The sequence below is a fragment of the Helicoverpa armigera genome, chromosome 19 (assembly GCF_030705265.1).
Source record: "Helicoverpa armigera isolate CAAS_96S chromosome 19, ASM3070526v1, whole genome shotgun sequence".
Lineage (NCBI taxonomy): Eukaryota > Metazoa > Arthropoda > Insecta > Lepidoptera > Noctuidae > Helicoverpa > Helicoverpa armigera.
In genome coordinates this window covers 7,145,380-7,395,124 of record NC_087138.1, presented here as the reverse complement: position 1 = coordinate 7,395,124, position 249,745 = coordinate 7,145,380, and the positions used below count along the sequence as shown (strand labels likewise).

Sequence of the window (249,745 nt, the reverse complement as noted above, 5' to 3'; positions counted from 1 at the left end):
CGACCACATTCAAATGCTGGCTATTTCTAAAATGAGAAAATCACGTTTTAACCGCTCTTATGGATGACGTCATAATATAAAATGCTGCTGTGTGTTCTGCATGTCGAATTGTCGATTTTTCAACATCTTCTGCCATAAATAAAATCTTTAATTGAAAACGTAGGTATTATTAAGGCATTTCAAAATACATAAATATAGTTAATCTATCTATCTATATGTCTTGCTTTGAAACGTAGAAATGTAGGCAGGTGCGGGGAAATGACTAATAAAAAAAATTAAATATCATAATGCGTATGAAGCCTCACTATTACAAAATCTTTCTTCAGTTCAATTCTTCTGTAATATTCACAAATAATGTACAAAATCCCTGTTGCATTTTTCAGTAGAATTAACCGTGTTTGAGTAAAGAGCTGAAAATTCAGTTTACTAATGATTTTTACCGCCGATTTGTAGTTCACAAAGGCATAAAAGGACTTGACAGCTGATACATAAAAGCACACAAAACACTCATGTAAACTCCTTACATAACGATATTCCAAGCGCATTTACATACTACAGATGCGTCGTATTCGATTTTCAGAGAATCGATTGATCGTTACGTCAGAACTCGATGCTGGCATTACATTAGTGCTGCGTTATCTCTCATTATCCGGGATTCTAGGCATCCAATTAGCTCGTATTGTGTTGGTGGCTGGTAATAGATTTCTATGTGCTGTCGAAGGGTTAAAATGTATTTTGGTCCTTTATTTATTTTGACTCTTTAGGCAGGCTTTCGTTATTTTAATGATGTTGTATTGGTGGAATAGAGAAATGACGTTCTGTAGGTATATTTTATAGCACATTTTTACATATAACCTATTGATACCTACTAGCTTCTGCCAGCGGTCTTATTCGCATCCCGTAGGAACTTCTATGTATACGAACCATATACATCACGATTAACCACCTACTAACTACTCGGCTAACCAACACTGAAAGATTTTTTCTAATCAAGACAATAGTTCCTGATATTAGCACATTCAAGCAAGCAAACAAACAAACTCTTCAGCTTTAGAATATTATTACGTACTGTAATGTAGTTAGAAACTTTTTCATTTGTAAGGTTTTATTCATTATTTTGATACTGTCCGGACAATCATTTTAAATGCGTTCTATGGAAAATAGTAGATTAGGATTTTTATAATGAAGTATGTCACTTCACCTCTCGAACTCGAACAATAAACGTCGTGATATTGAATCAGTTTTTCATTTGAGCAAGAGAATTGTCTCCCGGTCCTACAGTACCTATAGAAGAATAGAAATAGAAACCGAAGGTCGTGATAATGGCAATTCGACATGTATCAACAATATGGTATTTTAGTAATTGAATTGTACTGATGACTTCAAGGGATAAGCCAACAAGCGTAATGAGTAATCCCACCCAAAACAATAATGTGAAAGACTGCCAAGTTCGATAATATGGGAATGCTTCGCCTATAAAAGAAGTGAGATCTGAATAAGTACCAAGTTCCATAGTTACATATACCTCAGTTCAAAATAGTTACTTTTTAATGATGCTACTTGGCAAGTTTTCACACACCTTGTTATAAACCTACTAAACGCAATGAATCAAGTATTTAATTTTCTATTAAAACTTGCCAAGTAACATCATTAAAAAGTAACTATTTTGAACTGAGGTATATGTAACTATGGAACTTGGTACTTATTCAGATCTCACTTCTTTTATAGGCGAAGCATTCCCATATTATCGAACTTGGCAGTCTTTCACATTATTGTTTTGGGTGGGATTTCATTTATTTTTGTAAGGTTGATTATTTTATTTTTTTCTTATGATTAAGTTAGTTAAGGGAATGTCTCATTTATACTATCTTTCAGATTTATGCTTCTTACAAAGAAATGAACTAGATTAACTAAATGGACTAGATTTACCAACTGACTGACATGACATGTTATCATATATTATGTTCGTGGATCAAAGTTACACATTCGTTATTTTCGAAACTGACGCACACTTGGTCGTTTTCAGATCAGATTTTTACTTTACTTTGACTGAATACAAACCTTTGTAACGAATTTCAGATCGGTACGACCATTCGAAGATATATTATATAAATATAGATAAATTTAGTTCGTTTTAGTTCCTTAGGGGTATAAATTTACACCGGGTATAAAACACCTTCATTATTTTGAAACCGACTCACACTTGGCCATTTTCAGATTTTTCCCTTTACCTTGACATAAAGACCTACCTCCATGCCAAATTTCAAGTCAATACGACCATTGGAAGTGGTCTAGGTTTTTGATGAGTGAGTCAGTCAGTCAGTCAGTCAGTCAGTGAGTGTATAGTAAAAATAGCGATTTTCTGACGTCAATATCTCAAGACCTACAATAGGTATATTAATGAAATTTTGTATTTTAGATAAGTGAGGGGGTCTCAACAGATACTACAAATTTGGTATGCGTAAATAAAATAGATTTTGAGTTATAGGGGGGTCGAATTTGGCCCGAAATGGTTCGTGTAATATAACCCACGGCCGGTGTGTCGCTTTTTTTGCTCGAACTTGGCGGACACACTGCCGTGTGTCTAGATGACATTCGCAATCAATCAGAAGACCCATTGATTTAAGTCCTTGTTAATTTATGTCAGAGACTGCTAAGCCGAACTAAGACTGACGATAGTTAAGCAGGTCAAATCTATGGAAACAATAATTGTTTGAAATATATGTATCTGAGGGCACGGCAGTGCCCCAGCCAAGACTCGAGCAAAGCGGGCACGGCCGTACCATCTTTTCTCGAAGCGTTTCGCGGCTATTTCAGCCCCCTGTATCTTCCATGTGAACAAAGCTAGGACTTTAGGTTTTCGATGACCAAGAGTAAGTATAATAACAAGCTCAGTCTCAAAATTACAAGACTTTTGAATAAATAGTTGACGAGTTATGAGCGATCAAAGTTACACCATTTTGTCACTGACTCACTCACTGACCGATCATCAAAAGTCTAAGGTACTTCTAGCAAACTCAGAACCTTCAAATTTGGCACCAAGATAGGTTATTAGCTACATATAAAGGAAAAATTATAAAAACCTTAAAACTTAATAAAAAAATAGGAAACAAATTTATATTTGCGGTTTTTCAAGAACATTGTGTATGAATTTTGACTGCATTCATAACTTTGTTATTTATTTATGTACAAAATGTATTTGTTTTATTGTTACGTAATGTGGTATATTGTTATTATGTATTAAATATACATACATATGAATAAAAAAGCTAGGGTAAAATTAAATGAATAAGGATAAAATCTTTCATATTAATGCAGTGCGATAAATACTGCATGCTCGCTCGATAGATGGTGCTGTCCTGGTCTAAATCGCGCTATGGTTTCGTTACATACCTTAGTATAAGTAGTACTTAAAAAATAAAATAATAATTTCATGTGATAGCGCCATCTACTTCTGAAATAAATCTCTTTTATTCTAAAAGATATTCGATTCAAAAATTCGACAATTTCGATTTTTTTTAGATTATTTAAAAAAATAATTGTTTACGTGCTGCTTTAGGTGTACATATTTAGTTTTTTTATATATTTAGTTAGTTGCGTGTAAGTTAATTTAATTTGTTATATACTTAGAGAAGAAAGAGGCCTACAAAAAATAAATTAGATCCCACCAAAAACATTAAATGTAAAAAAAGCCAAGCCTCTACGCAATTCCTCCACCGTAAAAAGTTTTGAGATCGCATAGAAGCCAAGTCCTGTTCAACTTTATTTGTAATAATAAATCAATATTTTGTGACTATATCAATAGTTTTGTTCACATTACAATAATATTGTCTTGGCCATGAGCACAAGTTAGAAGTCGGTCCTTGAAATAATGTGTAAATACCATTGAATTGATATATTCTATATGGACATGATTTTACGATTGGACTGATTATGATTGGAATTTGAGATCACTATGGACTAAACATGCGCCATAGTACATGTGCAGTTCATTGATGTTGGATGATACTCGCTGTAGGTCATTTAGTAACAATTGAATAAACTAAAAGAATTTAATTCTGTGATATTAAACTTCATGTTTGACTTTCACCTCTCCAAGATATGCTGTATTATATTTGTAGTTTATTGTGCTCATGGCCAAGTCAATATTATTGTAATGTGAACAAAACTATTGATATAGTCACAAAATATTGATTTATTATTACAAATAAAGTTGAACAGGACTTGGCTTCTATGCGATCTCAAAACTTTTTACGGTGGAGGAATTGCGTAGAGGCTTGGCTTTTTTTACATTTAATGTTTTTGGGGGGATCTTCACATTTACTGGTCCCTCTTCATTTAACTTTAAGGCTTAAATTGTTTTTATTTAAATCGAAACGGCGAAATCTTAAATACTTACTTTAGCTTCATTATTAAAAAGACGAACCCCAAAATCCTGAGAAAAATATTTAGTCTTTTTATTCCCAAACAAAATATACTTCAGAAACTTATTATACTTTACAACTTCGTCCTAACTTTGTGACAACGACCTTGAAGCTTATTGCTTTTGTATTAAGAGTTATTTTCGCTTGCATGAGTGTTGGTACAGACTGCAGACACATTAGTGGGCTAGACATGGCAGGTGCATAAGACTGGTCATAAAATAGGGGGTTTTACGCGACACTGTCTATATTTTAATAATAGCTTTCGCACCCGGTTTTACTCGCGTCCCGGGGGAACTTTTACCCGTACACAGACAAAATATAGCAAATTTTACTCGGGAATAATCTAGCTTTCAAATGGTGAAAGATTTTTTCAAATCGGTTCTGTAGTTCTGGAGTCCTTTAAGGTAGGAATAGACAAACAAACAAAAAGATATTTCGTCTATATTATTATAGTAAAGAGTATAGATTGTGGCACCCAGACTTTCTGATGTTTACTATCGTTAGAACCTCATCTTGGTTCAAAATTGTGTGTCGGTGGAGACAGAGTTTGGATTGATTTTCTTTTGTTTTAAGAGCTTTGTTTTTAAAGGGTGAAAATGACTTTGATTAAAAGTTCTTGGTGTATCGCAGGATTGCGGTGTATTTACTGCAAATGCAAAAGAAAATGTTCTATAGAATTTATTAAGTTTAGATAATATGAAAAATAATGATAAATGGGTGTAGTTTTTCGTATTGTCGTAAAATAGATACATAATATCATCTTTTGTCTTACAAGCTCTTTGATTTATTTTGTAAAATATTAACTCATACGGTGTTTTCAAAAAGAAGCGCGTGCAAAAAGCATTAAAATCCGAAAGCCTAGAAAACACTTCCACAAAATCTAAAACTATTTTTACCGACCGAGGTAAATCTATTTTCCTAACGATATCCTTTAACTACACATCTGAAAGACAAATAAAATACCTTTCTTTTATCCAAGAAAGATGGATGCTTACATTTCCTACACTGAACAAATCTATCTATTACTCTTCAGCAAAATTTCCCCCACGCATGTCTATCAGTTTCAAAACGTCTTACTTACAAAAGCTTGCCAAATGATTTTGAACCTTATGCCGAGGGGTTAAAGTTGATGGTAAGGGAACAATGTCAAGTTAGTGTTGACATGTTGTTAGTGAAATTATGAGACAGTCTGTCTGCATTGAATGTGTTGCCGAAACTATAGTTGTTTGTTTGATTAGTTGCGCAATAGTGATAAATAAATAAGCTGTGATTTAACTATTTGATAAAAGAAATAAGACTCTCGAGAGATAAAAAGACCTGACCTGATCAACTGGAAAGTATACGATATCAAACAAAAAAAAAATGCAAATCGGTCCGGGCGTGTTTGAGTAATTGGTGAACATGTAAAAAAAGTATCCCGACTAATAAAACCTCCTCCTTTATGGGATGTCGGTTAAAAAAGGGCATATTTTTTGCGTGTGCCGAATCGCACACGAATGTCATGGTAACCTGTTACTAGAATTACGTATTCTCACTGTTACTTAAATTATTCAAATTTATTTCATTTTCTGTAATCATTTCAGTCTTGTTGAGTACCTATTCATTTTATAAATCTTCTAATAACAACTTAGTTCTGGTTAAATTCATTATATGATATTATTTTGTTACAAGGAAAATTTTGGAACTAGGTAGGTATTTACCAGTTTGATAACCAAAGGCACGTGTCAAGTGATAACACGTGAATATTTTGGAAAGGAATGTACATTGCTAAAGTGAAGGATATCTTTATAACCCAAAAAAAATTAAGCAAAGAGAACAAAACGTGTGTTAAATTATCTTTTGACAGTCTTTCACGTACATACCTACCTACGTTTCTTAAGTTATCAGAGTATTTAGTAGTGAGCATAAAAAATGCCAAAATAACGTTATTTTAACGAAGTTCTAATAATTTCGCTGTCTTAATTAAAATCCTATTCCGAGACAACCCAGCTCTTATTCAAATCCCCGTAAATCCTTGACTTTACACCGGAATTATCATCAAATTATACAAGCCACCGCTTATGGTAACATTTAAATATGTCGTTAGTAACATTCATATTCAAATTGTGCGCGAATGTACGGGCAAAGACTGCTGCGTTATGTAAATCAATGTGATATTACAACGGAGAACCAAATGACTAGCGGAGATGTCATAACGCAAAATCTCCTAAGAAAGTAGCGCGCCAAAATGCGGGCGTTTGGGGGACGAGAAACGTAACTAACTCCGCCCTCACACTCCTTCTTTAGAACACGCCATTATTTTCGAAATAAAATAACCAATCAATCGAGACCAATCTTTGACCAACAGATTGGTTTTAATATGACAAGGAACCAGAACGTCTCGTTAGTTCTAGTAACTGATCACGCCTACCGTACGTTGCTTGACCTATAAGAACGCGCCTGACCTACCTTCCTTATGGCATCTCCGATATCTTTATTTCCTCCGTGAATGTAACTGTACGAAACAAATGTACATAATAATGTTTTGTGTCTGAATGTACTTTAATAGCTCACATCTTATTCTTTTCAGTTGCTCTTTCGTTTACGTATTCTTGTAGATACTTACTTCAAATACAAAATACAATAGCAAGATAACAAATGCACTCAAATTCGAATTGTTAACAAAAAAGTATTTTGTATTTTAAATTGAAATTTCAGAATACAAGTGTATATTTTCTCGTATTTCACTAATATGTAATTATCTACAAATCATACGCACAAAGCATTATTGAAATGATACGATATTGGTATAAATTAAATTTTGATTTGTGACCATCAATTCGGAGTACTAATTAATATTGCAATCCATCATATAGAGTATAACAAAGTTCGAATTGATAATAGTTATAGAAGCATCAATTACTAACAGAGAAATTACTACCAGCACAAGCGTGAAACGATTTCCCAGAACTATTACTCACGGAGTACTACAACCGTATTCGGTTACAAACAGTAGGGAACTGTTATCATCAAACAAAATGTACTACAAAAACCTCGTAGGAAGTTGTAGATTGCAGGTAAATTACTACGTCTTTTGAAAAGCGTAGAATGCCCGGAGTATCTCTAAGTAAAAAGGTTTTCGCACACAAACGACCTCCGAGCGCGTGCAACTCGCGGCCCAGACGGGACGACGAGCCCACCGTGCGAGAGAGACATAAAACCCGATCTACAGTAAGTTAGACAAGGATAGAATAGTGATATTGACCTTGCGGGCTCTGACGTCATTCGCGACCTAGCTGCAGCTTCCCTTGTAGCTTACGCCTGTGTGCGTGATCCAGACCCTGAAAACGTATGTGTGCGTTCGATTTCCTCGACGCTACGCATGTGTGCGTGCCCTATCCGTGTGTTTGTATGTTTACACGATCCCGTGCAACAGGCGGATGTGTGTGTGTAGTGACATTGATTTCTCGTCTCCAGTGGAAGCAACAGGCTAGATACATTGTAAGCGTATTTCACCAAAATGTTGGGGTTTTATTAGCGTAATATCGCTTACTTGGTAATCTTAGAAGCGTAATGAGAGAATTCCCGAGAGGTATTTGTTACAAACTTGGGGGCGTTAAACTGTCTAGTTGGGCTAATATTGACGTTTATAGTTTCGCTTTCAAATTAAGTGAGGATCAACAATATTCTACGGACAAGCAATTTATATTGAGAAGGAACTTTGTTCTTTTCTTCAAAGTTATAACTGCCGGAGTCATTATTTTATACCGTTCCAAGTTTATTCTTTTGATTAATTTCTTCGAGGTACAATGGCAAACGTTAATTGGCTTTCTGGACATTGAAATGTTATACTTTAGATACAGAAACATTTTTTTACATTGAAGAACATTTTCTCAGTTTAAGCATTATATATATATTTTTATATTCTTTTGATATACGAATACTTTTATGACTATTATATAGTCGTAATATATAATTTTAAAAACTGTTTAAGAGCTAACATACCACAAATAGACAAACACACATAGCGCTCAGACTTACAACACACCTCTTTTTGCTACTTGATTTAAAAATCATAATAATGTAAGAATTTCTCAGAGATTTATTTCGTTAGGAAAACTGTATTTTCTGGAATCGCAGAAACATTTTCTCTTCTCGTAATACAGAGCAACAAGTTATGTTGAAAGAGAATGTTACTCGAATTAATTCAAATAGAGCTTGCTTTTATTTTGTAAAGGTTTGTATATGTTTATTTTATCTTCTAGATAATACATCCTTAGTAATTTTATAAATGCGAAAGTAAGTCTGTCTGCTTTCAGGTAAATATTAGTGAACCAAATTAAGAGTTTTTTTTTTCTAAAGACTAGGCGTACACAATTTTTTATCTGGAAGCTGGAAGTGGTTCACTCAGGACGTGGGCAAAACCATGGGGACTAGAAGTTATGAAATAAGATAAATTTACTAAATAAGTTAAATTTGATTTAGGGAAAACTTTTTAGGAATTGTATTCCTTAAGTCAATTTGAGACAACGCCTTTCTTTGCGACATCAAAATAAATATTTCCCACACGCTAGCTGACTCGCGTAATATCAAACCTTTAAGTTTTGTACGTACTATTATGTATTGATGTTTTGCAAATGGCGTGCTTATGTGCTTTTTAATATAATAGGCCTATCCTACTCATTGTATGAATACGTACCTATATTACGTTAGTCTGAGACCACTAACACAGGACATGACCAACAAAAAGTATGTCACACAAATATTTACGGACCACAGACTTTTAGTATTCATCTTCTTCCTGACCTCATCAGAAAGAGGGTCAGTTGACCAACAGCCAGTGGGTGGACGTTTATTGCCTGCTAGGAAACTGCGTAGGCTTAGCCAATGAAAGTTCTGAGCGTGAAATTAAGGAAAATGAAGAATGCTTAGCAATTCTATAGGTATATTACTTTGAGCTTGTGTTTTGGATTTTGGTTACGGAATGGTAAAGAAGTTAAGTATTTTTAATCATCATTGTCCTGCCCTTATTCATATTTTATTTCCATATAAGGGGAAGCTCTTCTATCTGCCGTCATCTCAAAAATATAGTTTTTTCTATCCATACTTATCGACATTTACACAATCCATCCATCGTTTCTTTGGCCGTCCCCTTTCTAGCCTTTACAGTGTATTTCAGGTAAACCTTTAATAATGTTTGAACCTAAGAATTAGGAAGGAAGAAATCATACTTTATTCAGCAAAATTACTTAATTTTCTTACAAAAACGGTGATTGATTTCATATAATTGAAGGACTATACCTAATTTAAAACAAGTAACTACGCAGTACATAAGTATTCCTATATGTATACTACCAATAATAATAAAGCAACAAAACAAAAGGCATACAAAATGAGATAATGAAAGCGAGTTGCAAAAACAATCGAAACGGCTGCATCATTTACTTAATGCTTTACTTTGAACAATCATTCAATGAGTAGGAAGGATAAATAAATCATGAGAACTTTAGGTCTGTTTACATTATTTCCATAAAGGTAAGGGTGAGGGTACGTGATCTGTATTCTCTCTGGTATGTTTTTTTTTCTAAGAATGATCCGTTTTTATGAAACGATCGCATTTTATAATGTTTTGGGGTATTTATCCAAATATCTATAATTAAATCGTAGTTCTAATCCAATTTTGGTTAAATTGTAGAAATCAAAATGTTAATGAAAATTAAGAATATGTCTTAAAAACTTCATTCAAACTACAAGGGTTACCAAAACGATGTATGGTGCCTTCGCAGTTTTATGTAGAAAAATAATGACATACGAACATATAGAAGTCCATCTTTTTTGGAAGTCGGTATTGTACGTATACGTATTAGTATTGCTGTGAAGTTTCATCTACAGTAGTTTGGTAGTGTTGGCGAAAGTAGTCATAAATCCATACGTCTATTATATGTATACAGAGTATATAATGTAAGTTTTATGTGACCATCGCCTAAGTCAGTAATTCTATGTGTATATAAATTACTGAATAAAATCACAGCGCAGCAGACGTAGAACCAGATTCTCACTAAAACCACAAAGTAATCCCAACTTTGGTAGGAAATAAACCTTTAAAGTCAGGGCTTTTTTTTCGAGGAAAGATGAGCTTTAGAAAATTTCTTTTCGAAAATGAAGCTGTAGAGTAAGTTTTGCGTTTCATTCTGGCTAGCCATTTGATTACCTACTTGGGCATGTTTTTGTTCGTAATGATAGTGTTACATACTGTTACAGCCTTTTTTATCGTCCCACTGCTGGGCACAGGCCTCCTCTCACATGGAGAAGGATTGAGCATTAATCACCACGCTTGCTCAATGCGGGTTGGTGATTTCAGACTTTATAGTCCAGGTTTCCTCTAGATGTTTTCCTTCACCTTTTTATCAGCCATTGGTGTCTAAGTATACTTAGAAAGTACATACAATCTTAGAAAAGTTGCATTGGTACTTGCCTGACCCTGGAATCGAACCCACACCCTCATACTCGAAAGGTTGGTTCTTTACCCACTAGGCCACCACGACTCTTGACGAGTGTTACATGTGTAACTTTAATTCACTACTGTGCAATAGTATTTTGTTTATATTTTTTATGTGTGCTATCTCCCGGTGACCAAAAATTTTGAAGAACATTAAGTTTCAGATTAGACTTCAACATCCCAACGACATGGTTTTCATCCACCCATTAGACTAAATAATATTCCAGCTCACCAGATTGATCAGCTTTCTCAACTGTGTCAAATAATCTTCATTAACATAACACTTTTTTTATTGCAGTGGTATCAAAGGCCCTTCAGATTACCTCTACATAAAAATCCTGCGTTTCACACTTGACGTCATCAGATCTTGGCCTCGGAAGGAATTAGGGGAACCCGAAAGTGCTAGTTTCACAGTATTCATGAAATACTTCTACCTAGTTTTAACTATAGCTACAGTTGTAGGCTCAATCTTGTATGTAGTGGTTCATGTAACTGAATTATCTTTCTTGGAAGCTGGGCTTATGTATTTGATTATTTTGATGAGTTTTCTTGATGCGGTAAGTTGAGTTGCAGTACCAAAAACGGACTTAATAGTTCATTTCTGATTAATGAGTTGTAGTAAGTACCTCTTAAATTAAAAGTAGGTAGCTAAGAAAGTACCTAGTCAGCTGAAAAGCTTTCTGTTCGGAAACTTATTTTAGGTCCACCACGAAGCGATAAGATGAGTCTTGATACTTTCACGTTTTATTTTAGTTGTCCTTCTCAACTAAATAATCAGTACATAGTCGGTTTGATTTAGCAATATTGCATAGTATGCTAAGAACTACTGAACCTAGAGCCTGTTAGGTTGAAACCCGATTGTAGCAAAAATAAGATGAATAAGTTCCGAAACTGTTTTTTTTGAATCAGCTAGCTGTGAGCAATCTTGGTACATAATTTCTACCGGTGTCTTGTCTTTGATGAATTTATGATTTCTTTTATATATCTTTACAGCTAACAGTGATGTCACTGACATTTTCTGAAAAGTACCGCGTATTGGCTAAAGATTTCCTTACTCAAATTCACTTGTTTTACTACAAAGATCGTTCCAAAGCTGCTATGGAAGTAAGTTTTTTTTTTTTTTACAAAATGGCACTTACTTTATATTTTTATTAGGTGTAGTAGTTTTTGACAGCATTTTCACCCATCCGCTGAAACTATAACGTTTAGTTTTCCGATACGTTATAGTTTGAGACGGTAAAAATAGTAGTTGCCGATATTAGCGCGTTAAAAAATTTTTTGCTATGTAATATAACTATAATATAGGCAGATAATTTGATTTACTGTTTTATCTATAGGGTAGCTTGAAAATAAATACTTTTATATTGTGTTTTTGTTTTCAGATACACAAAAAAGTTCACTTAATATCGCATCTCTTCTCTCTATGGCTCCTATTTCAAATGTTATCCGGCCTCAGTCTATTCAACCTCACTCCTATGTACAGTAACTTGGCTGCCGGAAAGTACCGGCGAGGGGGTTTAGGAAATACAACCTTTGAACACTCTCTTTATTACTTGTATCCTTTCAATACTTCTACTGATGTTATTGGATATGTTGTGGCTTGTATTTTACACTGGTAAGTTTTTTACCAAATTATAATAGTTGTTTTTTGTGGTTTTACCCGTATCTTCGAGGAACTACTTCTCATACCTGAATATAATAATATACTTATATGCTAAAAAGTAACGTGTCGTGTCTATTGTTAAAACAATTTTCTAAGTTGGATTAACAGAACCAGAGGTTACTTTACCTTTTTACTACAATATCTCTTCATGCTCTGAAGTACCTACTTATGGATTACTATTGCTTTACCATTAATTAAGTTCTTTTTTAGTAACGATTTTAGTAAAACAGCTAAGACAACTGAGATAAAAACTTGTAAGGTGCTAACATGAACATGTTAAGTACAGAAAAGGTATTTTAGCTGACTACGGTAATGTAGTTCCCTCGAGCCTCGGGTGAATGACACAAAAACAACTCAGCGGATTCATATTAACATATATTGAATTTCTTTTATCCCAGCAGCTTAAATATGTACTTAGTTCCCTTGGAATAAGGATGAAATTGCAAGAAATAAAAGCATAGCTTTTGTCTGGTTAAGTTCCGCCAAGAAACGTGTTGTGCCAAGGAATATTGCTATTGTGCTTTTCAAAGGCTGTGATTGTTGATACAATAAGAAAGCCTTGCTTGCTGTCTCTGAGGCTATAGAGGAACTAAGGTGTCTTTAATTATAGTTTTGTGTCATTCCGCAGGATTCCAGGGACCTGACCTTTTTTAAAGACCACCAGAGTTTTCTGAGGGAACTGGTTCCTACAACCAGATAAAAATTAACCTATATGTTTTTCTAACGTATACGCTTTATCACTGTCAAGCTTCATCAAAATGTGTTCAGCCGTTTGCTCTTGCTCTTGAATAGAAACAAAATTACATACATACGATTTTTTAGTAAAAACTTCAAAGCTATATTAATACCAAATTAAATGAGAATTCCTAAAGTATATCTTGTTGCAGGATTATATCATACTTATGTTCAACTTGGTTCTGCATGTTCAACCTATTCATATCTTTAATGGTTTTCAATCTTTGGGGTCATTTCAAAATACTTATAATTACTCTGGAAGAATTTCCGAGACCGAAATCTATTGGTACTTTACAAAGTGCTTATAAATATTCTCAAGAGGAATTGATCGAGGTTGCTGAAAGGTTGAAAGATTGTATTAATTACCATAGAGAAATTAAAAAGTAAGTAATTTTGTGAGCTTGTGACTTGAAGAAAATTGAAGATATTATCATCATATCCCTAACTTTTCCCAATTCGGTCTTAAGACTGGAAGCCGACCCAAGAACAGTTGGGAAAAGTCCAGGCAGACGATAAGATAACTCAAGCCCTAGGCTTATTTTCACCGATAGCATAAACTTCCGTATATCTTAAAACGACTGTTTACATTTTAAATTATCCGTGAAAATTCATGCTAAACGTTCTAAAAAAGTGAAAACTGTTGACAGTGAATTTGGGTCCTAGATTGTTTTTTGTTTTAGTTTCACAAATAGAATGTCAGATGTGTTTGGGCCGATGTTATTCGTATATTACTCGTTTCACCAAGCAAGCGGATGCCTGTTACTTCTCGAATGTTCGCAGATGGTTAGTATCCCATTGTTTTCTAGAGTTATACAGCACAAGAGATCTATAATACTATAGTTTTTCTTATTGTATTTCAGACGGCTCAAGCTCTAATGCGGTATCTGCCATTAACAATAATATTGACGCAGCAATTGATTCAGTTGTCAGTCATTTTCGAATTGGTTGGGAGTGAGGTATGATTGTTATTTTATTCGGTTCAGTAAGGGTCAGAAATCACTGACAGTTGATTACGTCATCATTTGGTTATACTTGAACTTTTATAACAATGAAGCTGTTTTCGTGAGACCTAGCTCATCCTTGTCCAAATTTGCAGGGACCAACAATTTTTTAGGGACATAAATTCAACTTCGGGTATTTTAGGCTTACTATAAACCACTACTTACTTTTTAGTTCATAATTCTTACAGAGTGAGAAGCTAAAAGATGCAGTTTATAGCGTGCCATGGGAGTGCATGGACACTAAAAACCGAAAAATGGTGCGGTTCTTCCTGATGAATGTACAAGAGCCAATCCATGTGAAGGCTATGGGAATTGCTAATGTTGGAGTCACTACTATGGCTGCGGTGAGAAAAGCGCAGTTATTTTATATAGTATAATTCCTTGTTTAAATATCCCTACTAATATTATAAATGCGAAAGTAACTCTGTCTGTCTGCCTATCTGTCTGTCCGTCTGTCTGTTATGCATTCTAAACCACTAAACCACTAACTGAGTTGACCTTGACAAAAAATATGGGAAAGTTTTTATCCCGGACTTTTCAAGAATTCTCTTGGAAACGCGAAATGATCGAACTCTACACGGATGAAGCCGCGGGCGGCTAGTTTATAATATAAACACTAAAGTGTAGTTTGTTTATAAAGCTTTCTCACAAAAAAGGATAGGTACATTTCTGTAAACTTTTTCATTTGAAAATAGCAAAGTTATGAAAAAAAAATTGAAAAAAAAAAATGTGGATTGAATAACTTTAGGAGATAAAAAATATTTTTTGAGTCTCCTGCCCTTAGTCGTGACATGGACCTCAAGGCCTTAATCCTAATTGAATTTAAATGTTTTTCAGATTTTGAAAACATCCATGTCGTATTTCACCTTTCTACGCAGTATGTGAACAAAGAAAACTGAAAATAATTATTTTTGTTTGTTTTATTAAGCTCATAATAAATGCAATTTTAAAACACTTGTTATAATACACAGGTATCACTTTTAAATAATTTTAATATATTAATATGTTGCTTCTTTCGTTATATCAAACAAATAAATGTATAAATCAGTGTGTCTACAGTGGCTATTTATTTTTCTTAATACCTTTTTATTAAAGGATTTATAACTTTGAGCTAGACATAAATGTAGGTATAAGGTCCCGTCGAAAGACGTCGACTTATTTAACATATCCATCAGTTGGTGCAACTAAATAATGTAGATATAGATAAAACAAAATAAATAAATATCACCTCCAATAAATACTAAAACTAAAAAAATAGCAGCAAGGTTCGATTATCTTGGGCTTGTGAATAACCACCGTACTTCTAGCGCCATCTATTAGACGGCGAAAGAAATGCCTGTCGTAGTATTTATTGTAATTTTGTAAAAGCTGTACTAGGTAAGTCATCGACACTACAATAATCTATAAATTAAAGCTTAGATGGATGTTTATGAGTGTTTCTCGACACAGTTTTATCTGTGAAAGTGCGAAGTGAAACTGTTACCTACCTACTTAGTAAGTATTTAAATGATATCTATCAATATGATATGTAAATGATTGCAACCTAAGAATATGTTTCTACTGTGTGTTTGTATTGGCATATATTCAATGCTCCCAGAAAGCGATAAACGGCATGCAAGGCTCTCAAATGCAAAAATTACTAATACTAATACTTAGATTATGAAATTATAAAAGCATGTTTGCAATCATTATTTGATAATTAATGAACATAGGCAAACATGATTAAAAAGCTGTGCCTTTCATTAGTTTAATGTTTATTCATGGGAAATGGCAGCTACCTCTTATTATAAGGCTTTTATACTTTACGTTTTTTTGCAAGAATACAGACACGTGTATTTATTGCTATAGAGTGCCACAGAGAGAATGGCGTTGTTTAATCAAAGAGCTAGCTGTTTGCTTGATTGAGTATCTTAACCAGTTGGCTTCGACATTTTCCATTATTCCATTGACATAAGTACCAACTTGATGATCCTATACTGTAAAATACAAATTACATTGTATACAAAATACATCAAATAATATTGAAGGTTCTTCTAACCTGCAGACAGACATGTGTTGCTGGGGAGTTTGTTGCGCCACTTCATCTTCCCAGCAAAAATACATAGGAAGTGGTAAAGGGTGGGCGTTTTGGAGGCTGTCTTTTGTAGATTCCTGACGTTCAAAAAGTTCTGTCTTGCAGCCAAGTTTGAATAAATGATTTCTGATCTTCATTTTGATTTTGATGGTTTCATGTCAGCAATATTTAGTATTTACCTAAGACTTCGGGCAGTATTCTACTTTAGAAACCCGTCAGTTTTTTAGACCAATAAAATAGAATAATAATATAGCTTTCTTGCGACTGGTTACCATCATTGCATAGACTAAACTTCATTACGAGGCTCAGTCATTTAAAATACTTTTAGTAAATAATAAAAAAACTTTATTTTTTATCATATTATTTTTATTGCGATTAATAATGACAAGAAGAATATTACGTAAATACTTAGCGAAACATTTTTTGTTGTTGTGCTACAATCAAAAATTAAATATCCAAGTGTAAATTAATTTTCGTGATCAAAGACGTGTTTGTGTGACATCTATACTAATATTATAAAGCTGAAGAGTTTGTTTGTTTGAACGCGCTAATCTCAGGAACTACTGGTCGATTTGAAAATTTCTTTCAGTGTTAGATAGCCCATTTATCGAGGAAGGCTATAGGCTACTTTTTATCCCGGTACGGGAAGTAGTTCCCACGGGATGCGGGTGAAACCGCTGCCAGAGGCTAGTTTAAAATAAATTTATATTGTCGGGACACCTTTTCACACGTTCGGTTAGCTCCATAGTAAGTTATTAATTAACTTGTGTTATTAGCTGAATAATACTTAAAATTCCAAATGTTAAGGACAAACTATTATAATCGCCCCATTTACATACTCCTTAGAAACGTGAAGTAGGACATAGAGGTCTTCAAAATCTGAAAAAGTAAAGATTTTTGTTAGTACACTGATGATGATACTGCCTAGTACTAAACCTTCTTTTTAGCCAGAGTATACTTTATCCTCTAAAATAAAACTGAAACGTACATACTATATAAAAATTGAAAATTATAAAAAATACTGTCTCGACCATTTATACGCCACCAACACAATTTTTTGGCATATTCCTTGCAACTACAGACCAATGATGAAAAGAATTAATAGTAAAAAAATTAAAAAACACGCTAGTAATGTATTGTCATCAGAACTCAGAGCATGTTCAAAATTGTATCCTAATTGAAGTCCAGGAAGTGGGTCAAGATTAAAGCCGAAAATCGATCTCAGTGGCGTGCACTTGGAGAGGCCTATGTCCAGCAGTGGACAGCGATAGGCTGATGATGATGATGATGAAGTGGGTCAAATTAAGATTCCAAGATTTTCTTACATACATAGTTACAAGTGAAGCTAATATAAGCGTGATAAAAATAATGGTTATCTTACCGCAGCCATTGAAGTAACTCCAACGTTGGCAACTCCCATAGCCTTCACATGAACTGGTTCCTGAGTATTCGCCAGGAAGATGACCACCGACCTTCTGTTCTTCACATCCATGCATTCCCATGGCACTCCATAAACTGCATGCTTTAATTTGTCACTCTATAATATTTTTTTACATAGGTTTATGATTCTCAATTGCTTAAATAATAGAAATTACAATCATGTGGATCGGCCAATTTTAGATTAAGCTGTGCTTAGCTCAGTCTGGTAGTGGATAAGTTTCATTAAATTGTGGGTCTAGACTGTCTTTCGCATATCTTTGCCAGAATATCTGATAATCAGTCTTACCAAGAAGTGTGTTGAGCAGATAACCGAGTTAAGGGTATCGAATAAGTCGTTTAAAAATCACAAGTGCTGAATTTGATTAGGCTCAAAAGATGCTACATAAATCTCTTCAAAACCACGGGACTTGGAATCACAGATTTTTGCAAGGCGAACGTGGGGCCGAAGCCAACACGCTGAAGCCCTTTTAAGACAACATTAATGGAATGGGGACATAAAACCAGTTACAAAATAAACCTTACCTCGCTTCCAACCAATTCGAAAATAACTGACAACTGAATCAATTGTTGTGTCAGTATTATCGTTAGTGGTACATAACGTATAAGAGCTTGGGCTGTCTGAAATAAAAAATGCATCTATATAGAAAATTTTGTAATACACGATGAAGCTCTTCACTTTTGGAATACTTACCATCTGCGAACATTCGAGAAGTAATAGACAGCCGCTTGCTTGGTGAAACATGTAATATAAGAACAACATCGGTCCAAATACATTTGACATTCTGTCTGTAAAACTGAAATGAAGGAAGAAAACTTGGAGGATCAATGACAGTTGAATTAGGTCCTGGGGTCCGATCCTCCTAAGTCAATAATGTCAAAATTGAATAGAAATCGAATCGCAATATGATAGCAATAGCAGTTTTAACCATATCGGGCATTCTGCTTCTAATATAAGACCAATCGTATTCCAACGACTTTCGATTGGTTTGCGATTGGTCTGTTATTTTCTTAATTTTGCAATCGTAAACCGTTTGCAGACAAAATGATTCATTATTGAGATACAGAAAAGGATAAAAACGTTAATTTAAAGAAAAAATTACGGAATGCCACATACGTTTCAATCGTAATCGAGTCGTGATTGGATCGCAGTCGAATGTGAATCGTATGTCGCTTAAGTAAAATTAGGAGAATTGGGCCCCTGTTTTACTAGTTACCGATTAAGTGTCAATTACTTATCTGTTCATTAATCTCCCAGATAAAGGCTGAGTATAATTTCTGCCCGGTATAGTCATCGGCACGAATCTTGAGCGCTGACCTTAACTTGCGCAGAAGTGATTTATTGTGTCCCTTTTGTGGTATGAAGTGAGGCGCGGGGGCGGGGTAAAGCGATGATTGGCCCTTAGCGCATCGCGTCATAGCCGTCACTCGGGATTGGTTTCTTGCTAATAAATTACTTCTGCTCAGGTGAAGGTCAGCGCTCAAGATTCGTGCCGATGATTATATTTCCGTGAAAACAAAATGTATTGTTTATCTATCAGATAAGTGCCTGATAGGCTATCTGTCACTGTGTCAGTTCAATATTGTTACAGTGGTAAGTCTATACTTTTAGATCTACTTTTTACTATTAAAACTTCACTACTTCTAGGTCGTGCTGAAGTTAATATTGGTAAGTAGAGACTGGAGATAGGAACACACAATGTTTGTTCTATAAAGCTACGTATAAAGCTCTCGTTAGCACAGTAAACAAGTTTGGAAATTCTGACCAACAAGGAATATTAATTGAGTAAAGTAACAAATTTATACCAAAGCGACCGCAACATCAGAAGTTGTGCATTTTGATACTGCGCAATTAAAGGTTTTAAGTTATTCTTTCTTTTTTGTCTAGAGTTTCTTGTAATGGAAAACATACTTGTAGTTTCGTACCATGATTTACTTTTCTATGGGTGCTGTCTACAAAATTTATTATAATGATTCTAGCCCCATGCTTTTAGTATATTCTCCTTAATATCTTTTGTTTAAAAATATCTTAAGTAAACCGCGATTTTACATGGAAATAAGTAAATGTAAATCAGACCACCTGACCATTTTATCGACCTAAAAAATATTTGTCTGGTTACCAAATAAAAAATTGCATACTCACAGTATTATCTCACGATGATAAAGAATACAATCTTTTAACCTAGCAGCCACTTCAACCAATTCTTCGTCAGAGTATTTAGCTGCCTCCACTTTTGAACTTGGTCTTGGAAAATCGTTCAATGTATAGTTGAGTATTTTGAAATGTCCCCAAAGATGAAAAACCATGAGTGAGAGGAAAAGATCGAACATGCAGAACCAGGTTGAACACAAGTATGATATTATCCTGCAAATAATTAAGTGCTCCAAGTGCCTCGATAGTACATCGAATAAAAAGTAGCCTATAGTTGTTTCCGAGGATCACTGACATAGTATAAAACAAAGTCGATGTTCTGTTCCATCGTCCCACTGAAATCTTCAAAACTACGCAACCGATTTTCATGCGGTAGATAAAGTGATTAAAGAAGAAGGTTTGTATGTTTAATCACATATATAAACAGGGGGGAAATACTGTTATCCCTTGCGAAGCCGGAGCGGGTCGCTAGTACAAAATAATAATAATAACTTCCCCGTTGTTCATTGTGATCGCAAGCGCAACTAGTTTTCTTTGCGGATTCAATTTCTGGGTCGGGCTACAGGCCCGGGAATCGAACCCGAGACCTAGTGCACAGCACTTGCGCTTACGACGACTAGACCCACGAGGCAGTAAGGATAAGTAAATGTATATAACTACACTTACCAATGTGTAATACACGCAACAGAATATCCGCGAATATCAGTAGAAGTATCAAAAGGGTACGGATAGTACATCGAATGTTCAAAGGTGGAATTTTTCGAAACTTCTCCTGAAAACCTGCCGGCGGCGTAGTTACTGTACATCGGAATTAGGTTGAAGAGACTCAGTCCAGACAACATCTGACTTACAAGCCATAATGTGAAGAGATGGGCTATCTTGTGGACAGCACGGTGAGTCTGCAAAAATGTTTCCAACTTTAAATTCAATACGCTTCAAATAATTTTGCTATATGTATGTGGTAGTGTAAAGCACTAGTACACAGCTACATCCGGTAAGACTGGAAGCCGACCGCAACATAGTTGGGAAAAGGCTCGCAGCTTTAAACGATTAACACGCGGCAACGCGCACCGCCGCGGTAGGCGGTAGCGTCTATTTATCTGGTCTTATACCATCCCAAATAGATCCCATCAGAATCAACTGATACCAGAATCTGTATAAGACTAGATAAATAGTCGCTACAAATAGCGACTTAGCCGAGATCTTGAAAAATATACATAAATGCCCACAAACACAAAAATGCCACAGATGATTTTTTTTTGCAGTCTTGAAAGCTTATCTGACAGACTGACCTTATTAGTATCCCAATATATTAAGATTAGATTTTTTATATACTGATGTAGTTACCTCCATGGCTTGCTTAGACCGATCCTTGTAGTAGAACAAATGGATTTTAGTGAGAAAGTCTCTGGCCACCTCTCGATAAGTTGTAGACATAGTTAGCGTAGCAACTCTGGACTAGAAAAACAAAAGAATGATTTACTTTTATTTTCTTTCTTGACATATTTTGAAATCTGACAACTAGAGTACCGTTCTTTGGACGACTACCACAAAACAGAACAGTTTCAGCATTGATTTTATTTAAATTGCAGATAAATCATATGTACATTAAGCACTGTACTCAGCTGTAGGTCAGACTGAAAGCCGACCCCCAAGAAAGTTGGTAAAAGGCTAGTCAGATGATGATAGATTGGGAAGTGTAACTGAAAGACTAAAACTGAAAGTATTATTAGATAGCAATAAACCTTACCACATCATTGAAACTCATAAGCAGAACAATATACATATGACCAGTCTCTAAAAAGGTTAGTTCACTATTATGCTTAACGAGATATAAAATGAATCCAGCAGAGGCCAAAACAGTCACAACAAGATAGAAATATTTCACAAATGCTGACAACTTTGGCGACTCTGGCTCTCCAATTTCTTTCCGAGGCCAAGAATTAACGATAAGTAGCATGAATCGCAGTACTTTTATGTATAAGTAATCTGATGCTGAATTTATTCCTCTGTAAAAAGAAAATGATGTTTGTATGAAAGTGCACGTATGTACATGGGTTGAGTGATTTTCTTGCAATCAATCAGCTATTAAGGCATCTTTTTTTAACGTCGACGTCAAAAATTATTAAATGACCCCTATCGCTGTGGGTTAGCAGCGGTGAGGAAGTGTCAGACTCTTACTGACTAAAAACCGTCGTGTTCCGTCGTCGTAGGCCTTTTATGTAGCAGGGCCGCGGTAAGTCTTTCCCCTGGGCCCCACTGGAGCTATTAAGGCATCTTGGACTCATTTTTGTAAATGAGGATTACCTACAAGTTCATCTACAACCTACATAAATCAGGGATCCCTATTGTCATTTATAACATATCTAATTAGTTCAACCACTCTTAATAATTAAGGACCGAGATGTGGTTTAATAATTTATGTAGTAATTGTGAAATGCTACAGAATTTTCATATTCGTTAAATGCATCGCATGAAATGTACTTTTCCCAGAATGTGAAAATTAAAATTTTATTTTTGCTTGTTATTATTTAGTAACATATAATATGTAATTAGGTTTCTTTGTACTGAATATATAATAAAAACTTACTCTACAGCTTCATTTTCGAAAAGAAATTGTCGAAGTCCCATTTTTACCCCTCAAAGTCTTTACACCTTATTCTTATGATTTTCTTGTTAACTAATGGCTTGGTGGTTGTTCCCATAAATAGGCTTTGTTCTGTTTACTTACGCATTTGTTTTCTTCAAGGACTTATAAACATATCATTAATAGCTAAAGCTTAGACTACATGGGATGTTCATTGTTCAGTGTACCCTACACTTTTCTCCTTCTTACTACTATTTCCACCTTTTCTTACCACAATGTCGATGTGATTGATATAAACAGGTATTTCTATTAAATTTCGGCTCACTAATACTAACGCGAGCGGTCACTGAAATTATCCGCGGACTGACGGACTGACAGACATGGCGTTTCTAATCGACTATGGAATCCTAAAATCGAGCAAAAATCTTCGATTAAAAATAAATCCGTTTATGAAGTTGTAAAAAATATACTTTTTAGTTTAGGGTTTCCTTGCGTAAAAAGTCCTATTAAGATTATTTATCTTCAGTGAAATGCCCACTCAAATGGAATATAGTGAATCATGTACCCACATCCTTACAAATGCTATACTCAAGAAATTCTGAAAACAAAGCTTTCTCATGATTATTTTCCCTATTCATTAAAATAATGCTTCTTTTCTTCAAAAGGTTGATCAAAGAATATAGTATCTATGGTCCCCATAACTTATGATCAAAGTTTGTATCACAACCCAGTTATTTATTTAATTAGATAAAGCCTGACAATTTACATTAAGGGTTGTATATACTACTATTGTACGATAGTTTAGACAGTAGTTTCCCATGGCAACTACTCTGTGCATCCGTATAAAATGGTACCTCCTTCGATAAATGCTGACATCGGCCTAAACCTATGTATACATAACCTATAACCTAAACGAAGGAACATTGGCTTTATATGCTTCCCAGGCACGGGATGTCATCTACTTCCAGACACCGGGCAGGTTTGCAAAAGTGTCTCTTTCGGGAATCAGCTATAATTTAAGCCCAGATATGGATTCCTTGAGAATGGTTGAAACATTCTGCTTCGTACAGTAAAATTCCTGTTGACTAAAAATGTTAACATAAGTGTATACCTAGCCTTACACAATAATTGCAGGTTTTCAATTCCAAGATAACATGTTTTCCAAGATGGAATATTTCATATTTACTTTCTGACTAAGTTTCATCCTATTCTGAACTTCAGTAATAATGACTGGTTTTTGTGACTTTATCTTCAACTATCAGCCTAAACAGTAAGTAACAACATGTAATAAAAGGTTCAGCCTTTTGATGATTGAGGAGAATATAATAAAATACTTAAAAATAAAATAAAAATGAAACATAAAAGCCTTATATTTCCAGTAATAAAACTAATTTACACTATTGCTTTTTTACCTCATGATGTCCTCCTAGCCGATTATCGGCTACGGCGGCTGTTCTCATTTAAGGAGATCAGCCAATTACGCAGGACATATTATAGTGCACAAGCATTTGCGCAGACGCAGGTGCACTCCCTATTCCTTCACTCTCATAATCCGATGGGACGGCAATCCGACACGACCGGAGAGAGATCAGGCGCAGGACCGACATTTACGTGCTCTCCGATGCACGGGTGTATCAATCACCAACTTCCAGGCTCCGGGCTGCTTTGTGAAAGTCTTCTAAAACCCACAAAGCGATTTCGGCCCGACTCGGGAATCGAACCCGAGACCTCGTGCTCAGCAGCCGCACTTGCGACAGCTAGACCAACGAGGCAGTACCTCAACTAAATTAACAAAACAGAAAAGTAAAGAGACTATTAATCTATCTAAATTATCTTAATTTAATTTAAATTTGCTAATTTGAAGACCGAAGGCAGTAACATTTTGCTGTACTGGACAAAAACAATTTTTATTTTCAGTGGCATCACAACCCCAACAGACTATCCCTACATGATAATAGCACGCCACTTATTAACCGTCATCACAATGTGGCCTAAAACATCAATTATTCTTCAAAGTGCAAAAACTCAAAAACGAGCAAAGATCTGGTTGACCATTCAAAAAGCTTTTCACTTCTGGCTCTGTGTTATAAGTTTCTTTGGCGGTACCTTGTACATATTGCGTCACAAAAAATCCATGACTTTCTATGAACTGGGACATTTGTATATTTCTCTGCTTATGATTGTTTGTACCTTTGTAAGTATTAATATCACAAACATCTTTATCACAAAACAAACAACTAGACCGAGCTAAATTAAAGGTATACGGATAGCCTGTGAAAGGACATAGACTACTTTTTATCCGGCTACAGCAAGATGATTCCCAGGGGCGAGGGGCACTGCGATAAATAGGAACAAAAACTGATAAAATGACTTAATTATTTTCAACCTTATCACAATGATTGAAGGTTGATGTTCTATTGGTAAAATGTGACAGATTCGGTAAGGTGGTTTTTCAGGCGTCTCTACAAACCATTTCTTATTTTTTTTTAGTCTAGAATTACGACGTTATGCTTAAATGATGAGTATAGAGTTATCGCCAAAGATTTTGTGACCAAAATTCATCTGTTCTTCTACAAAGACCGTTCGGATTACTCAATGGAGGTGAGAAGATTCTTATTAACGTGAAATTTGATAATAATGTATATAAATATGGATATAACAGCGTGTGTGTTACTCTTTCACGCTAAAACGGCTGAAGAAATTTTGATGAAACTTGTGATAGACTATGTCTGAATAACATATTGGCATTTAACTATGAGCGGAAAGTAGTCGCCTCACAACGCAGGTGTACTATGATCTAAGGGAAAGAACCTAAACAGTATTTTTATTTTCAATTCCAGATTCACAAGAAAGTCCACATGATTTCCCACATATTCACGTTATATCTCTCCGGTCAAATGATGCTAGGACTCTTCCTATTCAACGTGACTCCTATGTATAACAACTATTCTGCCGGGAAATACATGAGTGGGGGCTTGAAGAACTCAACGTATGAACATGCTCTCTATTTCTCTTGGCCGTTCAATGCATCTACTGATTTTAGGGGCTATGTTGTTAGCAATATTTTGCATTGGTAAGTAGTTTGAGAACAAATATTTTATCAGTTGCTAATTCAGTATTATGTATATTTGACACCGATACTGATAAAAGAAAGAAGTTCTCCATCTAAACTAAATATTATATTGTGAAGAGCTAGCAAAGGTTGTGACAATGTTCGAATCTAGGTAAACCGATTTACAAAATTCTTTTACCGATAGAAAGCTACTTAAAGGAGAGAGTAGGCTATTTTTATCGGGGTACGGAGATAAGAAAAACTTAAGACAGTATGTTTCTTGTTCATTTTGTTTTAATGAAAAATTATATTTCTTTCAGGTTACTATCATTTTCATGTTCCAGCTGGTTTTGTGTTGTGGATTTTTTTCTCTCTTTAATGGTATTTCATGTTTGGGGTCACTTCAAGATCCTTCTTCATGATCTCAACCATTTTCCAAGGCCAGCAAATAAAATAAGCTTCATACTTGATAGTTACGTTACAATTACTAATGAAATATATTCAAGGAATGAACTGGATCAAGTTTTTGACAGGTTAAATAAATGTATAGATTATCATCGTGAAATCGTCAGGTAAGTTTTTCAGTTGTCGAGTGAGTTCCTTAAAATGATATCAGTACGTCAATTCTATAAAATTCAGACACAACTCGCATTTCACTTCGCTATACACTCTCACTTCACATTCGGTTCAAAACGTTCTAAAAGTCATCTCATGCTTTATCTGTCAAAATCTCGAGTTTAATTTAGTTGAACTCGCAAACACGCTCGCAAGAGTAGCGCTAGTGTAGTAACTCACGGCGGATGCGAAGTTTAGAGTGAAGTCTTATAGAATCACACTGCTGAACTAATCTCCATCAAATGGTCAAAATCTACCAAAGCTGGCCATACACAGTCTCATGAAATTAATGAACGTCTCGTGGATAAAAACTGGCATTCACCTAAGAAGCTCGAGTAAGAGCGAAAGAATGCTTTGACGATATTCTTGCCATCAACAAAGGATAAACATTGGCAACACGGGGTGGGTTTTTAAGTAAGACCAACCAACCCCTGGTCCCGAAAATCACTTTACTTCAATGATAAACTGTATTTGTTTCTTCAGTTTTACAGACAAGATGTCGGAAGTATTTGGTCCAATGCTGCTTGCTTACTATGGCTTCCACCAGGCGAGTGGCTGTTTACTACTGTTGGAGTGTTCGCAAATGGTCAGTATTTACCCGACTACGGGCTGTCTTAAAGTACCGCGAAGGCCATATTCACGAATAATTTTAGTTTTCAAAAAAATTGTTCAAAGAATAATGTCAGTCAGTAGCTGCAGCTCAGTCAAGTATATTTTCTTTTTTCTTATTTTCAGACCGTGGCAGCTCTGGTCCGCTATTTACCACTCACGATAATCCTATTTCAACAACTAATACAATTGTCGATTATTTTTGAACTAGTCGGTAGTGTGGTAAGGCACATTTCTATATATCATTTAGCAATATTGTATCGTCCTGCGCTTCGTTTGGCTGATCATCAAAAATATAAGTATAATGTGAATTAGATTTATCAAATACCACATAATTATTTACATTAATTTGTTTGTTTTGTATCAATGTTTGCAGAGTGATAAACTAAAAGATGCAGTTTATGGCTTACCATGGGAGGCCATGGATACTAAGAACAGGAGAATTGTAGCCTTCTTCCTAATGAACGTGCAGGAACCTGTGCATGTGAAGGCGTTGGGACTAGCTGATGTCGGTGTTACTTCTATGACTGCGGTAAATGTTTTACTTGATAGGTAATAATCTTTTTCTTGTTGTCAAGTGAGCTGCTGGTTTATTTACCTAACAAGCCCTCTTATTAGGGATCTATCAGACAGGGAGCGGTCACGCGGTCGAGCGTTCTGCGTTCGAGCTCTACTACTACTACTTCTACTTGACCAACGCGGTCAGAATGCCTTCTGTGTGAGTGACATATCTATGACACAAGGAACGCAAAACTGACCGCTTGAACGCTTGACCGCGTCACCAATCCCTGTCTGATAAATCCCTTAGAGGTTTGTCAATTCACCTGACGGCCTCTGACGTGGGATTGTAATAACGCCTGCTACTGAATAGCTCTAACAAGACCACCCAGGCAGCTTTTAGAATAATAACTTACCTACTTCACAGTTTTCATTAAGTAACTTTGGCCTTCGGAAGTCAGCCATTTCGTACCTAGGGCATACGCAGTATTTTGATAATATATATTGATAAACCTAAAGTAACTTAGAAGTGAGAAAGATATTGTAATTCTTGTCAAAATGACGTTTTTTTTATTTAGTTAGATTTTCTTTTAATTTTTTAGATTTTGAAGACTTCAATGTCATACTTCGCTTTTCTACGCAGCAAGTAAGTCTGGTGCGATAATGGGAAGAATCTTACAATAGTTACAATACTTTCTAATCTTTCTGTCTTCGCCAATATCTAAGTACAATTTATAAGAACTTTATCGCACGATAATGAAAAGGATCCTGCGTCTGTTTCTTTGGTTTCAAATGTACGATCAATTCATCCGTTTCAGTCACTTACTATATATACTAGTATATTAAAATGGATACTTAAAATAAATATGTTTTTGATTTCTTTTATCTTTTATATCCTAAAGCCACTACTTCATATTGTAAACTGTTTATTCTCCTTCACAATTAGCAATAATAAACAAAAGTACTTAAAGGGTACTGTAAGGTTATTCATTTTGGGAAAGGAAAAGGAATATAGTAGGTATTCCTCAACAATAATTAAAAACAAGAATAGTTTGATAATATTTTAATCATGGTAACTAGAAAAACACTTAACACATTTTGTGTCAACTTTAATTCAGTAAACAAACACATTTCAAGTACAAAGAGTATGCAAATTGTGACTCAGATTCCAAAAACAAAAGAAAACTTTCAATACCATGACACATGAATTGATGGAGTAACTTCTTCAATCAGTTTGCCAACCAGCAAGTAATGATACTCCAAAATCCAAATTCCAAAGGCCATCAACAGATTCACTTACTGCGAAGAAAGGTGAAATACGACATTGATGTTTTCAAAATCTGAAAGACAAGAAAATCATTTGTTAGAAATATAACATATCTCCTTAGTCTTAAGGATTTTTTCAGCAGTAAGGGTCTTCTACTATTATAAGAGAATGGAAGTCAAAAGTAGGATATTGCATGGACCACTGCATACAAATATTTACTAATGTTTGACTATCAACATTTTAAACTCTCCAAGACCGTGATCAACTGTGAATGATGAAATGTATGTAGATACATAATTATGAAATACCATAATCGAATTCGCTCACAAAACAGATTTTGAGCCCTCATTGCACCAATTTTTGGCCCACATACGCATCTGTACGTCGATTCTATAAAATTCAGACAACATCTCGCATTTCACTTCGCTATTCACTCTCACTTCGCATTCGGTTCATAACGTTCTAAGTCATCTCATACTTTATCTGTCAAAATCTCGAGTTTAATTTAGTTTAACTCGCAAACACGCTCGCAAGAGTAGCACTAGTGTAGTAACTCACGGCGGATTCAGATGCGAAGTTTAGAGTGAAGTCTTATAGAATCACACTGCTGTACACTAAACATGTTTAGCATACTGTTATTGTTGATTAAAAGGTTATTTCAAATGTTAATTCATATGATTATATTAAGCTTTGCTTAATGTTACTATCCTTATATTTCTTGCATGTTGCAAGCATTTCTCAAATGACGGCTGTAGATAAAAGACCTAAAGATTTGTTACTTCGCAAGGATTTTACCGCAGTCATAGAAGTAACACCGACATCAGCTAGTCCCAACGCCTTCACATGCACAGGTTCCTGAACATTCATTAGGAAGAAGGCCACAGTCTTCCTATTCTTGGTATCCATGTCTTCCCACGGTAAGCCATAAACTGCATCTTTTAATTTGTCACTCTGCAAACAATGATAATTATAATAAACAAAAAAAATATAAAAGACAAGGCAAACTAAGTGCAGGATATTTGAAAAATAAAAGCAATACATAATTCGATTGTGCCTTACCACACTACCAACCAGTTCGAAAATAATCGACAGTTGGATTAATTGCTGAAATAAGATTATTGTCAGAGGCAAATAGCGTACCAAAGCTTCTACAGTCTGTAATAAAAAAAAAGTATATTAATGTGGATGGATGGAGAAAACTAAATTACATCAATGAAAAAAAGTATATGTCAGTGAGATGAGTAAGGGACAGGAATGGATGCATAAACACCAATAACATTAGTAAGGAAAGAATAATAAAAAATTGAAACTCTATACTGACCATTTGTGAACACTCCAAGAGTAGTAAACATCCGCTTGTTTGATGAAAACCGTAATAAACGAACAGCATTGGCCCAAATACTTCGGACATTTTGTCTGTAAAGCTAAGAGGAAAAGGTTCAAAATAAAATTATTGATTTAGACTTAATGTCTCTTCTTTACTTTCGTTTCTTGATTGTAAAGGTAAAGGAATAGTAATAAATGTTCAATGCAGAGATGCTCAAAAATAATCATCATCAAGGGTTTATTCCTCGTTAAACCAGGAGCTTGATCATCAGCTCGTTTGGGTTACCTTTCCTTGATATGGCTTTGCTTTTTACTAATGACAAATAGTACGTCTGATGTTTCACCCCCTAAAGATAGTTGGTCGACTATAAAAGATTAGTTGTGTCCAACATACCTGACAATTCTTCGATGATATTCAACACATTTATTTAATCTCTCAGAAACTTGTACCAACTCTCTGCTTGAATACATTTCATTTGTAAGCGTGATGTTACTATGGTCTAACCTAAAACTGATCGTATTCAATGACCTTGGGAAATGGTTGAGATCATGAATCAAGATTTTGAAGTGCCCCCAAACATGGAATACCATTATTGATAAGAAGAGGTCCAGTGTACAGAACCAGGTGGAACATAGGTATGAAATAATCCTGAAACAGTAATAGTATGTAATTAAACAATACTCGTATGCAACCTATGAAAAATTAGATTATTTTAATTAGACAGGGTGAAGGATTTGAATCTTAGATCAATATAGGAGGATTTATTTAGTTGATAAAAATTACTGTTAAGAGAATACGATTATACCGGGTTGTGAAACTGTAGTCATCATGGACGTGACTATTATCTGGGAACTTTAATTCCCACTTTTTCTCAAAAAATAGTACAAGTTAATTCGGACATAATATACCTGATAGTTAACTTACCAATGAAAAATATTGCTCAAAATATATCCCCTGACATCAGAAGAAGCATTGAAAGGATAAGAGAAGTAGAGAGAATGTTCAAACGTAGAGTTTTTCAAACCCCCTCTCTTGTACTTGCCAGTCGAGAAATTGTTGTACATGGGAGTCAAATTGAAGAGAGACATACCAGCCACCATTTGACCCGTTAGTAATAACGTGAATAGATGGGATATCTTGTGAACTTGCTTGTGTGTCTGGAATTATTCAAAACACATTCTGTTTGCTAGTATATTTATTTAACTGCCTCGTTGGTCTAGCTGTCGCAAGTGCGGCTGCTGAGCACAAGGTCTCGGGCTCGATTCCCGAGTCGTGCCGAAATCGCTTTGTGGGTTTCAGATCACTTTCACGAAGCAGCCCGGAGCCTGGAAGTCGGTGATTAATACACCCGTGCATCGGAGGGCACGTAAATGTCGGTCCTGCGTGATTCGTGGTCGTGTCTGATTTCCATCCCATCGGGCTATGATAGTGGAGGAATAGTGAGTGAACCTGTGTCTGCGTAAATGCTTGTGCACTATAATATGTCCTGCGCAGTTGGCTAATCTCCTTACATGGGAACAGCCGCCGTATACTACTTTTCACGTCCCTTCATAGAAAATCTACTTTTTATGATGTTTTGTTAAGTTATTTGTTGAGTTTTTAATATGCAGTAACTAGGTTCGAACGAAACCACTGACAAGAAATGTCATCTTCACTCACCTGCATCGAAAAGTTAGAATCATCTTTGTAATAGAAAAGATGAATTTTGGTCAAAAACTCAGTAGCGACATCTTGATATTCAGGATTCCAGCAAAGGGTTGTTACCCTAGACTGGACATGTAAAAAATATTAATTATTACCGTCATCATCATCAACCTTTTTATCATCCCACTGTTAGGCCTCCTCTCACACAGACAAAAATTGAGCGTTAATCTCCACGCTTGCTCAATACGGGTTGGTGATTTCAGACATTATCAGACAAACTCGGTGCATGTTGGCAGAGTCTTTATCTCACAAAAACGGTGTATTCGAGCTATTTGTAATGTGGATAATTTGACATCATGCAAACCGCTTTTCAAACAGCTAAAAATTCTAACACTTGCATATAGAAGAAGTTTGCAAATTTACAAAATTATATGAAGATGTTATGTTTAAGAAACTTGGTGATGATTGCACATTTAACTGTCGATTCCCAAAGAAATTAAATTTACCATTTATGAGAACCGAATTGTACCGTAGAAATTGTTACCCAATGTGCATTCGAATATACAACAAGCTACCATCCCGCATTAAAGGCTTATTGATAAATGTTTTTACACAGTCAATGAGTACCTAGAGGAGAAATAGTTATACATAATGCAAAATGATTGTAGGTACTTTCTTAGCTATTAGATAATAGAACTTGAGATAAATATTTGCATGATTAAATTATAAGTCGAATACAGTGAGACCATATTTTTTATTGTATCGACCATCATATTGTACCTATATTCTGGCAAATAAATAAATTTCATTTCATTAAAATAATTATAATTTTCTTTTAGCAATATTTGGAAGATACAGGTAAATGACAATACTTACAAATATAACAACAGTCATAAGCAGAGAAATATACAAATGTCCTAGTTCGAAAAAGGACATAGATTTTTTATGTAGTGCTATGTACATGGCCATACCAATCGTGGTTATAAAGCATCCATTCAAATGAAATATTTTTTGAAATGTCACCCATATTCTTCCTCTTAACTTAGCTCTTGTATCGAGTCCTTCTTTTGGTTCCTTCGGCCAGCAAGTTATGACTGTTAGTAAATGACGACACAAAATCATATATGGGTAGTCGGTTGGTTTAGTGATATCTCTGAAAAAATATAATAGAAAACCTGTAGAAAGCCACCACAAAGTTTTATGGCAGAATTAGACCCAAATGCCTTAGCTAAACTACCACAATATCATCTATATAATATAATGTTAATAGATAAAGTTAATAAATTCATAAATCTCACCACGCCTATTTAGAAGTAGCTCTGTTTAGTTTTTATCCAAAATACTTTAAATTATTTTAACTTACTCTTTTGCTTCAAGGTTGAATATAAAGTCACGTATGCCTCCCATTTTTATTAATGTAGGGAAGTTTGAGTTTAACTAAGTCAACTTTTGGCAACCTTCAGCGTTGGTAATTATATCACAATTATTGCTTTAAGTTCATTTAAGTAATTCATAAACTTCTCAAAAAGGAAAAGGTTCTCAATTTGACTGTTTGTATTTGTTTACTAACAACCATTCAATTTCTAAGTATTATTAAATAAAATACCCCTATTTTTTGTTAAACAAGTCGTTCTAGGCATGACAATTCAAATACACTCAGCGGCACGGAATTTGGCCCACACAAAAACAAGTAGATATCTAGTCTAATAATAAAGTTAAAACTACATGGAAAATCCAAACTAATATTATAAATGCGAAAGTATTATTATTACTTCGTTCAAAATGGAGCGTACACGTCATAAAATCGTATTTAAATCATAGATTGCAATATGTAGACATCAACGGTGACAAATCTTCAGGCCTACCGGTTCAATTAGACATGCCGCAGGGTTCTATTCTAGATCCTTTCTTATTCTTAGTAAATATAAATAAATGACTAGCGGTCGCCCGCAATTTGTTTTTTCGTATACTAACTGCCAAATTTTAAGACCACCACTTTTAAAATAGGACTTCGGTGCGAACTGTCCCCTTTATTTTTTTTACATTTTAAGGAGTAGATTTTAATACGTAATAGACGTATTAATGTATTTCTTTGGGTAAGGATTAATATCATAGTATTGAGTACGGGTTTGAGCGAGGTGTCAGTAGTGAGGGCGGACGGGTCGCTCGTGCCCGTGGACGCACATCACCCGCCGCTCGCGACGAGCGTGCGGCTCGCAGGTGCGAGCGCCCCGCGCCCCGCCCCCGCTAGCGCCGGCAACGCAAGCATTTCTTGGAAACCGCGTTGGAATTTTTTTAAAGCGAATTATGAATTATTGTACTCTATGTTATTCAATACTAATTGGACCGATATGTATGAGCTGAGGGATGTGGACGATATTTTGAATTTGTTTTATGATAAAATAAATACCATTTTAGATGCAAGTGTTCCGAAAGAAAGCATTAAGTGTTAAACAGCGATATATTTACCCCAAATGGTACACCAGTGAGATAATTAAAAACTTAAAAATTAAAGCAAGTCTACATAAAATATATAAAACCACTAAATCAACTAGTACTTACGGCGAACATTCAGAATATAAGTCACTCATTAAAAACAAATAGAAATGGCGCGCAAGCAGCACGAAACTATTATTCAAGGTCAGTTTGCGAAGGACCCTAGATCATTTTGGCAATATATACGGTCACAGAAAAGTACAGCGGCAAGGCAGGACATAGTGAAGGACGGTCAGTATTTGTCGGACGAGGAGTGCGCGGAGCAGTTCGCGAGTTACTTTAGGTCGGTATATAGTAATGCTCCGCCACGACTAGACGCAGATGAGGCGGCAGCGGAAGCTGGGGACACTGGTAGCCAGTGTTTACAAATAAATAAGCTTAGTCTTGAGGATGTTAGGAGTGCTCTCGACCGCCTCAAGCCGAAGCGATCAGCGGGCCCGGATGGTTTACCAGCGTTCCTTTTTAAAGATTGTGGTAGGGTACTCGCGGAACCTTTACTGTTTGTATTTAACACTTGTCTTCAATCTGCGAAGTTCCCAGATAAGTGGAAGATTACGCGAGTCATTCCAGTGCCCAAGGGCAGGGCGGGACCGGACATCAGTGGGTACAGACCAGTAGCTGTGTTATCGACACCGGCAAAGGTGTTCGAGTCTGCCATTCAGCGCTGTATGCAAGAGCAAATACGCGGACAGTTATCGGATGCTCAGCACGGATTCCGTCCGGGGCACAGTACTGCTACCAATCTTCTGGACTTCATGGGACGCGTGGTGCCGCCTGTGGATGCTGGGGTGCAGGTGGACGCAGCTTATTTTGATTTTAGAAAAGCTTTTGACAACGTAGATAATGACATCTTACTGCGGAAGCTTGCCGAGTTCGGATGCACCCAGCATCTATTGCGGTTTTTCACTAGTTACATGCAAGACAGACAGCAGTACGTGGATTACAACGGATGTGAATCTGATCCATATTACACCTGGTCGGGGGTAAGTCAAGGCAGTAATTTGGGGCCTCTGGAATTCCTGATAATGATAAACAATCTGCCGGAAGTCGTAAGGCATGGCGTTTGTTTATTATTTGCGGATGACTTTAAGTTGCTGCTGGAGATTAGGTCCGAATCAGATTGCAGACGCCTTCAGGAGGATATCGATCGCATAGTACAATGGAGTCATGAAAACAAACTGTACTTCAACGTATCCAAGTGCTCGTTGATGAGCTTCACCCGCGCTCGGACACCTGTGCGCTATGATTATGTGGTAGACGGGGCGCCACTACAACGAGTCACGGAGGTGCGAGACTTAGGTGTTATCATGACTCCCGATCTGACATTCCGGGAGCACATAAACAGAGTCTGTAAGAAAGCATACAGAAACCTAGGATTTATTCTGAGGCAGACACATAGCTTCACCAACATCGCAGCTTTCAGGGTCCTATATGATGCACTAGTCAGGAGTCATCTGGAACATAGTGCGGTCATATGGGCCCCACATGAAGCGAAGTACACGGTAATGTTGGAGCGCGTTCAAAATAAGTTTACTCACCACCTGTACAAGAAACTATATGGGGTATATCCGTTTTACCCACTGATGTATCCCACCCTGTTTATCCTGGGCATGGTTGGTTATAATCAACTGCGTGTCCGACGAGAGTTTGCCCTGGTTGCCTACTTGGTGAAGGTGCTTCGCGGATTGGAGAGTCACCCGGCAGTGCTGCAGCGCTTGAGCCTGTGTGTGCCGGACCGCTACGTGTGGCGGCGGCGAAACCCGCCTCTACTACTGGTACCTACAGCGAGAACCAACTTACTCGCCAAAGCACCCATAACCAGAGTCATCCGTATCGTAAACGATCTACATAGCAGCATTGATGTTTTTACATGTTGTTTTGGTGAATTCGCAAAGGAATTATTATTTATTTTATGTTACAAACACAATACCTAGTAGGTTAATTTTAGCTTTAGTGGATTACCATGATTGTAAATAATTTAGTTTTTAAATACATAGTTTTTAGTTCTTAGCTGTCGTATTAGGATAAGAGATCCTGTAAAGATAGTTTAAGGTGTTTTTAAATAAATAAATAAATAAATCATGTTTATAAGAGTTGAAATTAAAAGTTTGTTGTGATTATTGCGCAATTCTGTTGTTTTAATTTTTGTTTTTGGAAAATGAGTAAATAAAACAATTTTAAAATAAAAATTCAAATTTTTTATTTCAATAATGGTCATAACTTCCAAATGTGCTTGGGCCAGATTCCGTGCCGCTGAGTGTATTTTAATCAAAGAACTGAAACTTCAAAGACAACCATGATACATATCATAATTATGGGATCCTGATAATCTTTGATTATGGATAATCACTAAGTATTAGTTAGATTTGTTTGTTAAGGAAAATTAAATTATCGTGAGAAAGGACAGTATGCCGTTATGATTGACAAGGTCAGAATTGTTGTTCAAAGACAATTACAATAATTAAAATCAGAGATATCAGTAGAATAAATTATACATAGAAATAATATGTTAGTTTGAGATATATTATAAGAGCGTCTTCATACTAGCGGGTTTTCCTCGTGGCAACGCTCCGTTCGTACGAACCGTCACATGGTTACCCGAAAAAATCAAGCATAAAAACCACTGGTGTGAAAATGCTGTTACATCTGATTGAATCATAGGATGCACATCGAAGAAGTTAGTAGTTGTAAATAAGAATTGCAAAAAGAGCTCAGATTTTTGGAGGTTGTAGTGTTGAAGACATATTGGGTGGAGATATAGTGAAATATAGGATTATGGTATAAGTAGAGATAAGAAGAGATTATGTTTGAAGAAATAAAACAACAAACAAAGTTTATTGCCATAGTTCTGTAAAACTTAATCTTTAAAAGTTTAAAAGCATTTCATAAAGAGCCATTAGCCAAGCCAAAGTAAAAATATAAGATAACTAATTCCATGAGAAAGCACGTCGTCTGTAGAACTATGATTTACATACTGCGTAAGAAGGTGAAAAATGACATTGAAGTTTTCAATATCTGTAAAAGAGAAAACACGTATTAGGTAAATAATATAATCTTTCCTTCATGAACCAAGCCTTAGAGATCCAAACTCTGCAGTGGTAATTAAAAAAAAGGACGCAATCCTGGATTACAAAGATAAAGCGAGTCAAATGCGACCCAGGCGCTGCAAAAAATGCTCGATTAATCCGACTACCCAATCCACACTGTCTGCAAAACTTGTACCGTGGATACCTCAGTGGATCCATGACTTATCGTAGATATCATGAGGATTCCACATGAAGAGAAAGAATACCAAATATTAATTTTACCTTTGTCATAGAAGTAACACCAACATCAGCCAGTCCCAATGCCTTCACATGCACAGGTTCCTGTACATTTAATAGGAAGAAGGCCACAGTTTTCCTATTCTTTACATCCATGTCCTCCCATGGTAAGCCATACACTGCATCATTTAGCTTACTACTCTATGAACAAAGAACTATGCATTAATATCAATCCTTGAATATTGTTAATTGTTCATTATTTGTTGCAGTACCCAAAACGTGTATATGTTTCAGTTTTAAAGGCATTCAACACTAAGTTTCGATGACACACGTCTAACCAATGTTGTGTGGTATCTAAGAACTTTATCTCTACTCAAAAGGCCTCTTTAGAAGTGTACCAAGTGATCAAATTATTATAGCCTGTTGAGGCTGTGGGTTTGTTCAAAACAGTTACCTCGGTCTAGGTACTTAAAGGGCTCCAGAAGGAACAAAAATTAGCTTAAGTCAGTTGAAGATTAACACTCCCTTATTGTACGAAACTTGAGGAAATAAAATAAATGGATCTCTTTCTTTATTGATGTCTATTTTATAATATTTACATTAATTTTAAAAATTAAAAATAAACTTATATATACAACTTAAAACTAATAAAATATAGGTAATTATATTTTGCCTTACCACAGTTCCAACGAGTTCAAAAACGATCGACAGTTGGATTAGTTGCTGAAATAATATTAATGTAAGTGGTAAATAGCGGGCCAGTGCTTCTGGGGTCTGAAACAAAAATTGGCTTAGGTAAAACCCTTAGGTACATTTATGTCTTCGCTTCGCACCTACTTACTTGGTTACTAAAGATTACATTGTCTGCTTCACGTAAAAATATATATGATGCCTAAAATATTTACATAATAAAAATCTATATGACAAACTGACCATTTGTGAACACTCCAGGAGTAGCAAACATCCGCTAGCCTGATGGAAACCATAGTACGCCAACAGCATCGGCCCAAACACTTCCGATATTTTGTTTGTAAAACTGAAAATGCATTGAAGCAAGTCTTAGGACGGCAACGCACAGACCGCTTAAGAGGATACCTCGTTGCGATGTTCACGGGCGAACTGGGTAAATGGTTGAGAGGGATAGAACTATGCGATAGCAACCTAAATAGATAGAGAGAGGAAACATGCAACCTGCTCGAAAAAAAATAAGGTAAGCGCCATACTAAATAAAAATTTATTAAAAATTCAATTTTATGTTTCTTTAAAAACTGATTTCTGATTAATGTTTAATAAGATATTATCTTCATTCTTCATTATTTTAATGTGACAGAAAGTACATGACTACGACATAAAATTCATAAAATGTTATTTTTAGAGGTAAGTTCAGATTTTTTTTCTATTGAGAAAAGTTACTTGTTTTATGTTTTTGTCTTCGGATTAATCTAGGTAATATAGTCAACAAACACATATAAAAAAAGTTAATTATTCGAATAAGTATTCTTAAATTAAAATTGACTTAAAAAAATTTTTGAATTCCGAGGTATCCTCTTAAAGCAGTCAGTAGCGACAGCTTCAATCTGTCAACTGCAATGAACTGCAGAGTTCTATGGACGCACATCTTACACGAACCCTTCGAGCAGTTGCAACTGATTCGGGCGGCCGATAGCTCAAGCTTTCCCTGTATTGCCGGCCTTAATTAAATCCCAAAAAAAAATAGGCTGTTTTATTGAAAGGCCAGTTGGCTGCGATATACCTATCGAACGTACCTGATGATTTCTCGATGGTAATCTATACATTTCTTTAATTTGTCAGCAAGCAGCTCCAGCTCTTCAGTTGAATAATTTTCATTTGAAATCGTGACGTTAGTATTTTCTAACTTAAAGCTAACCATTTTTGATGGCTTTGGAAAATTGTCGATATCATGAAGTAGAATTTTGAAATGCCCCCAAATGTGAAAAACGATTACCGATAGAAATAAATCGAGCGTACAGAACCAGGTTGATACTATGTAAGAAAAAAACCTGTAACAATATCACAGTAGCTAATAGCATGAAAACCAAGGAAATAAGCAAGTATGGAGCGACCGACAGATAATATAAATAAACAAATGGATATAGACTAATCAGGTAAAATCTCACAACGAACTGTCCTTTGCAATTGAAATCGAGAAGATTTCTGGAGTCGATCTTGTCTTGTGACTTATGCTCGGTAAAGTCGAATTATATAAAATAGTTCTCTGGCTAGTTAAGTTGGAGTATGAAGGTATTCCAATTCTTGGGACAGCAATTTATAACATTCACCACTGTACTGCTGTTTTAAGAGTAGCCCCTTACATTTATTTGCTTTAAAAAAAAGAGTTTTGGAAATAATATTGTTATCTGATCATAATTATTTCGTTTAGATGTTTAAGTAAAACAAACGCGTCGCAGTCAGTTTCCAATTTACTTACCAATGCAAAATATTGCTAAAAATATACCCCCTTACATCAGTAGACACATTAAAAGGATATGAATAGTATAGAGAGTGATCAAACGTTGAGTTTTTCAATCCTCCTTTGCTGTACTTCCCAGCAGAATAATTGTTGTACATAGGGGTGAGGTTGAAGAGTGAGAGACCACCAAGCATTTGACCAGTAACGTACAGTGTAAATAAGTGGGAAACCCGATGAATTTGCTTGTGGGTCTGGAAAAGATACAGACATTGATGGACCACTACATAATAATATGTTATACCATCTATATGTATTCTTTAAAGTCTTGGTGGGTACAGTCCATTACACGAAAGAAGTCCCGCGGAAAATTGTGGAACTATATATTTTTGTACGTATTTACTGAGTTATCGCATAGACACTAGCGCTGCGTCTGCGGGATTACATTCGTGAAAAAGACTTTATAGCACTAACTTCGCAAGTATGAGTGTATGGGTTCGATGCCAGGCCAGGCATGTACTGATTTAACTATTCTAAGTTTGTATGTTATTTCAAAGCATATCTTCAACATCTCGAGAAAACCTAGACTTGTTTCAAATCACCCTCAATGAGGAAACGTGGTAATTAACGCTCCTGTGCAAAGTCTTGGGACTGTAAAGAAGCTAATGATGATGAATATATTCTCACCTGCATTGAAAACTCTGAATTGTCTTTGTAGTAAAAAAGATGAATTTTATTAAGAAACTCATTGGCGACTACTTGGTACTCTTCATTAAAAGTAAGAGTAGCTAATCGGGACTGTAATGAAATAATAATAAGTCAATTAAGAATTATAGAAATACAAGGTAATATAAGTAAATACATATCTTATAAGTGACCCAAAGGCTTGTTTTTATTTTGCTTAAAAAGTAAGCATTGCCATCCAACGTGGCTGCTGCTAGCCTCTTGGGTACACTCCCGGTGGGCAGCGATGAGGAGGAGTTTTTTGATACATTTTTTTTAAACTGCGTATTATATAATTATTTGGTAGAATCTGATTTATGTTCAATTTTCTTTCTGTTAGTTTTGGTTCCTCGGTAAAAATTTTTGAAACTTATAAAAAAATATTTTGGTACTTACAAAGACAACGCAACTCAGCATCAGAGTTATATACAAATGTCCAAGTTCAAAGAAAGTCATATTTTTCTTGTGTATCATAACGTATGTAGCTGTACCGACAATCGTTAACACACAGAATGCCAAATGTAAAACATTTTGTATCATCCCCCAAACTTTTGCTTTTAATTTGGCTCCAGCCGCGAGATTTTCCGTCGTTTTTTTAGGCCAACATTTGATAAGTGATAAGGATATACGCATTATTATTAAGTATGGATAGTTTTTTGGTGTTGTGATAGCTCTGAAAATTAAAAAAAAATGAAGGTAATATACATACGTTCTTCTTTAAGTACAGTCTTGTTATACAAGTCTTCTGCGCAGCTTTTCCCAACTATACTTCTTCTTTCCAGCTATAACACTAGGAAGTTGCGTTTTGGGAGTGCTGTCCTTTTCTGATGTGAAAAACTGCTAAATACTAGCCTACTTTCAATAAACGTTTTTGACTTTGACTATGTTAGGGGTCGGCTTATAGTTTTCAAGGATGCAACTGAGTCCCACTGTTTTCATGTAGAAAATAAAGTAACAGACAAAATATAGTTTTGGTTCGAACCATGTATTAATTACTTTCTAAAATATGATTCAGGTATAGGTATAAAATATGGGCTTCAAAAAATAACTTACTCATTGGCTTCATAATTGAAGAAAAAATCAAGCAACCCTGCCATTTTCACTTTGAAGTATAGAATGTAGCTTGCAACTTTGAAAGCATTTATCAAAGGAAATACCAACTAGGAGAACCCGGACACTGCAAACTTTTAGTCGGCCAATAGTTTGTTTGGGATGATAAATCATTATGAAGATGCATGGTGGTACGTGGAAGTGGAAACCTGGACTATATAGTCTGAAATCACCAACCCGCATTGAGCAAGAGTGGTTATTAATGCTCAATCCTTCTCCGTGTGAGAGGAGGCCTGTGCCCAGCAGTAGGACGATAAAGAGGCTGTAATAGTAACAGTATGGTGGTACTCAGAGAGATCAGGTCTTTAGCCGGTGTCATACCAATAGAAAGCTTTGAATGGCGTGAAAATTTCGTAAAATATTTTTTTTGACAAATATCAGGTCAAGTGTTTAATTTGCAGTGTATGGGAACGCATAGTGGATTTTATTAAAAAGCAATTATTAGATACTATGACTACTTAGTTATACTAAGTATAAGTATTAAGGCGACATTACACTGACAGTATTTTTTCAGGTTTTATATCTTTTCATTTAGTCTTTCTCGTCTGAATCTTTGACATAATAATATCTGAATTTTAAAGGATTTTGCGGTATTAAAATTTAAGGTAGTATTTGGTATGCTGAAAGAATGAACCCTGGTAATATGATTATTATGTGCCAAAGATTATTTTTCTAGTATCGGGAAGATACTAGGAGTAAATAAGATACCTACATAAAATTATATTCATTTTCTATACTAATATATTAAAGAGGAATCCTTCTTTTTTTCTCTGTTTGTATCCAAAAATCTCAAAAACTACCGAATTTGTAGAAAAAATATTTCACTGTTAGGAAGTCTATTTATCCTCGAGTAACATTGACTATATTTTATCCGGGAACTGGTAGTTGGAAGGGGGTGGGGCTGAAGCCGCAGAAATACGGTTAATTTGTTATATTATTATCTCCACTATACACGGTTCATTATACAAACATAATGCAACTTTCACAGAAAAAATAACTTGATCGCAGCAAATTTAATAACAGGCTATCATTTTAATGTCATTCTTATAAATGACTAAGTAAAGAAATCATATTGTGGAAACCTGGACTTAAGAAACGAAGGCTAAAATCGTGAATCCGCCTTGAGCATGTGTGGATATAAACGCTCATTAATTATCTTTTTAAGAAGAGGCCTGTGTGGTGGACAATAAAAAAGACTGACTGGCTTTTATCCATTATTGCCAAAACATTACAAATGACCAACGCATGCCCTGCTCGATAGCTCTTCCAAAGCTTGGAAGAGAACTTGTTATTAAATATCTAATACAATATTTCCTATAGATTGACAGTCACCCACAAATAGATCACAAAGGCAAATCTCTAAAAGACTAAAAGACTCTCAGTTATGTAATAAAAAAAGTATTATTATAGTATTTTCATTGGTAAGAATTCCAAGCATAGATTAATATGCAGTTTCTTTAGAATCTGTGATTCCGGATAAAAAATACTTGGCATAGACGGGTTATATTCTGAGAACTTTAACTGATTTAAATACCGGGAATTATTTTTTCTTTGAAAGTAAGCTTGCATCAGCCCCGGATCTAGGGGGGGGCAAGCCGGGGCCCATGCCCCGGGCGGCAAATTCAGGGGGCGGCAAAATCAGGCGGCTGCCTGATTTTAAATCCTACATCACAGAATACCATAATAGTTACCTACAGGGCCGTCTTAACCTATGGTGCAGGGTGTGTGTATGTCTCAGGGGCGCCCTACCACCAGGAAATTTCGAAAAAATTACACCCGTTTGATAAGGAAGTTCCATTGTATCATTATACTGAAAAGCAAAGTTTCTAAAAAAGTCGCCTTCGCTTTGTTTAATTGATCATTTTGGTTATTTTTCACTTTTAACATCCTCCAAATAAGTGAAAAAATTCTCGCTCGCTGCGCTCGCGACTAAATGACAATGTATGTATTGTTTTTCTGATGGTTTATCATTTTTATTGACGCACCGAATCAACGAACACAAATGGCACTCGCTCTAATCACGGTTTCTTTTTATTTGTACATAATTCCCAGTTTCATTTGTGAGTCTTCAGGGCCATCTTAAGCTATGGTGCAAGGTGTGCGAATAACCCGGGCGCCTCGGTCTCAGGGGCGCCGCGGGACGCCCCTGTTTGATAAGGAAGTTCCACAATGTACAAAAAAGTCGCCTTCGCTTTGTTTGATTGATCGATCATTTTGATTATTTTTCACTTTTAACATCCTCCAAATAAGTGAAAAAATTCTCGCTCGCTACGCTCGCGGCTAAATGACAACGTATGTGCTATTTTTCTGATTGTTTATTTTTTTTATTGACGCACCGAATTACGAACACAAATGGCACTCGCTCTTATCACGGTTTCTTTTTATTTGTACATAATTCCCAGTTTAATTTGTGAGTCTTCAAACAAATAATTTAAAAAAGTTCGTGGCTTTACAATGTACTTAATCACTTAATATTGTGTCGTAGGCCCAAAAAATTTCGCGCTCGCTTCGCTCGCGCAATTTCATACGTACGTTACTCTCATAACTTCATGACTCAAATCCACGCTGTATTACCTTTTATATGTCAAATGTAGCAAAAAATATTATTTATGGAGTCCTCAAAAACAAAACAGTTTGCGCTTCCGACTGCTTGTTACTTTACAGCGCTTTTTAAAATTTATTAACTTTTTTTTGTCCCAAAATTAAAAAATTTGCGCGCTTCTTTCGCTCGCACAAATTTTTACAATAATTGCATTATTCTGTCTCGACTTTTATAACTTAAACCTGGCCAACAGTTTGAGCCTACAATGATTTGGACACTTTTTTTTTAAGTCATTTACCTACCAAAAAAATGACTTTCGTTGGTGAAAATAAACATAAGTAGGTAGGTACGCGGGGCGGTATTTTTCAGTTTTAGCCCCGCCTAAAAAAAATTGAAGATCCGGGGCTGGCTTGCATTATTTTAATTTGAACAAAAATGCAGTTAGGATTTTGAAGCGGAATATCATTTTCATTTCTCAGTAACTGTGACATGAACTTAACATGAAACATGTGAAAAGGCAGGTTGTATAAAGTTTTTCTTTAATTTGCTTCATAAGTTAAAATTGGGGGATAAATTCCAGAAGGTCATGAAGGAGTGACAAAGAAAGTTTCCCAGTGTGACATCGAAAACAAATTAGAAGGTGATCCATGTGGTTTAAAATAAAAAATTGTAAACATAAGAAAGTCAATGGCAATAAAAAAATTGTTGAATAGGTATAATAAAACAACAAATATAAACATGCAAAAGTTTATTCCCATAACTTTGAGAATCTTAAAACACCTTCACTAACTTAGCACTATATTATCCACATTTAAAAAATAAATACAATTTAAAATTTCATGCTTCACATTTGTTAAAAACTGCGATATTTTTAACATTATGTTAAACTACACTTAGTTTTAAAGAAAACTATAAACATTTGTATAAAAAAGAATAAAATATTGCAGCTAAATTATGGCATATTATTTTATATCCGTACCTTACTGTACCTATATTTTCTGAATATTTTTTCAGGTATTACTTAAGTACTATTTCTTCACGATTAATTGTGTTGAAAGTTCATGTTGTACATAGATTATTACATTTATTTTATAAGACGAATGAAAATCAGAACAATACATCAATATTGTTTTTATAAACATCTCTTTTGTAAAATGGAATGTAAAAAAACAAAATAATTTTAAATCTTGTAAAAAATCGTGAAGATATACCTAAAACATATTTTAATGAACTAAATTGACCCTTTAATTATTTACAAAAAATAAATGAAGTTAAAACTTGGTCAACCAGTATCAATGTTAGCAAAAATAATATTATTTTTCTAAATAAGCTAAAGTTATGAATAAAAGAAATGCCCGTTGGAGGGTAGAAAATTATCTAATAGATAAAATTTTGTTTGTAAAAAATCACTTTTATTTCTCGTCTCTTAAATACGAGAAGAATAAAATTATAATATCATAATTCTTAGTAATAAGCTTTAATTTCATAATAAGCTGATTGTATTTTTAAATTCATAAAATATGTAGTACCTCCTACTACAATAAATCATCGTATTAGCACTTTCGCGGATCACCCTATGATGTACAGTACCTAGTTGCAAGTAGAGTCTAAGTACTTTAACAAAAGATGCTCAGTGCATACTATTCATGTACGACAAAGGGCGTTCCACCTCAATTTAATTTTCAATAAAGAAGTCTTTTACTAGGTAAATGATATCCTTACAGATTCCTTTTAAGTTACTTGGCTACTCACATACATAGGTTTATTTTCGGAAGGTGACTTTGCCTTCTAGATAAAAGCCAAATTAAAAATTAAGCGTAGCTATTTTTTACTTCCTGAGCAAAAATATAACTGAATTCCATAACATTACATTTGTGTTTCATTTATTATGTTTAGGTTTGACCTTAACCAAACATAGCGACTTTTAAATCATCAATACAACTGATCCAAATCAGAATTGACATTTACAATCACAACACCGTATGTGCGTACATTACATTCAAAATTGTTCATGTAACATTTTACACTTACATGCCCACAAAAAGGATAGGCGTGATGACAGTTTAAAAAACTAGACTGCATTTTAGAAAGACCAAAAATATTGGACACATATTTTTCAGTCACCGTGCCTATTCTGTATAAATTCCTAAATTCAAAGAGACGAGGAGTTATCCTTAGCAGCAAGCCTCGCACCTTACAAGGCCTACTTCATCACAATTCATACACTTGAGTGCAACGAACTCGGCCGTGAAGTGGTTCCTGTGGAGACTCTTCTTGGAGCCGTTGCAGATCCGGCAGGGGAGCAGACGGAACCCGCCACACATTTGGCAGGTGTTGCAGGCATCGGGGCTCTGGAATTTAGAAAAAAATGGTGGTTAATTTTGGGCATGTCAAAAAACTTTATACAAAATTGTCAAAGTTTTTCAAATATACATAGATGCATCGATACTTTTCTTGTAAAAGTATTCTTAAACTTATGCGAATATTAGAAATTTAAATAAAACTACTTTTACCGCGATAAAATCCGTAAATGTAGTTTTATTTAATCTTATTTGATTTAAGATATCAGCAATAATTGAATTTAAGGATTATGAAGTGTAGTGTAGTGTAAAGCCCTTATTAAGGAATTAACTTTGTATAATTTTTCACATAAGCATATAAAATGTATAAAACATTCCATTATTATTGTATGAATTATAAACCTTATTTCCTTTTACGCACATATATCAAATGTAATAAAATCTAGACCACCTTCGCAATCAAAGTTCCTTTTGATAAAAATCTTGTATAGAATCTTGACAAATACTGTCCGTGTTACCCTTTCATAATTGTATGGAAGTCTATGTAAGACGGAGTGATTTTTGTATACAAATCACATCCACATTCATAGTATAATTTTATTATAGGCAAGGACCCTGAAAGGGGTGTATTCAAGCACTTCTATAGGTTATTCATCGTCTAGACATGCCAACATTTTTATCGAGTTTGCTTTTTGTAAAATATCTCTTGTATGTTTTAAACAAAATAACCACATACTTTCAATGCAGATTTCCAAACAGTTTTATCTATCTTCCTATTAAATTGATTTGATATATGATTTTTGATTGTGTACTTAGTTCAACTGGCGATAGTAGATACAAAATAAACAGATAGACACAGTTATTTTTTATGTAAAATATAATATCCTTATTTTAATAAATGACGTTGAAGTAAAATTATTTGTAATCAATAAGGCAACTTTATAACTAAACAAAGTCTCAGGAAACATAATTTACTTTAAAAACGGCACTTCTTCACCATGTTAATATACTGACAAGCATATTCGTTATCACACACCTAAAGGTCACGATAACAATATGCTGTGAATGGAAGTTCTTCAAAAGGTCACATTTCAAAAGCTTCGATCTTCGCATCCGGCCGTCGACCGAGCCCACGGAGTAAGGAAAAATATGGAGATGCCATAATACAGGTAGGTCAGGCGCCTTCTTCTAGGTCAAATACGTAAGGTGGGCATGACCAAATGATCAGTTAAGAGTAAATTAACGAGGCGTTCGGGTTCTAATAGACTGTCAAAGATTTTTGGTATTACATGGTCGGGTTCAGAGAAAGCGTATAAGGGCGGAAATAGTGACGTTCCTAGTCCACCGCACACCCGCATTTTAACGCGCTACTTTCTTAGGTGATTTTCCGTGATGGCACCTCCGCTAGTCATTTTGTTCTCCATGATCGAACCTGTATCTCTCAATGAAACTAAACGACCTTCAATTCACCTTTAATAAAACCTCACGCAATCTTTATTACGATTAACGTGTAAAACTAATATTACACAAAATGTTTCGAAACTTTTTCGCGGTATTAACATGACTTGCACAAGAACTTGGACGGTCTGTGACTGTCCGTTTTGCGACTTATATTTCGGACGGCATTGGGTTCCGTACGCAAAGAGAGAAACGCGGCACTTTTACTAAGACTTCGCCGTCCGCCTGTGCCACCGTTCGTCTGTCATCAGGCTGTATCTCATGATTCGTTATAGCTGGACAGCTGTTTTCACAAATGATGTATTTCTGTTGACTCTTTAACAGCAAATACAATAAGTATTATGTACGGAACCCTTCGTAAGCGAGTCAGACTCGTAATTGGTCGGTTTTTTTCTCTGTTGCCAATTTTATGTCCGCAAGCTAATTGGTCGAAAGATAAGAATGATCGATTAATTGTCTTTCGGCTTTAATTGGGAATTTTCATAATTTTTGTGTTGGTATTTTCGCTGACAGCTATACTGATATCCTCAGCTATTTATTTCACTTTTACTTGAATTTCTCTTTTTAAAATTTATTACTAGCTGTTTTCCCGCGGCTTCACTCACGTCACTTGGGAACTACTGTCTGTACCGGGATAAAATACAACCTATGTAACTAGGGGATAGTGTATGTTGCCATCTAAAGGAAGATTTTTTGAAATTGGTTCTATAGCTTCGAAACCTTTAGGGTACAAACAAACTAACACGTTTCGTTTTTATTACATTAGTACAGATTGTGGTTTTATGTTAAGGCTTAGCTAGTTTTCTATATTAATAATAATAGGAGATTATTACCCAAGTATTATTATGTATTTCAGGAAACTAGTATATAAACAAAGTCTAGTAGGCTTAACAATTGGCAATAATATAATTTTGTCACTTCCTATTACACAACAAAGTACACGTAATATCTACAGAAGCAATACTTATCGCTAAATATTCTAATATAATTGACACCAAAGAAAGGAATCGATTTCACTTGTTTGTGCAATTTCTTACACGTAATATGGAAGTTAGTAAAATGGGTGTGTGGACACTGCAATCTTTAAGTCGGCTGGTAGTTTGATTGGGCTCTTTATCATGTGAAGATGTATGTGATAGTATTGAGACCGTTGTAATAATCAGGTATTCTTCAATTAATACGTTTTTGGGATTATTAGTTTCCAACTGAACTTCAGTCAACGATCAACCGATATACATATAGTTCACCAAAAGCCAGTTGTTTTTCATGTTTCTAAAAAAAAAACACTTTCGTTCTTCATGTTGCTAAATTAGCATAAGTTTAGTTTTATTATCGGTATCGTACTTTGAAATTAAAGCTTTAAAAATATGAAAATATTTATATTCTTAAGTTTTTCTCTTTCTGAGCATTGCGTGTATTTATGCTTTCATAATTTACCATCGTCATTCCAAAGACTAAGGGAAAATTAAACTAAAATCCAAAACCTATAATATCAACTTCAAGATAAATATTAACTATCCCAAATTTCATTAAATTAATTAAATAACCAAAACAACAACATTTACAACACAAAGTGATAGATAGACGAACAAGATTTAATCCTGTTTCATTGCAAGATATATAGTCTGAACTTCGGACAGCTGGTTCAAATTAAACTGGGACCGTGTAATATCGTAAATCTATTGAAATTACTTCATTACTTTTGTCCCGGGCTATAAAAACAAGTAATAAACATGTTACCAAGAAGACTGAACGTTTTTTGTTTATACTTAAAGACAATAATTAATTATATATATACTTGATATTGTTGACATTTGTGAGGAAAATACCGAGGGTTGTTGCTATGTATTTTTTTGTTAATATCGGTTTCATCTCTTTGCTTAATATGTAATTGATTTGATGTTTGGTCTACGTCTAGCTTTGGAGCTATAGAAAATAAGTATATATAGGTATTAGATTTAGGCTAATTCATTTTCTGAAACTAAGCCACTGTTACCAAAACAATAACTTTTCTACGTAGTGTGAATTTAATAATTAAAAGTTTAAGGACACTGCCTTATGAAATCCTTTACTTAGTCTTGTTATTAATGGCAAAGTAATCTATCTGTCGCGGTTTCACGCCTTAACTACTAAACCGATTTATGAAGATAAATCAGTGAATTCGAAAGGACATAGGCTACTTTTTATCCGTCTGCGGGAAGTGATTCTCTGGGCGGGTGGGATTGCAGGAAACGGTTAGTAAAATATGATGATTTACTTTCCTCAACAATTAATTTTCTGACTACGATGTCCAAACATCTCCAACGAAATAAACAAAATCTCATTGTTTTATTTACTTCAAACTTCTTCAGTATGAAATTCTTCTGAAAGCCCATTAGCGGACTTAGTTGAAAGATACATTTGATCATTGAAGATTTCTTGGAAACAGTAATTAAGTCACAAACGAGATGTTTATTGCATTGCTTGGTTGCTTAGTAACTGTGTGTACTACGTGGGCGATAGGATGCGGACGCGAAGCGACGCGATGCTACGCAAAAACAAAAAACACTCGATACCTGGTGGAAGCGTCCTACGTGATTTAACGACAACGCGAATTCGATCTTCATCTGTTTATGGCTTCATGTACGTATGTATGTATGTGTGTGTAAATGTACATGGACAATGTCTTTGAATGTGTAAGCTGAGGTGAGTTTCGTAATGGTCAAATAGCCGAGTCATACACAGACAATGACCATATCCATTTACACAGACAAATATAATTCACCCGCTTTCATGAGATAATAAGGAATCATCAACCTAGCCTTCTCCCAAGAATATTGGGGTCGGAATACAGTCGAAACGGATGCACCTAAGTACTAGTATTTTACATGTAGCATGAGATATTTTTTCTGCAATATTAAGGTTCAAATAATAATGTTAACACACACTTACCTTATAAGGTTTCAACATTTTCCTCAGTTCTCCACTCTCGTTCAATTTTTCCACCGTGTCTGCATCCTGAAACCAAATAAGATCAGATTTAATTAAAAAAGTTTTTAATTAAGCCACGTCAGTGACATTTGTGAGAACACCCGCCATATTGTAGCGTTGCAAATTAAAAAGAATGTAGCTTGTTTATGAAAAATGTAGTTTTGTTATATTCTTTGTGGTTTCATTTATTTTACTTGCTATAGTTTTGCAGAAATTAAGAAATTGTTATGTAATAAATATTTATTTGTTTAGAAGTTTATTAATTAAATTTATGTTTTTATCACTACACTTTGTTTAGAATGTTTTTGAATTACGAATTTTGATTCAAGACATTATGAGTGTCGGAATAGAGAGTGCACTTATGTCTGCGCAAACGCTTACGCTCTACAATATGTCGTCCACGGCTGATCTCCTACGAAAACTGCATCCATGGTCAAAAATGTATGTTCAAAATTCAAATTATTGTAAGATCTGTCTGTAATTCATAAAATACACCAATCCACAAATATGGAACGTGCGATTTCCAAGTTCCTATTGTCTGTTCTCCCTGCCATCCATAACCAGCTTTTTCTTGTCACCGCATTACCATGGAAACCGAGAAAAGGTAAGCACAATTTATGACAAGATTCTTCAAAGAGAACTGAGATTGAAAAATAGTGTTTTGAAATATTTTACTCTGTAGACAATTGCATCGTTCTCTTTATGCGGAAATTGATGTTGCTCTTTATTTTATTTCAGCGTTGAATGTTTGAGCGTTTGGTTGAAAAGAGGTATTTTCAAGCAGCTTTTAGACTTTAATGCAATACAATATTGCGTCCATACACTAAATAGGTAAATTGACTGTTTTTTTTTATAGTTGAGAGAAGAAATGTGTGATTTGCTCGCGTCCTGGGGGCACTATGCTTCCTGAACCCAGATCAAAAGTAGCCCATATTCTTTTTAAACTATTTTTGAACCAACTTAAATTTAAATCGGTTCAATAGTTTTGGCGTGAAAGCCCACCAGACAAACAGATAAGACAGTGTTACTTTCGCATTTACATTATTTAGTATTACTTTTAGATTTACAATATTAAATAACATTAATTACTACATTACATAAACTAATCCATCCCATAAAACTCAACATAAAATGCAAAATAAAGTCCGTCCAGGCTTGAGGAGACGTCGGTAAGTACATCCATTATGATACGGCTCCGTCGGTAATGCAGTTTCCGATGTACAGCCCTTGTTCGCTCTGCCTAGGTTTTATCAGCTTTATCATGGCTTTATCCCACTTTATACAAGAGGTATAATGATGATGGATGAGGTAGTTCTGAAGTAGAAGATTAGCAGTTGAAGTTGAAGATTAGAAGATTATTACTAGAGCACTATTGATTGAACAAGAGTATCCGCAAAGTTCCTGGTTGTTTTTGGGATTTTTTTTGAAAAGAGCTTTTTGGTGTTTTATCAAGTTACTGTGCTTATGTTATGTAAGCTCATATAGAGGTATATATCTCCTCATTCTGTTAATATATTACAGAAAGGAACATGGATCACCACTAGGTATTTGAATTGAAAGCTTCAAATATAGTAAATTATACATATACATAAAATCAGATTATCATCAGTCAAACTCTCAGAAAAATCAGGCATTATTTGAAGCTTTTTTTGGAAACTGTTCTATCTTTTAGAAACTAATGCCCATCTTCACCAACAAATACCTAAATTAAGGGATCCCCTAAGAGCATTTACGGAACACTTAATAAGAATTTCGTTTTCACCAAAGTTTAGGTATCCCTTATCCATAGTTATTTATGTCAAAATTGGGAGAGCCCTTATTCCAAGTGGCACTTAGAAAATGGGCATAAGTCAATATAATTTTAGTGTACATAGTTTATGTATTGAATCTCCGCCATGTAATATTCTTAACTCCTTGCCATAAGCACTAGTTTGTATGTTGATGTGGTCGGTAATACTACGCTTTTCCGTTTTAGTACTGTAGTAGGAAGATAAAAAAAAGTTAGACCATAGAGGCTTTTAATGACGGCCGGTTTTAAAACAAAAGGTTTTTTGATCTCGTTTTCTCTTGTTTGTTTTTTTAGGCGAAGAAATGGTAATGGGATGCTCTAAAAGTGTTGTTATCTTACATTCATATTTAGGTCATGGAAAATAATTTTGAATTGCAAAAAAACATAGAAATTGCTAAATACAAAATTGTTGATACGTCATACTTATATTTTCTAAACTTGGAAATCAGTTTCATTTACTTCTCGCATAAATAACCACTTCCTTTAAAAGTATTACTTACAAAGTGATTTTAATTAGAGATCATAAACTTCGTATTATAACCATGCTAAATAAAAAAACACGCTAAGCTATAAGTTTTCTATGATTCCCGCTAATGATGTTTACTGACACGTTAATTGGTCGGATAGTAGTGATCAGTCTTGTAGAAAACATTAATTTCTCACATTATACACCTACTTCTATTGTTAGGTAGTGTATTAAAATGTTAGGCTTAGTTCACACGGGTTCTTTAAAAGTTAAAAGTAATCAATTTATATTTTTAATAGTTCGTACGGTATACCTGTGTCTCGGGAGATCTACTTCGCGTAACCAAATAAAATCTCCACATAAAAATATTGCAATCCGTTTACCTGTTTCAGTAAAAGTCTAAGAAAAAAACTAATTTAATCTACATATGTGTACTAATAATATAATGCAGGGAAAACATATTTTTGTTAAAAGCACCGAAACTGCTAAACCGATTTAAAAAATTATTTCACTGTTGGAAAGCTGCACTCTTCCCAAGCAACATGGGCATACATTTTATACGGACGGAACGGGACGCGGATGAAACCGCGGGAAATTGGCTAGTTACCTATAATATGTATTAGTAACAATTAGTGCAAATTTTATTGTAAAAACAGTGTACAATTGGTTTCTACAAAGTCCTTTCAGTTTTCAAAACAAACCTTGAAATTATTATTCCGAGACAAAGAAACAAGGCTACTCTATTGTTTCAAGTTTAAGTGACTAATTAGCAACTGATCAATAGGAAACATTGAAAACAGATACAGATCATAAGTACAAATATTAGTTACGAGAATATATTTTACAGGAATGTATTTTTCTTCATAAGTTGGGCAAATAATATTCTAAACATAGACTGCATTAAAATCTATACTAATGTTGTAAAACTGAAGATTTTGTGTGTTTGAACATGCTTATCTCAGGAATTTCTGGATCGATTGAATTATTCTTTCAGCAAATGTCTACGGACACACCCGGGAATCAAACTAGAGACCACATGCACCATAGTTCCACTTGGCGACCATAAGACCAACGCAGCTTTATATTCGACGAAATAGTATGATTTTAAGTAACATACCTCATCATCCTCCTCATCCTCCGAGCCTTTTCCCAATCACGTTGGGGTCGGCTTCCAGTCTAACCGGATTCAGCTGAGTACCAGTGCTTTACAAGAAGCGACTGCCTATCTGACCTCCTCAACCCAGTAACCCGGGCAACCCGATACCCCTTGGTTAGACTGGTGTCAGACTTTCTGGCTTCTGACTACCCGTAACGACTGCCAAGGATGTTCACTGACAGCCGGGACCTACAGTTTAACGTGCCATCCGAAACACAGTCAATGGTGTCTAAGATATACTTAGAAAGTACATACAAACTTAGAAAAGTTGTATTGGTACTTGTCTGACCTGGGATCGACCCCGCGCCCTCATACTTGAGGTTGGTCCTTTACCCACTAGGCCACCACGACTTCACGACTTTAAGTAACATACCTATTCCAATAATAAGAATTTGAAAAATATCACTTGTATGTACCAAGCTTTACAACTAGACACTATTGTTAGGTCCCTCGGGAAAATTTCTAGTAAAAACGCGCGCATGACTACTTGGAACAGAGATAAACGTTCAGACTCATAGTTTTTTCTAGCTATAGAATAATCTGGAAGCTTCATTATCAAGGTAAATACATTGTCATACTTACATGTTGAACATCTTTAATCTATGCAGCCGAGCGCATTATATCTTAAAAATGGACATTCTAGGAAGTCGTCAATATAGACAAAAATTTTATTAGGAACAAAAATTATAGGTATAAAGAAAAATATATAACCATAGATTTCTATAACCGATATATCAGTTTTTTTGCAAGTAGAGATAATTTATATTGACATAATTTATATGGAACTTATATAAAAATTAATGGAAAATTAATGGTCTTACTACAAAAACTTAAACAGCTGTTGAACACTTATCTAAAAGAAGTCTTATCTGAAAGAAGCAAAACTAGCCTTATTTCAACGTCATATTCTGTCATTTTTTAGACAACTGTTCAACAGACGTTTAAAACGTTGTTGTTGGTAAGATCGATTAGAGAAACCCGCAGTAAGTTAACTACTTATTTTGTTAATCAAATAATCTGATCCCTTATAGATACAGTATTATTGAAAACGATTAAAGTACAGTAATTTTTATCTGAACTCGATAAAAAACTCGTTTAAACCATCTCAAGATCTTAATCTATTTGACGGTAAGCACAAACTTTTACCTACTTTCTTTACATTGCACATAATGAGACCATTCAAGAAAATCTACTGGGGAAATTATTATTAATCCACATTGAAATTTACATCTTAACACTTAAGTAATAAGGTGGAGTTTTGAAGTGCGAAAGTTAATGGCTTCGTTGCCATAAGTTTCATTTCTAGTAGGTCAGTATATATGTTGGTTTTATTATAAAATGTTCACTTCATCTTCCGTAGGCCTGTGTCCGGAAAAGTTATTACATTTCCTTTTAACTACTTACAGACTTTAAATGTTTTAAGATGTATGAGTTTCGTTTTATGGGACTGCGGACGCAATCTGCGGACACCTAAAACTGTGTAATTCATGTTAACTCTATATAAAAGAGATAAGTACTGCAATAGATTTATTGTCATCACAACGTCACGTGTCATATTTTTTTAATTCCCAATGGCACTTCTCACTTAAACGAGACAATCCGAAATCCATAAAAACATTTACACATACTTATCCTCTTTAATCAATATCACCTGCGTACTGTGTATAACACGGATTCGGATAAAAAGAACTCTTTAACATTTCTCGATATGCTATCTAAAATGGAAAGATGTTTTGAATCGCACTAGTTGTTCAATCTCAGTTTTATAATATTAATATAACTTCACACATTGACATCACATATGAGTAAACAATATTTAAAGTTTTAAAAATCCTCAATTAATGACTATCAGTGTAGGTACGTTAGCCGTTCATATTTACAGTAAATCAGTTCTTTTCTTTAATGAGTAACTTTAAGTTTACAAGAAAACTTTCAAGCTTCACTTGCACCCTTACAGGTAATACATACTTTACTTACGGTGTATTTAAAGTAGCTTCAGGCTCCACTTAGCAAAATGATCAACAAAATAAGACTAGACACGGGCATGGACCGAGGTCAAGGACGAGGCATGCACGTGGACACTGGTAGATCCACGCGTGCAGTGTTGTGAACATTCAGAGGGAACCAAGAATATTTTTTGTATAATTTTTTTATTGATACTTAATAAGAAAGTTTTGACAACAGTTTGTTTGGTAAATTAATAAGCAAAATGATTTACAAAATAAGACTAGACACGGGCTTGAACGGAGGTCAGGGGCAAGCCATGCACGTGGACACCGGTAGATCCACGCGTGCAGTATTGTGGACATTCAGAGAGAACCAAGAATGTTTATTTCATTTAATTTTATTGGTACTTAATAAGAAAGTTTTGACTACAGTTTATGTTTGGTAAGCTAATTAGCAGAATGATCTACAAAATAAAACTAGACACGGGCATGGACCGAGGTCAGGGGCGAGGCATGCACGTGGACACTGGTAGATCCACGCGTGCAGTATTGTGAACATTCAGAGGGAACCAACAATGTTCATTTTATTTATTTTTATTGGTACTATATAAGAAAGCTTTGAGTATCGTTTATAATTGGTACATTAATTAGCAAAATGATCAACAAAATAAGACTAGACACGGGCATGGACGAGGTCAGGGGCGAGGAATGCACGTGGACACTGGTAGATCCACGCGTGCAGTATTGTGAACACTCAGAGAGAACCAAGAATGTTTATTTTTTAATTTATTTTTTATTGGTATTTAATAATGATGGGTAATGAGAATATTTGAATATTCTAATTCTAAAGTTTGAATTTGTTTGGTACTTACTCTTTACTAATATTATAAATGCGAATACCTGGCTAATGGCTGTGTCGCTTTCACGCTAAAGCTACCGGTACGATTTGAATTGTTATACAAATAGTCTAGATCCTGAGAAAAGACAGACAAATGCTACAGGAAGGAGTTTCTTCGGAATCTTGTGATAATATAAACGCCAAATTGTATATATGTACCTGTTTGTGATATTTGAACTGCAAAACGATTCTCAGTATTTGGGAAGCACGGGAGGGGTAAATGGAATTAAGGTTTCTCAGGAAATGGGTAAGCTGACATGAATCTGCTTTTTGTGAATAAATAAGGAAACATTTAAGATTGTCAAACTTTCCTCTAAATAATCCAAGAGAAAGATCTATCTACATAAATGCCATCGAATAACAAACATATTTATTTATTAAAAGGTTAGCATGGCGATCCAACGAGGTAATGCTGCCTTGGGCACACTCCCAGTCGATAGCGATGGGGATGAATTTTTTGACGCTTAATGGTTATAGTTTTTTTTCTAGGATAGTTTTTTATCTTTATTATATTTTTTGTGTAAATATCTATATAAATAAACTTCTACCAATTTTAAAACAAACGTGGAACAATTAAGGTCACTAGGCCGCAACAGATGATGTTAACAGCGCTCTGGGTATTACAAAGTGCGCATAAAAATGACCCGATTTTGCCCATATTGTATAATTTTACCCTGACTGTGGTGATTCTCGTCACCCGGTTATCCGGATGTTAAAGAATTGATTTTGCCTTTGATGAATCATCAGTAATATCTTTACCTATCTATATGGAATAGACAAATAAGGTATTTCCTTTTTACAACAACATCCAATCCGATTTCCTCCGGATATTTCTTCTATTGTGCCAGTATTATTACTAATGTTATCTTAGCTATAGGCCGTTGACACCTCTTAATATGTGCCTCTCCCATCGATTTCAAACATATCAGCGGAGCATAGAGAGGAATAGGTTATACAGTATACACATGTGTACATTGTGAATCTCTAGTGATTGGTTGAATATGCATGCATAGTCATCATCATCCTGCTCTTATGCCTATTTTATTTAGGGTCGGCGCAGTATGTTTTATTCTTCCGTAGTATTATTCTATCTACCATCCTAGCACAAAGTAACACTCTTTGCCTACATATTCAAAATTATGTTTCAATACCTATTAGTTTCCACAAACTTAGATCCATTTATTTTCTAAATAAAATATGCTGTTTCCCTCTCATGTTAGCACATCCCATTTGTCTAGCTCAGAAACTTGAGTCTCACACATTCCTGGAAGGTACCGTCGTACAATTAAAGGTGTTTACCTTAACGATTAGATCCTGTTTCAATAAAATAGTCAAAGAGAAGATTTTAGGCCTTTTTAGCAAGAATCTGAAGGTGTAAGTATTCAGTTCTGAGAACATAATTGGTTAAGGTGGGAGGATAAAATAGAAACGTGACTATGGTAAGAAAATTCTAGATAAAGAGTTATAGTGCCTGCTTATGGCCTTTATGAGGTTATAGGTACATATCAAACTTTCTTATCCGAGTACCTATCCCAATAGAAATTCTTTACACATCAGGATATAAAATAGCCTACTATCTAGGCGAATCATGTGCTAAGAAGTATTAGCGTTCGTCGAACAATAGAAAGCCATTGATTTCAAAAAATCTTGAGATTTGCTTTCAGCCAACCAAACTGTTCAGCTTTATAATGTACTAGTATGTAAGACAAGCCACAGGTAATATCTTGGTGTCAATGAAGTTATGGTCAGCTATCCACAGCGTATAAGGTATTTTATCAGATATGGTATACGGAAACAGTCAATTACAGTCATTATAAATTTTCCTGTGAACTTCAGCACTTATCTGGATTTATATTGTTTATTATCTAAAGGTTTTCTATAAGACGGTCTTGTTTTTAGTTTTTTTGTAAAATTATCTTGTCATATTAAAACATAATTTTACTATAGTTTTAGGGAAAAATATCATGTGCATTCCAATTTTTTGTCATTTAATATAATTAACGGATATTATGAAAAGGTTACGCTTTTTATTGTTTTGGCTGCTTCATTTCAGTATTAAACTGAAAGTTCACGTGGATTCAAAAGTATTGCGTTGCATTTTAAGCAGTATGATTGAAACGCTTTTTAAATTCCCTTTTGTTTCATTCAAATCAAGTAGCATACCAGAACGGATTTCATGACATTTATTTAAATATTTATCGGCATTTAAAATGTCCAACTGTTTACTTTTATGAAAATTTGAAATCGTTCTGATTATCAAATAATAATATTAATACGTTTATTGGTTCACTATTGCATAACCAAACCTCTAAAACTACGACTAAAAAATTAAATCGGAATTTCTACTTTATCATACTTTAGCTTTGCAGGTGTTGTTTGCATGTGTGCTATTGTTACTTAATACAGTGTATTTGTGTGCGTGTCACGTGGCCTTTCAACAGGTAAAGTTTTGCTTACTGTTCTAACTTTCGTGCTTAAATATGTGAATTTATAAAAGTTATTGGTGCGGTGCACCGTGCAATGCACAATTTTCGTTTTGTAACATTATAAAGACAGTGATATATTTTGGAACTTTTTGTGTTTTTTATTTATTTTTGCAATAAATGGAATAAGGACCCCAAAGCTGATTCTTATAAACCGCCTTCTGTAATTGCATTTTTTGACAAGCTTCTTGAAACAAGCGACTAATTGTATTACCTATCTTAGACGCTCTTTGTTTTTCCGTGTTTACTATATAAACAATACATAGGTACAGATACATAGGTACAGATACATAGGTACAGATACATAGGTACAGATACATAGGTATGTATATAGTAAAGTGTGCACGTCTGGCAGGACAGACAGTCGCAATAAAGTTGATAGTAGCTCGCTATGGCTCCGGTGTATCCTACCTACAGTTATGACTTTACCCACCGTAGGGTTGCACATATTATGTTATTAATTGTGCTCAGAAATACAAGTTATTAGGTAACTGTATATAATACTCGTGTATTTAAATAAGAACTTATTTTTTTATCAGCTTCATGACTTAAACCTATCGGGTCTGCTTGTATATCATTTGAACATAGACCCCTAATGTACATATACTGTCTATTGTTTTCTCCATAGAAGCATCAAAATTTTGTGTGCATCGTGTCTGTGAATTTAATATACATTATAAAGTAGCCTTAATGCAGACATTTGCTGTTTTCAAACATTTAGATTTTTTTTTTTCATCCACTTGTATCTAAATTCGACAACATCGTGACAAACCTAATGACATTTATAAACTCATAAATATAGTAGGCCACTAAAGCCAAGCTCATTCAAATTAGGTAAATTGTATCTAGATCTACTTTGAACCGCGCGACAACCCAACCGTAATGCGATGGCTCGGTTTTATGAGCCTTCTCATTGTGGCCGACAATTTTTTTATATAATATAGTTAATTGCATAGAAGGACATAACAGACTCATCTCAGTTATGAGGATACAGGATAATTTTGGCGCAATACTGTGTACCAATTATTTTTGTTGTATTCCTAGATGGCGGATCGAAAATGATTTGTTATTGTTTTCAATATCCTTCTAGACGTAAATACATTGCATAATTGTTAATTTCATAGTTTTTATTATTGTGCAATTATTTTAAAATACTTTTTATCCCCAGCTCAGTGCCACAAGTACATGTAATATCAATCAAATTAATCGATAACTCGATTTTTCTACGGGTTGTCAAAATGAGCCGATTTCCCGCTGTTCCACCCGTGTCCCGTGGTAACTACTGCCCGTACTGGGATTAAATACAGACAGAATAAAGTTTCGTAGCCTTTAGGGTCAAAGAAAACAAAAACTCTTCTTTGTTATATTATTACAGATTTCATCACATAGTACATACCAGAAGAAGCCAACATAAGGCGCAAAAGATACACAGTACGTAGGGCTGCCATCTCGAATTTCGCCAAACCCGGACAAACATTAAAAAAACCCGGACATTTGGCGTAAATCGCATTTTTTCCCCGAACAAGTACGATTTTTTTAAACAAAATAATACCTAATTTGTAATCCATTTACTATTAACATATACTAAAATTCAATGAGGTGCTTCCTTACTTGAAAAGTGTCCGGGTTTTCCCCGGACACTTCTTAAAACCCCGCCCGGACGTTCCCGGACGGCCTCCAAACGAGGACAAATCCGGGGAAACCCGGACGGATGGCAGCCCTAACAGTACGTCAAGATTGAAACACAATATTTACCCAGTAACATCTTCGATAGCTACTGTAAGAAATACGAGAAAGTACACGCGGGTACACAAAGGGCGTGATATTTACCTTGCGTTGACAATTTGACATACATTGGGTTGGGTCATGGTCCATGGTGTAGATTGCAATACTTCGTGAGTGGGATGTGTAAAACTATAGCCTATGTTGACAATCCCCATGGAATTTTAAGTAGCTGATATTTTGTAACACATGAAAATGTAGCCATAGGTACTTTGAAGTTTAAGTAAAGAATTGTTGAAACATGATATTATTATGGTTTACGTGACAAAATAAATATCCAAAGATAGATCTAAGGATACTTGTGAAAAAAGTTGTATTTAAGGAACCGTCAAAATCATAACAAGGGAATTTATTTTTTGAAATGAATCAATCAATTCTAAGTATTTATACAAAGGACCATTTTCTTACAAAATAGTTATTAAAAGCATCATTAAATAAGTGTTTCACCTTAGCCATTCAAAATGAGTGTTTCTTAAAAGTAATGAGGAAAAGTGTTAAAAGGAAATTACTGTACGGAGAATTACGCAAATGAAGAGTAAACTCTTAAATCTGTTTCAAGAATTTCCTAAACGATGGGGTTTTGGGTCTAATTTCTTCTTAAATAATTAATTAATATTTTGGTGTAAGTCGTCTCCTAGAATACACAATATCGTGTGAAAGCTACCTGTTGGCGTTCTTTGCGACAATAGAGTATTGTAGTAGTCGTATTTTATTATCTTGAATCATAAGCAGTCAACTTACTATCCGAAAGTTGGATGAAGCGTTTTAGAAACACACCGCGGAGACAGTAAGAGCATTCATCAAACTAAATGTTTATTTTCATACAATTGTCCAAGTTTTCTCGCAATGCTTTCTTAACTACTAATAAATAAACAAGATATGGGAAAAATCTTCTTTATATATGTATACTTAGCTACTGAATAATTTAATACAATTTCAGTTAAGATTAAAGACAGTTCTTTTCTTAATAAGAATCAGAATTTTATCTATGAAACAGCAATAGAATAAAGTCGTGGTGGCCTAGTGGGTAAAGAGCCAGCCTCTCGAGTATGAGTTTGATGGGTTTGCGTGGGTTTGATTTCAGGTCATGCAAGTACCAATGCAACTTTTCTTAGTTTGTATGTACTTTATAAGTATATCTTAGACACCAATGACTGTGCTGTGTTTCGGATGGCACGTTTATTTGTAGGACCCGGCTGTCATTGAACATCCTTTGCAGTCGTTACGGGTAGTCAGAAGCCAGTAAGTCTGACGCCAGTCATACCATTTTACCATAGAGAAGATCACATTACCAACTAACATACAAGTATGTATATTACTCAACCCCTAAGAAATTGCGTTGAACAAATACCTTCAACCCAAATATTATTTGGTTTACACCAGATTGGTCCTGGGTTTATTCGATCGACCTTCAAGATATATCAAGGACAGTAATTGGCGTATAATATTGTAAATTCTGAAGGACAATCATAATCTGTTATTGTGTTGTTAATCTTAAGAGACCTTGAAATGTAGTCTGAAATCGGAGAGGTATTGGGTAACTGTCAAACGGACGCAAAATTGGGCTTTTTAAAGAAATTGGATCGGAATTCAAAGTGGTTTGAAATTATGAAATTTTTGGGGTCTCTTTTGTACGGTCTAACAATACTTGTTTTATACTTTTTACTGAGGTAAGAGAAGATTTTGGTTAATTGTTTCCAAAAGTTCCTTTATCGTGTTACAAAGTTCTTAGAATACGGTTTTTCAAACGAAGTTGAGTTGTTTAAGCTGATAATTATCGTAAACACTTCTTGGAAAACATATGCCTTATTCTAATCAGTACATGGTAAACATAAATTCTATCCACCTTATACTACGTGTTCTTAGAAAAGTATCGGCCTGAGCACTATGCTTAAACCATTGTCTCAAACTAAAGTTAATGGCCTAAACCTTGCACTAAAGCTTTTATGCTTGTGACCCAAAAAATGTATCAATGGTTAGTTTATGTATAATACAATGAATTGCTCATCTCTATGCTCATTCCAGCATAATTCTTAGGTTTCAAAAGAAGGAATAATTGATATGAAAATATCTATTATTATAAGCTTACCCCAATATGCTGTCCATCTAAGAACAGTTGCGGGACTAAGATCTGGTCGCTTTTCATCCTGTCCCTGATCTCGTCTTGGTACTCGGTGCTCATGAAGACATCCCGTTCCTCGTACTTCACCAGTAAGTTCCTCAGGATCTTCTTCACGAGAACGCATCGTTGGTAAGTACTCCTGACGATGCCCATCGTCGTCGTGTAAACTACTACCTTGCCAGCGTCTTTTTCTTTGTAACTCTGCGAAAAAACGGAAAAAATATTAAAATTTTTATAAATATTAAAAAAAGTTTCAGATGGAAGCCGATAGATGGCGCTCTCATACATTTGGGAATAGCGCCATCTGTTGAACGATTGTTGTACTTTTAAGACACCCTTGCTACGCTCGTAAAAGTTCAAGCATATAGGGTAGCTTTTCAGTCGCAGTAAATTCCATAGATACCGCTTTTTTGTAATCAAAGAAAAAAATCTCCAATGATAAATGAAAAACACGTAACATAATTTCGAAACATTGTCACGCAATTCAAGTGACACTAATCAAACACCCTAAAATAAACAGATCTAAAAACCTATTAACATCAGTATGTGATATTTGCGTAATACCCATAGAGATACATAAAAGCAGAGGCAACTGTATTTACTGTGTAGGTGACTATTCACAAGTTTTACGATACAGGCTTATGTAACTTCCTATTGGCTATTGAGTACAGGCGGTTACAAAAGTGCTGTTGATGATACGGGAGTGTAATGTTGGATTATCTGAGGTGTAAATTGCTTGGGGTAATGTAGTATTTTTTATAGAAGATTAGCTGATTTCTCTAGGTAAGAAAGTCTTGTTTTAAATGATAATAGCAAATTTTTACTTGGTTAATAAGTAAGCATATGAAATTAATTATAGAACATTATCTAGAGTTATGTATGATCATAGTAATACTTCAATAATGTGAAAAGAGTCCTAATATCCTAGGCTGTGAGAGAAAATGACTGTGCCGTAAGGGACGATAAAAAGGTTGATGAAGGTAAAAATCACGTTCAAAACCGAGAAAGAATAAAATATAGTAAATCAATGCTTATTTTACACGCAACGCCGAAAAACTAAAATAATTTTACCTCAATTAAGATGTTACCTAAAGATATCTATAACCAACTGCCATATAAAGCCGACTTGTCTTGTCTACACTTGCCTTTTTATTAGCTAATAGGATAACGAAATACAAATAAGGAGCCATAATATTATATTAAGTTAGCTAATCCTACTTGACACTGCAAACATAGACAAGCTTACGTCTTTGGTTTTACCGAATTAGCCCATGCCATATAAAACACCGAAGGCATCTAATCTTTTTTTTTTTTGTTTTAGGAGGAAAATCCATACAAAATTTAGGTAAGTATCTGTCCATAGATTTTGCGTTGACGTCATACGGTTTTCCTCCTAGTGACTTTTTGGAATGGAAAATTTCTTGTGTAGAAAAACACGAAAAGAGGATAAGGAAAATAAAACATAACCAAACCTAAAACACTGTATTAGAAACCATAGGTTTAACCCATATTTTAAGCAGGGTTTTATTAAGCTTATTAACTAATTACGACGTAATCGCCACATACCAAGCCTTACAGATCAAAACGAACATAAACGTCACTTTTTCTCAAAACAACAGTTTATTTTGAAAATTGTACGTGAAAACGCATACTAAACAGTCGTTTTAATAAAACATTTATATAGTCGGTAAACTTGGCTTCAAAAGAAATAATTGCCATACATAATTACGACTATTTTGACAAACAAACAATTTAACATACAATATTAGCATGGTGCCCATTAAATGCCCATTCTATAGATGTTCGTCCCACCTGTTTCTTCACCTGCGTTTACTAACAGATGTCAGTAGTTGTTGCATAACACCTGTTCGTAGTCCGATAACCTTTTCAATGGTGTATTCGATTTAATTTATCGATTTAACATTTTGTATTCGAATATGCAATTTTTATTCAAAGAAAGACAATGGGTTTTCATAGTTCATTCAAGTAAACTGGCATTTTTTCAGCGATACTAAACTTATCATTTTACTTGTGCATATTGTGCAAAGTAGGCAATATCAATCGAAATTGTCTTTCTTACGTCAGACAAAAGTTACCTACATGTATGAAATAAATGTATAATACACGGCCTTCCCAGTTCGTGTAACACTTTAATTAACAAAAATAAAAGTCTATGACCATTTTTGGAGCAGAAAACATTTTTATTTTTCCGATATGATAGAAATGGCTTGAAGTAAATATCTTCGTAATCGTAATGTGCACCTAACTAATATTATGAACACTACCACTTTGTGACACATATCTTGTTCTTTTTTAAATCCTAGAAACACCGGGATTCCAGTTAGACATTTTACTTACAAATTAAACGACCGTCTAAACATCAAGAAGTTACTCACAGTTTACCTCATCAGATTAAAACATAAACAAAATAAAATTTAAATAAAACATTTGGGAAAGCAGACAGAAAGCCGGTTCCGTTAAAAACATTGGGTAACAAGTGACATACGAATGAGTTGAAAAACTTACGGAAGTAATATCATCTCATCACACTGACAATTTTACGACCAGTGACCAAACTTGGATCATTAATGACCACTGTTCATGCGTCAAGCTTTCGTCAATTGACGCATTCTCTCGTCAAGTTTTCGTCAGTTGAGAATTTATTGAATGTAGGCTAGAAAGAAACTATCATAAAGTACACCTAGTGATAGTGTCATACTTGGCTTTTACAGCGCTTTTACACTAGCAGATTTTCTGCACAGCTAAAGTGATATGTTTTTGTTTCAATGAGATCTTTATAGGATCTTATGAAATGTCACACTAGTTTCACGGGGCCAAAATCTTGGTCTTATGGAGAAGAGCCGACAAGAAACTCATGGTCACTTAATAATAAACAATTGACAACTGCAGTATCAAACGATGACATTTGAAACCACGCCACAGGTCTTCACAGTCATTCGGAATGAGTCGTATGCAGAAAAAAACGGAGCGGGAAATCCGCTGGTATGAAAGTGCTGTTACGGTCCCTTTTTTGGAGGTATACTTTCGTCAAATGACGAATCCGTGGACAGTCGTCGTAACTCGTCATCACTAAAGTTTTTCCATCGCTTACGTCACCATTTCTCCGTCCGTTCCTATTACGTCACGTGACCTAAGACCTCACTTTAGTGGTTTTCCAAGCTTGCAACGTTTCTTTAGTTGCAACACTTATAATTTACTGGTTGAGACGTGGAGGAAATTACTGAAATTCCATAGAATTCTGAGTATTACTCAATTATGCAAGCTATGCACTGTATATTGAGTAACTATGCCAGTGTTTTTTTTTCTTACTTGCATCGTGTAGCAAGAATAAAGAAAAAAGGTTGAGTTGTAATGCAATGGCCTTTTTGGTAAGTATATTGGTTGCAATTGCTGATATAGTGGGTTTGATTCCTGGATAAAGTAAAATATTTTGACAGGATAGTTAGTTTGAGTCCTGGATGGATTAAAAGATTTTGACAGGGATTTTTAATGAACCTATTTATCGACATAGATATCAAATGTTTGTTTTCTAGAGACGTCTAGTATATTTTATGTTCTTCTCTATTATCTAGAATTTTCCATAGTAAGAAGGCTTTAGCAGTAATTACAGTTAACAGTTATTGCCTCAAGCTCTGCTAAACTCGGTTAGCGTTAACCGTAGACATTTACACATACCGCTAAACCGCAACCAATCGATTGGCCTCATATATTATTAACCTTGCACGGAATTGCCAAAGAAATTCACACGAAATAATATTTCAAAACACTTAATTCATCTTAAAGTACCGGACTTATATAATGTCGTCGCTATTCGAAGGCAAGTGATTACTTGGCGATTATTCGATCTAATCGATTTTCGGGTTCTCGATTTGATGAGCATCGGTAACTATCGATTCACAATGTTATGTCAACATTGATGTTACACATCAATAGTACGAGCTGAACTATTTTTAACATATAGGAGAATTGCCAAATTATTCTTTTATTTATCGATTATGTTAGTAGTTGACAGTTGAAAATCTAAAAATATCAAAAGATACATGCTGATGACACGGTCTCATTGAGTTATTCCCAATTTGTCATTAGTACCGATTGGTCACCAACTATTTTTTCCATACACCAAATCCCAATTGGTCATTCGAGCAAAATAAATAATTTAATATTTAAATTTTGAGTTCCGATTGGTCACCTGCATAAAATTTCACGTATTAGAGTACCGTCAGAAATAAAAGTGTTAGAAGAAATTTTAAATGAAAAACTTCGATGTAGGTAAAGGTATAGCTCTCATATAAATATAATAAAATTTACATTAAAACACAGGTGAAGACAACATGGGCATTTTATAAACCCGAAAATGTGACTCGATACTTTTTGTGCCGGTAACAAAAGTACCAGGGGCCCATAACTAGCAAAGAGATTGTATACATAAAAATGATGAATGATGGTGTAAATTGGTATGTTTATCTACAATTAGGAAAAAAACGTAAAATCCTGACACTCTTGACTGCTATACTCCTGTAAGTTATGCGGTCCTAGTACACGGTGGGCAGTTCCATGGACACTCGTTGATTGGTATATTACTTATCTGATCTATGCGATCCTGGTATTTTGGTTTTGGCCGTGCGGTGTGTGACGCCGTTGAAATCGCGATTTTATTAATAGCGTCTTGCCATATTCGGAAAAAACATAACCAAAATAAATAAAAAAAAACATATTACAATATTGTAAAGCTTATCTTGTTGACAGTACTTTTTACAAAATAAAGTACGGATGACCAATTGGGACTAAGCAAAATAAAATATTTTATTGAATGACCAACTGGGACACGTTTTTTATGGATGCCAAATCACTAAAATGACGAATCGGGCATAACTCGTCTCATTTGTACACAGAGTTTTTTGACACATAGATTTATTGTGCCGAAATAAAATATAGACAGAAATTCACAAATGACATCGTTTTTTACTGGTAAACGATTTTTCGCAATCGGTTTGGAAGATCCAGATAGATTATTTATTATTAGATTAGGTCTTACATTTAAATTAATGTAGGTAAATAACATTACGGTACCTACATATATAGAATTGAATATAATGGTCACATTCAGTTACTGTTATGCTATGATTCACCCTTAAATAAATGCATAAACTTTACCAATTTAATAAATTAAATAACAAGTATCACCCGCTAAGATGGCTTTAATCAGACATTGCTTACATAATTTTTCAATAGCATTCATTTCAATTTTGATTACCGGATAAGATAACTAAGAAGGTGTAATCGAACACGAAATTTAATAGATTCTTAATGAACAGCTTCCTTTTGAAATTAGATACTTATTACATAAACAAGTCCTATTTACTGAGAAATAAGTGTTACACCTTAACGTCTATTACACACTGTAAACTTTTAGTCAGCCGATACCTAGTTTTATTTCTTTAGAAACACACTTAATTACCACAAAAAATCAAGACCGTTTAAAAATAAAACTCATCTCAGAGTAAGAAGCCCATTTATCGAAGAGGGCGTAAAATTCGCGAATTTTGCATTGTAATAGCATCTAAGTAACTTTTATCAGGGTAAGTATATTCGCTTACAAGATAAGAAGTAGGTACACCATCATAGGAACACGCCTTTTGTTCCTGAACACTATTTATTTATATTGCAATTCCTGTAAGCACATTACGTAGCTACAAGTAATCTGTGGTTACGTCCCATCACCTAAATGAGTAAGCTTTTAAACCTTTATCCTAATTTACGGTTTTACGGTAACCGTTGCTATTAACGGCGACCTGCAAACTGCTTGCGTCACCGGTATTCAGTCTAAGTGGACATTGCACACTTAGTGAGATAAGCAAGCTCTTAGCTGTAACTTGAGCGAGACTTATGTGACTAACTTCCTCTTAATATGGTGAAGATACTAAGGCTTAGTCACCGACAAAATAAACGTTAGTGTTTTTAAAACATCTGTTTACCTTCTATGAATTTCTAAGTTTAATTTTCACAGTCGTTTTAAGGAAAGCGGACGTTTACGTTGTCGGTAAAAATGGCCCCACGGCAGTTGCAATTGTATTGAAGTTAGATAAAGGTTAAATAAAGCAAATACTATACGATACCAATATAACGAAATTCTTTAAAAGTCACTGTAAATTAAAACACATAATCGGCATATTGTATTGTTTTAGGAATTTATGTACCTACTAAGAAGAACACTTGTAAAATATATTAAGTCTACAAAATGAAACATGACCAGGCCTGTACCTACCCACTGAATCGTCATTCTATCCATAAAAATAAAATTAATTATAACCATTTCTTTAACACCTCAGTACATTAAACCTCCTTCGGACTTCAACAAACTGTATCCCCATTATATCCCTCATTAACATACTGCATTAAGTCCCCTAATTATCCAGAAGGAAGTTGACTTGGTCACGGTAAATAGTTCAGAAATTATTGTCCGTCGTTCGGACAGGCGGAAAATGATAGCTTCGCATGGAGTGGACAGATTCCTATGTACAATACAATCACGGATATGTCATGAAGTTATATAAACATGTGTTGCTAGTTTATGAGCTGAATTCATTTCCTAGTTGCATGTGTGAGAAATGTATATGTTAGGTACTTTATGGGGCTAATAATGGTTTAATGTTTGTATGATGTTTATTCGAAGCATATGATATCTAGGTCCGAAGTAAAGAAATATAGGAAGGGACAGATGCAATTGCTATTGACCTCTCGCTGATTTTGAACTGAACTTATGATAAGACTAGCTTCCGCCCGCGGCTTCGCCCGCGTAGAGTTCGGTTATTTCGCGATTCCTTTTTCAAGGTCAACTCTGTCTCTGTACAAATTTTATTAAAATCAGTTCAGTGGTTTAGACGTGAAAGCGTAACAGGGAGACAGACAGATATACAGACAGAGTTACTTTCAAATTTATTATATTAGTAGGGATTAGTAGGGATATAGTCAAAGGATAAAGCATCATGAATCATTTCTTCATTTTTCATTAAGTAGCTTTACTTTTCCGAAGTTGCCGAAGCTGCGAGTGACTTTAGATTTTTGTTAAAGCAGGGTTTACTTTTTCACGAATCAAATTCTGCTTCGAGAAGCAATTGGATATTTGTGTATTTTGAATGAAACAGCGAGAACAAATCTACTGGGCAGGCTCCCGACTAGATGGACGGACGATCTGATGCCATCTATGGACCTTGGGGGACGAATTTGACCAGCAATAACTCTCTTAGCAGAAACGATAATTGAAACAATAAGCAGTGATTTTCTAAAGTACAACCACCGGACATAACTTATTTATTTATTCATATTACATTTATCAAAACCTACACATTGTCGTGGGGTCGCCTTAACATTTTCTTACTCCTACATAATGTCATGCCCATTGGTAAATATGATAATTATTGTACGACTAATGTTGCTTGCAAAATAGCCTGATAATTATTGGCTCTGATTACTTAATCTATACTCAAAGGCATTAAAATATCGAAAATCGTTCTTCAGTAAAAAAAATGCTGTCAAATGTTAATTCTGATTTATTTATAAAAATATTATAATACTAAATACGTAATCATCAAGAGAAAGCAGTACTTTGTTTGTACCCAAAAGGATCTATAATGATATCTGTAATGACTTTCTCTGTTAGGAAGCTAGACGATCTCCGAGTAACATAGGCTAAATTTTGTCTTTGTACGAGAAGAAGTTCCCCCATGACGCTGGTAAAACCATTACAAACAGCCAGTCTTTAATAAGCTGTACCTTAAAAAATCTATCTATATCTATACATATAATAAATCTGTAAAAAAACTGTGTCTGTACATTGAATATATTAAAAAAATAATAATTGGGTGGGGTTTAGAAACAGTAATGGAAAACAAATCCAAAAAAAAAAATTCTGTCTGTTTGTCTGTATGTCTGTATGTCTGTTTGTTTGTACACGCTAATCTTCGGAACTACTGAACGGATTTCAATGATTTTTTCTTTGTTGTATCAGTATTAAGCCTGGTCAACATATAGGCTATAATTTATCTTCGAAACTTGAAGACCTGATGCAGAACTCCAACAGACCAACAAAACTATAAGAGATACAAAAATGGTGGCATGGCAAAAATTGTTTCATGTGATGAGCATTTTCAGCTGAGATAATAAATTTTAAGATCTGGAACACCTGATGTGGAACCCCAAGAGCTCAGCTTCTCTGTACCATATACAGGTATGACGTTTTAGCAAAAGTTGTTCAATTTGATAAGCACTTTCTATTGACTTATACAAATTGAAGATCTAAAACACCTGATGTGGAACTCCAGGGGCCCAGCTAGACTATAACATATGAAGATATGAGGTTCTAGCAAAAGTGGTTCAAACGGATAAGCACTCTCTATTGACGTACAAACATCGAAGATCTGGAACATCTGATGTGGAACTTCAAGAGCAATACTACACTTGAAATTTATAGAAATGAATGTTATGAAATGGTGAATCAAAAAAAGTAATTAGTTCTCCCTGGAGAACTCAGTATATATAGCAACGCGGGGTCGCTACTTCCCGTCATCAGCCTCAGATGTCCTGCGGTGCTTATATCTCATTATTGTTGTCGTTATTATCTCAAGAGCCTTTGTCCCAATTATGTTAGGGTCGACTTCCAGTCACGATGCAACTGAGTACCAGTGTTTTACAAGGAGCGACTGCCCAGCTGACCTCCACAACCCGGTTACCCGCTCAACCCAACACCCCTTGGTAAAACTGGTCAGACTTACTGGCTTCTGACTACCCATAACGACTGCCAAGAATGTTCAATGTCAGCCGGAACCTACAGTTTAACTTCCCCTCCAAATAACGGTCATTGGTATCCAAAATATACGTAGAAAGTACATACGAACTTATAAAAGTTGCATTGGCAGGTACTTGCCAAACCTGGAATCAAAGACGCGCGCTCATACTTGAGAGATTGGTTCTCGAAGTCACCACGACTTTATCATCTATTTAATGTTTTTTTACGTAATAATACATGTTATATTTTTGCCACACACAACTTAAATGCGGACTAATTAGAATCACTACTTTTATCCGTTAGCGTAGCGTTTTGTTTAGTCAGCTGTGCTTTTGCCGTTAAACTACAAAACTTAAATATATGGAACGTTTCTAATGGTTATGCGTATTTCGTTGTTTTCAAGTCAACGGGCCCTTAAAATTCAATATCAGACTATTCAGATCTTTGATTATGCTGACCCCGTAGTCGCTGGCATAAGGGACAGGATCCGCGTACGAAATCGCGGGCAGAAGCTAGTACTTTAATAAATGAAGAAAAAAATCTGCCCCATTTTGATTGCACGCCACTGTACCACAATTATCCTATCAATAATTCACAAACTAAGTCCACCTGACACCTGTAAGTCAAATCACCATGCTAACACTTGCATACCTCATTAATATGGCTGATTAAGTTTATCATCAGCTCTAACTAACATAAACATCTAACTCAGCCTAGCTGGTCACGATTTAGTTAACATACCAAAGATTAGGGAAAACATTTGTAGATACGGCAGTTTAAAATGTTACCTATCTGGAATATCTATGACATAGGAATGCGTATGCAAAAGGATCATGACACCTTATGTCATGAAAATTGTCGTTGCTGTGAAAAATTAAATAAAAATAACAGGTTTGATTTCATCCTCACTAGCTTAATTTCTAAGACTTAGGGATCCCGTAAGAGCATTTAGGGAACACTTATACTAATTTCGTTTTCACCAAAGTTTAAGTGTCCCTTAAAACCTTTAAGTATTGAGGGAGCCCTTATTCTAAGTGATACTTAGTTAGGGAAACGTTAAGAGATTGTTGGTGAAAACGGGCATAACTCGCAGACAGACCAACTTGTAAATTAGCTGCTTTGTCGTATATGGGACTCAAATTCACTGAGATCACAAATATCTATAAGAAACGCAGTTGTAGTATCATTAAACAATATTCTAGGAATAATCTAAAATATTCATCTGTTGTCCGATATTAAGAATACAACTATGATAACAAATCTTTACACCCACACAAAACCAATCAAAGAGCTGTCACGTCTGTTATTTCTATGATCTTAGCACGACCTTGTGAGGCTAACCAGTCGGCTGTCGGCTGAACCGGTTCGTACCGGTTCAGGGAAACTAGGGAACCGTGGATATCATTAATTTGTATGTGAAAGTTTGTATGAAACGGAATGTGAGGGAATGTTCGTGAATTCCATTTTGTTATGTTAAGGCTTTGGATGTTGGGTGATAATGTTTGTATTGGTTTGGACGAACAAATATTATTGGACACAGCTTTTGCTCATTTGTCCAGCAGGCAGGAGAATCCGTTGGATCGCTTTTAAGCTCAGCTGCTTACAATGAAATATCAAGAAAAGCTCACTGTTGCTTATACATTTATTTATATTAGAAAGATTTTGTGATAATAACTATGACTATACCCCGAACAGGACAGCATTGCACTTGTAGGTACTTAGTTACGTTAGAATTCATACCTTATTGCATCTTAATTATACAATTCTTATCTATTTCACTTAAAAAATAAACCTATTTATTTTTGCCAATCGCCCTTTGGTTACAATATCTTTCAATCCCTTCTTTGGTTACAATATCCTTTAATCCCTTTCTTTCAGTTACTATAACGGAGGCAATCTAAACATCAATAACCCATGAACGATCAAACCTCTCACCAACTTCTGTCATGATACAATCAAACAAACAAAACACAAATACTACGTCCATTACAACCATCAAAGAAATTCTATTTCCTCAATCAAGCGATACTTTCTTCAGGGAAATGTTACAAAGGCGTTCTAACAGCAGTGAGTTGTCAATAGCTATGGACATTCACGTCAATGGTCACGCGAGCTTCCTTTGATATCGAATTACCTACTAATATGATATTTATTGTGTAGCTTCCGTTCCTAGAAGTATTGAAGTGCATTTTCTATGAAGACTGAGAATTTGAGCCGATTAAATTTTATAGTAAACAGATAGAATAGATATGTTTCGTGTACGTACATACATTCAGTGTTGGTTGTTGATTTGAACAATTATATTGTGTAGGCAGATTAGATGGGCATAAGGACAGTACCAATTAGACCTTTCTCATCCCCGCAGACTACATAGGTACTTTTAGTTGGACAAGAGTTTTATCGGACTATAAGAGCGTCCGTACATACGACCATCCGTATAGCCGATAATTTGATCAGACTGACTACTCGTAGACATCGAACTAGTTGGCCAATAATTTGATCGTACTCTTAATAAGAATGGTACCGGTAAAAAGTTTGAACTTTTACCGATACCATTCTTTTGGGATTCTGGGATTCACGATTACGGATCCTCGAATTAAACTTTCGATAGTTGCACGGTTGTCCTGCATTCTGCGTGTAAAATAATTTGAACTATTTACAAATATGTATATCTATCTACTTAATTAGTAAAAAGAACCTTATCAGAAATCAAGTGTTTACAAGTGAACAGTAGTGACTAACCACGTTTCAAATTACGTCAGACAAGGGCAGCAAATAAATAGAATGAGTACAAGTATTATATTGCCAAACATACATTTGTGAAATATACACCTTCGTACTTGTAATACAATATTGTTACTTAATGTTTTCTGTGTAATTAATATTTTGTTTGCTAATGTTTAGTGTTAAGTGGTCAATCTATACTTACGTGGCAATATTATAATTAATTTTTAATTTGTTCATTTGTGACATTATTTAATTCTTCCATAAAAACATTTAGGTTGAAGAAATTATGCTGTTTCCAATGAAAGGAAAACAAATGCTTGACACAGAAACATCACTGCGAAAACTTATAGAGAGAGAAATGAATATCAGGCCTAATTTGAATAAACGATTTTGAGTTTGAGAGTCAGTTGATTTTAAGAAAGAGAAGATTTTATGATAATGATTGTCAGATAACTCATACTTTGAGCATTCATGACACAGGCCTCTCATGCAGAGAAGGTATGAGCGTTAATCACCACGCTTGCTCAAAGCGGATTGGCAATTGACGACTTTAACATTATTGAATAATACCAAATCAAATACCTTAAGTTAAAAATACATTTGAACACACATCGTGATCTTTACCTTATCCCAAAGAAAAACAAAATACAAAAGCGAATACTTACACATTCAATTACTCAATAAAAAGCTCTTTACAAATTGATTTCAATAAATCCATGCAATAGAAATGTTTCTAACAATAGCATTATGTCCTTCCCACGCTTTCAAGTTGACGTTTGGCAAGAGAACACGCGTGATAAGCATAGCTATGTATGTGTTACATCATTATAGAATTTTTGACCCTTGAATTGATGAAGTATTTCGGTCAAGAATTTTGAGTGCAAGGGCTTTTTTTATGGTTGTTTAGTGAAAAGTTCATGGTTTGGTGTTAATGATGAAACAATGCGAGTGTTTTAAAGTCCATAATGAATTATAGTAGATACTAGGCTGTTGTCTGATTGTATTTTTTTGACGAAAATAAATGCGTAAATTGGGCAGATTTTTTTAGAAGCCATAATTTTTCTTAATTATAACTTTTTATAATAGCTTTCTAGCATTATTAAGATTCAAAAAGAATGACACTATAAGAAAAAATATTAGGTCTTTCTTACTTAATTTATTAAACTTATTTAGATAAAAACGTTATTCATGTCATATATTAACATAAAACGTATTTTTACACCAATTTTATGGTGGGAATTTCCAATGGCTTAGTTAGACTATTATTTCCATATTCCTTTCCTAAAAAAATATTCAAAATTATGTTAATCTACCATTTAGTTTTTATATTTACTACCTACATAATGTCATTTCATGGTAGTGTAGATTTTTATCGTTAAATTTAGAGTTTTTGTTGCTTAAATAGCGTAAAATATAGGCTTCCCAATGACACCTGCATATTTTATAGTCAAACTATTTTTTATAAAGCGAACGAACTTAATCCCCACATTGAGGCAAACTAACATATTTGACCTTACGATTTTGTGAATTAATACTTAAAAAATATATAGAGCACTTACCTAAATAATATCGGAAGAAAAACATATTAAATGCCTAATAGTCCCTAGTTCGTAAAAAATATATCAAAAGGCTTTAAAAGTACTTAATCGTTTTCCGTATTCTGCGCAACCTTCAAAGGAACATAGTATTATTACAACCTTTCAACGAAGCATTTTCTCGTGTTCGCCACACATGCCACACAATGCCACATTAGGGCTTTATCGATTCAAATCGATCAGATACATTTGTCACGATTTCCAAACTGTTGATCGATCACTTTATAAACAATCAAATGTCCATTCCACTCACCTTGGTATGAATAATCGACTTTTTATTGGGCGAACATGCTAATTTATCGATTATAATCGCTTTAATTATCGTTTTTATACCGATTTTAAATCGAGTGATCGTTCACTTCCATAAATTCAGGGCTAATGCGCGCGTGCGTGTTGGTTTGCTTTTGAAATAGTATAAATACTAATAATACAGCATTCTATTAGCAATAAAAAATCTGTATTAGTTTAGATCCTGTTTTTAAATGTATTTCAAAAATATAGCAATCTAATAAGCACATTTTTTACAGATTTTGTTCCCACGTCTTTCCTTCTCATAATGTGAAGTGATGATATGATACAGGCAAAAAATGTATAGAAGTAATTCTAAACATCTTCGATACACATTCTTGAGTGAGCCGCAGGTGTCTAATCATCATTTAACAAAGTCAGGGTCAGTTCCCCACATCCGACGAATGACCTCCGATGTGGAATTGTAACATCAACAACTGAGTAATTAGAGGTACTTCGATGACACAGATCTGGGGGTGTAACAGCATCAACTTTTAAACTCTAGACTGCATAGTGAAAATTGAAAGCCTACGAAGCAATTGTGGCCCAAGATGGGATCCCAAACCCGGGACTACGAGACTAACAGGACAGTTACAAATTAACCAGAGCATTGCTCAAATTTTAAACAGTGTCTTACCCAAACTTCCTTCTTCAGACAGCTATATCTAGCAACAATATAATATTCTCTACATAGCAGTATATATTCTCCATCAAATCTTCGCCAATAAAAAACCTTAAGCTACGTCATTGATACAACAAACGGTATTGTATTACGGTCTTAACGGTTGTATCAATGTGCCATCATAACGTATATACAGCTATCAATCAAGTTATATATAACAATGATTGATTCGTTGTGGTCATTGTTCGATACAAAATGGTGTTTAGAACTTTATGGGATCGGTATGGGTATAATAGTATTTTTTTAGCATCACCGAAAACATTAAGTCTTAGTTTAATGTTTAATGTAGAAATTAATTTAGACTGAATAATATGACCTCTGAGTGATGACTTGCGCAAGACGGCTGGCAGGAGCTGGATGCGAGAAGCCGAAAATTGATCTCAATGGCGTGCACTTGGAGAGGCCTATGTCCAGCAGTGGACTGCGATAGGCTGATTATGATGATGAATATGACCTCAAAAAAAAATCAAGCTCAAAAACCCTGTTCTCAAGTTTCCCAAGAAAAAAATGCTATTATGATTTGGTTAGTGGTTAAGCTTAAAGTATTAGGAAGACGGCAATCAATACATAAGTAAAAATCAAACTCAGAAATGATGCCTATCATAAATCCTACTTCCTATAAATGAACACAACAAAATCATCTTACACTAAACTTCATCATCAATTTTACTACTACCAAAACGACTAATCATTCGGCGACGATAGTCCACTAAAACAAAATTAATTTATCACTTGTCTGTGAAAATAAAAAACCGTTTTGTAATAATTAGTGAGAAATGATTTTCATTTGTCTGGCGTGCAGTTATTTCAACGCTGGCAGATATTATACTATCTATGATGCAGTGCCAGTCTGGTAAGCAATCTTGATCATTGATAAAATTTTAGAATTTTCTGTCGTACTATCTTATTAAAGATTTTGTTCTGAATGGTAATATATTGAGTATTAGGTTTTTTAAATTAAGATAATAATTTAGGGAGTTTATCACAATCTTATTAAAAACAGAGCCCTTCACGACTTCAGTCAGTATGTTTGTGATAAACTCAAAAGGTACTCTCATGCAGATTCTGATGATTTTCACTAATAGATAATATGACTCACAATGATATTTCAAGTACATATCATAAGCAGCTAGAAGGGACTGCTATCTGTCGAATAATCCTAAATATTACTTAATTTAGGTAATCAAACAGAAATGTTTAGTCTTTGGTCCAAATAGTAACTGAATGTTTTGGTTTAGTAGGAAATGCAGTCACACCAAGTACCACAGTCTAATTTGTACTAGGTCTCTTGTAATGTCGGTAAGACTATATCAACGAATTAATTTATCATCTTGTCAAGACTTAGAGAAATGCGTTCGACAAAATATTTGCCTTGCGTGAACATAACTATGTCAATAAAGACATATACCGACCAAGGAATGAAAACAAGAATTAATACAATTATTAACAGTGCGTTCCTATTTTTTCGAGACCTGTGCTATTTCAAATTATCTTAGACTGGCTTCTGCCAGCGGTTTCACCCGCATCCCGTGGGAACCTCTGCACGAACCCGGATAAAAAGTAGCCTATAGTCTTCCTCAATAAATGGGCTATCTAACACCGAAAGAATTGTTCAAATCGGATAAGTAGTTCAAACAAACAAACAAACAAACTCTTCAGCTTTATAATATTAGTATAGAAAAGTAAAATTTGACAAATGAAAATCAGAATTCTATTCACAGCGTGGTAAAAATGAAACCAAATATCGTCTGAAAAATTGCCTTTTTTGTACCAACCATTTGTCTTTTCTGATATCAACGTCAACTTTTTTGCTCTAATTTATTTTGTGACGAAAATAGCGTGTTTCTTACCTGTCGTTTTAACGTTAAATAGACACGGTATGCATGTAATTGCCTAAGTATAGGAAGCAGTTTTTAATGGTCACACTACTTAATTAGAATTTGCAGTTTTACGCTTTTTTACTTCGTCTCGGCGGGCGATGAAAATGATAGTTTATTAGCATGCTTAACAAACAATGTTGCTAAGTTAGTGACTAAGTGGACTTAATTCGATCAATTATAAATTCACGTTTGTGTATTTTTTTCTTCATTCCGGGTATCTGTGGCCTAGTGGTTAAAGCGTTTGCTTCTCAAGTATAACTAAGCAGGTTCGATTCCAGACAAGTGCCTGCTAATATCACTTTTATTTTATGTAACCTCCAAAGTGTATCTTTGACACTATATTTAAGTTAAGGTGTAGGAAACATCTTGTGGAATCGTCAATCAGCTTGAGCAACCGTGGTGATTAATGCTCATTCTAAAGATGATACTAGTCAAGCATAACTATTATATGCCGTTTTCAAAAAACTATCTTGCTTACATAAGAAACGTTTAAAAGAAGAAAAAACAGAAAAAAATTGTTTACTTAAACATGGCTATTTTGGCACAAGTCATCAAACCTACCTGTTGAATGAATAATGCAAAAACAATGCACAAAAATACCCAAACATTACTTCCACAAGTCATTATTCACTATCTAAGTGCTATTATCTTATAACAAATCTTAGTATTAATTGCAGGCCACAGTATAATGAATACGAATTAACAATTATTATTACTTAACTGGTCGCAAGTCACGGTAAAGTGTTATGATAGGAACGCCGCCTACCTTGAAGAGTTTGTTTGTAGGGCTGGCTTGTGGTCGTTTCCAATATTCTATCTATCTTTTGATTTGTTTTCTAGGGATAGGAGTTAACATGAGCCCTATACAAGTACCTAATATCCTATGAGTGAATTTGCCAGAAATTCTGATTACGTCCTTATAAAGGGGTTGCTCTGACAACTCTCTTGAGGTCAGAGAGGCAGTAATCGCATGCACTATAGCTGTAACTATTTAGACTAGAAGAAAACATAGTTGGGAAAATGCCAATACTACTCTTCTGCTACTGAGTAGGTATTACTTTATGCCATTATTTTGTATTATTTTAGCGGGGTTTGCGAAAAAGAGCCTTCGGGCCTCAGGTAAAAGCGCTAGAAAAGCTAGTTTATAAAGCTCTTTCTAGACTCTTAGATAAATCTACTCTATACGGATTATTTATGTAATAGTTTGGAAGCATAGTATTTTACGTTACTAAAACCACAAGGAAGTATAACTGGCAGCCCTATAGATGTCGCGCCTACTTCGATGCGATCTATGACCGAGATGCGATAAGTGGACACAATTGAGAAGGCAATTCGGTGACACCTTTGTATTTTGCGATACGAAATATGTCTATTTAGTAAAACCGTTATAAGTAAATTTTAATAGAGTCGGTATCTTATTTTCTCGTAGATACGAAGAATTACTTAATTAAGTAGGTACATGAGTAGTTTTGGCGGAAAAGTGCAACAGACATACAGATTTATTGCATTTGTAATATTACGAAGGATTGACACAACCAATTTTATTCATACAATCCTAAACAGATCAGTACCAGCTAATATTTACCTTAATTCATCTAGAACATATCTGACAGCTATAATCGGATCAGTAATACCATAAGTACTGGTAAGCCATGGTGTTGAGTCGAGACTGCTGGCATGTGGTCTGCCTTGGGGCGCCTACTGTGTTACTGGTAATGCCGACTTGTAGTTGATTTAGATGACATGATTAGCTAAGGTAAATAAACAGATTAAAGTTACAGTATCGTACAGAAAAAAATGATAATATTGTAATATAATTAACTGTTTATGTAGGTATTTATTGGTTCCAATTATTCACTTTTCAAAAGGCCTGTAAATTAATAGGTTTTTATTTTATATAACGCATTTTAATATCCATTAAAGGTAGAATTCCGTGGATGGGGTAAAATCCCAGTTGACCGCGATGGGAAAGATTTTTGGCCTGGTTTTTACACTGTAAAAAAGAATGGAACACATAACCTCTCTTTTTGGAAATTGCATAAAAATCATACCATATCCACCAAACCATACTCTATGCACCAATCAGAACAGGTGTTCGGGCCATAAAGCGACATTCTTGCGGCGAACGGCTTACTGGATCCCCCTGTATACCGTAACTATGGGATGGGCCTATTTATCAAACTAGCTGTATTAGTAGCCCTGACGATAATGTTTGTAAGGCTGCCTTCTGATGTATTAATAAAAATAACTGTTTGAAGATTACGGTATTTTAGTACTATCTGTGTGTTTCTATTAGGTAAAAGATGATTGCTGCACAGTTCAGGGTATTTATTCAAATATTAGCGTAACTTAAATTATGTTTTCTCTATAATTGAATTTATTGAAAATATTTTACCCATTTACGGAATAGCGACACTTAATTTTGATGTTTTTTTTTATTAAAATGTCTACATTATTTTTTGCCCAAAAAGGTGAACGTTGCGATATTATGGGTAACAGATATAATAGTCACAAGTATACAATGTAGTTATTATAATAAAGAAAGAGAGAGAGTCCACAGGTGGTAATCGTTAAGTAGCTGTACCTATTTATCATTGCTGTCAAACAGATGATTATAATGTTAAGTAGACAGGGGTAAATTGTTGTAGAAAAGGATAGTAGATGTTGCAAACGATAGCGTTGGCTTGGACATTATTGTGAAAGAAAGATTTTATTTGCAGTTTTTCTAAACATCTTGAAGAAACCTGGAAGTCTGAAATCACCAACCCGAAGCATGGTGATCAACGGTCATTCTCTCTCTGTGGGAATGAGAAATTCCATAATTTAAGACTGACGATGAATGTATAATTTTTTAACTATTATAAAAACAAGAGTTTTTTTTGATTATTTGTTTGTACCCTAAATACTCAGAAACTTTTGAACCGATTTAAAAAAATCTTTCACTGTTGGAAAGTTACTCTTCCCTTTTAACATGAAAAACCACGGGCAAAGCGGCTAGTTTTATTACCTCTACAAATGTTTTATTTTCATACCCGACCCTAACATAGTTGGGCAAAAAGGCTCGGAAGATGATGAATTGTTCTATTTTCAATTTCAATAAAACTACGATCATTGAAGATTTCCCCAAAGAAGTCAAACAACATTTTATTATTTTTAATAACCACGTGCTGGCCTAGTTCACAAGGTGTGACCCACTACTCAGTCTGATAAGTATGATTGTGATTCCACCTGACACTTTCTTATCATGCTCAGATAAGCGTGTAATGCTTATAAAATTACTACTTGTTATATACTTTTATTTAGTTGAGGAAGAAAGTTGAATTTAAGTGCCTGTTGTTTTAAATTGATTGGTTGGGTAGATAGGAAGATTAAACAAAATGTGACTATTGAAAGTTTTCCGAGATTTGTCCCATGGTTGAGGGTTCAAAAAACCTTAGTACCTTATTACCCATAATTTGAAATAGTTTATTGTACGGTTTTTTAATAGTACTTTTAAATGTTTATATTTTTTGAGATTTTAAAATTGTTTATTTTGTTATTCCTGTATATGTGTGATAATGTAAATAAGTGTATATTATGACATAAATATGTATAGATATTTTTTGAACCAACCTTATATTTGTGTCCCTTTTTGTAATTAGGCTACGTCTTTCCCACAAATGGTTAGCTTAGAAATTGATAAAAATAACAGAGATAAGATAAGAATAAACAGACAATAACCTCATAAGATTAGACTTATAAGATTACCTGTGAGATGTCCTATGGGATACCTAGCTAGATATATGAGATTTTTTTGCGAAACAAGCTTTAAGTAAATCAATATGTTTCTAGATTCTATATCTCATGTTTAAGTTAAAAACAAGAATTTCTAATATTTTTGGCTAAACGTACTTCAATTAGGTATTTTATTCGTCATTCAAAAATATGCATAAACATTTTTTTACGTTTGCACTATAAAAATGTATGAAAGCATATTAAAATTTCGAATTAATTCAAATACATAAACTGTTATATTTCAGTGTGAAGTGAAAGTTTATATGTTAAAACTGTTCCTTTCTTTTCAGAATTAAATTTCACTTATAGCCCCGGAAATGTTCTACTTACTACGTAGAACTTCTGAAGAAACTAATTTGAAATCTGCTAGTGGAGCTATAATGCCTCAGACAGACAGACCGACAGACAAATAGACAGACACGTCAAACTAATATTAACATCCCTCTTTTGTTCGGGGGTTAAAAAGAAAGAAATCAAAAATAATTAAGTAAATCAACGTAATTATTAATTATATTCGTCATCAAATAACTGACCAAATATCCGGTTTTGAAAAACATTCACGTAAGTTAAAAAACGACAAAAAATACAAGACCAACCCATATTTTACACAACTCAGACATGCTTTATGTAATAACATTTTGGACGTTTCGTCATACATTTGCACACTTTCTTTCAAAATTATCTGTAGGATCTACAACAATACGTCTTTACGGCACTTTTTGTACAAGTGTTTATTACTTCTATTATGATTAAAATCTGCATATTAAGTAGACAAGTGGTACCGCGTTGAGTTACGAGTCAACTTTTAGTATTATGAAAACGGCTGGGTGATTACGATACTTTGACAGTCACTATATTGTGGGTTTGAAACAAAAATGCCGCATTTGGTTTGAGTCACTCACTGAATCTTTCAGTCTAGATGTGGTACCTAGTAATAGGTATTATAATTTATGCGAAAGAAACTCTGTCCGTCATTTTGGTCCGCTGACATGATTAAACTACTAAACCGATTTAAATGTAGTACTCTAGTCTAAAACCTAAGAAAGAACAGAGGTATACGCTACTTATATCCGGGTGCGGGAAGTAGTTCCAGGTAAAGATAGGAAATTTTAGAAATCTGTTATTTATTTTCAAGTAAACCTCATCCATAGGTCATATATGTACCTTTATAAAATTTGAAATAAAGACATAAAACATGCTAGTCTATGTCAATTGACCACATAAAAATGATCTGCACAGCAAAACGTTACCCATGTATTTTTGTGGCTTCACCATAAGCTTTTATAATAAACAAATCAACAGCAGAGTTTTGATTTGGTGTGATTTACAACCGCACGTAATAGGCGTCGGTATTGCAATCTACTGTTACTTATATCTATGCTGTTTTGATATTATCATTTTGTTTGTTTAAGGTTGTCGTACTCACATTTTTATCCGACTGTATGTACCTGTATGACTTTTTTTGAGTAGGATAGGTCCCATATAATTCGATACAGAGACTCAAGTGATAAAGTACACAAGTAGGTAATATGTTGCATTATTTTCCAGCGATTTTCCTTGCGTCTTGAGGAAACGTCTTCGAGCACCCAGATAAAATTTGTGTAGCCTTCCTTGATAGGCTTTTGTAAAATGAAACTCATACAGGAAGGAAACAGCTGAGAGCGCGTTCAATAAAAAACGTTCCAGATTTTTCTATAGGTAACAACAAGACATTCTTTTTAAGATTATTTTTTATGACTTTTCTAAGCATGGTAAATACCTTCATATTTCTCTTGACAACCTTAATCTTAAGGAATCTAAAAACCGCAAGAACCAATGGTTTTGATCACAAAACAGTTGAAAACACGTTTATACCACAAACCTACATCAAAGACTTTTCTGAGAGATAGAAATATTCATCATTATACACATTTATTTGGTGAAAGTAAATCATGAATATCGCTCGATTTCGATCATCTGTGAAAGTTATGTTATAAATTAAAAACAATCATGCTATTTAAAATAAAACAATCTCTGAAATTTCGAGGTTTTTTGATTCAGTTTAAATTGTAACAATGTTAGTGTAACTAACTCTAGCACATTCAGTTTTTTTTAATGCGATCATCTCTAGAATAAAATTATTGTCACAATCCATGTTTTTCCTTAAAACAATATTTGCTATGCTCATGTTATATTATCACTCTATTAAGACCGTTTGAGAAAACGACGTTAAATTGAAAATTTATTTTAAACCACTCAACCTTTTAATCAAGTTGAGACACCGTTCATTAAAACAACAAACTATAATTTCTAACAAGCATCACTTACACCTAAACAATTAATCGAATACCAATCGACAGATCGATTAGTCGCAAAAGAATCGAGTCGACCGCGATCACGATCACATCGCAGGAAGCGACCACAGCCGTATAATCAAATCTTCGTATGCCGTGTAAAAACACGCGCGCGCGCATGTAATTAGATGATACGGTGCGCGCACGCCGAGGTAATGTTTCAGTAGTTTCACTTGGGTATTTATTTTGGGGTTTTAGGTTTTTTTTTATAGAATAATTGACGAATGTTTTGAAGTGGATTTGGTTGAAACTCAGCCTTATTGAAGCGTCTAATATCGTGTGTAAATATCTGTGTTGTTCGATAATCTAACTTTTATTTGAAGTCAATATTTGTATGCCTTTTAATATAGCTAAATATCCTACATGCTTTTAGTAGTCGTTACGGGTAGACAAAAGCCTGAAAGTCTTGACAAAGTGTATTGTGTTGCCTGTTGTAACTGGGTTTAGGAGCTCAGAATCTCAGTAACTTCATGTAAACCACTGGTATTCAGCTGCATGCTAGACTGTTCAAATAGTTGGGAAAAGCCTAGGCAGATAATACCTACATAACAATATTTCTCAACGAGACATGTGTTTTTTCTGTCAATCTACGAATATGCAATCCGTCAATATTCTTTCAATTATGCAATTGACACGTACCTTTGTTATGTATTAACAATCATAACTATTTGATTGATGAAAGAAAGCATTGATTGCTTGGAAGAGCTGATGATTGCTTCGCAAATTGATTGATTGATGTTTTAGGGCTATTGAAATTAAATTATCTTCACCTTATTTGATATTTATGAATTCGAAAAGCCAGGCCAGGTAGGATGAGCTAAAACTTAAGTTCAGATAAGTTTATTATGGGCTGCGGGATTGTTCCAAGTCGGAAGTGTTACCAAGAGTGATGGGTTTTAGTCAGCAAGAGTTTGACACTCTCTCACGTTGCACCCCAAGCGGGAGGGGTCAATTGATGATTTTCCATGAAAAAAAAGTTTATTATAGTTCCATGAAAATAAAGTTTATTATATACTTACTGGTAGAAAACTTACCAAATAATAAAACCATTTAGTGTGATTGAATTCTTATTTAACCAAAAACTAAAAATATTATCCTACTGTTTAAGAACTGCATTACAAACCGCAACATAGTATTACAGTCTAGATTGTCCATTTTCGATACAAAAACTTGGCAGATCCGTTTATATCGTAATTAGGTATGCAAGGAAAATTATCGAATTAAAACTATCAATGTATATGTTATGGTCTATTTGTAGTATCGGATTATGTTTCGCTTGATTGGTTGTGCTAGTATATATGCTATTTATGTTATGAGTATGTATGTGTGATTGTTTGTATGTGTGCGCGATTGAGCACACATTTGTTGTGTTCACAAATAGCAGTGTTTTGTTTTAGAATTTTGTTTTTACATAGAAGACAAATACATAGAAATCAGAATTCACGGGATTAAACTAGAAGTGATTTTCATCGAGTAAGTTTATTGGCATAGTAAATAAAATCGTTATGTATAATTTAGAAATGTAGAAGATTTTTCTGTTAGTTTCTGTTGTTAGTAAATATGATGATATGTCATGATGATATTTTGTTGCAATTTTAATCTAGTTGTCTATCAGATTATCAGAACATCCGTATCCAAAGTATAATCTAGTCTGTCTACAGTACCAGAAAACCGGCAGACCGAAGCAGCACAGACAACGTATAGCTACACAAAATGAATGAATATGCAAATAAAAAATCTTCTCGATTGAAAGTCTGGTCGAAAAGTCAAGGTTTTTATCAAGGAATGTCAGTCCGTTTATAATAATATAGTAGCTTTATTATTGGTCATTATCATAGTCAATAAAAGGACTTTTAAGAAATTACTGAACTAGCGGCGCCAATTCCATTTTTGCATCCTTGGAAGGTCTACTATGTACAATGAAATGTAGAGGAATAATCTTATGGCTCTCTTTCGATTTTGGAAGCTTTTTATTGATAAATATTATGATAAGACATAGGAAACAAGTCAAAACTTAGGTGTTTCTCATCCCAGTGAAACTTATAGACACTTCCTATTAATTGAACGGCTGATTATGGTCAGGTTATCATTGTAGTTTGATATTGCAACCCACCTTAATTATATGATGCCATTTAACTTTACCAGTTTCATATTAACAAAGATACGATTATATAGGACATTAAACCATCTTAGCAAGGTTCTAAATTATAAAGCAACCCCAAAAAATCGTGAACACATTAATGAAAGAACATTATTACGTCTAATTACCGATTGATTTAAAAACAAACATACAGTACAGAACAAGTTTATTCAAGTGAATGTATGTTAAATCAAGGCTAAAAATTGTAACATGCGGAAGGAGGTAGATATAAGGAAGTTTCAGACCTACACTCGGTTTGAAAGGTCTCGCCTGAGCCGAAACTGATGTGTGATTGTTAATTATTAATGGTGTTGATTATGGTAATATGTAGTTTACTCGTATAATTAAAAAAAAAAACAATGTAGCGTTCGCGTGGATACAAGAAACCCAAATCTCTATTGATAGAGTAATATATAATAATAATAGTCTCTACTAAATACTCAGTTAACATTCTAGGGATAAAAATGTTGAAAATCAGGATCAAACGTTTGTATGTGTTAATGGATGTAAATATATTAATTAGAATATTGAGGAATTGCAAATCACCATATGAGCTGTCGAGGTGCCTACACCTGTTGAAAATCTAGGACAATGTCATTGAATTCTAAGAAAAAACTTTATTACATTATGAAAAAAATACAATTCAGTAACAGCTAAGTCTAGTACTTCAGATAATAGAGGTCAAAACTAGGCCAAGTGTGCCACGAATAGTTTGCACTATATTCAATGAAATGTTCACGATTTGCAGTTACTTAGTGTCCATAAGTCAAGAAGTTGTAGTTAGTGTCCATAAGTTAAGCGTAAAAGTCGGTTTGCAATTACTACAACTTGTTTTTGAAGTCTAGAAAGTAAGCCTGTTTAGACGATGGCCATTTTGGGATGACTTCAGAAATAGACCAGTTAATCTTCGAAGACTTTTCATCTTCACAGTACTTATGTCTATACAATATTTATACTATTTCAGAAATTGTTTTAATACCAGAGACCAGCTAGCTACGCAGGACATATTATAGTGCACACGCATTTGCGCAGACACACTCACTATTCAGTCACTCTCATAGAACGACGGGAAAACAAACTGACACGATCGGAGAGGATTATTACTCAGAAATAACTATTTATTTTACGTAGGTACTGATAATATTACTTATATAATCATATTTGTATTCTTAGGGCCACTTTGTAATGTATAGGGCCGGTATTACGTTACTAATAAATTCATTAGCAAAGTTAAAACACATTCCTGCATAAAGTTGCCACTATGAATTCCAGTTTAACTTAGTATGGAGCTATTTACAAATCAATTAGACGAATAACCTCTTTATAGTTCTACCGAATTAAAATCCGGGGTACATCATACTATCATGCCTCCGATATTGCCTGAATTTGTTCTTCTTCCGTACCTTTCTGTTTGTATCTGACGTCATCTTAATAATTTAATTCTATTTACAACAAAATAAGTAATATAGTCTATTTTTAGGTGTTAATTGCTCGTGAGATATTGGAACCGTGTAAAAATAACTAACAAGTCAAGTTAACAAGCCCAAACTTAACAAAGCGAATCGAACACCTTTACGGCTGAATAATTTTCGTCACTAGTATTGTACCTAATTCCGTTGTTATTTTTGTTTTTAATGTAGTTTTTTTACGGTTTAGGCTGAACCGGTAGCATGATTTTTTTATTTGTTACTTTATTATTATTTTGAACCCATAATGTCCCACTGCTGGGCAAAGGCCTCCCTATCTTGCTTCCACACTTCTCGATCTTTCGACCGAGCCCACCAGTCTCGACAATAGGCGTTCAGGTCATGACGCCATCTCTTCCGGGGCCTACCCCGCCTGCGGTGTCTTAAAAAATGAAAATCCAAGCTCCATATAACTCATTTAAAAAACGAGTAGACTACATAAGCCATCAAGAAACAAAACACTATCTTACAAACCCCCCATATAAACAATAGAATCTTCAATGAGTATCATAAGCAATTTTTCCTCACTTTCTAGGCTTTCAATAGAATCTTGGTGTTCCAAGCTTCCGACACACTTAGCCGACGTGAGACCTCCGTTGTAGGAAATGGCAGTTTTGCCTTAATTAAACCTGATTGAAAAGCGGAAGGTCTTAAAGCTATAATTGCAGTGGAAATCAGTTTAGATGATAACAGATACGGTTTGTAGGAAGAAAGTGGTGAGAGACTTCTGTGAAATGAGTTGCCTGTTTGAGATAAGTTCGGTGATACAAGCATAGATTTTAGATCTGCAAAATTGCTATATTACCTACGGAAGATTGTTTGTAGTATTGAGAAATGCGTAAAATCTAGAAAAAAGAATAACATAGATGCAAAAGCCTATAAATTATGTCTGTTACAACATTTTAACGGCTAATCCAAAGAAAAAGCTGTATTGTCTTCAAATTAGATATGAGCTATCTCAGTACGTTTTCCAACAATTACATCACACGACGTCTTTACAATGACGATTGTTGTCGTACAAAAGCCTTTGGACCAAGACAAGGCAACGTCCGTTCATAATTCTCAATGGTAATTAAAAATGCCAATTGTTTATCCATTTTGTTCCCCCACCCTTGCATTGTTCGCGACAATCAACCATGAAGGCCCAATATCGAACATTTTCACGAACGCCGTTTAAAAATAAGCATTTTAATAAACTAGTATACGTGCTCGCGTGTAATACTTTCGAATACATTTAGTTGCGACCTCTAAAATCAGTACGTGTATAACGAGGCGGCGGCGACATAAAAACCAACCAGGCTATGATCCAAAAGAAAAATAACAATCAGAAAAATTACCTTTGTCGTGTTCTGTATTTGCAAAAACGTCGCGATGCCCGCCCGAACGCGGTTCTTCACGCCCCTTATTGTTCCTTTAGAACTTTTTATCGTCGATGGCATCTCCTCGTTTTTATAATCCTTCACACCGGCAAAGTATTCCAATTCAGACACTTCACTCTCACTTTTAGAACCAACACTAACACTTTTCACATCATCAAATTGTTTTTCGTTTAGATGGAAGTCGTAATATTTGTCCGTATCAAAGTAATGGCTGCTGTAAATCAGTTGCTCTTGTTTCATCTTGTCCTGTTGCTTTCGCTCCTCGTAAGTGCTCTCGCTAATCAGCGGCGTTTTGGAGCACAAGGTCGCGGGCAGCGACTCCGTCGTGTTCTTGCACTCGCTATTAAACTGAGAAACTAGACGGAACGATGTGAGCTGTGCGCTTTCTTTTGAAATATTAGCATCCTCATTAATATTCTGGTTCGCTTCCTCGTGCAGCTCGGGCTTCGCCTCGCTTTCAGTTTCGACCGTATTTAGTTTCGCTGAACGGTCTCTTATGTCTTGCAGCAGACCCTGCGGTAGAAAGCTACTGTCTTTATTGTTCGCTTTGGCGACCGTCTCCGGCGCGTCGGGTGATTCCGCACTCTGTTTCTTTTCTTTTTTACTATATTCGCTATGACTTTCATCGGCGTGCACGCTTACGTTTAGCTCACTACTATTCAGAGAATCGCATGATATATTCGAGTCGTTGTCTTCAAAATCTACTTCGCTTTGGTTGTTCCCGTTTCTCGAGCTGATTAACGTTACAGATACAGCTTTCTTTATTGAACTACTTTTTGAGGTTTTCTTTTTGGGTAAAGGTGGAGGAGTGCCGTCAAGGTCGCTGCAGGTTCCCGAGTCCAGTGTGTCACTAGGGGAACACTGCCCGCTTGACATAACCATATTGGTCATTGAGTTGAAAGAATTGCAATATATGTATGGCGCTTTATCTGTCTTCAGAAGATCTTCGTTTTCTAGTATTTTCGGTCTGTTTTCTTCAACATTTAATCTGACTAAGCTGTTGTTTTTCTTGCACACGTCGTTAATCTTGAAACTTTCGAAGTCGACGTCACTCTTGAGATGAACACTTGATATTTTTGGCGCTTTCGGTTTATCTGCGTCTGTGTTTATTCTGATAGTGACCACGTGTGGGCCGTTGAGAGCGTCCGTGCTAGGCGTACTCGCGGGTCGGTCTGACTGGGTCGCCGCAACGAATACCGTTGCAGATGGTGTCTTAGAATTAAGGACGAGTGAGTGCATCGAACTTAGCGAGTCCATCCGGACGTCGGTGGCGGTGAACCCGTTTGTGTTCATACTGGCGTCGTCACTTGTTATTTGTGTATAAGTGGTCGATCCTCTTTGCTTCACCTTCGGGGGTAAAGGAGGGATGTATTCGACACTGGGACGAGGCGTTACTTCTTCCATCATTGTGCTTGCTAATAAATTGGCATAATTAACGGTGCTTCCCGTTCGCAATGCTGGTCAGGTCCGCTCAGATACTGTTGGATGTATAAGGCATAATGGTTCCGGTGACCGTTCGTGACTGGGTCAATAATCCGCTCAGGTGGCCTGTTTTTTTGCGCGTTGTTTATTTACACCTGGAACGAAAGAAATCTTGAATTAGAATATATATCAAAATACATAAAGATACACATTGAAAAGCATTCAAGGAATAATGGGAATATCAATCTTTTTCTCGAAAAAAATAAAAATAAAATGTGCAACTTTAGTTCTACAAATAACCTGCAAATTAAAGTGTCGCCCTATAAAAGTCACGTAGTTAATTAGTACACAAGGACAAATTACAACAGTACTAAAGAAAACATTTTTCAATGTACTCCACGCAATGGCTTACATAAGATACTTGCAAATGTGGAGCAATTCAAACTAATGTGTTACAATTATTTGAAACGTGTCTTTTCTATAACATGATCATTAGACCTTATTATGTACACATTAAGGTTGTCTTTTCAACATCATTAGCTATTAAGTGTAGGAGATAACTTTGTAAATGTAAGGGAAAATTGATTTGTAATATTTTCTTCTAATATTCAGTGGACTCTTACGCATTAAGTTATTTACACTTTCGTAATGGATACCCAATTGCCAATAATTTCCCATATTATAAGACTATTAAGTAGGTGTAGTGAATATGGAGGAAAATATTTTACGTAATCGGAAAGACTTATTTTATAACTCATAATTGCCTGGCCTATCTTTGTTTTGAATGAAAATTTATTGTAGTTGGGTAACTCATGCATGGGTCTAAATCTATCCGGCCATTTTTATTACAATAGATAGTTATCAACTACTTGAAAATGTATACTGCTATTCAAATAATATTCACATAATATATACTATTAATCAGTCTAGAAATAAACAATAACTAATTGTAAATTAATAATAAAAAAAAAACAATTAAAGCAACTTCTATTTGATTAAAGGTGTTCGAAGAAAAAAAAATCTACCACAACTTTTTATGCACTATATAATAGTATATTGTATATAATTGTAAAACAAAAGACGATCTGTATAATCAATTTTTCACAGTAGAAACAGTGAAACAATAACACTACAGCAAAAAAAATAGGCAAAAAACTTCCATCGCATTATATCAACTGTATTTACGTAATCTTTGATGATATTACAAACAAATAAATAATGATATCTTATTTTTATTTAGAGAAAGTTGCAGCTAATCTAATTGTAACTGCCTTTGTCATCAATGGGTAACGATGACAATATTAAAGGTAACTGAACTATTTTTATAGACGGCTTAATAAGGAATACGTACGTGTTTAAAGATTAGTTTGGATTATGCGCTTAGACGTTATAAAATTTTCCTAACTTGGTATCTAAGAATAATACACTCCAATGTGGTAAATTACCGGTGGTGAAAATATTGCTATGAAATCATAATGTGAATGGTAACTCATGCTATAGTATCCAAGCGCCATGTATTCTATGAACACTGGTACTAAACTGCATGCTGTAGGACTGGAAGCCAACCCCAACATAGGAAAAAGGCTAGGTACATAGATGATTAGGTATAGGTATACTATTTCTTAGCTGGATCACCCTTATATGATGGACCCGTATTTCCCTATCGACATAATTTTATCCTTATTAAAAATGGTCTATTTTCATTGTCTTTATTGAACAAACAAGTTGCATACCTTGACCTTCTAACAACGTCTAAAGAAGCAACAAAGTCACTGCACTTGTAAAACAAACACTCTGTATACAGCTCACGCACACATGTCTACACGTAAACAAATGATACGGTAAATCTAGACGTCTGATATCCAGATCAACTGACAGATTTGCATGTACAAGACGAGAATCGATTAGAGTTGCAGTCGGTTTTAATTTTAATCGATTCTAACTAAGATTATCGGGGTGAAGATTGAATAGTAATGAGGTGCAAAAGGAAAGCATATTTTGTCCTGAATTGTATTGATACCGAACTCAAACTTATTTTTTTTCGATTCAGTAGTTTTATTCAGGCTCTTCAATGCGAAGATGTAACAAATAAATACAAAACAAGATGAAATGTTTTTTTAACTGATAATACATGAAATTATGACTAGCTATATTTTTAAAGCAAATCTTTAAAAATATAGCTAGTCTTTATTTTAATTGTCTTTCAGGTGTTAGACGTCTTAATAACCATTTCAACAGAACTAAGCAGATCATTCATCATTGCACAAATATAAAAATAATACTTTCGATTCGCACAAAATTATACGCGAGAATTGAGGTTTTCTAATGAATTATTTATGCTTCAAACGATTTGTTTTGGCTTCCATTGCGTATTGTCATAGCGACTGAGACTAATGTTATTAGGCAAATGCTATAGCTATTGCAATCGGCTTAGAGCAGTGGTAGCGTGTAAATTTTAGGCATATTATTTCTATTTTGTGATAATTTGATAAAGTAAGAAAATAATAATTATCTAGATTTTATCAATTAATAATTGAGGCAGACTGTTGTGTGTGTTGATAAATTCCCGGATAATAGAAGTATTTTCAGTTGACAAGCTATAATTAACTTACGATAACATTGCTTAATTATTAAAAGTAAAACAAAGAACAATTATAATTTTCCACTCGCTTAGCTCCTAATTTTAACGTGTTGTTTGCATGCATTTTACTAATTAGTACTTCGTGTACCTGTCTTTTTCATTCAATATCAACTATCTTTTTTTTATTAATTTATGAATTGACTTATTTTCCTTCCTTGTACTTCTTTCACAAAGAAAACTACACAAATTTACTAAAGAGGATACATTTTGAATGTACCTTAAAGACTGAAAATACTGAACCGATTTCAAATATTATTTCTCTCTTGGAAGTAGCTTTCCAACAGAGAAATAATATTAGGCTATATTTTATTTCGATAAGGGCAGTAGTTCCCACGGGACGCGAGTGACATAACAGCGAACGGCAACTGACAAATAAAATCTCTATGCTATTAATTCATATCTGTATACGTAATGAATCAAAATATTGTTCCGGATAGTGATCACAGCTGACGATGATGATAAATCATTGAATTAAGCAGTTTTATTGTATTGTTTTTATTTAACGAACTGAAGTATTAAGTAAGATATTACGAAGCTTGTCGTGACGAGATAATATCTGCTATCTATAAATCTATAAGAAACTCAAGCCTACTAAATCAATTAGATTTGGAGTTTTAGAAAGATATTTAGTTACATTTTCTAGGGGTGGTAAATTTACCACAAAATCTGTACATTATATTTTAAAATAAACTTAACTTATATTTACATAAAAAAAGAAAACTTAAAACTAATAAATGGTGTCGAAAAATTGATCCTCATCGCTGTCACACGGCAGTGTAGGTACCCAAAAGGCTGGCTGCATTGCCACGTTGAATGGCAATGCTTAAACGTCGGGCGAAATAAGTTTGTGAATAAGCATAGAACTCAGGTTACAGACTGGCTTATACAATAAATGGATATTAATAATATGATAAGTATATGGAAGAGTGGGAATAATTATTCTTAATCGGTCTTTAACACCACATTATACTCGAAAGATTAGACTTAATAGTGAAAATCGTCAATTTCGCTTCGGACGATCGCGTCAAAGAATAAAATACCTACTTATGTAAATTCTAAAAACCGGCTAAGTGCGAGTCGGACTTGCGCACGAAGGGTTCCGTACCAGAGCAAAAATGAGCAAAAATCACGCTTGTTGTATGGGAGCCCTCGCATAATATTTATTTTATTCTAATATCTATTTTATCCTAGTTTTCAGTATTTGTTGTTATAGCGGCAACAGAGATATACATTATCTGTGTAAATTTCAACTCTCTAACTATCACGGTTCATGAGATACAGCCTGGTGACAGACGGACGGACAGAGGAGCGAAAACAATAGGGTCCCGTTTTACCCTTTGGGTACGGAACCCTAATAAGATTGAAATGATCGAAATTACTAAACCGATTTTGAGCGTGAAGATTCTTAAATGAGATGATATAACATATAACTGAATCACATAAACATGAGCTTATGACGTCACTTACGATAAATTTCTTCTTGATTATAAGGAAAGTGAAAGTTTATTTATTAATCGCTTCCGATTTTTAATGATACAACTATAAAATTGTTAGCAATGCTGCTTAGTCGCCATTTTATTTTATTGTTTATGATATCTAAACAATTGTCACACAGTGTTTTTCATTAGGTAATCTTTTGATAGTATTGAATTAAAAAATGGTTTAATAAAGGATGGTGAAAATTCTTAACAGAAAATAGAGATTGAGTAAGTAATGAGTCTCCAAACGGAGAAAAATGGGGAACTTTATTTTTGTATTCATTTCTTGTCTTTTTCATAGCGTTAATTCATTTTTTATAAAGTATTATGCCTTGTGGCATTTTTTTGACATAAAGTATAAGAAACAATGTCGGCTATAAGTTCTTTACAACAATAAAATTTCTAACAAAGCTCATAATATTTTAACCTACTTTAGTACCAGTTAATTCTTTCGCTTCTAAGAGCTGTGGTTTTAACTTTCTATAATAAACGGTAAATGAGGTAAAACGGGTGTGACCGTGTGACGAACGGACATAAACAAAATCTCACATCATACTATGCCTATTTACGTTATTTTCCACTCATAATATTGAAGCAATAACTTTTAGGCATTTCCAAAGGTTTCGAAAAATTTTCGACTCGTATTACTTATACAAAATAATTTTCATGAAAAAAGTATAGTTTATTTATTTATTAAATTACAAAAAATAAATTATATAATTAATTTCTGTCAATTCTTTAAATATGTTTCTTTTTCTTTTAAAGACAAAATTTAATTTTCTATTTTATTCGTTTTAAGTATTTTTTCTAGTACCTACCTGCACGTACAATATATCTTTCAACATGACTATCAACAAAAAATATCACACCTACAAATTACTTACCCAACAAACCTAAAACCCAATACCTGCTACATCACTATCCTATCATTATAAAGCACTACTTATGGACAATAAAATTATCGTTGCGTAACTTTTACCATTGGCTGTTTCTTGTTGACAAAATATGGCGGGTTATACTTTCACTGGCCAGATGTCCGAGTTTCGAGTCGCTAGTGATTGAACAAGTGGAATTTGATAGGCTCGACTCGTGTTCCGTAACTGACAACTCTGTTATGAAGGCTGGAAATGAGACTTTGAAATTGGAACAGCTGTGATGTGCTCTTGTTTTGTGCTTCATGTATTTTACTGGTAGTGTGAGTTACACATTACTAGTTGACGGGTTGACCTTTATGGGTGATACGAACTTATGAATGATATATAATGTAAGTATTATCGTCAGGTCTCCTCGGCTGTAGTTGCTTCCTAAGATTAATTAAGTATTCGGATTTATGAGAAATCTATGTCTAAGCTGACGGCAGCTTATTTTTTTTCTATAACGTCCTAATTCATTCGCACCATTCACGGCGCTTAATAATTATTATTATAGAAAGGAAAAATGGTTCATCATTAGTCTCATCCCATCTCAGTTAATAAAAAAAAATCAAACTTAAAAAATAAGAACCTCCTTTTTGGGAAGCCTTAAGAAGAAGAAATTTCTTTCTAGTGCCTTATAACGACATTACGAACCATCGAAGAACCATATTCACCTCGGGCAATACACTGAAAACCATAATTTGCTTACAATGGCATTTTTTAAGCTTTACTCATACATTACATAGTCCAGTCTAGGTACTCTTGTACTTTCTACATGATTGTACTTGGTTAGTCTCGGTTTCCCTTGAGAAACCATTTTTCTGATAACCTGACTATGTAGCAGTGAAAGTATGATTTCTATGCGTCCTTGAAATGACAGTTGTTTTGCTGTTTGTCGGTGACATTATTTGTAGTGTTTTATTGCGTTATTTATTTTTATTTTAAGAAACAATACTTTAGGAATGTTTTTAGTCAGCAAAATTACTTTTAGTAAAAGTCCGTCAAAATGGCAGATTTGGCGTTATTAGTAAGCATTTTTATTTATTTAAATTAAATCAATTGAATAAAGTAAAATAAATCAATTAAGTGTATCATTAGACTAATTATCATATATGTATGTAGATCTATATTCAAAACTTTCTTGACGACAGTTCTACAAACACGCCATCTCACCGAGATATTTCCATTTGAACATACAGCGTGTTGAGAAATATGTGGTCATTATACACAATGACCGGTTGTCACGGCAACACTGAATGTTTTTCACAATCGATTGATTGTAAGGAAACCAAGGTGTTGTGTAGTGTTTAATTGTTAGATTGGACATGTACAGGATGTTTTGAAAAATTACGTGATAGCGGACAAAGTGGGTACCTAATGAATTCGGTTTTCATACATCAATTAGAATAGTTTGTTGGTCAAAATTACTTGTAATTGAAATACATTGATGCGGACTAATTTTTATTATTTAAGTATGCTTTTGGAAGTTTCTAGTATTATAAAGTTACCTCTATATACCAAAACATGAATTGTAAACTTGCAATGTTATTTCTGGTTTCGGAATAGAGGCCGAATTATTATTATTATCATATTATAAACTCTATAGATCACTAAGTATTACAAATAAAGGCGTGTTTATAGCTTTACCAGATTGCTAAATGCACAGCTACCTACAAACTATTAAGGTGTTATTATCATAACCATCACGACTTGTCTTAAATATTTGAAATAAATCAACTAAAATGACCAATTTACTGTCAAACGGACGACGCATCCGGCGATTAAGGAATATTTTTGTAATTATTATGTGTTTTATATGTTGTAATAGTTAATATAATAGAAACAGGTGGTTCTACACAAATAATTATTTAAAAAAACCAAGTAAAAACCACTGCGTTTTTATGAAAAAAAAAGTTTTGCTTTTATGAAAAGAAACAATATTTGGCTTTAGCCAGTCAATTTCTAAATTCTCTTAATCGTGGTCAAAGCGGTCAATTTTAATTTAAAAAAAAAAAAAAAAAAACAAAGAGCCGTTAGACAGTATATAAAGTGTCACAAAGAAGTAAAAAAATAATAATACAAATGTAAGCCAGGCCATAACATCAAAAGTGCAAGATGCATTAAATGTGGAATATTGCAAGTAATCTTCTAACTGTAACCACGAACCGTTTCTAACTCGTTTTACAGAGAAAATACAAGCAATGCTACTTTTACAGCTATGATATTATAAAAATATTTTAAACTTAAACATTTTTAAAACATCCACTTAAATATCTACAGGTTGACTTTTTTTTAACGACGTAAAAAAATATCAAATAACCCCTCCCGCTGTGGGTTAGCAGCGGTGATGGAGTGTCAGACTCTTCCTGACTAAACCGTCGTATTCTTTTATGTTCCAAGGCCGCGGTATTCAAACAATCCCGCAGCCCCGGCAGGCCTTGGCCCTGCTGGGCCCCGCTGGATCTACAGGTTGATAGGCCGATTTTAATCACCAGATAACTTTTATCTGAAGAATATATTTGATGTTTAAATGATAGGATATTATGTATTTTAAAAAATCCAAACCGTTATATTTATCCTCAGATAGAAGTGAACTGATGTTTGAATATTCGGCCCTAAATATACCTACTGAATGTAATTATGTGTACTGAAAAAAATCAACAAATCAATGAAGGCATTTATAACTCTTATGGAATGCTAGGGCCTATAATTGACAAAAGAAAAACAAGTAGCTTCCTTTTCTACGAATTGGTGCAACCAAAGGGCACTATTGAGTTTTATTGTATAACAAAAAATACTGTAATTGGCAACGTTTTTCTTGTTATAGAATCCGACTACTTATAATATTGTTGTTGTGTAAAAATTTATAGACCGAATCGTTATAATCTACCTTCGATTTCTGCCATAAGTTAAAGATTTTATTTAATTTTTCTTTTATTTCAATGTAATATAATAGTACCATTAAGTATAGAGCCTTTTGTTTTTTAAGTTTTAATAACTTTGAATACATTTTCCGTAATTAAAAAGCTTACTTTTCAATACATAATGACCAATTTCGTCTCATTAACACAATTCGTCAAATCGTTGAAAAACAGTAAAAGTAACATACTTGGACTTTACAGCATCGACTTATTAAAATAATAAAAGAAATATGAATTTTAATTTAGCACTTTTCAATTCATAATGAGAAATTCATTTCAAATCACAACTCGTTAAATGATAATTAATTCAAAAACAGTAAAAGTCGCATATTAGCAGCGAAGCTAATTTTCCTACTTTAATGTCTTTATCCAAGTTTTTCCGTACAAATCAAATGGTCTGTAGAAAGTTGTCATAAAATCTTCAGCTTCGAGATTCTTCGTTTTTATTCGGATATTCACGACATTTCCTATTTTCATTGCTTCGGTACAACAATGGTTATTCCTAGAAATATGATACTTAGCTTCCTACATTGGATTAACTTTCTTTTCATCGAGAATTTGTCCTCACTAATAGTTTCTTTCAAACGGTTTATCTTTGAAAACAAAAGTGTTGATGGGAATTACAATCAAGGTTTTGTTTTTCTTTTTCTTTGCAAATAACTTAAATACTTCTTGGAGATTTTATATATTCGTAAACTAGGAATAGTTCAAAATAACATTGTGATATCGTTTACCATTTTATTAACCACGCCATAATAATTGGGTGTTTTTCATATCGTTCTAATTTTTTTTTTCAAAAATAAACATAATTGTATCAAAAAGTCTTCTATGTGGGTATATTTATAGTAACTAACAATCGCGAAAAATATAAGTATTTTTAACCATGTAACACCCTTGACTGAACGTTAATTAAACTGCAAGTATGTCACTATTCGAATAGACAACAAATTAATTACTCTTGTAATTAGTAACTTTGTGTATATATTAATTATAATAAGGTAATGCAAACATATCATATGCCCTATGTACCATGGAATTGTCTCCAAAATATAAAAGGTAATAGAAACTATTTTTATTGTATTTAAGATTTCAATTAAAAAACACTATAACCTATTCAATAAACAAAACATTATTTAAATGAAAAAAAAAACTGCTTCATTAAATTATTTCTGCAAAGGTACAGATTAAGTAAGTACCTACTTATAATAATATGACAAATGAGTAGGCGTTAAACCTTGAAATAACAGCAAACGAGTGTACTATTATAATTTACTATTACGTGACTTAATACGGATTATCAAATTTAATAATACAGTTGTCACTCTTGTTATAATTTTGTAATGGAATTATTAGTGCGAGAATACACGACAAGGCATTTGCAAGGTCATTTCGACAATTTATTATGTAGGTTAGAATGTTTATGTTAAGTTAAACTGTCCTTCTTTATCTTTAAGTATGAACAAGGCTTTTTTCTGATAGTAGTTGAAAAGTTTCTTATGTAAGGTTGAAGAGCGTATGGCCACAGATTATATAATAGTTACTACGTAACAGATAAATCACTCCATACAAAAAAGTCCATACCTACTGTTATAAGCACCTACAAGTTCCCAAACTACCTACAAATCCATAGCTGCGTTAGAAAATGAACCTTAAAAGTTCCAGCGCTCGATTGTTATTTCAATGCGATAGCGCACAGTTCAGTGACCGCGACCGTGCCGACAGCGAGCGTAGGGTTGCCTCTTACAATTAAAAAGGGAAACAAAGTTACGCTTATTTGTAACTAACTTCCCAAATCAATGGAGGTGCCCAACTACTTTTCGAGCACAGAACAGGCAAGTATTCTATACTTACCTATTACCCCTGGCACAACACCGCTGACCGCTGATACATACCTACTTACCTACCCAAAATTGGTTTCTGCGCAGCGATATATGCAATGTTCCAAGCCACCATTTAGTTGGACGAGAACTATACCTACTTATACTCGAAATGTTTTTAGCTACAAAACTCGGTAATCATTGCATGTATAACTAAGTATAAGGTATAAGTATCTATAATTTAAGTATCTAAAGTAAGTCGCTTATTTTTAAAATGACAAAGAAGATAAGTATTTTTACTTTAAATAAAAGGATACTTTAAAAAAAAATATTTCTAAATGCCTATACATATATAATAGGCAACCTTTATATTTTCCTACAATAGTCACATATACACCCACACAAATCAAAATAGTTCTTCAGTTTATTAGATAATTTTAAAAACCAAATAAACAATAACTGACTTGTTTACATCTCTAGGTAAACGGAAAAACGAAAGCTTTATATTTTTTATTTTACTTGATCTGCAACCAAGCACAGCACATAACTGGCCAGAGGTCGTCATGTTCACAAATAAAAATAATAAACATAAAACGTCACGAGCGGCTGTCGAAACCCCTGTGCCGCGTGGGGCTACCGGTAACCCAGCGAGCGGTAGGCATTTATCGCGCGCAAGTACGTCGAGTGACAGAGGCCTGGTATGGCTAAGAAAAAGCCGCAAGAGTCCATTGATCATAAAGTTAAGCTTGACACGGTAGGTCTGAAGACGAGTCCATCGACTTCCTGCGTGTTTGTAAGTGTCCTAGGTTACCGGGTTGAGGTGTAAGGAAGTCAGATAGGCAGATGCGCCATAAAAAATATTGATACTCAGCTGCATCCGCATAGACTGGAAACTGACCCCAACATAATAAGGAAAAGCTAGGCAGATGAGCGAATTATTAAAGAAGAAATAAAATATTCCACCAAAAACCAGAATTGTGACGTCAAAATTATTCTCGAACATTCCATATCCATCCAAATTAATAATAATAACCCACCACACTTATTCGGATGACCATTTAATTACAATAGTACAACGAAATGTATTATTAGTATTATGATATTCTAATGGTTTTGGCCTTTGATATTACCGATCCCGACATTTTAGTTGGGTCTCAAAAGTCACGCTGTCAAGGCCGTTGAGATGCGCACGCGACGTACACATCGAGCGCTAGAATGAGTGCCGCGTTTTTAAACTCCACTTCATTAGACAGACCTTGTGTCAAAAGGTTAGAAGAATTAGTGGTTTTGGTTTGGGAATTTAAATTACGTGTGGTGTTTTTGAGATGAGTTGATTTTGATTTTTTTATGATAAATAATTATATTCCTATATTTTTTTAATTTAATTTCTTCATAGAAATACTGTCTGATTAACAATCATCCGTATTAAGTACAAAGACAGGAATATTTTTTCCAAAACATAATTTTTTTTTTCAAGACTCGCACATTCTTTGAGTGAGCGAGCTATAACTACTCTAATCTTATATCCATCTCTGTCATTCACGAATTTTACCTGAGCACCACTTTTTGTAGCGATTACTCACTGGCGTACCGTCTTCAAATCCTGGTTCTATGACCACGACTTTATCCTTTATTACATTCATTAATGGATTAGTGGGTACATCTTCTATCGCTTTATATGTTTAAGGAGCAATGTATAACATTGTGTAAAATTGGTCGTCATTAACTTGTGAGAAGTGAATATCGTTCTCCTTAAATATGTGCATCAATGTTTGAATGTGTTAGGCGATATGGTTTAAAAACTCCTTCTAAAAGCCTTTTGTTATTGCTTACTTTCGGCATACTTCTATCTAATCTATTTTTAAATAGTGTGAATACACTATCACTCAGGTAAAATTCGTGAATAATAGTGTGTTTGTACATTTATTAGGATAATACTCGATTGTCCTTTAATTTTATTAATGAATATTAAAAGACAATCGAGTATTTTTCTAAAAAAATGTACCAACACACTATTATTGCTATTTACTCCAAATCCATTGTTTTCTGGTCTTTCTATGGGTGCCTTTGTGTGAGTAAAATAATATATTTACATCTGGATTCTCATATCAAAAACAACACCTTAATAAGATCATTATTATTAGCATCAACATACAGTTAGAAACATTCTTAAAACGACCTTAACATCAAACTCAAAACATCTTCACCCAGTGGCGGATTTACAAATATTCACTACTAGTAGTATTACTACTAGTAGTAGTAGTACTAGTAGTATACTAGTAGTATGGCTAGTAGGCCATTCAATTTTTGCCGCCCCTAATGATTGTGAACTTAATGATATTTCTGTCAGTTACTAGATTATTTTTGCAACCCGCTATGTAACGAAGAGTTTAATGTTGACCTAACAAGTTTATCTGACAGCCACTTTAAACGTAAAACCTCTGTAACTTTTAAACGGCTCTAAACTAAATTGAAATCGGTTCATTCGTTTGGGTACTATGATGAGTGGCGTACGATGCGGCCATCGGTTGGCACCCGGGGCGGACTACCTATTGAGCACCCCCCAAAAAAAAACGACACAATATAATCACGGACTAAAATTGTAATTGAGGTACTTAAAAATCGTGTAGAAATCATTCATGGTGCTTTTTGCTAGGTTTAACATAAAGAAACCGGACTCATACCACTGCAAAGTTATAAAGCGCTAGCAAGTTTTATAAAAACCAGTGCCAAGTAAAAAAGCCGCGAGCGCAGCGAGCGCAAAATTTTTAAGGTTTAGAACAGTAAAGTACCAAAACGAGTTTATAAAACCGGCCTAAAGTGAAAAAGTCACGAGCGTAGCGAGCGCGAAATTTTTTAGTTTTGGGGCACAAACATAACCAAACAAGTGTGAAAAAAAAACCACTGCAAAGTGAAGAAGCCGCGAGCGTAGCGAGCGCGAAATTTTTTAGTTTTGGGGCACAAACATAACCAAACAAGTGTGAAAAAAAAACCACTGCAAAGAGAAGAAGCCGCGAGCGTAGCGAGCGCGAAATTTGTGATTTTTGGGATGCAATGATATCTAAAGAAATTAGAAAAAAGTAACTGTCAAGTGAAAGGCGAAATTTTTGAGTCTTGGAACACAAAAATACTCAAACAAGTTTGAAAAAAACCAACGTAAAGTGAAAAAGTTGCGAGCGCAGCGAGCGCGAAATTTTTTGAGTTTTGGGACACAAAAGCGAAATTATTTGGGACACAAAAGTCCTCCATCTCCTGAACAGCTTAGCAATCGTCAGCGTAGAGCGTCAGTTGTGTTTGCTACTTCAGTGCTATAACTTTTTGTTAGATTTGACTTAAAGAGCGCAGAAATGATAAAGGAACCGCGAGCGAAGCGAGTGGATCTTTCAAATTATTTTTATTGAAACGCTATTGGAATATTTTAAAATTCATGATCACATAAACCTAAGTACCTATATATTACAGCGCGTTTATTAATCGTTTATTTATATGGATTGTGTACTCGTATAATTATAAATAAAAAAAAAATCGGTAAAAAAAATTGGCAAAATTTGCCGCCCCTCTAAATCTGCCGCCATAGGCACTGGCCTACTTGGCCTATTGGTAAATCCGCCACTGTTCACCTAATTTTTTTGTATAACAACCTGCATAACTATATGTACACCCATGTTTTTTACAAATAAAGTATCTTGTATCTTGTATCTTGTAACCTCTCCATGTACGCTAAACATCAGTGGTAACTGTCATGCACCTTAAGTCAATAGCAATAAGTACGATTTTCCTATAAAACTGTTACCACTGACCTGAAGTTGACTGTTCGACCTTCATTCGACTAATATACCAATCAATGCTATCCCCAACAATTAAAAAAATCTCATCTCCATCCAAGTTTACCTTCAAACCTGTTAGACTTTCGAACCGATCTGTATGTCCATTATGGTCAAGTCTAAGACACTGTAGACTGCAAACAAAGAGTCGGTCAACAGTTCACCCGATAGTCTACAAAATTAAATTTTGAAAGAAAATCTTGAGGCCAAGCAAAGTTTTCAGTCGGTCTGATACCGGCTAAATACCTTTTTTTTCGGGAAATCATCAAATGACCCCTCCCGCTGTGAGTGCAGCGAGAGTGTTAGACTCTTACTGACTAAATCCCACCATGTTCTTTCTTAAACCCTTCATGTACCAGACCTCGGTAACTCTTTCGAACAATCTTGCAGTTTCGGCTTTGGCCCTAGTTCCACTGGGACTGGCTAAATACCTGATCCTTGTAATGTATTGCTATTCATCTTCATACTGATTGGGCTCAAACAAACTATCGGCCGACTAACAGTTTGCAGTCTGCTAGTACTTAACGTGACTAGTTACCATATAAAGTGCTCCACAAGTTTTCATCTTGATTTATAAGTTTGTGTTTTCTACCTTCTCGTATGTAGCAGATGCGTTGATCGTTTGATATCACGTAATAGAAAATATAGTGTCATGTTTTATGGGCTGTGAAATACGTGGTGGTTTTTTGTTCGAGTCTTTTGTAAAACAGTCGTCATCTGTCTGGCCTTTTAGCAACAATGTTGGGATCGGATTAGTTTGTTAAACAGCACGGTGGATCAATATTAAGTGATTCTCGAGAGCAATGAAACTTGTTGTTAAGTATATGTTGTATGTAAACATCTTGAAGAGATGCCTTTTCTTGACAATATGCTTGACGTCCTCCTGCCCTTATTTCATTTGTTTTTTCAATTTATTTGGGTTCGTCGCAGTAGATTTTCTCCTTCCATAACTCTTCAATAATCTGCCGTCAGTTTGGGCAAATGAATAATTGAGTAATAAAAATATTTCCTTTTAAACACATTATACTAGTGATTACATAAGAGTTATCATTATATTCTGTGACAGTATATTTTGTAGAAACTCTCTCTAGTTTGTTATACTTTATATGTACAGGAAAATAAACTAGTGTCAGCGGACAATTTCGAGAGATGGAAAGTTTCAAAAGTAATAAAAAGTAATAGCTAAGGCATCTAGTTTTTAATGGTTTTAGAGTACCGTTGGACAACGCAGCAATTTTAGATATAAATAAATAAATATAACTGTGAATACTGCAGTTCTTGAATCAAAAATGTATGATCTAGTTGTGAGCATGCCAGTTAAACATGTACCTAAAAGAGAAATATAATAATTCAATTGGACAAACTATCCACCTTATTATAAAACGTGGTCTTAAAAAGTTCCAACTTTAGTTCTAGGTTTAGAACACTCACTTGGTTAAGGATGATGGTTTAAGCTAGTGCCAATGTTGGTACTGTTTTAAGAATGCGTTTTATAATAATGTGGTATGATTGTATGCTTCATTGCACCTAGTTTCCGCTAGAAACGTCTTTCATATTCTACAACCCCAAACAACAAACGATTTCTCATAACCTCAAAATATTATAGTATCTACACCTATGTACTTATAAAAACCTATTTACAAAACACTGGTGACCATAGAAACCAGTCTAGTCCATAACAAGTCATAGAGAAGTGCTGCGAAAGCGTTCATTGACGGATCTGTACGTTAAGAGCGTGTACGTCAACCGCGCGCCATTTGGCCTAAAATGGTACTTTTCAAACCACTGTTTCTCAGTAACTACTTATCCTATAACTATGTTATTTTTTAATAACGCAAGGTAATTTCACTGTCTATATAGTTAATTGAACATAAATTTCAATTTGTGTAGTTTAAATACTTAAAACCCCTATAACGTAACAGATGTTTTATAAAATTCCCGTTCACCGTCTATTTCGAAGCTTAAATTCATGTGAAAACAGTGGCAAATCTAATCATATTTATTTTTTTACTCATAGACGAAATCCCCATGCATATAGTTAGTTGAAAACATTTTTTGATTTAGGTCTCTATCTTTCAGAAAAAAATATTTTAACAATGTGAAAAATTGTGAATTTCAAATGCTTTTTTTACCTATCTATCTTACTTAATTTAATATAACAATTACTTACTATAGTAATATAACTCTTTCTTTAAAATATAAACTTTATATTACAATTTAATCCCTCGTTTTTATTTTTTTATAAATTATTTAAAAACTACTATAAAACGCTGCACGCGAGTCAACTCAAACCAGACCGCCGCAAGGCTTCACAGAGAGAGGACGTGTCGCTCCGTCACATCGCGTAGGGTGAATAACCTCTGCCGTGGATACCGAGAATAGAGTACATTTCAAGCGCGACCAACAAATCTTGATACATTACTATTTTATTTAAAGCTCAATTTTGAAGCATATTTTTTTTATCGATTGAGTTGAAATTTTGTTTGAATGTTCAGTTTTAATGACAATGTATGATTCTATATCCAATATGGCGGTATACCCAAGATGGAGAAAAAATGTTTTTAATGCATTCCTACGATATGGGTATCAAATGAAAGGGCTTGCTATGAATAACTCGAAAAAAAATGTGTCGCGAGTCTAAATCCAATATGGCGGACTCCTTAGGCTAGAAATCACTTATTGCAGATGTCTGTTACCAATCGAGCTATAATTTTTTTTTTTTCATTTTGGATGTACCCAAATTTTGACTTTTGATCTCGAATAACTTTTGAAGCACATAGGATAGATAACTTAAAACTTTATTTGCAATGGTAAACCCAAGCTCTTCACCAATATTTGGCTTTCCGGCAATTGTTGTTATTTGACCACAATTTTTCGGTCTGGATGGACTGGACCATTCATATAAACAATCAATTTTTCAAATCGGTCCAGGCGTCTTTGAGAAATCGAGAACAATCAAATTGAGAACAATCACAAAACAATCTAATTGAAACCTCCTCCTTTCTTTTTTTGAAATCGGTTAAAATACAGAAACTCTTAACATTGTCATTAATCATCAGTCGACTATTTAGTACTGTTGAAAATTGTATGTAATATACAGAAAGTCCTCAAAACCAAGGTTTTCATAAGTGCCCGATTTTTTTGTAAAAGAGTGTAAGTATTAACGACCTATTTTCATGCTTTTATATTTTAGACATCCATAGACTTACACTATTTTCCCGCTATTAACTATTTACTAAATAATATATTTTTTGTTCTACCAATTTCACTCGAAAGGATCAAAATGGTTTGTGTGACTATACGTGAAGTATGATAGGCACGCACACAGCCGCGACGCTAGTCTGCGCGGTTTTTTGCGTTGAATTACCTAAAGTTGACATCGCGCGCCGAGCGTACACGCTCTTAATATGCAACTCACGCGCCGGCTTTCATATACAGTACTGTATTGTGCACGTGTGTGCGTGAGTGTCAATGTGTGCGTGATAGGAAGCGCAGTGGTCAATATTGTGGTGGGTCGGTTTGTAGATTGAGCTGGTTAATCGATTGGTATTATGATCTGATATGATGTATTTATGAAGGTTTAATTGTGGTATAGCAGTGCCATTTGGTCGGAAGGGTTGTATGACTCTTCTGTGAAAAAATTGTAAGGATAATTATGTCAAGTTTTTAAAAAAGTTTTTGCTAATAAGGTACGAGTTGGTTTTCTTCGATGGTTAAGGCAAAAACACAATAGCATTTTGCCTGTGCTAAAAAAACTAGTTGAATCGAGTAAGATACTAAAAGTTGATTTAAACATATTGACATATCTACATCTTCTAGAAGAATACATAATTGTAGCCATAAAACTATTTTAATGACTCTTTGTAAAGGAAAATACTTTCAAAATGACGTCAAAAGAAATTGAAGATTTGAATAAACTCCATATGGAAACATTCTTAGCCAACGACTAATGTCTATACCTTAAATTATTTGGCAATGAATCAGCAGAGAAACTTAAAATCCGGGTTCAGAAACAAACGTATTAGTAAGAGTATTACAATACTTCTGTTACTGAAATGTATTCGCGTTCAGACAACAAGAGACCTTGATATTTACTAACTTACATTGTAGCTTTTATAATGATTTCATTGTCGATATTATTTTTGACTGGCTTTGGTCAGTGGTTTCACCCGCGCCCCTTGGGAACTATCCAGGTAAAAAGAAAGTTATTTTTAACTTGTAGGTATATAATAACCGAACCATAAAATTTTTGATTGATAATGATGTCATCATTATAATCCGACAATATAAAAATCTAATCTGCGTCGTGTACCTTCGTTTAGTGGCCAAATGATTCTACCTGCGGTTGCGGTGTCATATTGCATTTTTGAATGAGTGGCTCATTCAAGAATGCTACTTAGGAAACAAAAAACCTATTCGATTAAGAGGCCGAGTCTGCCAAAGAACAAGACAGAGCGCATGTCGAAATCTTACAAAATATACCTTTTGTGAAAAAAATATTATATCTTCTCTATAGGAAGCTTTTGGAACGTACAACTAAATTCATTATTATTTAATTGACAGCCTTAATTTATACAGTCTACAAAAAATAGCACCTGTCTAGATCACAATATAAGACCAGACAATTTATACGTTACGGTAGAGAACTTAAGCCGTTAAGACCGGACAAAATTAAAACAATAAAAAACTATTCAATAAATATAAGGTCCCTTTACACGTAGTTTTTACTTTCCGGCCATGTGAGTAATCGACCGGAAATACTAGTTACCTGCGCCTGAGCATAACAACTAAGCATTTCTTAATGTCAGAAAAAAAGGGTCAAGTGCGACTCACACGCACACAAAGGGTTCTGTCCCTAGCACAAAATATACTGACTAATATTTTGAATGTGGGTGTGTTCATTCAACTTCAACGGTAAATCAAGTTAACTGAAATCTGTAAATCAGGTATTAACATACGTCGATACAGTTACTTATAGGCTACTTTTAATCTTCATGTATGTATGTACTTACAGACTTAGTATAAGCTGGTTTTAGATGATACAAAGTCACGTAAAATAATTAGACTCCCGCAGACTACAAAACTTTAAGTCGGCCTTAATCAGTAGGAACATTGATAACTATCGGCCGACTAAAAAGTTAGACGGGATTCGACGATGAATTGTTCTGCTAGTTAGGTGGCAGTTTTTGTCTGCAGTCTACAGAGGCTTAGTTACATGTTCTTTTTGACTACGGATCCCTAAAAACGGAAGACGCGTCGTATTTCTTAAGAACAAGTTAGATGACAGTTGGTAGTCGGTTTGAATACTTTTTGTGGCTTTATATTGTAATAGAATACTCGTGTTAATGTTCATATATTTTCTAGTAAGTTGAAGGAACACGTATGAATATTTTGTAAACAAAATTATCTACAATGCAGCTATTCGGCTAACTTTAGGTGCGCCAATTTATTATATTTATATTTTATAAACAATGTGTTAAAATATATACTTAAGTTGCTGTTATAAAAACAAAAACTTCAATGCTATAACCGCGAATAGGAAACTATTTTTAACTACGTTATTATTTTTTCTTATTAAATGTCGGTAACAAAATAAAAAGTCTGCAAAATCCAATTATTCTTACGAATTAGAGCGAGGTCGGTTAAAAGAATAAGGCTAATGAAAGTATGTTTTTAATATCTGAAGTTTCAGTTGCTAAGTATTCAAACAATATTAAAATAATATATGCATGTTATGTAGGCACTTTAGCTATATAAAAGAATTTACAATCCAACTTACAAACGCTTGTTTAAGATGTCACTGATGAATGATCTATATTATTAATGATGAATTCGTTTTCGAAACAAATGAATGTTTGAACGCTGTGTTTTTCTCAAGAACCACATTAGAATAAAATATTTCAGTGTGAGATAAACCATAGATATAAATACACTAGCTTCTGCCAGCGGTTTCGCCCGCATCCCGTGGGAACCTCTGCATAAACCCGGATAAAAAGTAGTCTGTAACCTTCCTCGATAAATGCGCTATCTAACACTGAAATATGTTTTCATATCAGACCAGTTATAGTTCCTGAGATAAGCACTTTTATGCAAGCAAAATAAATAATCTCCTAAGCTTTATAGTATAAGTGTAGATTGACTGCACAAGACAAAAATGCAACAACCCATTCCAAAATAGACCGTTCAAATCAAATTAATCAAATGACCCAAATAATGTTATACACTGCGTGTTATACTCAAACAATTCGACACATCGCGTAACACCTGTATCGATACTTTCACCTCAAAAATCAAGTTTGGTTCCAACAAGAAATCGGTTATACAACTCGCTTGGGCGTAAATCAGATGATTATTCATCTCAACATTCTTGGGAAGGTAGTGTTATTTCATTAAATTAACAGAAGCAACATTGTTGAAACAGTCTTACCGAGGCATTGGGTTGCCCGGGTAACTGGGTTGAGGAGGTTAGATAGGCAGTCGCTTCTTGTAAAACTCTGGTACTCAGTTAAACTGGAAGCCGACCCCGACAAGGTTGGGAAAAGGCTAGACAGATGATGATAACAGAAGCTGTAAAAATCGCTAGCAAATACGCATTTTATAATGATAATGTATGTAATGCGGAGGAATGAGCATGAATGTGGATGGACATAGTGGAAGAGGACGGCCAAAGAAGCGATGGATAGATTGTGAAAGACGACATTGCTGCAAAGAGTGTAGGTTTGTTAATGAATGATTGAAATCACCTACATTATCATAGAGATAGATAGAACGTGTTTTTTATATTTAAAAACGATGGAATATTTGAAAATGACGTAAGATATAAAAAAAAACAAATTCCATATAATAATTATATTATAGATAACTTAAAAGCAACCAGTGTATATAACATGTATCTATAGTTTACATAGTCGGATCGTAAACCGGGCACCATGAAACATAAAATGACGGAGCTTTTCTTGAAGTGAGCAAATCTGCGATTTGACTATCACACAAAAAAAGATACAACTACACGTAGCACAAATACAATTCATCATGAAAACATTTTGAACAATCATTATGCAATTTAATAAAGATCACAAAAGGGCCTCTCACTCATAAATAAAGCTACATTAACAGATCTAGATATAGAATCTGTCTACTAATAATAAGAACGTTAGTTTGTCTGATCAGCCGTCACGGCAGCTCACGACCAAGCAAGGCCAAATTCGTGATTAGTTACTTCAAAATATTTTGAACGCAAAAAACTTAATCACAAGCATATACATAGCAATCATATACCTACATAATATAAGCAAACACGAATATAGCACCATGTTTTATTACATTCAAAGAGAATCGATTAAAACAGTAACGTGTTTTGCAATTTTTGTTACCGTTAGCTGTGTTTTTAATTGTTGCCAAATTGGTTTGGCTTTAAAGCTATCGATTAAGCACAATGCAGATTTATCTTTCGCCCAATAGTTGGGCCGATAGTGAAGCTAGAAAGTTTTGATGATGTTTTTTTTAATATAAACAGAGGCACTCCAAATGCGCTTCCATAGTAGAATCAATCATATGAGCCAAAAAGAAAGATATCATACGAATTTATTTTTCCTTACAGTATTACAAAAGCACTTGACTCATTCATATTTCATAAGAGTTGACTGTCTAAATTTTTTCACAAGAAATTCGCCAATAAAGAAGAAAGTTGGTGGCACCATATTTGACGTTAAATAACCATTGAGTGAACGGATCTTATAATATTCGATCAGCAAGGTTATTCACTTCTGAATTTTGGTAACGACGACCTGTGGTCATAAATTAAGTGAAATGAAATAGTTTGCGGACATAACTTGATGATGACTTTTACTATTACATTATCAGACTACAGAATGAACAGTCGGCCGACAGTTGGCCCCTGCTTGGAAAAATATATATTTTTGAGAAAAGCGTGAATTCAAAGTTTTAATATCTAATACCGACCAAATACCTGATCGTTATTATGTGCGTAGGTATTACCATTAATATTCATGCTGATTTATGAGCCCAAACAAACTATCGGCCGACTAAAAGTTTGCAGTGTGGTCGTAATATGGTATGACAAAGAACAGGAAAACATATTTTGGATGATGATAATGTAGATAAAATAAAAGATGTGTGTTTGATTTAACGTATTGACAGAGTTAAAAATAATACAATAGCAAATTGATGAATCAATTTGGATCAGATTACTTTAATTACATTTTGGAATTCTTTGAGTTTCGCAGAAATGTGTGTGTCATAAAAAAACAACTTGCAGCATTGTTATTGACTTTCTATGATATTGATCTTTACATAATTATAATTAATTGAATTTTAGACTTAAAAGGAAGCCTAAGTGGAGCAGAAGTAATAGTTGTCGGATGATTCATTTGAAGGATAGAATATTTAATAGAAGAAGATATATATTAGAAGGTATTAGCTTATGCACTTCTTAAAGTATACTTGAAGGAAGTATCCTATGTACCTCTTTATAAAGCTGTTGTTTCACTAACAAAAATATGTCTAAGCACGTTTGCAGACTTTTAACCGCTGTAACACGCGTTGATTACTTCTGTGTCAAGTGTATTTAAAAAAAAAAACATTTTTGTTACTGTAATTGTTGTCCAATTTGCGTCAATTACAAAAATAACTTTTGATTATCAAATAATTGATTATACCCAAACACAGCATTTTGACTCGCCACGCTAATTATTTCCTTCTTTTACCAAAACACCAGTTCAAAAACCTTCGAAACGATCAAGATTGGTTGGTTAAATTGGGACCAATTTGCCTTAATTCCTTTTCAAAAACTCTTCCGCCGTTAATAAGGAAATTATGTTGACAAAAACCGTGTTTAAAATACAAGGCACGGAACAAATGGAACTGTCAAGCACTTTCACTAGAGAATGAATATAAAAATATTTTGTTCACCGATGCGTAACGCTTGCTTGGTGGTCGGACTGACCAATAAAAATGCAAATCAGCGGAAGTTTTTGTAGTAACATTTACAAGAAATTGCTAGTTTGTCAGCTGTTTTCTGCTCTGCTTTTGTTCTGTGCTGTGGTTGGTAACAGTTATCATGCATTCTTTGTTTAATTGAATCCAGGAGCAGGTATTATATTGCCTAATTGGTCCCTTCTTCTAGTAAATAGTTGTCTTTTGTGTCTTGACTTGCTTCTACATTTAGTACTACAGCTGGAATCTGTTCGATTTCTCGAAGTTCATTGTCCGATATTCTTATAATCGATTGACATTTTACTTTCTTTGATCGATTTGGATTAGTTCCGATTAACTTTCTATGTTTCTATAATATCTGATATCTCTTAATTTTTCATGTTTAGATTTAAGATGTGGTTTCAAAAGGCTTAGTCATCAGTTATTATAAGAAATTCAGTTCGATTTAACCTCCTGAATGCGTCTAGAAACAGAATAGATCACAGACAAACCGCTAGTCATGATAGATCGTTAAACGGCATTGAACTTTCGATGTGTCGAAAAAATTCAACTTCATATTGCTAATGTCTGAACTTCTCTTTTTTATTTTATATTATTGTAATGGTTTCTGTTGGTCATTTGAAATGTATTTATCTTCAAAAACTGAGCCTTTTATTTTTGATTCTGCGGTACCTATAGCTTTCACAGTTGTCTTCATCTTGATTTTCTGCAGAATCTACAATCAGATTGTCATCAATTACTACTTCCCTATTTCTATTTATAACTTCAATTTTAAAAATATTAGAATTTACAACATCATTTTTCTAATTAAAATCTATCTTTTCATTGTTATTTTAAACCTGACCTTGGTCGAACATAACTTGGTGAATGGTCATTGCCAGTGATTATATGTAAAGAAATTGATGACTTAGCATTTCTCTTCATAGTTTGAAGATGTGGTGCCGTATCGTATTTATGCTGTTAACTGTATTATGACCGGGTTTCGAGTTCAAGTTTTCGAACACGATTCGTTTGCGTATTAGTAAGCCAGTGAGCTTATTATGTTTTGATTTGTTCAATATTTTATATTGTATCTTGTTAAGTGTAGCATTCTAGATTTTATTTAACGTCTCACCTAACATACCTCACTTTTTTTTTCCTAAAATCTATGCTATCATTCAAAGTAACAAATGCATCCTATCTGTATCCATATCAAAACCCAGTAGCCTATCCATCACTATGCTCCCTTTCTTTTTTATCCCACAGCCTATTCAACTTTCAACCACGGGATAAGTCACACAATAAGTCAAGCGCCATTGTTGGCGCTTATAGCTACTGACCATGAGACGACTCCCGGTCATTAACCCACCAGGACCTGAGTCCTGCTACCGAATACGTACCGGTTTCGACATCAATGAGTAATTACGGGAGGATGATGCAACAAAAACTGGATTTTGGAACAATTTTGTGTGGTGTTATTACCGAAAAATCTGTAAGTGGTAGAAGTTGTGAAGTTGAAGATTTATTATAAGGAGTACAATCTTTATAAAGAAATAATGTCTAGTTGCTACAGCCATTAAACAAATGTCGACTCTAATCATGTCTTCTTCACATACTATTCCTTCTAAGCCACCCAAGCATGAAATATGTGTCAACTTCCGACAGCTAAACAGCACATCATAAATTCTTTGAATTATTAGATAAGTTTCAATTTCAATAAAAGTGGGTTAAATAATCGCTCACAAATGGCTTCATTTCAAAATAAATGATTACGCGCAACCATAATGCGTTAACGCCAGTTAGCTCGCCAGTTTTTGCAGTTATATAACACAAAATAATTGCAATTTTCTAACATTGAAATTTATAATTTCGTGAGATCATCTCGATTCTCGATAATTGTGATTAATAGATCGAGTCCAATTTTTAAATGAGTTTAAGATTTTAAAGATAAACGACGATATATTTACGATTCAGAACATTTCCTTGGAGCGGGTTAAGAACGAAATAAACTGAAGATGAATAGTGCAATTAATGTGTCTAATGCCAATTCAAGTTCAGTTTTAACTATTCCAGGTACTGGTAGTATACTCGCAAGCAAAACTTCAATATTTAATCAAGAGGAATTTGTCCTCCTAAACTTGATGACAGCAGCCCACGCACAAAAGAAATTTAAACATTGTAAGAAGAATTCTTAGAAGCCATAAACCTAGATCCAGCCAAAGCGTCTATAGCTTAAAAAGCAGGTGTGTCAGTTCCTCATCCTGTCATTGCACAAGAACTTTGGAAAAACATGACAATAAGTACCCAAGGTGCGGCCAAAACCAAATTTTCAACAATCGCACGCCCAGTCAACTGTAAACAGTGAAATTCTACCATTGTTAGTCTAAACGATATCCGTATTTCATAACGGGTCAGTATAAAATCCATGCAAATTAAATATTAAGTGTAAAAAGACTGATATTATTAGATATGGTTAAGACGTAATAGTATTGCGAACATGAATTGGTTCACCGAAACTAATGGACGGTGTCTTTGATAATGTAATTGAACCATTGTTTGAAAATTTAAATAAATTTGACACAGGTACATTGTAACTGAATACTATTGAAAATATAGACAAAGCCAAGAATTTGTTTAGTTCAGAATAAACTGTTGATCCATCAAGCAAAATAGGCATAATCTATAAATCAGCACAATCCATTACTCTGCAAAAACTAGCTCGGAAATCTGAACGAGTTAAAGAAAAGACAGTGAATGAATAGGCCCTCAAAGGCAGGTGATGGCGACTGTACCTCAAGGCGACGTACGCAATCAAGAACAATTTATTAAAGGTATCGGACAATCTTACTCAAGAGCTTCTGACTCCGTATAAGGCTTCGTTAGGAATCCGAAAATAAAAGCAAGGAGTAAAGATTCGCCTCATCACTCTTTGAGGCGGTCGTTCCTGGAACTGAGAAACAAAATGGGCTGGACTTGGCAGGTTATTTCGAGGAAAAAGATGATAAACGATCTTTGGACCTTATTTTTGAGAAGGAATTTTGCAACAGGTTATGGCAAAAAACTGAGGATCGAAATTTAATAACGTTTGCAGTTCAATCACATTGATGTTTTCGTTGGTGTTGGAATCACATCAGCTCACCGAGTTATGTACATAATTTTGTCAAAACATTTAGGCACTATAGTATCAATTGTACCTGTCCTTTTTTAATTGATTATTTTATCTATCTGACCATAAATCTTTAATCAAGGTAAAATGAAAATAGTTATTTTTAGTCTCCCGACAGAACTGCAATTATGTTTAGGTCTGTCTTGCTTGACTGATTTAAATACTAGTTATGATGCAATAAGTCTTCAAGTTCCTCTTCCGCATCTATAAAAGGTACCCTTTGCATACTAAGTTAATACCAGCCAATGAGCTTTGAATGAAGAATAGCATAAAAACGAATGTATGAGCGTCGGTTGTAAATGTAACTTCCTCTTTAGACCGCTGGGAAAGATTTTTCTCTACAAAGCTTTATACAATAGTCTTATAGCCTTCCTGTCTCCATGAGACAGTAATTTCGTCGCAAAACATAACTTCCCGTGTTTCAATAGAAACCGTAAAATTTTTGACAGATACTAAATCCACGATTCCTGCTTAAGGCGCCTTAGGCGGTCAGCGCAAATATCGAAACGCATGTACTTTGGCAGCGGGCGCAGGGGGCGGCGAAATGCACAGTCGCGGCGAAGCGCGCGCGCGAGTGTAGGTAAACAACGGCGCGGCGGCGCGGCGGTGTCGCTTGACAAACCATTATAGGTACATAATTATGTACATTATATTTTATTTTCTTTTATTTCTAAATATAAATATAATTAGGTAGGTATTTACATTAGATACACTAGCCAAATAGGTATACATAGCATAGTCATTTTATTTATTTAGAAGAAATATCTGGGATAGGGTAAAGGGTCCTTTTACGGACCCTCCAACCTGATTATGGTAATGTTTTTTTTTCTACAATAATATAAAGACAGTCTAGTTCTGGTAGTAAACAGCTACTTTAGAGTATTGTCAAATGAATAAACACAAATTGAAAGAATCATTTCTACGGTATCACTAGCAAAGTCGAAATTGTCGTAAAAAATAATTACCACATATTTTTCTTTAATTCTATCCTTTTTTATCTAGCCACAACACACATTTTATGACAATCAAAAACTTTGCAAGTGGTTCTCAATCAGCTCTTTAAAATTTGCATTTATCTATCTACAGTGCATCCCTACTAATATTATAAATGTGAAAGTAACTCTGTCTGTCTGTCTATCTGTTACGCTTTCACGTCTAAACCACTGAACTAATTTGAATAAAATTTGGTACAGAGATAGGGTTGACCTTGAATGAAAAAGAACATAGGATAGTTTTTATTTATTATTTGACTTTTGAAGAATTCTCTTGGAAATGCGATATAACCGAACTCTACTGCGGGCGAAGCCGCGGGCGGAAGCTAGTATAATAATATTATGATGAACCAGGAACAAAAAAAAACTTCTTTCAAAATAGTGTTTAGTTTTTTTACTAATCTCGAATAATCATATTCCGAGTATGTCTTGGATCACACAATTCTGGTAATAATTTATTTTTATAAAAAGAAATCAGTTTTTCCTTCATTTTCATATCCCAAAATATGTCGTCCCGTAATATTTCTTCAACTTTTAAATCTTGATGAATACCAGACCATACCGCAAAAATGCATTTATTTCTCCCAGTGACATGTAATTGGCCTTGGACTTGTATATACCAGGGGTGATTCTGATTCACCGTGAGCACCGCGCCAGACTTTTTCCAAAACATAACTTTTTTGGTCGCAATAGCTTCCTCCAGACTAGTTCGATAGGCGGAAATTGGACATTTAATTTCGACAATTGTGTCGTCTCCTATCAGACCATCAGGGGTAGCTCCTAAAAAATGTATTACATTATCTATAAAGAGACCGCAAGGAGAAATTTTCTGACCAATTTGTTTTGCTAATTGCTCTATGGCAATTTTTTCATTCGCAATGCCGTGCTGCACCGACGAGACATGACTTAATTCTTTTTTATATAATATGTCTTTGACAAGGTTTTTTGCGCTCGTATTTTCTTTTCTTTTTATTATTCTAGCAAAGTTTGAAGCAGTGATGAGACTGCGACGCAACTCCAACCATTCACTCGAATCCCTTTGCAAAATGGTATTTCTTTGAACTATCGCTTTTTCTTCACTAGTTCTTACCAAACCGCTGAGGAATTGCTCTTTGCATTTTTCTAGGACATCTTCCGGCATGTCGGGTCTTTGGCAGTTCTCACCATAGTGCCTATCCAAGTTGGACTTAGGAAAAAGGCGTCTCTTACTTTTCTTTTTATTGTTTATTTTTTTGCAACGATTTGCCCTTCGAGTTTCAAGACTCTTTACTTTCGTACTTGGACTTCTGCCTAACATACTTTTCTGCAAATTATAAAGCGGTTTTTTTGTATTGAAGGCAACGACAGCTGCTTCACAACGAGCTTTGTATGCTCGTTTCAAAGAAAAATTTACACGTTTACCGCCTACGAATTTCGCAACTATGCTATTGAAGCATTCTACTCGGTTGCTGTCGGCATCGTTGATTAGGCTGCGAGATTTGGCAGCCACGGCAGTTACGATTGTTTTTATCCTGAACCAAATCGAACAAGTTTTTAAAGTCAACGTAAGGTCTTCACTGGCACGGCTGCTCTGGCAATAATAATCTTTACAGGATTCGTGATCTCCAAAGGCATGATTCATCGAATTCATTATATCACCGTAAAGATTATTTATTTTATTGGTATGATCAATGTTGTCTATTTTGTGCTTCTTGATTGCACAGTTTATCACTTTTCTTATTGCTAATATTCTTTCTGTTGTAATTTTTTTCCTAAATTGCAAAGGAAATTTGGTGTCAGTGGATATGGCCTTTAATTTGTTGCACATATTCCTAAATATGTGGTTACGGCATTCAATTTTTTCAACGCTAAAATTTGGGTACACGCGCGCTTCTGAAATTTTTTTGAAGGTGCTGGAATCCCCATCGGCCACCATACGAGCATATAAAAGGTTGTGAGTTTCCACCGACTGTTTAAAACCTTCCAATAAAATATCAGATTCCATGGACGTCGAAGAACCGGAATAATTTTTGAAACATGCATGTTCTCTTACATTTTCGCCTTTCGTTTCAGCGCGAGCGCAGATGCAGCAATACTTGTTTTTAATGCCAATATAGAGAACTTCGCCAAACGTTCGGCCGACTATAGCGGCTGCTCCGGATAGTGCTGAATAATTAGCTTTGTAAGAACGCTTTGACCAGCACCCATCCGCTATGACATCTATGTAGGGTATTCCATCCTTGGTTATGTCACCTCTTTCAATAGCAGCATCTCTTTCTCGCTTTCCTGCAGCTTTCATTAAATTCATTGCAGTTTTATGCCATTCTTCACATACATTGTCATGAAGTTTATCGAAATGTTTTTGATTAATGCAGGGTAAGTCCATCGAGGTAAACAATTCCTCAAACTGCGATAATCCTATTCCTGTCGTTATCATCCCACTTATTGCAGCTTTATTTATATCCAGTGATTTTGGTTCATCAGTATCCAGGAAAAATATCATATTGCACATGTTGCACCTAAATTTTAATTGAGATGTGAGACCGGTTTTTTTTTCTGATATAAGAATTAAATTTTGCAGAGTACAACCAAATGCTGGGTTGTGCGTAGAAATTTTAGTTAATTTATCTAAAAAGAACTCCAACGATACGATCCTGCGCCCATCAATTATGCATTTCTTTGACGATACCGATCTGAAACAAGATTGAAAAATAAGACTTGCTTCTCCATTACTGAACATTTTATGCTAATATATGAAAATGATGAATACATACGCATTCTGTACTTCTATGGTCATTCCTAGGGATTCTTCGGTAACTTCTGCGGTGATTTCTACGGACCTACGTGAAAAGAAATGTTAGTAGGTATTTGTTTTCAAAGGCTTCTCATATTGATTTTGATTTGACCTAACGTGACAGGCGTTGAGCGTGTCGGGTAAATGGTCAACCCGACTATTTTAACCCAGCACAACGACTGCTGCGGAGACAGCAGCCGGGACCCATAATTTTTTGACGTAATAAAATAGTACAAAAGGAATGCGTAGGTTAGATATGTATATATATAACTTACGTTCTTTGGTCAGGGTGCACTTCAACTGTTTGAGAACTTTCAGGAGTCTCACATAGTGTTTCCACGAGTGGGAATGTTCCACATACATTCTGCAATTCAGTGTAAGTTTTTCTGAAAAAAAAAATATAGCAAATAATGATGACACATACCTAAATAGGTAAGTGGCTATCTAAAAAAGTTGCTTCTTGCAAGTGATCTATTTCATGCATCTATATACGCATAATAAGTAGACTTACGAGCTTTGATCTTCGTGCGCTTCAACTGTTTGAGAACTTTTAGGAGACTCACATACCGTTTGAACGATTGGGAATGTTACACCTACATTCTGCATTTCAGTATGAGTTTTTCTGAAACCAAAATATAGTAAATAATAATAAGTCATAAATAGGTACCTAAATAAAAACGTACAGTTAAAAAATAAATAAATAGGTAAGTGGCTACCTAAGAAAGGAGCTTCTTACAATTGATTTTGGTATATATTCATGTACACATTGTTTAAGTATAATAACACCCTAAAGTAGCCAGCTACTACCATGACTGGACTGGCTTTACCTTATTATAAAAAAATATATATTTTCATAATCAAGTTGGAGGGTCCGTAACAGGGTCCTTTACCCTAACCCAGATGTTTCTTCAAAATAAATAAAATATTTTTTCTAGGTATTACCTACATACCTCTTACAACATTTACCTACACATTGTGTATATGTATGATAATAACCTAAACTAGATGTCTGCTACCACATCTAGATATAAGTTTTGAGCTACAAAACTCACAATACATTGCTCGTATAACTAAGTAGGTATCAGTATCTACCTAAAGTAAAGTAAGTAGGTACCTAATAATCTCTGATCTTAAAATCATAAATCGAATTATTAGATATTAATACCTATAAATATTTTTTTACAATAGTCAGATATGTATAAACAATCACAAATCAAAATCGTCCATCAGTTTGTTAATCCATCTAGTTTTAAAAACCTAATAAAAAACAAAACAAACAGGCCAGACGACGCGCGGCGACGTGATCATGAAAATAATAAATATTGTAACGCGCGCGGCGCTTGTGACTGTCGTGCGTGCGCCCTGAGTCTCGTGGGGCCGGCGGCGGACCACCGAGCGGTAGGCATTATTGCGTGCAAGTACGTCGAGTGTCAGACTGTGGCCTGAGTTTTACCATATTATAAAAAATACAATAATAAGGTAGTAAATAGAAGATAATTGTCGAAATATGTCAAAAGTTGATTTCTTACAACTTTACAAGAAAAAGTGTTAGGTAGGTTTGGTAGGTAGGTACTAGATACTGAAGGTAGGTACTAACCGTAAATTTTCATTAGCATCCAAATTTAAAATTTCGTTTGTTGACACGCAACGTCGTTTCCTGAAATAAACGATTGTTAGTAAGTAGAAAAATAATTACAAGTTATATGTAAGCAAATAAGCATGAATGCAAATAATAAATGTTTGACCCCAGAGGGGTGTCAGCAAACAAGGTACGTAAATTTATGCAATATTGGTAGATAGATACATACTTCATTACTTCATTCATTTGTTTGGCACTCCTTTTTCTGCAAGCACTCAGTTTCTTACGCCCCATGGTTACGTTATATATTCGTAATTTCAAAACTGTAATTTATGCGGGAGCAGCGCGGCGAGCGACACAGCCTATGCGTCCGAATGCCGAAGCAGGACTGGGTCTCGCGGGTGGAGCGCGGGTCGGGGTTCGCGTTTACAATGGAATCAATGAGCTCGGAACTAAATGTCGTATGCGCCAATCACATTATTGTCAAAACATGATGAAAAATTTTAGTTTCTCAAAATTCTAAAACAGTCATTCAAATTGTATAGTAAATACCTATCTTTTTGCAAATTTACAGCTTTTAATATTGTGAAACATGGCTGTAATGGGAACTTTTATGAAATGTTAGACGTGTCTTTAAAAATAAAAACTATCGAGCGATTTTTTTCCAATCAAGTTTTGGAAACAGTCATTTGGTCAGAAATACGATTAATTTTAACTGTAAATTATTTCATAACTATATGCACTATAGGTTTCATGCAAACGTGTTTTTAACCAGCTCAATTTTCTTTCTACGAGCTCATTTGACTACCTAAGGCCTCTTAAGAATCCTGTCAAGGTTTTGCATTCAGCCCGTTAGTCAAGGATCCAATTATCACTGTGGCATCTTCGAAGGCAGCATATTTATGCATCGATGGCGTCAGAGCCAAAGTTATTGCTTTTCGGAACCAGTTTGTGGTCGCGCTCACGTTTGCACTAAAGGGCTCCGGGCAAGAGGACAATATCAAGGACAAAAGGTTTACTGAAACCAAGGCCTTTCTTGAATATTCTTTCTATTCTTAGTTCAATTAACTGTCTTTCTATATATATTTCCTTATCACTCGATTCATCTTCAACACTGATGACGGATTTTGCTTATTAAAATTCGATTTGATTAATAGCATCCATTTACATCAGTCAGTCCACACCTGTGTTAACAATAAAAACATTATTCACGTCACATTCAGTCTCCAAAAAGGTTATTTCGGATAGCCGATGATCGAATCTTGACCTTTAAGATCTGGTTGTATTGGTTATTCTACAACATTGGTATTAAGTCACCAGACCTCAATGATTTCGAATGTTCGTATTTTTGATTCAACGTCCTTCAATTGGCTGAGTATTTTTAGAGCTTCCATATTTATACCTAGATCATCGATAATTTCATAGAATTTGCCAATACAAATAAATTGCATTATGTATCTAATTTTTGTATTTCTATATTCGTTGTTAAAAACAAAGTATGTAATAGTTATTAGCAAGTTGACTGTCACTGCGCAGCTAAACGTGTTGATGAACTCAGGCTTTGTGCGCGCGCGCAGAGCTGTATCCGCAAACGTTTTATTTGTTTTAAACTCTGAATGCTAATCAGATTCTGATGTGGTTTGTTCTGTCGATTACAGTAATACAAACGTAATGAATTTGTATGTGTAGCCCAGTAATTACGATTTGCAAATTTCATTGACCTTCGGAATAACCAAATGATATTTTGAAAGTGGATACTGCCTTATTAAAGTCGTGTTAACGGAATAAGTTTCTGACACAGCAGCTTAAAGTACAAAATTATGAGTCATATTTAAGTATTTGTCTGGACTTACAGTAACATCAGTAAAAGGATTTATAAATCCTGATGATTTCAACATTACTTAGACTACATTTGCCTTTAATGATAATCTCAAATCTGCTTTTTAATTAGAATCTAGCATCAAATTGCGTTCAGTAATGGCATCTAGATGATTTTCTTAACACAAAATGGTATGTTTCAGATATCATTTCAAATCTAGATGGGATCTGATCTCACATTACCCTACATTTTATCATTGCAAAGTAATGACTAGTGCTTTCTTGTAATATGTTTCTTATGATATGAAATATTAGTCAGCAAAAATATATTATTTTCCTTATGTCCTCCTTATGCCTCCCATGTTGAAATATACTGACTGAGTTTAAATTTGGTTTCAAATCATATGTATTTGATCTAACATCTGCCTAGCCTTTACCATTACCATTTTCCTGTGAAACATTATGTATAAATTCAATACGTCATTTTATATTCAGAATGTCATTCGATCTACTTTTTTTATTATTTTACTCAAGTCTGTAGGTCCCACGAAATAAGCTTTTAAGCTTACAAGCAAAACACAAAAATTCCAATACTCTTAGCCACAGTTTAAAAATAACTCTCCATAACTTACATACATACGTATAATATTTAGTTTCACCTTGCATCGAAAGTAACATGACCAGTGTATGAACCCGCTATGCAGTTTCGAAGTTACCTTTTTTACTTTTTTAATAAGTTTATTCAAATTCTCTTTTTTATGCGTGAGAGTCGATTCAGCCATCTGCATAGATTGTCGACTTGAATTCGTGCGTGTCTCTTTCTATAAGCAAATGATATAAAGTATGTACGAATGCGTGTTTCTGTATTTCGTTTATTAGTGTTTATGCTGTGATCGCAAATGCGAACTGACACGAAATTAATTAACAGTTTTCATGACCGTGTGTTGGTAGTTTCTTTTCTGTCTCAATGATATATTGTATTACCAACTTATGTTTAGTTCTTTCTACAATTGTAATTGGGAATTAATTGAACATTCCAAATATAAATTCTTAACTTAATGGTATCGATATTTCTAAATCAATTCGTTTATTATCGTGTCCATATTCCATAGCTGCTATATTCGTTTCAATCAATGTATCATCTTCTAAAACTTCACCATCATATATTTCAGTACAATTCTGTTGGTATGTGTCATAACTAACAGTGCATGGTGCCAATACATCGTATATTACACCCAATCGATCATTCTAGAGCAATCTGTTGGAGAAACTCTCGGAAACCATTCTTGATTTGTTATAATAGACGTAAGTGTATTGGATTGCTTTATTGGTTCGTTGGATTGCAAGTCTTTTAAAATGATTTTATTAGTTTTATTTCTGGAATATTCTGTATATTTCGGATTGAAAACATCTTAGTTATGTATCTACCTATGCATTCAGGTCTTTGTAAAGTCAGACACCTAGTACTATGTTTGAGAATACTTTGTGTATTTGATTCTATTTCTTCATCATCAACGTCTGTCTAATTTACTAATATGTCTAAGTTCTCTAAAGAAATATCGAGTTTTGATCACCATACTTTCTGGAAGCGAACTTATGTAAAATTTAAACTCATCGACGTAAAAATAACATGTTGTGTTGGATCTATTTTACATACATTTGAATAACAGAAAGTGAAAAATAGATCATAATTGTTTTGTTTACTACCCAGTTGATAGACACTGACATCTTAATCAATATCCTAATGAGTCGTAATATATCTAACTACGCTCTAACATGCGATGCAAAAACTAAACGTGCACGTGACGGTGTGAAAAATAGCAAATATCAGAGAAAAATACATACTCATGTATAATGCACGAACGAAATTAAATGATAGACGTGTTGAAAATATTATGCGAAGACGCTGGACTGTTATATAAATCGGTTTCTTTAATGTTAATTCAATTCTCTACTGAGATACCAAACAATATGGAAAGAACTTCGTCTTTATAAAAATATAATACTTATAGATATTTACTTCCAATGGCAAACCTGCCCCAGACCTAATATCATTTAAAAGAACATATTTCACAGTTTTGCCATGACGTGGAACAAATAATATTATGAAATTTCAATTAATAGAATTTTTCAAAGAAATATTAATAACATCCATTGTTATAACTGTAGAATTCTAGGTTCTTATTAATATAATTGAGAAGTGCCAGCAAAAATATTTATGAATACCCTATCAAATACGTATAGCTGTTTGATTTTCTATCTAAACAAATATCGTGCAAAATCTTAAGTCAATTGTTTTTAAGCTAAATGATTTCATTGTTCGATCGGTTGTGTGTGACAATTAGGACCGATAAACTAAGCTGTTAATATTAGCAAGAAATTATGTTTTCCATCTAAATATTGATGGGAAGTAATAAACTAAATTCCGTAAATCAGATTTAAAGTAATGTTGATTTTATAAAATATAATTCTCATGGGTACGTCTTACAATCACTCTTGCCTAGGGGCATTGGTTTGCCCGGGTAACTGGGTTGAGGAGGTTAGATAGGCAGTCGCTCCTTGTAAAACACTGGTACACAGCTGCATACGGCTAGACTGGAAGATGACCTCAACATAGTTGGGAAAAGCTAGGCTGGTCACAACTAAGACAACGTGATATGTTTGTGGGTAAATGGTGCAGAAACAAGAAGACGTGAGGTTTCGATGGATACTAATTTCATACTGCCGTGCGCAATGACACCTTCACACAATGCGGTGCTACACATGAGTGAGCGAGATGCACATACACATCACAACGTCACTGAAAAGTGAATTATCTGTCTAGCAAAACAAAAGCATAAACTGTATGAATACCACAAATAATCAGAACGTAAAATACAGAAGAAAAAAACAGCCACCAATCTCCACAGAAATGTTTAAAAGAGAAAGAATGTTTAGAATTCATAAAAACAAAACACTAACAGCGTTTGAATTAAATTAAGACATTCTTCAATTGTAAGCAATTAAAACACATACAGTTATATAATGAGTGAATACTGCATTACATAAGGATGGTACTACAATTAGCTCTTAGAGTATACAACCATCTGGAACCGCCGTGAGCAGAAATCGCTGTGTGGAAATATCTGATAATGTAAGCGATGATAATTCTCTCGGTCTTATTTTATAAGTTTTTTTCTTTTAATTTTCTGTTATCTCGTTTGCGTCTTTTTGTGGGGATAAATGATTTTCCTTTTTTTTTATTTACTTATGCCATTATAAAGTTATCAAATAGATACTTGTGCATTAACCTGAAGCCCATATTTTGTACAGACGCCTGTAGTTCAACCTACCTGAATCTATTGTGATATGGTTGAAAATCTTGAGGTAGGTTGATGTGCGGTCGCCTGTACATACGACCATGAGCGGCTATTGACAGACTAAAACGGAACGTAATGCGTCTCCAGTTGTTTCAATTACCTAAGAATCGACTGGACCCATGAAAGTCTATTTGTGCAGGAAAGAAAGTGCTTGTGTACCTTTCAATGACTCAATGGGATGTGACAATGGACCTTAACTGATTGTTACGTCATTGCGACAAAAGACAGTCGGCTATTTTGTCACTATAGATGCTTGGATAATGCGGAACTGACAGACTTTATCAATTAATGGTGACAGAGTTAGAATGAAATTGAAATAAAAAATATATACTGTTTCTAAAAAGAAGTAAAATGGTTGTGTAAATACATATTCGAATATCTTCACCTCTGTGTGATAAAATGACGTTGAAAGGTGTCTTAAAATATATTAAATACCTACACAATATTATTATAAAAATATTTTAAATATCATCAGTAAATTAATATTTCGACTTATCTATGCATAAATAATTATACGAAAATCATATTATATTTCTAGTTGATTTAACATAACCTTATCTAATAGAGTTTTTATATAACGTAGGTCGTTTGATAAGTTGCTAAGCTGTTTTTGTTTTAAATAGCCAAAATTTGATATTAATATTATTTTAAAATATAATACGAGTATATTAACACTAGTTAGAATGTCAGTTTTGCTGTGTTGTGCAAATGTGACCTTTGTTTTGAAAGCGATACGGTATGTTGATTAGATTGAATTTTTTGATTCGAGTGCAGGGTCATTCGTTTTGTCACGTTATCTACTGGTGTAATTTTGAGGGCATATTATATTTAAATAGTAGTTCCCACCGTTCCCCTCGCGTTTTCTGAGATCTACTTCGTGCAATAAAGAAAATAAATTACAGTGAAAAAAATTGTCTTTCGATATTTTTGCAATATTTTGCGGATTGGACCAATATTTCCTGCAATTAATGAGTTCAAGCAAACAAACAAAATATTCAGGCTATAGGTATGGAAAATATAGGCCTTAGTAATGACATTATTACAAAGACTATAAAACCACCTTATGCATTATTATTATACCTATGACAGAAAATCTAAATATAGGTAATTTAAATGTTGATAAACGTGGAGTAAAGTTATTCCTGGTGTATCTTTAATCCGTGTTTATTAATAAGGCCCTACATGCCTATCTACTACTTTACTCACTTATAATGTCAACACTTCAGTGACTATATACCTCTAGATATCTATCTTGTACTTCACTTACCTTGTCAACACGCAACTTAAAACCAATGCTAATTACAATTCCCTAGTTACCTAAATCCTTCACTTAAACACAACTTAATGAAGCAAACTTGGCATACACACTGACACCCATACATCTGCTTACCCTCTTTCAATCCAGGTCAGTGGTCGCTATATTCTGCCAGGGCTGCGGGATTGTTCGAAAGAGTTACCGCGGCCCTGGTACATAAAAGGCTTACGAAGGAACATGATGGGTTTTAGGCCCGCCGCTGATTGCAACTTTTCGTCACCGTGACTTTTTGTCACTGTCACCTGCTGTCACCCACGATGCGCTCACTGAATCTGTACTTGGGTGACAAATCGCGTTCCTTTTTGTATGCTGGCTGAGTGACAAAAAGTCACCAGTGAGCGGACTCCCATTGTACCTACCTAATGTACAGGTCGAGTGACAGTCACGTCACTCCGGCATTGCCTGCTGCTGCAACTATTTGTCACCGTATTGTCACGTCACCATAATGAGCGCACTCAGTATAGTTTTCATTGCACTTGTCTAAGTGACAAAAAGTCACGGTGACGAAAAGTTGCAATCAGCGCCTAGACTTAGTCAGTAAGAGTCTGATACTCCCTTACGCTGCTAACCCACAGCGGGAGAAGTCATAAAAAACAAATGAATGTTCGCAATATTTACTGGAACAAATCCAAGATGGCTTAAAGGATAACTTTGTAGTTCATTGTAGCAATTAAGTAGTTATTATAACGTGAAGTAGTAACTGTAGTTAATAATACAAAGAAGCCTTCACCTTTGACTGTAGTTTAATAAGTATCTTTGTTTTGCGATGATGTTTGTTTCATTAATTCGTTTTTTTTTGGTATTAGGTAGGTAGAGCATGCAAACGGAGTTTCCTAGTTTATAATACAAAAGCTGGTAAATACAATTGTGGCTACTCTGGTGTTGTTGGTCTCCATGGTCAGAATAATTGCCAACCATCGTGATCAATATCATATAAAAAAAGGTAAGCATTGTCAAATTCAAATATTTATATTACCAACAGGTCTATCTCTCTATAGCCTTCTTTGAAATATCACATCATCATCACATCTCATTGCACGGTTCCAGAAAGTTGGTGCAATGGAAAAAATAAACAAAAATTTGGCAAGAATCTCCATGGACAATGCAATACAATTCGCTTAAATATTTTCTTATTTATAATACCTACCTATTATCAATCACACAGCAAATAAAGGTAGGAATCTAAATTTAGTTTTTAATACACCTGCATACTGCGGTTTTGATGTGTTTGTTTTGTAGTTATTTTAAAATTCGTATTTAAAACCTTTGTTCGACAAGAGTCTATCTTCTAAAGGTCAACATGCTTTTAAATAGCTTGTCAATGCAGTTTCGAAATGCATATCGGCCAGTAATATGATTTACACCAATATTGCGTGAGATCCAGCGGCTTGCTTATTATTAGAAGCTGAATTTGAATTGAAATGGGAGAAAAAAACTGCAATCACTTTTATCGTGAATAATGAGTAAACAGAAAGTGTGTTATGAAGAGAAAATTATTAATCCAGTCTTATCATCATAGATGGATACGAAATTTTCATTTGAGTTTCGTTTCTGACGGACAGTCTGACCAAAGCTAGATTGAGGAGGTCAAATAGGCAGTCTCCATGTAAAAACACTAGCACTTAGCTGCCCAGATTGTTTAACAAACTTAGTTGGGAAAAGGCTAGCAGATGAATGACTCCATGAACTGCTCTGTAGTTTTCATGGCTTATGATATCTTTATGATAAAAGGAGACCGCGTTTAATGTGTAAACTTATCTTGCAAAAACTGGACTTGAATTAAAATTACCTATTGTCCTCATAAACAGTGTTACCGCTGATATAATCTAGATTACATGTTCAGAATGCTTTGAGTTACTAAGTTATCATCATCATCAGCTTTTTTATCGTCTCACTGCATGACACAGGCCTCTTCTCATACAGAGAAGGAATTTACGTTAATCACCACGCTTCCTCAAGATGGATTGGACTTTAAGAAAAACTTTATGACGCATATGCAGCCTTCTTACTGTCTAGAAAGTTTCCTTTCAATGAGTTTTACTACCTCACGTGTAGAATATGGCTAATAGTTAATGGTTAATATCTTAATTTTATAGGTACTTAATAGCTAATTAATATTACATAGTTGATTAATGGTTATAATTATTAGATTATAGGTATTTTGATTGATGAATAAATAAATCTAAGATGTTTCAAATTGCGAGAACTCGCACTCACAAGTCACAAGTCCTATTTCTACCTACAGGTCACTCAAGAATAAGTAGGTATGTATAAGAAACTCATCGACTTAGGGACGTAGGTAGGTCCATCCTTTTTATACCTATACAACTCAAAAATAATTTATCCTTAATTTAAGGGTAGGTAAACTCTGCCATAAACCTTGTAGATATGTATGTCCCAGTACCCATTTTCTCATAGTTCATTAACACCTAAGTTCATCAGGGCATACCCCGACAATAGTCAATCATCCTTCTTCACCCACAGTCGGCTAATGAACGCAATAAGTGATGCGAAACACCGTAAAGCTTTTTTATTAGCTAGTGAGGTGAAGCGCATACTTATCGATACTCGACTCGTGAGGTCATAAACACATGTAGGTATTAAAACATCACGTTTTGCTGCACTTGATGATCTCAGACGCATTTTATGTAGTCAGATACCTATTTTATATTGTTAACTTAAGTGGGTAAATATTTGTTATTTTTTAATTAATGAAAAAAATGACGGTATTTCTGTGTGTACAAAATTGCAACCGTGACAATGAACTGTCGTAACAATTTCAAAATTAAGCTATCTCGAAATCGCAATCATAAGCAACAAGCGTGTGAAGAGATACAGTCAACACAAAAAACTAGACGAATGATACAATTAAACGCAACTATATTATCTTAAATATCTTACCAGAAAACGTGAGAAAACATCCGACCTTCCATAAAACAATCAGCTTCTTTTAATACACACTGTCTTCTAATGTCACAACCACAGGTCACAATAACGGAACAAAACTTACATGCAAAAAGTGGACACGAAAAGAAATCAAACGATCGAACGCGATTGGCCGGTCGGTTAGAACGTTCGAATCCGAAATTCAAATCGGCCAATGGGAGGAGATCGCGCATGCGTGTAACGACGACGGACGCTTGTCGCGGACTGAGGCAGTTTCTCAAATGAGTGGTTGACGAGCCTTCTCCATTCACACTGTCAAGTTAATTGTTTTGGTCACATGCAACTTTCAGCCTTAACAACCCTGATATAAGGTTGTATGTTCTTTGGAAAATTTTGGCGGTTAAGCCTGTTTGAACCATTAAGAAACACATTGCCACCTCGGTCGCCTTCACATGCACGGGAGTACACTTTTTTTGCAATGTCTCGTTTTAATTTTCTTCTTACAATTTTAAATGTTACAAGTTTTATTAAAGTGAGTTTAATTCTGGCTTGTAGTAATAGTAGTACCTATTTCCAATCTTTTATGTAAATTAAATGGAAAATTATATATTTTTTTTGATTACATAAGTTATTATATTCATTGATGCATACTTAAAAATCTCAATAAAGAAAGTTTTTGAAGTCATTTCAAATGATTATGTATATTAAAAAATATATGCTTATCCAAGCTGGTCGTTGATGAATTTAGACTTAACAAAAATACCTGTGAGACGTAGCCAAGGAAACCGAATAACACAGTTTCTTGTAATTTAAACCTTATACCCTTAAGAACACGGTCGAAATTTGCATCCACGACAATTACTTACCATGCTTAAGACTTGAAACAATGAAACATTTTTCAGTGTAAAGAATTTTCGTAATTTTTTTATGTGTGAAATAGTTGTATTTCATAATATTATTTAACTTTGTATGGGGTTAAAACCCTCATAAAATGTAATACAGTTATTATATTATTTATAAATAAATATTAATATTAAGAACAATGAGGTGCTACAATAAAAAAAATACTTATTCTCATCATACTTTTGCAACTATGAGATAATAATTTTCGTTAGGTATGAAGCAATTTTTATAGGTTCAGAGATTCAAAAGTCAAAACGCATTTTTTGCTTCTAAAGGTCAAACCAGTTTGACGGTTCCAAGTTGTATGTTTATTAGAAGGAAGTATTATTATATTAATAACACGAATATTTTTTACATCTCTCTACGCAGAAAACAACACATATTTTAACACCTCTATGGCTCTTATAGTAAATAATAAATTACTATAAGATTCTTAAATAATAAGTTATTATTATTCTCAAATAATAAGTTTAATTTTAACACGCTTATAATTATTAGCTTCACTTGTAACTATGTATGTAAGAAAATCTTAGAATCTTAATTTGACCCACTTCCCGGTCTTCGATTAGGATGAAATTTTGCACACGCTCTGAGTTCTGATGACAATACATGCACATTTTTTAACTTTTTATTTATTCCATACTTCCATGGATTCTAAAGTTCCTAACAGCAGCTTACTTCAAAATAAATACTGCTTAGTAAAAAAAAACTTACATACTGAGTTTAACCGTCACAGCATCCATAAAAAGATCTATTAAGCATGATACACTACCATTTCTAGATTAACCTAGCTTGTTATTTATTCAAACTCCATTACAAGTATGGAGAAAATATTTGTGTTACAAATACGGTTATTTATCTAATTTATAGAAAAACATAGGCAATTATTCCCAGGTTGGATAGCCTTGAACTGTAAAAGGAGGTAGTATTTAGGTTAAACAATGTGTTTTGATTATATACGGGCTAATTAAAACGTAATTAGCTTTAGTTTGTGTGATGGAAACGCCGGTAAAGTTCTAGAGATATTTCATCACCTTTCTATGGAGAATCCCTAAAGATATTTTGCAATATTACAAAAAAATTAGTACTAGTAAATTGACGAAATTAAGTTTGTAAATTAATTAGTTACTTAAAACCATCGCCATTATTCTCTTGCCCTTATCCCAACTTTATTTGGGGTCGGTGAAGCATGTTTATATCCTCCATACTCTTCTATCTGCTACTTAATAACATCAACTTAAAAACAGCCTCATCAATTAGCATATTGATCAAGCTATTTTAAGTTAATCGTCTTGAAAACATCATCAGAAACTTCAACAACATAATAATAGAAAAATGATTTTTAAAATAATGTCCGCTACCCAACGAGCAACAACGATATCGGTCCCAAGAAAAGTAGATTTCTGCATTCAAAAACAAACAAATCGATAGCAGAATTTCAATAATTCGAAATACGTGGAACCAAGAAAAGGGCCAAACAAGAAACAGGTACCCGTCGGTGACCAGTTATTGACCAACAAGCTTTAAACTCCGCATAAGCAGTACAGTTAAACAAATCAACGCGTTTTGAGGTGACTCCTCAAGTCATACTGAGCAAATTTTATGTATGTGTAAGAATGTTGAAGAAATATATCTTAGAAACTGTAGAAAATGTGAAAGATGATTTGATATGTGTGTGGGCAGATAACGATTTTAGCATACTTTTCGAGACTTGCAGACATAATTTGTATCTTATTTTTGCTGTGTCTAAAACTAAAAACAACGATGAATACTTTGGGAAAGAGTGCCAAAATCGATAGTCTTTTTCCAAAAATGAACATTTGTTCGTAAGAATCGATTCGAAAACGATGATAAAGCCAAAAGGAGCCTTCGAAAGGACCCCTAAAATTCATAAGATTACAAGAAACTTGTTTTGTTGGTCGTCAAGTTCGTAAGCGGATGGTGGAGGTCGTTCGGTAACATTCCACATCACTGATTATTTTTAGGCATTTGCTAATAACAGGCCCACAAATTATGTTGCTGTTGCTGTTGATGCAGAAAAAAATTTAGATGGTGAGAGAAGTTGATTTGTTGGAGGAATTTGGTGGTATTGTAGTCAGAAATACATTAAGGTTGAAGGGGGGAAAGAGCGAAAAAGTGGGGGCTGTTAAAAATTAAGTGAATACCTAATATGATGAAAAAGCACAATCTTAAGGTCAAAAATAATCTGCGAGGAAAAGGGATTTAAGAATTTTGAGTTTTTTGAAAAAAAAAAAACAAAATAATGAGAAGATAAATATTGTATATTTATCTTCTTTTATTCTGTTATTTTTTTGTTAGTTATTTATTCTGTTGGGTTTAGTTATAACAATCGTACCTGTTTTATAATTGCTGCATTATGGGGAAAAACGATAAAGGCTGTAACGGATAAACTTTGGAGATGACGTTAGACAGAAGATATGGAAGAAGTAGATATGCATACGCACTGTGGTTCATCACTGAATAAGGTATTTAAATAAAACTACTTTTACGGATTTTATCGCGGTTATATTATATTATTTAATCCCGACGTTTCGGATCCTTTACAGCATCCATGGTCACGGGCAGACTAGAAAAAAGAAAATCCGTAAAAGTAGTTTTATTTAAATGTCTAATATTCGCGTAAGTGTCAGAAATCAATACACTGAATAAGGTCTCAGTTACAAAAGCCTATAATATGTGTGGAACGTTTGAGCAGCATCTCATCTCAAATTATCAAATCAACACGAGTATACTTATACTAAAATATTCCATGTTTGCACTCGACGAAATGTTTTGGCAGTGAAGGCTCCACACTTATTATTAAAACGTCCGCCGTTCAATGAACCCTAAACATATTATTGCGTGCTGAAAAATACATAACGCGATCTATAATACTGTACCGTTAACTAAAAGAATGACTGGGCAGTAACTTTGTATACGCCTCTATTTTCACGATATTAGAGGTTTAAAAAGAGGCAAAGTTGGGAATATCTAAAGGGTTTATTAATCTCTGGATCTACTTAACCTATATTGAAAATTTTGTAGCCCAAAGAAAGCAACGATATTTGAGAGTGTCGTCTGCCTTCATCTTGTTCTAATGAGATTCAGTTCCTCCAGGATGCCGGTGAAGCCACGTAAAAAAGCAGCAAAAGTATAAAGATGGATGTTTTTTGATAGTGACTTGACAAGTATAAGCAAAATACACTCTATGTGTAAGGCGATAAAGCTTATTTAAGAATGCCTCTCTTCATTGAAGTGTCGTGTATTTGCTTTGCTTTATTTCAGACGGTTTTTTTTTTGGATGCGAACATTGTTATAATGTAGTAGTGTCTTCCGATAAATTGATTTAGGTAATCCCATATAAACACACGTAACAGCTATATTGTATTTTATTTCTAATAACTTTGACATGGATGTTTATCACAATAGTAGAAATAATATTACATATTACAACACCATTAGTATTCATAAAGTAGAAAGGGTTTAAACAAAATTAACAATAAATATTAAAGCTTTAACAAAATACAGATGACTAGATTACAATAAACATTTAAAATACCAACAGAATAAAGCAACATTAGTAAATAGTTTTAAACATTGTTCTTATTTAAAAACTAAAATAGTTACAGTACACGTAGGCCTTCTTAATTAGACTAAAAGTAAAGATTTTATTGATAAAAGATTTGAGAGCTCACCTAGGAATGTTATTTCTCATGAAAGTCTCTAAAATAGGTAAATGCAAGATCTCAGAAAAGAAGAAACAGTAGATGAGACTATTATAAGAAATGAAGGACTAACCGATCACAATAAATTACTATTCAATGATAAAGATCTAATTCTTACCTATGTCTGTCTATATGTCTTACTTTCTCAGCCAAACCAAAAAACCAACTAAAATGTCTGGTATATGACAGTCTAGACCCTTGAGAAAAGACATATACTATATTTTACCCATTCACAGAAAGTAGTCCACCAGGATGTGGGTGAAACCGCAGGGCATGGTAAATGTTCCATAATAGGCCTTCAATCACAGTAGAAATCTCTAAAGAAGAGACAGCACAATATCTTTCGATTAAGTACAAAATACAACACCTATCAGGACTACTACAATTTGCTTCAAGAAACTTAACATAGTTCCAAGATTAGCCAGAGCAATTTTAGTTTCTATAATAACGTCATCTATTTCATAAATCTCAATAAGGGTTAATATTTTAGGTCGTAATTCTTTGACTTCAATACTAAGGCGAGATCCCACCAAAATTGTTCGCGCACAAAGATTGCAATTTTGCTGTCATTAGCGTGTAATACGTTGCTATATGCTAAAATGAGTAGACCAGTAGAAACTTGCATCACAGTGCCACACATCGGTGGAATCTCGACTTTATGATTGTTTTAGGCCGTTAGATTTAAATCTTCTTCTTGGTCAAGAACCAGGTTTGCATAGGCTCAGCTTTTCCCTTCATGGAGACGTGACCACGATATGTCAGTTCAAATCGCTCGTCGTAGTTGTCTGGGCGCATCAGGTAGCTGGAAAGAAATGTTATCATCGTTATTGTTTAAATTATACATATAATTTGCCTTTTTACACTTGTACGCTGTCTTTGTAAATTGCTTGTCATTATTAACTTTAAGATTTTAATACAATATATCAAACCAAAACAAGGTTTGAATTGTACTCAAATTCAAGGTGGGACAAATAAGGGCTTAGCTCTTAAGATAAGGCTACATTTGTGATATATAATAAATAAATAAATAATAAATAAAAAAATAAATAAGTGTATTCATAAAAGTTTCAATGAATTGAAGAATGAAGATAAGAGTACTCGCACACTGCATACTTTTAGTCGGCCGATAGATTGTTCGCGCTCATAAATTAGTATGAATTGAAGTGTGCAAATTACAACAATCAGATTTCCGCCGGTACAAGATGCAAAACGATGATTGGATTATGCTTTTCTTACAAAAAAAAACTCAATCAATTGTTGACCAACTGTTTAGTCTGCAGTATGTGAGTACTCTTACACCTACAGAAGTATCGACTGTCGTCTATAAAATAGGAAACTACTACACATAAGGCTTCCCAACATAGAGGTAAGAAGATTATGCTGCACTTGCAAGTTTTCTTGCTCAAACGGAGGGGTGCAAACTGATTTCATGGCTATTGTTTCACTAACTGTTCTAAGAGTCAGTGCCTCCCTAAAATCAGTAAACACAAATAATAAAATAACATCAAAAACCGAAGTGCCAAAAACAGCAAAAAATATAGTGAAAAGTTTCATCAATGCAAATATAAATTTTGATACTGGTGCAAATTAAAAATTGTATGGAATCAAAAGTCAAAATGATGTTTCTGAAATTGTAGATAATATTTCTGATTTTGCTTTTTAAGTTTTTATTGTTGTTTTGTTGGAAATTATTGTGGTGACTATGGATACGTTTATGGATTACTATTTTGAGGGTGTGTTCAGTAACATGGATCGTGATTGTTTGAATGAAAGACTGAAGAGGCGGGAACTCGTCGAGTACTTTAGTACTGTCATTGCCGGTTGTGCGAGAGGTTATATTCTTGTTTATTATTTCTTTCCTATGTAGTACATAGGAAAAACACACTACATAATCCTTTTCAGTTTGAACTTGAAAAGTTTCTACGATAATTACTAATATACGGTTTAATTTTTTTTCCTGTGTCCACCAGTTGTAATAGGTATCTATTAATTAATTAAACTTAAAAATTGGAAACAAGTGTGATGACAATCGAACGAACTTATCAAAGAAAAGCCCTCCTCATTTACATCATCAGATATCAGACTTCTTTAAAACACGATTTCTTCTCCAGGTCAAAACCATTCAGATAACACCTCATGTAAGAACTTTGTGATGTCAGCTTTGAGGTACCACAACAATTGCAAGACAAGTAACGGCGATGTGTGCCTTATGGGGAAGTACCATAACTTGCTGTATGTCGCCATGAAGCTAGCTTTTGATTGGAGCCTGCAGGACAATGGCGTGGTGGCAGCATTGTTGGATGAGCTGTACGCTTGTGAAAGGACGTTTGAGAGGATATTTTTGGGTAAGTTACAAAATTGCCCGAAATACCTAACTGCACAAAATTAAAATGTAAAGTACGAAACATGACAAGCAACCTACACAAAATTCTCTATCTCTCTTTCCCGTTCTTACTTATATAAAGAACATAATATTGCCAGTACCATTTAAAAGTAAATAATGCAATATTTACAAAGCCTATTTTAAACGATAAATTACACTTAGTCGTAGTCATAGTTAGTTAAGTTTACTAAAGGAATATTTTATTTTTCCAGGTGCAATTTTCGGTACATCAGCACCATACTTTCTAGCAGGCTGGAAATCAGACTTCACAGACAAAGAAGAAAATGTTCACGCTTTAGTATTCTTCCTAGACCATGCAACTAACGCTAATCTCGAATATGAGGAGAATGGTAGAACTTATCGCTTCATAGATGTGCCTTTAGAGAGCTGTGGACATGCATCTCCTGTGAGGGTCGTGATACAAATGGGAGCATCAGAAATGCTGATGATACTACTAAGATTTGGAGCTCGAATAACATCAGATGCAGTGTCAACAAACCCAGTTGAATCAATTTTGGATAGACTTAATGAATACAATAGAAAGTATCCATACGAACTCGTATCTTGTTTGAAGCTGGCTATGAGAGCGGTACCAAGTATTAAGCTGTCAGTAGACAAAGATGTTTTCAAGCATATGGAACTGCCAGAAGACTATAACTATCAGAGGAAATTGATGCTGGAAAAATATGGAGATATTCTAGAAGACCATTTGGTGCCAAGTTCTAGATGTGGATTGAAACCAGTGGAGTTAAAGCATTTGTCAAGATGTGTGATTAGACACATTCTCTGGCAAAACTTCGAACTGCCATTTGGAATACAGAAATTACCCGTTCCAATGTCTTTAAAGCGTTATTTAGATTTGTGTGAGGATTAAATTTTTGTGATATTAATAAAGTGATAGTTTTTGTGTTTTTAATATTTTTTCATTTTGTGAATGTCGTGATTAAAATGTGAAGCTTGGTCTTATCTTCTGCACCTACTAAAATATTGTATCCATCTTTGCTTAGAATTTTACATTATGGAAAAGCAATTTTACCCATAAGTATCCTCGCTGACGTTGATAGTGCCAGGTACTCCAGTGGTCTCGCAGCGGCTGGTGAGGTTTACCGTGTTTCCGAAGAGGCAGTACCGTGGCATGCGGTGACCGATCACCCCGGTAACAACCTCACCAGTATGGATGCCGATTGTAATGCCCTGAATAAAGAAAACAGTATTCAAAATTATTGATATGAATTGAAGTATCTCCAATAAAAGGTTTACTAAAAGTTAAAATTATTATAATGAACATAACACATGAGAGGCCTCTTAAAAAAAGTTACAATAATAACTAAGTTCGACAGAGTAAAAAATCAATCTACTGATCCTTGGTAGTGTCCTTGATTAACAATGACGTGTAAAGTAAACTAGTTCATGTTACCAAAGTAAAAATATTTTAGACCTAATGTGCAGTATTACTTACAACAGGCTCTCCATCAACGGTGACTGTTTGAGACAAGTCCATCATCTCCAAAGCCAGCAGAGAGATGTGCTTGGCATGACCAACTTCATACTCTGGGAGACCAGATACAGCCATGTATTTGTCACCAACTGTCTCAACCTGAAAGATAAGTAGGATTTGTAAAGAATACAGATGCACAGTGTCATTGTAACTAAATCTTCCGTTTCAGAAAATTCAAAGGCTGGTTCTTCGCCGAATAGAACACGCTAAAATTTGTTTGTATAAGCAAGATTATTTTTATTTAATTTCGCAAAGAAATTAGAGCTTCAGTTATCTTAATTAATGTTTGTTTGATATTACTTAATCATTCGACTTGATCTTCCAAAATATATTCCATATTTACCTATCAATAATACTTCTACGTTACCTTATAAACATTAGGATTCCTCTTCGGATCAGTCAGCACATCGAAAGCTGTATACAAATCGTTGAGCATCCTAACGATCTTCATGGCACCCTTATGGTCGGTGTGCCTGGCGCAGTAGTTGGCAAAGCCCACGATGCCACTGAACAGTAGGGTGACGGTATCGTAGCGGCGCGCGGGGACAGGACGCTGGTGACGGAGCTCGGTAGCCACGCTGATGGGTAGGACTGAGTAGAGGAGTCTGTGAAGTGAAGGTTCGTTGTGGATAACGAAGAACAAACTCTTTGGAGATTATGGAAACATTGACCTAATCATGTTGTTTTTAAACAAATCATTCATCTTTAATGGTTGAATATCTTTGAAGATTTCTATTAGAGAAGTTTGTTGCGAGGATGTTCTTTTTAGCCTCGCCGATATTTTCGTGGAAAACATTCTTTATCGTCGAAATTATCCCTCCCGATAAAGGCTTTTTTGGCTACGAATATTACTGTTGATTCAACAATATCTGTTCAAAATCACCTACTTGGCCATAAAGCTGTCTTACACTGATGACATAATTAATTTCGAAGGCTTTTCTCACTACCGTTTTATTTTACATTATGAAGAACAACATATTTATATACCTGTCAGTCTTCTGTTTCTCCGAGTCCAGCTCTCGGAATGTTTGCTGCAGCTTATCAGTGAGCACCTCGAGGTTCTGCGTGAGCTTGTAGTCAGCCTCAAACTGTTCCGACATGAGCACCAGGTCGCGAGTCGCGTCGTGCAGTGGAATGTCGGCAATGCAGAGGCCTCGGCTGGGGAGTTATTATTATATTATGTTACATAAGCATCTGGATTATATCTGAATATTTTTGAGATAATATATACCTACTGAATTGTCTGTTGGTTTTTTTACGCTCAAAAGTGTTTAAGCCTCTAGAGATTTTACGAGAATACCTCATAATTTTCAGATACTTGTAACCTGGGAGTTTTCAAAAAATGCACTATTGATAGGTTACTTCTAGGTATAAGCTTATGTATAAGCTTTATTTTCGACCACCACATCACTTACGATGTAAGATAGCGTAGTTAAAGTCTGAGTATCATAAAGAAAAATAAGTTAAATTACACAGTTCCGCTTTCTACGAGATTTAAAATAATGATTGTATATTACCGAGTCAAATCATCCAAGTTTGTGACGCTGGGATAGCATTGGAAGACCACCACATCTGTCTCCGGAATGTACAGCATTTGACCCTGGAAGATTTAAGCTAAATAAAGAACAGTACTGGCCACGTGCCTAAGCCAGGAACAGTCCTCTCACATGGTCAAACTATCTAGAGAGTATTCTTTATATTGACGGGAAATCGTCAACAACACCTCTCGCTTTGGTCGAAGTTCAAAAATCTTTTCCAAGTCCGTACATCAAATGAAATGTGTAGATATGTTGGGCTAAAATACCTTCAGACGTAGTGAAGCAATATCCTCATCAGGTGCAGTGACAGTCATTTCCTCAGGCTTGGTCTTCAATACGTAAACCGTGTTGATGTGAGCCAACACGTTAGCGAACGTCATCTCCAAATGGGGTCGCACCTGTAATATGTTAGTCATATTGTTTAGTATACTGTTTATCTGCGGTTTCATCACCATTATTATCAGTGCTCTTACAAGTATGTAACGACTTAAGTAAAGAAGATTTTAGTTACAAGAGACTCATGTACGTCTTCAACAGAACACAAAGTTAAATGCAGGCTTTATTTTTGATTCTGCGTTACGTTAATAGAGCAACATTTTTAAAAACGGAATCAGAACTTTCATGTATTTAGTATATATGTATTTTACGTAACTGACTACCCATTGATTCAATAAATAATAAATAATTTGTTTAATCAGTTGGTAAAGGTAATCAAGTAATTTACAGCAGGTCTGCGTCCGAAAACAGAAAAGCTAATGGCTGTAACGACGGTGAATGACGATGATTGTTTACGAGTATTATGCCGTACCGTATCCAGCACATCAGTGATCTTGCACCCCGGCTTGGTGACTCTTGGCATGAGACGCGAGACAGTGCGTCCAGCCTGCACGATGTTCAGCTCGCGGTCGAACATCAAGTGGAAGGGAAATACGCGGCAGAAGGTTGCTGGACTCACTTTGGGCTCTGAAAGAAGATTTAGATATGATGTAAAAGTGATGGATATAGAAATAGGAACTTCTTTGCCTTATCATGGCGGCTACAAGTTTGATTACTAAACAAGCTCTTATCTCTTATTTTTCTCTGTAATTGGTTTTTGGTGAGAAGGCATTGAACTTATCGTAACTATTCAGTAATCTGTGCTTATGGGTGCGAAAGTACAGCTTCTTTTTCGCATACGAACCCATTTACGTTACATATCTTGTTTTAAAAGAGACCCAGAAAATTGTTCGTCAATGTATCTCCCTTAAAGGCAGCTTTTTGTTTGTTTAAAAATATGGTTGAAGGTGTTTTATTGTGCGTAAAATAAACTAGTAATTCTCACCAAGTGACAAAGTTTCGATTTCAGCCATCTCGGGAGCACACACGCGTCCTGAAGTCGAAGTCTCAGTGATGAGGAACTGGACGTGATCACATTCCTCTTTAGTCTTCAAGATTTCAACCTTCACTTCTGTGTCGTGAAGTTTACTGGCTACCGTCTGAAAATACAATATTTTAAATATTAGTATTTTTTTCATAGTAAGAACCTGGCTGTAGGAAGATGAAAATGTAAGATCCAATATGAAACGTTCCAGGCACATCTTCAGACCCGGACCATTGATAGATGATTTAGGTCTACTCAGAGAACTTGCTTCAGCACTACCGTTCTAGATATACTGGGGGAAAGAACTCGAGGTGGAACCGTAACGAATCACATAGCTGACTATGGTATGGATAGCTGGTTACAGGTGCGTAAATAAATTACTAACATCACAGCATACCTATATTATAGAAAATTAACCAATCAAAAAACCTTTAAACTGACCTTAACAATACCAATGACGATATGCTCCAGCCCCGGTCTGTCGGAGTAGTAGTGTAAGACCAGAGCACCGTCTTCTGGTCGTTCAGTGCAGCGGAATGACGGCGAGCGCATACCAGGGTATAGTGTACCCAAGTGGTCGTGGAGACCATCCAAGTTCTGGAAAAAGAATAGCATAATGTAGTTAAATAGCAGATAGATTGGATATATCAATAAAATTAATCGAGAAATATGTATAAAATGGAGTATAAATTGCGAAGGTGATTTCAACACAATTCCAAATTCTGATCGCTAGAAAACTGGCATGATTGACTACATACTTACTAAGAGCAAACTTTCATATAATATGGGACGTAAATTCCACACTGTCAAGGTATAAATTCTCAAAATAACCCAAAACAGCTGATAGAATTATATCTGATAATATTGACAACAAACACAGTAGCGCTAGTGGTTTAAATGGAAAACTTTTATCGATCATCATAATAAGCCACTCCCAACTGTTTCAGTAACAGTAAAAAAATAATTATTTTAATATATGGATAGTTGTCCAAAATGTTATTGTTTAAAAGCACTATTTTTAAAGCCCATTATCCTTTTTATATTTTAGTTGAATATTACATTCATAGATGGCGCTTTCTTAAACATTTATTATTTATGTTGTCTAGTATTGATTATTTCAACCCTTATACTCGAATATGGACTTCAAACGTTAGTGTTAGGGTTGCAAATCAAATAACCTGCAGGAAATCTCGCGGCGTTGCACCAAGAACTTGCAAAATCTTGTCATATCCAGAGTCTTGACAAAATTCGAAAAAGGTTTTTCCAAACAGCTCCAAAATGGCATCAGCTGGTATTTCTGGGAATTACAAAATATTATAGTGTAAAAATATATTTTAGATAACACTAGGCTTAGTTTGACGTATTATAATCAAAGTAATTAAATAAAATTGTTTACTTCTAAAGATAATTGAACTAGATTTTAACTGATCTCTCTGAATTCACCGGACATGAATTTACAACATAACTTTTAGACTTAATTTGTTGAAAAAAGGAATGTTTGATATTATTACTTCTCGCACTTTTTTCACTGTTCCCAAAATAAGTTGCCAGTTTGATTGCAGTAATAGCAAAATCATAATATTTGACTTATTGTAAAGTTAGCATTTACCAATATGGAACATAGGTGGGTATGACAAAAAACTTACGTAAAACTTCAACGGCAGCTGTGATCAAGTGGTATGTGATCTCGTCCTCATAAATCTGCCGCACCAAGAAGCTGCCTTCCATCGCCACGTCGGCCTTTTTCCTGTAAAAGTTGTATTGTTAATTAATATTACCTACTCCATCTTTTTTGCAAATCGATAACAATCGAAATATTTAAATTTTGGAAGTCCAATATTTCTCACTGCTTGCGGCATTTTTAGTAGAGGCATGCAGATCTTTCGCTTTGCAGATATTGTCGCACATTTTATAGGTGTAACTGGTGTAAGTAAGTCAGCACAGCCAATTCTATCAAAATTACATTTAAAAGCATCAATCAAGGAATTGGTAAGTGCCAAACAAAAGTAGTCTTATAGACTTCTTCTGACTACAAAAACAAAGTAAAAAATTAATATGAAAACACATCAGTAAAATGTAAACTGACTTGATAGTCTCCCATGTTTCTTCGTTAAAAGTTTTCGTCACCAGCAACTCAAGCGCGTAGTTTACGAATCCGTACTGAAAAAATAATGAGTATTATTATTACAACTTATTACCTACTTCAGTTTAAAAATATGCCTATCGCGTGAAACTTACCATGTTGAAGATTTGTTATTTCTGCAACAAAAGAATTGAAAATGAGTACAGTATTAATAAATGCTGACGCGGACAGTATCACATGTCTGAATCGACATTTTGTTTGAAAACGTCGTACTAAGAAAAAGAAAGTCATAATAGTTTATAATGATAACAAGTAATGACAATTTAAATAATTACCGACTACCAATAATTTTCTTCCAAATAAAATTACATTAAATATTTAAATGAAGTCGAGTCATAAACGAGGCAACGTCTTACTCGTCAATAAATAAACAGACAAAGCGACAATAAAAGTAATAAGTATGACTTTAAATAAAAAATGCTGAAGCGTTCCTTTCTTCATTGAGCAGAAAACTCATTTTCCCTCGATCTCCCACTTTGAACACAATAAAGGCCGTTTTTGTTTTAATTTTCTTCCTAAGAGACGTTGCGATGAAAACGAATGAGAATTTATTCATCATTATTTTTCTTTGAAGTATTGAAGGGCGGGTAAATGAGATTGGCACGAAGAAAGTCTACAAAAATGTGGGATAAAATCATCAAAATTAACACAATGAATTTGTTTATGGTGTGTTTATTTTGAAGTTTTCCTTTTCATTTTAATATTGATTGTTCTAAAATAATAATAAAGTAAACGCAGATTATGGGCATCCTTCAAAAATACTTTTGGTTACAAAGGTGAAAACTCAAGATTGTCTTTTGTTATGTACTGTCATAAGTATTTATGCTACTCGCTATGAGATGGCAGCACCATCGCATATTTCTTACTTAACCATGAATCTATTACCCACTAGATGGCGCTCTATTGCGCATTAATTTTCAGGAAAATTCAAAATTAAATATTGTAATAGCTTTAACGTATAATTTACGTCATTGATAAATATTTTTATGTATAAATAATTTAAATAAAAATGTAGACACTTAATAAGTAAATAATTGAAGCACTAACGCATTTTTTTCTTGTTTTAAATATGAAACAATGTATCATAAATAAATTATTATGAAATACATAAAACGGGTAAAATAATATTCCACTTTTTTATAACAAATATGCACATTATTATAAAAAAAATAACAATAAACTAAAATTGCTTACTAAACAAAAAGTAGCCCAATTAAATTATAAACACTGATAAAAATAAGTTAACTCACCTTTTCCGATCCGAAAGTTAGAAACAAATTCACTCGGTTTTCAAAGTCGATCGTAATGAAGCCATATAAATATAATACGTGTGTTTGTTTTTGTTTTAGGCCGACGCGAAATCCACCCACATTACTGATCGCGCCAAGAGTCTGGCGGCAACTGACGTACGCCTGTCATTGGTTGAACGACTAACGCGTAATTAGAAGGAAAACTACGAAAATTCTATAAAAAAATCACCCAATTAATACTTGATATATGTTTAAAAAAATCTAAAATATGTTTTAGTAATACTTAAGTGGCAGTTTCAATCGTTTTAGTAGGTAATAAGCAAGAGTTTATGTCAAGCCATCATGCGGAATTTTCCTGAACTAAAAGTTTTGACTATTGAATAACAGATGTCGCTTCTAGTAGCAAGACGCAAGAAGGTTCTATTGCTGTATTTATAATGTCCCTGTAAATACAATTTGATGGCATATACTAGCGTTGGCTCGTGGCTGCGCCCACACGAAAATTAATAATCCACAGTCTCATAGGAATTGCTGCGAAATGAAAAAGCCAAGTCCTTGGAATGGTTTTAAAGTAGATTATATTGCTGTTAAAAATAGGCTGGTTTATACTTGAAATGATTGATTCTCTTTTTATGTCGATTGGGGCCATTAATCGCGACGAAAATGGGTCAGTGTATCATTCAAGTTGGCAATTGCATTTCTAAGCACGTACCGCGTGAATCACTGTCTAATTTAAGGAGCCGCAGCGAGTTCGTAGATTGATGCTCCTTACCTTGGTGTTCGATATCGATAACTCATATTTGCGGTGTGAATTACTTATATTCTTTTTTAACTGACTTCCTCAAAAAAGGACACTTTCAATTCCGATATTCTGTGTCTATTTTTTAAGTCTCTACCTTAGCAGTTAATACCAAAAAAAAGAGGTTTATTTGTATTTTTAGCTAAGTCCAAGTACTACGTAGTCCAGTGCACAAACTTACAAACATTAAAGTTACCACATGGCCTCGCCTAAACACTTAAAACATCTAAAAGCCCGTTCAGCGAAAACTATTGTTATAGTTAACAGAAACCTTCTACTCAAGCCTCATTTGTTTTGAAAGCAATCCCACTAATTTCCCACATTATCACTATTAGGTACAATTTGCACCACCTACTTAATGCGACAATGAAGGAACCATGGAGAACAAAATTACTAGCGGAGATGTCATAACCCAAGCGGGGCCCAGTAGGGCCAAGGCCTGCCGGGGCTGAGGGATTGTTCGACAGAGTTACCGCGGCCCTGGTACATAAAAGGCCTACGACGGAACACGACGGTTTTTAGTCAGTAAGAGTCTGACACTCCCTCACCGCTGCTAACCCACAGCAGGAGGGGTCATTTGATGATTTTTGACGTCATTAAAAAAAAAGATGTTATAAGTCAAAATAGAGAGAGTAGCCCATGTTTAAGAGATGGAACTATGGAACCCGCCCATTATTTTCAAAATAAAATCACCGATCAATGGAAACCAATCTTTGACAGATTGGTTTTGATTAAAAAGGCATCCAAAACGTCTCATTAGTTCTAGTAACTGTTCAAGCGTGCCGTACGTTTCTTGACCTACAAGCAGGCTTACCTGCCTTATGGTATCTCCGCTACCTTTCCTTCCTCCATGAAATCAACAAAGCTATCCACACATAGAAATTAATTCCTAATATGGGTGGGCAGTATTAATCCATTTGTGTAATTACAAGCCAAGCCCATACGTTGTTCAAATCAGTGGGCAAGGCCGGTGTTTTGGCTTATACTGCCAACTTTATACTTGTTACTTTATGGTGTAAATTGACACAATTCTGGGCTAATTTTGTGTGAATTAGATATAAAAGTTAAGTAAATAGTGTAACTATGTTGGCACACCTTTTTATCTTCTTAAATGGTGGTTTTCAGTTTGGGCTGTATATTTTTATTATATCTGTACGATTTTGATGTGGTTTTCAGCGTATTATTTGTCAGATTTTATTTTACGTATATTTTTGAAGTGCCTTTTTAATATAAAGTTTTTGGTAAATTAAATCCCACTCCACCTTCGCAAGCGATTTTATTTGGAAATACAATTCTTCCATATTCATGTCCTACAAAAAATGGTGGAGTGGTTGGAATCTATATGCTACGCACGTTCATATTTGTTTGAATAAAATACATGTTTTATTGAAATACTTAGTTAGCTATCTCCCATAAATAAATGAGTAAAAACCGCATTTCAACGACCCACCTAAATCTAGCCTTGAATGAGTACACTTAGTTCTAGCCGCTATGACAAAGGCTACACCTAATTCTAACCGAAGATAAGGGGATATAACCAAATTTTTGCTCCATGTGGCCGGCTATATCTAGTTTTAGCCGGCTAGATCTAGGTGTAACCAGCTCTAGCCGTGACAAGTATCTATATTATTATGAAAACTGATATTTTAGGCTAAAGGCAGTATATTAATCAGAACATGGTATAAAATAGTCCTATCCTTCAAACATACTTAATAGATAAAATCTAGCAAAATTAGATTTTTTAAACAGTATACTTTTCTGAGAACCCCTTAACAGTGGCTTAAAATGACCACATTTACATACTTATATTATGTTAGTATGCCTTTTACTCAAACATGGCGTGACCACGAAACTGCTGGCTTAACAGTGAGCAGTTAATTGCAGAAAATAAGTGCCTTTTTAAATTGAAGTCTTCGTGTTTTCAAGTCGTTTGAAATGTGTCTTTAAAGGTGAAATATTGTTGTAAATTATAAGGAGTGAATGTATTAATTTTATCGGTTGCAGTTACTGACGAATAATCCGGTGAATTTAATAACATATACATTCTTTTAAATATGAGTAATTAAAAATAGGAATATATTGATGAAAAATTAATACCTACATTAAATTATGTAAATCGAATTGAAATTATGTGGAGTAAAAATTTAACCTGAAAAATTACTGTCGCGATGAATAAGCTATATTACCGCAAAGTTTCATAAAAATCGAATCGGTTGTTTAAAGATTACCTAACAAACATGGATCTACATTATACCCCTGTAACATTATTATAACAGTTGGATACGATTTCATATACCTTCAATTTGCAGCTTATAATCAAACGTCATTCATCATTATCATAATTAACGACCGGGGCTGAACTCCTCATTAGTATGCTATCCTGGGTTTCAGTGCATCCGGGTGGTAATTGAGATTCTAGATCAGTCTATGTAAAGTAATGCTTATATATTTTGTCTTTGTAGTTAGTGAGTATATCTATGTGAAGGTAACTGTTGCCCATAATTTTTCATTTATATAAAAATTAATAACATTAGATAGAGTGTCTGTTTGTTATATTAAAATGACCTTCATATTGACACAATACATATACAAATATTTTTTTATGTTGTGTCTGTCTGTTTGTTCCGCCTAATCTCCGAAATGGCTGGACTGATTCTAACAGGTTTTACTGGATCTACCCGGTCTAGAAGTAGCCGATAAAATATTGGAGCTAAACGAGAAAAAATATTCTTATGTTCAAAAATCTGTTCATAGTTTTCTGTTATCATTGCATTTGTTTCTTAGAAAGAATTCTTGGATATCACTATTTATATTTCAATTCCATTACATTCTAGAATTTCACTACATAATATTTCGGGAACCACAAATCTAGACTCAGGCTTCCTAGAAAGCCCACCGAGTACAGCCTGATATTTATCTAACCTGGGAATTGAACCTAACGTTAGCATTCGGATTTACAACTTCCGATCAAATGAGGCAGCCTAGAATATTGTTGAACAGATTGAGTTAGGAAGATAAATTACTTCTAGTACTTGTGTACTGTTTTCCCAAAGGTAAAAGCGGAAGTTTTGGATAATTAAAGCAATAAAGCTTTAGGTAGTTTAGAAACGTTATACTGTTAATTTGAGCGTGCTTATATACTTGTACTTTTTAAGTAGCTTGAAATGCTTTTATCACTAAGATATCACAGTTTTAATTTATTATATCTATACCTATGCGGTAATACGTCGTAACGTTCCAAACACATATTTTTAAGAATTAAGCAATGATAAAGTATATCTATTCCAAAATCAAAATCTCCATAGCAACAAACTGAAGTTATTTGAACACAGTAACTAAAAATAATTTTGCGATTTTTGATTGTAATGTCGTGTGTCAAAAAAAATAACACATTCTAGACACAATACCGTTATCAGTAGAAATCACTTATTTTCCTGTTAAAAGTCTTCGTGTACAAACAGAAACTCATTCGTCTTGACAATGTTATTTTACAAGCACAATAGGAAAGCGGAGGAATCAATATTATTATGTCCATTGTTCAAAACGGTTACAGAAAACTCGATCATAGAAATGTAGGAAAATGGAGATTGGTCATTTTTGTGGAAGACGGAATATGTGAATTATTTGGTTTTCTTTTCTATGTCATATACATATATTGTGTAACCATCTATATAAATATATATAAAAGAAAGTGTTGTTAGTTACACATTTTATAACTGGCTGAACCGTTTAAGCTGAAAATTAGACGGGAGGTAGCATAGACCCGGGAGAAGGATATGGGATCGTTTTCACCATCCGGGACGCGTTAGAAGCCGCGGGCAGAAGGCAGCCAGGCTACACCTGTTTTATTTTTATTAAATCTTTGACATTATAATTAACACTTATATTTATATTGTAAGGCTGATTTTCATTTTACTATGTATTACAGTCAAAATTAACCTTTTAATGAGTAAAAAAACCTTACCACGAGTCCACAGTGCCATATGGTACATTGTCATGATGTTTTTCTGTCATTCCTACCAAGATAGCTTTATATTTCTAAGAAAAGCTATATTTCTTGAAAACTCATCGCTTTTGTTTCTTAGATTTATAACCGTCCTATTATTAGCTTACCATCAATCACTTTGGTTGAAGCGTGTATTGTACATTAACCATCTTGGAGGTCAGACTGCCCACTTTTAAGGACGGACAGTGTAATATTAATATTATGGTCTTCGGAAAATTTCTACTAATAAGTAGGTATAATTTGATAGGTGTCATTTAACTACATCAATCTACTCTATCATTTTACAAGTTGACAGTGAAATTGTTCTTGAACTGTAATTATAAATTACCACTGAAAAAAAAACTTCATCCATACCTACCTTTATTTGATACGTATTCAGTAAAATCGATAATTAAATAATTACTTCTTTCATCAAAATTGTTTCGTAATCATTAAATAAACAATAGCATTGCTAATATCGTTGAAAATTCTGTATACTAAAATTGAGCACCCTTACTTTTTTTTAATACTTTTTCTATTAGGTAGGTATTATATATTTTTCCTAGTACTTCCCTAACTATTTTTCAATAGCCCCAAAAAATAGCAAAATCGCACAAAATCCACAGTACAGTTCAAATTGAAATCAATATCAGTGTTGAGCAATTTGTCAATAAGCCCGTGACAGCAATACGGATGTCGGGACAAGAATAAATAACGATTGCACAGATGTTTGCTTTGTAAACCTACTGAATTTACTACTATTCTGAATCCCTAGATAGTAATTGGTTTAAACGTATTTATACATTTTATTTAAAATCGCTTTAGTTTTGTTCAAAAAGCTCATCATCATCCTCCGAGCCTTTTTCCCAACTATGTTTTGGTCGGCTTCCAGTCTCACTGGATTCAGCTGAGTACCAGTTCTTTACAAGAACCGACTGCCTATCTGACCTCCTCAACCTAGTAACCCAGGCAACCCGATACCCCTTGGTTAGATTGGTGTCAGACTTACTGGCTTCTGACTACCCGTAACGACTGCCAAGGATGTTTAATGACAGCCGGGACCTACAGTTTAACGTGCTATCCGAAACACAGCCATTGGTGTCTAAGAAGATGTTTAAAAAGCTCATATGCGTGCTTAATTAACAGCCGCACGGCTCGATCGATCATAACAAAGGTAAATCAATGCTAGGTGCGGTCAGTGCACGGGTGATCATCTTACCATGACGAGTTCTTTCCTGTTTCGGAAAGCACGTTAAATTGGTGGGTCCCAGTTGTCATTTGAATACATTTGGCAGTCTTTACAGGTAGTCAGAAGCCAGAAAATCTGACAGCGATTCTTGTCTTCTTAATAAAGTAATGTTTATTGTTTCGGAAGGCACGATAAATTACTGGATCCCGACTATCATAAGGTTCTTTGGCAGTCAGAAGTGGACAGAAGCAAGAAAATCTGACAACGATTCTTGTCTTCTTAATTTAGTAATGTTTAACTAGTCTTATCTATTGCAATAAAATACTCTACCAAGAAGTAGATTTAACAAGGTAAAATCTATGTAAATAAAAAAGTAGATTAGGCAGTATTTAATCCCGATAGCAATCAGACAAGCGCCAATAAAAAGTTCAGTTAACACGAAAACTGCCGACGCGATTTATTTTAACGGGACAAGATAAACTCGACGACATGTTCAAATGCCTAAGAATTTTATAGTAAGTTCAACTCAGTCGTGCGCGCGGCCTTTTGTGTGGGTAATCCTTGTACATATACAGTGACTTTGTGTGCGTGACAAGAGGTACAGTCAGGTACAAATACAGTTATTTCGGGGTTGTATACAGGTGTTTAAGAAAAATAGTTATAACGTAATTTAGTCTTAATCTTTTTATAACGATTCTGAATCGCTACTTGAAAAATCAAATGTTGAGTTTTTGGATTCGCTACTTTCCAAGGTGAATTATAAATTCTGACTCCATGTCAAAATGTCTATAATATTCTTCTTTATTCTTTTGTACATGTCGACAAGTATTACCCCACATCCCTTAATCAATTTGATTTAAACGTTCATTTATGAGTTTCATTATTTCCGTCTTATTTTGGTCGACATTATGCGAAGCAATATAATTTTTTAAAATTCCCCACACATTTTGTTTACATTATTATACACGATTACGTTTTTTTTTTACATTCTTAGTCCACACTTTTATTTATTGTCCGCGTACCCCGAGCTAGAAAATATGTAAGGAGTATTTAATTCATCTTAGATATTTCACGTCATTTATTTCTTAGACACTGTCAATGTCAATTTGAAAAGACGTATGAGAAAATAATGAAAAACTGTAAAATGTTATAATAAAAAGCCTTGAATGTTTCATTTTTTGAAATGCTACCTGACTCCTTTGAAACATTTTCTCCGTGAAGAACTAGACATTTTCGTAAACGACTGTACCCATAACAAAAAGCGATGAGAACACGTCATGCTCGGACGACGTCACTGTCACACGAATGAAAGTTGTATATTTACAAGCCGACGCACACATAGGGCCGCGCGCAAATCTGAGTTGAACTATCTATACCTTATCGACGTAACGCTGGATAAATCGAAGTAAGGATATCAGACTTCATGAAAAAAATATCAGACGACTAGGTAAGTATTAAGGTATCGGAACTAAAAAAAACTTTCAAGATAAAAGTACCAATTTACCTAAGTAACTTTTATTTTTTATTTTAAGGAACAGCAACATTATAAGATCTTACAACTAATATAACAATGACTTGTTGTGGTCATAATGTAACCCACAACGCTATCCCCAGGTAAACATTAAAATTTTGAGAAGAAAGAACTTGGTCGAGAAGTTCAGATAGACAACCTCCACGTAATTTTTCAGATTAGTCCAGTATTTTCTGAGATTGGTGAGTAGGTACGAACAAGCAATCACACTGTTTAGCTTTATTAATTAAGCTACCTATTAGTATACCTAGATTTTTTTATCCACCCAGCTCTAATATACTCGATATATTTATTCGGGTCATTACATACTTATCTAAGACCCGTAACACATTTGTTGCGAGGGGTAAACGGGGGCAAAAAGAGATAGTTTCGCTTCCCTTGATTTAAGTATCTATGGTCTGCACGCGATTTAAATTGTGGCTATCGGATTTCCTTGTAAGTTTGTATAGCCCTAGTTACTTGGAAACATGATAATTAGACCTAGTGAAGCTATCTAGCGATTTAGAGGTAGAATATGTAGTGAAGATTATTTTGTTCGGGTGTTCTTGAAAAAATATTTATATAGGTAATGATCACAATAAGACCTTGATTTGTTTTATAATCGAATACTGAAACGTTACTCAATTTTACAGACAATTCAATTTTTAAAGTAATCGCTGCAACAGAAAATCTCTTTAGTACCTAAGACTTATTTAGAGGTGAGGTGAGCATAATTCCCACCTATGATAACTTCCTATGTTAAAGTACATATACTAAGGAATATGGCATTTTAAATAACGATTAACGTATACCTACTCTAAAAACGGATTTGCTTTGAAGAACGTGAATTAATCATTTTTAAACACGTTTATCTTTACAGTAAAAAAAATACTTAAAACATACCTATCCTTAAGCTAAGTTTTCTACCCCTAAATGTGAAATGTTAAAAGCTTTACGGTATCAGGTTAAAATCTCGCCAGTGTAAAATATAGGCTAGCGATAAGACAGGATTGCACCCAAGGGAGCGGAGTTGGTAATCGCTTAAATGATGGCACTTACATAGTGCTAACACTATTACCTAGAGATTTTAGATAGCTGATCTGTAAGACTTATAAAATACTTACAATTATAACTTTAAGTTTAAAAAGTAAAAATAAACTTATACTAACATGTAACGTACCTAATTAACGCACACCCTCAAACACCCCAATTAGAATATTATGTTATAATCATAATACATACACTGAATTTTTAATTTAAAATGTATATGCATTGTTATTTACTAAATTAGTTATACCAATTCTTGGAGAACTTTTTGGTCATACTACTACGCACGCAAATTTCGCGCCGCGCGCCGCTCGACTCGACACAACATAACGAAACTACGGAAATAGCCGACAATACACGAAGTCTTATTACTTTGAGTTTCGGTCTATTTGAGTTTGTTTTGACTGTACATGGCTAATATGACAATAATTTCCGTAGATTTAACTATTTCTGGGAAAAAAAATTACCTATATTAAAAATGATATAAATCGATTCAGTAAACGATTCTGAACAAACTAATTTCAGGATGTGCGTTAATTAAGTTACATGTTGTATATACAACTTAAAACTAAAACTGTTGTTGTTACTGTTGTACTATCCTAGTAAAACAAACAACTAAAAAGTGTCAAAAAATTCGTCCCCAATTTTTACTCAGGTCTAATATAACAAAGCTGAAGAGTTTGTTTGAATGCGCTAAGCTCATTAACTACTGAATCGATATGAAAAATAATGTAAATACAAAATAGCCAATGTTATTATCCGGGTGCGCGGAGTTGTTCGCAAAATAATACTTGGTAAAAACGCTGGCAAAAGCTATTTATACTATAAATAAATAAAAACTATTTATTTCAGACTACACAGATTCGATATAAAGTTCATATTTTCTTATAACTAAGCTAAATATATTAAGATTGTTCGAATATCAGACATAACTTTTCCATAAAGCAAAGCCAAAATATATTACCGAAGATTAACATTATCTAATACATATTTCGTATATAAATTACTATAATATTATTATGATGTTTTGGCCATGTCTGCTGGGGCATGGCAAACAACTTTGTTTACATTATTTATCTGCAAATGGTGTATCGTCAAGGCTTCGTGTAGGAATAACATTTCTGAAGATATTTGAGTTTCTGCGAATTACTTATCTACTATAAATAAGTATATGGTATTAAAAGGAGAGTAATTTTGTGTTAAGTAAAAAACACATGGAATTATCGGGAAGATTAAAATGCGGTGGATCAACTTCCCATAGAACAATTTAAAAAATAAATCTATGTACAGGCAGTTACATTGTAATTATATCGATAAAAATATTTCACCACAGTGCGTAAAGTAACAAACAAAAATTTTAATTGCACACATGTAAAATATTATTTTATGTCATGAGAAAGGTATATTTACCATATATCGTTTTCGAAAAATGATTGGGTATATAACTCCTGAAGCTGAAACCACTAAGCGAATAAAATAAAAGACCCACCTAAAACCACATTAAAATTTTTCTCCAAGAACGTAACCCACTATGCACTAATTTACGCCATTATTGCCATCAAAATACCTCTTGCATTTAATTTGAATAAAGCCTCGTTCGAATATGCAGCGCCGTACTCATTGAATTAAAGTGAACAGCTGCCGTTGCATTTTATCGACAGCCCACTGAGCGGGATATGGTAATTTTTTATTATTAAATTGTCATGATAATTGGGGGAAAATTTAATATTTTTTGGATGATACTCGTGGCTTAGTAATTGCTACATGGATATCGATTAAAGGTTAAGGAAAAGTTGGCGCTATCGACCCGTGAATAGGTGATCATCCGTAGTCTTCTATGATTTCGGAAGGACTTTTATCTAAGAATTTTAGTCCCAGCTGACAAATTTACATCTTTGGTAGTCGTTGCGGGTAATCAGAGTCTCACCAAAAAGGGTATCGGGTTCTTGAACTGGATTCATGTGTTTAGAATAGTCTAGTCGGATAGTTTGAGTTTAACTAAATCTGTATGCATGCACTCATGCGTGCACTATGCTCGATTTAACCATCTCTTGCAACTTGGGTAGGGACAATGACGTGAGGTTTACGTCGACAGGTATTATTGGGATAGTATTCCTATTTATTTTGGTGGTGTAAATAGGATGAAATATAGCGTGGTGGATAGGTAAAATAAAATGATAGAAATGACAGCGGATAAAATATTAAAGAGATTATATTTAGACAGATCTCTATCGGTATCTGTGGAGATCAAAGAGGGAGGCCTATGTTCAGCAGTGGACTTCCTATGGCTGAGATGGTGATGATGATATTTAGGCAGAAGAGATCATACAATATACCACGTTTCAGGATTATGCAAAATTTATATGTTATAGAGAAAATTCAATAAAACTTTATTGGCCCATACAATGTAACTAAATACTGCAACCATACCACTAAATTCAGTTTACCTTGACTGCAAAAAGTCCAAATAAAAACTATGTTTTATTGCAACCGTACAAAGAACTTTGTATGAAAATATATTTAAAAAAAAGCACCTAAAGTGCTGTGTTATGTATCGTAAAAATGTTTACGACCCAAATATGGGTTTTGATAGTCATTTTACAGCGAAAATGCCGAATTTGTGTAAAAAGGTTAAAATTATTGCCTTTTTACTTTATGGTATTTTATGGGTGAGTGTTCTTTAAATAAGGAAAGTATTGAAAAATAATGGTCGCCTTTGATTCCGTAAGTATTTACGATTGATTCCGTAAGTACGGCTACATCATATGTACGTAAGGCATTAATTACAAGCTTTATCGGCAGGCTTATTACAATACTCCTTATGTAAATAGAATAGGAGTAGAATGCAGACTAAACATTCGACACAGTTGACCCCATGTATATGTAGGCATTTTTCTTAATCTTGATGCCAATCAAAGTACCGTCCATCTTCATACTCATTAAGCCCAAACAAACTATCGGCCAACCAAAAGTTGCAGTGTGCAGATAATTTAAAAGTAATTGATAGACTTCAACTGTTTAAAACTCATCTATGACTTCAGCCATTTGTGTTCCAGGGCCGCGGTGCCTCTTTCGAACAATCCAGTAACGACTCGACTCTTAAATAAATAGGCCTTGCTTTGAAAAGTCTTAGTACCTATTTAGTATTCTGGTCATATTGCCAAGCTCTTTAGAAGAAATTGTGTTTATCAACAAACAAGTATGTGTGGGCTTCGAAAATTCTTTGTTCCTCAGTTTATTTTGTATTATGCAAGGAAATTATGATAATGAAGTATTTTATGCAGGCTGTATCCTGAATAATGATGATACATTATTTTGGATCATTATTAATTTACCATCTTGTGTGATCAATTATGGTAAATAACCGTTATGTCGGGTTCTTGTGAGAAATCTACAGGGAACACGGTACAATGCGTTTTCCTTGTGGACAGAAGTATTTTGACAAAATTTCTCATAGCAAAGTAAAAAAAACTACATAATATACTACGTTATCAAAACAAAATAGTCTTTTGTTTGAAAATATAATTGTACAATAATAAAAAGGTCTACATATAGGTATGGCATACTTTATCTAAAAATCGCTTGTGATTTTCAAAACAATTCTTATACATAGTTTTTCACCGTTACTTCATGCAATAAAAGTAGTTTAAACCCCCGTTAATAATAATCGTATTAGGATAAGTCCTGTGATGATAGTTTTAAGGTGGTTTAATAAATAAATAAATAAATAAATATTGGAAATCATTAAAAATAACTGCAAACTGTTAACGAGCAAATTATTCACCGCTAGACGATAATTACAGGCGTTCCTCTCTTTACAGCGGTGTTTGAACAAGCTTTTCTTATAAAAGGGGGTACTCTAACAAAGAACTGCCGACTTTAAGATCGCTGGTTAAAATCACTGTGAAATAGTTCACGGTGTATTTTTTAGTTATTGACGGCATTTGCTTGGAATTACTTAATGTTAAAGTTTTGTTTTTCAATTTTGGCCTGGTATTTTAGAATTGATATATTCAGTCTAATTGTATACTGAATTGTAGCTAAGAAATAAATAAATAAGTTTTACAAACGGACTAGCTGTTCCCCGCAATTCTATCTGCGTCTCAATGGAACTACTACCCGCTATAAAAAGTAAACTATGTCTCGAGCTCTCTCGGGCTCCAATACTATATGACATTTGTATCAAACATTTAAATAGGGTTCAGTAGTTTAAGCATGAAAGCGCGATAGACAGACAGGTAGACTTGCATACTTTCACACGTCTAATATTGTAAAAATTACGTCGTTCACATCCAATTTTCTCAAATTATGTTTCTTGGTTTTAATCTACGGCCCTGTTTTTTATACCAAACAATTAATTCACCTCTTGTTTTTATCTAGATCTAAGCCAATATGTTCTGCCAAAATCGTTGCATTGGCTTTTGTGCATCCAATTTGGAACAACTCGGCTGTTAATTAACACATGGCCTGTGCCAAATTGGACCAGACAGAAAATATTTGGATGAAACTAAGTTTCATTTGTGAAACACAATTAGGTTGGAAAATGCATACGTAGTTAGGTAAACACGTTAGTTTAAAATTGGCGTAGACTCTGCTTCTAGTGAATCAGGTATTGAACTTGTGTACTGCAACCTGCATCGGCCACACTTTATAATATCGTGTAATTTGTATCGTTATTTTAAGTATCTAGTATTTTCAAGTAACAGTCTACAAAAATACCTAAAGGACGTCTTGCTTGCCATGAAGAATTACTCCGTGGTGTTTGCACATACCGCATACACGTGATTCACGTAGTTGTACTATACTTTAGTATCTAAAAAACTAAAAAATATTTTATCTGTTGAAACTTGTTGTGCACTTTTTTGAATCTACCCTACCACTATCGAATCTCTCTATGGCTTTAAGGTTGGCTGTAAGAGAACCCAATTCTGGGTTAAGCTCGCCATTGTACATAAACTGTCTGTATTATTTTTATATACACTCTTTTGCAAAAAAAACGGGCACTTATGCGAAATCTTAGTTTTAAGGACTTTACGTGTATTTCAAAGGGTTTTCATGATTGTAGTATGTTTCTAGCATCAAAAGAGTTAGCCGAGCATGCGTGAGAGTGTATTCTAAATTTGAATTTTGTACAATTGCTAAGAAATTGGTTAAACCTTGTTTTGGACTAATTGCTGACAGAAAGTTCGTCGGTGTTTTGAAAAGTTTTTGAAGTGATTTTCAGGAAAATGATAATGCAGTTTTAATAAATGATTAATGTACTTTTTTGTTAGATGAAAACATTTTTGAAAAACTATGCGTATTTGATAAAATTTTCACCTGCTCTAAATGGGCTATACTGATGATTGATGGCAATGTTAAGAGTTTCGGTATTTTATTGTTAAGCGTTCTATTGTTTAGATATTGTAGACACGTGTTTTAAAATATCGCTTTTTCATAAATAAACACTATTTAGAAGAGTATCAGTACCTTTGGCTGCGACAAAACCAATTTAAAGTAAGCAGTTCCGATCACAACCCGTCTCCTATCGGACTTTGACATTTAAAAAATACCAAATTTTGTGATAAATGTTAAAATTAACCGCATGAAAAATGATGAGGAGGGTTAAAGCTATCTAAAAAGTTAAATTATTGCCTCGTTGAAGCTCTCGATAACTCCATAGGTATCGGGTTACTAAACGACGATTTAGCTGAAAGGGAGTCAAGAATTCAAAATGATTTGCCAAACGTATGTTTCTTAAGAAATGAGCAGATAGCCAATTATTGTTATGATTTAAGCAGAAAAGTGCTGTAGATGCCAGAAAATCTCGGTGCAGGCAAGTTTATTTAATAAAATGTCCGTGGGATGAAAACACGCTATTTGAACGCTCAGACTCATAGATCTTCAGAGGTCTACGGAGTTTCCCAAGAGACGAGGTTGTTTAAAAATCAGTGATCACGAGACCTAAGGACCTCGTGCTCACGGTCTATGCGCTATTTTCTGTATTTTATAGAAATTCAAGACTTTAAAAAAAGGTCAAAGTCCGATAGGAGACGAGTTGTGATGGGCACTGCTTACTTTAAATTGGTTTTGTCGTAGCTCAAAGTACTGATACTCTTCTAAATAGTGTTTATTTATGAAAAAGCGATATTTTAAAACACTTGGGTACAATATCTAAACAATAGAACGCTTAACAATAAAATACCGAAACTCTTAACATTGCCATCAATCATCAGTATAGCCCATTTAGAGCAGGTGAAAATTTTATCAAATACGCATAGTTTTTCAAAAATGTTTTCATCTAACAAAAAAGTACATTAATCATTAATTAAAACTGCATTATCATTTTCCTGAAAATCACTTCAAAAACTTTTCAAAACACCGACGAACTTTCTGTCAGCAATTAGTCCAAAACAAGGTTTAACCAATTTCTTAGCAATTGTACAAAATTCAAATTTAGAATACACTCTCACGCATGCTCGGCTAACTCTTTTGATGCTAGAAACATACTACAATCATGAAAACCCTTTGAAATACACGTAAAGTCCTTAAAACTAAAATTTCGCATAGGTGCCCGTTTTTTTTGCAAAAGAGTTTATTTGTTGTTAAGTGTGCAATAAAGAATAATATATTGAATTATGTTTAAAATGAGCAAAATTGTTTGTACGAAAACGTTGAAAATACAATTCATTTTTAAATAATTTTACAAAATATCGTTTACTTTAATAACAAGTAATACCAACTAAAACATAGACACACTAACGAGTAGACAGAACGTCTGACGTCACATAACATAGACGTTCTAAGTACAACCTTCCGATATTGAAAAATTCTCACGTGTTAAGTCAAGGTGCTCGGGTCTTAATGAAATTCCATTCAACCCCCGCAACGCTGAAGGATACGGTAATTAAGTTAAGGGTTCCGATGCATAGAGGAATGGAATCTATATCTATCTATGGTTTATTATATCTATATTCTATCGCTAGTAATATTTTAAGGAGGTTCAGTTTGTCGTGAGTGGTGAAAGGCTGTAGGATATAGAATATGTACCCACAGTAGATATAGCTACTTTGGCTTTTACTTTTGATGAAGAAACTGGCTGTAAGGGTAACTAAGTTTATAGTTTAAGGTTAGATTGAAAAGGTTTTAAAGTAAAAAATATTAAGAATTTATGTTTTTCCGTAACAAGAAAAGGTCAGAGAAGCGAGTGAAATAGATACTGGGAAAGATACAAGGCGTCTTAGAAGGACCAATAAACAAGGATCCTATAAATATCTTATCGATCTCTGTTCATAAAATAGAAACAGGGTAAGAGAACTTTTATAAAAGGTGTTGGATTTCTAATACAATGATAGCTATGTTATGGACCATGTGATTAATTCGGGCATTATTTATAATGCCCGAGCATTATGAATAATGTCTAGCTTTATCGGGCCAAGTGATTAATAACTATCTTAACTTCATTATTTATCACATTGCACGGGCATTATTATATTGCTACATGACAGTTGGGCAATTTGATAATAAAGCTATATTTTATGCGGTGCGAGCGTGGCAGTTGTTCTAATAAATAAATTCTGTTACTTGCTACATATTTTATGATTATTGTTTCGAAAATTATATGTTCTTTTTTAATGGGAAATTATAAGTCTAACCACAAAATTATTTATTGGACAATTGTCATCTAATTTACTTACTCGGCATCGTTTTTCTTGATCTCATTTTTCTTGGCTCGTTTTTTTTATGGTAGAATTTAATTTGGATTCAAAACATTGTATTTAAAATTGAAGTCAGTGACGAAAACGAATCGCTGCAAACCCGACTCCACGTAGTCTTGTCTGCCCTACCCCTAGAGTGCAATTCAAAACCGCGTAGGCGCGGAGGGTCAAGGCCTGCGAGCTGAGGCGCAGGTAGTTTTAACGCTTGCCGCCGCGGCTGAGGCTGGCCAGCAAGCCGAAGCTGCGGTGGTGAGCGTGAAAACCATCTGCGACGATAAGCTCGCATGGGACCGCCGGAGCCCCGCAGCGCCGGAGCCGTGACAGAAGCCGTGCTTGCTGCATGTTGCATGCTATTAATATTTAGTTTAAGTTAAATGCCAATAACAATAAAAAAAATGAAATTAAACGTGTTTATATTACTTTGCCCAAAAGGTCACAGGCAATATGTATAGTGCCCGGTCAATTTGATTATTTGAATAATTATTATCAAATTGCACTCTCATATTGGGCTTTTTTCATAATGACCGGGCATTATGTATACTGCCCAATTTATCACTTGGTCCATAACAGCTACATTTAAACATAATACCCTATTTGTAGTATAAACACGAAAGTTTGTGTGTATACCTTGATGTTGGCTCTTCTTATCCCTCTCTTTCTAAACTACTGGATGGATCTGGATGAAACTGGACAGTAATTTCGATAATGTATTTAAATAACACATAGTCTACTATTATTCTTGTGTGGGTAGGTGGTCCCTCGTATAATCATCGGCACGAATCTTGAGCGCTGACCTTCACTTGCGCAGAAGTGATTTATCATGTCCCTTTTGTGGTATGAAGTGAGGCGCGGGGGCGGGGTAAAGCGGTGATTGGCCCGCAGCGCATCGCGTCATAGCCGTCACTCGGGATTGGTTCTCTGGAAGGTCAGCGCTCAACATTCGTGCCGATGATTATAATGCGGGTGAAACTAAGGGAGGACTATTAGATTTTCTTCATTTCAATTCACACTAACCATGTCGAGTTTAATTATACTACTTAGTTATGGCAAAAAAAATTCAAACTACTTACACCAGAAACATTTTCCATTAAAAAGCGAAGTTTTTAATAACGGCACATAAGCTTAGATTTATCGTCCCGCTTTTATTAAAGTTAAAACAATCTTACTTTATCACTTTCTTTCAAAAGTCATATCTTCAACAAAGAAATATTATGAGCGTAATGATTTCTTTTACGTTTGAGGGTAGTTCAGAGTTCCAATAAATTACTAAGTTATTATGAAGATTTTATGTGGTTGAAAATGTAATCAGAACTTTTAAATGGGTTTGGCCATTTTATGCACGCACTCCGCTGAACTTATGAGAGATACTCATCATCTGACGTAATATATATTTTCGATTTTACGTTGCAAAATCTGTATTCACAGTTATTACAGAAGATAATGGTTTAAAGTTAATTTCAAGTCCAGCAATGAAAGATGTAAAATTAAACTATTAATAACTATCTTAAAGTGACTTTTTGTTCACATAAGATATTATAAACAAGTATAAGTTGAATATAAAACAGAAAATTCGTACATCGATTTCAACTAGGAGATATTTTACGTGCTAACACAAAGTTAGTGCATTTTAAGTATATCTTCCTAATGCATTTTTTAAAATTTTCCAAGTTTTTAAGTCAATAAATAACAGAGTAAGTATAAAATGGAGCCATTACTTAACCATCACCACATTATTAAATATAAACCTCATCCGTTGTTCCTATGGCCTGATACGGTGATTAATTCGTTTTGTGCCAGCCATAACTTCGTTATTGCAAGCCAGTTCACAATTTCATATGGCATAGATTAAGTAGCGAATGGAGATTTAAAATCTGGGTGTCTCTTTTAATGCATTGTCGTCGATGGTGCATCTATACGCAGTAGTTAGTTGGACAATAACTGTAAATGGTGAGGCACAAAATACGGAGTTATGCATAGCCAGCGAGCCGATATTTTTATACTTGTATGAAGATGTATCTTTATAGGACAAAGACTACAATAATAAGTGCCTTGCCGACTTCTGAGATTAAAAATGAAAGAACTGGATGAATTAATTAGTTTTATTATTGAATGCATTATCCTCTGAGCCTTTTTCCATCTATGTTGTGGTCGGTTATTATTGAATTTATAATTAGGTATTATCTCTAAAAAAACAGGTTCACATTTCCCATGAAACTTAATTTTGCCAAAAAAAATAATTAAATGACACATATCTACATTCACACACAAAACGTATACGGTGTACCAACAGCCACAAAGCCACAAGTGACATCAAAAGAGTAACACATCTGTGTGACTACATAATCTGTGGCTTCGTTCTGCTATAAAGCTGTTACGCGGTGAGGTTATGAATCTAGCGAGCCTATGTTAAAGGGGAATGGTTTAATGCATTCGAGGCAAAACCTTTGTTTAGAAAATACCTACGCAGCTATATTATAGAGGTACTGTAAGGTACATTCGAAGAGTTCAGTATTGTAGAGGATCGAGGGAAACGTATCAGAATACAATGAGCTGCTGAATTTGAACGGTTCAGAATTTGTGCGTCGGCTCGAAAATGTTATGTAGTGCTGCTAGGCATTAGACTTCCTTTCTGAATATGTTAATAGTTCTATAATATAGGTAATAAATAGGTATATGCTTCTATACAAATATTAAATAGAGTTTTTTGTTGTTTGTTTGCACCCAAAAGACTCCAGAATTACAGATTTGAAACATTCTTTCACTGAACACTGATTCCGAAATACATAGACAACTATATTCAGGACGCGGGTGACTTCTCAGGACATATGTAGTCATTCTCTTACACTGTAAGCAGAGAGGACAAATAGATAGAATTGACTTTGAAAAAAAAAAACGATACAATTCATAGTCAACATTTACTAAGTAATTATGGCAAAAAACTAACTGAAATATAACCTTTCTAAACAGTCAAGTTGCGTGCCCACAATACTTAAACGTGTAGATTATATTTCAAAGAACCCGGTTCACCGGCTGGTTACCCGGATATTAGTGTAACACAATTAATCCGGGTACCGTTACCCAGTTTACGGTAGTACATTATTGACCTTTAATTATCCTTGATAAAGACCTTGGTAAGTTGTTGTTAAGAATTATTTTGTGTTATGTATGTTTACATTTCTGTATTCAGTTTTTTTGTAGGTTTTTATTTATTTAGCAAAAGAAAACCAACAGCTTCTGTGTACAAATTAACAGAAAAAGGAGGTTTTAAGGAGTAAAGAGCTACAGTTGCCAATAGGGTATTACATGCATTTTTGAAATATATCTTAAATAAATTCTTTAGTCTTAATATATCTCTAAAAAATTAAAAATATTTTTTCTTCTCACGTTATGTACGAATATAAATTAATTGTTTTATCATAATTTCAAATTTCGCGCGTATTTCGCGAAAACGCGGCACACAACGGACGCCATGATTGTTTTTTGGTCATGACGTCATTACGTAAGAAAACAAACTACAGCTGTCAGTAATACATATTTTGATATGTATTGAAAATTTTAATAATGAGTAATTATGCTCCGTATCGTTGGTGTGTTGTTTCTGAATGTGAGAACACTAGTGTAAAAACACCAGACAAATTATGGATTCAAGTACCAGTGGATATAAATATGAGAAACACTTGGTTAAAAGTTGTTTACTACCATAATGACGTCATTAGCATGGCGGCGACATTTCGTAGTGTTCAAAGACAGATAAAAAAACCTAAAAACTTTAAACTGCAATAAAAAATATATTTATGTACCTTACGAAGTGAAACTAACATTTCCCGATTGCTTTTCCTCTAAACAATCATTGTAATACACTTTTAATTTTTTTCTCATCTAGACTAAAATACCCTATTATAGGTTGCCAATTATATGTGGTAACTTAAACTAGATAAATCTACTTAAATGTAGTAAAATTAACTGTATAAATACTTATCTATTTATGAAATAATAATAAACTTAAAAAAAAATTGTTTTACGTTCTGATAATTTTCTCAATTAAACATAGATTACTAACCAATTTGTTTGTACCTACTTACAAAAAATCTATGAACCTTTTTTTTAATTTAACCATTTACGTACACAGTAAACACATGAAAGAAGTAGTAGTAACATAAAATTGTACAAATGTGCCTATCTTTTTAAAAATCCATTGAAATTGCCCTTATCGAAAACATCAAATCCCAAATCAAACATTGAAAATCTGTATTCAAAGCAAAACTATACAATTAACTAAGCAGAACTTTTAACAAAAACTATTCACAAAAAAGCGTAAAGCGCTGAATACATTTTATATTAAAAATATCGACCGGCTTTTAGAGCACGCTAACTTGGCTGATAAAGTAGGTCATGACCAAAATATTCATACTCAAGTGCATTAAAATGTGTACGTACATTTGGGGAACTATGGCGATATAAAGTAGCTATTATATTATATCTCGTTTTGGCACTGTAAAACCGGCGGCATTATTGAAAACCACATACATTTGACCTACCAATGTTAACCGATTATGGTGATTTTAACCCACATTGCAGTACTCGACAATGGTATAAATAAAATTGTGTGAAAACTCGAATTTATGATTACTTTATAAATGGAAATAAAAATTTTACAATAAAAGAGTTGAAAATATAAAAGAACATTTTCGGCTCTGAAAATACTGAATAATTTGTATTGATAAATGAAGAAACAATTTATCACATTGCCATTGGGACCACATGCATGACCGTAAAACACAATTTTTTCAAAAAAAATACGTGTTTTCTACAAATATAGATAACGTATACACATTTATCTGGATCTGGATTATTTCAGTTATTCCATATATCATTCGTATCTATGACTCAAAGCGTGGGTGGACAATTCACCCTTGACGTCAACTGTAGGTACTGTCAAAATATCCCGCTAGTCAAGACAAGTCCCTTATTTATGCAAATCTCTGCTATGTAGAAATTAAGCTTATCTTGCAACTGAAGCGTTGCTTCTTGATTGACCATTAAGAATCGTAAAAGTTAATAACTTAAACCATTGTTGTGGAGGAGTACAATGTTTCTCTATATTTGGGTTATGAAAGTAAGATAGGTAGTCGTTCTATGTGAAATACTGACCATCCCAACATAGTTTTGGTCAGAAAAGGGTTAGCTTTGTATCATAAACATAGATTGAAAAGAAACATGGTTCACTATAAAGCAATTTCCCGTATTTCTAAGTTTGCTAAAAGCCGAGAATCTTTTCTTTACAGTACGATTTCAAAGAAAATACTGGTATAAGCTGTTATGATATAAAATCTAGTCAAAACAAAAGAAAACTCTGTATGCTGCCATTAAGTCTCACTACTCCTTAAATAATTTAACGAGTTCACCTTATGTATCATGCTTATAAAATTCCAAAGGCAAAGTTAGAGGCCTCTAGTGAAAGAAACTAAAGTCTAGAATACATAACAAAAACTTGCTAAAACTGTATAAGTCTCACCGTAACACGTATCAGTTTAAGAGCCAAAAATTATCTTCTGTGGCTATCAGTGAGGACGGCACGTACAGGCTATTCCGACGGTGTAGACCTAGCTTTAGGACTAATAACCTAGCTTTTATTGAAGGCTGCTTTTTATTTAGGACTTAAAATAGAAGTATATAAGGTTTATTCTTTATTGCTTTATGATATTTTGTCCTCTAAAAATAAGTAGGTATACTTTGAAGTAAATAGAATTAAAAGTAAGAGTAAAATAATGTTGGGATTGGGCCTTAAATTCTTATAGCCTTTCAAAGTGAAGTATCATATTTATTAAGTTAAAATAGCTGACCAATGGACATAAAGAAACACACACACATACACATTTACAAGGAAAATTCATTTGAAATATTTGGCGATCCTTCTCAAGAATACTTAGAAATCAACTGACAGACCCTTTGTACTCAAACCAAATTCACAGAAACATTAAATTATAACTGGCCTTTATGTTACATCAAAAGCCAAATAAGTCAACCATATACTATTTAAAAGCGAGAATATAAAGCCAATAGAGGTACCAAAATGCTTTGAAGGCAAAATTAATATTATACTACATCTCTTTTATTAATAGTGTAAAGAGAAAATGCCACGGCAGTGGGCTGCTTCGCAATGTGCATTTTAAACGAGTCGGGTAAAATTTTATAGCAGCGTTTTCCAACTGCGCAGTGTCTTTGTTCCAGAGAAGTTTACATAAGACACTGTGTGACACAGTGATCGTAAATTCTTTTGTTTTAAAACGCGTGTTGGGAGAGGGACGGTATCACGTTTGGTTCGTGTGTAATTAAGAGTTGGCTAACTCCCGTGAAGTTTGGTGTGAATGGAGCTTTGAAATGCGTGATTTGTTGGTGTGAAGGCGTTGTTTGTATTACCAGCAAAGTTATACTCACGTTTAGAATGAAGAAGGGAAATTCAATCTGAATTTGTTCTATTTCCGACTTTTCACCTAAATCTCCGCTTGATAGGTACAACTTTCAGAATTGGCACACGTTTAGTCGACCGATAGTTTGATAAGGCTCATAAAATTAAATGATTCAGCAAAGGAATAATAATGAGCACATTATAGCAATAAAGAATCTGGCTGTTATCAGACCGATTCAAATGATTCAAACCGAACCTCGATTGAATCACGGTCACTAAAAATAATTTGTCAACCAACTATCAGGTCACCTAAGGGACATTTTAGTCCGCAATGTGCTAGAACTCTAAACTTGCGATAGCTGCAAGCTCAAAAATTTAACAACAAACGACAAACCAAGAATCCCAAACTGAAAACCAGCTCAAATTCCTTCTCTCATAACACTCATTGAACTGTATAAAGACTTTGTACAAACAAAACTTTTCATTCTTTCTTTGACTGCAATTCTACCAAAAAACTTCAATCGGGAACTGTAGGAAGTTTGTTCAACGTACTTAATCTGTCCGCAGGCAAATCCAGATTGTTTGTATTAGTTTAATTATGTTTGCCTAAGTACATGTGCAGTGAAGAGTAAACCGTTCTCAGTGTTAGTTTAACGAAGTGGCGCATTTGAAAATAATTATTTTAGGGTAGTATTTGGGTGTGATTTCACTAGTGATTTGGGTATTTAAAATTTCAGGTTTAATAATGGGGTACTTTTTATCGTTTTGTATCATCTACTGACTATCTTTTTTCAACTTAGTTGTGAAGTGAAGAAGGTACTTGACTACTATCGAAACGATTTTAGTTTGACTTTTCAAAAGTGAACAAGCTTACTGATAAAGTTCAGTTGTTTTTCAATATTTTTAATGTTAAGTGGAAAAACTCGAAATTCTATACTAATGATAGCAAGCCCATTTCTCGAGAAAAGCGAACTACTTTCCATCCAGGAACGAGTAGTTCCCATGGGATACCTAAGGGTGAAACCACTAGCAGAAGCTTATTTATTTATATAATCACGTGCCATTTTCATAGCTGTTTGTTGGATTTCAAATTATTTTGCCTTATCACGGTATTCCTGCCGGAAGAAGTTAAGATTTTATCAACTTAACGAATTTTTTACCTCTTGCCTGAAATAAATTGTGTTATTTTCCTCATTCCTTAACTTGAGCGAATATATTTTGTTTTTCATGTCTTGTGGTTCTTCTTAGATTGAATAAACAACCAAAGGGAGTAAACCTCTTACTTTACCTTAAAAACACAATTAATATTTAGACATAGAGATATCAAAAAATGTGTTTCAACTTATCTTTGAAAAACATGTTTACTTAAATGTAAAAATTACTGTACTTTTGAACTGTCAAAAAAGGTCCTAAATTAGTCAAAAAGTTCAAATCCATTCAAATATTCTTATACAGAAATCGGACAAGAGATAACAAGGGTGTTCCTTTTAAAAAACCTATTATTGTCCATGTGATATTGTCAAGGATCGTTCAATACTTTTCAGGATTTTTTACAGTAAAAAATACCCTTATAAAACAAACTTTTCTATACAGCTGCATCCTTTTACTTTGAGAACCAACCCCAACATAATTGGGAAAAGGATCGGCAGATGATGATGAAAAAAATTTTTTTTTCTGTGTTTTCAGTTGAAATCTCAAAATCCTACAGTAGCTTTTTAGGAATACACCAAACAATGTTACATTTTAGCCTTGAGAACATAGACTGTTTTCTCTGCGACTCTTTTCTTTGCTTTTATAGTATTGTAAACTGCATGAAATAATACTAAAACATAAGGCCTTAATTAAAACGAAAGTAAACTTTATTAATTAGATCGCGAATAGCCACCGATGACGTAACAACACCTTGGCCTATATGTTTAATAGCAAATATTGACTCCAGTCCGTGTTTGTACACAAGATGTGTTTGTTCCACAGGATATACTCGTTGGTGTAACAGGTAAACTAGATACATATTATTCTATGTTTTATAGTAATGAATTGTAAAGTCTTAAAGTGTAGTTGGCATCAAACTTTCTAGTTACGGAACATTGCCTGATTGCCTGACTGCCGTCATTGAGCAGAAATCAGTTTTAGGTATCAGTAGGTGGTGAGTATAGGTATAAAGAGGTGGGGGTATGAAGAGTATAGGCCACATAGGGGTATTTTATTGTGCTCAAACAATAGATTCATACCGTACGTCATTGTGTTTTTCAGGAACTATGAAAGTCTAATTCTATGTTACAAATCTCACTTATCTTACAAATCCTGTTGGTAAAAACCGGATGAAATATCTTTCAGTCGTTTTCGCGTTTATGGGGAAGAGGCAAACGGATGCTGCCGCAGACACAAAGTGGACTATGTTTTATAATGTGTAATGTAGCAGTAAACACACTTAATACCATGCTATTAAAGAACAAATTAAATTATAATAGGTAACTATTTATTTGTCTGAAAGATATCTTTACATATTTAAGGTAAATACTTTGTGTTTTCTTCTCATCAAAGAACCAAGGCACGTTTTGATAAACTTTATAGAACATCAAAAGTCAGACTCTTGAATTGTTTAGACATTCCGAGCATAATAATATCAAAAACGTATTCTAACGAAACAAAATACAACTTTGTGTAAACAATCTAGAACGGTATTGGAACAAAGCTGTGGTTTAATATTACTTTAGGTATTTTTAGGTACAATTAGGTATCCCCCGTGGTTCTTCCCCAGACTCCGTCAGTTGTTCTTGACGTATCTAGATAAAAAATAGCCTGTAATAATCTCCAGAGCCTCATGCCATACCTACGTACTTACAGCCATAGTTCATGTGACAAACAAAACAGCATGCACGTTTGTGTATCTGCCATGCTTTCGTAGTAAAATATGTAAGTAGCTGACCCGATAGGTATGATTATTTTATGAAAATAAGCAAGGTTTTTGAGTCAGTTAAAATTAAGTCATTTACAATTAACTCTGGGTACTTATACATAAGGTAAAGGAATTTTAAAATGGCATACATAAATAAATATACCCTCGAAAAGCAGGTGACACCACAAAAAACACCTAGAGCTAAACAAAACAATGTTTGGTGGAATTGAAAGCGAAAATATTTCTGCTAACAAAACCTGATACCACGGGAATGCCATAACTTTTCAGACGTGACGGCCGCTTTCCTAACAATACTTAGTGCCTGCCTACTTTTAATGGAATTTAATGAATAGGGTTTTTCCTCGAACCTGTGTTATTTTTCGTGTTTATAATTTTTTATGATAGGCACAAGCTGTTTTTCACTGTTCCACCCAAGTCCCGAGGGAACTACTTCTCGCACCCGGATAAAAATTTGCCTATGTCCCTTTTCTGGCTGCGAGATTGTTCGAAAGAGTTACCGCGGCCCTGGTACATAAAGGGCTTAAAAAGAAACATGGTCGGATTTGGCTAGTAAGGGTCTGACACTCCCTGACGCCGCAATCAAAGCAGGAGGGGTCATTTAATAACTTCTCATCACGAACGGGCTCTATAATATCTATGTAGGTATAAGATTTCATTTAAATCAGTTCTGTATTTTTTTACGTGAAAGCCGGTCCCACAAAAATGTATCACTCCGATATTTATTGACACTCTTTTTAACAGGCAAAATTAAAAGCCTAAAACGATTCGCTAACAAAATACATGCTTCGTTACACATATCAAATAACAAAATTCGACTGAATAAATTACAGTAAAACCAGTTTATTTTGTAAACTGCACGACAGCATATAAATCGGCTTTGTTTTTTCAAATGAATTCTGTTTGCAGTTTATTTTGCCCTATTCAGATTTTTATGACATTGATAAAGGTGTGTTCGGTTGATTCAATTATTTATTTTAACACTTTTTTGTAATATTTGTTTTTTTTTTATGTATAAAAATATTTCATTGTTTACATTTTGTGTTGCTGGGGAGTTTGCAAAATACATAGGATGTGATGAAGTGTGGGCGTTTTCGAGCGTTTTCGAATACATAAATGAATACGCGTTGACAATATACCTACATGCAAGGATTTTCCTATCATACATAGCTTTTGCAATATTATATCATTGCAAACAATGCTGATATAAACCAAGATAATATCGTACCTATATTGTTAGTGAAAGGGTCGCATGTCCGCTATGGCACATAAAAAGTTAACACGCTATCCACAAGGGCAACTGTTTATTGTGAAAGAAAACGCTTAGTAGGCAAGGTTTGTGTTATAATTTTGAACTATTGTGTGTTTTTTGGTATAGAGAAGAATTCAGGTTAGAAGTATGACCACGGTCGTGGTGTTTCTGTGAAAGGTTTTAGCGTCTTTTATAGAACAACATGAGTTCATCACTTATGGCTTATCGAGTTTAATCATGTGTTAATCATCTTAGTAATTCTGTACGTGGTCGTGGACATTCTACCAGCAATAGCCTCTCCAATATGAGTGTACAAGTTTTATTCTAGTGCAGGAAATAACTATGTAACTTTTGGTTAACTGTACTTTATAACTGTGCTAGTGCTGTGCTTTATCCCCAGAGAGTAACCTCCTAACCTTTCACCCTTATTATCATTGTTTAGAAAATCACATTACATGCAAACATCATTTGAAAAAAAGCCCATCACAGTCTAGACAGGCAATTTATGTCAGAAATCGATTTCACGCAAAATAATAAATGACACAGGATAAAAAGAAACGGCGGTGCAAACGAGATTCTTGATCCATTAACGTTATCTTAGGCGAAGAAAATTCAATTGTTTCACCATTCGCACCCAATTTTGTCTCGTTGTTATACTGATATTTTTTGCCTGTGTTAAAGCCTATCATTGCCTGAAGCATGTGGGACCGATCGTTATCTTAATCTTACTGAAATGTCGTGCAAGACACCCTTTGAATTGTTTTTTTTTCTTATTTTATTATGAACATGACTTGTATTTGTTAGGGTTTTCGTGGAAGGAAGGAACGGTTTTTTCCCAGAATTTGGGTAAAATTATAAAAATATCATACGTTATGGTAAAAGAGAAGGTAAGTCATTTAATATTGCAATTGATTTCACTAAACCTTCAGTTAAGTTAAAACTATCCGTTGTGTTGATGTTTTCTACATCTAAAAACGAAACACTAAACGCCTCAAACAAAACAAAGCACAAAATACGCCACACGAAATCTGCTTACTCCAAAATTACTAACAAACACATATTAACCCTCCCCAATTAGAACTCAACCCTTAAACAAACAGATACTTATAACCCTCCACCGCCCATTAATTTGTAACTGAACCTAAACAGGGTTCTGATCATGGAGAACAAAATTACTACCAGAGTTGTCATAACGCAATATCTCCTAAGAAAGTAGTGGCCCTAATGCCGGTGTTCGGGGGACTACGAACTTTACTAGCTCTGTCTCTCTGTCCTCCTATGGAACCCACCTATTGTTTTAAAAATGAAATAACCAGTCAAGATCAATCTTTGACAGATTTGTTTTGATTTGAAAAAGAACCCGAACGTCTCATTAGTTCTAGTGACGGATCACGCCTACCGTACGTTGCTTGACCTATAAGAACCTGACCTACCTTCCTTAAGATATCTCTGCTGTCTTTCCTTTCTCCATGGTTCAGATCAAAGCACCTTCGTAGAGAAGAATAGCAGTGAATAACCGAGTTCTCCACCTAATAGGTTGGATGGGCCATTGTGGGTTTGAATTAAACCATTCACAATGGTATTCATTCCTAGCTATTATTGTCACTAGCGAAGTTTAATATTTGGCGTGATGAAGTACTTTGAGCTGTGTGTGAATGTAATTACTACTATTTTTTGCTTCGTTAAAGAGTGTTTTATGATTCTTTCACGATTCACTACAGGTCTAATGCACTAACAGAGTTTTCTTCAATTAAGAAAAACTAGACTGCTAACAAAATACTTCACCTTTTTTACCTACTCCAGATGAGAGTATGACAGAAGAAGATACGGAAAGCGGACCCCGCCACAAGACGGGATAAACGCTAAGAAGAAGAAGAAGAAGATGAGAGTATGACTCCAGCTGGCAGCGATGAATTTAAATTAAAAAAATATATAAATATTTACGCGGTCGAATTGAGAACCTCCTTCTTACTCGAAAGTCAGTTACAAACGGGCTTGCTCTCTTGCTGTTTTCTATATTATCATCTCAGGCACTCTTTAGAAGTTTAGAACACTCTAGCTTACTCACAATTAATATCCACGTGTGGTGCACTTTAAAAATATTACCGGCGATCTAAAATCTGCTTTGGCTCAACTAACTTTTATCAAATACCTGGAAATTAATAATGCTGTTGCTGAAATTAAGGAGTAGTTTAGAGTTATATGCGTACTTATATGAAAACAGGTGAAATTACTTAACACGTGTACCTCTACTTAGCTTTTCATGGAATTTAACCGATGTGTATGCTTAATATACGTATAATTAATCTAGTATCAGTAATTAATGAACATTATGTATGCTAACTTATTCCACGAAAGTTCCACGAAAGTAATGACGGCATTTCCTGGTAAATTTTCCTCGCAGAAGTGAATGTGTGTGGTTGGGTAACGTCTACTTAAACTAACTCATACGAGAGATAGAAGGTATGAAAATTAGATATTTAGAAGGAAACCTACTAGCCACGATTGTACGCTAAAACACCCCTAAAACATTTCTGATCTTTCCTTAAATTATAAACCCGAAAGTTACTCGCTCTCTGTCTGAAACGCTAAATGTATTTTAGTACCCAAATAGTCGACAGCCCGAAAAATTAAATAGCTCGCCACTTTTTACATATATTTTTGTGGGTAATAGTTTCCTCAGGAAGCAGGAAACAGCTAGCAACTCATAATACTAAAACTAAACACGTCTTCCCATTAAGTAGAACGAACTTGTTCTGAAAACTTAACGAAAACTAGCACATACGAAAGAAGCAAGTAAAATAACTTGCGTCTTATAGAAAAGTTATAAACTCTGGGAGTTATGGCAGATGACAAAGTTCGAGTAAATATCACAGTGAGAATCATGCAGCCACTCGGATGAAGTGAAGTACAGGGAAATTAAGTTTCTAGATCTGGCGAATGGAATTTTTAATAAGCAAATTTTTAAATAAATTAATGTTAAAAATCCATCTTTTTCAAAATACACTTTACATGCATGGTTTTTTCAGATCAAAGAAATACCTAAACTAAAAACACGTTTTTTTTTACGTTTTCGTCCGATTACAGAGATTGCTGTAAAAATATAGGTAGACTATAAACTGAAAAATATAAAAATGAAGAATATTTCATTTCTTTTTATTTCATTCAAAATTATGAATTAAGTCAAACTGAAAAAAGCCTGCCAATACCAATAGTTTTTGTTCACAAACCAAAAATAAATTCATCAACGCGCTCCCAAAAGTACTAGGCTCGCATAAATTCAGTGGAAGTGAAACGTATGGAGACTGGCATCCTGCCACACGTCCACCTTTGTGATTTCAACTGGACTCACAATGTCCCATAAATTTGAAGCTGTGTGTCCGAGGCTTAGTATCGGAGTAAGGAAACAAGCGGAGATGCCATAGTGCAGGTCGGTCAATCCTTCTTCTAGGTCAAACTCGTACATTGGACTTGACCTAAACTACCAGTTATGAAGGGCGTTCAGACGTTTGAGACATCTGTCAACGATTTTTGGTATTACAAAAAAGGTTGGGTCCAAAGAAGGCGTATAAGGGCGAAAACAGTAACGTTCCTCGTCCCCCGCTAACCCGCATTTTGGCGCCTCCTTTTAGGAAGGTCGGTCAAAAGTAACCTTCCTGGTTCTACTAGTCAATACCTTTTATTTAATACCCATATTGACAGATTTGTAAAAAAAATAAGTCGGCTGCGGCCATCTTGGACCGGCTTTCGATAAATAACGAGTAGCACTTTTTAGGCGATTTTTCGTTATGGCACCTCCGCTAGTCATTCTGTAGTCGATGGATTCAGCAAAATGCACCTCACAGCTGGGATTAAGCTACCTTTGTGGTGTGCAGTTTTCATAGTTAGTGAATGTCAGTTTGTTGGTTTAGCTATGATAATTCGAAACTGCAGGAGGCATAGTTAAGGGACTTTTGATTCAATAGACGAGTTTATACCAACGGTTTTTTGTGAGATTCGGATTATCTCAAGAATGCTGAAATGATGTGGGTTTTTGTGGTGCGATTTTAATTTTGACTTAGTCTTGTTTGTATCAGTTTTATAGAATACTAAATTCGAATTAACGCTTTGTCAAATCTCCATCTAGAGGTAAAATTACGACAGATGACTTTACATAAAACATTTTACTAACAGATTAGCGGGTCTTGGAAAACCCAAAATTCTTTACTTTTTAATATCAGAGATCTCACACAATTTCTCTGTCTTTAAATTCTTGACCATTTTGTACACTAAGTGTATCATGAAGAAACATAAACTTCTTAATAAAATGAATAGTTTATCACATTGCCTTAATCTTATTAAATTCTAAATCCAACGATGCTTGTATTCAGATATTATCAAAGGTTCAAGCCCTTATCTGTAGGTACCAGTTAATTAATTAGACTAATAACTGTGAGTCTGCTTCGTTCATTTTGATATTAACTTTAATGACTTGCTTTATTTTAATTTTGCTGACTAGTACTTTTGATGTTTTAGCGGATTGAGGCCACTCTGGTGTTACCTACTTTTTCCATGGAATTATCCTGCCTGATTTTTCTTCTTTGAATCGTTAAAAAAGGATTCCAGTTACCGCTTCTAGTAATTAGTCATTGATTTTGTATTCATGCCATTTTACACGCAATCTTGGCTGGATTAGGTGACTTCTTTTGACGAAAAGATCTGCTGAGGGTTTGTAGCCTTCTGCTTAAGTTAGTTTTGAAATAATTAGGTTTAACTGTAAACTGACTTAGAAAAATTAAGGAAGATGATGTCCAGGCGTAATTTGAAATAATAGATACCTTATTAACTCTAAATGAACTTGGAAGTCCAATTTTTTCAGAAAAATAATCAGTAGTGACACTTCATATTTTTTTAGCAAGTAGGCTTATTACTGAATTTTTCAAGCCACTTTCAGTCCATAAAGATCAGGGTTAAAATTAATCCCATCTAAATATTAAGAGAGATTAACTGGATGCTAAGAAAAGACATCTTTGCGGAACTCGCCTTCAGTTAGAGTTCAGATAACTGTCAGAGTTATAGTTTTAATTAATTTTGCGAGAGAAACATTTATTTGATCTTATGGGCGTTTGTCGTGAAGCAAAGTAGCCCCAAGTTTATATTAATTGTCAGTTGGTCTATTTTCAAACACTGAAACACGATAAAACCGTCCTATATATCTCTATTGTGCAAATTAAAATAAGCCTGTTTAGAATAGAATTTAATTTAAATTAATTATTATCTTCAAATCAAGCTGAGACAAGTTTTAATTTACGCATTTGTTACAGCCCTTTTACCGTACCACTGCTGGGCACAGGCCTCTTCTCACACGGAGAAGGATTGAGCGTCAATCACCACGCTTGCTCAATGCGAGTTGGTGATTTCAGACTTTATAGTCCAGGTATCCTCAAGATGTTTTCCTTCACCTTTTTATCAGCCATTGGTGTCTAAGATTACTTAGAAAGAACATAAAAACTAGAACTAGAAAGGCTGCATTGGTACTTGCCTGACCTGGAATCGAGCCCACACCCTCAAACTCGAGAGGTTGATTCTTTACCCACTAGGCCACCACGACTTCCCTTTCTTCTTTAATTTACACATAATACCTACTAATTAGGTGATAATTTTGCAGTACAAACTATTTCAGAGTAAAAACTTCACAATAAAATTAAGTTGAACACGCTCTAAACTACAAAAAGTTAAAAGAGAAACAACAGAATTACACGTTACTTAAGTTAAAAGCAGTAGGAAACTGTAAAATACTTAGGTACAAGAAAACAAATCTTCCTACAGCACTTAAACACTGGAGTAGGAGAAAAACTGTCTGATTTATATTGTATGTTCGTTTTCTTAGCAAAAAGAGGATTTAGTGTAAACTGGGAACCTCTTTTGCTGAATTTTGAAGTAAGAATAGAACGGAATCTATTGTTTATTTAGTCAATAACAAAAACGTACACTATTTCTTGTGTTAATGTTACCTATTTAAAGTCTTTTTATTTATCACATATTTACAGTTCTTGAACCATCTAAAAGGAATCTAAACTAATAACGGCATAAAATATTGGTCCTTATCGCTGTCACAGAGACTTTATTTAGAAAGACAAAATATTGTTCACAGTCACACACTCAAAACATCAATATGCGTTTTTATACTCCCAATCTACTTGGTATTTTTAACTAAATAAATAATTACATAATGTCCATTTTTCCCTTAACCATTATTAAAAAAAAAACAATCGTTCAAAAACGTTAAACAATTTTCACCTAACACTCAATTCAACAAATTACAATTGCTGGCAAAAATAAAGGGAAAATGGACCAATTTTTACACATAATGCTCACAGATTGGAGCGCCACGGGCAATAAGAATATACACGCAATATTCTATCGTGTAATAACCCTAATATATTTTCAGCACCAGTTTTGTTTGATGTACACACATTGCTTGAGGGTGCCCAGATATTTTCGATCGACAGTGTATTTACATTTTCTCGATGCCTCTGGCTTGGATGTTTTTGCTCCTGTGTCGATGCAAAGTTGTTATTATTTTGATAAATATTTTACCTATAAATGTACTTGTTAAAATAGGTAAAATTAACCTGTATACGAGTACATACCGTTTAAAAAATAGTATTTGTTTCTAGAGTTTTGATGGCTACTAAAACAATTTACAAATTGCCTAGCCTTTTCCCAACTAAATTGGGGTCGACTCGATGCAGCATCAACCCAGACTTACATGGAGACTGATGACAGACTTTCTGGCTTCTAACTATCCTTATCGACTGCCAAAGATGTTAAAATGACAGCCGAAACACAAAAATTATTACGATCGAGCTGTGCCGATGTTACTTAATATAAGATGGTGCTTATATAGAAAAACTTTTGTCAAAATCTGCATTGCAGATAATCTGTGAAAAGCATCTGAAGTTATGTTACCGTACCCGTATTATTGAAGCCAGTAACTATGGACTGAGGCCTTCATATTTTTGGCAAGCGCCAGCCTACCTCTTACATAAAACGGCTTTGCAAACTTCAGACCTTTTGGGTAATCACCAATTTCTATATATTTTTATGAAGCTGGCAATTTCTGTGTAATACCTAATAGTTATGAGAACTAAGTTTTTGTTACTAGCCTTGCCTTGTAAAGAACCATTTTTTTGTTTGTTTGTACCATTAAGGCTCCTACCTAAACTACTACATAGATTTGAAAAAATCTTTCACTGTTAGAAAGCTACATTGTCTTAACATTTGTCGTAACATAGGCTATGTTTTATCCGGGCACGGTAAGATGATGTGGTGAAAACAGCTAGTTTGTATAAATTGAAAATCCTTATGTATGTAAGAGCTACTTTAAATTAAAATAATAGCATCTGATAAGACGTTTAATTAATTACGGGATCCAAATTACAATCACCGTGATACCACACGGTTATAATTTGACTGAAACTCGCAAAATTTTATGTTTCATTAATTATTTCGGTACTTAATTAAATCGTTTAAGACGTTGGGGGAGAATTAGTAATATTTCAGTCTCCCTTTGCGCATTACCGACGATGCCCTCAAACGCAGTTTCCGACGTCGTCTTCTATCTTTTTAAAAAGTAGTAGATTTTGACGCGTGTTTACGCTTCTTCGTGGCTTTTTCTCTCTTGCCACGCTAGGTATCATCGGCTACCAATTGTTTTTTGTCGCCCGAAACCATCATACGGATGAATCGATTTATATGCGTTTTTTTTTGTTGAAAGCTGGTTTTCTAGGCGCGGTCCTTAGACAGTTTTCATCACAAATGGATTTTGGGAAAATATAACAACCTATATAAATAACAATTACCATTAACAACGTACATGCAAAAGCATATTCCCCAACTACAACGCTTTCTCCCGTAATATTTCCCCACGTCTAAATTTACTACATCATAAATACCGAAGGACCAATCCTACTATTTTTCCTGGTCCCTTTATCACCGGAATACGCCGAGTTAACGATCTGTCCGTAATTGGTGAGATTACTCCGTAGCTCTCTCTAAAGCCGGGAGCAAACGAGACGAAAATCTCGATTATTCGTAATACAGGGATATCTGGTTAAAGTAAGCGTGTTTTGAAGCGAAAATTGTGGTGGGAGTTTTGGTTTTTTGGATGTGTGGTAACTGATAATGTGTATAAGGTAAAATGTACTTTGTACAGTAAACTAAACATTAGGGATAACTGTCATGGACCTTAACTCAATAGTAATAAGTACGATTTTCCTTTAAAACTATTACCACTGACCTGAAGTTGACTGTACTTGTTATTAAATAAGGTTTTATACATGAAAGCATGATTTCTATGTTCGGAAAAAACTTGTTCCTTTTGCTACAAATCGTCTAAATATTTACATTGTTAAGCATTGTGGTTAATGAGTTGAAAAACATTTACTTATCTAACGAAAGCGGATGATCCGTGCATGTGTGTGTCAATGCATACACATTGTCACACGTCGACACGACCACTACCGAGCGCTACCGAGCTAACACACACATAAACAATATGCATATGTATTAACACACACAAGTATAGCTCAACCGCTTTGTAAGATAAAACATCTATACGTATATTTATTTGGTGGTAAAACAGCCGCCGTGTTAATGATCTGCTGGTAATTGCTGAGATTACTTCGCGGCTCCTTCTAATTCTACAAGCTCTCTGGTCTTTAGAGATACAATGTACTGGTTCGAGTGTAATGGATTCTCGACGGATAATATAATCTGACGACGGATAATATAAGATAAGTATAATCTAAGTATATCTATTATAAAAAAATATACATGTCTACTAAATATATCAAAGAAAATTCTTGTTTCTTTGGCTCTGAAACTACTGAAATATTTTTAAAAAAATATTTCACTATCGGCTAAACTATCACCGGGTGACATAGATAGATAGATGTATTCTTTATTATGTATACCAATTTACATAAACAAAAGCTAAAATATTTTAAAAAGTTTAAGTGGACAATAGTGAATTTTTTTTATAAAATACCTAATACGCGGATAACAATATAACAAGTCGATCTGCATTATTACATTTAAATTAAAATTTCATGAATTGCATTTTTTATTACGTTTTTCATAAAATGTAATAAAAAATTACTCTACTTCAGTAAAATTTTCCACGAAATTTCAACTCTGAAAGCTTACCTTTGATGGTGGGCGTCTGACAAGTCAGACTTCATTAATCAACCGTTCATAATTAGCGCAAAAAAACATTAAAACTTCTGAAGGAACGATTAATCTTACCAGTTATTGAGTAGGAGAAAAAACCTGTTGTCTCCTTTAGTAATTATTATTAAGTTAATAAAAGTTGGAGTGTCTAATAAGTAATAAGTAAGTATTAACAATGAGAAAGTTTATTAATATTATCTTCAAATAATGACTTCTTATATGTATATCATACTCATACTGTTTTATCGCCTGTTTTTTGTCTTTGTCAAAAAGTTTTTATGATAAAAACAGTTTTTTTTCGTTAAGTCAAAGAAATACAATTCTGGATCTTATAGTAACTATTTCAAACTGAAAATTGTAAAGACTTGAGCTAGTTTAACTTTTGTAAAACTTAAGAGAAAAATAAAATAAAATTACCTCTATTTTTTCTACAAAACACGGTCAGCTTAAAAGTAGCCACCCTATATAAAAGGGCACCCATTAAGCTCCACCTGTGTTATACTAATAACATAATACGGTCCGTCCATTGGTCATTATGTCATACGGCGAAAATGCCGGTCTCAAACCGTACGGCACTTGGTGAATAATACAAGTTTTTCCGGGAAGTAAGGGTAGACTTGTTCATGTGTGCGGACTACCTAAAGGGGGTAGAAAATAATTTTGTTTGTAAAAGTTGATAAAATTAGTAACTTAGCTCTAGTACCGGATGGGCTGCGGGTTGTTCGAAAGAGATACCGCTGCCCTAGCACATAAAAAGGCCTATGACGGAACACGACGGTTTTTAGTCAGTAAGAGTCTGACACTCCCTCACCGCTGCTAACCCACAGCGGGAGGGATCATTTGATGATTTTTGACGTCGTTAAAAAAAAGAAAAAGCTCTAGTACCGGATGGTTCTTTTCTAGTCTTTATTTAATTCTTTTTTTTGTATGTAAAAGATCTTGTTAAGAGCAGGGCTGCAGAAAATATTTTTAAATCTTGAAAGAGATAATGATTAAAAACCTAAACATCTTACCGAATACAGCCACAGCACTAGGAAGTGGTGAAAAGGCTCCAATTTCTTCTTTAAACTCTTTCTGGACTTGTTTTAATCGTTACCGTGAAAAAGTTCTAAAACGATGTTGACTTTGACTTGGCATTGAAGTCATTTAAATCCAAAGTAGCTAAAATCTAACTTAACCATCAACCAGACCAAATATAATACCTCTTAAATCTTATTACAATACATTACGTTTTATTTCACGAAAAATAAACACGACGGAATAAAACAATGGACGCAGACAAAGAGACAAGGATAAGTATGTGAGGACAGGTGAAAATACTACGTGATTCTACTTGTCCTCCAGAGAGAAGAGCCATAGAGGAAGAAAAGATAACGGAGATGCTATAAGGCAGGTAGGTCAGGCGAATTTTTGTAGGTCAAGCAGCGGCTAGCGTACTTACTAGAACTAACAAGACATTCGGGTTCCTTGTCAAATCAAAACCAATCTAAATAAGACTACTTTTTCGGATTTTATCGCGGTTATAATAATATTATTTAATCCCGACGTTTTGTATCCTACACAGCATCCATGGTCACGGCAAGAGTTTTATTTAATTTAAATGTCTAATATTCGCGTATTTTATTTTGAAAATAATGAGTGGGTTCTATAGAAGGCGTGTAAGGGAGGAGCTAGTTTCTCGTCCCCCGAATAGCAACACTTTGGCGCGTTTTTTTCGTAGGAGATTTTGCATTACGACATCTCCGCTAGTCATTTAGTTCTCCATGGAGCTATCAAAATATGAAGGATTTATAACTGGGTTTATTATATTACAATGGTGTTGATTGTGATGTTGTAAGCCTTGGTTTTATATGATTGCTCGCATTATTAATGTGTATTGTGTTGGACAGAAATGCACTGAGGAGAATCGGGTCTGGTGAAATTGGACTAGACAAACAAATAAATCCATATAAGTAGAGTAAATAAACATTTAATTCAATAAAAATACCTAATTTGTCGCTGTTTGATATAAACAACAATAGGCCTCCTGCCAGAGATCTCTCAGAAAATCCCTAAAACATTGCACATTTTTCATGTTTTTAAGGCTCAAAATTGTGTAGCAGAGTCAACAGTAAATAGCACACGGAAGTCACAATGCGTGAAACATAAATAAAGGATTTTTCACCTTCGGAACTTGAAAGAAACCGTGAAAGCATTAAGTATTGATAGGGATTCGCTTACGGAAGCCGTAAACGAATACAAGACACGGATTTCTTTAAAAAAATAACTGTATACAGTATTATGAAATTTCAATTTTGGCATTTTATGAGATTCGCGAGGGAAGAGAGATGATACATTTTTAATTTTTTGACGTGAATTTAAGGGGGAGCGTCAGATATTTTGTTTTTCTTCCAAGTGGCTTTGTTTTCTAATGTTGAGGCAATTATCCTTATTTATATTTATTTTTAAATGCGAAAATTACTTTATCTATCTGCCCGTCTGTAACTGAACCGATCCAAATAAAAAGTGAGTAATTTCATTTGGTACAAAGATAGTCCAGAGCCTAAAAACAGATATAAGCTATTTTTTACCGAGTTGAAAGTAGTGGTTCTCCTAGGACATAAGTAAATAGCTAGTGAAAATCAACACGTCCTACACTACGTTTGCCGAGGCGCGTCCTCCACTCTAGAACTAACTACTACTACTACTAGTGAAAATAAGAAAGGAAAATAAACAATTGACATATTCAAAAAATCAAGAACCACTTTCTCCACCTTTCTATCTCTTCACAACACTTCTACAACAATAAACCATTTACGCACGATGACATGTATGAAGAAAGAATTAAGTACCAAAATAAAAAGTATGAGAACATTTCCATTTAATTCAGACGACGTAGAGATTTTATCGTCTCCAGTGAATGGACCATTTTACATCTGTGAGCTTTTCATGACACTATTTCGTTTTTTTGTCCCCTTTTTCCACCTACGCGACTGTAGAAATTTAAAAATGAAAATGAATGAATTTTGGAACTTGATTTACTTGACTCGTTTTAGAATTTGTATATTAATTACCAATATTCCCTTAGTGTCACTCAAAAAACTGCATAAAGATAAAAATAAACCTATAAGCTTATTATTATTTCCCACCTATCCCCGTATATTTTTCATCCGAATTGGTTCAGCCGTTTAGTGTGGAAGACTTAGGTGATCTTCAGATCTTTCTCCGGACTATTAGAAAGAGAAGTTTAAAAAAATATGATCACCCATCCCCATAACGACCGAGGTTACCACAGCTTAACCTCACCAGTCTACCATTATCATCATCTTACAAATCACCAAAACAAACACAGTTCTCGTATGTCCATACTAACTTAACACGGTGGGCAGCCAATCTTTGTTCTGAAACTCCGAGTGTAATCAGAACTGTGTCTACAGGGTTCCAACTTAGTTGTTACTTTATCATGTTGGTATTTACTTCAAAGAGGGTAAGATGGGTGAATGATATTATACATACTGACAGGGGTAGTGGACAAAATTATCATAATATAAATCCACAAAAGGCATCAAATGCCCATAGATAAATACCTTAAAACTAGCACACATATGTTATACAAAATTGTTAGTAAATAAAAACTTAAAACTAAAAAAAAACATTATCGTATGTCCGTTAATCCATTCTAACTAACTGACACGATGGGCAGTCAATCTTTGTTCAAAAATTCAGAGCACAGTTTATATATACTGTATTATAAACAGTTATGAAGCTTCTCACTGAAGTTCGTAACAATGTCACTCACACACGCATATGCTCGATACACGACACTCAGTACCGACAGCAAAGATAGCGCCGGTAAAAGCTCGTCGATGTACATGCGTGTATGAGTAACATTTTTACGTATTATAGTAGGTAGCTTCAAACAGTAGTGGCCTTGCTACGAAAACTTAAACATCTGTTGAACACTTGTCTGAAAAATGTGACCTTATTTAAACGTCATTATCTGAATTTTAGACAAGTGTTCAACAGTAGTTTAAAAGTTTTTGTGGTACGACTGTAGATCTTTATTCTGTGGTCCAAGTGTAATCAGAACTGTGTCTACAGGGCGTTCCAAGTTAGTTGTTACTTTATCATGTTGCTATTTACATCAAAGAGGGTAAGATGGGTGAATGATATTATACATACTGACATGGGCAGTGGACAAAATTAGATGTGGGCTTGTGTCATGGTCGGAATTTAATTGGTATGGTAATTTAATTTGAGGATAGTTTGTTAGGGTGTATGGGTATGAATATTTGTTACTGTCTTTCATGTAGAACCTAGTGAATGGATTTTGATAAAACTAAGTACTAATGCAGCTTATACCTACATCAGAACAACATGCAGGTTTATTTTTATCCATGTGTAGGAAGTTGTTCTCACAAAGTTGTTCTGTTGCTAGTGCTACCACGGACAGAAGATAACGCTAATAAAGATTTTAGGACTTCCAATCAAAGTGCCAATGAAGTAAAAGAACTAAACGAAGTTGTAAAACAGGCAATAACAATTTTTGCAATAATAATTTATTATTGCCTTATCCTCAGATTAGGCAATCTATCAATTTTTTTAATGCTAAAAATAAAGAATTACCATTATCAATGTTCACTTCCCAACCTAGCATTCAAATTACTCTATTTACATGTATTTGTCAGCTTTCTAAAAATAGGTATCACGCGCGAATATTCGGCGTACCTGTATTAACATTATCTCCCTATTAGCTAATTGACTCCATAAAACGGTAGGCAGCTGTAAATTACTTCCAGGAATTTGTTGACGAAAATTAGTTCAGCAATTTACACTAAAGCGCTTCTATTTTATGTGAAGCAGAATACTAAAACTTTATTAGTAGTAGGTAATGTATTAGTCTATTTAGTTTTATAGAGTTCTAGATTAGGTGATTGATTGAATTTCTTAATACTCTGGACTAGCCGTACTCTGCGGTTCCAAATTCATCTTTAAGAAACTTTCATCTATAAAAAGTAGCTTATTCTCTTTTTCAGACTCTAGACTATCGCAGTTTCAAATGTTATTTCAATTGGTTCAGCAGTTCTGGCGTGAAAGCTGGAAAGACAGACAAATAAATGGACAGAGTTACGCATTACAAAAATTAAGAATATTTTCTTATAAAAAAGTTTAAAGAAACACCAGATAAAATACTCACAATATTACTTCTGAAAGAAATACATACTTTTGCATTTACTGAATGACAACAAGATAATAAGCTTCGAAAAGGGACTGATTTTATAAACGTAAAGAGCAACAACACAATTTTCCTTTTCAGTGAAAAGTCGAAGAACTCACCTTTAAAAGGTTTATTCCCGATAATCCCATCTTTTCATTTCTATTGAACTACTTGAATTAAACCCATGTTGGCTACCCGTAAAACTGTCTCCAAAATAATGTCTATAATCCCATCTATCTAATATAAAAAGGTCGTTTTGTCTATTTGTACGCCTAGTCACGAAGTCACTAACAATATGAAAGTCATCCAAGTTGAGGTTAGTTTAAAAATTATAGCAGTAATAATATAGCTTCAAGTATAATCGTAAAAATGGAAGCATAGTGTTGTCTTTTAATGTGTTTTTTTATTGTGATTATTATCATAAAATACTGGCTGGTTGCCGAGGAAAGACTTGTTGGGGTATTTACGCACTATGCCGCATCAATAACGGAACCTCTATGCCAAGTCCTAAATGAATTTTCTATGAACTATACACTAACCTATCAATCTGTACTTACGAGTTTACTTGAAAAAAGTTGCGGCGTAGTGTGTGAAAGTCCTTATTGTTCAACAAGACCCGCCCCAGCTTCGCACGGTTGCAATGCTGATATTAAATAAACTATATTACACATATAAACCTTCTTCTTGAATTACTCTATTAACTAAAAAAAAAAACATCAAAATCCGTTGCTTAGTTGTAAAGATTTAAGCACGAATAGGCATATAGGGACAGAAAAAGCGACTTTGTTTTATACTGTGTAGTGAAGAAAGACAAACAAACATTGATCATAACCCTGCTTCTTAATAATGTACCAAAGTACACTATATAATATCTTTTGCTCAAACCTCGATCTTTCACAAACTTTTATTTTTGTACATAAACATAAATGAGATTTGATTATCTACTCGAGCACAAGTCGGCAAGAAAACATTAAACATAGATTCAATTTACGAACAAGGACCGAAGTTGCCTTAGACTTGAATTTCGTATTAATAATCCATTTAACCTTGTATTATCTTTTAAGTCTGGCTGGCAATATTATTTTGTACCTACTTTTAGGCCTTAACACCAAAGTTTTGAACTGAGAAAGAAAACCTACTCAAGTTTATTGTAGAAATTACTAGCTCTCACCAGTGGTTTAAATAGGTCCAATAGGTACTTCTATTTCGAACCCATATAAAATGTAGCCTATATCGGGTGTGTCGTTCATAATCACATTAAATTCTATCACATGTACTTCATGATATTCTATAGCGAATTGTAAAAAAAATAAAATAATCCATTCAGTGGTTTAGCCACAGGACTCATTTTTCGTTTTCATAATTTACAACATCATGTGTAAAGCAGAGATAAAGTTAGGAGTATCGAATGTTTTGATCAGTTGACAGCTGTCAGTTTTCAAGGGAGAATTTCAGCTGTTTGTAATGACTGACTTCTAAATATGGTGTTCTAATTTTCGCACATATTTATTCTATTTACTTTGTTTGAAAAATACATTTTTTTATTTTTACGTATTTTTCTTTTTTCTTTGTGTTAATCGACATATATCAACCAGTATATTAACCCATTTCATTTAATGTGATTATGAACGACACACCCGATATAACCTTGCTGGATACATAGCTCTCTAACTCTTCTTTGTCATGTCATATAGTGAATCTATACTTTCTCTAACACTGAAATAATTTGTCACAAAGTCCGTTGTTCCTGAAACCAGCATGTTCAAGCAAACAAACCCTTCAGCTTTACAATTAGTATACCTAGACTATTTAACTGTTACAATACCACAAATACACATACATTTTAAATGTAGGTTTAAATGAAAAACACGACTGAGTCCCTCGAACTTTATTACCGTTGAAGTTGACCTCAGTGAAATTAATTCATGTACCACATTTATATGCATCGTGTCGTGTATGTATGGAATTTTATAATAACCAAGGTTACTTTTATTGCACATCGTGAACCAAGCTTTATTGAACATGGAAATAGCTTTATTATTATAGAATAAGCATAGGCTTTAGATAAAATTTAAAGGTCTAAGTGTTTACGGCAAGGGATACTAAAGAAAGTCCTTTGTTTATAATCCTTCAAGGTCAAGGAAATTTTTGAACGAAGAAAACGCAAATAAAAGATTTTAGAGTGAGTTTATAATGCGAGCTTTCTAATTCATGATTAGGTATGCTATGTTTCGGTATATCTTCTAGACCAGAATACACGGTAATCTTAAGTGCAGATAACATGACTTTTTTCCTGCATTGCCAAGCTCGTGTCAAAATTATAATAGGTAAAAAATCTTCATGAGTTGCGACTAACTGCCTATTCTCCGCGGTTCGAAGAGACTGATTGTCTCATCAGGTCATTTGGATAAAAATTTACCTTTATCTTTGCTCAGATTTTTGAGCATCTATCTATTTAACAAATTGCATTTAACTCAGATCAGTAGTTTCGACAGTTTCACTTCCAAATTTTGGTATCGGCATGGATATTCAAACATTTTCCCGAGCACACGCGGGTCAGACCAGTTTTTCTTCCGACCCATAAGTTAAACGACAGTCGTAAATTACAATTAAACGCCAGAAACAGCGATTACAAAATCGTATAACATGAATATTAATCTCTACGGAACCACGCTGACCCGTGATGTCGTTTCCAGAGTGTATTATGTAGATTTATGATTTGAAAAACTAAGTTTGCCGACCATTTGTAAGTATTATTGTCAAGGAAATTAGGTTACTTATGAAGAGGAGAAAAGAGTGATTTTCCTTGTTACTTCTTTATTTAGATAAGTAGTTTACTTCTTCAATTATACAAGGGCTTTTCAATCAGCATTAGCGTTTAATGTTTTAAGCGTCTTAATTATTCAATTATAAACTAAACTAGTGATTGAATGGCGTTGTCTAGTGAAAGTGTTAGCTATTGTAATCAGTTGACTGTTACATATATTTAACGCGTTTTTGCAACAAGGCTGATTTAGAAGGCTATTTGGCTTAAATCTTCGGGAAAGATGAAATTATAGTCCTCAAACTAAGACTCAAGACGTGTATAGGCCAGTAAGGCCAAGAGCATCAGCCAGCCTGCACTAAACCCAAAATCCTTGCACTTTCCTATAAAATATCAAAAGCCACGATTTTTCATAAAACCCTGCAAAAACAACGGCGTCTTCGTGAAACATCTGTCGTGACAATAAATGGTGCACGTATACCAAATGGCTCGAAGTTTATGACTGCTTTTGAAGTACAATGTAAGAGCACTTGGTAGAATAAATAAATCGGCCTTATAAAAGATTGTATGCGTGACATATGAAGCATGATTTTTGTAAAAGGCTGTGGAGTAAGGGGGCGGTTAGATCAATTTGTGTTTTTTGTTGTAGCTTAAGAGGCACGTAAACATTTTGTTTTTTACACTGTTTATGAATGAGTCAGTGCTGATCTGAATAACAGTGGTTTTTGGGAGTCACGACTTTGATACCAGGACTTTAGAAAAGTGTGTCAATTATCTAAAATATTTTCAGTGCAATACTCAAAAATAAATATTACCCAGCTATCGTAAATTAGAATGTCGGTTAGGCAGTTACTTCTTGTAAAGCTGGTACTCAGCTACATTCAGGTAGACTGAAAGGCGACCTCAACATAGTTGGGAAAAGTATAGGCAGATGGCAGATAGAGATGATGACAACGGTAAATTAAAAATCCGGAATAACTCTTATATTCATCCAATCACAAAATACCTAATCGAAAAGCAAGAAAATGTACCCAATAATAATATTCCTAAAACCAATATTTGACCGACGTGGTGCTCAAAATTCAGGGCTGGCCTGCGGTAGAAGCCATTTGCTAATGACGATGTAGCCTCAACCCTGGGGCCCGATTCTCCTAATTTTACTTAAGCGATATACGATTCACGTTCGACTCGGTTCGACTGAGATCCAATCCCGACTCGATTACGATTGAATCGTATGTGGCATTCCGCTATTTTCTCTTCGAAATAAAAGTTTTTATCCTTTTCTATCATTCAATAATGAATCATTCTGTCTGCAAATGATTTACAATTGCAATATGATTGTAGAGCAAACTACCGTATAGACCAAAATCACCAAAATAGCAGACCAATCACAAACCAATCTAATGTCGTTGGAATACGATTGGTCTTATATTAGTAGCAGAATGCCCGATATGGTTAAAACTGCTATTGCGATCATATTGCGATTCGATTTCTATTCAATTTGACATTATTAACTTAGGAGAATCGGGCCCCAGGTCGGGACAGCCCTATTATCCGAAGCATTGGCAGAGTGCCACTTCAGTTCCTAATAATCTTTCCCGTATATCTTCTAATTAATTTTCGGTATTGGTGTAGTTAACTACCTTTTAAGGAAGTAGGTTTTTAGTGGGGTAAGTTACTCGTGAATTGTTTTTTGTTGCTTTAAGAGGTACATTTTTGCGAGTCTTAAAAGAGATTCTTGGCATAAGTACTTTTACTAGATACCTATGGTTATTTAACATGGTGCCTTCCCGTATCTCTCGTTATCAGTTTTTTTCTCGTTCCGTCTTTTTTCCTCTCATAAATATCTCAAAGCTGACAGAATCAAAGCTTATGAGGTTACGGAAATAAATTCTTCTGGAATTCGAAAACACAAAAGATTTATTAAAACAGATAGTAAGTATACAAACTTGACCTCATTTCAGAACACCAAATTATCTTAAATATAACATTTTACGACACAAACCATAGCTACGAAAAAAGCCATTTATTTACACCAACGAAAAACTCTTAATTAACATTATCATATTAAATTACTTCCGTCTTACCACAAAAACTTTTAAACGTCAGTTTATGCCTTGTCTAAAAAAATGTCAAATTATGACGTTGACTTATGGTTCATTTTGCAGCCAAAATTTTATTAGACAGGTGTAAAACAGGGTTTAAAGTTTTCGTAGTAAGGCCCCTTGTGTTTAAAAAACTGGGCTACATTAAAAACATAAAAAGTCCCTTGAACATTTTGGAAGCTGGGAGGTAAACAAAATGGAGGTATTTTGTGAATTATTCATATGTTTGCGCCAACACGAGGTTTATTACGAAAAAAAATACGCAAATAATTTTGTGTACCCTCCGTGCTGTAATTAAAATGTTTGTAGGGGACTATTAAACAATGTTTTGGGTTTATTATTATAAGTTCGGATGCGTTTGCTGAATTTGAAATGAGGACGCTCATTAGGGGTTCCAATTGGACATTTTTGGGTGGACGAAAATATTTCGTTGGTTATCTCGCTTTTTGTCCCTTAGAAGATTTTAATAAGGTTAGTACCGAATGCCCGGGTCACTAAAAATGCATTAAAGCCAGTTAAGAAAAATCATGAGGTTCTTAAAGCTTTAATCTCCTGATGAGGCAAGAACTATATTATATTATAGTCATTGTTCACAAGGTGAGGGTCATAAATGTATTTTTGACTTACTACTTTCAACGGACGTAATAAGATTTCAACAAAACATAGTTGCGTCAGTCCGCATTATTATATGGGTCAGGACACAAGAGATCGTGTTTTGTTTTACTTTTTACTAAAAATGTCATGCAGATACTCTGCATGACATTTTCAAGTAATAAAGAAGAAACAAAAGAAAATATGTATCAAAAATCTATTAAGAGCAGTGTCATACTAGCGGTTTGTCGCACGTACGCGTCCGGTATTCGTACACGCGACTTATTGCGCGCACCAAATACGCACGGTTCCAAGCGTCATCTTTTGAACTGGTAGTTGTCCGAGCGGAAAATCCGCTCATGTGAAAGTGCTGTTAGAATTAGCATCTCACCACACAAAGGAAATAACGATGCATTTTCAAAAATACGTCCACATTCGTTAATTTTCCAGTCACTGCCGCTGCTCAGAAAGAACTTTCCAGAATAAAGCAATATTTTTAGCTGTCTGCACTAAATTCATTTTTAAGCCTTTTTAAACACACCAGGAAATTATACAAACACGCCAAAAATATTTTCTTCTGTAATACCAACTATTTTTAAAAAGATTAAACCTTAGTACTCTCCATAGACAGCTACTTTGGGAATTGGCAACTAAGATCAAACTTAGTTATATTTTTGGCGTTCATGAGCGGATATGGAGGCTTAAATGAAATATTACAGCTTTTTTAAGACCTACAAGGTTTGAAATTACCTGTACAACAAAAATACTTTTTGTTTCAAACAATTGACAGTTGACAAACATGAACAATAAAAACCTCATATTTTATGTATAAGGTGATCCGAAAATGTATTATCGTGCGTGAAACACGTTTATATAAAGGGTGATCCATAAATATGTCTTAGCATCGTGATTTATTTTGTTTGTCAGATAAATTCACGTGGAATTAGAGTTGACGGCTTGAGCCTTGAGATCTTGTACTAGAAATTACAAGGATGGTTTACTTGGATTATGCTCTAGAGATATTCAATTTATGAAGATTTTTGAGGTACTGAACTCGCTCAAAAATTACATTATATTTCAAGGGCAGTCTAAATACATAGGAATATATTCAAAGCTTATGCAAACCAATGTTATTGTAACTTACTTAATATTTTCCAAAGATATTTTTCTGGCATTTCACTATGAACTTTAAAGAACAAAACTGAAAAGTCAGTGTTCTTTCATATTACATACTGCACAACTTTCTGCAGACGTGACTTCTTACTGACGTCAAGATATTATATTCTATATGTTATATTCTCACATTTATTTAAAAGCTATATACCCATAAAGTTTTTAAATAAATGTTTCTGTCTCTACCTAGGAATCTAGGAATATGATGTAACGCAGTGTGTAAAACGGGTATTGTTGGCCCATAACTCACTTAATTACCTTATTTACATTTATCTTGAGGAAACCGAACTAATGCAAAAAACCCGCTTTACCCAAATAGCATAGAAAAATAAGGAATATATCTAAACAAGAATAACAAATTCAATTGATGATTTATCCCACATTCATAAAGACTTTCGTGTTTAAGACCACGATAACTCTTTCAAACAATCCACAGCCACGGAAAGTTTTTTTTAAGGGAAAAACGTGTCAAAAATCAAAGTGTTCATTAATATTCGCAGCTGTCAGTACAACACAAAACCACCTGTCACGTTAAACAGATGGATCATAATGACCAGGGATTCGGTTTAATCGCGGATTATCTCGTTATGTTAGCTGTCATTCATGTAATCTTGTGATTATGGGACGGCTTTTGTAATTAATAAGACTATTAGTACATTTAATCATAGAAAAATCGGCTGACTTTGATTAGAAATTCATTATCATCTGTCTTGCCTTTTCCCATCTAAGATGGGATCAGCTTCCAGTCTAATCGGATGTAACTGAGTACTATGGGGCTGGCCTAATTAGACGTTATAAATTAAAATTATTAATTTCACAGTTCCAGGTTTATAAATATCCTTTGTGTGTTACTCTTCCACTAAAAAACTACTGGATAGAGTTTGCTAAAATGCAACATACATATAGCTTAGGTGCATATCATTTATATGTGCATATATTTATATATATGTGAGTGCGGGTATTAGTTCCTTCGGGACAGAGGGTGAAACCACAGGTGGAAGCTAGCTCTGTAAAGATTTTTACTACTGAATAAAGCTACTGTATTAGATATCCGAAAGTAGTGTACAGTCGTGCGAAAATATTGCTAAAAGGTCAATGGAAATCGGCAAATAATATCACCGAATCGTGCTCAGAAAACTAAGAGTAGAACATGTAATTTATTTATTCAATTTTGTGAACATAAGTAATACACAGTTTCAACCACGTTCCAAGAGAATTTCTTTGCATTCTTGAATTAAAATAAGCATCTAACCTTCCACCACTTACTTACTCAAAATCTCATCTCAATATGTTTGACTGTTTTAAGTTTAAAGAGGAAAATCCTCTACATTCCGACAAAAAGCTCTAAATATTAACTTGCTATTTCGTCAATGCAGCTTAATTTAACCAAATCACACACCATCACATATAAAAAACTTATATGTATATGATAAAGAAGAATGACACTGCACAGAATAAATTGCATCATTCATTTGTTCCAGAAAGTGGGTCAGCACGATGCCTCATATAACAGCCCTGGTGCCTAAATAGACCAAGGCCTATTTGCAAGCCACTAGAGGCCCGCATGGATCAAAGTAGTAAATAGTGACGTCATGAAAACTGAGGTTACTGAACGTTTTCCACCTCTGAACAGAGTAGCAAAAGATAAATAAGTATTAAAGGAAACAATAAATTCATTAAGGCAAAGGCATCAAAAACCAATATAGAACAGTTGCTGTTATGGGAGTGTAATATAAAATACTTGCTTTGCAACTTCACGAACTGCAAGAAACTATCTTATTTTTCACGCATTTTCATTAAGTAACTGGCAAGGCTGGTGCATTTTTTAATCAATAAGACAGCAAAAATCTGTTAAAACCAGTCTTACAACTTACACAAATTAGAAGCAAATAACAAACATTATATGGTCTCGATCTGAAATCCCGAAACATACGACCCCTGGTTTCCGCCCGAGCGGAACAACTTTGAAACAAGATATTTTACCAGAAGCTATTTCTCGTGGTTTCACACGCACCTTGTGAAGAGTAATTTAGGATCCTAGACTATAGCCATTACCGAGAGACCGTCTTACTTCAAATTTCAAAGCTTAATAATCTCACATTGGCATTCAAAGTAAATTAAGAATTCTACTTTCAACGGTAATAATTGTTCAAAGCAGTCTGGATCAGATAAAAATTATATAATCTGGGCAAACGAAAATTGATTTGCTGACAAACGTTCTGAAACAATAAAGACTATTTTAAATTGATTAAAATCAAATCTCAGTAACGTTTCTGCAACAGTAAACCGGTTACAAATTAAAATTAATGATCATTCAAATGAATAATTGGTATTTTCGAAGGGAGAAGCTAATCCATTTCGCTGTCATGTAGGCATAATTAATCTTCTTTAAGACGCATAATTAAATTGTGTATGTAGGCACATATATTCGTGTACTAAGCATTAAGTGAAAACTCTATATTGAGAGTTGAATAAATAATAAAGATTTATGTAGTACTTTACTTAGAGCCTTTTCACACTCGTGGATTTTCCACTCGATTTTGAGGACTTCCCTATGAACCGCTCAAAGTCGGAGAATCAGCTGGTGTAAAAATCTGTTAAAATTTGATATCGATATTCAAAAGGTAGGCTAATCTATTAACTCACCCTTATCATCTAGTCTTCACTCATTTGCCTAGCTTTTTTCCAACTATCTAAGGATCGGTTTCCAGTTTAACCACATGCAGCTACCAGTTTTACATACTTCCTCATTCCGGTTTCCCAGGCATCCCGAAACTCTTTGATAAGACTATTAAATTATACTATGAGTGCAATATAATGTAATCATAAAGCTGTCAGTATTATTTAGTTTAAAAAGATGTTTCCTTTTAGAATATTTTTTGTTTGTGTTTGAGACGGTATTTCGTCTGCTGTGGTAATTTTTACAAGACCTTGTTACGTTCAGGGCTGCTCTTAACAAAAATGTTTAGTCTTGTCTGGGTTAAAAAGTCCAGTCCTAATGTTATACGAACTACAATTTGACTTTTTCTTTTCAACTTAATTTTGTCTCAGTATTAAGTTAGCAGTTGTATGTTTCGCGCTTGCATCACTCTACGAAGGTCGAGGAGATCGTGGAGTACATACGAGTGAAGACCAACTGGACATTGAGGGTCGAGAAGTTAGAGCCGAGGCACAACACAAACTTTAAATCGTTTGTCGTACGTGTGCCGACTCAGCATCTCGACATGTTTCAAGAACAGTTTTGGCCGAAGGGTGTCGTGTTCCGGCGATTCCGCGGGAGGTTACGCGACACCACGCAGTGCAACACGACACCGCCTATTCGTGTAAACACCTAGATTATAGTTAATTGGTTTCTATTTTTATATGTATTAGTTTATAATATTTTACCTATTGTTAATTATTTATGTATCGTGTTTTCTATGGGCCTCAGTTGCCTGATGTAAAGGAATAAATAAAAAAAAAAATTAATAATTATGCCATACACTTATTTAAGTATATATTTATTCATAGTAAATCATGTGTATATATATTTGAAATCCATTAGTTTATTACTTATTTCTGTCTTAGAAAATGTTAACATAAGAACAATAATGAGTACAGGTTAACTAAAGAGTTTTATATAAAACTCTTCTATAGTAGTAGTAGTATGTTTATTATCAACAGGAGCGGTTGTAGAATTGACGACAACATATCCAAATAAGGTCACTAAGAAGAAAACCCCCATAAAATGTCATTACGTTTGAATTTACAGCAAACAAACAAAACCCAAAACCACGACGACAATTTTAAATCCTACATCCGCAAAGCCGGAAAACCTCCTATTTTCCAGAACTTCTATTTCGCTCTTGAATCTGAGATTTAAAATTTCAACGAGCTATGCTCTTGGCAACCCTATTTAGAGCAAGCTCTAGAGGTGTCTAGTAAATTACTTCTAAAGGACTTTTTTCTTCCACTTTGCATTTACTGCAAAGTAACCCTTTTGTCCCCAGTAACGGTTTGTTCGGACGTGCAAAATAAATAACGGACGAAATTATACCCGTGCGAAAACCGGCAAATTGGAATTTGTTGTTTTTGAAATAATTTCACTGTAATTCTCGTTGTTGAGTTTGAAATAACTTCATTTTACTGTAAGTTGTGGAATGCTTTGCTTTCTTTGTGGATAAACTGGAATTTATTTGAGACTGAGAAAAGGGTGGTTTTGTTGTATTATGTTTAAAGTCTGCGGTCTAAAGAACTTTAGAATTTAAAGTTTTTCCACATCAGTGGCCTAGAGATGGTGGTCCGAATTAATATTTTAAAATCCTATAAGACCAATCCACATACACATTCGTTTCAAACTCATGGCAATCGAAGGTTTATTATGTTAGACATCAATCATCAAAAAACTCACTACTAAATAAAAATTCTACTACAAAAAAGTTCACCTCAAAGTAAACCCCTAATTCTTTAATCCTTTCACTTTAAATACAAAATGGTTTAAAAACTCAGTATAAAGGTGTCAAAATCCAAAAAAACAACAGAAGAAGCGAAAAGTGAAAATCTAATTAGCTGTCATAATGTAACCCTTTTGTTTTATTCACAAATGGAGTTATTAAGTACTCCTTCACACTGCTGACTAAACAGTCGGCCGACAGTTGTCCCGATGGTTGGCAAACATAAAAAGGCCTTTATTTCAACTACTATGTTGAGGTCGGCTTCCAGTCTAACCGGATTCAGCTGAGTACCAGTACTTTAGAAGGAGCAATTGCCTATCTGAAATCTCAAATCAGTTACCCGAGCAACCCAATATCCTTTGGTTAGACTGGTGTCAGACTTACTGGCTTCTAACCCGTAACGACTGTCAAGGATGTTCAATGACAGCCGGGACCACAAAACATAAAAAAAATGTTGATCCAATCAATGTTTTCAGTCGATCTGATACCAGCTAAATACCTGATCTGTGTAATATGCGCACTACCATTCATCTGCATACTGATTTATGAGCCCAAACAAACTCTCGGCCGACTAAAAGTTTTCAGTGTGTGTAAGATTAGGCCTTCACCAGTTTCGCATAAAAAGCTTGTCATTCGCTTTTTGCTGTCAAAGGTTAGATGCATCTAAAGGTGTTAGTTTAATCACGTGCGCTCGTTATCTTAACGAGTGTGTGAGCTTGGGGGGCTTTAGAAGAAAAAACCTTATTGAGAATTTTGCAGCAATTTGCAGTCATTTGAAACGATCATGGGTTGGAACCTGTGTGAACTTACTGCTATAAACAATATATTCTCCAATACATTATCGTTTAGAGAAAGACACACACACGCACATACTCACAAAGAGGAATGGAGGGGAAAAGGGGAAGGTGAGAGAAAGAGAGACATACTATGCGAAAAATCCGCTAGCCTAAAAGCGCTGCGAAAAAATAACAATAATTAATTTTATTTTTATCCAATTATAAAATAAAATAAAAGCGGTAAACCTTAACATTTATGTCCAACATCGTAACAAGAAAAGTGACTTTTAAAATGAAATTGCCGTCTAATGCTTGGTAGCCATTAATCTGACAGTTTAGCTTCTAACCGCTTAATAGTTAATGGTGTTACGTCATAACTCGAGCGCATAGCTAACGACCTTTGTGCCTGCACTTAGTTACAGATGTAGAGAAAATACTATTGATATACCTATTTTATTTAGTACTATCAGACCATCAGGAATCATATTTTTATTATCTTGTTGCACTATAATAGGCATAAGTTGGTTTCTATATATTCTAAGTTTGTATGTACTTTCTAAGTATATCTTAGACGCCAATGACTGTGTTTCGGATGGCACGTTAAACTGTAGGTCCCGGCTGTCATTGAACATCCTTGGCAGTCGTTACGGGTAGTCAGAAGCCAGTAAGTCTGACACCAGTCTAACCAAGGGGTATTGGGTTGCCCGGGTAACTGGGTTGAGGAGGTCAGATAGGGCAGTCGCTCCTTGTAAAGCACTGGTACTCAGCTACATCCGGTTAGACTGGAAGCCGACCCCAACGTAGTTTGGGAAAAAGGCTAGGAGGATGAGGATGAGGATGAAGTTGGTTTCTATATTTATTGACTTAGTTAAATCATGTCACAATTTTCTCATAAAACTTCCTAGTTCAACTTGCATTGTGTACTTAAAAGTTTCTTGCCGGCTCTTCTCCATAAAGCGCAACTAGCTTGACGTTTCTTAAGCACCTGTAGTAGGTCTGTATGAAATAAAAACCTTTGACTTTGAATTATCATAAGTTTTTAGTGTCCAATTGCAGGGCACAGGCGTTTAGTCAGAAGGAGAAGGTGCAAGTATTAATCACCACGCCTGCTCAAGGTAAGTGGAGATTTTATTATTTAATATCTGGATTTCAATAGGCAGGTCTTCATAACGGTCTGCGGAGTTAACTGTTGGCTTAGTATCGGCTGATAGTTTGCCGACAGTTTGGTATGGTAGATCCCGTTACTTTAATAGGCAGATACCTGATCGTTGTAAATTGCACACTACCTAAGTAAAAGCCCGATCAAAATATCGGTCTACATGTGGTACATTTCAAAAATCCCATCTTTGTAATTTTTTCCAATAGAAACAAGACATGAATTATATAGGGCTAATATATTTTTTTATCTATAATAAGCAAACCAACATAAACATCACATACAGGCAATTACATGTTTGAGCCGTTTGACACTCCCCGGGACCCAAAGGCTGGCTTTTATTTCGTACAGAGGTTGAGCATTGCCATCCAACGTGGCAATGCTGCCAGCCTTTTGGGTACATTACCCAGTGACAGCGATGAGGAGCAATTTTTTGATGTTTATTTTATTATTTTTTTCAATTAATGTAAATATTTTGTGAATAAACATAAACACAGATAGTATATTTGAAAATGGACCGGATGTATCATTAACGTTTGCAGTCAGTCCGCAATACTAATAATTAGCTACAATATGTTAATCATGAGCAATGTATCATCCAGTAACTGTATATCCTTGTATCAAGTTTCAGATTGACAGCTCGCTACATTCACATGACGTGAATTATACCCGAATGCTAGCTGAATAATTTAAACTGAAATTTCGCTTAGCATTTAGAGAGCTCAACTTAAATCTTGGTATTAATGGTGTGTTTGATGCATTTGTAAGTTAACTGAAAATTAGGTATTTGATATGCACCAATTTCAAATTAAGTATTTTTATTTTCTAACATTGCTTTTAAACTTTAGTGAATTTTCCCGCTTTACAGCAAACAAATGACAACTATCGGATGACAAAAACCGTGCGACAGTTTTTTGCCCCGCTTGTTTGAAATCACTGTAATCCACATGAACTATTGAAACCTGAAAGGAATTGACAAATCTTGATTGCTTATCTAAATATTATTGAAAATTCTAACTTTTATGTGTCACACTTTATGAATTGCCTGTAGAAATATTATTGAAAATTATAACTTTTCTGTGTAAGATATTGCTTTGTTTTTCTGATTCACCTACATATTTCAGAAAGACAATATAATTAAAGCATTCTACGTACATGACATGTATACCTTATCAGGCGACACACTCGAACCCAATCAACTGATCACCATAATATGATTACATTAAATGGTTCGACGCTCATCAATTCAATTAATCCACTCGTATCATCACATTTTAATTGATCCGGAAATTAACTAAATTAAACGCAAATACCAATTAATTTCAATTAAACTGCTGTTTTTGTGGGACAATGTTTTGCTGAGCGTTTGTGGGTCATGAGAGCTCGTGATGCTATGAAACCTAGTACTGTGTAATTATTTATAGAGCCATACAGCTGTGCATTTGGCGAAAATAGGAACTAAAGCTTGATATACAAAATTACGATAAAATGACGTACATATAACCAGATTTTGGATATTCAATCACCCATGAATAATGAACTAATTTGTTGTTTGTGATAACCGCGGTTTCATCTGTAGCGTGCAAATTTTCGCAATAAAAACGAAATAAAACTTCCCGGAAAAATGGCTTAGATCCTTTCTCAGACTCTGGACTATGAAGCAAACATTTAAATCATAAATGGAGTTATTTTCGTATTTATGCTATGTAAAGATGACTGAAAATTGAAATAACTTAATGTGTATTTATATGCTATCTTTATTTAATGGTCTTGATCTTCATTGAATAATTGACAACATAAAACAGATATAATAGATGATAACAGTTTCTACAAAACGCCAATAACTCTTTTTATTACCATCACATAATACTATCGTATTACAATATGTTACCAAACAGTGCTTGTGCGGCACTATAATTATAATCCGGATATTAATTATAAACGTCACTTCTATAATTTATGATCATAATTAACATACCGCGTGTAATTTATTCAGCTGACTTGACAACTTAGTTTGATTATGGTTTCGTTGTTGTTCAATTGATATTTTAAATGGGAGTGATTAATGTGTCAAATGATGTGTGTTACAAAACTGTTAACTTGTATACGTGTTGGGTTAACTTTTATACGTCTGGTTGTTGAGGACACTGATAGGGACTTAAAAGTCAACAGTAGTCATTTGACATTTTGGAAATCTGTTTTTGTCTTATTTCTATACAGCAGTTAAAACTGGGTTATTTTTGCGCTGTAACAGCGCTGTCTAGCTTTTTCTAACTGATTTTAGTTGAGTACCAGTGCGTTACATGTTGTAGCTATCCTCTAACCTCCTCAACCCATTTAACTGGTACCTGCTCCCTTTGGTAAGACTGGACATCAGACTTTCTGGCACCTGTTTACCTGTAACGACTGCAACATGCATTCTGCAAAACGGAACTACGTATAGTTTAAAAGTCAAATTCTTATTATGAGTTTCGGTATTCTTCAAAAGAGTGACGGCGGCCCTTGGCATACAAAGGACTCCAGAAACTAAATATCTCGCTATAAGTATGCTCGGATATAAGTCAGCAAGAGCTCGGAACTCCCAGTCCCGGAGAGTTATTTGATAATTTCCCATTCGAATATAAACGAACTTAATATCACTTGTGCAAGTATTGTTATATCGTCCATTAAGCTCATAATATGGGTCGTATTAATGGTACTGTTGGTGATTATTACCACATTACTGTCTCGGTTTCATATGTAAATGTGTTGAATAAATTATGTTTGTGTTTGTGGGAAATTGTAAACGTATTATGTATGTATATATACGCCGATATGCACGATGTTTCTTATAACAGCTTATCCATTTTTTTTCTAAATTATTTTATTTATTTATTGCTTAATGTAAACAGTTATAGTTAGGAAGTTCCTTATAATTACATACATTACCCTGTATGGGCGCAAAAAAATACTTTAAAGTAAATATTGTAACAAATTGCCTTAAAACTAAACATTCGAAAATATACTCACAGCGTTTGAAGCTTCTGATATCAATATGGTTGCTGTGTGTGTTACATAAAGAAAATAAATAAAAGTTAATTTTGTGTTCACAAACAAACACTTCCCTAATTAGTACAGATAGACACAAAGCTTGGATTTCTTGCTTGCAGTTACTTATTAGCTGCAGAAAGATAACAAGAAGCTAGTGCCAAGAACTGCCAGTTATTTATTTAACTTCCGTTGAAATTCAATTATTTAAAATGAAGACCCTTGACTGTGACTTTCTCACTTTGCTCACTTTCTATTTTTACTTTGTGTATCGGTAAATAATAGCCGTTCCATGTGATATATCTATCGCTATGCAACATCCACATCAGTTGTCTTTTTTAGTGATAAAGCGTAAAAAGTAAAGTAAGAGTTCGGCTGACAGTTTAGACTCCAATGAGTGGTGGCTATCATGGAAATCAAATTAATAAGACAAATACACATCACCTGCGCATCTGTAACTTTGTTTAGGCACTTAGAAAACATCTAAAAGCAAAGACCTCTCTTCTTCCACTGCTAAAAATAAAAAGGGCGTAAGCAATCTTCTTCCAAGATGTACCTTACGCCTTTTTGCCACAATATTATTCTGTAATGTTCCCAAACGTCTCCACAGTATATAAGAAGCAGTAACGAAGATTTTTCTCCCAGTTCTTAAGGTTTGAACAGCTGGTGGTGTGCATCTGTTGTTCGTGATGCAATCACAGACGTGACTGGCCTATACTCGGCCTTAAAATATAAGAGATAGCGGGAAATATGCTAGAAGAAATTATGATTCTCTTGTTTAGACTAAACTACGTCTGTTTGAAAACGAAGGTATGCTAATAAGCTTTTTTGTAAAATATTTGTCAGAGCTACGTTTTATCTTCTGCTCTTCTTAAATTCCAATGGCCTTACTACAAAAACTTAAACCCCTGTTTTACACTTGTCTAAAAAAAAATTGGCTGCAAAATGAACCATATGTCAACGTCATAATTTGACATTGTTTTAGACAAGGCATAAACTGACGTTTAAAAGTTTTTGTGGTAAGACGGCAAGTGTTTATTTGAATCGGCTAGTCTTAGGAACTGCTAGTCCAATTTATTTAAAAAAAACATTTCGTTGCTAGACATCTCACTTAGGTACCAATCGATGAAGGAAGTAGTTCCCACGGCAAAGCTAGCCAATGAATAAAAATAAAAGCTCAAAAGCTCTTGAGTTTCAAATCTTGGACCACACATAAATTCTTCTACTATGACTATTCTGCAAATCCTCAATTTTCTTGACTTAAAAATAAGGCATTTTCTACTTTCCCAGTTCGTTACGTGTTATTGTATCCAATCTACTTTTGTTTGTCATTTTTGGTTCCTTTTTCTCGTAAAAATATTCTCGAACTGACTTCATATAAAATGCAATTTCGTTTTGTTCGTTCTGTTACAAACAAGAGGTTTTTTAAGCTAGATAATATTAACTTTTTAATTCTGTTGACAATTTGGAAGTCGATATGGCTAGAATGAATGATACTTGCGAGGTGACGACAGATAGAAGAGTAGGTACGGGAGGAGAAAACATGCTACGCCGACCCCAGATAAAATTGGGTTATGGGCAGGAGAATGATTGTGACATTCTATTATGTCAAGGATAATAGGCGAACGGCTTACGTATTTTAAAAAAAAATTCCACATGTCAATTTTGCCAATTACCTTTAAGAGTCAATATCGTGTATTCCCTTTTACATTGTTCTGACTAAACAACAAGTAAATACACGGAACACGGCAAAAAGCTAATAATATTTCAGTGACAAACAGACAAAATGGCGACACTTTTTACAGCTTTACAACAATGATGTTTGCACGTCACGCGAGTTCGGCATCAGTGGAATCAAAACAAGTTAAATTGACTCGTATAACTAGGTTGGTAGTATTTTGAACCTTGGGTGTAGTGGTAGATATAACATAATTATATACTATTATAATTAAGAGGAAATATATTTTTGTATGTTTGTTTGTACATCAAAGGCTCCGAAACTACTAAACATATTTGAACAATTCTTTCACTGTTGGAAAGCTACACTCTCCCCGAGTGACATAGGCTATATTTTATACTAGTACGGGCAGAAGTTCCCATGGAACGCGAGGAAAACTGTAGGAAAACGGCTAGTGTGTAATAAATAACCCCGGCTAGACACTATAAAATGACCGCATAGCATTTTATAGCTTTCAATACTTGCGTGCCTTATTCCACTTTAAACTATCCTGTTTGCTTAGGACCAAACAATTTGCACTTCCATCAATTTTGGACCAAGATTTATCTGGTTTTGAGAATAATACTTGTGCTAAGATTCAAGTGCTATGTATTGGGATTTACATAGAAGGGATTTTCTTACATTAAAAATGGAAGGCTTTAATTCATGTATGAAATACGAGAATTTGTTTGGCACTTTAGACTCGGATAGTCTGCGTCCATCTTTATTCCACAGTTTTTCTCAACGATACTGTAAAAATATCACTAACCTTACCAAGACTGAAGCATATTCTTTGTTTATATAAAAAGCTGTTTATAACAAAGATAATTATTTAACTGATAGTCGATCTAGATGCTAGGAAGTTAAGCTTTAATCTAAATAAAGAATGCCCTTTTCTATTTTACATAAATAACAAATAAAGATAATTAAACGACTTGGTACAAAGTTGATAAAAGAACTACGATCTTACAAGCTTGCAAAATAAAGTAGCTTGTTTTTATTTTTGGATCCCAATTATTTTTCTTGTTCCACAATTTTGGATAAAAACAAAAAGGCGAGTTTTTTGTTATAATCTATATCAAGCGCCACATATATAAAAAAAAACTTTTAAATTCAAAATGAAGGGCGACGGTCCCTGTTTTTGATTCAACTTTTGAATTTTGGGGATAAAAGTTTCACTTTACAAATAAATTACAACTTTTGTGAAGCAAACACCATCGTGATAATATGGATGTATACGGTTTCTTCTGGGTGAATAATCAAATATGTGTATTTACTGCAGTTTATTACATCTCGAGTGTTTTTTTTACGTTTTCACAACAAAACAGCTATCAAATGAAAATTTATTTCTTTCTCTCACACACAACTACCATTATCTAAACAATAGTGGCCTTCCTACAAAAACTTAAACATCTGTTTTACACTTGTCTAAAAAAATTGTGGCTGCAAAATGAGTATGTCAACGTCATAATCTGACATTTTTTTTGACGAGTCTTAAACTGACGTTTAAAAGTTTTTGTGGTAAGGCGGTAGATATTTTAGATCTAAGGCGACAACGTAACTACTTTTTTAATTTCCTTAATTAAATTGTACAGATATCAATAAAAACTACAACTATGTATATCTGAGGACATAAAACACACCTCACACCATTTTCAGCCACACTTGGGTAAAACAATACAAAGTTGACACGAAAAACCCTTCTAGGAAGAAAAGGCAATATGTTCAGTCTCACTACATCCACAAGATATGTTACCCAGTCAGATATTACTTACGTGATCTGTTTAGGAAACCCTTCCATTACCAGGTCTCGTCGCCTCGGAGAAGACGTGATGAGCTAGTTGAATTTGTTTAGAAGAATTTTATAACGCTAGTTGAAAATGCGTGCTGCTGCAAAAAATTTAGTTGGTCGGTTTGATGGGACTCATAAATCAGTATGAAGATGAATGGTTTAGATCAGTATTCCGACATGTTCAGATATACTAAAATATTTGTCTGCAAATCAACCATCAACTATCGACCAACAGTTTAGACTGTGGTGTGCAGGAAATCTAATTTATGTAACTAGTCAAAGTAACACTCTAAAACTGAAGGGCGTATGTATAAGTTGGTTATTACTCATCAGCCTAATGACTGTCTCACTGTAGTGCACAGATCTCTTCTCATACAGAGAAGGAATGAGCGTTAATCACCACGCTTGCTCAAGGCGGACTAGCGATTTCAAACTCTAAATTCCAAATTTCCTCAATGTTTTCCTTCACCTTTAAACAGTCATTGCTATCAAAAAGATACTCATACCGATACTCAAAAACTGTAAAATTACATTGATACTTTTGTGTAGCCTGAAATGCAGCACACTCATATTTGAACTTTAAACTCTAGGCTACGATGAGTCAAGGCTTGTTATTAGCATGTAATAAAGAGAAATGAAACGCATGATATGACTAATACTACTATGGAATTTAATGAATAAAGAATATCGTGTAGGATATTAAACCTTTTACAATGAAATACTTCATTTTACTTGGGAAGCAAAGCAAGAAAAAAAATAGACCGAAGAAAAAAATAATTGTACATGAGAAGGAATAACTAACAACGGTGCTGTTCTCTATTAGGTACTAAGTATCTGTGTGTATTCAAATTTAATAAAATCATAACTGACCCAGAAAGTAAACCCACCTACGGAAGCATACCAGTATGCATACTTATTTCAATTTTAATTAATGAATTCGTACATCGATACGTAGATATCAATAAACACAAATACAGGGAGAATTTGATTTCCCTAGCGATCGCATAAACCGCCATCACTCGCACATCTTAATTACAAATATTAATGACGTTGTCATGAATATATTATGTAGTGTAGTAGGATAATTACCTATAGCTATTTCCTGCGGTTTTACTCTCTATTATTATGCTCAAAGTAGATACATTATTTTGTGTATATTTAATGGTTACTACACATACCTTTGTAAGTAAGTGAAATATAGCTAATTGAGCGCTGTTGTGTTACATAACTGCATGGCAGTTTTCTTGCTGCGCGTAGAAAAACTGAGCAGAAAGTCCGCTAGTGTGAAAAGTAAATATTACAACACGTGAAACCGGTAGAATTTAGCAACGTTTTACTGGACAATCAAAATCATACAAATAATAAATATAGAACTATGTAAGTCAATAACATCTGGAACACCAAATGGATTAAAATAAAATGATAAGGGCGCTTGAATTGGATAACCAATTTAGCACTCCGTGTTCCAGACAGATGCTGGTGAGAATAAAATTTAAATAACGGTCTAAATTAAAGTTTTTGCTAATCGAATTCAATTTCACACTTTCAATGCAGCTTCGATTTACCTGCAAGTTTTCGATTAAGGATTCTGAACCCAATTCCATTACTAGCCTTTAATATACGAAATAGTTACCTCACTAATTCAGAGCTTTTAGTCCGATACTTCGATGCAGATTTTATAGGCAAGAAATACAATTTGTTTATTATTAAATGTAAATAAATATAAATAAAAATTCGTCTTATGAATGACAATAACGTGTATAGAGTAGTAGACGAGATGAAAAGGGCACATAAAATAAAAGATTACTATTTGCGTTCTCATATTCAATGACAGGCTGACGTTGTGAGACTGTATGCTAAAAAACTCCTCCCTAGTAAAATTTCCTCCAGCTTGAGATTATTTTTTTCCATTAAAAACTACTAAAATAAAGTAGAAAAAATCCTGTATACACTATTCCATCGTCTCGTTTGTTCATACAATCGGTGCTTTTACCGACAACGATTTGCTCAACGCACCGAAGAGAGGAGCATTTCGAATATACACACATGTTTTATTTCTCACATGATTTTTTACGTAATTGGTTTTCGCTAGCAATGTGGTAAGTAATAGGTTTTTCTCTTGATTTATTTGTAAATTCGGTTTCAGAGTTCCATACCCAAAAGGTGTCAGTAAGACCTTTTTGTCAAGGCTTAACTGACAATCCCTTTGTCCTTTTTGTAAGGGAGAGATGTATCCAATGAACCCTTGTAAAAAGATAGAATATATTTTTCAGAGTGTTTATTTTTTACGCTGTTTTAACAGCTTAGATAAACATGGAAATCACGCATATAAAGATTGGCTTTTCTTTGTTAAACGTTACGGCACCCCTTGTAGGGGATTGAAATATACTTGGCCAGTTTTTTCCCTTCCTCCCGAGATTTTGTCTATTTAAATATATGGTTACGAAATCAGATTTCTGAAATCAGTAAGGTGAATCAATAAGGGTAAATGAATTATTTGCTTTCTCAAAGATGTTCGTAAAGCATTGTTTCAGTGATCAAGAAAATACATATATGTATACCTATACAGTGCAAATAGGTGCAAATATTAGAACTTTCGCAGGCTACCGAAGCCGTTTACTATTACTAAGGCCTTATAACACATTTTTCACCATAAGGTCGAAAAACAATGCAACATATTTCAAAATATAACGTTATGAAATCTAAGTACAGTCGGCGGTAAAAACTTTTAACACTTTGTTTCGTATAATATATTGAAAATATACTGTAGACTCTTCCAGTAATTCGGTTTTGTTAGCTATTTCACATAAAAAAAAAAACTCAAATAAATTGTCATAATTATTCACAATATATCTCAAAACCTTTACAATACATCCAACAGAAATTGTGAACGGGATTACATTTTAGCGGTTCAAAACGAGAAACACTTCAAAGTTTGTAGTAGTTCTACTTACAGTTTATGAGGTTTTCAACATCATTTAGCCCGTCCGTCGAAAATAGCGGTATGCTTATTCACAGTTTTTTCGCTTAAATGAATGTAATTTTCTTTGAATTGGTGATACAGTATTCATAAAATTCGTCATAAAATACTCTTAAAAAAAAAGAAAAGTTTCAACGATCTTTTCTCAGTGACTGTACTTTACCTTATTATTGTTCAATTTATACAGAAATTGTAAATTGAAAATAATAGGCAGGTATATTTCTTTGTACACACAATTAGTTTCTACCGCATATCGGAAGCTTCCTAATAAAATTCCTTCGACGTTTTTCCGTTTAAAAATACACAAATTGAAAAGGCAAGTTTCTCTTAGAATCAAACGTTCTACTTTAATTTATTGCCTGCAATTATTCTCTATGCAAACGTTCAATAAAAAGTAAGAACATAAAATATATCGATGGTTTTAATAAAAAACCTCATGATTTATTGGTTTTAGATTAGGATTCCGTACCAAAATAGTAAAACGGGACCCTCTTGATAGGTCTTCGCTGACCGTCTGTCACTAGGCTGTATCCTCATGAACCTCGTGATCTATGTAGATAGTTGACATAATTTTTCACAGATGATGTGTTCGTGAGGATAGGGTTAATTATGCATTAATCGTAATATTAGTAAGGATAATGTCAAAATATAGTAACTTTGGAAGTAAACAAAAACTATAAATAGGAGTTTAAAATGTATTTTTTTGGTACGGGACCTTTCACTCCCAAGTTTAAGTCACTTGGCCGGTTTTTAATTCTACAAAACCTTTTTTTTATTCATAGTTCTTTTAATTGAACAACACATTTTGCTTCCATTGGCCCAATTTTGTCACTATGTAATGTGGCTATAGAAATAAAGTTCTCATGTAATTAGCTAGTTTTAATTAGGGTACATACATTGCAGAGTTTATTGTAATAGTTTTGTTTTAATCATAAACTTCTCTTGTTTACTGTGACATGGATTCGGTAGTTAGAGAATATATTTTGTTCGTTAACTGAGGGACGTAATCAAAGCAGTGGAAAAGGTAATATAATACTGGACTTTATTGTATTAATTTTCAAGGGAGACTGTACTGTAAGTAATTTTAATATTCCATCGGGGTTGTAAAGTATCTACACTGTCCTTGATATAAACATTTGTGATTTATTGTATTTTTTCAATAACATAGTTTATATTTGGGAGTAAAAGCAAAGTCAAGTAATATTTTTTATCGAAATAATTTACTTATTGCGTCCATCCTTTTCCAATCGAACAGTGAATTTTTAGAGTAATATTAAATCAGCTTCACCCTTGGGTATAATTCCAAAACATTTAAACATCAAAGCCTCGAATATAAATAAAAAACATCCTCAATACTTAAAACAAGATTAACTCGTACATCCCTTGTTAAATACGGAGTTTCGTAGTAATTACACAAATAAACATATTTTACACCACAAAGGTTTGGGTTAACAATTATAGAACTTTTCGTGTCGTGTGAAACTGGTCTTAACTTTGTGTTGGGACTTTTTAATCCTTTTATAAATATACGTCGGAGATTTGTTTGATGATCGTGTAGAAAACAGGAGGGAGTTTCTGGTCGAAATATTTTATTCGCCATTATTTGACGAGCTTGAAATTAGGAAGTAGGTACTGTCATATGTATTATGTAGTCTTGGTTGTAATGTGATTTAAGTTACCGTATTAAAATAAGTTATGCTACCTTTATGAAAAATTTTCCCTTCTTTTCATTCACACCAGCAGTTCCACGTGATTCGCTACAGTATTTCTTCCCGCATCGAAATAATAATATAGTAACTTTTGACCTGTCTCTGGTTCTAGATTAGCCGGATACAAAATATTTTAATAGGTTCAGTAATTTTAGCTGTGAGTTTGACTAAAAAAACACTGCCGTATCGATACTATTGCTGCAAACAACCGTTTTACACGGTGACTTTACATATTTATCACTATATTCGTTTTCCATAAGCTATGTAAAGCCAAACCCCCATTTAAAATTCATTCACACTTCTGTCATTTGCCAAATAGTTCCACAAAGCCACACACGAGAACGTTTGCCATTTATTTGCCGACCCACATCATTATACGGCTAAACACGTTTAGTAGTACAGGAACACACTCGTACTAAGTTAGCCTGCAGTTTGGTACAGATTGTTAAAGTTTCTGCTTTATTTTGGGTATAACGAAACGTATATTGTGAGCATTCTGTAGCTAAGTAACAGCTTTACAGTTTGATCTTATAATCAAATTAACTTTATTTGTTAACATAGGTATAGGTAAAGGTCTTATCTGTTATGTATCTTGCTATGTATCATGTTATGTTAAGCTACATATGTATGTATGTTCAATCTGTCATAAGGTTAAGCAACGCTGTGCAAGATCGGTCTGTAGACCGACTTGTGAAATGTTATGATGATTTCTTCTGTGTTCCGGAAGGCACGATAGATTGGTGGGCTACTAATTTGAACATCTTAGACAGTCGCTAGAGGTAAGAAAACAGAGTCTGCCTACCACTCTTACCAAGGTGTATCGGGTAGCTTCAGTAACCAACCTATTTGTAAGCATACAAACAATCGTAAAATGTACCTATAAACGTAAAAATGAGAAAACAAACTTAAGTAAACGTAACCTACTCAAGTATTCATATGAGACGCATGTTTAAGATGCAGTTAACGTTTGAAGATCGAATATTGGGTGACGGCGAAAAGGGGAAGATAAAACGTAAGAAGATCGGGGTGACACGCAGGAATTGTGTTAAATTAAGGTTAGGGAGATATGATATTGTAAACGAATAAAGCCTAATTTAGACGTGCGTTTTTCTTAAAACAGGTGTTTACTTGGAACCTTGGAGTGGTTGAAAAAATTAGACTCGACTTAGTCGGTTTACTTATCAATATTTAGCTTGATACCTAATTATCGTTGGTCTAGTGCCCGCAAAACTCCACTGCTGTGCACGGTGTCTCGGGGTTCAATTCCCGGGAAGGGCTTAAATCACTATGTGAGTTTAAAAAAAAACTTTTATGTAGCAGCCCGGAGTCCTAAAGTTTATCGTTGATACACCCGTAGGTATCAATCAATTAACCCGAGACCCCATGCATAACATACGACAGATATACATAGGTGTAAAACTATTACTTTAGTGTTAAACCTCTAAAGCGAGCTGTAACATTACTTTCTACTTGTAATCTCTTCAGTAAATAACCGCAACACGTGTTCCGTGAAAGTACACATCAATTAGTGAATTAATTTCATGTAAATATTTGATGAGCTAATGATTACATTAACAGGGAAATGTTAACTAAGAGTATTAATTGATATTGTAGTACAGTCGTGAGCAATAATTGTTTACACGTAGCAAAATTGAATAGTAACTTTTCCTTGGTGATTATAATATATTGGGACCCATAATAATATAAAGGTATCTTTCAAAAAATAAACCAACATTGAGCTTTAAAATTTTGCTAAAAAAAAAGTCGTGGTGGCCTAGTGGGTAAAAGACCAACCTCTCAAGTATGAGGGGCGCGGGTTCGATCCAAGGGCAGGCAAGTACCAATGCAACTTTTCTAAGTTTGTATGTACTTTCTAAGTATATCTTAGACACCATTGGGTGTGTTTCGGATGGCACGTTAAACTGTAGGTCCCGGCTGTCATTGAACATCCTTGGCAGTCGTTACGGGTAGTCAGAAGCCAGTAAGTCTGACACCAGTCTAACCAAGGGGTATCGGGTTACCCGGGTTGAGGAGGTCAGATAGGCAGTCGCTTGTTGCAAAGCACTGGTACTCAGCTGAATCCGGTTAGACTGGAAGCCGACCTCAACATGATTGGAAAAAGGCTCGGAGGATGATGAGCTTTAAAATTTTGCTAATTTCGTATTTCAATACCAGATATATGTGTTGTTTTGCGACTACTGATTTAAATGATATAATTCATATGGAGCTAATGCAAAACAAAGATTGGGTATTGAAACCTGCATTAAATGCATAAATTTCATTTCACGTGCTTGTACATAAAATAGTAGAAATAAACTCTTTAAACAATATTGTTCCATGTCTAGCATAGGCGTGTACTAGGAGTCCCATGACGGTTTCATATGTTTTTGTCTGTTTTCAGTCTGTAAGTGCCGTATGCATACATATACACTGACTGCCCTGTTATTTAGCTAATGGTACATTTCCAAGTCAAACGTGTGTCGCACACAGCTTGAATCAACTGCTTGCAGCTGAAACATGCAGAAAAGTAGAGGAAAATTTGGCGCGATACTAATGTTGGCAACGGGCGTCTGTCTCTCGAAAAAGACAATATACTTGTTCATTTCATTCCACACTCCGACTATTGATGCACACGTGTTAGCTACATAGGTATGTATAGCTGATTAAAAAATAAAATAATTTTGGCATTCAAACTTGGCCGCAAAACAGCACTTTTTGAACGTTAAAAATTTACAAAAGACAGCCCCAAAAACGCCCACCCTACACTACTTCCTAAGTGTTTTTGCTTGGAAGAAGAAGTGACAAAACAAGCTTTCCATTAACACATGATTGCATACTGCACTGCGCGATCGACGCATGGATCGGAAATGTACCTTAACCCACAAGAGTGCACGTTGCATTAAATTATTACTGAAGTAATTAGTGTGGCCAACCAGGGAATATAACTCGCGATGATTAGAAAATTTAATATGCAATAAAGTATGTGTTGTTTTGTTTATTGTTGTTTGTCTGCGCATTTTTATTAGTATCTACGAATGTAGTTTTGTTGTTATATGGTTTGAAAATTATAAAATCCCGAGTCTAGTACGCCTACTACTTAGATCAATTATACCTCCTTTATTACAAAGTAAGAGTAACGCCTCTTGTTCACAAACATATTACTGCCGGAAAAATCTACGGTAAATTCACAATGTAAATACTGTAATCATTTTGTACTGAGCACTGTAAAAACGTGCCGTGAACTATCTCATATACGTACTTATAATTCCATAGATGCATTAGTTAGAAAGCAATACAGTACTTAAAGAAAGTTGTAGCTTCTTGTAACTCTAACTTAACTGCTTTCTGCCAAGTGAAATACGCTCCATACAACTCGTTTTCCGCTGCCTTCATGTAGCTAACTCTTGCACTCCAAACAGATCCATATGCAAATGTTCGCGTGTTCTTAACCTATTTGCCTCCTGAAACCGTAACTAGGTAGAAACTTAAAAGTCTACAATAAGTTTAAAAGAACGCTCACTGCATAATTTTAGTTTTCCGATAGTTTTTAGGGACTTGTAAAACAGTATAAAGATGAATGTTAGTACCTACGCACATTACAAAGACCAGGCCTTAGCCGGTATCAGAGCAACTAAAAACTTTGATTGGATTAATTTCCTTAAAAAAAAAAATATGCTAAAACCACTTCGACTGTCGGCCAACTGTTTATTCTGCGGGTAGCGGGTATATAGTTATTAAGTACATAAGTTGTATGTATGGGTGTATAGAGAGAGGAAATACATTCTCTCGTATTATAAAATTAATACACCAGTTTACTGTTATCGTAACAAAGTTAAATGTGGTCTCGTTACCGAGTTCGCAACAATAGTTTCAAACCGGAATCGAACTCACGACCTTTTCAAAGGAAGTCCATACGCTTGTTGTTTGAAACTGTTATTACATTCCATTACCAACGTTCCGACTAGTAATATTATTGTTTTTGCAAACGACAGTTATTTTAATTAAATTGTTCTGATTGTTTCTGTAACGTAGTTTGTTTGCGTTATTTTTGGTGCATTCTGAGAACTGGCCAGGTGTGAAGTGTCATTTTATTTTGATTTCGATAGTTGTATTAAAAATGTTAAATTCTATAGTCTAGGCTCCAAATTACATGTTTTTATCACTTTTCTTCCCAGCAAAAAAATATGGGAAAAGATAAAGGGCGGGCGTTTTGGGGGCTGTCTTCAAAAAGTGAATTTTCAGCCTACTTGGAAAAATGACTTTTTATCTGATGTTATGCTTTATATAACTTTTATATAAAATATCTATTATATAAAAATACAAGCGGCTACCTGTATTATACAAATATATACAAAAAATAAGGAAAAATAACTGATGGTGTTTCGAATAACTTTGTTTGTAAGAACACTATCCCATGAGACTTCGAGTTTTGTTCTATAAATACAAAGTAAATGTATCGATATGTGTCTGAGTTACTGAGTTCTGTCTTTTGGGAATGGAAAAGTATATGTTTGATGATTGATTGATTGATGGTGAAGAACTTTTGTGTAAAACTTGTTTTAAGTGTGTTTTGAAAATACTCAATACTCAATTCTTATTAGCATTCCATATAATATATCATATTATTATGTTATGATCACATAGGGCACCATACGTCCAAACTAAAAGTTAATTTAATTAAATGGACTTTTGAGGGAATTAATACACCTGCTTATATGCCATGGTAAATAGCTTCACAAAATTGAAAGTGCCACAAAAATTGCCAAACTAGCTTTATAGGAGTGCCCCTTATTCTAACATCTGATAAATTTGGTTTAGCTGATGCTAAAAACACATTTATGCAAAAATAAAATTATGCATCCCATTACAAACTAATGTAATCTATCCGACTATGTAAAACCTTCTTGTCTACAAGACTTGTCACTTGGCAATATGCCAGTAAGTCTGGCAACACTGCCAGTCGGGATGGCAACATTTACGTTCGAGGTAAATGGCATTTCACTGGCGAAATGAGTTTTAAACTGCCGTTATTACTGCCGAATTTTTCCTTTTTATTCTATTCGAAATTGTATTTCCTGATGCTTTTATACTTCAATCAGAGTTTTAAGACTTTTCAAATGGGTTTGTGGCGTCATAAAAGTAGAAAAATGATATAAAATTTAGATGTCAAGGTAATAGATGTATGCTATTACTAGCTGTCGTGTCTCAAAGAAACTTCTTCCTGCACATGTTTAATAAGTACCCTATATTATTTTAGTAATTATGTTTAGTTGTAGTATAAACACTTAGACCCCGAGAGAGATTGACCGGACTTATAAATCATCATCATCAATCAGTGGATGAATAACTGGCTCCTAAGTTTAATTGAGCTTACGATTCTTCTTCTTCCGAGCCTTTTCCCAACTATATTGTGGTCGGCTTCCAGTCTAGCCGGATGCCGCTGAGTACCAGTGTTTTACAAGGAGTGACTGCCTATCTGACCTGCTCCACCCAGTTACCCGGGCAACCCAATAGCCCTTGGTTAGACTGGTGTTAAACTTACTGGTTGAGCTTACGATTACCCTCAATATAAGCTGTCAACCAGCCATTTTAATTTGTAATGTGCTTGCTTTTAAAAGGGTAAGTACCTTATAACAGCATTTTCTTCCCACAATTCAAGTTAACTGCGATATAAATACTTGGGTCAAGCAGATGAGCAGTAAAGAGTTTCTTCATTTAAAGACTTGTTACTATAAATCAGAGTTATAGGCCATTACTGTCAGATGGGCCCGATAGGGACCCCCAAATTGAAATAAAAGCTATCTGATTATTATTCCTGTTAAACAATGGGTTTTAATATGTTTGGTATGGGTATGCTGAATTTATTTTTACGTTATTTATTGTTAAGTATTTTTGCTCAATTTTTCTAGGAAATATATTCCATTGGTCATAGAGTGCAAGTCATTTAAAAACTACGATAATTACACCGTGTTATAACGACAACCCACTTTAGGTATAAAGTTCTGAAAGGCTTTGAAAAACATAATATTAAAACTATGTCATCGGAAAGTAAATTCTTAGCTGAATAGAAAATTCAAAATGTTTTCACAATTTTCTGGAACCTTTAGAGTTTCTCCATTAACGCTCAACAGTATAAAACCTCAAACTTTTTCACCAGCAAAACTGGAACGTAGATATTCTATTCATTCCTAAATCTACATTTTCTTCCTAAAATATAGCCTAGAATTACTACTAAAATTCAGCAATTATTGAAGAATGCTAAGTTTGTGCCTAGTTAGAGTAGGCACACGTTAGACTAAACAGTCGGCCGACAGTTAACCCGATGGTTGGCAACCTTTTTTTGAAAAAAGATCTTGATTCTAATCAAAGCTTTCAGTCGGTCTGATACCAGCTAAATACCTTTTTTTTTAACGACGTCAAAAATCATCAAATGACCCCTCCTGCTGTGGGTTGGCAGCGGTGAGGGAGTGTCAGACTCTTACTGACTAAAAACCGTCGTGTTCCGTCATAGGCCTTTTATGTACCAGGGCCGCGGTATCTCTTTCGAACAACCCGCAGCCCCGGCAGGCCTTGGCCCTAGTGGGCCCCGCTGAGGTTGCTGCCATCTCTTTGAGGAGCGCGTGGAACAACGCGCGCCGTCGACACGGGTCTGTCATCTAAGCAGACAGAGGGATTATGAGCCACCCGAACTCAGCGCCCACAGACCCACACCTACGGTGGCCGGGAGTCATCTCGCGACACCCGGCGCCCGTGGTGTCTACCTGTACCTAATCTTTACAATGTGCGGTTCGACCATCCATCTTAATACTGAGACCTATATGAGTAAAAACAAACTATTGGCCGACTAAAAGTTTCTAGTGCGTCTTCCTAACTAAATTATCTGTTTTATACCTACCTATCACTGTTTGACTAAAATGCCTCGACGTCGCGACGCCAGGGTTCTGAAACTTGTCCATAGCTTTTCTTGGAAATATTGTCAAAATATGTAGCACTAGAATTCCAGGAATCAATTTGAAAGGCAAACAAGAATTCAAATAATAAGCTTTTCGTTTACTGAGAAGTTATTCGGTGACTAAACAAGATTTCGCATAGTTCTGGGTATAACTATTTTGTGCAAGTTTTAGATTCTAGAAATTGGCGTATTTTTCCGCAAAAAGACTATAACTTTGACATTTTGACATAGACTATTATTACATATGCGCTTTGGGGTGCGTCTACACTGTGTATGTAGCTGGAGCAAGTTAACATGCGCAAGTGACAAGAGCACACGGGTGGGTATTTTGCTTTGGTACATGCGCGAGTCGTAGGACCCGCACGTTTTTGAAATGTATGTATCCTGCGCATGTGCCTCAACATGCGCAAGCTACTTGCACCGTGCACTCTAAAGACAACTAAAACTCGATCTAGTAGTGGTGACTTACATAGGTGTCAAAGCTCATATAGTTTTCGCGATTAGCAAAAGTTACGCTTAGCGCACATGAGCGTAAAGTACGTCTGAAACCAGTAAAACCAAGAACAATAGGAAAATGTACAGCGGGAAATTCACATCAATTCGTGAAACAGGAAATCCCGCGATCACTTCTGAATCCCGTGCGGGATTCACTTCACTTTGAATGAAGCCTTCATATTGACATTTTCAATTACGGGATTTCATTTTTTCCTCTTTGTAACGTAACCTGACGCTGCCGAAACGTCAAGTAAAATTAGACATGTGGAAAACTGAAATCGCTATGCAAAGAGGAATCAGGAACCAAGTGGGTTTTCGACCAAAAAAAATGGATAATAAATAAAACAAACTTCAGACTATTTCTTCAATATTAATATAGTGACCAACAACTAGCTTTTGCCACCGCGTCCAAAAAGAACTATTTTCCGCAAACGGATAAAAAGTAACCTATGTTCTTTCTCAAGCTCATGAGCTCAAGGCATTATTATATCTGTGTACCCATTTAAATTGGTTCGGCAATTTTGGTCGAGACAGACAGCGTTACCTCATAATTTACATTAAAGTAAGGAATAATGAGGATTAGAATCTAGGTCTAGCACATAAAAGTAGTTATACCCATCAACGTAAACTTGTATAAAACTTCCTAGCATTATAGAAAAGTTCTCAAAACTTCAGTAACCTCATCCAATTGATCGAGTTATTCCTACGTTCTATTGTCGAGAGATAAACTTTATTCAGTTAAACTTTTACCATATAATACTGGGATGAGACTTTCTCAGTTTGAGCTACAAAACTTATGAATCTTGACGCGAAGTTGGTAAACTAAGGCCTTTTATTCAACTAAACAATTTGTTTGAGTATTAGTTTTATTGTGGAAAAGAAATCTTTATGGTAGGTACAAAGTTGAGTCTTAGGGACGTATTCATTTTTCAGTAAGTTTTCGGTAGTTTTTTCAGTAAGTTTTCGGCCCCCACTTTTTAGGCTCGTGTTTTATCTGAACTTTACAATGTTACTTACAGTTACTCTGCTTGGAAAACCAAAAAGGTAAAAAACCAAAATTATACCATTTTGAACAAATTCTACTCACGGGAAACTTGTAAATGAGAAAGTACATATTTACAGATAGAATTGTAATTATTGTGATTTAAAAAAAATCTTTAATAATTTAATAATATTTTAAACTGTAATACTTTATTTACATAGATATTTACAACACAAAAAAAAAACTATCCTAGTAAAACAACAAAAATCACTATATCTAAAACGCGTCAAAAAATTCATCCCCATCGCTGTCAACTGGGAGCGTACCCAAGAGGCTGGCAGCATTACCTCGTTGGATCGCCATGCTGATCCTTTGTCCGAGGTAATAGCCAGCCTTTTGGTCATGAGAAGCGTCAACCAGCATTTTTTTAAACTGTTGCATTACAATTTCGCAAATAACAATACAAAGACAAGCTACTCAACGATTTACAAGTGAGTGCAAAAATCTTTGGCACCTTTTCAAGTTTTGCCGTAGGTACTGAAACTCTCTCATTAAGTTAAGTGACCCCGAGCCTCATAAAGTACTTGAAAACAATAAAACGACGCATTAAGGTATCCACACTTTTGTTGGCACTCAGTGTAATTAGGACCAGGCTTTCATTCAGTTGCTCTAAGTGACTGTAATTTTGAAGGTGGTTTAATGGAATATTAATTACCTTTAGAAATTGTGGTCTGGTTAAATATTTGGTGTGTTCTACTTAGTTATTAGGTTTAATATGGCTGGTTCTTTATTTTCTGTTGTTGGTTCATTAGGGCCTATATTTATTTATGTCCCACTTCGGCCATTTCTATGGCTGCAACTGTAATAGCAAACGCATAGCGATATACATCTACATAGGTTGTGTTTGCCATTACTGATTTTTTCATCACTCACTACAAAATAGCCTGTTTACGTTAGATTTGAAAACAAATGAAGCTCACCAATAGACCTATCGGGGCTGCGGGATTGTTCGAAAGAGTTACCGCGGCCCTGGCACATAAAAGACTTAAGAAAGAACATGGTGGGTTTTAGTCAGTCTAGGGCTGCCATCCGTCCGGGTTTCCCCGGATTTGTCCTCGTTTTGACTCCGTCCGGGGGACGTCCGGGCGGGTTTTCTAGAATTGTCCGGGGAAAACCCGGACACTTTTCATGTAAGAAAGTACCTCTTTGAATTTAAGTATATGTTTATAGTAAATGGATTACAAAATAGGTATTATTTTGTTTAAACAAAATCGTACTTGTTCGGGGAAAAAATGCGATTTACGCCAAATGTCCGGGTTTTTTTAATGTTTGTCCGGGTTTGGCGAAATTCGAGATGGCAGCCCTAAGTCAGTCTGACACTACCTCACGTGCTGCACTCACAGCAGAGTTGGTAATGTTTTGATGGTTTCTCATAAAAAGGCTCGCCAATTGAAGTTTTTTCAAAAATATCACAGGCTTTAAACTACAAACAAAGGTGGCTATCACCTTCCATCAAATTACTTATTCCATTAAACCTTGGTTGTTATGTATAAAGTATATTAAGCGAGTGAGGATATTAAATTCCCTGTACACACGAGAGCTATATGCGTTCATTACATGGTGTGCTTAAAATGATGTAAGGGTTAATTTCAGATATCGATCCGTTAGGAATTTGGAGATATAATTTATTTAATGTTATGATGACTAGGAAAATCGTTATGATTTTTTTATCTGATGTAATAGTTTAGAAAGCAAAAGAACTGTTTCAATAGATCGAAACATAAAATAGTATAAAATAAATTCATTATATTTTATTTTATTTTTACCGGGAATAAATGTTTTTTTTATTACGATGGACTTAAATTATATAGGGTTGCCCGGTAACCAGGTTGCAGAGGTCAGTGACTTCTTGTAAAACATTGGTGCTCAGTTGCATCCGATTAACTGGAAGCCGACCCCAACATAGTTCGGAAAAGGCTCGGAAGATGATGAATCTTTAAATAGGTGCTCATAAAAGTTAAAAAAACATGGTTAAAGTAAAAGTTGTAAATATTTTGTTATTGATTGATGTATACAAAGGAATAATATGAAATAAGGTTTGAAAGTTTGTTTTGCTTGTAGGGGATGCAAAAGTTTGCAAACAGGGAAAGGTTTTTTTTGTATTCATAAAAGATACCCAACAAGTGAATTCCAATGACACGTTATCGAAAAAGTTTAAGGTGGGTGCCATAACGAGGTATAGGAAACTCAAATATACATGTTTTTTATACATACTTATATTTTACCTTATTTTAGTATCGGCGTGTTTTAGCAATGTTGAATAGTAATTTTAGAAGGATTTATTTAACTCTGAAAAATATTATTAGAAGGTATTAGTTCAATTAAAAAAAATAGTTATACTTTTATGGCAACTGCACTTATATTGAGTAGTTTAATAGATCTCTAGGGGTGGAAGAAATTATCTTTTTCAAACAAAACTTATTCTATTTTTACATTAATTTGCATCTTCCTACAGAAAAAATCTCCATTATTTATAGCTTTTCCAAGAAAATTCTCATCATCGTCTGAAAAATGGTGAATTTTTATTCCCTCCACAATTTTCGTATCAAAAATATGAAATGCTCCATTCTCTTTGATTTACGAGCTGACTCTGTAATCAGTCCCACTTGGGCGCCAATTGTTCCGAATATATTCACAAAATTATAGTTGCTTCGTACATTATTTAAATCCCTGAGTAATCCCATACCCTGCAAACTTTTAGTCGACCGACAGTTTGTTTGGGCTCACAAATCAGTATGAAGATGTATGGTAGTAAACACTATACAAAGATCAGGTAGGTTACCCGGTATCAGACCCACCGAAACTTTTGATAGGAATCTAGATTTTCTTTAAAAAAAAACAACCATCGTGTCAATTCTCGGCCGACTGTTTAGTTTGCAGTGTGCTCTTAGAATACCTATTACCATATTTTTATTAGCTGTCCTAAGCTTATTATTCGTTTACAAGGACCTTTGGCATTGGGGATTCATGTCTCGAGGGAAATCAGCCATGTTATCTTGTCAATACTGCGGGCAATTTAAATATATCAAATAGGGGATTTTTTAAACCTAAAATTAGATGATAGCCGAATTGAGTTGTATATTTTTTTTTTGGACTGTGTTATTTCGACAGTAAATTATAGCTATAGGTTATTACAATTTGTTAGAGCGAAAATAGACATTGTTTTTTGTTTAGAAAACATATGATGTTACAACAATTTAAAAAAATGTGCCCGAATATTATTTATATTGATATCGTAAAACTCAGCAAATAATATAATTTATTTATCTACACTAATAAAATGAAGAAGAAACATGTTTGGGTTCATTTTTTGACCCTAAAAGCTCCAAAACGACTGAACCGATTTGAAACATTCTTTCTCTGTTGGGAAGCTAGACTATCCCCGAGTAACATTCCCCCAGACGCGAGAAACGCTAGCATTCAATAGTATATTTTAGTGTAAGCACATATACACAATAATAAATCAATTAGTCTAATCAACACTAACTATATAACAATAGTTACAAACCTATCCACATATTAAGTACTTACATAAGCATTACTTGTATCAGCTTACACAAATGTTGACACATTGCTGAAACAACAGTTTGACACGCAGATAGGCTACTGTTGTTATTGTACTGTTTTATACTGTTAGTTAGTAAACAGACTGTTGATAACGTGAGTATATTTTGTAATCCATACAAATTTATAGCAATATAATAAAGCTAAAAAGTTTGTTAGTTGTTTGCATGCTTCATATCGGGAACATTTAGAAAAATATTTCAGTGTTAAATAGCCCATTTTTTTAACAAAGCTTACCTTTTAAAACCTGATACGCAAGTCAACTTGGAACGAGGGTGTCAAGTTGTGTAAATACGATTTATCATCATCTCTTCATCTTGTCTTTGTATCCCTACATAAATACTCAAAGTATTCCCTTTTAATCTCCCATCATTCAAACAAAATCTGTTTCCGTCAAAAAAAAACACCCCACACTCAATAAACAAACCAGGTAGGAATACCTACCCAGAATAAAATATTCAGTTATTTATCATAAATCAAAAAGCCATTGTATCATGAATGGGAGATAAAGCGATAACATAATACATAAAAGCGTCCAGAGCGTTGATTCCGAACGGATGCATTGCAACCCCTTTCGCTCGCTCCTTTTGCTCGCCCCTTTTCCTCGCTCCCGAAATATCTCTGCGATCGATTTTCTTCAAACGGGCGCCCGTACTTGTCTTGTCACAGAATTGTGAAAGAATAAGACATTTGTTCAAGAGCATATTTTATCTGAATCGAATGGACTTGTGCAATGTGGAAAATTTTATATTTTGACGAGGAAAAGTGGTTTATTATTTTTGGTTTGAGTTTGAAAGTACGTCGTATTAGTTATTGTTGCTTAGGAAAAATAGTGTAAATATGATACAGAATTTTTCTTCAAGAACTTCATAATTTTAAGTTTTGAATTCACTTTAAAATGAAGGCAGCTTACCAATATAGCGTTCGAAAGGCAATATACAACTTGTCTACAAAACATCAAATCATAAAGTTCTAAGAAACAGCTAAGTAGATATTGTTTGCCATTTTTACTCGTCTAATAACAAAAGAGTTTCTACTCTTATAAGATACACTAGTAAGCTATATCATTGTTATCGATATAATAGGAAATATACTGAGATGGATTCTGAGAATGTATGCAACTAAGGATATCATTTTCTACCAACAACTTACAATATCATCGTATCTATGGTAAAGAGGATGTGGGTAACATATTCTTAGTACTAGTTAATGGAACTTAAAGCGAGTTCCAATATAAAGTGGTAAACTAGGACATAATATAGGTACATAGGTATGTGTGTGTGTGTGTAATAATGTTGGTATTCCTGGAACCCTTCCATTCCCTTGGTGTGGGAACACGTGTTACAAAAACAAGCCATTACAGCACGTGGTAGTTAAAAATATTATTTAGATTTGATAAAGTTTTCCTAAAATAATTTCCCTGATGATTGACTTGAAGTACATTTTTCACCGCAACAAACTGTATTAAGTACTTGTTTGTTCATTTGCGTAAGCTACAAAGTTACATGTGTGATTTACTTTTACAGGAAGTAAAAGTAGGTGGTACTTATATAAATAGGCTAATTATAAAATAAAACCCTTTCTAAATATCAATAAGTAGACAACCATTTTTAATCACCAAATTCACAAAATTATGCTTGTTGATTTTTTTTACATGTCCGCAATAACTCTCTGTTTGTAGTTCTTCAAACGAGTGAGTAGTCATTTTTTCAGGTTAAAACAAAATGTCTGACTTTCAAACTACGTTCTAAAAGTGAAATATCAGTACCTACCTCTGACCTTGTATCTGTCCAACACATTGTTTCACGTCACCAGATTTCCACGAGATAAATGTTTGCGCTCCAATAGTTTTAAGTTCTGTTCCGTTTTAGAAATAGACGAAATATTTTGTGACTTGCTGACATTTAACTTTTTTATTAGGTACAGTTGTATGAAACCGAGTCAAGATACACATAAAACCTTTGACTACTCGACTGTTTATTCCTCAAAATGAATACGTATTCTAATTTCATTTCAGAGTTATAGGTACAATGTTGTTTTTTTTTTCAACCAGCTTGCGCTATGGGTACTGGACAATTGATAAACATACTCACATACTTTATTTGTATACATATATCATGTACGTAAAATCACCCAAACTAAAGCAAACATCCAAACACACAAATGTTTGACTTACCCGGTAACTGAACTCGCGACCCACAACATGGTAGGCAAAGATACACCATCTAGTACTTTTTCTGGCTATTAAAATAACACCAATTTATAGGTACCTGGATCAGACAAAAATCACGTTCCACGTTATCACTAGACAAAAAACTATCAGCCTTGTAAATCACATCGATATGCGCGGATTAAGTTTTAATGAATTTCAGAAATTGACAGCTTTACGTGTTTGCATTTCCATTTATTTCATTTTGTTACCACTCAGCTACTACTAGCTTTTTCTTTAAGCTAGGATTTCGTAGTTATCACATTTTGAATTAAGATAATAGTGCTAATCTTTCCAAATGTATATGCGTACCTATGAAAAACATATTTATAATGATTTTTGAAGGTAAAAGAAAGAAAGAAAATCATTTATTGACACAGCACAATACAAACACAAATAGGGGAAAACACACATGGACTCTTGCTAAGCTCACGGTTGCTGTAGGTGCTGCGGGATTGTTCGAAAGAGTTACCGCAGCCCTGGTATGATAAAATACCTACGAAGGAACATGATGGGTTTTAGTCGGAAGTCTGATACTACCTCACCGCTGCTAACCCACAGCGGGAGGAGTCATTTGATGATTTCGCATCAGAAAAAAAGGTGTATTGTCAAAAAAAGTAGTTCTATAATCTTTTCGATAAATGGGCTGTCTAATACTGAAACATTTTTTTAATCGATTTCAGACCAACCCAAGAATCAAACCCAAGACCCCGTGCACTTAAAAAAGGTAGATAAAACCGAGAAAAAGAGCTTGTTATTCTATAAATATAATTCTTGAACTCACAAAGCTTACAACGAGACGTTGACAAGGCTTTTACTAAATTATATGCCCTTAATACTGTTGTACCTTTGTGCTGCCTTATTTATGAATGTACAAAACACTTTCGTTTATAAGAAAGGTACAAAGGGATAACTTTGTATTGCCCCAAGTTAAACAAAGACTTGTTTTGCGAAAACATTTAATTTTACTACGGAGAATATAAATTTTGATGATTTACAATATAAATAATAATTGTGCACGAGTTGTAATGTTGTTTGATTTTGTTAAAAAAAAATAAAGTTACAATTATTTGAAAACTGGCTATTCCCTGCGGTTTCACCCGTTTTCCGAGGGAACTACATCACTGCAGTCGGAATATGTAGTATCTCAGGTTCTAGATATTGTCCCGTCGGAAGATCCTCCCTTTAGTGCGAGGTATGATGAGCTTTACTCTCTGCTCTCATACCTCCACAGTTATTGTCCGGTGGGCTACTGCCCGACAGTTGTTGTCGGGGTGATCTATCTGTATTAATGTGCGTGCGAACACTGCATGTGCGATGCAGGATAGTAGCTGGTAGTTGCATCTTCGAATGTGTAGATGGCGGTGTTGACAGTTGTAGTACCGCTACAAAATAATAAATAATGTCGGGACACCTTTTCATACACGGTTGGTTAGCCCCATGGTAAGTTATTAATTAACTTGTGTTATGAGTGCTAACACAACTGATAAACTACATATAGGTAGTTACACATATACATATTTATAAATACATATTGTAACACCCAGACCACGGTCAACAAGCATGCTCATCACACAAATATCGACCGAACCGGGAATCGAACCCGGGACCTCAGATTCGGCAGTCCGGCTTGGTGACCATTGCGCCACAGAGGTCGTCAATCAAGTCAATCAAGATATCTATGTACACTTAATTCGGTTGAGTATATGTGTCGTGAAAGTCATACTTAGACTAGCAGATACTAAAATATGGCATAACTTTTATGATATTTGCTATACCTAAATTCCAATTTTAGAAGCGTGTCGAGTATCTTAGGTAAAAACAGGATCATCCTCTAATTCCGTGGCAAAACCACAAGATTCATTTAAAAACATGACTTCGCGTTCTGTACATAGGTATTCTACATATTTCCATAATTGGCGGTTTTCATCCCTTCGGAAATATTTGAAGGCTGCCACGTCCTGATCGAGAAGGGGACGGTTAATTATTTTACCCTCGTTGGGAGGTCACGTCTCAATAATATTGATCTGGTGATATCATTTGATATGAAATTATGGGGAAATGAGGTTGAATTTAATCATTGTAAGATCAGTCAGAAATACGTATGGGGAGGAGATACGTGGTTGAACAACTGAAGATCGGGCTTGCCTGGTTTAAAAGAGAATAAGAATGGCGTTCAGACCGATGGTAGATCACGGTGGCTGTTCTGTCCAAGAGGATCAGCTAGCTGGGCATTTTATAATGCACAAGCATTTGCGCAGGCACAGGTTTACTCACTATTCCTTTACTCTCATAGCCCAATGGAAGGGCAATCCGACTTGATCGGAGAGTGTACTGTGGACGCTCTCTATTCCACATACAGACAATAAAGTCGACAAAATACACAAATAAATAACATACTTTTAATATAGGTAGCCTAGCCATGTCACCGTAATAAATTAAAAAAAAATAATCTGTACTTTGATAACCGCAGGAGCAAAATGAAATGAATTAAGTGATTTTCAAAAAAAAACCACTTGACTATAAGTACTGACATGACAACTAGGCTATCTAGATATTAAAAGGCTACACAAATACTCATTTCTGACATAAATATCAGCTTATCATGATATCGATATTAGGTATCATCATGCTCTATTTCATTTCACTAACAAGGCGATTAAAAATCGACTGACATAGCTCAACTCGATATAAAATATTAATACACTAAGTATTACGGCCTAGTCATATAATTTTTGTTGCTCTTCGAAAACTCCAATATAATGTTTTATGGATATTTTTACTGCTTTCAGCGATATAACTCGCAATATGTTTGAAATTCATTCAAGTTTCCATGTATACTTTTGACCGTCATTATTATGAATGCATGGTAAGTTAGAAGATCTAGTTTTATTAGATACTTACCTTCCGCCAGAGGTGAAAACTATTTCATGCACACCTAAAAAAGTAGCCTATAGGCTTTGTCAATAAATGAGCTATAACAGCTCTGTAAGAGTTATTCAATATAGACTATTCGTTCCTGAGATTAGCGCTTCTAAATAAAGGAATCCTTCAGCTTCATAATATAAGTATAGCTTTAATACTAAACGGCTGTACCTAATTGGTAGTGAAATCAGATAATCAGTTGCAAATTAACATTCGGTCTGCATCCAATTAAACAAGAAACTGACTGTGAGAAATGGTTAGTTATGTGATTCCCATACCATAATGTATTAGGTATATAGCAAACTGTAAAATGGATCATTGGGCATTTTAGGGCACCACCGTTGGGGCTTAGTACTACTTAGTACTAGTTTAGTTTTATGCCTTTATGAATTGCATCTCTCAAATAAGTAGGTCAGTAAAACAATTGCTTTTTTAATCTTTAACAAAATTGAGTGAGACTTATGGACAAAAAAAAAAACAAATTATCACACAACATGGTATATCATTTTATATTCGACTTGCAACTGACTAAATAAATAAATACCAAGCCCAACCCAACTTCAAAGCTAAAAAGCTTCATCAAAGCTCACTTAATCTTATTAACATCAACATACAGACAAAAGGGGCGGGCAAACGCAATTCTACTAAAAGCAGAGTTGAAACAACATCGTAATGAGTAGCCACACTTAACGCGACCGCGTCTCCACACGTTATTAACTATACAAAGAGATTTGCTAACTAAATAAATTACTTGACACCTTTTACAGACAAGAGTATATCATCATCCGAGGATTTTTCCCAACTATGTTGGGGTCGGCTTCCAGTCTAACCGGATTCAGCTGAGTACCAGTGCTTTACAAGAAGCGACTGCCTATCTGACCTCCTCAACCCAGTTACCCGGGCAACCCTCTTGGTTATACTGGTGTCAGATTTACTGGCTTCTGACTACCCGTAACGACTACCAAGGATGTTCAATGGCAGCCGGGACCTACAGTTTAACGTGCCACCCGAAACACAGTCATTGGTCACAGTCTAAGATACACTTAGAAAGTACATACAAACTTAGAAAAGTTGCATTAGTACTTGTCTAAACTGGAATCGAACCCGCGCCTTCATACTTGAGAGGTTGGTTCTTTGCCCACTAGGCCACCACGACTCACCAAAGACAGCTTTATTATGGAGAAAACGCAATTCTACTAAAAGCAGAGTTGAAACAACAACGTAATGAGTAGCCACACTTAACGCGACCACCGCCTCCACACGTTATTAACTATACAAAGAGATTTGCTAACTAAATAAATAACTTGACAGACCAGAGTAAGAGCATGAAAAGTCAAAGACAAAAGATATATTGGGTGTTTCTTGAGACTTTGCCTATAGACTTCTGAAAATGCTTCAATAGTTCGCATAAAATTCAGTCAACTTAGTGATCAGTAATTAAATTGTTGTCATCTATCTGGGGAAAAAATAGTTGTAAATTGATTGAAAAAAAGCATATAAAAAGAATAAATATTTGTTATAAATTCAATAATATTTAAAGCACGTAAGATTCAAAAACATTTCACAAACTGTGCTCACCTTTCATCGTGATATTTTATCAATTTGGTAGAATTTTATTTTCACAGTCAACATTAATAAACCAATATTAAAAATCAAATAGAAAAAGCGAAACGAAAATTGTGTCTTCAACAATGATAAACCATTTTTCACATAGGTATATACATGTAATTTTCTTGAGTGCATGTACGTGAAAATACTTATAAGTATACACACAAAAAATATAATAAGTGTAATTTAACCCCGATAAAAAATACTACAATATGAATACCTATGATCATCCATGTTTTTACAGATCATGGTAAGCTCTTCTAAACCTCACCGATTGATTCAAACTCCAACCATGTAATGGCTACTGTTACACGAAAACTTCCAATTTACAATGTTCGTTCCAAAAGATATTATTTCGGACAAACAACCTCTGGAAAATTACCGCCAAATAGGCCAGCTAATGGCCCGTTTAATTTCATTTGTTACTAAATTAAGGGCTAGTTGTCCCTGGCCATATTTACTGGGTATACTTGTTAGCTTTTAGCTCTAATAAACTCTCAATATTAGAATATAACCTAATGAATATTTTAATATCATCATCATCATCAGATTTCTTATCGTCCCACAGCTGGGCACAGGCCTTATCTCATACAGGGACCACGCCTCAATTCTTTTTGATTTCAGACTTTATAGCCCAGGTTTCCTTGAGATGTTTTAATTCGCCTTTAATCAGTCCTTGGTGTCCAATTTATAGGTACTTATAAAGTACATGCAACTTAGAAAAATTGCGTTGGTACTTGCCTTTTTTTTTTTATCGACGTAAAATCATCAAATGACCCCTCCCGCTGTGGGTTAGCAGCGGTGAGGGAGTGTCAGACTCTTACTGACTAAAATCGTCGTGTTCCGTCATAGGCCTTTTATGTACCAGGGCCGCGGTATCTCTTTCGAACAACCCGCAGCCCCGGCAGGCCTTGGCCTGCTGGGCCCGCTGGGTTGCTGACGTCTCTTTGAGGAGCGCGTGGAACAACGCGCGCCGTCGACACGGGTCTGTCGTCTAGGAAGACAGAGGGACGATGAGCCACCCGAACTCACCGCCCACAGACCCACGCCTACGGTGGCCGGGAGTCATCTCGCGACACCCGGCGCCCATGGTGTCTACCTGGTCCAGCGCGGCGGCCGGGATGAGAGGTGCGGACTCTCTGTCGTTCCGCCTCCTCCTTCTCGAGCATGACCGCTTCGCAGAAGGAGGCGACGGCATCCCATTCCCTCGCCCCGGACCATGGCCTGAACCAGGGCCGGACGCGAGAGGTCGCCGCCGCCCAAAGCCTCGACGAGGACCCGGCGGTGCCCTTCCCATGCGGGGCACACCTGGACTGTGTGGTCCACCGTGTCCTCGGGGCTGTCCGCACAATGGTGACACCGGGCGCCTCCTCACGACCGATGCGGTGCAGGTACCTCCCGAAACAACCGTGTCCGGTGAGGACCTGCGTCATGCGGTACGTGAGGGCGCCGTGACTCCTCCCGAGCCACTCCTCAAAGGGGACTTACCGCCACGATGGTGGCGTGCCCTGCACTGGGTTGCGATAGTCGCTCCCTCCAGGCCACCATGAGATCGCGCCGGAGCTCCGCCCGCTGCGCGACAACTTGCCGCGGCAACGGGGTTTCTCCCCGGCGCTGAGCCTCCTCGCGCCAGTCGTACAGGCGCAAGAAGACCCTCGCCTCCAGATCCCACGGTGGCAGTCCAGCGAGTAGGCCAGCTGCTTCGCGGGAGATCGTGCGGTACCCCGGATTAGCCTAATGGCTATCACCCTTTGGGGCACGTTCAGGTAGTGCACAGCCCGCGGCCGTGCCGAACGTGCCCATACCGGGGCCCCGTAAAGGGCCATGGACCGCATGACCCCGCGTAGAGTTTACGGCAGGGGCGTTTGGGCCTCCCAGGTTGGGCAGGAGCCGCTTGAATGCAGCACCTGCCTTCTCCAGTTTGGGGCCCAAACGTCGGAAGTGCTCGACGAAGCTCCACCGGCCGTCGAGGACGAGTCCCAGGTACTTCATCGCCCTCTCGACGCCGATGGTAGCCCCCACCGTGACTTGGGAGCCTGAAGGTGGCGCGTTCCGAAGCCCATGAAAGCACATGGCCTCGGATTTGTGCAAGGCCACCTCCAGTCCCAGCAGCTGGATCCTCTCGATGACTATCGCAACCCGCGCGTCATTATGTCGGCCGCCTCCTGGTGCGACCTCCCTTGTGCCAGAACCAGCGTGTCGTCAGCGTAGCAGACCACGCTGACGCCGCTAGGGAGGTCGGCGCGCAGCACCAGTCGTAGCCGATGTTCCACAAGAGCGGCCCCAGTACCGACCCCTGCGGAACACCGCACGACATCTCTCGCCGGTTCCATTCCCCGTTGTGACCAGGGTAAATGATGGACCTATCCGACAGATAGGCCTCGACCACGCGACGAAGGTAGGTCGGCACCCGGTGATACCGGAGTGCCTCCCTGATGCAACTCCAGGGAAGGGTGTTGAAGGCGTTGGCGATGTCAAGAGACACCGCCAAGACGACCCCCGGACACAGCATCCCCGTCGTGAGAGCTCTCACGCGCATGATGGCGTCCACCGTTGAGCGCCCTTGCGGAAACCGAACTGGTGGTCCGCAAGGTCCGGCCCTATCCCCAAGGTGCGCGACGAGGCGGTGTGCGACAACTCGCTCAAAGAGCTTGCCCACCTCGTCGAGCAACACGATAGGCCGGTATGCGGACGGAGAGTCCGCAGGGCGCCCGGCTTCCGTATGAGGACCAGTTTCCCTGTCTTCCAGCGAAGTGGGAACTGGCCCCTCTCCAAACATGCGCTGAGAAGCCCCTAAGTCGAGGCCCGAGAGCCTCAAGGGCCAGGACCCAGGCCTTGCCAGGCAGGCCATCAGGCCCTGGGGCGGTGTTTTGGCTTTCAGCCTAGCCACCGCCACTCTCAGGTCCACCCCAGTCACCTCGGGGACATCGTCGTCGTCGGAAGTGTGGTCCGTACTTGACACCGCGGGTTGCAGAGACATGGGCGGGGGAGAGTGTTCCCCGCGCGAAGGGAACAGAGCGCTCACCACCTCCTCCACCAGCTGAGGCCGAAGACTCTGGGTCAGCGGGGGGGCCCATGGGCGGAGCTTGCCCCGCACCATTTTGTACGGGCGCCCCACGGGTCCCTGTCCAGAGACCCCAGCAGCTCCGCATTGGCCACCTCCTTGGCCTGGACGATGGCCAATGGAGGGCGGTCTTCGCAGCTCTGTAACCCTCGTACAGCTCTGCTTCCCTGGCTTCTGCATCCGGAGGGCGGATGCGCAGCCTGCGGTGTCTGGTGTACAGGTGCCTCGCAGCGACGCACGCCTCTCGAAGGGCGGCGATCTCGCGAGACCACCAGTACACCTGGCGTCGGGCGCGTCCTGGCGGGACTCGGGGCATGGCCACGTCACAAATCTCGGACATGGTCTCCCGGAACCACTCCGCCTCGTCGTTGATGTCGGCGGGCCTGTCCGGTGATGACACCCAGGCCTGCACGACTGAGGCTTCCAGGAGAAGCTCCCGGTCAAGGTGCCTCAGCGCCCAACGTGGACCACTCGGGGTCTGCAGGACCGGCGCGCTAGGGTTCTGGGCGGAGACGTCAAACCGGATGTACCGGTGATCGGAGTAGGTCTCCACCCCCTCCTCCACCCGCCAGTCAAAGACACGCGGTAGCAGAGCGGGGCTGGCGAACGAGATATCCACCACTGACTCGCCCCGCATCCGTACACACGTGGGGACAGAACCCCGATTGAGGACGACCAGGCCTGCTTCCAGCGCCCAGTCCTCCACCATCCTACCCCGTGCATCTGTGCGTCGGGAACCCCAGGCCAAATTCTTGGCGTTGAAGTCCCCTAACACTAGCACAGGGAGGGAATAACTTCCGACGACGACGGACAACTCCAGGAGGGAGTTGTGGAACTCGGCGAGTTCGGCTCGGGGAGAAGTACACCCCCACGACGACTATCTCCCCGAACCGTGCTGCGACGCAACCCCTTCCACTCTTCACCCCTTCGAGGGAAGGAGTACCAGCGGCGGCCGACGATATGATGGTCACTGAGCCGCTAAGGTCCTTAACCCAGTCATCCCTGGGAAGGACAAAGTACGGCTCAGCGACCACGGCGATGTTGATCGACCACTGCGCCATGCTTTGGAGCAGCAGATCCTGGGCACGGGCGCAGTGGTTGATGTTCGCCTGGAGGAAGCGCAATGGAGCCAGACTAGCACTCCATCACGTCTTCCTCCTCTTGAGACGCAGACACGGGCGCCGCGACAGCAGCAGTGGCGACGGCGTTGACAGCGGCGGCAGCGTTGGAGGCGGCGGCGGCCGCAGGAGCTGCGGTTGTGGCCACTGCGGAGGTGGTGGTGGTGGCGGCGACGGACGGCCGGCCCTTGCCCTTACTCTTGGTCTTGGCGGGTGGGGCACAGGACTTGCTCCCCGCCCGGTGTTCGGCCGGCTTGCCAGCCGCCGCGCACGCAGTGCAGTGCGGCGCGGCGCTACAAGCCACGGCCTTGTGTCCGGGCTGACCGCAGCGGAAGCAGAGGGCGCTGCGGTCGACCTCCGAGGTGCAACGAACACCCACATGATGCCCGACGTGGCATCGGAAGCACCTCAGCGGTCGGGGGTCAAGCAGCTTGACCTGCGCCGACACCCAGCCGACCAGCAATCTTCGGCCGTCTACGATGCGCTTGGCCGCCGTCACGGGCAGCTCACCGTGATGGTGCACGTGCCCTGAAGTCGGGACGTATGGTGCCCGCCTTCACTTCGTCGGCAGAGCACCCACCCGTCCTAGCGACGGCGGCCACCACCTCCTCCGCAGTAACTGAGTCGTCCAGGCCCATGATGCGCAGATCCGCACACTTGTGGGGCCTGGAGACTCGGGCATCGTCCGCACTTATGGACGCCCTAAGCCTCTCGGCTAGAGCGTCTGCGGCGGGCCCACTGGCCGCTCCTGGGACCTCCAGCATACGGGCGCCCGTTGCGGTCACCCTGAGCCGGAGGCCGGAGGCGATACCCAGCTCCTGCAGGTTCACCGCCTCCTTTGCTTGGGCGAGCACGTCGCGGTACGACACGCCCCTTTTGACCGCGTCCGGCTGTAGTGTGACTACTACAGCCGCGGTTTTGGGGGCGCGGAGTTTCGCCGCGGCGGCTCGCTCCCTGCGCCGCTGTTTCTGGGCCTTCTTTTTGGCCGCTTTGGCCGCCCTCCGCCTCTTTTTCTTTTCCCCCACCACCTGCCACTCAGACTCAGTGGCAGAAGAGGTAGGGGCCGCAGACGGTGTCGGCTTTGGAGGGCGTTTCGCCACTGGTGCCGACGACGGAGCCGGTGCTGACGGTGGCACCGGGGGCCTCTGCGCCTGGACCGCCCTTGCGGTCTTGGGCTTTGGCTGAGCGGGCGCCCTCCTGGTCGGTCCGTTCGGCGCCGCGACAGGGGGCTTGCTCGGCGGTCCCCTTCTGGGTGGGGGTACCGCTGCAACCGTGGCCGCATAGGAGGCCCTTTGGGCCGCTGGGGGCTTCGACGCCGCGAGGGGGGGGCGCAGGACCCTGCCCTCCAGGACTGAGAAGCGAGCCTGGAAGGCCGCCATCTCCTGACGGACTAGGGCCAGGATCTGGCTCTCAGCCGGCGCAGTCTGCGCCTGTTGCCTGGCCCCACCGCGCTCCGCCCCCTGCTCGCGCATCTTAGCGAGCTCCGCCCGGAGACTCCTGTTCTCCTCCACAAGAGACTCCAGGGCGGCCGTCAGACGACCCACCTCCTGCTGCAGTTTGGCCAGCTCGCTCACGGGAGCCCGGCCAAAGTTGCTCACCGCTGCGGCGGTGATGGAGGCGGTGGCGGCCTCAATGGCGCCGTCTTTGCTGGCCTTTTTTCTCTTTAAGGCCACCTGCCTGATGGCGGACTCCACCGTCTTCTCGAAGTCCGCCCTGCGCTCCCGGTCGGAGCCGATGGCCGACTCCTCCTCGGAGGAGGAGCTCCGATGAGCCGCTCCTCCGCCACCCCCAGAAGCCCTAGCGGACCCTTCGCTGACGGGCCTCCTGGCGACCTTTTTGGCCGAGGCCCCTCGACCACCAGAGGAGGACCCGGGGTCTTCCCTCCTCCTCTTGAGGAAGGCGTCGGCCCGGTGGTCCTTCTTGTTGCGGGGGAGCTTAAAACCCCCCGCATCCCCCTCGCTGGACACGGACTCGGAGTCCGAGTCCTCATCCCACTCCCTTAGTTCTTCGTTGTCGTTTTTTTTGTTTTTATTTGTGTCAGAATCCATACAGTTCCCACGATCATGAGAGCAATTGTTCGTCCACCCCGGCAGTGGCCTCATACCGGGGCAAGCCTACATACTGTTGGGGGCGGCTGGCCCCAACAGGGGGGAGCGCTAACGACCGTGTCCCCCACGGCCATTCATCCCCTCGCCGCGCTCCCGAAACTTGGGATTGGGTGGTTTTTTATCAAGAGGTGTCCTTCCTCTGGGCCGGGCGATTAAGCCAAGCCCTCGGCGGCGGCATTATGCATGCCTCCGTCTGCTGTCCGGCCAACCCGGCTCAGCAAACCCGCCGAAAGGTTTGCTCTTCGTTGTACGAAGAGCAAACGACCACCGCTTTAGTGCGCCTGCACCTCCGCGGGTATGGCCGCATCCTTGCCATGTCCACTAGCGTGGACTGGTCAGGAGCGGCCCCTCCCTGGGTCCCTCTTTGTCTGGCCTCTCCCCTGAACCTTTCCGGCATGAGTATCTCTACCGGCAGAGCTTCAGGATCATTGAGGCACACAAGCCCCACCACGACGACAACGTGGGGACCCCCTCGGTGGGGGTTGGTACTTGCCTGACCTGGAATCGAGTTCAGGTAATCATACTTGAGAGGCTGGTGCTTTTAGCCACTAGGCCACCACGACTTAATATAGAGATGAAATAAATCCTAAACAATATTAGCAATGCGATGTGTATTTGTTTTTAAGCCAAAAGGCATACCTACCAAAACTGCTACCTGTCGTTCATGAACAAAGCAAACAAATATTCATACATAAAATAAGGGCTCATTAGTATCTAAAACCGTCGGTTTGATCACCCGTCAAGCACTTTGTAAACAGTTTGATAAAGGTAAAATATTTCAGTCCAATATTCGGAAGTCAGCATGACCGGGCTATGACATGTTTGAGGATATAAACTGGGCTTATAATTTTCTTCATAATACTGAAGTTATAGAGGGATCAAATATGCTATGCAGTGTTTGTTGAGAGGTCAGTTTTCATGGAGTGTGAACCAATTTTCGGGTGTAAATTATTGAGTGTTAGTAACTAATTAGTGTTTTTAGTAATGTAATAATTTAATGATGATGTTACAGTTACAGGGTATATTTTGTGTATAGGAGCTATGTATTTGTATATTTTTAGGCTGAGTGGATCTATAAAACGGTTACACAATTATCTTGGTACAATAGACGACTGACCTGTAACTAACCTAACCAAGGGGTATCGGGTTGCCCGGGTAACTGGGTTGAGGAGGTCAGATAGGCAGTCGCTTCTTGTAAAGCACTGGTACTCAGCTGAATCCGGTTAGACTGGAAGCCGACCCCAACATAGTTAGGAAAAAAGGCTCGAAGGATGATGAATAGACGACTGACCTGTTAAGATTTTGAACTCTTTGCTTTTAAAAAATTGATATAAAAATAGCCTTATAGAAAACAAACAAACTCAGTAATCCTCACAGAATCCAAATACGACTTAACACCATCAGCTTCATATCCATTTACCGTAATGTTTACTTTCCATATAAAGAAAGATTTTTCCATATTTTTTCAAGCACGCACCCGTGAACGTGTGTATATTTGTACTCACTCAATACCACTTAATTTTTTTCGCATTTTGTTGTCGGTACGTTCACCTAGGGCGTCAATAAATATTATCAGATACAGATATTTATTTTATTTTTGCTTTTATATGAAAGTATGTGGTAATGGCGTAATTGATTTTGATGAAAACGTGTTGATATTTTAGGGTCTGTAGGGTTGAAAGGGACTCACAAAAAATTGTAGCAATACATCTTTTTCATAAGTCCTAGGCATTTCTGTAACTGAGCTTCAAATTCGTCATTATTTTAGTAAAAACTATTTTGTAACTAGTTTAAATTAATTGTCCCATGCATCCATGCACCTGTAAATACTTAAAAAAATACTGGCCATTTTGTATAGCTAACCTTATAACAAAAACAAACCTTACCATGCCCCCTTCAGCCAATTTTCCAAAGGGTATTGTGGACAAACACAAGCTAACAAGCCATTGTTACACATTGCTGTAACATTGTGAACAGTGAGGCTATTATACTGAAGTTTGCACAAAAACCTGCTTTAGCGTACTCACACACTGCAAACTTTTAGTCGGCCGATCATTTGTTAGGGATTATGATGATGATGTCCTCCTAGACGATTATCGGCTACGGCGGCTGTTCTCATTTAAGGATGTCAGCCAACTGCACATTAGTGCACAAGCATTTGCGCAGACTAGGTGCACTCACTATTCCTTCACTCTCTTAGATAGTCCGATGGGACGGCAATCCGACTCGACCGGATAGAGATCAGGCGCGAAATCAGTATGAAGATGAATTGTAGTACGCACGCTACACAGATCAAGTATTTAGCCGGTGCCAGACCGACTGAAAACTTTGATTGGAATATACTTGTTCTTTAAGGGTGCGTCCACATCTGGCGAATGCGCCGCGAATGCGCAGCACGCGAGCCGATCGCGAGCTGTCCGCGAGCTGCGCGCGTGCATTTTTGTTCGTGCGCCGCTTCTGCGCCGCCCGCGCGCAGCTCGCGCGCGACCTAAGCGCCGCACGCGAGCGGCGCGCAGGCGGCGCGCGACGTCTGCCATCTTCGATAGTACTGAGCCAATATACGAAACTGTAAGGGCGAGAACTGATTGCGCGCAGATCGCGCGCCGCTCGCGCGCTCTATACGAGCCTTGCGTGAGTTGCGCTAAAGAGGCGCACCGAACTATTGCAGTGACTGCACGCGCACAGCTCACGGACAGCTCGCGATCGGCTCGCGTGCTGCGCATTCGCGGCGCATTCGCCAGATGTGGACGCACCCTAAAAAAATTAACAACCGGGTCTACTGTCGGCGGACTGTTTAGTCGGCAGTTTGCACAAAAACCTGCTTTAGTTTACGATCTCAAGCAGATGGCGAACTCCCCGATGAACGGGAACTTCGCTAATAATATCGATTGTTACCGGAATATAAGGCCGTGACGTTGGAAATTAATTAAAATTCAAGAGATTTGTGTGGAAAATTGGATGTACAATGTAACAAGACTTATTATTTTCTATTGGTTCGATGGTGTCAACATTTTTGTAGAAGGAATTTTGATATAAGTGCTAAGTATGTATAGAGTTAAAATATTTAATATGGATATTCTTATGTACAATTTTATTACAAAACTGACAATCTTCAAATCTCCCCTTTTAACCTACCCTTTTAACCAGTAGACTGTAGAAGTATGTATTTGATTCTAATTTTTGTACCTAATTGAAGATTGTTCGTTCTTTGTAATTATTGTTTTAACTACATTAAATTGTATCTGGAAACACGGATATTTTCGAAGGTACACCGGTCCCAGAATAAACTTATTAAAATGTCAAAGTTCACACCTTGTCTCGCAAACCTTGAGAATGGCGTGAATTTTTCAACATCTTTACACAATCTGGGCTTGTCAGGTTTATTTTTAGCTAAAGTACTAAGTAAAATTTTAAATTCTGTTTCAGTGTTTCTTGTAGATAAATACCGTACAACGAAATAAGATTTTGCGTTGTTATAAATTCGAAGGAACACAAATCTTTCATTTTAAGTATTTATGTGTCACTTTTACCTGCGTATAGGTACTTGGACAATCTAAATAACTTCTAATATCTGTCAGCGCATCGTAGACACTGTGAGGAAAAAATATTTAAATTGGATTAACAGATAGTCTAGAGGAGTCTGGAAGTACACGTTCTACGTCTGTGACGTGGGTGAAACTGTGTTCCAATAAGACATTCTTCTTCTTCTTCTTAGCGTTTATCCCGTCTTGTGACGGGGTCGGCTTTCCGTATCTTCTTCTTCCGCTTCGCTCTATCCTGGACATCTTCCTCTTCAAGTTCGCAGATTTTCATATCGTTATCGTTCCAATATGACATTGGTCTTACTCTAACTAAAATTAATTTGCTTTTGACATGGATACCTATAGCTTACATAGAAAACAGCATTTTCTAGAACTTTCCATTTAATTAATTAAACGAATATATTCTTAGAAATATCTAGCTAGGTGTAGTTGTGTGTGTAACATGTCAGTTATATAATTACAATTTATTTGCTTTCATTACATTTTTAGTTCGACGGTATCAAATAAAAATATTTACATTAAGAGTGTATGATGGTAACCATATGTTTGTATTGGCAAAATATTATAGCGGATATATAGCTTTATATTTATAATATGCGGTGCTGTAAATTATAACTTGCGTTTTTCTAGTGTGTATACAAATATTTATTTAATGTAGCGAAATTAGGATTTGTGATATAAATACGTTGGATACATTTATTTATTTCGTAACTCATTACAAAATTATATAAAAGAGGAATGGTAAAAAAAGATGAAATGAGTATGCAGATGAATGGTGGTCTTAATAGTTAGTAGTATTGCAGTGAATAGTATCTTTTTCATATTTTGTGCTAAAATATCATTCATACATCTTCAGATATTTTCCAATCACTCTGCTCTATTTACCTAATAAGAAATACCGACGACCTCAAACTGGGTACAGACTGACTGACATACATACATACCTATATCTTTATCTAGATATAGAGGTATGTTTTCTGCAGTTGCCCTGACCCAGTATTATTCTAGTCCCACTCACGACAGAACTATGTATTATTATTTTTCCATGCAACTAAAATCTAGCACAAATATTTCAAGGCTATTCCATAGTAATGCCTTTTTCCAATTAAATAATTATTACATTATTTTTTAATCACTTCATCTCCCGAGCCTTTAAAAATTTATATTAATTTTAATCCAAATTATATATTTTTGAATTGTCAAAATCTGGTATAGTTACCGGCACGGATATTGAGCCCTGACCATCACCTGCGCAGAAGCGATTTATTGGTTTATTGCCTTATGTGTACAGTGCGCAAAGCGATCCCCACTCTTCTGCCGAGAGCTCAATATCTGTGCCGGTAACTATAGCACTGATCTATGCGACAGCTAAACTATAGTTCCTATTACAGCCAACGCCGGCACTGCTTATTCTCTGTAAATTACATATGTAAACATAGGTGATACATTTCTTATTGTACTCATTCCAAAACAAAAGAAAGTTCCAAACTACAAGATCCATTCTCAAAAAGCTCTAATCCACACCAATAATAGTTCGATAACAACCACCTACCCAAGAGAACTACTTTCATAGTTCAAGTCGGGTAAGAACTAATTACGTTAGGCCTATGCTGAAACCCAATTAACTAGGTATAGTTAATCATCGTATATTGTAGGTATGTAAGCCGTTGATTCGGTAGTTATTTATTACGCCTGAGTGGTTTGAGAGATATCGAAATTCGTTCATTATGTCGGCTTAAGATTTTTTTCTTTTGTTATGAAATTATTTTGTTCGTATCATCGACCATCGAGTTCGAAGTTCATTTGGTTTCAATATTTTGGCCAAACGTTATATTTGTTATTTTTATTATGAAATGTTTGTGTGCAAAACAATTTTTTTTTCTTCTAACAGAAAAGTCTGCAATTGGTAGCAATTAAAGGCAACTTGGAGCAATTAGGTAGCAACTCTCTATATGCATTTCGAGAGGGTTTTGCATTTTGAGTGGATCTATGAAGAGAGACAGCGATTCTGACGGTGACTAGCGATTGCTGTTTTATAAAACAAAAAATTTCGGACGTGTACCTGAATTTGTGTCACAGTAGCTGCTTAGAGACCAAAATCAGATATCGACGCCTACGCACTCTTGACCTTAGAGATCTATAAAACCTTGATATAATATTATACATACATATTACCAGACTACCTTTCCATCTCTCTAGAGTCTAGAGAATATTTCATAAACACTACTAATATCAAACTTTACAGACTGTTTATGATATTTGTTTTGACTTTACGACTTCCACAGTTTCATCATAAACGCATCACTTTGCCCCAAGGAAATAATTTAAAAAGCCGGCCTTATATTCAATTACCGTAAAGTTTGAAACCAATAACCCACGCCTATTAACCATGCCATATAAACGTCTAGAGAGTCCCATAAATTTAAGTGCCGTACGCATAGAATTTACGATATTATACCTCGTTTTAGACTTATTAGAAGTTGCGATGATAATAGGTATATTTGTGTGCTGGATGTGGCATTGATGGACGTTTCATAACAGTGCTAGTGGGTTACGTAAATAAAGCGCACTAATTTGAGTGGTGATTCTAGGCGTTTGTAACTCTATGGTGAGTACAAAAATATTAGGAGAAGGATTTTATTTCTACACTTTTTAGGGTGTTACGTTTTGAGTATGTCGTGTAGTGAACACACTAGAAACTTGTTGACTTTAAAACTTTTTCAACTTCACACTTTGCATTAAATACTTTATGCTGGAATTAGTGTCATTAACTTATTTTATACATAATTCTAGATTATTTTCAGTTTTTTTTTTTTGTAAATATGTAGATTAGGAAGGATATGGTAGATAATATGTGTGTATAAATAGGACATATTATTATCTGTAAATATTTTTTTTGTTGTCTTCAATACACTGAAACTAAATAAAATTCCTGATCATATAAGTCATACATTATGCACTTTTACGTACTTTTATATTTTCACCAATATCATTGTCAATAAACCTTTTGCTCATCCTCAAAAAATGTACAAAGTATTACCTTTTACCTGGCAAGATAACAAACTCCACGATACTGTAAAAATTTAATTTCAGGAAAACCCAATAATACTTTACACCATCTGGGATTGTGGACACTCGATCAGAGTGAAATAGCATTTTTTTATTCAGTTCAAAACCAACTGATTTGAGAAATTAACGTTTCAAGTTTCTAAAAAGACCACTGGATCGACACAATTGGGAAAAACTTCTTAATAATACTATTTAAATTCATTGCGTATACTCTTCATTTTATTCTTTGAAATCAACTTTTGGATTGGTAATTTAGGATTCGAATTTTCGAAGTTTGATTTTCTATGTTTTGATAAAAATACTCTTCTTATTGTAAGAAACCCCCAAAATATTTATGTGGCAACAAAAATACATCATCTGTGAAAGTTTCAGCTGTCTAACTATCACGGTTCATGAGATACAGCCTGGTGACAGACGGACGGACGGACGGACAGAGGAGCGAAAACAATAGGGTTTTACCCTTAGGTTACGGAACCCTAAAAACAGACTTTACCAAAAAGTTTCCACGTTATAACTAAATCAATGAGAGAATTTGTACTTCTTTCACGCCATTTACGTTAAGGGACCAAAACATTAGCAGAAATTAGGGATAGTTCTATTCGTAATGTGTTGATGCACTTTTAGTAATTAACGAACATCAAAGAAGAACGCCCGTTCTAAGTATGGCTAATTTTGTTTGATGTTTGGCGAATTTAGTTACTGGCCAAAAAGAAATAATGACACATACTTTTCGGGGAATATTCTTGTGAAACGCAATTTGCCATATTAGGTATAGGTAGGTATCTGTCTAGTCTTTTTCGAACTATATTATGGCCAACTTCCAGTGTTACTCGATTTAGTCGGTCATAAAGCGGCTGAATATTATACTGTATTCATCTTCATATGTTACTGATTTATAAGCCCCGATCAAACTATCAGCTGACTGAAAATTGGCAGAGTTGAATTTGTGTTTATTTCCAGCCTAGCCTGAGAATGAAACCAGTGATTAATCTAAACATTTTAGCATATTTTAGCATGTGATAATTGATGTTGATCAATGTCTGACACATACATTATATTGTTTAATCAATAAAAAAAGTATAGACCCTTTTCTGCAAAATACCGCTGAAACCAATCTTACGATCTATTTACGTCCCACGCTTCAACAGTTAACGCGGCTACAAAATCTGATTCCAACATAATATATTAAGGCCCAACCCGAAACTCCAAAACTTTGTTTTGTGGTTTTAATTAAGGTCTTCACACATTAAATGTAACTTTTGACTTAGGTATCATTAACGCGATCTTAAAACGGAGATTTTAAGGCACTCTTCAGAAATTCCACGGAGTAAGGAAATATGAGCGGAGATGCCATAATGCAGGTAGGTCAGGGTTCTAGGTCAAATTCGTACGGTGGGCATGACCAAAAGGATGAGTTACGAGTGAAATAACGAGGCGTTTAGGTTCTTTCAGATATCTGTTAACTTTTTTTAGTATTATAAAAAATGGTCGGGTCCAAAGAAGGCGTATAAGGGCTAAAACAATAGCGTTCCTCGATCCCCGTTCCCCCGCATTTTGGAGCGCTACTTTCTTAGGCGATTTTCCGTTATGGCACCTCCGCTATTCATTTTGTTCTCCATGAGAAATTCTCTTTGTATACAAACTTGTGTTATTGTTTCTAAGATATTAGATTTCGGTTTTCAGAGTTTTGGTTTGGTTTGGTTTAATTAGGAGAAATGTTACGTATCAACTTTGTAATTAAATTAATTTTGATTAATTATTATGATTATAAACTATGGAGTATAGTCAAATAGTTGTGGTTTAAGACGTAAATATACACAGAATATAATACTTACTGAAATTGTAGTTGCTACAGGAATTACTTCGTGGACAGTTGTAGTTTTTCACACACACTTACTTATAATTTTCCTTTAGCGTAGTAATCGTGAATTTTTTTTTTTCAATTGACGTCAGAAACAGTTTGAGGCTGTCAATTCAGTGACTTGAACTTTTAATGCAATTAACAACATGTGATGTGTCAGTAGCAAAAAGTGCTCAATTATGATAGCAAACTTTAATCCATATGATAAAACTTACTTCTGACTGACTTTTGAAAAGAATTACCTCCGGCCCTTATCCGGATTGGATTAAAGTACTTACAAGTTAGTTTTCGTGTGCGTAAGCACGCGTAAGCGTGCACGTTACAAACATACACACACATTCACATAATTATAGTGAAGTGCGATACAGGATATTTTTATGTAAATAAAACATAGTGTTATGAAAGAAACATTTTATTTTTTTTATAGTTTTTCACTAACAGTGCATTCACAGTTAAAGTTTCTTACGGCAAGAAACTATTTAATTAAAAATTAATAAGATACAAAAACAAAGGATACATTTTTAGAAACAGCGTGAAATACAAATAGCTTACATTGATATATATTTTTTCTAATTTTATTAGACTTAAAGATTCGTGACTATGTTAATTTACTACAGAAGGCCGTGTTCTTAGGCATTTACAATATTAAAAAATGAAGTTTATGTTTTTTTCTTAACAATGCACAGAAGTACCCTACAAGATAGATTTACATTTTATAAGGACAGAGTAAAATTTAAGTTTCACGTTAATATACATACATATTAAGCCTATATGAAGTTTATATAAAGTTATACATATATGAAGGTAAAACTATGTATATACAGATTATTATGTATTTTCTAGTAAATGTTAGTCGTAGTTTTGCGAGATAGTATTATTACGAAAATCTCGTTTATATTAATTCTAGAGTACCTATTGTGGTTTTATATAAACTGTTAAATGCTGATTGAAATGGCAATATACTAAAGTTATTCTTAAGCATTATTTCGTACTAGATTACATAATGTTTTCTATATAAACATAAATGAGGGTGGAGGTACTGGACAAAAAATTTCACTTTGCTATTGTTCTAGAAATTACCATAAAAAGAGTTTTGAATCCTATAGAGTTACATGTTTGTGGTAGGTACTAGAAACAAATGCTGTATAGTTACTGAACTATTATATTTTTTCCACTTTTTTTGTCATGAAATTGTACTCTTGTTCGTCATTAATTCAGAGTTAAAATAGCTGCATTTTTATTGTCTAAATAAAAGTAGTTAAAGATACATTATTTTAATATTAATATCTAATGTCCTATATTGAGGATGACTAGTCAAAAACTGTCTTTATAACTCTGCAATTTCAATATTTTTAAAATTTTTAGGGTACTAGTTATTAATCGAGATACATGTGACTGTTATTTAAGCATTTAATTTTGACAGTCTTTACAAGACAGTAGCCAGAAAGTCTGGATCCAGTCTTAAGCTGTCTTGTTCGACTGGAAGCCAACCCCATAGTTATTCAAGTTGGGAAAAGGCTAGGCAGTTGATATTTTACTGCTGGCCAGTTCAACTAAAAATTTAAATTCTTTATTGAAATTGCAGAGCTCTAACAATACACACTATACAAATTACTTACTATTAGTGACTAGATGAGAATGTTAAAAATAACCTATGCGATATGTGACGCAAACGCTTTAAAGCATAGCACAATGAACTTTATTCTATTAACCATAAGGTTTATAATTACATCTAAGCTAAATCACAACACTGCAAAATTTAAACATGTTTAGTGGAATGTGTAATGCTACGTAAAAATGAGTTGATCGATGATTATATATTTAAAAACCTATAATTATACAAGGTTATTATATAAATATATAGGATGGGTGTCTGTCTTTAAGGCTAGTTTCATAGAAAGGTTGTATAAAATAAAATAAACTGCCCTTTTCGTAAATTCAAATAGGCTTTGATGAAATGTTTGGCAAAGCCTTTACAATAAAATCAATTATGTATATTATTCATGATAATGTTGTAAGCAAAAAATATTTAACTTAACTTTTTGATATCAAATTATAGCTTTTACCCGACATTTTAATAGCTTTTATTTATCGTCTCGCAAAAGAAAATTAGAAGAGTCAATTTATCTTAACAAATAAATAAGTAAGAAAGTGAACAAGTGCGAACTTTCCCACATTTTACCTTTCAATAGTTAATTTGTGACATAAATAAAGCGAACACATTAAATATATTATTTGGTTTATATTAATAAGTTACATAAATGATGTATTTATTTTGTGTTTTTTTACATTAGAACTGTTAGTAAAATGAATAACTGAATATAAAATGAGGTAACGTCACCCGTAATAGTCAAATAATACAGTATTATAAAATGCAGCTTTTGATAGGAAAAATATTATTTTTTAACATTTTCTTTTAATTACAATATCTAATAGTATTCAAGGTATCGTAGTAAGCACATTAACTATTTTAGAACAAACGCTTTTTTTGTAAGTATGTATACTGTTCAGAAGACTTATTATTATATACAATGCTTAAGACTATCAATAAATATTACAAACTAAACATTAGTATAAAAAGTTTATCGTTTTGAAGATTTTTAGCGCCAAGTTATATAATATCTTCAAATTAAAATAAATATAACATCAATTTTGGAAAATCGAAATATTTTCTCAAATAGGTATTTTACGACACTGAAAGAAAAATAGTTAAGAATTGTTTAGAGAATTTTACGCGAAATTTTCCCTATACTGCTTTCCTTTTTTTGGTATCATTTCATATTTTCGTTTCTAAAATAAGCCGTATTATTTTACAAAGCAAAAACTAATGAAACGAAAAGCAATAAAAATGGATTATTTATATTCAAAAAATCTATGGTAATGAGTCCGAAAAAAAAAACTACCAATATCCGTTCCTATACTATTTACGACTTCAAATATAAATATTTAATATATTTATATTCTAGTTAAATCTCGATGAATTAACTCTAGAAGCAAAAACGCAGTTTGCCTTAATTTATATTTTATCTACAGCGCCGCATTTAATATCTATGTAAGTCGTAATTATCCCAGGTTGAACTTTATGTACATATTCCTTAAGATTATATAGTAAAGCTTTACACTGATCACTATTATTCGTTACATCTATATGAAAATGTGTTGGTATAAACACGATAGGATAATATGAACTACATTTTTCACAGAATAAGGATGAACGGAGATGCCATAATGCGGGAAGGTCACCTTCTTCTAGGTCAAATACGTGCGGTGGTCATATGACCATAATGATAAATTACGAGTGAATAAACAAATCGTTCGGGTTCTTTGAGCCAGCTGTCAACGATTTTTGGTATTACAAAAAATTGTCGGGTCTAAAAAGTCGTGTAAGTGCGAAGACAGAAACGATCCTCATACCCCGCACGCCCGCATTTTGGCGCGCTACTTTCTTAGGAGATTTTCCGTTATGGCACCTCCGCTAGTCATTTTATTCTCCGTGACTTTTTTATATAACATGAGTTTAAAATCTAAGCTGCTTTCGCGACGTTT

At 35.2% G+C, this 249,745-nt stretch overlaps 9 protein-coding genes across 9 annotated transcripts; 3 read left to right on the top strand and 6 right to left on the bottom strand.

Annotated features, from left to right (window-relative positions):
- The first annotated feature begins 10,534 nt into the window (after positions 1-10,534).
- LOC135118194 (odorant receptor 13a-like) lies at positions 10,535-15,186 on the top strand. The gene is made up of 9 exons (XM_064039471.1): positions 10,535-10,575; positions 11,201-11,459; positions 11,896-12,006; positions 12,285-12,517; positions 13,453-13,683; positions 13,981-14,083; positions 14,161-14,256; positions 14,490-14,645; positions 15,139-15,186. The coding sequence occupies exons 1-9, from the start codon at positions 10,535-10,537 to the stop codon at positions 15,184-15,186; spliced, it is 1,278 nt and encodes a 425-aa protein (XP_063895541.1).
- Positions 15,187-17,139: 1,953 nt separating this feature from the next.
- LOC135118248 (odorant receptor 13a-like) lies at positions 17,140-22,595 on the bottom strand. Its single transcript, XM_064039577.1, has 9 exons — positions 22,555-22,595; positions 21,715-21,973; positions 21,312-21,422; positions 20,631-20,863; positions 19,956-20,177; positions 18,507-18,609; positions 18,338-18,433; positions 17,757-17,912; positions 17,140-17,254 (listed from the first exon to the last, which is right to left on the bottom strand). The coding sequence occupies exons 1-9, from the start codon at positions 22,593-22,595 to the stop codon at positions 17,207-17,209; spliced, it is 1,269 nt and encodes a 422-aa protein (XP_063895647.1). The 3' UTR covers positions 17,140-17,206.
- A 1,182-nt stretch (positions 22,596-23,777) lies between these two features.
- Positions 23,778-27,975, top strand: LOC135118193 (odorant receptor 13a-like). The gene is made up of 9 exons (XM_064039470.1): positions 23,778-23,821; positions 24,469-24,745; positions 25,042-25,152; positions 25,392-25,624; positions 25,924-26,175; positions 26,702-26,804; positions 26,954-27,049; positions 27,204-27,359; positions 27,928-27,975. The coding sequence occupies exons 1-9, from the start codon at positions 23,778-23,780 to the stop codon at positions 27,973-27,975; spliced, it is 1,320 nt and encodes a 439-aa protein (XP_063895540.1).
- Positions 27,976-28,617: 642 nt separating this feature from the next.
- LOC110373279 (uncharacterized) lies at positions 28,618-41,555 on the bottom strand. Its single transcript, XM_064039576.1, has 19 exons — positions 41,527-41,555; positions 40,870-41,146; positions 40,438-40,548; positions 39,772-40,004; positions 39,089-39,343; positions 38,256-38,358; positions 38,001-38,096; positions 37,368-37,523; positions 37,031-37,074; positions 33,753-33,834; positions 32,927-33,000; positions 32,440-32,716; positions 31,579-31,689; positions 30,844-31,076; positions 30,313-30,567; positions 29,914-30,016; positions 29,652-29,747; positions 29,388-29,543; positions 28,618-28,665 (listed from the first exon to the last, which is right to left on the bottom strand). The coding sequence occupies exons 2-19, from the start codon at positions 41,104-41,106 to the stop codon at positions 28,618-28,620; spliced, it is 2,670 nt and encodes an 889-aa protein (XP_063895646.1). The 5' UTR covers positions 41,107-41,146; positions 41,527-41,555.
- A 4,603-nt stretch (positions 41,556-46,158) lies between these two features.
- LOC110373262 (glutaredoxin domain-containing cysteine-rich protein CG31559) lies at positions 46,159-132,682 on the bottom strand. Its single transcript, XM_021330478.3, has 5 exons — positions 132,420-132,682; positions 90,524-92,142; positions 63,463-63,696; positions 50,815-50,880; positions 46,159-46,476 (listed from the first exon to the last, which is right to left on the bottom strand). The coding sequence occupies exons 2-5, from the start codon at positions 91,970-91,972 to the stop codon at positions 46,300-46,302; spliced, it is 1,926 nt and encodes a 641-aa protein (XP_021186153.3). The 5' UTR covers positions 91,973-92,142; positions 132,420-132,682; the 3' UTR covers positions 46,159-46,299.
- Positions 119,054-123,843, bottom strand: LOC126056452 (uncharacterized). The gene is made up of 6 exons (XM_049849421.2): positions 123,256-123,843; positions 123,045-123,104; positions 121,959-122,069; positions 121,723-121,833; positions 121,428-121,493; positions 119,054-121,346 (listed from the first exon to the last, which is right to left on the bottom strand). Exons 1-6 carry the CDS (start codon positions 123,318-123,320, stop codon positions 119,072-119,074), a joined length of 2,688 nt encoding a protein of 895 aa, XP_049705378.2. The 5' UTR covers positions 123,321-123,843; the 3' UTR covers positions 119,054-119,071.
- Positions 132,683-137,240: 4,558 nt separating the features above from the next.
- LOC110373283 (guanylate cyclase soluble subunit beta-1) lies at positions 137,241-147,354 on the bottom strand. Its single transcript, XM_064039520.1, has 15 exons — positions 147,205-147,354; positions 146,050-146,070; positions 145,898-145,971; positions 145,458-145,558; positions 144,990-145,108; positions 144,253-144,408; positions 143,773-143,926; positions 143,260-143,414; positions 142,718-142,849; positions 142,431-142,513; positions 141,901-142,071; positions 141,281-141,518; positions 140,875-141,012; positions 140,452-140,609; positions 137,241-137,834 (listed from the first exon to the last, which is right to left on the bottom strand). The coding sequence occupies exons 2-15, from the start codon at positions 146,050-146,052 to the stop codon at positions 137,714-137,716; spliced, it is 1,803 nt and encodes a 600-aa protein (XP_063895590.1). The 5' UTR covers positions 146,053-146,070; positions 147,205-147,354; the 3' UTR covers positions 137,241-137,713.
- Positions 138,281-140,417, top strand: Stops (slow termination of phototransduction). Its single transcript, XM_021330518.3, has 3 exons — positions 138,281-138,864; positions 139,144-139,377; positions 139,628-140,417. Exons 1-3 carry the CDS (start codon positions 138,735-138,737, stop codon positions 140,287-140,289), a joined length of 1,026 nt encoding a protein of 341 aa, XP_021186193.3. The 5' UTR covers positions 138,281-138,734; the 3' UTR covers positions 140,290-140,417.
- Positions 147,355-235,635: 88,281 nt separating the features above from the next.
- Positions 235,636-237,721, bottom strand: LOC135118247 (serine/arginine repetitive matrix protein 1-like). Its single transcript, XM_064039575.1, has 2 exons — positions 236,200-237,721; positions 235,636-236,147 (listed from the first exon to the last, which is right to left on the bottom strand). Exons 1-2 carry the CDS (start codon positions 237,719-237,721, stop codon positions 235,636-235,638), a joined length of 2,034 nt encoding a protein of 677 aa, XP_063895645.1.
- Positions 237,722-249,745: the final 12,024 nt, after the last annotated feature.

Excerpts from the sequence above, each read along its gene's own strand:
- Stops (XM_021330518.3), top strand. The coding sequence starts at position 138,735 with ATGGATACGTTTATGGATTACTATTTTGAGGGTGTGTTCAGTAACATG. Across the intron at positions 138,865-139,143 it reads CATTGCCGGTTGTGCGAGAG|GTCAAAACCATTCAGATAAC; the intron begins GTTATATTCTTG and ends TTTCTTCTCCAG. Across the intron at positions 139,378-139,627 it reads GTTTGAGAGGATATTTTTGG|GTGCAATTTTCGGTACATCA; the intron begins GTAAGTTACAAA and ends TTATTTTTCCAG.
- LOC110373283 (XM_064039520.1), bottom strand. Across the intron at positions 143,415-143,772 it reads AATCGAAACTTTGTCACTTG|AGCCCAAAGTGAGTCCAGCA; the intron begins GTGAGAATTACT and ends ATCTTCTTTCAG. Across the intron at positions 137,835-140,451 it reads GTCAGCGAGGATACTTATGG|CTACCTGATGCGCCCAGACA; the intron begins GTAAAATTGCTT and ends ATTTCTTTCCAG.
- LOC110373279 (XM_064039576.1), bottom strand. The coding sequence starts at position 41,106 with ATGCGTATATCCTTATCACTTATCAAATGTTGGCCTAAAAAAACGACG. Across the intron at positions 40,005-40,437 it reads ATTCAGAGTTTTCAATGCAG|ACCCACAAGCAAATTCATCG; the intron begins GTGAGAATATAT and ends TATCTTTTCCAG. Across the intron at positions 29,748-29,913 it reads TCTTGGAGTGTTCACAAATG|ACTGTAGAAGCTTTGGTACG; the intron begins GTCAGTATAGAG and ends TTTTTATTACAG.
- LOC126056452 (XM_049849421.2), bottom strand. The coding sequence starts at position 123,320 with ATGGGGCGTAAGAAACTGAGTGCTTGCAGAAAAAGGAGTGCCAAACAA. Across the intron at positions 123,105-123,255 it reads CAAATGAATGAAGTAATGAA|GAAACGACGTTGCGTGTCAA; the intron begins GTATGTATCTAT and ends CGTTTATTTCAG. Across the intron at positions 121,347-121,427 it reads ACCATAGAAGTACAGAATGC|ATCGGTATCGTCAAAGAAAT; the intron begins GTATGTATTCAT and ends ATCTTGTTTCAG.
- LOC110373262 (XM_021330478.3), bottom strand. The coding sequence starts at position 91,972 with ATGATGGAAGAAGTAACGCCTCGTCCCAGTGTCGAATACATCCCTCCT. Across the intron at positions 63,697-90,523 it reads AAATACAGAACACGACAAAG|AGTTACAAAGAAAAAGACGC; the intron begins GTAATTTTTCTG and ends GTTTTTTCGCAG. Across the intron at positions 46,477-50,814 it reads AAATGTTGAAACCTTATAAG|AGCCCCGATGCCTGCAACAC; the intron begins GTAAGTGTGTGT and ends TCTAAATTCCAG.
- LOC135118247 (XM_064039575.1), bottom strand. The coding sequence starts at position 237,721 with ATGAGGCCACTGCCGGGGTGGACGAACAATTGCTCTCATGATCGTGGG. Across the intron at positions 236,148-236,199 it reads GGCCGCCGTCGCTAGGACGG|GGCACGTGCACCATCACGGT; the intron begins GTGGGTGCTCTG and ends TCCCGACTTCAG.
- LOC135118193 (XM_064039470.1), top strand. The coding sequence starts at position 23,778 with ATGACTGGTTTTTGTGACTTTATCTTCAACTATCAGCCTAAACA. Across the intron at positions 25,153-25,391 it reads GTTCGGATTACTCAATGGAG|ATTCACAAGAAAGTCCACAT; the intron begins GTGAGAAGATTC and ends TTTCAATTCCAG. Across the intron at positions 25,625-25,923 it reads GTTAGCAATATTTTGCATTG|GTTACTATCATTTTCATGTT; the intron begins GTAAGTAGTTTG and ends TATTTCTTTCAG.
- LOC135118248 (XM_064039577.1), bottom strand. The coding sequence starts at position 22,595 with ATGGGACTTCGACAATTTCTTTTCGAAAATGAAGCTGTAGA. Across the intron at positions 17,913-18,337 it reads TCGAATTGGTTGGAAGCGAG|AGTGACAAATTAAAGCATGC; the intron begins GTAAGGTTTATT and ends AAAATATTATAG. Across the intron at positions 17,255-17,756 it reads GAGTTACTTCAATGGCTGCG|ATTTTGAAGACCTCTATGTC; the intron begins GTAAGATAACCA and ends TTACTTTTTCAG.
- LOC135118194 (XM_064039471.1), top strand. The coding sequence starts at position 10,535 with ATGAGCTTTAGAAAATTTCTTTTCGAAAATGAAGCTGTAGA. Across the intron at positions 12,007-12,284 it reads GTTCCAAAGCTGCTATGGAA|ATACACAAAAAAGTTCACTT; the intron begins GTAAGTTTTTTT and ends TTTTGTTTTCAG. Across the intron at positions 14,084-14,160 it reads TTCTCGAATGTTCGCAGATG|ACGGCTCAAGCTCTAATGCG; the intron begins GTTAGTATCCCA and ends ATTGTATTTCAG.